Source organism: Oncorhynchus nerka, linkage group LG22 (assembly GCF_034236695.1).
Source record: "Oncorhynchus nerka isolate Pitt River linkage group LG22, Oner_Uvic_2.0, whole genome shotgun sequence".
Lineage (NCBI taxonomy): Eukaryota > Metazoa > Chordata > Actinopteri > Salmoniformes > Salmonidae > Oncorhynchus > Oncorhynchus nerka.
In genome coordinates this window covers 23,896,643-24,185,000 of record NC_088417.1, presented here as the reverse complement: position 1 = coordinate 24,185,000, position 288,358 = coordinate 23,896,643, and the positions used below count along the sequence as shown (strand labels likewise).

The 288,358-nt window shown below is 42.8% G+C and overlaps 4 protein-coding genes and 1 long non-coding RNA gene across 12 annotated transcripts; 4 read left to right on the top strand and 1 right to left on the bottom strand.

Moving 5' to 3' along the window:
• The first annotated feature begins 68,115 nt into the window (after positions 1 to 68,115).
• On the top strand, positions 68,116 to 247,627 carry neto1l (neuropilin (NRP) and tolloid (TLL)-like 1, like). Of its 2 annotated transcripts, none has more exons than XM_029626561.2 (11): positions 68,116 to 68,808; positions 69,415 to 69,468; positions 70,177 to 70,311; positions 79,626 to 79,874; positions 157,101 to 157,142; positions 158,191 to 158,318; positions 212,688 to 212,916; positions 224,329 to 224,442; positions 236,384 to 236,999; positions 238,102 to 238,174; positions 245,267 to 247,627. In XM_029626561.2, the coding sequence occupies exons 1-10, from the start codon at positions 68,781 to 68,783 to the stop codon at positions 238,160 to 238,162; spliced, it is 1,656 nt and encodes a 551-aa protein (XP_029482421.1). In that variant the 5' UTR covers positions 68,116 to 68,780; the 3' UTR covers positions 238,163 to 238,174; positions 245,267 to 247,627. The 2 variants fall into 2 exon arrangements, with proteins under 2 accessions (XP_029482421.1, XP_029482420.1); XM_029626560.2 differs by lacking the exon at positions 245,267 to 247,627 and adding an exon at positions 243,297 to 243,384.
• Positions 134,340 to 135,187, top strand: LOC135563760 (uncharacterized). The gene is made up of 2 exons (XR_010460467.1): positions 134,340 to 134,438; positions 134,665 to 135,187. It is a non-coding gene; the product is annotated as an uncharacterized LOC135563760 (long non-coding RNA).
• LOC115105029 (zinc finger protein RFP-like) lies at positions 185,524 to 187,775 on the bottom strand. Its single transcript, XM_029626559.2, has 2 exons — positions 187,653 to 187,775; positions 185,524 to 187,388 (listed from the first exon to the last, which is right to left on the bottom strand). Exon 2 carries the CDS (start codon positions 187,384 to 187,386, stop codon positions 185,728 to 185,730), a length of 1,659 nt encoding a protein of 552 aa, XP_029482419.1. The 5' UTR covers positions 187,387 to 187,388; positions 187,653 to 187,775; the 3' UTR covers positions 185,524 to 185,727.
• A 339-nt stretch (positions 247,628 to 247,966) lies between the features above and the next one.
• Positions 247,967 to 251,183, top strand: timm21 (translocase of inner mitochondrial membrane 21). Its single transcript, XM_029626558.2, has 6 exons — positions 247,967 to 248,533; positions 248,738 to 248,800; positions 248,911 to 249,008; positions 249,883 to 249,956; positions 250,084 to 250,189; positions 250,383 to 251,183. Exons 1-6 carry the CDS (start codon positions 248,230 to 248,232, stop codon positions 250,473 to 250,475), a joined length of 738 nt encoding a protein of 245 aa, XP_029482418.1. The 5' UTR covers positions 247,967 to 248,229; the 3' UTR covers positions 250,476 to 251,183.
• A 4,407-nt stretch (positions 251,184 to 255,590) lies between these two features.
• On the top strand, positions 255,591 to 279,987 carry si:dkey-118j18.2 (uncharacterized). Of its 7 annotated transcripts, none has more exons than XM_029626554.2 (7): positions 255,592 to 255,676; positions 255,867 to 255,969; positions 271,788 to 271,818; positions 271,963 to 272,015; positions 272,178 to 272,337; positions 275,514 to 275,643; positions 277,629 to 279,987. In XM_029626554.2, the coding sequence occupies exons 4-7, from the start codon at positions 271,996 to 271,998 to the stop codon at positions 277,799 to 277,801; spliced, it is 483 nt and encodes a 160-aa protein (XP_029482414.1). In that variant the 5' UTR covers positions 255,592 to 255,676; positions 255,867 to 255,969; positions 271,788 to 271,818; positions 271,963 to 271,995; the 3' UTR covers positions 277,802 to 279,987. The 7 variants fall into 7 exon arrangements, with proteins under 7 accessions (XP_029482417.1, XP_029482414.1, XP_029482415.1 ...); XM_029626553.2 differs by lacking the exons at positions 255,592 to 255,676; positions 255,867 to 255,969 and adding exons at positions 268,544 to 268,970; positions 269,135 to 269,169; XM_029626557.2 differs by lacking the exon at positions 271,788 to 271,818 and having other exon boundaries at positions 255,591 to 255,676.
• The last annotated feature ends 8,371 nt before the right edge of the window (positions 279,988 to 288,358 follow it).

The window sequence follows — 288,358 nt, the reverse complement described above, 5'->3', positions numbered from 1 at the left end:
CAATCTGACAACACTTTGAATTTTAGAATGCCCAAAGTGCACTCTGGCACTCCAGATTGAATTTACGAACCTACCCAAGGTGACAGAGTGATACAGTCAATACAGCCTTGCACACTTGTGTATGTATCTAGCTGATCTATGGTGTAATCATTAGTCCAACAGTTGCAAACAAGTTTCTATTGGACAAATTCTGGTATGTTATCCCTGTTTCGTTCTGTTTGCTTCCATTTAAGAAATGTTTTTCAACAGAATCGGCGGAATGAATACACCCCTGATAACATGCAACCACAGTTCACTTTCATAGCAGCCACATACAAACAGCTCGTTGTGTATATAATTCCTTCTCGAAACTATCTACGCGCTCTCCTCCTCTTACCGTTTTCCTTAGCTTGTGGACTTCAGTGCACAACACATCAGCTGTCTGTGACCAGGCAAAAAAAAACTTTCCAAGCCAAACCTTCATATTATGAGTGCAAACAGCTACACACAGTCTACATTGTTGTCACATCATAGTCAATCACCATTGCTACTAGAACTAAAGCATTAATAAACCTGCTACAATCATGCAGTACAGTGTCCAGTCAGCAGCATATACACCGGTGGGCCCCAGTGGCAATAAATTAATAAAACCAAAAGCTTACCTTGACTTGGAAGAGTTCCAGTGTTGGATAGCCATAGACAGCTAACTAACATAGCATCCCTCTCTGTTTGAGCCACGTGTTTGAGTAGGCTAAACTAGTTAGCTGCATTTGATGCTAGCTAAGTAAGTGAAAGTGAAAACAAATATACTACGAAATATATAAAAATCTATATAGAAATCTCTCTCACTCTCTCTCCCTCTCTCTTTTGCTTCTCTTTAATTTTGGAAGGAATTAATTTGTTAACCTATTAAGGATCTGCCCCATTTTTTCAATTTTTGCCTAAAAATGACATACCCAAATCTAACTGCCTGTAACTCAGGCCCTGAAGCAAGGATATGCATATTCTTGGTACCATTTGAAAGGAAACACTTTTATTTTTTGTGGAAATGTGAAAGGAATGTAGGAGAATATAACAAAATAGATCTGGTAAAAGATAATACAAAAGAAATAAACAACCGTTCTTTTGACATTTTTTTCATACCATCATCTTTGAAATGCAAGAGAAAGGCTATAATGTATTATTCCAGCCCAGCTGAAATTTAGATTGTGGCCACTAGATGGCAGCAGTGTATGTGCAAAGTTTTCCACTGATCCAATGAACCATTGCATTTCTGTTCAAAATGTTGTATCAAGACTGCCCAAATGTGCCTAATTTGTTTATTAATAACTTTCATGTTCAAAACTGTGCACTCTCCTCAAACAATAGCATGGTATTATTTTACTGTAATACCTACTGGTAATTGGACAGTGCAGTTAGATTAACAAGAATTTAAGCTTTCTGACAAAATCAGATATGTCTACAGTGGCAAGAAAAAGTATGTGAACCCTTTGGAATTTATGGATTTCTGCATAAATTGGTTATAAAATTTGATCTGATCTTCGTCTAAGTCACAAAAATAGATAAACACACTGTTCTTAAACTAATAACACACAAATTATTGTATTTTATTGTCTATATTGAATGCATCATTTAAACGTTCACAGTGTAGGTTGGAAAAAGTATGTGAACCCCTAGCCTAATGACTTCTCCAAAAGCTAATTGGAGTCAGGAGTCAGCTAACCTTGAGTCCAATCAATGAGACGAGATAGGAGATGCTGGGTAGAGCTGCCCTGCTCTAATAAAAAGCATTCACAAAATGTGAGTTTGCTATTCACAAGAAGCATTGCCTGATTTGAACCATGCCTTGAAGAAATTAGGGTCTCAAATGGTTACAAAAGTATCTCTAAATCCTTGATGTTGATCAGTCCACGGTAAGGCAAATTGTCTATAAATGGAGAAAGTTCAGCACTGTTGCTACTCTCCCTAGGAGGGGCTGTCTTATGAAGATGACTGCAAGAACACAGCGCAGAATGCTCAATGAGGTTAAGAAGAATGCTAGTGTCAGCTCATAGACTTACAAAAATCTCTGGGACATGCTAACATCTCTGTTGACGAGTCTACGATACGAAAAACACAAAACAAGAATGGTGTTCATGGGAGGACGCCACGGAAGAAGCCACTGCTGTCCAAAAAAAACATTGCTGCACGTGTGAGATTCGCAAAAGAGCACCTGGATGTTCCACAGTGCTACTGGGAAAATATTCTGTGGACAGAATATTTTAAAATAAAGTTGAGTTGTTTGGAAGGAACATACAACACTATGTGTGGAGAAAAAAGGCACAGCATAGCACACCAACATCAAAACCTAATCCCCACTGTAAAGTATGGTGGAGGGAGCATCGGGGTTTGGGGCTGCTTTGCTGCCGCAGGGCCTGGACAGCTTGCAATCATCGACGGAAAACTGAATTCCCAAGTTTATCAAGACATTTTTCAGGATAATTTAAGGCTGTAAGGCGAAACTACTCACCACATGCACTGCTGTGCTAGCTAACTATAGCTTATGCTTTCAATACTAGATTCATTCTCTGATGCTTTGTTCGGGTGGACAACATGTCAGTTAATTCTGCAAGAGCTCTGATAGGGTGGTGGACGTCCTCTGGAAGTTGTCATAATTACATTGTAAGTCTATAGAAGGGGGTGAGAACCACGAGCCTCCTAAGTTTTGTGTTGAAGTCAATGTACGCAGATTAGGACAGCGGCTAGCTGTCCTCTATCTACACCACGGTGCTACCCTACAGAGTGCTGCTGAGGCTACTGTAGACCTTCATTGCAAAACAGTGTGTTTTAATCAATTATTTGGTGACGTGAATCTATTTAGTATAATTTTATCTATAAAGGATAACTTTTTAAAATATTTCACTATTTTTATTTTTGAGAAATTCACTGAGGAGGATGGTCCTGTCCTCCCTTTCCTCTGAGGAGGAGCCTCCACTGTGGCTATAATCATTGCAATGAATTCCTAGAAATCCATACAGACATTTCAGGGGACACTGCTGATCACCATAATATGTTGAAGTAGATAGAAATAGATTGGTACAAGAGCAAACCAAGTCAAAATGGAAAATACACTCTAAACCATTTTTATATTCCTGTCTTGGTATTTATTGTTGTGGCTCATGCCCATGGCTATTTGCTAGTCATGCAGTTGTAAAAAATCTCAAGGGGAATAAGACAAAAAACATGTTTGACGTTTCCTATGTGAAGATTAGCTTTTATATGATCTCCTCTCTGAAGAATGAACACGCCACTCAGTAGCTCCACACATCAGATGTTATCCTACAGCACGGTATAAGCTCTGCCTCAGGTATGCAAACAACATTACCACAAAGCACTGAGTGAGTGGAAAACACTCATATTCTCTCACTCTCTCTCTCTCTCTCGCTCTCTCTCTCTCTCTCTCTCTCTCTCTCTCTCTCTCTCTCTCTTCCCAGAGGGAATGATGGGGATAAGTAGCCAGGATATATGAGACAACGTGAGTTAGGAGCACTAGTGTTATGAGTAAGCCTATAGTATTAGCTACTTCCAAAACCTTTTCAAATCATAATCAAGTCAAATTTGATTTGTCACACGCCGAATAGAACAGGTGAAATGCTTACTTACTACAAGCACTTAACCAACAATACAGCTTACATTTTTTTAAACAAGAATTAAAAGTAACAAATAATTAAAGAGCAGCAGAAAAATAACAATAGCGAGGCTATTAGTTGAGGTAATTGAGGTAACATGTACATGTAGGTAGAGTTATTAAAGTGACTATGAATAGATAATAACAGAGAGTAGCAGCAGCGTAAAAGGGGGGAGCAATGCAAATAGTCTGGGTAGCCATCTGATTAGACATTCAGGAGTCTTATGGCTTGAGGGTAGAAGCTGTTTAGAAGCCTTGTGGACCTAGACTTGGCACTCAAGTATCGCTTACCATGCGGTAGCAGAGAGGACAGTCTATGCTAGGGTGGCTGGAGTCTTTGACAATTTTTAGGGCCTTCCTCTGACACCGCCTGGTACTGAGGACCTGGATGGCAGGAAGCTTGGCCCCAGTGATGTACTGGGCCGTACTCACTACCCTCTGTATGCCTTGCAGTCAGAGGCCGAACAGTTGCCATACCAGGCAGTGATGCAACCAGTAAGGATGTTCTCAATGGTGCAGCTGTAGAACCTTTTGAGGATCTGAGGACCCATGACAAATCTCAGTTTCCTGAGGGGAAATAGGTTTTGTCGTGTCCTCTTCACGATTGTCTTGGTGTGCTTGGACCATTCTAGTTTGTTGGTGATGTGGACACCAAGGAACTTGAAGCTCTCAACCTGCTCCAAGTGGAGCCCCATCAATGAGAGTGGGGTCGTGCTTGGTCCTTCTTTTCCTGTGGTCGACAATCATCTCCTTTGTCCTGATAACATTGAGGGAGAGGTTGTTGTCCTGGCACCACACAGCCAGGTCTCTGACCTCCTCCCTATAGGCTGTCTCGTCGTTGTTGGTGATCAAGCCTACCACTGTTGTGTCATCTGCAAACTTAATGATAGTGTTGGAGTTGTGCATGGCTGTGCAGTCATGAGTGAATAGGGAGTAGAGGAGGGGACTGAACACGCACCCCTGAGGTGCCCCTGTGTTGATGATCAGCGTGGCGGATGTGTTGTTACCTACCCTTACCACCTGGGGGCAGCCCATCAGGAAGTCCAGGATACAGTTGTAGAGGGAGGTGTTTAGTCCCAGGGTCCTTAGCTTAGTGATGAGCTTTGAGGGCACTATGGTGTTGAATGCTGAGCTGTAGTCAATGAATAGCATTTTCACATAGGTGTTCCTTTTGTCCAGGTGGGAAAGGGCAGTGTGGAGTGCATTAGAGATTGCATCATCTGTGGATCTGTTGGGGCGGTATGCAAATTGGAGTGGTTCAATGGTTTCTGGGATAATGGTGTTGATGTGAGCCATGACCAGACTTTCAAAGCATTTCATGGCTGCAGACGTGATTACACAGTCATCCGGAACAGCTGATGCTCCCATGCATTTTTCAGTGTTACTTGCCTCGAAGCGAGCATGGAAGTAATTTAGCTTGTCTGGTAGCCTTGTGTCACTGAGCAGCTCTCGGCTGTGCTTCCCTTTGTAGTCTGCCACATCTGACGAGCATTGAAGCCGGTGTAGTACGATTCGATCTTAGTCCTGTATTGACACTTTGCCTGTTTGATGGTTCGTCTGAGGGCATAGCGGGAATTCTTAGCGGGAGTCGCGCTCCTTGAAAGCGGCATCTCTACCCTTTAGCTCAGGGTGGATGTTGCCTGTAATCCATGGCTTCTGGTTTGGGTATGTACGTACAGTCACTGTGGGGACGACGTCATCGATGCACTTATTGATGAAGCCAGTGACTAATGTCGTGTACTCCTCAATGCCATCGGAGGAATCCCGGAACATATTCCAATCTGTTCTAGCAAAACAGTCCTGTAGCTTAGCATCTGCTTCATCTGAACACTTTTTTATTGACCGAGTCACTGGTACTTCCTGTTTTAATTTCTGCTTGTAAGCACTAATCAGGTGGATAGAATTATGGTCAGATTTGCCAAATGGAGGGCGGAGGAGATCTTTGTACGTGTCTCTGTTTGGAGTAAAGGTGATCAAGAGTTTTTTTCCCTCTGGTTGCACATTTAACATGCTGGTAGAAATGTGTTAAAACGGATTTATGTTTCCCTGCATTAAAGACACCAGACACTTGGAGCACCGCCTCAGGATGAGCGTTTTTCTGTTTGCTTATGGCAGTATACAGCTCATTGAGTGCGGTCTTAGTGCCATTATCAGACTGTGGTGGTATGTAGACAGCTACGAAAAAAATGAATGAAAACTTTCTAGGTAGATAGTGTGGTCTACAGCTTATCATGAGATACTCTGCCTCAGACTAGCAAAACCTTGAGACTTCCTTAGATATCGTGCACCAGCTGTTGTTTACAAATATGCATAGGCCGCCACCCATTCTCTTAGCAGAGGCTGCTGTTCTATCCTGCTGATACAGTGTATAACCCGCCAGCTGTATGTTATTCATGTCATCGTTCAGCCACGAATCGGTGAAACATAAGATATTATAGTTTTTAATGTCCCGTTGGTAGTTGAATCTTGCTCGTAGGTCACCGATTTTATTTTCCAATGATTGCACGTTGGCCAATAGAATGGATGTCGGTGAGTGTTTACTCGCCCGCCTACGAATTCTCAGAAGGCAGCCCTACCTACGCCCCCTTTTTCTCCATCTTCTCTATGTGCAAATGACTGGGATTTGAGCCTGTTACCGGAAAAGCAGTATATCCACGTCGGCCTCGTTAAAGGAAAAAGCTTCTTCCAGTTGGTGGTGAATAATCACTGTTCTGATGTCCAGAAGTTATTTTTGGTCTTAAGAGACAGTAGCAGCAACATTATGTACAAAATACGTTTAAACAATTAGTTACAAACAACGCAAATTTTTTTTTTTAAATAACACAGTTGGTTCGCAGCATGTAAAACGTCAGCCATCCTCTCCGGTGCCATTCTACCATTCTACCATTCTATTCTGTCAGTTCCTAATCTTTAGTTTAGTATTGTCTATATGAAGATGGTGTTAATTTAGCCCTCTAAACATGATGCACAGTTGCATCGCAAACTAGTTTTGAACACTAGTGTGTTCATATTATTTTTTACAAATGTATGGTCAAAGGTTGAGAGGTTTTGTGATTCCAGAAGAAGATATAACATGGTGAGCACTGTTGTATTTAGCCCTGTCCAGGCTTTACCTCTGAACTCAAGGTTGTACCCATTGTACATAATATGTCATTTGCCAGGTGCCATTCACCTATCAGGGCTGTGTGAAAATCACGACAGGAGCTCCAAGAAAAGCGTGACCTAATACCTTTTCATTATAGTGTTACGAGTATTTAACGATCGTGAAGGGAAAGTCATCTCAGTATCCTTCCAACCCTTTCAGTTAGCGATGTATTATTTAGAGGTTCAGTACCAAACCTCTCCATTCAGACCCCTTTCATTACTTATTCGATTAGAGCCTCATCTGTTCATTGACTTGATGGAGTTTAGTAGAAAGGACAGCAGGCTTGGTGAATCAGGGCTGGACTCGAGAAGTGGAAGGCCCAAGGGCAGTGGTTATGTCACAAGTTCTTTCCTCTCATCATCCTTCAACCCCTTTTTCTTTCCTTTGCTTTTTTTCACCAGAGGAGTTGGGTTGGTCTTAACAACATCAGTGCTTATTTGTCTCACAACTTAAAACATCTCATCCCCCCCAGTGAATGCAGGGAGAGAGCAATTAAACCCATAAACAAAAGTGAAACCAGAAATCCAGAGGGGAAGCATGGGGAATCTAGACGGTCCATTCTGTTATTCCACTGGGTTCAGACCAAGGTCAAGTGTTAAACACTACAATGTCTCCCCTGTGCTCTCTCTGACACTGGGATGCTAACAATGTACAACCGGTGTGATGGGGGTATACTGTACTCACAAGCACACACACATGCACACATACACACACTGCCTGCTTGTGTTTGTTGTGTTGTAACTTCCATTGTCCTCCAGAGAGTGTCTGAAAACCTTCCAAAAGCCTATTCAACTCATGCATCTTGGTTGGACTGCCTACGAGGTAGCAACAGCATGCCTTCCTCTCCAACACACATGCAGAAAACATGTTCCAGTACTGTAGGCCAAGTCTTCCTTCATGATTTATTCATGTATTCCCATGAAGGCATGTTTCTTCACTGTTGTGCTCTGACCTATTTAGCGATGCTCACTATGGGTAATAAACGCTGTCAGTCTTATATAATTTACTGAGTCTCCAAAGGACAATTGTCACCTGTTGTAGCACACCATGGAGTCTGTTTACTAATGCATAATTTATGCTGTGCAATTAAACGGAATCAAGCACACTATCATAGCTATAATAGCCCAAATGATAGCATGTTCCGAATGCCTTTGATATTTGGGTTTCACACTGTCAAGGGGAGAAATAATTTGGACTTGCTGATAAAGCATGTTGAGATATAATGAGTGACCATAAACACTCACAAAATCATACTGGTCCCTCCTCCATAATAAACAGGTATCCAGTTTCTAGCCAAAAAGAAGGGGACATCATCTCAGGCTTCTTCTACGGTAAGCTCAGAAGACAGTTTTGCCTTCATGTTCTATAAGATGTTTCAGATTCAAAGTGATCAGTTATTCATTGATATGAAATCAGAAACACAAGCATTTGTTTCTGTCTGACTGTGAGTCTCATTTAGGCAGCCTCAGCATGCATCCACAATTATGGGCTGCTATTTAGATGGTTCCTTCTATTAAGGAATGTCGTCCAGGTCCTGAGTCAGCAAAGCACCACGAAACCATCACACTACCACCATGCTTTACCGCTGGTATGAGGTTCTTACTGTGGAATGCAGTGTTTGGATTTCGCCAGACATAAAGGGACCCATCTCGTTCAAAAAAGCTGACTCAAGTTTGCCAAAACACACCTGGAAACACCTGGATGATCATCAAGACTCTTGGAAGAATGTTCTATGGACAGATGAGTCAAAATAATAACATTTTGGATGACATGGGTCCCATTATGCCTGGCAAAAATTAACACTGCAATCCACAGTAAGAACCAAAGGTGCCTTGGGTATGCTTTGCTGCCCCAGGACCTGGATGACTTGCCTTAATAGAATGAACCATGAAATCGTCTCTGTATCAGAGAATTCTACAGGAGAATGTCAGGGCATCTGTCTGTGAGCTGAAGCTGAAGTGTAGCTGGGTCATGGAGCAAGACAATGATCCAAAACACACAAGTCTACATGAAAATGCCTAAAAAGCAACACATTTGAAGATTTGGAACGGCCTAGTCAAAGTCCAGACCTAATCCCAATTGAGATGTGGCAGGCCTTGAAACGAGCAGTTCATGCTTGAAACCCACAAATGTATCAGAGTTAAAGCAGTTCTGCATGCAAGAGTGGGCCAACATCCTCCACAGCGACGTGAGAGACTGATCAACAACTACAGGAAGCATTTGGTTGCAGTCTTTGCAGCTAAAGGTGGCACAAGCAGTTATTGAGTGCATATGGGAAATGACTTTTTCACACATAGTAATTGGGTGTTGCATAACTTTGTAAATTAAATAAATATTATTATTATTTTTTTGTTATTTGTAAACTCAGGTTCCCTTTAGCTAATATTATCTTTTGGTTGAAGATCTGATAACATTTAGTATAAAGAAATTGGCCAAAATAGAGAAAAACAGGAAGGGAGCAAATACTTTTCCACTGCATTGTACTAGGTAGTTATCTACGGAGGAGTGGCTTATATGGAGGAACTTTGAACGTCTGAATGTTTGCTCAAAGCCCTGGACCAGAGCAATATAACAAGCTTGTGTGCAGCGGCACCAGAATTCAATACAAGTTGTTGTGACGTGACTTATATTAATCTGATGACTGTTATGTATCGAATCAACTAACTATGTTATTTTTACTCACTTAAATTATTCATGTAACATTTAACTCATTAGGATTTTGGGGAACCTCGGAAGAAGTTATTTAATGAGCTACCATCTCCCGAATTAAACTCTAGATGATATATAAAATATCTATCGATAACAGTCATTTATTAATCATCACCTCATATCAGCCTCATAATTCTGAATGTCGCATACTCTTTGCATCTGCACAAACCCCAGCCTTACTTATAATTCCGTACCACACAAATAAATGTTGTTATTTATTTACTAACTAAATGATAACACAGGATACACACACACACGGTATAGGTTATTGATTAGAAACTTAATATGATGAAAACAGGTCCCTAGTGGACTAACATCAACATGACTGCTTGTTTATCAAAAGAGGGAAGAGGGGAGAAAGAAAGAAAGAAAGAGAGATGACACTTATACACTTGTAACTATGCTCACAGTAATCCTAATACTTTGCCCCGAACCACCACCCGTTTGGGTAATAAATAATGAATGTATTGACTTGAATGACTTCCTTCATCGTATATCTCTGTTGGACAAAGGCCTTCGTGAAAAAGGTCAGTTGGGCCTTCTCCCGAGCTCTCAAGGGTAAGACTGTGATTGTTCACAAGAGGTCACAATGTCCTTCTTCTTAGTTGTCCGTGGCTTCACTTCCACTCGTTCTGGAAGAGTCGTCCTCTGAAGACAGCTAATCAGCTGTATCAATGATCCCCAGTGGGGTGATGAGAACAGTGTAGTCGACGATGATTTGAAGAGAGTAACATGATTGTGCTACTTAAATTCACTTTCTTAGATACAGTACTTCTAACAGCTCCTCAGCCATAACAGTGGTTGTTATTGAGGCTACTTTGTCGTCTTCACCTCATGTTGATTTTCAGGGTTGTATCCAATGGAGACCTAAGCTGCAGCTTGAGTCCTTCTGGTCTGGTATGTTAATTCTCAAATCATTCTTTATACACTCATAAAAAGGGGGTGTTTCCGTCATGCTGACATGCTCTCTGAGCTCCTTCGGGCAGGTGTACTTACTGGGCAAAGTATCATCAAAAATATGAATCTTGTTAGAAAACTAAAATCACATTCCTATCTTAACGAAAAAATTATCTTCATCCTTGATATTTCCAACACAACGTAAAGGATATAAACCTGACATACACAGTGTAAAAATTCTTCATTTTACAATATTTTTGTTATATAATTTTTATGCCATTTGTAATGACATCACAAAATAGACATTCATTTCCCATATTCCATCTCTCATCATTCCCAACATCTGGATAATAGACATATTGTCCCAGTGTTCACTTTTGGACGTTAGAGTTTTTGGGCGGTAAAATGTCTCTGTAACAAAGAGATTCCAATAACCACTACTGAAGACCAAAAAGAGTCCTACGCTACATAAAATCAAATCAAATCCAATTTTATTTGTCACATACACATGGTTAGCAGATGTTAATGCGAGTGTAGCGAAATGCTTGTGCTTCTAGTTCCAACAATGCAGTAATAACCAACAAGTAATCTAACTAACAATTCCAAAACTACTGTCTTATACACAGTGTAAGGGGATAAAGAATATGTACATAAAGATATATGAATGAGTGATGGTACAGAGCTGCATAGGCAAGATACAGTAGATGGTATCGAGTACAGTATATACATATGAGATGAGTATGTAAACAAAGTGGCATAGTTAAAGTGGCTTTTGATACATGTATTACATAAGGATGCAGTAGATGACATACAATTTATGACCGGGTGTGTGGTGTCATAAAACACCCACATCAATCCCTTATCCCCTCTGCGGGAGAGAGGGGTCTGGTGGAAGGCAGATCCAATGTAAACCTGATCTTTGGATCCTCACAGGAGAGTCATGACAATGTCTTACCTAAATCCAATGTGAAACGTGATAACTAACCGTATCCTTAACTAGCCTAGAACAATCTGGCAGGCAGACAATGGAAGGAGAAGTTTCTGAGTGACAGAGTGAGTGATTTGCATAAGCACTTTGATGGCAAAAAAATGCTTTGAACTTTAAAAAAAACTTTATTAACCGATTCTCAGGAATTTAAAATAACGGTTCTGTTCTGGAACTCTAGAGATCACATTTGTTCCTAGTTCTGTTTCCGTCCCTCAAAATGTTTAGTTATTTTCCAGTTTTCAGTTCTGTTCCCTGAACTGGCTCCAACCCCTGATGCTGAGGTAAGGTGACAATGGATGAATTGATTGACAGAGAAAGAGTGTTCTGTCTGTGCTCCAATCGATGGCAGGAGGAGGCTTTGTAGAAGACAATTACCCTCCATTATAACAGATTTAAAGATGTCCCTAGCACCAGGAGAATGTGTATGTAAAACAGGTTGTCCTAATCCATCTATTGATTCTGCAAGTCTATAAGTGCATCTAATCATGTTTATACAGTGGGGAGAACAAGTATTTGATACACTGCTGATTTTGCAGGTTTTCCTACTTACAAAGCATGTAGAGGTCTGTAGTTGTTATCATAGGTACACTTCAACTGTGAGAGACGGAATCTAAAACAAAAATCCAGAAAATCACATTTTTTACCTATGATAAAAATTACAGACCTCTACATGCTTTGTAAGTAGGAAAACCTGCAAAATCGGCAGTGTATCAAATACTTGTTCTCCCCACTGTATATTATATTGTGTTGCTCTTTGGCTTTGGCACAAAATGTACCCTCGAAAATGTTTTCCTGAAAATGTTTTGTGATGTGGATATATAACCTGGAACTATATGGCACAGATAAGCGGAGTTAATAGTCTAATAAATAGAATAGCTGGAGCACACCCAGAGAAAATTATTTTGTGTGGAGGTGCTGACTAATGGCGAATAAACTGTAAGCTATAAAAGTTCATAAAGAGAGTCGCACACTTTATATTTACACCCAGTAATGTATTGGGTAAATTACTGTGAGTTTATATATAGAGAGCGTGCGACTCTTTTTTTTTTTTTTTTATAGCTTATAGATAAGCGAAGTGTAGCCAGAGGTGTTGCCCAGTCTCCCCACTGTAGCCCCTCGGATGTGTGTGTGAGAGGTGCAGGGTGCAGACAGGTGGGTGAATGAATGACAGCTGTCTGAGGAGAGAAGTATCTAACAAAAAATGCCCAGATTTGCAGCAGAGGAGCTGATGAGTAAACACTTGGTGACTAGAATAACAGCCAGTGATAGGGCCAGGGAGTTTCCAGCTGAACGAGGATGGAGCAGTACTTTCCTTAGTCTGTCGCGCATTCAATCGACGACATACTGTGTCATACTGCGGTGGAGTACCTGAGGTCACTCCGACACAAAATAGGAGGGCTAGTGGACCAGGTAAACATTCTGATGCTTTAGCTAGCTACAGATATATTAACTAGCTTGAAGGTTTGTTCTAGTTAGCTAATATCTGTTCATGACAATTACATTTTTGTCTGTATCTATATAGAGGCAAGTTAACTAGCTATCTAATGTGCCTGGCAGGCTTCCCATGTTTTCACTCCAGCTCCTTCAAGTCATTTAGGCTAGCTAGCTAACTTAGTTGAGGTAATGTTAGCTAGCTAACAAGTTAGCCAAAGTGACGCGGTAGAGCTACCACAACAAGTGACAAGTCAGGAATTATAAAAGCAGCAACTATCATTGTTTGAAAATGTCTTTGTGTGTGAGACATACTGTCAGGTTAATGGGGTGTGTGTGTGTGTGTGTGTGTGTGTGTGTGTGTGTGTGTGTGTGTGTGTGTGTGTGTGTGTGTGTGTGTGTGTGTGTGTGTGTGTGTGTGTGTGTGTGTGTGTGTGTGTGTGTGTGTGTGTGTGTGTGTGTGTGACGTGCCGTTATGTCCCTTTGGGTTTAGGGTGGTGTCAATACTGTGAAGTCTGAATATTAAGAGTTGTTAACAATGATGTGTGTGTCGCTTGTCTGGCAAAGACCCCCTCCACAGCTGAGAGAAATTAGTTAATCTTGGACTTCACAAGAATATTAATCAAAGTAGATATACCTCTTGAGAAGGGGCTCAAATTCTTCACATTTCTTAAGAAACATTGCAAGCAGGGAGGGTCTGTCCCAGCAGCATCCAGAGCTGCCAGAGCTCTATCCACAATATGAGCAGGACATCAAAGATGATGTAGAGGGAAAGGACATTTATGTCATCCTTGATGAGATCAATACCTTTGGAAGATGTGCACTCGCTATCCTAATCCAGCCAGTGGGTGAACGACCTGTTGTAGCAGACCGGGCTTTCTCGGATAAAGTCCACTTTACCACCGTGTCCCATGCTGTCATTTCCTGCCTCAACAACACTGGGGTTGACTTAAACAATGTGTGGGCTTTTGTAAGCGACTCAGCTAGCTACATGAAAAAGGCTTTCACCCGCATCTTGCAGGGCCTCTTCCCCAACTACAGACACATCACCTGCTTTGCCCATCTCCTGAGCCTGAGTTTGAGGACGTGAACAGGCTGTGTGCTCTGGTGAATAAGGTGTTCTTTCAGGCGCCCCAGCGTCGTCTGGAAATTGGCCATTCTCCTGTGATGCCTGGGCATGCTGTGCAGACCAGGTGGGGCTCCTGGATACGTGCTGTGGAGTACCTGGCAGAGTACATGGATGTGCTCACCGACTTCACTACGACCTTACCAGAAACGGCAAAGTGTGTCCAGCACCTTTGTGAGCTGCTGAGGGAACACAAGGCCCAGCTGAAGGCCCAGACAGTGCTCATTGTGGAGCATAGTGTGGAGATAGTGGCTAACCTGACAAAGCTGGAGGAGATCTCTGTGCCAACAGCCCACAACATCGCCAGCAAGCTGGAGGACCTGCAAATGCAGTCTGAGTATAGCAGAACAGCTGGGGCTGAGGACTGGCTCCCTCATACAACAGAGCTGCTGGGGCAGTTTCCAGAGTTGTTCCAGTCTGCCATGGCATCATGCTCAATCAAGCTGCAGACTGTGCTGGAGAAGCACCCCTGCCTTCACCTGTTCACGTCACTAACTGTTCTAGATTCAGCCCAGTTGGTAGGCGCAAGAAAGGACATTAAGGACTATGTCCATGCCATCCCTGCTCTGAGCCAGGTGTCTGCAGAGGAGTGGCACAGATACGTGGGCATTAACAAGGCAGACACTATGGAACTGTGCAGTGAGCTGGTGGGACGCTAGGCAGGACAGGATGCCAGTCTTAGCTCACATTGTGGTGATACATCTGTTCCTCCCAACTACCTCTGTGGATGTTGAGAGACTTTTCTCACGTTATCAGATGCTACTTAGTCAGCGTAGAAGGAGTCTCACAGAGAACATTTTTTAAAATGTTGTTGATTGCAAAGTATAATAGCATTAAGCACTAAAAAGTCAGTCACACACACACCCACACCCACCAATTCGACCACTCTTTCAGTGTTTTGGTTTGAAGTAATTTCATAATAGTTCATTAATAGTTATATGGGGAATGGAATGAAGAGACAGAATTGTCAATCCAATCTATTTGTTGTAGATGTATTTATAGATAGATTCATCAATGTATTATTTGTATTCGTATGCCTTTACACTTTGTTGATGACGCTCAACTGTTTTATCTGTCATGTTTTTCAATAAGGAAACACTTACGATAACAGGATCATATAAAGGTTCAGTCTGTGTAGAGGTTATATTTGACTGAGATTTAGTAGAAGAATAACCATAGGTTCATTGTCATCTAATACACAGAATTAAGCATTTATTTACATAAAACCATGTTCCCAATGTTATTAAATAATATTTCTACACTAGAGGCAAAAAAAAAGGCTTTCCGCAGATTTTCAGCAGAAATCGCCACAGAAAATATTAAAAATGATTCCAGATTCCATTTGGGTCATTGGTTCAAGCCCTGCTCCTGCTCCTGCTTTCTAACGTATAAGAGGAATGAGCTTGGCTGTGAAAGAGTTTGAGTCTGTGGGTTCATTAGTCAAATAAGCATCCATCCCATTTTTACTCTCCAAATGTGTCTGTTCTGTTTGGTTAACATTCAGTTCAACCCTGCGAACAGTAAAGATCCTCTCTGGTGATTCTCCCATAAGTAGCAATTTCAAGGCTTTTGTATTTTCGTCATGAGGGTGAAATAATTCAAAAGCATTTAAGTGTGAACAATTTTAATAGCTGATAGTCTAAGATGGGCCTGGAATATAATACTTTGCTGTGAACCAAGGTTGAGGCGAAACCATTATCACAAGAAAAAAAAATCCCGGCCTTTGCGTTGTTGTTACAGCGTGGAATCTTTACCTCTGTGGAAATGCATCCACAGTGGCCAACCGCACGCTGTTCTAATAGAATGGCTGGTTCCTTTGACTGATCACTTCTATTACTTGGCCAATTACAGGACCATTCAAATGAATGGCATAGGAATGGGGTATTATCGTTCATCAATTAGAGCCTACTGCTACTCTGTGGGTAACACTGAAAGTAACCATTCATCATCTCCTCGGAGAGAGACGTGCCGTTATGTCCCATTGGGTTTACTGTGGTGTCAATACTGTGAAGTCTGAGTATTAAGAGTTGTTAACAATGATAATTGTACTGCATTTGGCAATGGAAGTGACGATTCACGCTGTGCTTTTGTGCTGCAGGGTTACAGGTTATTCAGGCCTATGATGAGGGAATATATATGCTGTATGGATAAAGAGGTGTAAGAATTAAGATCCTACAACATCAGTGAATAGCACCATATCTGTTCATCTTTCTAGCTATCTGTCGATCTCTCTGTTCCCCCATCTATTTCTTCATCCTTTTGTCAGTCTGTCTGTGTATCCGTCTACCCCTCAATCTATCAGACTTGTTTATGGTTAGTACTCCCTGTTACACACTGTGGGTGTGGACATTACCTCTCTTTCTTTCTCGCCCCCTCTTTCTCTCTGAATCGACCAACTGTATCTCCTCTCTCTCTCTCTCTCTCCCTCTCTCTCTCTCTCCCCCTCTCTCTATCTCACACACACACTTTCTCCCTCTCTCTCTCTCTCTCTCTCTCTCTCTCTCTCTCTCTCTCTCTCTCTCTCTCTCTCTCTCTCTCTCTCACACACACACTTTCTCCCCTCTCTCCGCCCTCTCTCTCTCCCTCCATCTCTCTGATCTCAGACAGTCTGATGTTCTTTGGGGGATTTCTGGGTTCCTAATGAGATCCTGGGTCCAAATGAGGTGATGACTCAACCAAACAAAACAAAACCCCACATCCATGCTGTGACTCAGACCTGACTGTTCTGTCTGTCTGTGTGTGTGTGTGTGTGTGTGTGTGTGTGTGTGTGTGTGTGTGTGTGTGTGTGTGTGTGTGTGTGTGTGTGTGTGTGTGTGTGTGTGTGTGTGTGTGTGTGTGTGTGTGTGTGTGTGTGTGTGTGACAACCTGACTAACATCAGTGATATGAAGCTTGGATGTAGCCAGCCACACATATCTCCTCTGAGACTACCTCTGTACTAACACACAGCACAACTCAACCGAAGGCTATGACAGTTTGTATAACAATGGTAATCAGACATGGACATAAAAAGGCCCCCCGGGCAGAATAAGGTTTAGTTCAGCATCTAGAGGTTCCTCAAACAAAAGCGTCACTGGATGGTCCACAGACATTTGTCTGTTTATTTGTTAAGGACATAAGAAGAAGTAGACTGTTGACGGTCTTTGTTCCAGACCAAACAAGGTGCCTGAAATATAGAACTAACTGGTTTGAGAACATGATGAAGATAGTCACTGGAAGATAGTGGAAGTTCAACACAAGGTGGTTTTGTTAGGGACATGAGAAAATACACTGACTGTCAGATCCAGGGCATTACACCATGTCATCAACATACTATGTGTCATCCACAGCATCTAGCATCAAGCATTATTTAATTAAACATATCAGTGATTTTACAGTCCCATTGGGCAGTTAACATGTTTAATAATACATATGACACACACATACACACACATTGTGAAATCTCCTTATGATCCCTTGGGTTAAATGAAATGCCTGGTTGCTAGGGGTTACATGTATACATCAAACATACCATCACACTCACTGTCTCTCCATCTCTCTCTCTCTCTGTGTCTCTCTCTGTCTCTCCATCTCTGTGTCTCTCTCTGTCTCTGTCTCTCTCTGTCTCTCCATCTCTGTCTCTGTCTCGCTCTGTCTCTGTCTCTCCATCTCTCTCTCTGTCTCTGTCTCTCTCTGTCTCTCCATCTCTCTCTCTCTGTCTCTCTCTCTCTGGGGATGACAAAAATCCATGTGCTGTATCCCTACTGAACAGAAGTGGAATTTCAAATGTTCCGTGGCATGCATTGGAAGTCTACTTAAACCGTGGTGTAAGGGCATTGCAACAAAGGACAATGTAAAATGTAAAGTGCTGCTTGTCAAAGGGTTATGTTATGACATGGTAAAGATGAAGAAGGAAGGGAAAACCAAGATTTCAGGAGATTTCTGAATGGTTGCATGCAGAGAGCGAATCAATGCACAGAAAAGCAGATATAGTATTCTTTAAAGTATGGAACTGTATACTAGAGCTGCGTCCTAAATACTCTCAAAAGCAGGATAGGTTGAGAATTGATTGTTTCTCTCAACCGTTTTAGACTTCTTAGGCCTCTGCTGACTTTCAAAGCAGCTCACTTTAGCTCAGAGAGAGAGAGAGAGAGAGCGAGAGAGAGAGAGAGAGAGAGAGAGGTGTGTATGTGTGTGTGTGTGTGTGTGTGTGTGTGTGTGTGTGTGTGTGTGTGTGTGTGTGTGTGTGTGTGTGTGTGTGTGTGGTGCTGTACTGTATCCTGGGACAGATTACTTGTGCTCCTACTCGAGTGCCTCTGGCCCCCTTAGAATTTGCCTTCGATTGTTTGGCATAGAGGTCTTATAAAAACAATGGGAAAATGTGGCCAAAAGAATCAAAAGACACACACACGCGAATGCACACGCGCATGCACACACTACTGTATGTTCTGACTGCCCATCATGGTGTCCATTTCACCTCTAGCTTTCCACAGTGAGTACCCTCTACCTCTGAAAGCCCTCCTTTGATATTAGGCATCAAATAAGCTTTCACCTTGTCTTTTTCTTCTTTCCTTTCTTTCATTTCTTTCCTCTACTTGCCAATTGGAACACCCCTAACATCAAAGCAACCCAAAACTAGCTAATATAAAAAGAGAAAAAATACACTCCAAAATTCCCTGAAAGCCCCTATACAAACTAAACACTGTGTTTTGCTTCTAATCTCCTCCAAAGCACTGTGGGTAATATGCTTAATCTAGCTGGCCTTGCTGGGGTCTGATAGGCTGAGGGAGACAGTGCTGGCAGGCATGCTGTGTTCCAAGGCTATGGTTTGGGTTCTGTCGTTCTGGGGCTTTAGACGGGATGCTGGTAAATATGCATGGACTGACTAGTTAGAGCCCTGTTAGTGTAACAAGGTGGTCTTGAGACTGCAGTACTGTAGTCTACGTTTCAGGCTAAGACAGCACACTAGTGGACTACAGAAGGCTATGTTTAAGGCTATGACAGGCAGTGTAGCAAGGGTAAGCTATAAGCCTGGCTCAGTCTCCATGGTTCAAGGTATTATGTAAGGCTGTTTAGATACAGTGGGTTTAGCAGGTGCACTGTATGCACATTCTGATGGAGTCTCAGTCTGAAAATTCAATTTCCTCTCACAGATCTCAAGTTAGTGAAGTCAGCTCATAGTGAACACTAAGTCCTATCCTCAGAGGAACCTGCCAAGGCCCGTAGGCAGTACACATAAAGTTTGGCACACTGACACCTCTGTCAGAGTAATCTGCACCCCCCCCCCATATCTCCTCTTCCCTCCACCTTCTCCTCACTCCCTCCCTAATCAACCATATATTACAGCTGTGGCCAGACAGGACTCTCCAGGAACAGACTGCACAGCCCTGAGGTATGACACACACTCTCTCAGCACAACATTGTTTCTATCTTCATCTCCCTACTCTCTCCATCTTTCTCTCTCTGTCGTTCCCTCCCTCTCTCCCCCACTTGACCTGAGACTTGTATCAACATGTACAGCGCTGTCTTGTTTATATGAAATTAAATAAAGAACAAGGTTGATTTAATAAATATAGTTTATTGGTGCACTCTTGAAGGAAAGTGGAAGTTGAATTAAATGTGTCCCTTTGTTATCAAATATGTACAAGTTAAAAGCAAAACATTTTAACAACAAATAAACCACTTTCAATTTCCCTCCAAAAAGGGCTGAATACATTTGGTAAACACAACGTTTGCATGGCGGGAATACTAAAACAACGCCAGCGTAATTTATCAACAGAAAGTGCACACAGCACCCTACCCTGAAGAGAGAAGAAGGGCATTGAAATTGTCTAGAGAAGCTACAGTTACATTACCATTAGGATTCCATGGCCCTATGAGGTACTGTGTCTACATAGCAGGGGGAAAATACACATGTATTTCTGAATCCATATCTTATTCCATTCTTTCACAATTAGCTTGCAGATAGAGAGAGAGAGAGAGAGAGAGAGAGAGAGAGAAACTATATCTACAATACATACTTCATGTAAGTAAATCACTGTAAATTCTTCTGTAAATGTTGTGGTTTGAGGCACATTTTTAAGCTTAATACATCGTCCAAAACTACTTTATCAGTTACCAACAATTTATATTTAGTTAGAGTGTTGCATACTGTTTGGGTTTTATTGAGCCGCTGATGGAGATTAGAGAAACACTGATGTTTGCCCAGAGTGAGTGTCTCTCTGCGTGTCTGTATGACTACACCAATTAGGTCAGGATGCTGGTGACCGTACTGATGTCGGATCTTAATTTGATCGCTTTTCTGTTGCAGAAAATTTTCCTGCGCTGCAGAAACTGCAGATGAGCTTTGTAATTTACATAAATTCACTGAAAACCCACACTAACACACAGTTATATAAACAGTATTGCACTTTTCATGTAGCCTGCTTTTGTCCAGCTAATAGCCGAACCACCTATCAAGCATCATTATGGACTAAAAGTTCAAATCCTGTTATCGAGGGTGCAGCGAAATGCTTATGTTGCTAGCTCCTAACAATGCAGTAAAATGTCAAACAGGTACACAAAATCTCAATAAAAACAACAGAAAAACCCCCAGAAAAAAACTACAAGAAATCAAGAAATGTCAGAACGAATCCAAAGAACAACCAAAATATCACAGTAACAGTATTCCAAATACAATCAATAAGTATCTACACCAGATGAATTTACACAAGATAAACTAAGAATGATGTGTACAGCAGTAGATATATGAGTGAGCTATGTCAAGAATCAAGTATATGCATAAATATGTGGTGTGTATAAACAGTGTAACTAATATACAGGGTACAAAATCCCATAGCAATATGTATAGAATTGCAGGAAATGAGCTTCCCGACCTGAGTCCAGAATATAAATAATACGTATATAGGTACAGTTGAAGTCAGAAGTCTGCATAGACTTAGGTTGGAGTCATTAAAACTCATTTTTCAACCACTCCATACATTTCTTGTTAACAAACTATAGTTTTGGCAAGTCGGTGAGGACATCTACTTTATTTTAAAAGTATTTGGCTAAGTTGTATGTAAATTTCCGACTTCACCTGTATGTGAATGGTGTGTATAGACAGTATGGACAGTATATCAATAGAAAATGTGTGTATAGCAGTTGTTATATAAGAGGAGCCATGACTAAAATACAGTATATACATATGAAATGGGTAAAAACTTATGTAAACATTATTAAAGTGACCTGTGTTCAATGACTCTATGTACAGCAGTCTCTAAGGTGCAGTGTAGAGTACCGGGTGGTAGCCGACTAGTGACAGTGTCTGAGATTCAGGGCAGGGTACTGGGAGGAGGCCGGCTAGTTTGATGGGCTGGAGATAGAAGCTGTTCATCAGTCTCTCAGTCCCCGCTTTCATGCACCACTACTCTCTCGGGGTGAACAGGCAGTGGCTCGGGTGACTGGGGTCCTTGATGTTGTACGTCAATACTGGTCAAATTAAGATCCTACATCTGTACACACACATAAACACAGTCCACACACAAATCAAAATGCACACACACAGGCAGGCAGGCACAGCTTTGTGTGTGAGAGAGTGTTTGCGTGTCCAGTCACCATCATTCTGCCCTAATTGGTGTAGTCATATTCCTAACAAAGTGACATGGTGCTTTGAATGACCGCCCCCCCCTGGTCTGCCTGGTCTAATTGCAGTGTTGTTCTGTTCTGAGCAGCAGAGGACACTTTGGAAGAGACATTAATAGACGCAGGCCTAACAGCTCTCAGTGTGACTATATGGTCCTGTCTGCATGTTCATCTCTGAATTGTAGAATATGAAAATACACAAACGTTTTTGGAGATGCTTTTTTCGAGAATATTTTACGGTCAACTCACAAACATATACATATCTATTCATATCCTATGCATGCAGAAATGCACACACACACACATAAACACACACACTTCAAGTTCAGCTCCACCTTGATGCCAGGCAGGTAAAGCATATGCAGAGAAGGCTAGAGTCATCAATCCTCAACCGACCCCCCAGAGAAAGACGCTAAGTTCCCCAGGTGAGCACGGGTCCAAACAGTGTGTGTGTGTGTGTGTGTGTGTGTGTGTGTGTGTGTGTGTGTGTGTGTGTGTGTGTGTGTGTGTGTGTGTGTGTGTGTGTGCGTAAAATATCCTGGAGAGCCTCGGCCTACAGTCAAGGGCCAAGCTGGCTCAGCACTTGTGAAAGTCTGTAAACTCCTACAAACTAAGTTCATAGACATCTCATGGGACTATTATCCCTGATATATAATCAACTCTGTGGAAGAAAAGTGGCCAACTCTGCTCCTGGTTGTTTGTAGTGTGAGGATTATTTTGTTTTAGCTCAGCACTGAATAAATGAATAGGGGTTTAACTAGAAGACCATATGCTGATTAGTGGAATCAGGTGTGTTATACCTCGACTGAAACATTTACATTACATTTAAGTCATTTAGCAGACGCTCTTATCCAGAGCGACTTACAAATTGGTGCGTTCACCTTATGACATCCAGTGGAACTGCCACTTTACAATAGTGCATCTAAATCTTTTAAGGGGGGGGGGTGAGAAGGATTACTTTATCCTATCCTAGGTATTCCTTAAAGAGGTGGGGTTTCAGGTGTCTCCGGAAGGTGGTGATTGACTCCGCTGTCCTGGCGTCGTGAGGGAGTTTGTTCCACCATTGGGGGGCCAGAGCAGCGAACAGTTTTGACTGGGCTGAGCGGGAACTGTACTTCCTCAGTGGTAGGGAGGCGAGCAGGCCAGAGGTGGATGAACGCAGTGCCCTTGTTTGGGTGTAGGGCCTGATCAGAGCCTGGAGGTACTGAGGTGCCGTTCCCCTCACAGCTCCGTAGGCAAGCACCATGGTCTTGTAGCGGATGCGAGCCTCAACTGGAAGCCAGTGGAGAGAGCGGAGGAGCGGGGTGACGTGAGAGAACTTGGGAAGGTTGAACACCAGACGGGCTGCGGCGTTCTGGATGAGCTGTAGGGGTTTAATGGCACAGGCAGGGAGCCCAGCCAACAGCGAGTTGCAGTAATCCAAACGGGAGATGACAAGTGCCTGGATTAGGACCTGCGCCGCTTCCTGTGTGAGGCAGGGTCGTACTCTGCGGATGTTGTAGAGCATGAACCTACAGGAACGGGCCACCGCCTTGATGTTATTTGAGAACGACAGGGTGTTGTCCAGGATCACGCCAAGGTTCTTAGCGCTCTGGGAGGAGGACACAATGGAGTTGTCAACCGTGATGGCGAGATCATGGAACGGGCAGTCCTTCCCCGGGAGGAAGAGCAGCCGAGGTTCAGCTTGAGGTGATGATCCGTCATCCACACTGATATGTCTGCCAGACATGCAGAGATGCGATTCGCCACCTGGTCGTCAGAAGGGGGAAAGGAGAAGATTAATTGTGTGTCGTCTGCATAGCAATGATAGGAGAGACCATGTGAGGTTATGACAGAGCCAAGTGACTTGGTGTATAGCGAGAATAGGAGAGGGCCTAGAACAGAGCCCTGGGGACACCAGTGGTGAGAGCACGTGGTGAGGAGACGGATTCTCGCCACGCCACCTGGTAGGAGCGACCTGTCAGGTAGGACGCAATCCAAGCGTGGGCCGCGCCGGAGATGCCCAACTCGGAGAGGGTGGAGAGGAGGATCTGATGGTTCACAGTATCGAAGGCAGCCGATAGGTCTAGAAGGATGAGAGCAGAGGAGAGAGAGTTAGCTTTAGCAGTGCGGAGCGCCTCCGTGATACAGAGAAGAGCAGTCTCAGTTGAATGACTAGTCTTGAAACCTGACTGATTTGGATCAAGAAGGTCATTCTGAGAGAGATAGCGGGAGAGCTGGCCAAGGACGGCACGTTCAAGAGTTTTGGAGAGAAAAAGAAAGAAGGGATACTGGTCTGTAGTTGTTGACATCGGAGGGATCGAGTGTAGGTTTTTTCAGAAGGGGTGCAACTCTCGCTCTCTTGAAGACGGAAGGGACGTAGCCAGCGGTCAGGGATGAGTTGATGAGCGAGGTGAGGTAAGGGAGAAGGTCTCCGGAAATGGTCTGGAGAAGAGAGGAGGGGATAGGGTCAAGCGGGCAGGTTGTTGGGCGGCCGGCCGTCACAAGACGCGAGATTTCATCTGGAGAGAGAGGGAGAAAGAGGTCAGAGCACAGGGTAGGGCAGTGTGAGCAGAACCAGCGGTGTCGTTTGACTTAGCAAACGAGGATCGGATGTCGTCGACCTTCTTTTCAAAATGGTTGACGAAGTCATCTGCAGAGAGGGAGGAGGGGGGGAGGAGGATTCAGGAGGGAGGAGAAGGTGGTAAAGAGCTTCCTAGGGTTAGAGGCAGATGCTTGGAATTTAGAGTGGTAGAAAGTGGCTTTAGCAGCAGAGACAGAAGAGGAAAATGTAGAGAGGAGGGAGTGAAAGGATGCCAGGTCCGCAGGGAGGCGAGTTTTCCTCCATTTCCGCTCGGCTGCCCGGAGCCCTGTTCTGAAACAAAAGCCTGCTGCCTACACCTTCAACCCTTTTGTCAAGCCCTGTTCAAGAACTATTCGAATATCGTAATATGAAATCAGAATAGATATTGACAAATAGAACATAGTATATTTAAGTAGTAAGGCCCGAGGGGGAGTGGTATATGGCCAATATACCATGGCTAAGGGCTGTTCTTATGCACAACGCAACGTTGAGTGCCTGGATACAGCCCTTAGCCATGGTATATTGGCCATATACCACAAACCCCTAAGGTGCCTTATTGCTTTTATAAACTGGTTACCATCGTAAATATTTTGTGGTTTATGGTCTGTCAGCCAATCAGCATTCAAGGCTTGAACCACCCAGTTTATAATATACTATGTAGCCTACTATATACTATGTAGAAACATACTGTTTACTATGTTCTATTTGTGGAAAACTAATATTAGTTTCCAGACAAGGCTGTGCTTCCATAGACACATGTTCAGCCAGACAGCCCATGGCTCACCTGGGTGATTTTATGGGTCTAGCAGCAGACTAGCAGATGTCCCTCTGGCTCTCATCAAAGAGCTATATGCAAACTCACTGTTACATTCCTGCAAAAACACTTTGGTCATCCAAATGAATGACATACACCTTGAATAAACATCTCCAGGCTTGAATTGAACTCAATGAAAACGTCTGTGAAGGGTTTTGGTTGAACGAAGATACACTGTCATACCAGATGCTTTAGGTCAAGTAAAACATGGGTTTTCACCTGAGTAAAATTAGCTTCACTTAACTGACTACTTTGTAATGTCTTTGTAACATGTCTTGAATTAGACTTCAGGCCTAAAGTTTGAGGAGGGCCTAGCATTATTTGCGAAAAAATATGGATTTCAGTGCTCTTTTCTCAAGATTCCACACTGCTTTAGTGGGAAAACCAAACATTTAATAGTTTATAGGCATCACCTTCTATAGATTGGTATATTTTGAGGAATGTTCCAGGAACCAGATGAGAGTAATCTTGCCATGTGTCCAATGATAAGTCTTAAAGGTGCTCCCGAGTGGCGCAGCTGTCTAAGGCACAGCACCTCGGGCATCACTACAGACCCTGGTTCGATCCCGGCTGTATCACAACCGGCCGTGATCGGGAGTCCCATGGGGTGGCGCACAATTGGCCCAACATCGTTAGGGTAGGGTTTGGCCGGGCTTGGCAGTCATTGTAAAATACGAATTTGTTCTTAACTGACTTGCCTAGTTAAATAAAGGTTTTTGGTTCCAGGTAGAGCTCTTTTGGATTCCAGGTAGAACCCTCTGTGGAAGGGGTTCTACATGGAACCCAAAAGGGATCTACTTGGAAACAAAAGGAGTCTTCAAAGGGTTCTCCTATCGGGACAGCCCAAAAAACTATTTGGGTACTAGATAGCAATTTTTTTTCTAAGAGTGTATGAGACATTTGTCTGGGAATGCTTTGTTGATCGATCTCTCCTCATCTCTCTCACCTACTCTCCTCTCTGTGGGTGTGTTTAAGGCACTGTGGTCATAGTTAATGTACATTGGGATAGCCTCAAACTGAGAGTCAGACACCAAGTAATAATCACTGATGCTTTGGGGAGATGAAAGGATTGGTTCTGAAATTGAACTGCTCTGTAGGCCGCACAGCAGAGTGTGTGTGTGTGTGTGTGTGTGTGTGTGTGTGTGTGTGTGTGTGTGTGTGTGTGTGTGTGTGTGTGTGTGTGTGTGTGTGTGTGTGTGTGTGTGTGTGTGTGTGTGTGATGTATTGTGTAGTGCACAGTATATTCAGTGTGTTTGTTTTTATTATGTGTCTTCTTTGTGCCTCAGCAGCCCAGGTTGGAGGCAGTGATTGTGAACAGCAAGGCCAAGCTGGGAGAGGAGAGGAGAAGCAGCTGACATATTATGTGCTTGCTCATCCTCCAGGGGACGAGCAATCCAGGGCCGTGAATTAGGAGGTAAACAGGTTGTGTGTCTATGGGTAAACATTTTAATTAGGAACCTCTTGACACCCCTCTGCAAATCATGTTGCTTATCCCCCTGTGATTTGGGACTGCTGTGTGTGTGTGCGCTCGTGTGTGTGCATGTGTGGCTGTGTGTCTGTGTGTGTGCACGTGTGTGTGTGAGCGAGCAAGCAAGCACTGAACCTGTCCATCAGTATTCCCTGGTTGGAAACGACACCAATTCATTCTAGACAAGCACCACTAGGGAGTACTATGGCCACCGCTGGCTCCCACAAAGGGTCCTAATTGGAGCTGCCAATAGGAGGCCAGAGTGTGGCATTTAATCACCCCCTACCTAAAACTGCAAAAGTCTACAATAGGAATCCAGAATATTCTGCATAACAATGAAGAAAAAATCCTCTAACTTTGTTAACACAACAATAACTCATCACATCACACATTCTGAGTTACAAGGCATGATAGTTAAATAAAATAATAGATCCTGCACGTCAGCCTAATCTTACGTATAACTCATAACTCAAAAGCTCCAACGCACGCCTTTATTGTAGCATCGATCCACGACTTGACTGAGAACAGTTTGGATTGTAACCTTGTCTTGTTACAACATAAAGGTATGAGTTGTTAGAGCATTTAAGTGTACAGGCCATACAGTATGTTACTCCACTGTACTTAAACAATTCGACATTAACTTGTTTTTGCATTACTCTCTGACAAAATCATTCAATGCACGACATAATAAATATAACCACCATTCAATAAGTAGGTTGAATACAATCCTTTGAACATTATACATACAGTATGTCCTTTCTCAAGACCTACTGCAGTAATCGTAATGACACACTGTCACCTACTGCAGTAATCGTAATGACACACTGTCACCTACTGCAGTAATTGTAATGACACACTGTGACCTACTGCAGTAATCGTAATGACACACTGTGACCTACTGCAGTAATCGTAATGACACACTGTGACCTACTGCAGTAATCGTAATGACACACTGTGACCTACTGCAGTAATCGTAATGACACACTGTGACCTACTGCAGTAATTGTAATGACACACTGTGACCTACTGCAGTAATCGTAATGACACACTGTGACCTTCTGCAGTAATCGTAATGACACACTGTGACCTACTGCAGTAATCGTAATGACACACTGTGACCTACTGCAGTAATCGTAATGACACACTGTCACCTACTGCAGTAATCGTAATGACACACTGTGACCTACTGCAGTAATCGTAATGACACACTGTGACCTACTGCAGTAATCGTAATGACACACTGTCACCTACTGCAGTAATCGTAATGACACACTGTGACCTACTGCAGTAATCGTAATGACACACTGTGACCTACTGCAGTAATCGTAATGAGACACTGTCACCTTCTGCAGTAATCGTAATGGCACACTGTGACCTACTGCAGTAATCGTAATGACACACTGTGACCTTCTGCAGTAATCGTAATGACACACTGTGACCTACTGCAGTAATCGTAATGACACACTGTGACCTACTGCAGTAATCGTAATGACACACTGTGACCTACTGCAGTAATCGTAATGACACACTGTGACCTACTGCAGTAATCGTAATGACACACTGTGACCTACTGCAGTAATCGTAGTGACACACTGTGACCTACTGCAGTAATCGTAATGACACACTGTGACCTACTGCAGTAATCGTAGTGACACACTGTGACCTACTGCAGTAATCGTAATGACACACTGTGACCTACTGCAGTAATCGTAATGACACACTGTGACCTACTGCAGTAATCGTAATGACACACTGTGACCTACTGCAGTAATCGTAATGACACACTGTGACCTACTGCAGTAATCGTAATGACACACCTGTGACCTGTGACCTACTGCAGTAATCGTAATGACACACTGTGACCTACTGACACACTGTGACCTACTGCAGTAATCGTAATGACACACTGTGACCTTCTGCAGTAACCCTGCTACCGCGGTCAGATCACTATTGCTAAGCTAGTGTGATAACAATCAGGTACCCCTGGATGATCACAGGGTGAAGCGTTCTCATTTCAATAAAGGCCCTTCACTTGATACGTGCAAGGGGCAGAGTGCACCTTAGAGTCTGGCTCAGCGCAGGGGTGAAAGTTAAATTTACTTAAACTCCAAAGCACCGCAGCGCTTATCATTCCACCTGCATTGACAAACGATGCATTTTTGTCATTTGAATCTCGTGTAAGGCCTGACTCCCCCTTTACACAATCTTTAGGTTGATAAATACTGTAGCCCAGCCATACTAAGCCACTCAAAAGCCACTGCAGTACTTTACTCCCCTGATGTACTGCTACAGCCATTGTCTCAATTCCGGCAAAACAAGCTGAGTCGTTCAGAGATCAGAGTCACCTCCCAGCAGTTAGTTAATATGTTCTATTAGGAAAATAAAAGCTTATCTTTTCACTGACGCAGCACTGTGGGTAGCTTCCCTGTGGCTGCTTTCATGAGCAGGGTTGGTTGTGAAATGATTGATTAAAACACCCGTATTATCTGAGCACAATTTAAAACATAGATTTATTTTGAAGGAAAGGCGGCCTAGAATGGATTGTTCCTTGAAATCGATTGTTTGTCAGTTCCAGTTTGTTGATTATTTTAATTGATTGGCCTGCTTTCGTCAAATGAGACGTATGGCTGTGGCAACATTTACATTAGGATTTGCCTGATTTATACAGTGTGAAATCTTTGACAGGGAGGAGGCACACTTCTCCCCCTACACACTCCAACAATGCAGGTTTTCCGTAGAGACACTACAGTACCGTCTGCCCTGCAGTCCTCTGCTGCCTATGCTTCTGTTAATTTCACTAATCACCTTGGCCATCTTCTCCACAGCCATCATCAATCAACTCTAGCTTCTCCTCTCTCCTCCACTGCTCCTGCTGCTACATATGTGTGCAAGCGTGCACGTGCGTGTGTGCACGCATGAGTCTGTGTCATTCAGGCAGGGACCACAAGGCTACCGTGAGTTGCATAACAAGCTGCATTGACGAGCTATTGTGGGTAATGGTATGGAACGGGACGTGGATGACTATACATTGTAGGTTAAATGGACCATTCACCTCAACTACTAAATACAAATTGAAATGTGTGCTGTGCATATATGTATATTTTAAGTCTGAAAATGCTAGATTTGTCCTTCCTATAGCTTCCCAATGAACCACATCATGGCCCTAGAATTATCACTTCAATTTTTGTATTTTATTTTTTATTTCACCTTTATTTAACCAGGTAGACTAGTTGAGAACAAGTTCCTTACCTGGCCAAGATAAAGCATAGCAGTGTGAACAGACAACAACACAGAGTTACACATGGAGTAAATAATAAACAAGTCAATAACACAGTAGAAAAAAAGAAAAAAAGAGTCTATATACATTATGTGCAAAAGGCATGAGAAGGTAGGCGAATAATTACAATTTTGCAGATTAACACTGGAGTGATAAATGATCAGACGGTCATGTGCAGGTAGAGATACTGGTGTGCAAAAGAGCAGAAAAGTAAATAAATAAAAACAGTATGGGGATGAGGTAGGTGAAATTGGGTGGGATATTTATTGATGGACTATGTACAGCTACAGCGATCGGCTAGCTGCTGAGATAGCAGATGTTTAAAGTTGGTGAGGGAGATAAAAGTCTCCAACTTCAGCGATTTTTGCAATTCGTTCCAGTCACAGGCAGCAGAAGGAAAGGCGGCCAAATGAGGTGTTGGCTTTAGGGATGATCAGTGAGATACACCTGCTGGAGCGCGTGCTATGGGTGGGTGTTGCCATCGTGACCAGTGAACTGAGATAAGGCGGAGCTTTACCTACTATGGACTTGTAGATGAACTGGAGCCAGTGGGTCTGACGGTGAATATGTAGCGAGGGCCAGCCGACTAGAGCATACAGGTCGCAGTGGTGGGTGGTATAAGGTGCTTTAGTAACAAAACGGATGGCACTGTGATAAACTGCATCCAGTTTGCTTAGTAGAGTGTTGGAAGCTATTTTGTAGATGACATCGCCGAAGTCGAGGATCGGTAGGATAGTCAGTTTTACTAGGGTAAGTTTGGCGGCGTGAGTGAAGGAGGCTTTGTTGCGGAAGAGAAAGCCGACTCTAGATTTGATTTTAGATTGGAGATGTTTGATATGAGTCTGGAAGGAGAGTTTACAGTCTAGCCAGACACCTAGGTACTTATAGACGTCCACATATTCTAGGTCGGAACCATCCAGGGTGGTGATGCTAGTCGGGCGTGCGGGTGCAGGCAGCGAACTGTTGAAACGCATGCATTTGGTTTTACTAGCGTTTAAGAGCAGTTGGAGGTCACGGAAGGAGTGTTGTATGGCATTGAAGCTCGTTTGGAGGTTAGATAGCACAGTGTCCAAGGAAGGGCCAGAAGTATACAGAATGGTGTCGTCTGCATAGAGGTTGATCAGGGAATCGCCTGCAGCAAGAGCAACATCATTGATATATAAAGAGAAAATAGTCTGCCTGATAATTGAAACCTGTGGCACCCCCATAGAGACTGCCAGAGGACCGGACAGCATGCCCTCGATTTGACACACTGAACTCTGTCTGCAAAGTAGTTGGTGAACCAGGCAAGGCAGTCATTAGAAAAACCGAGGCTACTGAGTCTGCCGATAAGAATATGGTGATTGACAGAGTCGAAAGCCTTGGCCAGGTCGATGAAGACGGCTACACAGTACTGTCTTTTATCGATGGCGGTTATGATATCGTTTAGTACCTTGAGCGTGGCTGAGGTGCACCCGTGACCGACTCGAAAACCAGATTGTACAGCGGAGAAGGTACGGTGGGATTCGAGATGGTCAGTGATCTGTTTGTTGACTTGGCTTTCGAAGACCTTAGATAGGCAGGGCAGGATTGATATAGGTCTGTAACAGTTTGGGTCCAGGTGTCTCCCCCTTTGAAGAGGGGGATGACTGCGGCAACTTTCCAATCCTTGGGGATCTCAGACGATATGAAAGAGAGGTTGAACAGGCTGGTAAAAGGGTTGCGACAATGGCGGCGGATAGTTTCAGAAAGAGACGGTCCAGATTGTCAAGCCCAGCTGATTTGTACGGGTCCAGGTTTTGCAGCTCTTTCAGAACATCTGCTATCTGGATTTGGGTGAAGGAGAAGCTGGGGAGGCTTGGGCGAGTAGCTGTGGGGGGGGGTAGCTGTTGGCCGAGGTTGAGAAATTATGGCCTTGAACACTCAGATCTCTTAATCAAACCATTCCCAAAATATACCTCCTCAATGTATCCTAACCTGAATCACTATTAAACATCTTTGAGATGAATTAAATTAATATGTTTCTTTCTTAAAGTTAATTGGCATTTGAAGAAGAGTGTCTGCTGGAAGAAAGGGAGAAGCATTACAAAGGAAAAGGGATAGAAGCATCACAAAGGAAAAGGGATAGAAGCATTACAAAGGAAAAGGGATAGAAGCATCACAAAGGGAAAAGGGATAGAAGCATTACAAAGGAAAAGGGATAGAAGCATTACAAAGGAAAAGGGATAGAAGCATTACAAAGGAAAAGGGATAGAAGCATTACAAAGGAAAAGGGATAGAAGCATCACAAAGGAAAAGGGATAGAAGCATCACAAAGGAAAAGGGATAGAAGCATTACAAAGGAAAGGGGATAGAAGCATTACAAAGGAAAAGGGATAGAAGCATCACAAAGGAAAGGGGATAGAAGCATTACAAAGGAAAAGGGATAGAAGCAACAAAGGAAAAGGGATAGAAGCATTACAAAGGAAAAGGGATAGAAGCATTACAAAGGAAAGGGATAGAAGCATTACAAAGGAAAATAGAAGCATTACAAAGATAGAAGCATTACAAAGGAAAAGGGATAGAAGCATTACAAAGGAAAGGGATAGAAGCATTACAAAGGAAAAGGGATAGAAGCATTACAAAGGAAAAGGGATAGAAGCATTACAAAAAAGGAAGAAGCATTACAAAGGAAAAGGGATAGAAGCATCACAAAGGAAAGGGGATAGAAGCATTACAAAGGAAAAGGGATAGAAGCATTACAAAGGAAAAGGGATAGAAGCATCACAAAGGAAATAGGGGAAAAGAGATAGAAGCATAGGAAGGGATAGAAGCATTACAAAGGAAAAGGGATAAAGCATTACAAAGGAAAAGGATAGAAGCATCACAAAGGAAAAGGGATAGAAGCATTACAAAGGAAAAGGGATAGAAGCATTACAAAGGAAAATAGAAGCATCACAAAGGAAAAGGGATAGAAGCATTACAAAGGAAAGGGATAGAAGCATTACAAAGGAAAGGGGATAGAAGCATTACAAAGGAAAAGGGATAGAAGCATTACAAAGGAAAAGGGATAGAAGCATCACAAAGGAAAAGGGATAGATAGAAGCATTACAAAGGAAAAGGGATAGAAGCATTACAAAGGAAAAGGGAAAGGGATAGAAGCATTACAAAGGAAAAGGGATAGAAGCATTACAAAGGAAAAGGAAAAGGGAAAAGAGATAGAAGCATTACAAAAAGGAAAAGGGATAGAAATTACAAAGGGATAGAAGCATTACAAAAAGGAAAAGGGATAGAAGCATTACAAAGGAAAGGAAGCATACAAAGAAGCATTACAAAAAAGGAAAAGCATTACAAAGGAAAAGGGATAGAAGCATAGGAAAAGGGATAGAAGCATTACAAAGGAAAAAGGGATAGATACAAAGGAAAGGGGATAGAAGCATTACAAAGGGGGATAGAAGCATTACAAAGGAAAAGCATTACAAAGGGGATAGAAGCATTACAAAAAAGGGATAAAGGGAAAAGGGATAGAAGCATTACAAAGGAAAAGGGATAGAAGCATTACAAAGGAAAAGGGATAGAAGCATTACAAAGGAAAGGGGATAGAAGCATTACAAAGGAAAAGGGATAGAAGCATTACAAAGGAAAAGGGATAGAAGCATCACAAAGGAAAGGGGAAAAGCATTACAAAGGAAAGGGGATAGAAGCATTACAAAGGAAAAGGGATAGAAGCATTACAAAGGAAAAGGGATAGAAGCATCACAAAGGAAAAGGGATAGAAGCATTACAAAGGAAAAGGGATAGAAGCATTACAAAGGAAAGGGATAGAAGCATCACAAAGGAAAGGGGATAGAAGCATTACAAAGGAAAAGGGATAGAAGCATTACAAAGGAAAAGGGATAGAAGCATTACAAAGGAAAAGGGATAGAAGCATTACAAAGGAAAAGCATTACAAAGGAAAAGGGATAGAAGCATTACAAAGGAAAAGGGATAGAAGCATTACAAAGGAAAAGGGATAGAAGCATCACAAAGGAAAAGGGATAGAAGCATTACAAAGGAAAAGGGATAGAAGCATTACAAAGGAAAAGGGATAGAAGCATCACAAAGGAAAGGGATAGAAGCATTACAAAGGAAAAGGGATAGAAGCATTACAAAGGAAAAGGGATAGAAGCATTACAAAGGAAAAGAGATAGAAGCATCAAAGGAAAAGGGATAGAAGCATTAAAAGGAAAGGGATAGATACAAAGGAAAAGGGATAGAAGCATTACAAAGGAAAAGGGATAGAAGCATTACAAAGGAAAGGGATAGAAGCATTACAAAGGAAAAGGGATAGAAGCATTACAAAGGAAAAGGGATAGAAGCATCACAAAGGAAAGGGGGATAGATAGAAGCATTACAAAGGAAAGGGATAGAAGCATTACAAAGGAAAAGGGATAGAAGCATTACAAAGGAAAAGGGATAGAAGCATTACAAAGGAAAAGGGATAGAAGCATTACAAAGGAAAAGGGATAGAAGCATTACAAAGGAAAAGAGATAGAAGCATCACAAAGGAAAGGGGATAGAAGCATTACAAAGGAAAAGGGATAGAAGCATTACAAAGGAAAGGGATAGAAGCATCACAAAGGAAAGGGGATAGAAGCATTACAAAGGAAAAGGGATAGAAGCATTACAAAGGAAAAGGGATAGAAGCATTACAAAGGAAAAGGGATAGAAGCATTACAAAGGAAAAGGGATAGAAGCATTACAAAGGGGATAGAAGCATTACAAAGGAAAAGGGATAGAAGCATTACAAAGGAAAGGGGATAGAAGCATTACAAAGGAAAATAGAAGCATTACAAAGGAAAAGGGATAGAAGCATTACAAAGGAAAAGGGATAGAAGCATTACAAAGGAAAAGGGATAGAAGCATTACAAAGGAAAGGGAAAAGCATTACAAAGGAAAAGGGATAGAAGCATTACAAAGGAAAAGGGATAGAAGCATTACAAAGGAAAAGGGATAGAAGCATTACAAAGGAAAAGGGATAGAAGCATTACAAAGGAAAAGGGATAGAAGCATTACAAAGGAAAAGGGATAGAAGCATTACAAAGGAAAAGGGATAGAAGCATTACAAAGGAAAGGATAGAAGCATTACAAAGGAAAAGGGATAGAAGCATTACAAAGGAAAGGGGATAGAAGCATTAGAAGCATTACAAAGGAAAAGGGGAAAAGGGATAGAAGCATTACAAAGGAAAAGGATAGAAGCATTACAAAGGAAAAGGGAAAAGGGATAGAAGCATTACAAAGGAAAAGGGATAGAAGCATCACAAAGAAGCATTACAAAGGAAAAGGGATAGAAGCATCACAAAGGAAAAGGGATAGAAGCATTACACAAAGGAAAGGGGATAGAAGCATTACAAAGGAAAAGGGATAGAAAGCATTACAAAGGAAAGGGATAGAAGCATCACAAAGGAAAGGGGATAGAAGCATTACAAAGGAAAAGGGATAGAAGCATCACAAAGGAAAAGGGATAGAAGCATTACAAAGGAAAAGGGATAGAAGCATTACAAAGGAAAAGGGATAGAAGCATCACAAAGGAAAAGGGATAGAAGCATTACAAAGGAAAAGGGATAGAAGCATTACAAAGGAAAAGGGATAGAAGCATTACAAAGGAAAAGGGGATAGAAGCATTACAAAGGAAAAGGGATAGAAGCATTACAACAAAGGAAAAGGGATAGAAGCATTACAAAGGAAAAGGATAGAAGCATTACAAAGGAAAAGGGATAGAAGCATTACAAAGGAAAAGGGAAGCATTACAAAGGAAAAGGGATATTACAAAGGAAAAGGGATAGAAGCATTACAAAGGAAAAGGGATAGAAGCATTACAAAGGAAAAGGGATAGAAGCATTACAAAGGAAAAGGGATAGAAGCATTACAAAGGAAAGGGATAGAATGATTGGAATAAGAGCAGGAATATGGAAGAGAGATGTGTATTTAAAAGTTATTGAGATTTTGGCAGAACGACGAGGCCCTTCTCTCCCGCTGAATTATTTAGTTGCCATATTGCATGCTTTGGATTGAGCTTGGTCCCATTTGTGTCCTTGCCCTGGCCTGTTTAATTAAAGGTATATTTCACCCAAATCACATATTAGTTTCCTTACCCTGTAAGCAGTCTACAGGCAAGGTATGACAGCAAGCCATCCAAGATGGCGTAGCAGTAAAGTCAAAGGAAAAGGGATCCTGTCGTAGAAGCATCGTGTCCCCTGTATATATCAAAGTTTCTTTTTCGTTTTTACATATTTTTCTTCATTACATATCTCTTTAAAAACCTTGCCCTGGCCTGTTTAATTAAAGGTATTTTTGCAGTCTAAACCTAAGCTTCCAAATACTCTCCTGCAACCCGCCTCACCCAATTTTTCCTAAAGTATTTATATTTACTTCGGAACCGGAACCCCTCAACTGAAGCTAGCCAGCTAACCACCAGCCATGCTAGCGGTCTTCAGCTAACCGGTCATCAGCTAACCTTCAGCCCGGAAAGCTCTCGCCAGTTCGAACAACGCGACTCTAACCAGAGCATAACGGACCTATTTATTTTTCATCCCCGGATTCATCCCCGGATTCCCACCGCAAACGGAACATTTTTCAGCTGGATCTTCACAACTAGCTATCTAGCTATCTACGAACTGTTAGCTTGCTAGCACAGGCCTGCTAACCGTCTGAATCGCCGCGTCCCAAACACCCATATTTACTTTCTATCTCTTTTTGATTTTTAATTTGTTTATACCTTCCGGAAACCTGCCTCACCCAATGTGATACGGAATCGCTATTATTTAAAAAAAAATGTAGAACACACTCAAGAACCTCCAGAAGCTAACCAGCTAACTAGCTACAAGCTATTTAGTCATTGTTAGTTTTTTTAAAACCTGGATAACATTCGCCAGTCCAGCTTCCCTGCCCCATCCACCGCTGCCCCCTGGACACTGATCTCTTGGCCACATAGCTGATGCACGCTGGACTGTCCATTAATCACGGTACTCCATTCTGCTTGTTTGTTTTATCTGTTGGCCCCGTTGCCTAGTCAACGCCATTTTACCTGCTGTTGTCGTGCTAGCTGATTAGCTGTTGTTGTCTCACCTACTGTTTTAGCTAGCTTTCCCAATTCAACACCTGTGATTACTGTATGCCTCGCTGTATGTCTCTCTCAAATGTCAATATGCCTTGTATACTGTTGTTCAGGTTAGTTATCATTGTTTTAGTTCACAATGGAGCCCCTAGTTCCACTCTTCATACCCCTGATAACTCCTTTGTCCCACCTCCCACACATGCGGTGACCTCACCCATTACAACCAGCATGTCCAGAGATACAACCTCTCTCATCATCACCCAGGGCCTGGGCTTACCTCCGCTGTACCCGCACCCCACCATACCCCTGTCTGCGCATTATGCCCTGAATATATTCTACCATGCCCAGAAACCTGCTCCTCTTATTCTCTGTCCCCAACGCTCTAGGCGACCAGTTTTGATAGCCTTTAGCCGCACCCTCATACTACTCCTTCTCTGTTCCGCGGGTGATGTGGAGGTAAACCCAGGCCCTGCATGTCCCCAGGCACCCTCATTTGTTGACTTCTGTGATCGAAAAAGCCTTGGTTTCATGCATGTCAACATCAGAAGCCTCCTCCCTAAGTTTGTTTTACTCACTGCTTTAGCACACTCTGCTAACCCTGATGTCCTTGCTGTGTCTGAATCCTGGCTCAGGAAGGCCACCAAAAATTCAGAGATTTCCATACCCAACTATAATATCTTCCGTCAAGATAGAACTGCCAAAGGGGGAGGAGTTGCAGTCTACTGCAGAGATAGCCTGCAAAGTAATGTCATACTTTCCAGGTCCATACCCAAACAGTTCGAACTACTAATTTTGAAAATTACTCTCTCCAGAAATAAGTCTCTCACTGTTGCCACCTGCTACCGACCCCCCTCAGCTCCCAGCTGTGCCCTAGACACCATTTGTGAATTGATCGCCCCCCATCTATCTTCAGAGTTTGTTCCGTTAGGTGACCTAAACTGGGATATGCTTAACACCCCGGCAGTCCTACAATCTAAGCTAGATGCCCTCAATCTCACACAAATCATCAAGGAACCCACCAGGTACAACCCTAACTCTGTAAACAAGGGCACCCTCATAGACGTCATCCTGACCAACTGGCCCTCCAAATACACCTCCGCTGTCTTCAACCAGGATCTCAGCGATCACTGCCTCATTGCCTGTATCCGCTACGGAGCCGCAGTCAAACGACCACCCCTCATCACTGTCAAACGCTCCCCTAAAACACTTCTGTGAGCAGGCCTTCCTAATCGACCTGGCCCGGGTATCCTGGAAGGACATTGACCTCATCCCGTCAGTTGAGGATGCCTGGTCATTCTTTAAAAGTAACTTCCTCTCCATTTTAGATAAGCATGCTCCGTTCAAAAAATGCAGAACTAAGAACAGATACAGCCCTTGGTTCACTCCAGACCTGACTGCCCTCGACCAGCACAAAAACATCCTGTGGCGGACTGCAATAGCATCGAATAGTCCCCGTGATATGCAACTGTTCAGGGGAAGTCAGGAACCAATACACACAGTCAGTCAGGAAAGCTAAGGCCAGCTTCTTCAGGCAGAAGTTTGCATCCTGTATCTCCAACTCCAAAAAGTTCTGGGACACTGTGAAGTCCATGGAGAACAAGAGCACCTCCTCCCAGCTGCCCACTGCACTGAGGCTAGGTAACACGGTCACCACCGATAAATCCATGATTATCGAAAACTTCAATAAGCATTTCTCAACGGCTGGCCATGCCTTCCGCCTGGCTACTCCAACCTCGGCCAACAGCTCCGCCCCCCCGCAGCTCCTCGCCCAAGCCTCTCCAGGTTCTCCTTTACCCAAATCCAGATAGCAGATGTTCTGAAAGAGCTTCAAAACCTGGATCCGTACAAATCAGCTGGGCTTGACAATCTGGACCCTCTATTTCTGAAACTATCTGCCGCCATTGTCGCAACCCCTATTACCAGCCTGTTCAACCTCTCTTTCATATCGTCCGAGATCCCCAAGGATTGGAAAGCTGCCGCAGTCATTCCCCTCTTCAAAGGGGGAGACACCCTGGACCCAAACTGTTACAGACCTATATCCATCCTGCCCTGCCTATCTAAGGTCTTCGAAAGCCAAGTCAACAAACAGGTCACTGACCATCTCGAATCCCACCGTACCTTCTCCGCTGTGCAATCTGGTTTCCGAGCCGGTCACGGGTGCACCTCAGCCACACTCAAGGTACTAAACGATATCATAACCGCCATCGATAAAAGACAGTACTGTGCAGCCGTCTTCATCGACCTTGCCAAGGCCTTCGACTCTGTCAATCACCATATTCTTATCGGCAGACTCAGTAGCCTCGGTTTTTCGGATGACTGCCTTGCCTGGTTCACCAATTACTTTGCAGACAGAGTTCAGTGTGTCAAATCGGAGGGCATGCTGTCCGGTCCTCTGGCAGTCTCTATGGGGGTGCCACAGGGTTCAATTCTCGGGCCGACTCTTTTCTCTGTATATATCAATGATGTTGCTCTTGCTGCGGGCGATTCCCTGATCCACCTCTACACAGACGACACCATTCTATATACTTTTGGCCCGTCATTGGAGACTGTGCTATCTAACCTCCAAACGAGCTTCAATGCCATACAACACTCCTTCCGTGGCCTCCAACTGCTCTTAAACGCTAGTAAAACCAAATGCATGCTTTTCAACCGATCGCTGCCTGCACCCGCATGCCCGACTAGCATCACCACCCTGGATGGTTCCGACCTTGAATATGTGGACATCTATAAATACCTAGGTGTCTGGCTAGACTGCAAACTCTCCTTCCAGACTCATATCAAACATCTCCAATCGAAAATCAAATCAAGAGTCGGCTTTCTATTCCGCAACAAAGCCTCCTTCACTCACGCCGCCAAGCTTACCCTAGTAAAACTGACTATCCTACCGATCCTCGACTTCGGCGATGTCATCTACAAAATAGCTTCCAACACTCTACTCAGCAAACTGGATGCAGTCTATCACAGTGCCATCCGTTTTGTCACTAAAGCACCTTATACCACCCACCACTGCGACTTGTATGCTCTAGTCGGCTGGCCCTCGCTACATATTCGTCGCCAGACCCACTGGCTCCAGGTCATCTACAAGTCCATGCTAGGTAAAGCTCCGCCTTATCTCAGTTCACTGGTCACGATGGCAACACCCATCCGTAGCACGCGCTCCAGCAGGTGTATCTCACTGATCATCCCTAAAGCCAACACCTCATTTGGCCACCTTTCGTTCCAGTACTCTGCTGCCTGTGACTGGAACGAATTGCAAAAATCCCTGAAGTTGGAGACTTTTATCTCCCTCACCAACTTCAAACATCAGCTATCTGAGCAGCTAACCGATCGCTGCAGCTGTACATAGTCTATTGGTAAATAGCCCACCCATTTTCACCTACCTCATCCCCATACTGTTTTTATTTATTTACTTTTCTGCTCTTTTGCACACCAATATCTCTACCTGTACATGACCATCTGATCATTTATCACTCCAGTGTTAATCTGCAAAATTGTAATTATTCGCCTACCTTCTCATGCCTTTTGCACACATTGTATATAGACTCCCCCCTTTTTTTCTACTGTGTTATTGACTTGTTAATTGTTTACTCCATGTGTAACTCTGTGTTGTCTGTTCACACTGCTATGCTTTATCTTGGCCAGGTCGCAGTTGCAAATGAGAACTTGTTCTCAACTAGCCTACCTGGTTAAATAAAGGTGAAAATAATAAAAAAATAAAGCCATGATGTGGTTTACCTGGCCACTGTTTAAAATGGTAACATTTTAGCACTTGTGGCACAAATCCAATGCAAGTGACGAACCAGGTTTCTATCCAACCTTTTTATGAAAGTAAATGTTGGATAAAACATGTAATGACAGGCCTGATGGAAACAGAACATTTTTCTGTAATCTTTCCAAATGTCAACAGAAGGTGTCTGTATAATTAATCAGAGAAATGTCGGTGGAACCGCTTATATGCTTAAATATTGATATAATAACCATCATATCGAAGTAAACTTGGAGTCATGCGATGACTCGCTGTGTGGTCCTCCCACTACGACTCTGGAAACCATGCAGTTTATTAGGCTACATATGAATTAAGTTATGAACTTCATAGGGTGGTGAATGAGAAAGGTTATGAGCTTGATTCTCCTTTCCAATAAATATCGAGGGTCTTATTCTGGTGACACGATCATTGATGCTTGGTTGCCGTTGCCAGATTAATCTTCCTCTTTTGTCCACACACAGCTTTTTATCTGCAAAAAGTCAAATTGATGGAAATTGCATCCCTGGTGAGAAATTGCAACATGTTGTTTTTATGCAGATTTTAGAATATACACATGAAAATCTGTCACCAATTGGATGAAAACCTTGCCAATGGTATCTATGTTACCATATTCACGTTTCGTGTCCAAATAATTCAAAGGTATCTAAAAATGTATGGTATAACTCAATGAAGTAACTTATTTTGTTCATGAATTATTTGAAATAACACAAATCAAAATAACTTGACAATTTAAAACAAAAAACTAAGTTAAGTGATAAGTGGGATTTGGTCTGAAACCAAATAAGGAAATCCACATAAGCACCACAATGCATAAATCACCCATGCTCTACCAAGGTTTTCAGGAGCACAGCTTTGACCTACTACAGTAGCTATGTTGGTCTATTGTACTTCCATCAATGTATAGGCAGGTTGCTTAGGATTCAGATCTTCTGAAACGGCCTAATTCATCCTCTTAGAGGTCTACCCACAATGTGATTTGTACCAGATACAAGGTAATGTATTGCATTCTTCTCACCCCACACTAAGACATTACCCCATTCCACTACCTTCTCAAGCTTTGTTTTATTATTATTTGAAAGTACTTACAACACCATCAGGCTTGATTGAGTGAGCCGTTTTGTCTTACCTGTGTAATAGTGATATAAGTTCAGAACCACTTATTTTTCAAACATGGTCCCGTTTTATCAATTGCTGTGCTGAACAATGGACAATTCATTACCGCTGTCAAATGACTATGTAGCTTAAAGTTGTGTGTTTGTTTCTGTTTCCAATAAAGATGCTACAATACACATTTACAATAGGCCTATATCTAAAAAGAAAAATACATACAGCATAATGCTTTCCTTAGTTTTTCTCACTTAAAACATTTTAGTTTTTACACCACAGAGCTAATGTAGTAATTAGTATTTATTTAATATTAACAGCTGATTTTCCAGAGAGAAGCGAAACCCCATTTTAAGCCAATATGGAGTAAACTGGAAACATTTTCCCTTATATCGTTTAACAAGACAGACGATCAAGAAAACTCCTGAAAAATATATAAATTTAAAAAATACACATGAATTAACTATTTACATGAAAATGTACTTTAAAGATGACTGAAGAAAGGCCTAGTCCTAAATTATCTGTAAACAATAATAAGTTCATACAAAATATACAATTTTCAATCAAAGGTACGTTCATCATATATAGTAAATTTTGTACATTACATTCAGGGATGGCCACAATTGCTCTTGAAGACTTATGCAGGCTTTCTTTTTCAAGCCCAGTTCTACCACACCTGATTCTACTATTCAATGTCTCGATTAGAGGCCGAGGACTTGATGAACAGCTGAGTAGTTGAATCAGGTGTGGTAGCACTGGGCTTGGACAAAAAAAGCCAGCATAACCCTGTGGCTTGTCAATAGCAATATTGGTAACTCCTGAAACAAACACTGTGACAAACAGCAAACTGCTGAGAAACCCCTGTAAAATAGAAAGTCATTAGAACTGACATGTTGTTCACCCAATCAAAGGATCAGAGAATGAATCTAGTACTGAAAGCATAAGCTACAGCTAGCTGGCACTGCAGTGCATAAGATGTGGTGAGTAGTTCACTCAAAGAGACAGAAAGACAGTTGAACAGTTAACTTTCACTTACTCAGCTAGCTAGTTTACCCTACTCAAAAACCAGCTTAAACCAAGAGTGATACTATCTTAGCTAGCTCGCAATGTCTATCCTACACTGGAACTCTTCCAAGGTACTCTTTTGGTATTATAAATTTATTGCCACCGGGGCCAGCTTGTGTAACTGCTTGCTGCTGACTGTACTGCATGATTGTAGTGGGCTTACTAACACATTAGTTCTAGTAGCCACACTACATGGCCAAAAGTATGTGGACTCCGGAGCAGTGGAAACGCGTTCTCCGTAGTGAGGAAAAGCGCTTCACATTCTGGCTGTGTTTTGGCGGATGACAGAAGAACGCTACCTGCCCCAATGCATAGTACCAACTGTTAAGTTTAGTGGAGGAGAAATAATGGTCTGGAGCTGTTTTTCATAGTTGGGACTAGGCCCCTTAGTTCTAGTGAAGGGAAATCTTAACGCTATAGCATACAATTACATTCTAGACGATTCTATACTTCCAACATTGTGGTAACAGTTTGGGGAAGGCCCTTTCCTGTTTCAGCATGACAATGCATGCATACTGTGCACAAAGTGGTGTGGAAGAACTTGACTGGCCTGCACAGAGCCCTGACCTCAACCCCACCGAACACCTTTGGGATGAATTGGAACACCAACTGCGAGCCAGGCTTAATCGCTCAACATCAGTGCACAACCTCACTAATGCTCTTGTGGCTGAATGGAAGCAAATCCCCACAGCAATGTTTCAACATCTAGTGGAAAGCTTCAAAGCGGGGACCAACTCCATATTAATGACCATGATTTTGGAATGAGATGTTCGACTAGTAGGTGTCCACATACCTTTGGCCATGCATTGTATGTTGACTATTACCTTAATAAGTGACAACGATGTAGGGTTTGTGTAGCAGTTAGTGATTGTGATATAAAGGTTTGGCCTGGAATGGCATTTTCGCCTGTTCACAGACAGCACTGAAGTCCACAAGCGAAGGGAATAGGTGAGATGAGGTGAATGTGTCGCTGCGAGAAGGAATTATACAACAGTCAAAGGGATTATGCTGTTTGTACATGGCTGCTATGAAAATTAACTGTGTTTGATCTGTGGTGTATTCATTCTGCCGATTCTGTTGAAAAATGTTTCTTAAACATAAGCAAACAGAATGAAACCCTGGGCAAACATACCTGAATTTGTCCAATAGAAAATCTTGGTTGCAACTGTTGGACTAAATATCACAACCTAGCTCAGCTGAATGTAGGCAAGAGTGTACAAGGCTGTATTGATTGTGTCAATGTCTGTCACCTTGATTTAGCTAATTTCTCTTGACCTATACACCTGTAAACTTTCATTCATAGGCTAGGTTGTAGCAACCTCATGATGGGTATAGGGAACATTGGAGTATCACGTAGTAGCCTAAACCTATCGATGTTACATTGAGCTGGGTGAATGGAATTTGAAAGACATTTATCCAATATGCTGTAATAGAATAAAGACCATGCTCATAAAAGCATATATCGTCCTTCCCCATATTAAACGGCACCGATTGCCACTGGTGTACATGTGCATTTGTGTGTGCATATATGCCTACATGTGTCTGTGTGCTTGTGTGTTAAGTGGCCAAGTCCGAATACCTGAAAAATACATAGTTAAACTGCATACGATGTACTCATCATTGCATACTATTTAGCATGTACCATTTACTAAAAATTATGCCGCAACGCAGTAGGTCGCTCCTGACTGGCTGGCCAGACGGAAGCCACTCCTCAATAAAAGGCACATGACAGCCGGCTTGGAGTTTGCCAAAAGGCACCTAAAGTTTCTCAGACTATGATGAAACCAAGATTGAACTATTTGGCCTGAATGCCAAGAGTAATGTCTGAAGGAAACCTGGCACCATCCCTACGGTGAAGCATGGTGGTGGCAGCATCATGCTGTGGGGATGTTTTTCAGCGGCAGGGAGACTTGTCAGGATCGAGAGAAAGATGAACGGAGCAAAGTACAGAAAGGTCCTTGATGAAAACCTGCTTCAGAGTGCTCAGGACCTAAGACTGGGCTGAAGGTTCACCTTACAACAGGACACCAATCCTAAGCCCACAGTCAAGACAACGCAAGAGTGGCTTCAGGACAAGACTCTGAATGTCTTTTAGGTGCGCAGCCAGAGCCCGGACTTGAACCCGATCAAACATCTCTGGAGAGACCTGCAGTTTTTGCTTTGTCATTATGGGGTATTGTGTGTAGATTGATTAGGGGGGGAAAACTATTTAATCCATTGTCGAATAAGGCTGTATTTATTATGACATCCGGGCATTTAAAGTATACTACAATTTATAAATGTCACATAATATTAAACTTTTTCTCATACTCAAATGGCCTACTATTAAGGATGCAAGTGTGGGTATTCGGACACAGCCAGCCAGTGTTTAAGTGTGTGAGCAGATCTCAGAGGCCTGGTTCTGTCCCCAAACACAGAGGTTGTGAGTAAAAGGTCATCTGAAAAACACCCGATCAGCACAACACACACAAGCTCAGCAGTCCACCTGGCATTTCTGCTGAAATGGACTCCTTCTCCTCAGTGCTGTGGAGTTCATAGAGGAGTGGAGGACGGGGAGGGTGGGGGTAAATCAAATATGGTTTCTGTTGATAAGAGCGTCAGCAAAACATACAGGCCTAGTTATATCTACACTCATTCTCAACTAAGCTCCAAAAATTTGAATGGCCTAAAATGTTTTTGTTGTTTTTAATCCTCTTTTTTTTAAAACACTGACATATGTTTGAACAGTGCGAGTGTGTAAACAAACTGAACCATGTGTTAGGCTAAACTCTGGCTGTGCTCCTGTCACTGCTGTCTCGTTCCAACAACTCCCTGTGGTTTCAGGGGGGAGGAAGTGACTGTTCCCCCCTAAACCTCCCCAGACCCCCTACCCCCCGTCGGGGATGTGGCGGCCTACCGGGTGACACTCTGAGGCCTCCATGGCGCTCCCCTACAGAGTTGCTAATGAGGTCAAATGAGAAATTACACAGTTGATTTAGCAGGGCCACAGGGCTGGGACTACAGGGTTGGCCTGGTACTGTACCCTACCGTACTGTATGAGTCTGGGTGAGTATACCAGAACAGATTGGAGAAGGGTACAACATTAGCCAGGAGCCAGGACAACAAAGAACCAGGCCACTGTTTTTGAGAGAGGGCCAAAACAGAGAGAGAAATGAGACAATGGGTGGTGGGTGGGGGTTTGGGGGTGATGGGTTTAAAATGTTTAGTAAAATCCTAAATATGTCAAAGACAAAGAGGTGAGTTCAAAAGGTAAAATGCAGGATCAAATTAAAAACTATGCAGATGTGGCATTTCCTTGTGAGTATTATGTACAAGTCATGCCCATGTAATGTAGTGGGGAGGTTTAAATGCCGCGTGTGTCTGCTCTGTATAAATGCCAGTGATACAGCAGGTATGTCAGCTCTTTGTACCTAGAGGAGGTTTAACAGCACAAAGGACAGTAGTGCTGCAGCACTGGTTCACAGACAGTACAGAGGCCCCTCAGGTACTACATAATAACCTGAATGGCCAAGGCCATTTTGACACACAAAGGGAACGCTGCATTCCAATCGATGAGACAGAGAAGGATCCTGAATGGAAAGCTATTCCATTGTGACATCACATCCATTAAACTGTTATGTTTACCATGAATGAAAGTCCCAATGGCATTAGTGCGTGTCACAATGGACGCCACATCTGTTCCATTGTGATGCCAATGTAGCAAAGTTTTATTTAAAAAATTTATTTCACCTTTATTTAACCAGGTAAGCTAGTTGAGAACAAGTTCTCATTTGCAACTGCGACCTGGCCAAGATAAAGCGTAGCAATTCGACACATACAACAACAGAGTTACACATGGAATAAACAAAACATACAGTCAATAATACAGTAGAACAAAAGAAAACAAAAAGTCTATATACAGTGAGTGCAAATTAGGTAAGTTAAGGAAATAAATAGTCCATTGTGGCGAAGTAATTACAATATAGCAATTAAACAATGGAATGGTAGATCGGCAGAAGATGAATGTGCAGGTAGAGATACTGGGGTGCAAAGGAGCAAAATAAGGTAGGTAGATAGATGAGGTAGGTAGATAGATGGGCTGTTTACAGATAGGCTAAGTACAGGTGCAGTGATCTGTAAACTGCTCTGACAGCTGATGCTTAAAGCTAGTGAGGGAGATGTGAGTCTCCAGCTTCAGAGATTTTTGCAATTCGTTCCAGTCATGGGCAACAGAGAACTGGAAGGAAAGACGACCAAAGGAGGAATTGGCTTTGGGGGTGACCAGTGAGATATACCTGCTGGAGCGCGTGCTACGAGTGGGTGCTGCTATGGTGACCAGTGAGCTGAGATAAGGCAGGGCTTTACCTAGCAGACTTGTAGATAACCTGTAGCCAGTGGGTTTGGCGACGAGTATGAAGCGAGGGCCAACCAACGAGAGCATACAGGTCGCAATGGTGGGTAGTGTATGGGGCTTTGGTGACAAAATGGATGGCACTGTGATAAACTGCATCCAGTTTGTTGAGTGTTGGAGGCTATTTTATAGATGACATCACCAAAGTAGAGGATCGGTAGGATGGTCAGTTTTACGAGGCAGCATGAGTGAAGGATGCTTTGTTGCGATATAGGAAGCCAATTCTAGATGTAATTTTGGATTGGAGATGCTTAATGTGAGTCTGGAAGGAGAGTTTACAGTCTAACCAGACACCCAGGTATTTGTAGTTGTCCACGTATTCTAAGTCAGAGCCGTCCAGAGTAGTGATGCTGGACTGGCGAGCAGGTGCGGGCAGCGATTGATTGAAAAGCATGCATTTAGTTTTACTTGCGTTTAAGAGCAGTTGGAGGCCACGGAAGGAGAGTTGTATGGCATTGAAGCACGTCTGGAGGTTAGTTAACACAGTGTCCAAGGAGGGGCCAGAAGTATACAGAATGGTGTCGTCTGCGTAGAGGTGGATCAGAGAATCACCAGCAGCAAGAGCAACATCATTGATGTATACAGAAAAGAGAGTCGGCCCGAGAATTGAACCCTGTGGCACACCCATAGAGACTGTCAGAGGTCCAGACAACAGGCCCTCCGATTTGACACACAATATCTCTTATCGATGGCGGTTATGATGTCGTTTAGAACCTTGAGCGTGGCTGAGGTACACCCATGACCAGCTCTGAAACCAGATTGCATAGCGGAGAAGGTATGTTGGGATTCGAAATGGTCAGTAATCTGTTTGTTAACTTGGCTTTCGAAGACCTTAAGGTAGGATAGATACAGGTCTGTAGCAGTTTGGGTCTAGAGTGTCACCCCCTTTGAAGAGGGGGATGACCGCGGCAGCTTTCCAATCTTTGGGAATCTCAGATACGAAAGAGAGGTTGAACAGGCTAGTAATAGGGGTTGCAACAATTTCGGCAGATCATTTTAGAAAGAGAGGGTCCAGATTGTCAAGCCCGGCTGATTTGTAGGGGTCCAGATTTTGCAGCTCTTTCAGAACATCGGCTATCTGGATTTGGGTAAAGGAGAAATGGTGGGGTCTTTGGCGGGTTGATGTGGAGGGTGCCGGGCAGTTGACCGGGGTAGGGGTAGCCATGTGGAAAGCAAGGCCAGCCGTAGAGAAATGCTTATTGAAATTCTCAATTATAGTGGATTTATCGGTGGTGACAATGTTTCCTATCCTCAGAGCAGTGGGAAGCTGGGAGGAGGTGATCTCAATCTCCATGGACTTTACAGTGTTCCAGAACTTTTTTGAGTTAGTACTACAGGATGCAAATTTCTGTTTGAAAAAGCTTGCCTTAGCTTTTCTAACTGCCTGTGTATATTTGTTCCTAACTTCCCTGAAAAGTGGCATATCACAGGGGCTATTCGATGCTAATGCAGAACGCCACAGGATGTTTTTGTGCTGGTCAAGGGCAGACAAGTCTGGCGTGAACCAAGGACTATATCTATTCCTAGTTCTACATTTTTTGAGAGGGGCATGCTTATTTAAGATGGTGAGGAAGGCACTTTTAAAGAATAGCCAGGCGTCATCTACTGACGGGATGAGGTCAATGTCATTCCAGGATACCCCGGCCAGGTCGATTAGAAAGGCCTGCTCGCAGAAGTGTTTCAGGGAGCGTTTGACAGTGATGAGGGTTGGTCGTTTGGTCACAAACCCATTACGGATGCAGGCAATGAGGCAGTGATCGCTGAGATCTTGATTGAAAACAGCAGAGGTGTATTTGGAGGTCGAATTAGTTAGGATGACATCTATGAGGGTGCCCGTGTTTACTGATTTGGGGTTGTACCTGGTAGGTTCATTGATAATTTGTGTGAGATTGAGGGCATCAAGCTTAGTTTGTAGGATGGCCGGGGTGTTAAGCATGTCCCAGTTTAGGTCACCTAGTAGCACGAGCTCAGAAGATAGATGGGGGGCATTCAGTTCACATATAGTATCGAGGGCACAGCTGGGGGCAGAGGGAGGTCTATAGCAAGCGGCAACAGTGAGAGACTTGTTTCTGGAAAGGTGAATTTTTAGAAGTAGAAGCTCAAATTGTTTGGGTACAGACTTAGAAAGTAATACAGAACTCTGCAGGCTGTCTTTGCAGTAGATTGCAACACCGCCCCCTTTGGCAGTACTATCTTGGCGGAAAACGTTATAGTTAGCAAGGGAGATATCAGAGTTTTTGGTGGTTTTCCTAAGCCAGGATTCAGACATGGCTAAGACATCTGGGTTGGCAGAGTGTGCTAAAGCAGTGAGTAAAACAAACTTAGGGAGTAGGCTTCTAATGTTAACATGCATGGAACCAAGGCTTTTACATTTACAGAAGTCAACAAATGAGAGCATCTGGGGGGGTGGGAGTGGAGCTAGGCACTGCAGGACCTGGATTAACCTCCACATCACCAGAGGAACAGAGGAGAAGTAGGATAAGGGTACGGCTAAAGACTATACGAACTGGCCGTCTAGCACGTTCAGAACAGAGAGTAAAAGGAGCAGGTTTCTGGGCACGATAGCATAGATTCAAGGCATAGTGTACAGACAAAGGTAAAGTAGGATGTGAATGCATTGGAGGTAAACCTAGGCATTGAGTAATGAAGAGAGATACAGTCTCTAGAGATGTTTAAACCAGGTGATGTCATCGCATATGTAGGAGGTGGAACAACATGGTTAGTTAAGGCATATTGAGCAGGGCTAGAGGCTCTACAGTGAAATAAGACAGTAATCACTAACCAGGACAGTAATGGACAAGGCATATTGATATTAGAGAGAGGCATGCGTAGCCAAGTAAACATATGGGTCCAGTGAGTGGTTGGGCTGGCTGGGGACACTGTCATGACTTTCTTCTGTTGAAGGAGAGTCGGACCAAAACGCAGCGTGGTTATTGTGATACATCTTTAATAAAGATGAAAATAGAACAATATACAAAAAAAAGAAGAAGAAACCGTGAAAAACCAAAAACAGCCCTATCTGGTGTAACAAAGACAGGAACAATCACCCACAAAACCCAACACAAAACAGGCTACCTAAATATGGCTCCCAATCATAGACAATGACTAACACCTGCCTCTGATTGAGAACCATATCAGGCCCAAACACAGAAACAGACAAACAAGACATCCAACATAGAATGCCCACTCAGATCACACCCTGACCAAACAAAACATAGAACATACAAAGCCTACTATGGTCAGGGTGTGACACAGACACGGCAATTCAGAAGGTTAGCAGGCTAACAAGCTAACAGTTAGTAGGCCGGAGCTAAACAAGCTAGTAGACCAGGGCAAGCTAGCAGTTAGCAGGCCGGGTTAGTAGGCAAGCTGTTAGCATGGGCTAGTAGTTAGTAGACCAGGGCAAGCTAGCAGTTAGCAGACCGGGTTAGCAAGCAAGCACTTATCAAGGGCTAACAGTTAGCAGACCGGGCAGGCAAGCTAGCAGTTAGCAGACCTGGCTAGCAAGCAAGCAGTTAGCAAAGGCTAGCAGTTAGCAGACCGAGCAGGCAAGCTAGCAGTTAGCAGACCAGGGCCCGGCAGTTTAGCAGTTAGCAGACCGGGTTAGCAAGCAAGCAGATAGCAGGGGCTAGAAAGTTAGCCTTTGGGGGAGGGCGTCGCGATGGGGGTAAGTCTGTTTTTGCCTCTTCGTGCGGTGACGTCGATAGACCAGTCGTGGAATTAGTAGGTAGCTAGCAGGCCGATATTGTAGCCCAGGAGTATGCTTCGGTGGTAGCACAGGAGCCCTGGTCGGGCTAGCTTCAAGCTAAATTGGTGCTTGCTCTGGGATGGAAACGCTAGCCAGGAGTAGTCATCTGGGATTGCGGTTAGCTAGTTGTGAAGATCCAGATGAACATTTTCAGTTTGCGGTAGGAATCCGGGGATAAAAATAATAGGTCCGTTATGCTCTGGTTAGAGTCACATTGTTCGAACTGGCGAGAGCTTTCCGAGCTGAAGGTTAGCTGATGACCGCTGGCAATGGTTTGCTGACTGATATCTGGTAGTTAGCTGGCTAGCTTCAGTTGAGGGATTCCAGATCCGAAGTAATTATAGATACTTTAGAAGAAAAAAAAGCAGATCCACGCCACATTGGGTGAGGCGGGTTGCAGGAGAGTATTTAGATGATGAGGTTTAGCAAAATATTTTAAAGGATATGCGACGAAAAATATGTAAAACGATATATACAAGGGACACGACAAGACATGGACGTCTGACTGCTACGCCATCTTGGATGGCTATTCCATCTCCACTGTGGCATCACAGATGTGATTTCATAGCCATTCCACTGTGATGCAACTTCCATTCACTCATGATTCCATTGTGATATCGCAACATTTCCACCACAAAACTAATTTCCCTTAGCTTCTCAGAAACATATTCAGAATAACATAGCTTTACAAATAATTGAGTAAGCTACAGGTAAACCATTACAGACTAGCATCTGAGAAATTGTACTCTGTGTTGGACCCAGGTGTGAGAGGAGGATAAAGCCAGTCCGTCATGGAGCCCCAGACACCGCCTAATGTAGCATAAAGAGCAGCTCCAATATTTGCTCATGGTCAGAGTGTCTCCATTCTCCTGGTTGTACGGCTCCTGTTTAATGAAGTAGCAGTGTGTTAAATGATAAACAGACGGGTCCGTATTAGAGCAGACAGACTGCTCCGAGCATCACTAATAAGGTTAATATGAGTCCCACTGGGCACCAGGCATTAGCCTCTGTGTTTATCTGCATTAGCTGCGTCCCCTGTTAGCCAGTTAGCACATCGAGAAGGATAACTGTGGCCTTTCAGTGCTATGATGACGGAGTACGGACGATGAATGCTTGATTTGTTCACTGTGTTAGTTCATTATGTTTAAGAGGAAGCATTCAAGTGCAAATTTACATGTGGACTTGGGGAGATAAGTGTTTTTTCAGTGACATTGTTATTACTAAGGTGTTGTTATACATTTATTACACAAACTTACAAACAATCCAACACACCTTATCCATGTGACCCATCCCCATCTCTAAATATCCAAATGCACTTCAAAGGATATGACCAATATCAATGTATCAATTTATTAACAATCTCATAATGGCATACCATAGCACCAGTCACCTTGTATTGATCTATTTATGTCTGTATGCACTGTCTGTATGTATTTATGTATGTATTTGATGTTTTTTTGTTCTGTAATAAATGCAAGTTTTGTCAAACGCACAGGGTCGTAGAAATGGCAGGATACAGTGAAATTCTTAAGCTCCAAGCTCCAACAGTGCAGGTCCACCCAATTGATAAACTCCCTTAATTAAAACGGTAGTCTTCAAGAAGAGCTCTAGAATTAATTATTTTCTTTGGAGATGTTCTCTCTCCTTCTCGCCCTCTCTCTCCCTCTCTCTCCCCCTCTCTCTCTGCTGCCTGTCTTTCTGCTATTCCCTCTCACACAGTCCGTTTATACATGCTGGAGCGGTGCTAAGCTATAGCCTGCTGCTGTTCAATTCTCCAACCCAGCTAGTGTTGCATACAGTGAGGCCAGATAAGCCCTCATTTGAATAATTCCCATGTTGCCATTCTGTATCTCTGAGATTAACAATCAGGAAATGTGGCTGAGTGACTGAGTGAGTGTGTGAGTGTGTTGTTTAGGTTACAAAGTTGTTTGACTTTATGTTGCTAATGCTAATCGATCAACAGCTAGCTTTGGGGCACTATGTTATGTTGTTTAGATGCTATTGACTGTCATCGCCTCAGACTATAGAAGATCTTTAATAGGCTTTCGACTGTGCACAGAAATTGACATTTGGGTTCTTTTCAACCGTGTCTTTGTGGGTTGTCAGAGTGGGGATTTGCTAGAGGCAGAGAGTACACTATGTTACTACAGTATGTATGATGCCAGTTTATTCAGATTCAGGCCTGTAGCGAGACTAAGTTTTGCTGCACTACTATGCTATATGCTGTGCTCTGTGGTTCCAAATCAACCCTCTAGTGACTTGTATTAATCTGCCGTGGAGAAGCCTATAGAACCCTGCCATTAATGTCAGTGTTTTCATATTTTATCTTTTAAAACCATGGCTCAAAGGAACCGCGTGTAAACAAACAGGTTAACTATTTTGTTCTAAGTATTTACCATCATTTAAATTGATTATGTCCTCAGGTCTACAGGATGTCAGGGTGCTTTTCTCAAAGTGTTGCATTATGCTATAGTGTAAAGACATAATTATTTATTTGAGGCATTTATTAGAAAGGATGGGAAAAGAGGAAGGATGACCTGAGCTTTCAGAGTCAATAGTGTTTTCTGTGTCATCTGCAACAGTAACACTATCACACAGTGATCTGTTTCACCTGTCCTTGTTATTGTCTCCACCCCCTCCAGGTGTCACTTGTTTTCCCCAGTGTATTTATACCTGTGTTTCCTGTCTCTCTGTGCCAGTTCGTCTTGTATCTTCCAAGTCAACCAGCGGTTTTCCTTTACTCCTGCTTTTGCTATTCACTTTTTTCTAGTCCTCCCTGTTTTGACCCTTGCATGTTCTGTACCCGCCTGCCTGACCATTAGGGCCCATTCAAGAAGGCTCAAGGTCATTGGCCACAGGTAATATGATGTCAAATCACAATATGTATACAGTAGCTTTGATTGGACTCAACATCTTACTTTCAAAATCTTAGCTAGCAGTCATCATCATGAATCAAGTCGACAATCTACTGGCAAATCCTTTTTAATCCTTGACATATGAAGAGAAATGATAGAGAAAACATATCGGTGCTCATTGGCCATTGGAAATAAACATTACACAACAAGTTGGAAATCACAAATTCAACAATTAGTGGTTTGGAAGGAATCAGTGGCTAACTGCAAGCATTGCAAAGCAATCATTAGCCTGCTATTCAGTGGAGTGGCTGTGGGGTCCCAAATCTAAGATTAAGGGTCTCTTTTCCTAGTTCAAAATGATAAACATTCAACATTGGCCAGGCTGTAAATGAAGCATGATTTCTGCTGCGCTCAAAACAACTGGATCTGCAAAATCTGACTTTAGTGAGTTCAAGACAACTTGGAACTCTGGAAAAATTATTTACGACTGGGAAAATACGTCTTGAACTTTCATTCAACTCGGAATTGTACATTTGGAACTCGGACCACTTTATAGAGCTACGAGCTGAAGATCACTGACGTCATCATGATTCTGTCTTTTTTTCTCTCTTCGAGTTCTCAGTTGTCTTGAAAGCACCATAAATCCAGAGAATGATAAAATTTGATGATAAAGTCTGATGACAAAATTTGCCCACGAAGGACCACCACGCCACCTTCCTGTTCAAGTCAGCACAACAAGGTGAGTCCAAAAACATCTTGTATGCACTGCATAAATGATGTAATATGCCAGGGAGATATGTATACTATAGCTAAGAAAGTAATACTAAGTGTATGTTGTGTAGTAAGCTGTTAGTAGCCCATGCGTCTCACTCTAATAATTTGTAGACATGGCAGATGTGTTGTTGCCTTCGCTTACCACCTGGGGGCGCCCCGTCAGGAAGTCCAGGATCCAGTTGCAGAGGGAGGTGTTTAGTCCCAGGGTCCTTAGCTTAGTGATGAGATTCGTGGGCACTATGGTGTTGAACTCTGAGCTATAGTCAATGAACAGCATTCTCACATAGGTGTTCCTTTTGTTCAGGTGGGAAAGGGCAGTGTGGAGGGCGATTGAGATAGCATCATCTGTGGATCTGTTGGGGCGGTATGTGAATTGGAGTGGGTCTAGGGTATCCAGGACGATGCTGTTGATGTGAGCCATGACCAGCCTTTCAAAGCACTTCATGGCTACCGAAGTGAGTGCTACGGGGGGAGGGGGGGGAGGATCATTAAGGCAGGTTACATTTGCTTCCTTGGGCATAGGGACTATGGTGGTCTGAATTTGTTGAATGTGTTCTTAACGGACTTGCCTAGTTAAATAACGGTAAAATAAAAAATACTAAAATAAACACCAGCTACCGAGAGCGTTATCACACATTTATTCAGAACAGCTTGTTCTCTCGTGCATGCTTTCAGTGTTGCTTGCCTCAAAGTGAGCATAAAAGGCATTTAGCTCGTCTGGTAGGCTCGCGTCACTGGGCAGCTCGTGTCTGGGTTTCCCTCTGTAGTCCGTAATAGTTTTCAAGCCCTGCCACATCCGACGAGCGTCAGAGCCGGTGTAGTAGGATTCAATCTTAATTCTGTATTGATGATTTGCTTGTTTGATGGTTTGTCGGAGGTCATAGAGAGATTTATTGGAAGCGTCTGGATTAGTGTCCCACTCCTTGAAAGTGGCAGCTCTATCCTTTAGCTTGATGGGTATGTTGCCTGTAATCCATGGCTTCTGGTTGGGATATGTACGGTCACTGTGGGTCATCAATGCACTTATTTATGAAGTCAATGACTGAGGTGGTATACTCTGTCATTAGATGAATCCCGGAACATATTCCAGTTTGTGCTAGTAAAACAGTCCTGTTGTGTAGCATCCGCGTCATCTAACCACTTCCATATTGATCGAGTGACTGGTACGTCCTGCTTTAGTTTTGGCTTGTAAGCAGCAATCGGGCGGATAGAATAATGGTCAGATTTGCCAAATGGAGGGCAGGGGAGAGCTTTGTATGCATCTCTGTGTGTGGAGTAAAGGTGGTCTAGAGTTTTTTTCCCTCTGGTTGCACATGTGACATGCTGGTAAAAATGTGGTAAAACGGATTTAAGTTTGCCTGCAGGAAAGTCGCCGGCCACTAGGGGCGCAGCTTATGGATAAGCATTTTCCTGTTTGCTTATGGCATAGAGTTGGATGAGTGCGGTCTTAGTGCCAGCATCGGTCTGTGGTGGTAAATAGACGTCTACAAATAATATAGATGAGATAGTGTGGTCTACAGCTTATCAAAAGGTACTCTACCTCAGGCGAGCAATACCTTGAGGCTTCTTTAATATTAGACATCGTCCACCAGTTGTTATTGACAAATAGACACACACCCCCACCCCACGCCTTACCATTCTCTGTTCTACCGGTGCATGGAAAATCTCCTCAGATCTATATTATTCGTGTCATTGTTCAGCCACGACTTGTTGAAACATAAGATATTACAGTGTTTAATGTCCCGTTGGCAAGATAATCTTGATTGTAGGTCATCAATTTTATTTTCCAATGTTTGCACATTGGCCAATAGAATGGATGTCAGTGGGGGTTTACTCACTTGCCTACGAATTCTCAGAAGGCAGCCCTACCTCCACCCCCTTTTTTCCCGTCTTTTCTTCACGCAAATTATGTGGATTTGGGCCTGTTCCCGGGAAAGCAGTATATCCTTCTCGTCGGACTCTTTTTCTTCCAGTTCGAGGTGAGTAATCGCTGTTCTCACGTCCAGAAGTTATTTTCCGTCAAAAGAGATGGAAGCAGCAACATTACGTACAAAATAGGTTACAAACATCGCAAAAAAACAAACAAAATAGCCCAGTTGGTTAGGAGCCTGTAAAACGTTAGCCATCTTCTTCGCCATCTTTCGTTTGTCACCGTTATAGTGCAATTAATGTATAGTTTAGTGTTGTGTTGTGTAATGATTTTGCTGGCATGCATCCCACAATAATATATATTTTTTTCCCCACCAAGATTTACATGCTAAAATCGCCACTGATGTACGGTATGTAAATATACAGTAGCTTACTCTACATACCAGTGTCATGCTACACAGGACTAGCCGTGATCTCAACATTACAGAAAACCCCTCTCTCTCTCTGCACCACCACCAGCCGTTTCATACAGTGTAACTCATGCTAATCCAATCCGCCCAGCAGAATGCTAACGAAGGCATTAGCATGCACACAAGGGGGCTACGTCTGGGTCTGATGGTTGAACGGAGATGTGGAGCTGGCCTCTTCCCTGCAATGTGATGAAAATCTGAAGATGGATATTGTCCGCCGGTTGCCAATATTATTTTGCAAGAGAGCTGGCTGAGTGGCTGGCTAATGTCCCCTAACCGACCCGACAGACGGACAGACAGACGCTCTCTGACCAGCAATGTGACAATGACTAAACACTTCCTGGATCACATGAAGATAAGAGCTGACTAACGGAGGTGATTTGCTGAACCATGTATGTTTGATGAGTCATCTTGCCTCATCGGAAGAATTGTTAGCTCCCCGGGGTAATGCCTAGTCTTTAGCTCAGCGGGTCTTATCGCATACAGAAGACCCAAGTTCAGGAAACTACAATTGCAGTGCAAAAACTCACTCGCTCCCTCCCTCGAAGAGCGGAGTAATGAAGATCCAAAATGCTAAATTAAAGCACACCTCTCTTTATTGTACTCTCAGAGCACATTTAAACAGCAGGCTTTCTCATACCCCTTCAGTTAATTTGTAGTTCAATCATCTCTAATTAGAAATAAACCCATTAGCACTCCCTCAGTGCATCCGCACTTCCCTGAGCTGTGACTAAATTAATGGAGCTAGCTACTCTCCTCTGTAACAGCTGATTCAAGATCAGGTGTCCTTACAATTCTGACTGTGAATGACTATCACCTCAACAACAAAACAGTCCCCAGTTCAGTTTGTTGTGTAATGACTGAGGGGGAAGAGGTTGAACTTGTGATGCTGTGGTTACAGGGAAAGTACACTGTGCCATATAAGTTCAGACCTCTTGGCAGTGGACATAGGCCTAATACAGGGATGTAGTGATGTAACCTATCAGTATAACATGAGGATGACCTGTCCTTGTTGACCCTTATGGGAAAAACCACATGATTTCACATGTAGGTTTTCACAAGATCACATAAGCTTTCACATTGAAATGTTCACATGTTAATAATTTTCACATGAGTTTTCACAGCTGATGCTTTGCAATAAAAAATGAGTTGTTAGGATATACAAACAGTGCTTTTTACATACAGTATTTGACATACTTTGACATACATGATTATTACATTCTTTGTTCATTTATACAGTAATTATTATTCAATGATTCATGTCCTCACCTTGGATTTGAACTCACTTATGGCATTCCGATTTCCTGCAAAATGCCAACATGTCTGTGTCAAAAACTGATTTCAGCGCTATTCCTACACTTTGGACTTCAAACTAAATCTCAGCTTTGTTAAAAATACTCTCAAGAAAAACGATTATATTTATCCCAGTGATTCAGGAATAACATTAATAAAAAAATAATGACTCACCATGTCATTGAATTTAGGTTAAAAGTTACATTGATGACTGTTTGCAAATCCAAATACATAGATTTTTGGGGTTGAAATTACGTGGAAACAACATTGATTCAGTTTTTCCCCAGTGGCATATTATACGTAATGAATGAGTAGAGGAATGCTATAGACTTTGCAGCACAGCAAAAATAATCAGTGTATCTTTAATCCTGAGGTTGTGAGTTCAAATCCCAGGTGGGATCATATTGAAAAGTCAGTACTAAGTGATCATGTGACGTGTAATCATAATGTCATTGATTAAAGATTTTTACACAATTTTAGTTGAACAGCGTACCACTTACTTTAAAACCCCCATATAATTTAATTCCCTTACAAAAAAACATGTGAAATGTGCAGTTTCACATTGTGAAATACATGTTTTCAAATCTTGAGCTGAAATGTTCCAGTTAAAAGTTTGGACACACCTACTCATTCAAGGGTTTTCCTTTATTCATACTATTTTCTACATTGTGGAATAATAGTGAAGACATCACAACTATGAAATAACACATATGGAATCATGTAGTAACCAAAAAAGTGTTAAACAAATCTAAAATATATTTGATATTTTTCAAGGTAGCCACCATTTACCTTGATGACAGCTTTTCACACTCTTGGCATTCTCTCAATCAGCTTCATTAGGTAGCCACCTGGAATGCATTTCAATGAACAGGTGTACCTTGTTAAAAGTTCATTTGTAGAATTTCTTTCCTTCTTAATGCGTTTGAGCCAATCAGTTGTGTTGTGACAAAGTAGGAGTGGTATACAGAAGATAGCCCTATTTGGGGAAAAAACAAGTCCATATTATGGTAGGAACAGAGGAATTCTGGAGCTCTGTCAGAGAGACCATCGGGTTCTTGGTCACCTCCCTGACCAAGGCCCTTCTCCCCCGATTGCTCAGTTTGGCCGGGCGGCCAACTCTAGCAAGTGTCTTGGTGGTTCCAAACTTCTTCCATTTAAGAATGAGGGAGGCCACTGTGTTCTTGGGGACCTTCAATGCTGCATAAATGTTTTGGTACCCTTCCCCAGATCTGTGCCTTGACACAATCCTGTCTCGGAGCTCTACGAACAATTCCTTGATTTTTGCTCTGACATGCACTGTCAACTGTGGTACCCTATTATAACAGGTGTGTGCCTTTCCAAATCATGTTCAATCAATTAAATTTACCACAGGTGGACTCCAAACAAGTTGTAGAAACATTTCAAGGAGGATCAATGGAAAAAGGTTGCACCTGAGCTCAATTTCGAGTCTCATAGCAAAGGGTCTGAATACATATGTAAATTAGGTATCTGTTTTTTTATTTTTAAAACATTTGCAAACATTTCTAAAAACCTGTTTTCTCTTTGTCATTATGGGGTATTGTGTGTAGATTGAAGAGAAAAAATATATATTTGATCAATTGTAGAATAAGGCTGTAACGTAACAAAATGTGGAAAATGTCATATACACTGTAAATATACAATTAGTAGGTATTATTTGTCTTGGAAGTATGTTTTGTTTGGCTCCGAGGCCAGGCTGAGAGACCTGGGGCCGGTTTTCAGATTGCGTTGGAATTTAGGCTTATTTGTGTCTTTAAAAAAATAAATATTATACTTTTTTACCCTGTTTTCTCCCCAGTTTCGTGGTATCCAACTGGTACAGTAGTTACAGTCTTGTCTCATCGCTGCAACTCCCGTACAGACTCGGGAGAGGTGAAGGTCGAGAGCCGCATGTTCTCCGAAACACAACCCAACCAAGCGGCACTGCTTCTTGACACAATGTCCACTTAGCCTGGAAGCCAGCCACACCAATGTGTCAGAGGAAACACCGTGCAACTGTGTCAGCGTGCACTGTGCCCAGCCCGCTACAGGAGTCACTAGTGCGCAATGGGACAAGGACATCCATGCTGGCCAAACCATCCCCTAACCCGGATGACGCTGGGCCAATTGTGCGCCACCCCATGGGTCTCCTGGTCGCTGCGACAGAGCCTGGACTCGAACCCATAATCTCTAGTGGCACAGCTAGCATACATATGTGTACATTGCAGTGCCTTAGACCACTGCGCCATTCGGGAGGCGGCTTATTTGTGTTTTAACGATGCACCGTAAAAAATAACGTCCGAAGATGTCAAACCCGATTCCCAATACACCATACAATGCATTCGTTACAAAGTGAAACATAACTGTGTCGTCACAGAAGCTGTCTGGTGCTGAAAATGATTCCAGAATACAGGATAAAGAGCTCGCTGTAGCTCTTAAATGATTTATGGCTATTCAAAGTTTTTTCATTGCCTTTTAATACACAATACAGTTTTCCCATCAAGAGAAGAAATGTTCTGTACCCTATTATGTATTTAAGAGTTTGTATTATGTTTGCCATGTGTTATGAACTGTAAGTGCTTTCTCGTGGTATTTTGTGTCCAATGTTTGATTATGTATATTCTGCATTTCAGTTTGTGTAAACTGTGAGCAAGAATAAATAAAGTCAAAGTCGCTCCTTCCCTCATTTGCTGTAGAAAATATCTATGCGACTTAAAAATGGTATGATGACAATGGTTTTTGTAATTGCTCACCACATCACTGTAGCTTGATTGGTTTCAAGTAGGCCTACATATATTCAATAATTAAATAATAAACAATCCAAATAATTAAACATTACGTAACAAGTTAAGCGACGTTGCCATAGACCTAATATGTTGACCTTTAGGTTATTGGTGTCATGACCGTCTGAATGAATGGACCAAGGCATACTTAAGAGTTCCACATGTTTAATAAATATGAAACTCACCAAAAACAATACAGAAGAAAACGAAACGGGACGTTCTGGGCTGCTCACAGGCAGCTACACAAAAACAAGATCCCACAAAAACCTTGTGGGAAAAAGGCTGCCTAAATATGATCCCCAATCAGAGACAACAATAGACAGCTGCCTCTGATTGGGAACCATACCAGGCCAACATAGAAATGAAAAAACTAGACTACCAACCTAGTCACACCCTGACCTAACCAAAATAGAGAATAAAAAGTATCTCTAAGGTCAGGGCGTGACAATTGGTTAGGCTACAGTAAAATGCATGAGCTTTTAGATAATAGTAGCCTATAGCCTTTTGGCCTTGTAGCTACGAATATAGAAGCGGCTTAGATGGCTTAATACTAGGTAGGTCTATCAATTGTACATACATGAAAGTGATGTATCATCAACAAAAAATGTATCCTTGATTCGCTTGTTTATGACATTGCAAACCTTTTAGGCTATTTATATTCAACTATGACATCTTCAGCGGTCACAGAGAGACAGATAAACACTCATTCTATGTTTAGAGTAGATTTTACATTTACATTTTAGTCATTTATCAGACGCTCTTATCTAGAGCGACTTGCAGTTAGCTAGGTGGGCCAGCCACATGTCTAAGTTAAAGTAAGTACATTTTTCCTCAATAAATTAGCTATACTACACAGCCAAAAGCATGTGTCTGCTCTTCGAACATTTCATTCTAAAATCATGGGCATTAATTTGGAGTTGGTCCCCCCTTTTCTGCTACAACAGCCTCCACTCTTCTGGGAAGGCTTTCCACTAGATGTTGGAACATTGCTGCGGGGACTTGATGTTGGGCGATTAGGCCTGGCTCGTAGTCGGCATTCCAATTCATCCCAAAGGCATTCGATGGAGTTGAGGTCAGGGCTCTTTTCAGGGCAGTCAAGTTCTTCCACAACAATCTGGACAAACCATTTCTGTATGGACCTCGCTTTGTGCACGGTATGTGTGCATTGTCATGCTGAAACAGGAAAGGGCCTTCCCCAAACTGTTGCCACAAAGTTGGAAGCACACAATCGTCTAGAATGTCATTGTATGCTGTAGCGTTAAGATTTCTCTTCATAGAACTAAGTGGCATAGCCCAAACCATGAAACACAGACCCAGACCATTATTCCTCCTCCGCTGAACTTTACAGTCAGCACTATGCATTGGGGCAGGTAGAGTTCTCCTGGCATCCGCCAGTCCCAGATTAATCCGTCGGACTGCCCGATGGTGAAGCATGATTCATCACTCCAGAGAACATGTTTCCAAAGTTCTAGTGTCCAATGGCCATGTAGTGTATCTGTCTGTGAGTGTGTCATTTTCTTTGTGTAAAGTGACGCTGGAGGGAAAATGTGACCTAACGACACACTTAGCTGTTCTACGAGTGATGTTAGACTACGAGTGATTTCAAGTGCAACATTAATAAAGACTGTTTTTCTTACAAAGGTTATAACAATGAACTTAGCCTTGAAAAGCCACTGAACACGCCGATTGGCATGTGTTTTTCTGTTGCTCATTATAAAAATTGGATTTCAGTCTTGGAGGTATGTTCCCCGGCCGATTCCGCATTTGGTTAATTATTGTCCCCCATGAGGCACTGTAGACGCAGAAGCCAAATCAAAATAAAATTGTATTGGTCACATTCACATGGTTAGCAGATGTTATTGTGAGTGTAGCGAAATTCTTATCCTTATAGATCCGACAGGGCAGCAGTATCTAACAGGTAATATCTAACCAATTCCACAACAAAAATGAATACACACAATCTAGTAAAGGAATGGGATGAGAATAAATAAGTATAAAATATATGGATGAGCAGTGACAGAGTGTCTAAGATGCAATAGATAGTAAAGAATAAATTGTGAAGGATACAGTATACATTATATACATATGAGATGAGTAATGTGAGATATGTAAACATTCTTAAAGTGGCATTATTAAAGTGACTAGTGTTCCATTTATTAAAGTGGCCAATGATATCAAGTCTGTAGGTAGGCAGCCACCTCTGTGCTAGTGATGGCTGTTTAACAGTCTGATGGCCTTGATATAGAAGCTTTTTCAGTCTCTCTGTCCCAGCTTTGATGCACCTGTACTGACCTCGCCTTCTGGATGGAAGTGGGGTGAACAGGTAGTGGTTCGGGTGGTTGTTGTCCATGATGATATTGTTTGCCTTCCTGTGACATTGTGTGTTGTAGGTGTCCTGGAGGGCAGGTAGTTTGCCCCCGGTGATGCATTGTGGAGACCACATCACCCTCTGGAGAGCCCTGCGGTTGTGGGCAGTGCAGTTGCCGTACCAGGCGGTGATACAGCCCGACATGATGCTCTCAATTGTGCACCTGTAAAAGTTAGTGAGGGTTTTCGGTGACAAGCCCAATTTTTTCAGCCTCCTGAGGTTGAAGAGGTGCTGTTGCGCCTTCTTCACCACACTGTCTGTGTGCGTGGACCATTTTAGTTTGTCGGTGATATGTACCCCGAGTAACTTAAAACTTTTCACCTACTCCACTGCTGTCCCATTGATGTGGATAGGGGGGTGCTCCCTTTGCTGTTTCCTGAAGTCCACGATCATCTCTTTTGTTTTGCTGACATTGAGTGAGAGGTTATTTTCCTGACACTACACTCCTACATCTCCTCCCTCTCGTCGTTGTTGGTAATCAAGTCTACCACTGTAGTGTCGTCTGCAAACTTGATGATTGAGTTGGAGGCGTGCATGGCCACACAGTCGTGGGTGAACAGCGAGTACAGGAGAGGGCTGAGAACGCACCCTTGTGGGGCCCCAGGGTTGAGGATCAGCAGAGTGGAGATGTTGTTTCCTACCTTCACCACCTGGGGGCTGCCAGTCAGGAAGTCCAAGACCCAGTTGCAAAGGACGGGGTGACGAGACACAGGGTCTCAAGCTGAATGATGAGTTTGAAGGGTACTATGGTGTTGAATGCTGAGCTGTAGTCAATGAGCAGCATTCTTACATAGGTATTCCTCTTGTCCAGATGGGATAGGGCAGTGTGCAGGCGATTGCATCATCTGTGGACCTATTGGGGTGGTAAGCAAATTGGAGTGGGTCTAGGGGGGTCAGCCACGGAGAAGGGGAGCCCACAGTCTTTGGTAGCGGGCTGTGTCGGTGGCACTGTATTGTCCTCAAAGTGCGCAAAGAAGTTGTTTAATTTTTCTGGGACCAAGACGCCGATGTCCGCGACGGGGCTGGTTTTCTTTTTGTAATCCGTGATTGTCTGTAGACCCTGCCACATACATCTCATGTTTGAGCCGTTGAATTGCGACTCCACTTTGTCTCTATACTGACGCTTGCTTGTTTGATTGCCTTACGGAGGGAATAACTACACTGTTTCTATTCGGTCATGTTTCCAGTCGCCTTGACATGATTAAATGTGGATGGTACATGCTTTCAGTTTTGCACGAATGCTGCCATCAATCCACGGTTTCTGGTTAGGGAAGGTTTTAATAGTCACAGTGGGTACAACATATCCTATACACTACCTTATAAACTTGCTCACAGCGTATACGTAAATGTTATTGTCTGAGGCTACCCAGAACATATCCCAGTCCACGTGATCAAAGCAATCTTGAAGCGTGGAATCCGATTGGTCAGACCAGCATTGGATAGACATAAGCACGGGCACTTCCTGTTTTAGTTTCTGCCTATAGGAGAAGAGCAACAAGATGGAGTCATGGTCAGATTTGACAAAAGGAGGGCGGGGGAGGGCCTTGTATGTATTGCAGAAGTTAGAGTAGCAATGGTCAATTGTGTTACTGGCTTGTGTACTGCAATCGATATGCTGATAGAATTTAGGTAGCCTTGTTTAGCTTTGTTAAAATCCCCAGCTACAATAAATGCAGCCTCAGGATGTATGGTTTCCAGTTTGCATAAAGTCCAGTGAAGTTCCTTGATGGCCGTCTTGGTATCTGCTTGCGGGGGGATATACACAGGGGTTCTCTTGGGAGATAATACGTCAGCATTTGATTGTGAGGAATTCTAGGTCAGGTCAACAAAAGGAATCGAGTTCTTGGATGTTGTTACAATTACACCATGAGTCGTTAATCATGAAACATACACCCCCGCCCTTCTTCTTACCAGAGAGATGTTTGTTCCTGTCGGCGCGATGCACTGAAAATCCCATTGGCTTTACAGACTCCGACTGCATGTCCCCAGCTAGCTATGTCTCCGTGAAACAGAGTTTGTTACAATCCCGGATATCTCTTTGGAAAGCAACTCTTGCCCTAATTTTGTCTACTTTGTTAACTAGGGACTGGACATTGGCGAGTAATATACTCGGAAGCGGTGGGTGGTGTGCTCGCATTCCGAAGCCTCACTAGAAGACCGCTCCAACACCTTCGCCTCCGACCTCGTTGTTTTGGGTCGGCCTCTGGAATCAGTTCAAATCCCCAGTAAGGTACAGACAAAGGATCCACTTTGGGAAAGTCGTATTCCTGGTCGTAGGGCTGGTTGTGCTGGTTAGTTGACATCTCTCTTATATCCAATAGTTCTTCCCGGCTGTATGTAATAACACTTAATTAAGGTTTTCTGGGCTAACAATGTAAGAAATCATTTCAAAAACAAAATACTGCACAGTTTCCTAAGGACTTGAAGCGAAGCTGCCATCTCTATCGGCGCCATTTTGTCAAAGCCTATTTCACTTCCTCAAAATCCCAAGAATGGTTCTAAGACAACTCAAGAAATCTGTAATTAATTTGGATGATTTTGCCAAGGTTGTTTTAATTATGCAATTTTACATCTAACTAAGGTGATGGTGCAGTACCAATGTTTATTTTTAAACATTACAATACATTCACAACAGATTTCTCAACATATTAAGTGTGTGCCTTCAGGCCACTACTCTACTACCACATATCTACAACACAAAATCCATGTTATTGTGTGTTTGTATGCATGTGTCTCTGCCTATGTTTGTGTTGCTTCAGAGTCTCCACTGTTCCATAAGGTGTATTTGTATCTGTTTTTCTAAATCAAATTTTACTTAATGTGGAATACAGTTCCATGTAGTCATGGCTCTATGTAGTACTGTATGCCTCGCATAGTCTGTTCTGGACTTGGGGACCGTGAAGAGACTTCTGGTGGCATGTCTTGTGGGGTTTGCATGGGTGTCGGAGCTGTGTGCCAGTAGTTCAAACAGACAGCTCGGTGCATTCAACATACAAACCTCTCACAAATACAAGTAGTGATGAAGTCAATTTCTCCTCCACTTTGAGCCAGGAGAGATTGACATGCATATTATTAATGTTCGCTCCCTGTGTGCATCCAAGGGCCAGTTGTGCTGCCCTGTTCTGAGCCAATTGCAATTTTCCTAAGTCCCTCTTTGTGGCATCTGACCACACGACTGAACAGTAGTCCAGGTGTGACACAACTAAGGCCCGTAGGACCTGCCTTGTTAATAGTGCTGTTAGCAACACTTTATTAAGGACAGACTTCTCCCCATCCTAGCTACTGTTGTACCAACATGTTTTGACCATGACAGTTTACAATCCAGGGTTACTCCAAGCAGTTTAGTCTCAATTTCCACATGATTCATTATAAGATTAAGTTGAGGTTTGGGGTTTAGTGAATGATTTGTCCCAAATACAATGCTTTAAGTTTTATAAATATTTAGGACTAACTTATTCCTTGCCACCCATTCTGAAACTAACTGCAGCTCTTTGTTAAGTGTTGCAGTAATTCCCGTCGCTGTGGTAGTGTTGGGTCCTTTACTCAAAGCCAGGGGCGGGTCTGTCTCACTATCTATGCAATCACTGCAGCTGTTCACCCCATGTTAGTGGGCAAATGTACATTGTCAAATCAAAACCCAACCTTCATTTACCCGTTGTGATGCACGGATGTTCCAAACTCTGTTTTAGACAAGACAGAATTCATGACCAAAATTATACTATTTACACATTGTAGTAAATTCTGAAATGAGAATAACTGTTTCTGACTCATTCTGTATCAGTGCCGTTTTCAAATGGATTTGTTGCTTTTTAAAGGCAGTCACTTTTTAAGATGCTTTTGGGAAACCAGGCCCTGGGCAACTTTATTGACCTCTGTTGATCTGTTGTTGTCGTGCCATGCAGAGATGAGAGGGGGAGGAGGCAGTCATGCAGTTCATTGAAAAGGCTGGGAAGAGATGGGTATTGTTAATAGAAAACAGGTTTAATCAACAGCAAAATTGTGTGTGGAAAATGATCTTGTTTTTAGCTCTATCAGCATTAGCAATGATTTCTTTCTTTCTAGGCTATCCAAAACACAGCAAGAAGATAAACATAAGAGTTGCCTGGCCAAGGCTTTACTCACTGCAGACATTGGAACACGTATGGAGTATTTGGTATTTTTGTGGGGAAGATATTTCTGTACATGCACTTATAGTCCTACATACATTTTTCATGTGAGCTATTTGATTTATGATAGAGAGACTGGAAATAAACTGGAATGTTGATTAACTGCACAATCAGAGTCAGGGTTGAACTATGAATGGAACATGTGGGAAAAAATACACATATATATATATTTTTTAAACTCACTAGTTGTTGTAGCCTAGCCTTGTGTCTGCATGCATCGCTACTTTCTATTCCACCCAACCTCGACCTCGCCATGTTCGGCAGGAGGCAGAAAGAAACTCCATCTATTCCATGCTGCAGGTGTTGCTGCCTGGAGTTGTTAATATAGTCTACAGTATCCTGGCATCTATCTGCTCTGCTTGTTTCTTCCATTTCCTCTTGCAATGTGCGTTTTTCTGCTTACCTTTTACATTTTCGCTCAGTGCCCTTCCGACTGAGGTGTTGGATTCTGCAGTCTGCTTGCAGAGAGAGAGAGCATTTTAAAGAAACACCCCACCACCTTCTCCCTGTACTTTTTCTACTCCTCGTTGGCGTTTATATCGGGGAAGTTGGATTATATTCGTGAAACAAAGTCGTTTTCGTATATTTGTATGAGTGTGGTCCAATTATAATTAGGTTGGTTTATAGGTTAGTCCAGTAGTTGTAGGAATGAATGGATGATCAACGTTTGGAGGAGGGCGACAATATCCATTAACTCTTCTCGGTGGGTGCAAAGAGAGAGAGAGAGAGAGAGAGAGAGAGCGAGAGAGACCAGCCAGTCGCTAGAGAAGAATGGAGAATGCTCCACGAACACTATCCATCGCTTGAGGGAATCGATGAAGAAAGGATGAGATAAACACAATTCTTCTTCACGTTACGACTTTTGCTGTCGAACTTGATAGCCGGGGTTTTACGCATCTCAGTGAAAACAATTCGGAGAATGCGTTTAGGAGGATGGATACCCACGCGTCATTAGGATTTTTGTTTCCAGATAAAGGGATTGAAGAAAAATAACCAAAGCTGCCCTTTCTCCCTATATCTGTTTCATCGTTAGATTGTAAAGGTGGAGCGATCAGAGAAGGCCGATGACGGACCTATTAATCTGGTCAGTGCATCAGAACCACCAAAAGGTTCTGGAAACGTTTGGATGGAAATCGGGCGAATGTTTAGACTTGCTTTTGGTTTTATATGAAACTGGTGACTAGTAGTTGCGATTTTTCTCTCTGTGGAATTTTCATCTTCTCATTCAAGAAATTAAAGTCTAACTGAGGTGAAGATATTTGTCGGCTTATCAATTGTATTTTAATTTTATTTTTGGTATTTCGGTACGCTGTCCATTTCGCAATTCCCTTAAATCTCAATCGTTTCCTCTTGAAGTATTCCTTAATCTAAATGGAATTAGTTGAGCGTGAAGCCCCTTGTGAAAGGTACAGACATGGTACATTGGCACAGCCTCCTTCACGGTAAGTCACCACTTAAATTGAACAGACTTTACTGTCTTGCGCCTATACCACAAAACCTTCATTGAGTTGTAGCACAATATTCTTGAGTTTATGAATTGACGTACCATTGTGGTTGCCTGTAGTTGTCAGTCCAGTTGTGTAACGAATTTGATATCCATGCACTCATACCCCTTCACAATTTCTATAGTATAGCCTACCTTTTCAAACCGCATGTGTAGGCTACTTTTACATAGCATTGCATGCGGATGTATACATTATGGTATTTAGCCTGAAGATTGCATGTATAACCTACACTTTTTCCATCTGTATGATGAATTGTGCGTAGAAGCCCAGTTATGTGTTGCCTGAGGTCTGCTGTATCAAACAGTGTAATAGGTAGATTATGCGTGCCTCTTGATTGCGCATCCAATTCTATAAAAACAAGTTCAGAAACTTTAGGGATTTAATTAAATGGTTTAAAATTAATCTAATTTGAGGTTGGATTTATTTAATGGTAAACTCGATTTTTTTTAAAGGCCAATATCCTTGTATTTTGATATCTTCAGAGTAGGCCTATTTTACGCTAGGCCGGATATACTACCAACATGTATTTGTTTCTTGTTGCAGTTGTTGCAAGTCTACTCATACTTGGGTTGTCTGGGGCAACGAAGAAGGAAGCAGGTATAATGCACTCTATAACTGCATACGGTCAAGTCCAGAATTATTGTCACCCCCGATAAAGATGAGCAAAAAGACAGTATAAAATAAATAATACAAATACTGAGCTATATTGTATTCTCAGCTAAATCAGAAAATTATATCATATTATACTAACACAATTGTTCAGAGAAAGAGATTTTTTATTTATCAAGTCATATTTTTCCTCTCAAAAAGATAGGTGTCAAAATTATTGGCACCCGTTTTCAACACCTCACCTTCCGAGGATAACTGCACTGAGCCCTTTTCTAAAATGTTTTATGAGATTAGATCCTTCCCAATGTGTTCTCTAATCTCATAAAACATTTTTAGAAAAGGCTCAGTGCGGTTATCCTAGCAAGGTGAGGTATTGAAAGGTGTTGAAAACAGGGCTGCCAATAATTTTGACTGCTATCTTTTTGTGAGAAAAAAATATGAATTGTTAAACAGATCTTTCTCTGAGCAATTGCATTAGTATAAAATTATATATTTTCTGATTTCTTGGAGCATACAATAAATCTCAGTGTTTGTATGATTTATTTTATACTGTCTTTTTGTTCATCTTTATCAAAGGTGCCAATCATTTTGGAACTGTCTGTCTGTCTGTCTGTCTGTCTGTCTGTCTGTCTGTCTGTCTGTCTGTCTGTCTGTCTGTCTGTCTAATCCACTTCACTCTGCTACTGTTTTTTTCAGTGAAAAACAATTCAGGAGTGAAGCCTGCAGAACAATGTGGCACCTGGGTGAAAGAAGGAGACGGGGGATTGTTCACTTCTCCCAAATACCCCAGCAAATACCCCCCAGAAGTGGAGTGTGTTTACATTATTGAAGGTGAATAGCTTTCACAGTAACTAACATCATTATAAAGCCATCTAAGTTTTCTGTTCAGATCATGGGTTGACATTCTTCAAGCAAATAAGGAATGTTTCAATAGACCACCACGAATAAGGAATACAGACTCTTAAATAGTGTTTCAGGAACCTTGATCTTACAGCATGTAACATGTAGGGGTAGCCTAGTGGTTAGAGCGTTGGACTAGTAACTGGAAGGTTGCAAGTTCGAATCCCCGAGCTGACAAGGTACAAATCTGTTGTTCTGCCCCTGAACAGGCTTGTCCTAGGCCATCATTGAAAATAAGAATTTGTTCTTAACTGACTTGCCTAGTAAAAAAAAAATAATAATAGTAGTGTCCTCACATCTTTATAATCTTAGATCCAGGTGAGAAATTAAAACCATCTGTCTGTTTAACTCCTCGCTTTCTACTTGAGTTCAGGCTTCCGTGAATATAGATGAGCTCAAGTTGCTCTGTGAGTGGATGTATCTCTTCATGTTTCAGAGTGAAATCTGGACCAGATATTGAGATATGTGTTCACAGTAATTACTGATGGGATTGGCCAGTTTAGTTGCTGTGCTGCTGATGTTTGTCTGATGATGGTAATGAAATCAGACAACAAGTTGCAATCTCAGTCATTTTAATTTACGTTCTGGGAGGTTGATATTTGATTAATCAGTGGAGGAGATTAGGTTAAGGCCCTAATGATATTAACTAAATGAATACATGAAAGATCATCTCTACAGAGAGACTCTATTACTGGACTGGAGGAACCATACTAGCTGCAACAGTATCATCTGGGTTATGGTTTGAACTGGATTTATAGATGAAATGTGTATGATGGGCCAGACTTTTAGCCCGATCCACCATCCAGACCTGACCGAGTGTAAGCTTGTGAGATCATTGTCGATCGAGGCCACTGGACATTACCAATAGCCTACTGATAATTAAGATATAAATATAAGGTTCCCTATCAGTCGGTCACACAGTATAGCATACTATGGGGAGTCAACAACCAATCATATTCACTTGAAGAAAACTGAAATCACGCCCAACTGGCCAATAGATGCCTAGCCTACCCTCAGAAGCCCCACCTTCCTGGCTATAACACCGGGGCTTGCATCCATTTCCTAAATTCTTCGCTCTTCGGCTCGCCTGAAGGAAGAACGTGTTATGCAATTTACAAACTATGAGATTTGACTCCACCTGAGGTGTCTGTTAGTGGGGAGAGAGTACTCGTCCCCCTAGATGTTGTGAGTTTTGGGTCTTGTTACCGGTTTTTGAGTTTGCTAAAAGCTAACCACTTATGCTCTACTTGTGTAGTTAATGCTTCCTTGCTTGGGTAGGATTTGTGTTTGCTTAAAACACAGTACTTTCTGCCCTGCTTGTATAGCCAGTGCTTCCTTGCATGAAGTGAGATGGCCAGTGGTAAGAGTAAGTTAAAAAAAATGCTAACCATCCAAGTTTGAACCTCTGACCGTGCCCTAGGGAAAATTAAAGATACTCACGGGTGCTGTCCTGTTTGCCTTGGGTGGAAACACACTCAGGAGGCTTTGAGCCAGACCAGTTTGTGTGACCTGTGTCTCCGGGTGTTGTTAAAGGGTCTTCCGGTGAAGCAACCTCGGGAATGGGGTTGTCTGAGAGCAGCAGCGGTGTTCGGAGTTGATAGGGGTGTCATCCCATAGTGAGGCTCATTCCGGTTTCTCTGGCAGCGTTCAGATTCCGGATTCCTGGGATGATACACTATCCCTAGATTGCTCTGGAAGGTTTTCAGACTGTGAATGGGACGACATCAGTCTGGAGCAGCCTAAAGCCCTGGCTTTGGACTCAGCGGGGGAGAGTGAACCATTGGTGGTTAATGCGCCTTTGATGGAGCTGTGTCGTAGGGCTGCAGATCAACTGGGGGTGGATTGGCCGTCTTCTACCCCACATCGGTGTTCCTCCAGGTTTGGGGGAAGGTATTTACCTTCTATCCCTGCAGCTGGGAAGCGTCGCTTACCCCTGTTTAAAGATTTTGCCAGTGAGCTAAAGGCGGCCTGTGATTCCCCTCATTCAGCCAGGAAAGCTAGGTTATGGCGAGTTCATGAATTTAGAGGGTATGGAGGTATAGAGGGTATGGAGGCTCGTTTACACACCGCTGATGCATGGAAAGCTGGTGAGTTACTTAGCTCCAGAGGTTAACAAGGGTGCTAATCCTAGCATTGTGCTTCCAAATAAACATTGCCGGTTCTCGTGGATCAGCTGGACAAATCGTACCAGCCTAAGGTTGTGGCATCCCGATCATTGAATGTGGTCACAATGCTGCAGATGTATCATATCAATTTGCTGCAGGAGCTGAATAAGACCGTGGAGGCAGGGAAACCAGTTTCAGAGCTTCTTGACGAAATCCGTGCTAAGGCTGATTTTGTCCTGCTCTACTATTGTGGCTGTGGGGAAAAGTATAGTGGGTGACAGTTGTGGTTCAGTGCCACCTCTGGTTGACGTTGTCCCGGATTGCTGAGAGGGACATGTGGATATATTTGGATGAGACAGTTTTGCCAACAAGGTCGTTTGTCTTGGCTATGGAGTCTTGACAGGCCCATTTAAGGAGGAAACAAAAGCAGGACGCAGCTCTACAGGTCCTTTTCCAACTAAAATCATTCGCACGAGCGGTTCGGCAGTTCCTGAGGCGTGAAAGAAAAGGTCCAGGCCCTTTCTGGGCATGCTGAGTTGAAGGAGAGCGGGGTGAAACCAGATTCTTCTGTGGCGTGGAAGAAGCAGACCTGGCGTCCCTAGCTGGAGGCCAGGGTAGGGGGTGTGTTCTCAGGGCCCTCCATCTCAAGCATCTACTGTGGCAATAATGCTCCCAAGTGGCTCGGTCAATGGGGGCAAGTTGCTGGTTGCCTAAGTCCCCGAACCTGGTGGGAGCTGGGTATCAGAACAGCGGTATCACAATAATACATTGTTTCTACCCAAGGTTCCTCATGTTCAGGGGTATCAAGTAGAGGTTGACCGATTAATCGGAAGGGCCGATTTAATTAGGGCCAATTTCAAGTTTTCATAACAATCGGTAATCTGCATTTTTGGACACCGATTATGGCCGATTACATTGCGAAACAATCAATCTTCACATAATCACTAGTTAACTACACATGGTTGATGATATTACTAGTTCATCTAGCTTGTCCTGCGTTGCATATAATCGATGCGGTGCCTGTTAATTTATCATTGAATCACAGCCTACTTCGCCAAACGGGTGATTTAACAAGCGCATTCACGAAAAAAAGCACTGTCGTTGCACCAATGTATACCTAACCATAAACGTCAATGCCTTTCTTAAATCAATATACAAGTATATTTTTAAACCTGCATATTTAGTTAATATTGCCTGCTAACATGAATTTCTTTTAACAAGGGAAATTGTGTCACCTCTCTTGCGTTCTGTGCAAGCAGAGTCAGGGTATATGCTGCAGTTTGGGCCACCTGGCTCGTTGCGAACTGTGTGAAGACCATTTCTTCCTGACAAAGACCATAATTAATTTGCCAGAATTGTACATAACTATGACATAACATTGAAGGTTGTGCAATGTAACAGCAATATTTAGACTTAGGGATGCCACCCGTTAGATAAAATACAGAACGGTTCCGTATTTCACTGAAAGAATAAACGTTTTGTTTTCAAAATTATAGTTTCCGGATTTTATCATATTAATGACCTAAGGCTCGTATTTCTGTGTGTTATTATATTATAATTAAGTCTATGATTTGATAGAGCAGTCTGACTGAGCGGTGGTAGGCAGCAGCAGGCTCGTAAGCATTCATTCAAACGGCACTTTCCTGCATTTGCCAGCAGCTCTTCTCTGTGCTTCAAGCATTGCTCTGTTTATGACTTCAAGCCTATCGACTCCCGAGATTAGGCTGGCAATACTAAAGTACCTTTTAGAACATCCAATAGTCAAAGGTATATGAAATACAAATGGTATAGAGAGAAATAGTCCCATAATAACTACAACCTAAAACTTCTTACCTGGGAATATCGAAGACTCATGTTAAAAGGAACCACCAGCTTTCATATGTTCTGAGCAAGGAACTTCAACGTTAGCTTTTTTACATGGGACATATTGCACTTTTACTTTCTTCGCCAACACTTTGTTTTTGCATTATTTAAACCAAATTGAATGTTTCATTATTTATTTGAGACTAAATAGATTTTATTGATGTTTTATATTAAGTTAAAATAAGTGTTCATTCAGTATTGTTGTAATTGTCATTATTACAAATATATATATAAAAATCGACCGATTAATCGGTATCGTTTTTTTTGGGTCCTCCAATAATTGGTATCGGCGTTGAAAAATCATAATCGGTCGACCTCTAGTATCAAGAGTGCGGTGTCATCCAGGTGTGGACATAATAAAAACAGTTCCTTCCCCACATTCTGACGAACAGTTTTCAAGAGTGGCGGATATGAAAACAAGCTTGACAAAAATGATTTTGTCCCAGTTCTCAGGGTGGCCCTCTGCCCCTTCAGGAGATAATGAATGGAAGACTGGCAGCATTCTCCACGGGCATGAGCAGTTTCACCATGCGTGATGAGGACAGAGACAAGTGTGAATAGTCTGCAGGTCGCTGTGCCTCCTGCTTTCGTGGTGTCATCACGTCAACAGTTTCCAAAGTCCGAGCACCTGTCTTGAGAGAAGAGATTTTGTCTCTCCTTCAAAGCAGTCTATACAGGTGGTCCCCATGTCAGAAGTACAGAGCGGTTGGTACAGCCGGTACTTCTTAGTTCCCAAGAGCGATGGAAAATTGCATCCCATCCTGGAGTTGCATGTTTTAAATAAGCATCTCAAGGTTTGCAAGTTCAAAATGCTCACACTTTGCCGGGTCTCATTCTGTACTCGGTTCTGAGTCATGCGGTTTTGTCCCAGCAGAGGAGGGTCACATTCCGTCTCTGTCTGGCACGGTTTCAGCTTGGGCATTCGGTGCCTTTTCGCTTGTGCCTGCGGTTATTATCGGTCTGATGGCCTCTATGATAGCTGTGGTGTCTCTTCTGTTGATGTGTCTGTTTCAGCGCTGGGTGATTGCTACACGTCTGAATGTATCCTGCCACTGCCATCGGTTGCTCAAGGTATCTCGTCGTGCTTAAGGGCATTGACTTCTTGGAGCGACACGCAACTGCTGTTGCAGGGGGTTCTCATGGGCCAGGTAGTGTCCCGCAGGGTGATCACGACAGATGCATTCTCTCTCTCTCCTAAACCTGTGGGTGCTGATCTACTTTCCAGGGGGGGGGGTCCTATCGCTACAGAGTGGAGACAGCACCTCTCGGGGTTTGCCAAAGATATGGGACCGGTTCAGAAGTGCTGACACGCATTTTCGCCTGTTGGGGAGTGTCCGTCAGGAGAGTCTGTTGTTGATTCTGGTGGCTCCCTGTTAGCCCAGACAACCCTGGTTCCCGGAGATCGTCTACCTGTTGGGCAGGGATCCATGGATGGTTCTGTGTCATTGGGATCTATTGTCGCAGGCGCATGGGAGAGTTTGGCATGCATGACCGCAGATAAAGGATCTGTTTGTTTGGCCTCTGAAAGGTTGAATTTGACGGATAGGAGTTTACCCTCAAACAGGATTACGACTATACAGTCTATATACTTTTAAGTGGCACGCGGTTGGAGTTAGGTTAAAGGAGTTTCCTCTTTTCAGAGCTCTTTGGTGGACATTTTGATGCCTCTGCAAGAGCGTTTTGAGCAGGGCCTTTCTTTTTCCACATTGAAGGTTTATATGGCACCCGTCTCGACGTGTCATGTAGGGATTGATGGCTCTACATCGGGGTCTCATCCTTTGGTGGTGCGGATACTGTACAGTGTAAACCGTGCGTTGGCTCAGACCAGTGTGTAAGCCTATGGCCTGGGACCTGGCTTTGGTCCTGGATGCTCTGTCTGAGCCTCTGTTTGAACCATTGGTGTACACCTGAATGTCCTTTCCTACAAGACCGCCATACTCAGGGCCTTGGCGTTGGCCAAGCACGTTGGAGATCTCCGTGTGCTATCAGTACACCCTCCATTTTCTGTTATGTCCTAATGCAGCTTTTGCTCCCAAGATTATGCCTATGTCTTACAGGTCCCTGGCTTTCGAGCTGTTCCCTTTCTCACATCCTTTGTTTGCTTCCGGTGAACAACGTAGGTTGCATGGCTTGTGTCCGGTTCGCACTTTCCGCAGGTATATGGATAGGACGAAGGATATCCGTGTTTGACCAGCTTTTTGTCTATTTCGCTAATCCAGCTCATGGTAGGGCACTTTCGAAGCAGGGTCTTTCTCATTGGATTGTGGAGGCTGTCTCCCCGGCATATGACAGCAAAGGACAAGAGTTGCCTACCGGTGTGTGTGCTCACTTCACTAGCGGTGTGATGGCTTCTTGGGTATTATTCAGTGGCATGACAATTGGTGATATCTGTGCTGCAACCAGTTGGCGTTCCCAACATACAGTGGGGCAAAAAAGTATTTAGTCAGCCACCAATTGTGCAAGTTCTCCTACTTAAAAAGTTGAGAGAGGCCTGTAATTTTCATCATAGGTACAGAAAGAGAGCCAGAAATCTTGCAAAATTAGAAAAAAAATCCAGAAAATCACATTGTAGGATTTTTTATGAATTTATTTGCAAATTATGGTGGAAAATAAGTATTTGGTCACCTGTTTGTAAGATTTCTGGCTCTCACAGACCTGTAACTTCTTCTTTAAGAGGCTCCTCTGTCCTCCACTCGTTACCTGTATTAATGGCATCTGTTTGAACTTGTTATCAGTATAAAAGACACCTGTCCACAACCTCAAACAGTCACACTCCAAACTCCACTATGGCCAAGACCAAAGAGCTGTCAAAGGACACCAGAAACAAAATTGTAGACCTGCACCAGGCTGGGAAGACTGAATCTGCAATAGGTAAGCAGCTTGGTTTGAAGAAATCAACTGTAGGAGCAATTATTAGGAAATGGAAGACATACAAGGCCACTGATAATCTCCCTCGATCTGGGGCTCCACGCAAGATCTCACCCCATGGGGTCAAAATGATCACAAGAACGGTGAGCAAAAATCCCAGAACCACACGGGGGGACCTAGTGAATGACCTGCAGAGAGCTGGGACCAAAGTAACAAAGCCTACCATCAGTAACACACTACGCCGCCAGGGACTCAAATCCTGCAGTGCCAGACGTGTCCCCCTGCTTAAGCCAGTACATGTCCAGGCCCGTCTGAAGTTTGCTAGAGAGCATTTGGATGATCCAGAAGAAGATTGGGAGAATGTCATATGGTCAGATGAAACCAAAATAGAGCTTTTTGGTAAAAACTCAACTCGTCATGTTTGGAGGACAAAGAATGCTGAGTTGTATCCAAAGAACACCATACCTACTGTGAAGCATGGGGTGGAAACATCATGCTTTGGGGCTGTTTTTCTGCAAAGGGACCAGGACGACTGATCCGTGTAAAGGAAAGAATGAATGGGGCCATGTATCGTGAGATTTTGAGTGAAAACCTCCTTCCATCAGCAAGGGCATTGAAGATGAAACGTGGCTGGGTCTTTCAACATGACAATGATCCCAAACACACCGCCTGGGCAACGAAGGAGTGGCTTCGTAAGAAGCATTTCAAGGTCCTGGAGTGGCCTAGCCAGTCTCCAGATCTCAACCCCATAGAAAATCTTTGGAGGGAGTTGAAAGTCCGTGTTGCCCAGCAACAGCCCCAAAACATCACTGCTCTAGAGGAGATCTGCATGGAGGAATGGGCCAAAATACCAGCAACAGTGTGTGAAAACCTTGTGAAGACTTAGAGAAAACGTTTGACCTCTGTCATTGCCAACAAAGGGTATATAACAAAGTATTGAGATAAACTTTTGTTATTGACCAAATACTTATTTTTCACCATAATTTGCTAATAAATTCATTAAAAATCCTACAGTGTGATTTTCTGGATTTTTTTTTCTAATTTTGTCTGTCATAGTTGAAGTGTACCTATGATGAAAATTACAGGCCTCTCTCATCTTTTTAAGTGGGAGAACTTGCACAATTGGTGACTGACTAAATACTTTTTTGCCCCACTGTACCTTTGTGAGGTTTTATCGCTTGGATGTAACTACTCCCTGTGTGGTTACCACAGTTCCCGGTGGGTTTGAGTCTTGGGCTGCGGTGACAGTGCGCAAGTACACAGTTACCAGGTTAATGTAGGTTTCCTGGTTCATCGACTCTGGTCGGTGCTTTGCAGAGTGCGTGTGCGTTTTAACAAGTCACCACAGGTGTTCTGTTGTGGTTCAAAACAACAGAACAGTTCTGACGTTTCAAGCTCACAAGGCAAGTATTTTTCTTGGAACCGTGGGGTCAATGGACTTGGGCTGCTGTGGCAGCGTGTCAGTGCGCATAGCTAAGTTGCAGCAGCTTCTGGTTCCCTATATAGGGCTCTGACAGTTGAGTCGTCATGAGGCTCTGACAGTTCAGGCTTCGCTGCTAAGTATTAGGGGAAAAGGTGGCTTCTGTAAACCCTTTTTGGAGCCGGTGGAACCTGTGTGTGCTTGGGTTAGCGTGGGTATCCTGGTTTGGTACTCTCTGAGCCATCTTGGAGCGTGATGTATGTTACCCAGTTATATACCCAGTTATACCCAGATGTATGTTCTACCCAGTGTGAAAGGGAATGAAAGGGAACGTACAGTTATAAATATAACTACTGTTCGCTGAAAGAGGGAACGAGGTATAACATATTTTGGCCCTGCGCCGTCAAGGGGTTTGGGCTTGTTGAAGATTGGTACTGAATTGAGGAAATTCATGTGAGTCCTGGTGTTATAGCGAGGAAGGCGGGACTTCCGAGGTCGGGCTCAGCATCCATTGGCCCTTTGGGTGTGATTTCAGTTTTTTTCAGGTGAGTATAATTGGTCTTTGACACCCCATAGTATGTTTTGCCTCGTTCCCTCCTCCAGGGATCAGTTATATTCATTACTGTATGATTTATTTGCTTGGAAAACTTGGAAAGTCCTTCACCAATAAATTAATAAAACACAGGGATTCTAAGATTCAGATTTTCTTAGTAGTTCAGTCATCTAAGCCACATAGTAGTTCATTAATTTAAGACAACTTACAGTGAGTATCTATTTCAATTGCATTGCAAAATGACTCAAAATGAGTAAACCCCCAATGGGCATTTACCATAAGAAAGCTTCATCTTAATTGCACGCTGTTTAATTGCACTTCATTTGTTCTCCATGTTTTGCCTTATAAGCCTTATAAATGTACTGTGTTGTGTAATATGCTACACAGTTTGAGCATTATATTTATCTGTGCTATCTACTCTCTTTGTCTCCTCCAGCTCCTCCGAGGCTGTGTATCGATCTTTTCTTTGATGAGAGGTATTCTATAGAGCCTTCATGGGAATGTAAATTTGACAACATCGAGGTGCGAGACGGCCCCTTTGGCTTCTCCCCAATAATCGGGCGCTACTGTGGCCAGACCATCCCTCCCTTCATCAGGAGCAGTGGACGGTACCTCTGGATAAAATTTGTTTCTGATGCCGAACTGGAGGCAATTGGATTTTCAGCCAACTACAACTTCACTGCAGGTAACAACCGATAGAAAGTATCCACACTTCCTTCAGCTAGGCAATCGCAACATGCCCAATCGCAACATGCCCATCGCAACATGCCCAATCGCAACATGCCCAATTGCAACAGCAGGATGGTGTTGACACTGCAAAGAGGCTAGTTCAGTATCCACAAAGCGTCTCAGGGTAGGAGTGATTTTAGTTCATAATAAATAAGATTATATGGACACATCCTAGATAAACACTCCTACTCTGAGAAGCTTTGTGGATATGGGCCCAACGCAAACATTGGCTCTCAGAAACCTCATCAACAGTCTGTTCACACCCTCTCTGCTAAGCAACACCATATATTTCCTTAGCACGGTTAAAAAGGAAAATGTTATTGCAACTTCTTTACTATAAGTAATTGAGACCAAGAGCTCACGAGACGTTTCAAGTGTTTAATACCAAGGATACAGTCAGCTGAGTGCATACATTTAGAAAGCTCACAACATATTTGATACTCTTCCCTTATAGGCGTCACCTCCCCAGCTATACATTTTATGACCCCAATGAGTTTCCCTCTTTTCCCCTGTGGAATGTCCATGGTTCTCTCTTTGTATAGCCAGATAGTCAGAATCATACCCCGTCCATCTTCTGTTCTGGGCCTGACCCTGCTCTCTGATTCTAGGCAATTTCCTCTTATCTGATTAGGTCAACTTATCTAAATTAGTATACACACAGTTTCATGGCCTAAACTCCATTTATACTCACAGTAATCATTCACTAAACAGGATACAAACAAACTACAGTTTAACTTGAAACATGTTACATTTTGATAGAATCCATCACCCCCCCTCCTATTAAAGCATAAATCCTTCTTATTGTTTAATACCATTAAACAATCATTCAACTGCCTGCTGTAGACTTTCTTCTTCTTTGCTTTTCTCTAGATCTGAGAGTGTGATAGAAACAGACTTGATAGATAGAGAAGGAAAAAAATACTAGAAAAAATAAATAAACATTAAGTTAAAGCAATCCTAATTTCTACTGATTATCTATCATAAGCATCTATGTAGATACATTTATAAACTAAATCTCCGACCACAGCTTAAGAAACCCGACCGACACAATCTCCTGCAACCCCTGAACACTATGCCCACTGATATGCTTTTATGCTAAGGTCCACAAAAAGTAGGGCTCTAAATATCCCCCTAATGCTTTTTCTCAGTCTTCCATCAAGGGCTACAGGATCACAAGATATTTTTTTCAGCCAAGTCCTCCTCACTGCATTCACCTCCTAAAGCTACCCTAAAGACGTGAGCCGTAGCCTGAATCAATTTCACCTCCTCTTGTGGCAAATCTGCACTATATGGGCGTTTCAGCAAGAAAGCTTTTACTATATGGAATCCAAACAATGCCATCAGAGCTACCCCCGTAACTGCCAACACTGCCCATGCCGTATATTCCAACATCCACCTGATTTGACCAATTGTCCAATACCGTGCTGTTCCTATAGCACATCCCACGACCTTAAGTCTCTTTTGTTATTATTCCCAATGTAACAGCCAGAAGTATTGTTACCGCTTTAACTCTGTCACTGTCAGTAACTTTCATCACCGGCTTTACCCGTTAGATCTATGATTGAGTTTATGAGATATGCCTTCTTATGTTGTGCTACAGTAGGGACTGGCGGGCAATAATGACCATTACTCAGATCTGGATCACATCTCTCATCCCACGGCATACCCATCCCCACCCCATGTGAAAACCCTATGTGTGACATAGGTTTTATTTAGGGCTTAAAGGTTGTTTTTCCGCAATCCCTCTACAAAGTCCTCTTACCGTGTGTTGGGTCCCAGTTCTCTGGGAGGTATGTCAATGGATTATCTGCCCTTTGATATGGAGGAGAGAGCAGTGGGGTTGAGAGAGTGTCCAGTTCTACATGTCTCTGGGTCACATGCTTCCTGATCCTCCCCTTCAACAGATGGGCTGCCACCACTACTGCAAGGTTTTTCTCCTGGAATACAGCTTCTTGTATACATGGATCTGTGGCAACCCTCTCAATTGTTGTACCCTCACTTTCCTCAAGCCAATAAAGACTATCTGGTCATTATACTCTCTTCGCATAATATCGTCCAGGGTCTGATTGCCCCAACAAGCTATTTCTCCCCAGGTCCTCGGTCTCTCACTATCTAAAATCTTCTTCGACCATTTCATTCCTGTTGGTGTTGGGTAATACGGAGTGACAGGAATGTAAAACCTCTTGCTCCAATATAATTCCCTCTCTTTCGTTTCTGTAGCTTCGCCTGGCTTGACGTCCTGTGTCGTAGAACTCTCGGAAGTTTTGTCCTCTGCCCACACTAACTTGAAGGTTATTAACTACTATTCTTTCAACTGGAGTCTATCGCACACAATGCCATGTTGAGGGAGGGACAAGAATCTGGTTTCATTCCTCAAACTATCTGTTCCATTGCATTCTTTACAAATTCCTGTTTGTAAGAGAACCATCCCCTTATCAGAACATCCTACATCTAGGACACTAGATCTATTTTCAAATGGAACCACCCATATCACCATGCCTTTATGATTAGTTACCCTTACGGCTTCCGCAACTTTTGATGTTACCCTCTCCAAATGAACTCGAGTATCTTCGTATCGAGCTATCCACTCTATATAAAGTGTTATTTGATCTTCTACCCTTGGTGCGCCACAAACACTACCCCAACTAAAAATGTCCAGAGGCCCTATGTTACTGCCCTTTTTACATTGTGATCTACACTCCTTCTTTTCCATCATCACCTCCTCTATCAAAACCTTCTCTAGCCTCTCCATCCTGCTCTAGCCTCTCCATCCTGCTCTAGCCTCTCCATCCTGCTCTAGCCTCTCCATCCTGCTCTAGCCTCTCCATCCTGCTCTAGGCTCTCCATCCTGCTCTAGCCTCTCCATCCTGCTCTAGCCTCTCCATCCTGCTCTAGCCTCTCCATCCTGCTCTAGCCTCTCCATCCTGCTCTAGCCTCTCCATCTTGCTCGGCCTCTCCCAAGTCAGTAGGTGTTGGTGCAGCTTTCACCTGGGACACATGGATCCAGGCCTTCCTTCCCGACACCTTCACTGCTGTGTCAGTCACTAGTAGGACAGTGTGGGGTCTGGTCCACCTGGGCTGAAAGGTACCCGGTTGATGGACCTTCAAGCACACCTTGTTTCCCGGCTCTAGTGAGTGTGCTTTCCAATCCCGAGGGAGTCTACGGTGGGCTTCTTTCACCTGGGAAGATACACACTGCAACGCATGGGTAATTTCCTGACAATAGAACAACATAGATTCTCCCAGTATGGCCAAATCAAAAATTTGTGACGTGAATAACAGCACCCGGTACTCCCATCGGTCTCCCAGTTACCTCTTTATGTGGCATGAGTCCTGTGGTGACATTGGAATAGTATCCAACCTAACAAACTCTGAGTCATATGTTCCTTAATCACACTCTTCAGGAGATTTGATGATATTATTACAGCAAACTTCCCTTCCGTTGATGTGGCCTCCTGTATACAGGAATTTGTGGCTTTCCTTTTAAACATTATACCTTCTTTGACAACCCCCTCATTGAAAGTTGACAATGACAATACTATCTCTGCTACTACCACCATGATCTGGGTCTGTGTGACACTCAATTTACTTCATACTAGTCTCTATAATCTATATTGTGCAGTTAGCTGTCCTCTCCTACAAGCTATCTCCTGTAACAATATACATAGAGTGGTGCCTTTTCCAAGAGACTATATTACCAACTTCCTGAATTTATGAGCCACCCCCAGTCACATTCTATTCCGCTTTCCCAATGTTAATGCCAAAGAGCGTAAACACACACTGTTGAAAACATTTTCCAAATGGTCCTATACCCCCTTATCATGCTGTCTACCTCACAGCAGATACCGGATCAGCGAGTTATGTCGCTAACCTCTCGGGAGAAATCCCAACAATACAACATCCCCAATCTGGTGAAATTTGTGTGAAAACAAATACAGTGTAACAGGTTTTCCTCCTCTTCTGAGGAGGAGTAAGAAGGATCGGACCAAAATGCAGCGTGGTACGTGTCCATGATAATTTTAATAATTCAGAACACGAGAAAATACCAAAAGAACAAAGTGAAGGAAAGAAATGAAAAACGAAACAGTCCCGTATGGTGCAAACACAGAAACGGAAAATAACTACCCACAAATCATAGTGGGAAAACAGGCTGCCTAAGTATGGTTCTCAATCAGAGACAACGATAAACAGCTGCCTCTGATTGGGAACCATACCAGGCCAAACACAGAAATACAAAAACATAGAACAATACATAGAATGCCCACCCCAACTCACGCCCTGACCAAACTAAAATAGAGACGTAAAAAAGGAACTAAGGTCAGGACGTGACACACAGAAACACTAACCGACATAATCACACTGCCTGTTAAATCAAAGATGAACAACTCAGGCTATTATCAGCCAATTAGAATTACAACTCTTAATAACTCTATAAGGAAGTAATTGTATCCAGTAAAGAAATAATTGTATCCAGTAGCGTAATGGTAAAATAGACTATACTTAAAAATCCTATTGTCCATTATTTCTAGTAAGATTGATCAGGCCTCAACACCATTAAGTATTTCCTTTCCCTTTCTTTCCCTGTCCTTCAGAAACCATTTCAAACATTTAAAACAGAAACCCATATTCATAATCAGTCAATTGTGTTTGCGTGCTGTTGTGTGTGGTAAACCATATGGTGAAAACACACACATGGCCAGGCCTTACTTATCTGGGAGCTCATTTTACAGCCTAATCCTTCCAAAGAGATAGAACATGACACCCCCTCCTCTGCTTGAAGAGAAAGTGTACATTTCGTTAGCTTTCACTATGCTTCATCTTAATCAGCAACTTGTACATTTGAATTACAAACCAAGCTCGATACTGATAAATCCACTGTCCTCCCTCCAATCATTAATCGTTAGTTTTAATCCACCTCATTGTTTATATGCTCTTCATTTAGCATGTACTACCCTTAGACACGGCAACATTTATCTCTCTACCGAGTCCAACGATCCACTCCCGTAATGACTGGTCTCTCTTCTCCATGATTTCCCCAAACCACGGCACTACAAAATTTTAAAAAGGTAATTTTAGGTTTGGTAACCCCAACTCTAATTTCTTGTGACCGTCTCCCAATATTAACTCTCATCTAATTCCCAGTGACCAATCCACCCTTTAGTTAATTCTATAAATCTATTTCAGAATAAGACAAAATGAAATGTCTCACGAGATTAGAAACTCCCCAAGGTGTTCTGAGTTTACAAGGAGTATTTTTCTGTTACGATTCTAACTTGTTACCTTTTAGACTCCATTGTCTTTGATTCTCGCAAGGATTTTCCAACCCCAAAATCGTCTCCACTTCCATCCATGTAATATGATCTGTGTATTGTTACTGGACCTACAGTATGTTCAAAGACATGGTTATGTTCAAAGACATGGTCAAAGACATGGTTAATAGATCCCAGGCATCTATTAAAAAGCAGTGAGTGGAGTTAGATTCCACTCTCAAAGCATCCTGCTCTATTTCATCCACCTCCCCCGCATTTGCTGTTTTCATAACAGGTTTCAAACCTGCCATAAAAGCAGACGTACAAATTCTATTAATGTACTCACAAACCCAGTCTTTTTGCAGCTGAGTACTAATCTGCTAATTTTGGGGTTTAAACCTCTCCCGACAGCACACAAAGTATGCTATCAGCTCCTAGCCTCCAGCAATGGTGGCAGGCAGAGAGGCTAACAATATTTGTTGCTGTAGTAATATATAACCAGCGGCGTGGAGATTTAGTTTGATACCTTTCAATCCGAGTTCTCTGTGTTGTTTACAGGGGTACAGGAAGGGGGGTAGCAGAGGAAAGGTGAAGTAGCGTGACAGGCTAATCTGTACTGTCGAACACAATCATCTCAATTACCTCCCTCCGCGTGCCGTGAGAAGCCTTGACTCTCTTCATTTGCATCACATTCGGGCTGGTTTCTCATTAACTGAGCAGTGGGTGGATTTACTTCAACCTTTCGAAACCGAACCATGATTTGAAATCCCCTCTGGTCTCCTATAGGCTGTATGATGTATACCCTTGGCTGGGTCAGGGTGTAATAACACTGTCAACTTATTTTGTGCGTTGTCGAGGGTTGAAGGGAATACTGCCTGAAGCAGCGTGATATGTAGGAGAATTTTAACACCAACATCACAGCTCTGAAAGACTGACCTGCAGAATCATGTTCCATGTGGGAAAAAAGTGTTATGAGCTTCTCACATTCTGTTTATATCCTTCTTTACCTCCACAAAATACATTGCCATAAATGTTTTTCATTGCCATTGACCCACAACATTGTCCTTGGATACTGTTTTACTTCAGCAATAAGGCATGAGAACCCGGGAATTATCGTGTGAATAACTCCCTGCTAAGGCTGTTCTTAGGCCCGAAGTGAAGCCAAGGGCCGGGGAAACAGACCTTAGGAGGGTGTTATTCTCAATAATTCCCAGGTTCAAGGGCCTTATTACTTTTATAAAACGGTTGCCAACATATTAAAAAAGATTAACGACATGTTTTCATTAAAAACGTTATTATATTGTGTAAATTTGTTTTATTTCATCCTTCCGTCATACTAAATAGTCTGCAACATTGTTCCACAGGTCAGAGAGGCAAACAAGAAGGTTTAGACAAACCCAAACTGTTGCAAACCAAATGCTAGCCTATTAGCATGTGGAACTATTGTCTAGACACTTTTTTTCCAGGGAAGATTAAGTTGGTAAATTGGCTGGGCTGTGGGACAGTGGATGCGCATTGATAAATCTAATGGAACTGTTAATAGGAATTACCTGAATAGGGGGATTGTGGTACTATAACTCCTCTCTATCAACCAATCAGCATCCAGGATCCAAACAACCCGTTTTATACATTTGAACAAAGCATCATTTCACACTTACCCTCATAAACTGTATATACATTTTTCTCCACACATATCTGTTTTCACCACACACAAGGATTTCCCATACACCCAAATACAATGATATTTTATCCTAGATGGATAGACTAGATTTAATGGGGTGAAGAAGGAATGGGATTGCTATTGACAATTGAACCTATACAGTAGGTTAAGTAAGATAGAGTGAGTGAGGTCATGTGAAAAGGTGGGTGTAGACAGGGGGGGAAAGTGGTATTGTCCATTTATAGTCAGGTTGATGAAGTGTGTATGTTTCCTCAATAGAATATTGTGGTCTTTGAAAAACTCCTGTGTACTGGTGAAGCCTCTTCTCATATTGCTGAAAGAGATACAAATACATAAATAACATGGCTCCCCTCTGTCTTGACAAGAAATATCTGTGGCATATGATTTACATAATTAAAGAAGATAAAAGTCTTGAATTCACTCAATTTGATGCTCCAAAATCTGGCTGTGTGGAGAGAGGTTCACATCTGCCTCTGCCTAGCTAATGCTGCTAGCACATGCTAATTCACACTAGGCTACTCAAGATGAATGAAAAGCAAGGGGAGCGAAGGGGGAGGAGGAGAGAGAGAACTGTTCTGCCCATTTCCCTCGCCTTGTCTTCTCCCTCACTTCATCTGAAGTGCCCTGAGGAGAGTGGAGATGGGGATAAGTAGAGGAGAGGAGAAGACAAGAGAAGAGTGAACATAGATCAGATGTGATGAATCACAGGTTTTTCCACTCACCGTGTCTTCCCACTCCGTTTTGTCAATCATTTGGAGATGAAACATATAACAGCCTTTATGAGATCCGCCACTCCCCAAGGTTCAGATTAGTCCCCCTCCCAGCCTTCATACTGTACAGCAGATGACTAGGACTGGATGTACTGTATACTGTACTGTATAATACTGTATCACTATTGTAATCAATGTAACAGCAATTATTCACAGTATGTTGTGGATTTTGGTGTAGATTTAACTCATTCCACTTTTTATCCTTTATTTATACTGGTTATCCCATAAAAGATCAACCTAGACGGTAGCAATCAAACATGAATACAAATCGGCAAGAAATACTTCAAAGCATGTTTTGGGAGCTTATAGAAATTCTACAGTGATGACTAACACTGATACAGCAGCCGATGAGGTTGAAGTGAGGAGACTAAAGGTAGAGGTGGAAGTATCTGGAATCTAGTCATGCTAGGTTCTGACGTACGCAAGGTGCTAAACTTCATCTGCAGGTGCAGCAGCACACTCACTGTCATTCCATTCCAATCACACTATCAAGTGCATCATCAGCCAGAGATGCTGTCTGAATTATAACTGTAGAAGGGATTAGGGAATAGTTTGTCAGCCAAATGGAAGAGTAACCGTGCACGTATTGAAAATAAAGTGTAGCAATGATAGTGCTGTATTTACTTCTTATAGGCTACAGTTTGACAATCTTTTCTGATTGCAAGTCAGCAAATATCTCTACAAATATCTCTATACTTAAATCTGCTCTGGAGCCAGTGAACACCTGTCTGTTCCTTCCTCCCTTCTCCCTTCTTCCTTCTCCCAAGGATGACTTGTGGTTGCCCAGCCTGCCCATTTGAAATACAGCCACAGCTACCCAAACCACAAACCCTCATAAATTCCCTTCCTATTCTGTTCTGGCAGTGCTGCGGTCACCTCTGCCTGCACTGTACACTCTTCACTCTGAAAGATGACAGTCACGATCTGGCAGTGCTCCCTAACCTTAGACATAACTCCAGTTCTATATCGAATAGGAGTGTGCAGAATGGGTTGTATCTCTGTGGCACTGCAGTAAGGAACACTGTTGTTACCCTCCACTCTAACCTTACGATAACTGCTGATGAGTAATATGAAAGAGCACTTGACACAGGCAGTAAAACAAACTGCAATCCAAAAGGAGTTATCCTCAAATCGAAGGAGTGGCATCCCCAGGGTGTGTGTGCGTGAGTGCATGTGTGTGTGTCTGTGTGCGCGTGTGTGTGTGCATGTGTATGAGTTGTGTGCCAGCATATGTCTGTGTCTACCTCACACTCCACTCAGGCCACTATGACCTCAGCCCCCCCTGCTACCACAGATTAAGTGCTGTTCCTTGACAGCAAGCCCTTGCTGTGGAAAATAAAACCACTACCTCTCTTCTTCACACACTTCCCCCCTCACACTCTCATCCTGACTGTGATCAGTGTGTGTTTGAAGATGGGGGCCATTGATAAAGCAGAGACCGAGGCAGCCCTGATTCCCCCAGACTGCTGCTAGTCTGAATACTGGTTCACACAGAGAAGAAAAACATCTCATGTGGTCTTTTTAGCTTTTTAACTGCTTTGCTGGATGCCAAGTGAAATCTCTTTTGTAGCTCCGTGGCCGAGTTTGGGAATTAAATATAGATATAGCTGTAGTGTGGAGTCCTTTGGACAATTCGGAGGAGGGGGATTTGTGGGTAGTGTAGTGTTGTTTTTGCAGTACTAAATAACACTGTGAAATATGTCATATTTTATTTCAGTTTATCTATCCAACTGTTTGTCTATGTATGCTTCATTAAGTGGCAATGGTTTTGTTCCACAAAAATAGTCCTTTTCTTTCCCTTTTATATTTTAAATAGAAATTGGTCACCAATATTGAATTTTAAAAGCCTGTTATATTAAATGAAGTGCCCTTTAATATAGACCACATGGAGAATGCAATAAATAAAGACTTCAGCATTTTCACATGTCCCTCTGTGCACTCTCTGACTTCTAGGAACATTTTAAACCTTTGAACCCCAACATTTCTCCAAGTTTTCAAGTTTTCAAGTTTTCATTGTAAAGCCCAAGTTATTTTGTTGCTTGTCAATAACATTTCTGAAGATTATTATCTATTTCACGTGATTTAGTGATTGATTTCGACAGGGCTGTAGTAGAGCGGGTCGAGAGCTTCAAGTTCCTTGGTGTCCACATCAACAACAAACTATCATGGTCCAAACACACCAAGACAGTCGTGAAGAAGGCACGACAACACCTATTCCCCCTCAGGAGACTGAAAAGATTTGTCATGGGTCCTCAGATCCTCAACAAGTTCTACAGCTGCACCATCAAGAGCATCCTGATCAGTTGCATCACTGTTTGGTATGGAAACTGCTCGGCATCCGATCGCAAGGCACTACAGAGGGAAGTGCGTACGACACAGTACATCACTGGGGCCAAGCTTCCTGCCATCCAGTACCTCTATACCAGGCGGTTTCAGAAGATGGCCCTAAACATTGTAAAAGACTCCAGCCACCAAGTCAACGACTGTTCTCTCTGCTACCGCATGGCAAGCGTTACCGGAGCGCCAAGTCTAGGTCTAAAAGGCTCATTAACAGCTTTTACCCCCAAGCCATAAGACTGCTAAACAGTTCATCAAATGGCTACCCGGGAATATTTGCGTTGAGCGCCTTTTTTACACTGCTGCTACTCGCTCTTACTTACTTAAAAAAAAACGTTGCATTGTTTGTTAAGGGCTTGTAAGTAAGCATTTCACGGTAAGGTCTACTACACCTGTTGTATTCGGCGCATGTGACAAATAAAATGGGATTTGATTGGTCTTTGCCTCATTTTAAGTCAACCCTATTACATGAACTGAACTGATGTTTTAATATGGTGAACCGATTCCTTTTAAAATGTTTTTTTCTTCAAAAGAAACATTAAACAACTAATTGTCAAGTCATGGTGTGAAAGCAGGTGAGCTGGTTCTACTCTTTTTGGACAATTTCTGGTGTTTTGTGGTGGAAAACGTCAACCCTGTTACCCATAGAGGGTCAGGTTAGAAATGTTTTAACAATACATTTTTTTTGTGAAACTTGCTTTCAACTGCCACTTCCTGTTGCACACAACACGCTTCCATTCCAACATGAAATCATCCCCCCTGTTACAGTCAACTCTGTTACTTTATTTAGCACTAGCTAAATTAGCGCATTTTCTTATTTAACCTCTTGAGATAGAAAAAATGTTTTTTATGAAGTTGAACATGTGCTCTTTATGACAGAATGTTGAAATTAGGTGAAATCAAACAGTGTTTTTTTGACCACGTTACACCGAATTGAATTGGTGGAACGACCCACAAGGTGAAATGTATCATGGTCAACATGCTCCTGAACCCTCACACTCTCATGACTTCCAACCTCATCTCCAGCTCTCTGCTGGGAATGTATTGTTTCCTGATGCTAGGGGGTCAGGCCATTACTAATGAATCCATCTCAATGGGATTTACAACCCCCACCCCCTTTATATGTGGACTGGGAGTCGTATTGGATTGAAATCAGTCCAATGACGTTGGATATTAGAGCTGGAATAGGATGTATGGACCCCATCGTCCAGGAAGCAATTCCATGAGATTGGACTTAGATGGATTCAAACTGGAAACTGTTAAATTGACCCGGAGCAATTGACCCTCATCACTCCTTGGTTTCATTGAAAGAAGTGGAGAGGATGAATCTGAGTTAACATTCCCCCCTCAGTTTCATGAGTTTCTATAAAGTCACTGAATGAAGACGAAACACTTCCTTGACATTTAGGTTGTTGGAACTTAACTTTTCTTTTTGTCTTTCTACTTCTTTCTCTAATAAAGTTACTAAAAGCGTGAACAGTAGCAATCGTAAGCTTGGCTGAGAGAGAAGGGATAATCATTCATGATTATTTAGAGACGGCTGAAATGAGCAAGCGAGCGCACTTTCACCCCCCTTAATTTGAGAGATGAATGGCACTTGGGAATCTAGTTAAACAAATGTCAGGGGAGGGGAGGCAAGGCATGAGGCGAGGCGTGAGGCAGTGTGAAAGGTAAGAAAGAGAGAAACAGGACAAGACTGGAGCTCTAGTCTGGAGAGTCAGCAGCTTCCTATCAGCAGAGAGGATATGAGAAGAGAGTGGTAGAGGAGACAAGATGAGAGAAGGGAAGGAGAGCAGAGAAAGAGTAGGGCATAGGAAGGAGGGAGAAGGAATGTTTTATCTATTTGTCCATTTTGTTGGATAACGGACAAGGTAGAGAGTAAAAACAGTGCGTTATGACTCTTTTGGCTTTAGTAATGATGTGGATCTTGTTCCTGAGCGCTTCACCTAAATTCAATAAGAATGTAGCCTACATTTGTCCCTCCCCCTGAGGCAGGCCGGCAAGCAGGCACTGGGACTTTCATTTAATTTGCAGGGCCCAAGACTCTGCACGGTCCGGGGCCTGACTTACAAAGGAACACAGGAAAATGTGGACAAAAATAACGAGTGGAGCAAGAGGGAGAGGGTGGGAGGGAGAGAGAGAGAGAACCACCTTGGGTCCTGTTCCTGTGAACTGAGTTGGTCTGCATGAAGGGCATACAACTCCTAATGAGCATTCATAGCATCTCCTCATTTATTACAAACACTGAGAATCGTCATCCTAATGTTGCACTCTAATGCTTCTTCTCATTACCGTTTCACTGCAGTTATGAATGCAGTATCTCTCTCACCTGAAATTTCTCGCTCCCCTTTCCAGGAATATATTCCCTCTAGTCAAGATAGTCCCCATAAGAGTGTCATTGTAATGCCAGAGTTGTCAGTTTGGTTCCTGCAGAGGTACCAGGAATAATCTCTGGTAAGGTCACCTAAAAAATCTGGGGGCCACATAGTGTGCGTTTACTGTGTGTGCGCAAACTGTATTTGAGCTTTATGTTTGTAGCTAGGTTGCTTTGAGTGAAAGCATGTGTTAAATAACAGTACTATTATATTATACTGTATGTGTGTCTCTCTGTAGCATTTGTGCCTTCCCGTGAAGGTAAATGTGTAGGTGTGTCATCCACAGTGGAGTTATGCATAGCTATGCAGCTCTATGCAGCTCTAATGTCATTTCCCAAAGTAATGCAATCGGACTGAGGTGTTTGGCAAAGGAAAGCCCTGGCTAAGGTGGAACACAACTCAACACCCCTCAGTCATCTATTATTGTGGTGTGTTTTAGAGACAAGCCTATTTTTGCCTTGGACTCATTTCAATAAAAGGGACATTTCGGTAATAACTGTCTAGACAGGGAAATCGACTTTAGTGACAGTTAAAAACAAACCTCTTATTCAATTTGATTATTTTTAGAAACCCCTCTCGTCTTCCTCTGATTCACACCCTGTGTGGATGTGTGCGCCTGTGTGTATGTGTGTGCGTTGGTGTGTGTATGCATGCGTGACAGTCTCATTTGGTGTGTCTTGTGTTGGTATCTTGTGGTGGTATCTGGAGGGAGTGACAGTAATACATTGGGCCTCTGTGAGAAGCCTCTCTTCTCCCTATGTGTTTTAGTGAGGCGAGATGGATGGAGAGAGTTAGCATTGCAGGCACATCACCTCTTGCAGCTGTGAGAGAGGTCGGTCACCCTCTCTCTCACTCTCGCTCTCGCTCTATCTCTCCACCCTCTATCTATCTTCCTTCTCTCCAATTTTACTCTCTTTCTTTCTCCCCCCAACCCCATACCCCCAGCTGTAGTGAGAGGAGACCCTGTCTGTGTGCAGTACAGAATGAGACACTGTCTGTGTGCAGTACAGAATGAGACACTGTCTGTGTGCAGTACAGAATGAGACACTGTCTGTGCAGTACAGAATGAGACTGTCTGTGTGCAGTACAGAATGAGACTGTCTGTGTGCAGTACAGAATGAGACTGTCTGTGTACAGTACAGAATGAGACACTGTCTGTGGGCAGTACAGAATGAGACACTGTCTGTGTGCAGTACAGAATGTACACAGGTTCTTATTACACAGGTCCTTATTTGTTCCAACCCCTCACTAAAGGGAGGCCCAATCAGGGTTTATCACCCAGAAGAACTTAGCTCACTATCCACCGTGCAGCACACCTTCCTTTTTATTTACCTCTGCTGCTGCTGCCTCCCCAAGCCAATTACCCCACTAATCAGTCAGAGAGCTGGCTAACCTGCCTGCCTGCTAGCCTGCTAGCGCTTCCAAGCCTCCCGGCCCCTGCGGTTAGCTGGCAGCTAGCTGGCAGCCTTTCCCTTATCCTACTATGGTGCTATGGGGGTTAAGGGCCTGTGGTTGTTTTGGCTGGTTCTCTGCAGTACAGTAAACCAGGTAGAAACCATAATGTGTTTGTGTAGTGCTGCATCATACTGAAATACCCCCGCTACATTAGCTGGCTGGTCTCCCATTCCATCTGTCATTCTTTTCTCTTTGTTCTGGCTTCCTTCCTTTATGGGGCCATAGTTTTTCCCAGCCATGTCATTGAGCCAGGAAAAACTCCTAATCGTAGGTATAGTTCTAGGGCCTAAAATGTTGTACAGAAAATGCTTCCACTCAGGCCCTTTCTCTTACTGCATAACGAGGAGAGTGTACGCAGTGCAGTACTCAACATGATGCTGATGCTCATTCTAAGTGAATGCTGCATTGACATTTTCAGCATTGTCATTGTTGTTGTCCTTTTTTCTCTCCTTTCCTTTTCATAACAGCTAGTGTAGCCTGTGGCTCTTAGTTTTATTAGCCTGTCTCAGAGGTGGATGCTGCTCCGTCATGCTGTCAGCCTGGCTCCCTCCATTAGCCCGTCTCAGTGGTGGATGCTGCTCCTTCATGCTGTCAGCCTGGGTCCCTCCATTAGCCTGTCTCAGTGGTGGATGCTGCTCCGTCATGCTGTCAGCCTGGCTCCCTCCATTAGCCTGTCTCAGTGGTGGATGCTGCTCCGTCATGCTGTTAGCCTGGCTCCCTCCATTAGCCTGTCTCAGTGGTGGATGCTGCTCCGTCATGCTGTTAGCCTGGCTCCCTCCATTAGCCTGTCTCAGTGGTGGATGCTGCTCCGTCATGCTGTTAGCCTGGCTCCCTCCATTAGCCTGTCTCAGTGGTGGATGCTGCTCCGCCATGCTGTCAGCCTGGCTCCCTCCATTAGCCTGTCTCAGTGGTGGATGCTGCTCCTTCATGCTGTTAGCCTGGCTCCCTCCATTAGCCTCTCAGTGGTGGATGCTGCTCCGTCAGCATTAGCCTGTCTCAGTGGTGGATGCTGCTCCGTCATGCTGTCAGCCTGGCTCCCTCCATTAGCCTGTCTCAGTGGTGGATGCTGCTCCGTCATGCTGTCAGCCTGGCTACCTCCATTAGCCTGTCTCAGTGGTGGATGCTGCTCCATCATGCTGTCAGCCTGGCTACCGTGGTGGATGCTGCTCCGTCATGCTGTCAGCCTGGCTCCCTCCATTAGCCTGTCTCGGTGGTGGATGCTGCTCCTTCATGCTGTTAGCCTGGCTCCCTCCATTAGCCTCTCAGTGGTGGATGCTGCTCCGTCATGCTGTCAGCCTGGCTCCCGCCATTAGCCTGTCTCAGTGGTGGATGCTGCTCCGTCATGCTGTCAGCCTGGCTCCCTCCATTAGCCTGTCTCAGTGGTGGATGCTGCTCCGTCATGCTGTCAGCCTGGCTACCTCCATTACCCTGTCTCAGTGGTGGATGCTGCTCCGTCATGCTGTCAGCCTGGCTCCCTCCATTAGCCTGTCTCAGTGGTGGATGCTGCTCCGCCTGTTAGTGGCTCCATTAGCCTGTCTCAGTGGTGGATGCTGCTCCATCATGCTGTCAGCCTGGCTCCCTCCATTAGCCTGTCTCAGTGGTGGATGCTGCTCCATCATGCTGTCAGCCTGGCTACCTCCATTAGCCTGTCTCAGTGGTGGATGCTGCTCCGTCATGCTGTCAGCCTGGCTCCCTCCATTAGCCTGTCTCAGTGGTGGATGCTGCTACTTCATGCTGTTAGCCTGGCTCCCTCCATTAGCCTCTCATTGGTGGATGCTGCTCCGTCATGCTGTCAGCCTGGCTCCCTCCATTACCCTGTCTCAGTGGTGGATGCTGCTCCGTCATGCTGTCAGCCTGGCTCCCTCCATTAGCCTGTCTCAGTGGTGGATGCTGCTCCGTCATGCTGTCAGCCTGGCTCCCTCCATTACCCTGTCTCAGTGGTGGATGCTGCTCCGTCATGCTGTCAGCCTGGCTCCCTCCATTAGCCTGTCTCAGTGGTGGATGCTGCTCCGTCATGCTGTTAGCCTGGCTCCCTCCATTAGCCTGTCTCAATGGTGGATGCCTGCTGTTAGCCTGGCCCTCCATTAGCCTGTCTCAGTGGTGGATGCTGCTCCGTCATGCTGTCAGCCTGGCTCCCTCCATTAGCCTGTCTCAGTGGTGGATGCTGCTCCGTCATGCTGTTAGCCTGGCTCCCTCCATTAGCCTGTCTCAGAGGTGGATGCTGCTCCGTTATGCTGTTAGCCTGGCTCCCTCCATTAGCCTGTCTCAGTGGTGGATGCTGCTCCGTCATGCTGTTAGCCTGGCTCCCTCCATTAGCCTGTCTCAGTGGTGGATGCTGCTCCGTCATGCTGGTAGACTGGCTCCCTCCATTAGCCTGTCTCAGTGGTGGATGCTGCTCCGTCATGCTGTTAGCCTGGCTCCCTCCATTAGCCTGTCTCAGTGGTGGATGCTGCTCCGTTATTCTGTCAGCCTGGCTCCCTCCATTAGCCTGTCTCAGTGGTGGATGCTGCTCCGTTATGCTGTCAGCCTGGCTCCCTCCATTAGCCTGTCTCAGTGGTGGATGCTGCTCCGTCATGCTGTTAGCCTGGCTCCCTCCATTAGCCTGTCTCAGTGGTGGATGCTGCTCCGTTATGCTGTCAGCCTGGCTCCCTCCATTAGCCTGTCTCAGTGGTGGATGCTGCTCCGTTATGCTGTCAGCCTGGCTCCCTCCATTAGCCTGTGTTGTGCTGCAATGACATTTACCTGTGTCTTATCACCACAAACATTATATTAAGGCCCATAGCAGATAGAAAAGTGCCAGCTGGCATATTCTGTTATTCTATTAAAACTAGAGTGACCAAAAAGGTCTGCAAAAAGAGTTTGGGATTCACATTGTCGTGAACTTTTCTTTTTGATTGGATTGTAGGCTGTTCTTCAGTTTTTGGAGCGACAGTGTCATGTAACAGATTGCTTTCCACACTCGGGGTAGTTTTTTCCCCTTTGTTTTCAACTGTGATATTTCCTTGGAGGGTTGAGATATTAACTTAGCTCAGAGGTATGTGTATAAGCAATGGGTTGGACATTGTATGAATGTACAGCTTTCGCCGTGCACTGTAAGTGCAAGGTTGCATTGGGCTTGCTCATCACTATACATCAACTCTAACTAGAGCTCAATTCAATTAAACCGGCATTCCGTTTTGGATGCAGTATTTTTTCAGTGATCAAATCACAGAGTGCTTTTGGGTTCTGTAATAGAATCCTATCTCTACAGTACTACTTGGTAGATTCCCCTCACAGGTAGATTCTTCTAGATTTCAGGATAAGAAGTTTGTGTGCACAGGCAGTAGTTTGTAAACAAAGACACTGTATAAACATTGTCTAGGAAGGTTCTGTTAAACGTCTTGGTTTTCTCTACACTCTTCGAAAAAAGGGTTCCAAAAGGGTTCTTCGGCTGTCCTCATAGGATCACCCTTTTTGGTTCCAAGTAGAACCCGTTTGGGTTCCTTATTGAACCACCTGTGGAAAGAGTTCTGTTCTATATGTAACCCCAAAAAGTTCAACATGGAACCAAAAAGGGTACTTCAAAGAGTTCTCCTATGTGGACGGCCGAAGAACCTTTTTAGGTTGTAGATTTTTTTTCTAAAAGTCTACAGTATATCCTTCTTTATGTTATGTCTACCACTGCACTCTCCTTCTTCTTTCAACGCTACTCTACAGTCCCAACGCATCCACCCAGGGTGGATTTCTGATGTAAAAGTCGACTAAATTGCGTTTCACTACAGGGTCATCTAATATTAAGTGCAGGGTTTCGTTGTGACCATCTGGAGGGTCAACAATGTTTCCACATCATTTCAACCCCAAAATGTAATGTGATGACGTTGAAAAATAGTAAGCAACGTATTTTTTCCCAATTTTTTTTTCACCCAACTTTGAACTTAAATCCAATGACATGGTGCCATTGTTTGTAGATTTCACATTAAATTCACGTTAACTGATGTCTGTGCCCATGGTTTTCCCCCAGTACCAGGAGCAGGTTAAACCCGTGATAGGATTATAGGGAGAGGAAATGACATAACCTCTCTGATGTAAATCTTGAATAATAACAGTAATCATGGATTACAGCTTTAGATTCAACAAGGATGTGCAATTTCCTCTCAAATAATATGATACAGTGATACCTCATTGAGTTTGATAGAGATTATAGGTTGTGTATAGATGCTAGACATTCAAATTTTGAGTTGGACGCTTTCATCATGTAATCATGAAATTGAAGTAAATGCTAGGCTTGATGTATCTTAATGGTAAATGGAATAGATGGCGTTACATCAGACATGACTACGATTCTTCTGGATACAATTTTTGTATCAGAAGATGAGAGATTCTATAGAAAACTGGACGTACATTTTACCTTTAAAAAGAGTATTGCAATCATATCAATGTTGACTTGTTAAGTTACTAATCTAACCCATTAGTGGAGTGACATTTATAGTCTTGCTAATGGACCAGACTCATAATGCTTATGAAAGCTCCATGGCTGTCCCAAGTTGGATATTTAGTTAGTGATGAGCTCTTAATAAAATGTAGGAAATAGATCGCTAGCTTTAGAGAAGCCCAGTTTTGGTGAACTGAAATGGGAAACATCAGCTGGCTATCATCAATGGTTCCAGTATATAGAATTATAGAATAATATAATATGAATCTGTATAATGGACAATCACCATATTGGATAAACCATGAAAAACCATGGTTCTACTCTGCCCATTCCATTAGTTATGTTTCAGAACCAATTCCACACCTATTAAAGGGAGAATGAGTGGGCTTTGGTCTGGGGAAAGGAGAAGGTGAGAAAGTGGCTCATACATCTGGGTCTATGCTCAGCTCATTCATAAAAATGGTGGCAAAGAGCCAAGGCAGGGAGGCAGGCTAGAGGCCTGCTAAATATCACCCGATACTCACTGCCTGTATTCAGTTGGCCTGCTCCCCTCCCTGGCTGCCGGAGCCTGTCTCCCCCGGCCCTGTTGAGGGATATCTACGGGACCCAAAGGATCCATTAGAATAGCAGGGAGGCTTAACTGCTCTTTCAGGAGCGAGTAAAGGGAGGTTAAGCTGAGTCTCTTTGTTTTGAGGTTTTGTTTTCTGAAGGTGTGTTGGTGTAGTATGTCTACTCTGTCATCTGTTCAGGGGGCTTTTCTGGACTGTAGCCTGTATGATTTCGATTAAAATAGTTAACACTCCACTTATAGACAAGGTCTGTATAAATCCTCTTGAACGTCATGGCAAAATGTAGATTTCATGAGACTGACATAAATAATAACTAGTACTGTTGCAAAGTTCTAGAAAGTTCTGGAACACACCTTTCTATTAAAATAGTTTTAAGTTGCTGAGGTTTACTAACTTTTGAGGACACTAGCTCAAGTGCATACACTGAATTAGGAACACCAAACATTAGGAACACCTTCCTAATTTTGAGTTGCACACAGAACGCTTTTTACACCAACATGTCAGTCCCCTAAGTAGGGGACTTAACATCTAAGAGATAACCTTGCCTTCACTGCAATTACAGGCTTCAGCTAATGTGTTATTGAATATTCTCCATCAGCATACATTCAATTAAGCATCTTTATCTGCTGGTAATGCTCAATGCCTGTCATCTTTTTGTATCTGAGTGCCAGCCCATCAGTGATAATGGGAAGTGTGTAGGAGTGCGCACTAGCAACCAGCATTTCCACCATTAGCGCCTGTTCCTTCTCTCCTTAGCCTGTTGACCGCTGTAGTAAACATGTCTGGAAAGTCAATTGTAAACAAACCTCTATCCTAGCGGGAATTTCCAACCCCCTTCCAGGGGGGCCAGAGCACTGGGGGTGGGAGCCAGGCACTCAGAAAAGTCGGAAGTTGATAATCTCCGCAGAGCAGACAAAAACGTTAAACAGCTGCCGCCGAACAATATGTCTCACAGGATTTCATTTTCGATTTGGCAAGCTCGATTAATCACGACACTCCTATAAAACGCTCTTCTCTCCTCTCTCTCACACTGGCTGCCTGCTCAGACTGCTTCAGATGCCTTTTATTTTTCCCCTCCCTAGAAATGTACAGCCAAGGAGAAAACAGACAGAAGGGAGAGAAAGAATGGGGAGAGAGAAAGAGATATGATGGGGAACAAGAAAGAGAGGAGAGAGAGAAAGGGAAATCTGTGTAAAGGAGTGTATGATGGTCACTGAGACGGAAAGCAAAAATCGCATGGTACAATGTATATGTGTTTCTGTGTGTGCAAAAGAGGGAGATTTGTGTGGGAATGTGAGTGTGACAGAAATGAAAAGAGCTAAAGAAAAAGCAAGGGAGAGAGAGGGGGCTAGTGTGTGTGTGTGTGTGTGTGTGTGTGTGTGAGTCAAGCAGATAACAGTTCAGTGCTGTGGTATGTCTCCCCAAGGCTGTGGCTTCTATCTGAATATTCATTGAGCTGAGACTGGCTTTCCTGCCTCCGTTTGTTAAAGGATAACTATCAGTTCTTACCATGTGGCCGCGAATGGGCCTGTTTGTCTCCACGCACACACGCACACACACACACAATGAGAAAAAGCATCAATGCCTGACAAAGTTTCCCTGAAAATATGAAAATCCAGTGATTGTTTGCAAATCTTTGCTTTTTTTCCCACAATTGATCCTTTGAAAGCTGTTCTGGTGTTAGCGTTTAGACTATGTAGATTTCACTTTCAGAAATGCAAGGCTTCACATCATTTTGCTGAATGGTGTTAGTCAGGCCTTTCATTTTTTAATCTTGCCACGGTCTGTGTTCTGGCATACACTGACAGTCAGATTTGGGTTTCATGCCAGTAAATGGGTTTGTGTTGAGAAAACATCCAATTGGTCAAGAAATATGTCATTTAATGTATGATGATGATTTACTAAAAAAATGAACTAGTCGATTTGATTCCGATTTGAATATTTGACACAGCAGAGATATGTAGAAAAATAAAAAGGGGTAAAAAAAAAAGCCAAGACCAACAACACAAACAAACGGACTATAGGCTACAGCTACAAGTAGTGAGTGGAGTTACAAACAGACTATACAGCTACAAGTAGTGAGTGGAGTTACAAACAGACTATACAGCTACAAGTAGTGAGTGGAGTTACAAACAGACTATACAGCTACAAGTAGTGAGTGGAGTTACAAACAGACTATACAGCTACAAGTAGTGAGTGGAGTTACAAACAGACTATACAGCTACAAGTAGTGAGTGGAGTTACAAACAGACTATACAGCTACAAGTAGTGAGTGGAGTTACAAACAGACTATACAGCTACAAGTAGTGAGTGGAGTTACAAACAGACTATACAGCTACAAGTAGTGAGTGGAGTTACAAACAGACTATACAGCTACAAGTAGTGAGTGGAGTTACAAACAGACTATACAGCTACAAGTAGTGAGTGGAGTTACAAACAGACTATACAGCTACAAGTAGTGAGTGGAGTTACAAACAGACTATACAGCTACAAGTAGTGAGTGGAGTTACAAACAGACTATACAGCTACAAGTAGTGAGTGGAGTTACAAACAGACTATACAGCTACAAGTAGTGAGTGGAGTTACAAACAGACTATACAGCTACAAGTAGTGAGTGGAGTTACAAACAGACTATACAGCTACAAGTAGTGAGTGGAGTTACAAACAGACTATACAGCTACAAGTAGTGAGTGGAGTTACAAACAGACTATACAGCTACAAGTAGTGAGTGGAGTTACAAACAGACTATACAGCTACAAGTAGTGAGTGGAGTTACAAACAGACTATACAGCTACAAGTAGTGAGTGGAGTTACAAACAGACTATACAGCTACAAGTAGTGAGTGGAGTTACAAACAGACTCTACTAAACCAGTTAAATGTCTTACATGTGATAAAAAAAAATCCACACACATAGCTACAGTGCATTCAAAAAGTATTCAGACCCCTTCCCTTTTTCCACATTATGTTATGTTACAGTTTTATTCTAAAATCGATTAAATAAATGTTTTTCCTCATCAATCTACACACAATACCTCATAATGGCAAAGCGAAAACAGGTTTTTAGAAATGTTTGCAAATTAAACATTTTTTAAAACAGAACTACCTTAGTTACATAAGTATTCAGACCCTTTCCTGCGAGACTCTAAATTGAGCTCAGGCGTATCCTGTTTCCATTGATCGTCCTTGAGATGTTTCTACAACTTGATTAGAGTCCACCTGTGGTGGATTACATTGATTGGACATGATTTGGATAGGCACTCACCTGTCTTTATAAGGTCCCACAGTTGACCATGCATGTCAGAGCAAAAATCAAACCATGAGGTCGAAGGATTTGTCCGTAGAATGTGCCGAGGCACAGATCTGGGAAAGGGTACCAAAACATTTCTGCTACATTGAAGGTCTCCAAGAACACAGTGGCCTCCATCATTCTTAAATGGAAGAAGTTTGGAACCACTAAGGCTCTTCTTAGAGCTGGATGCCCGTCAAAACTGAGCAATCGGGGGAGAAGAGCCTTGGTCAGGGAGGTGACCAAGGACACGATGGAGATGGAGGAACCTTCCAGAAGGACAACCATCTCTGCAGCACTTCACCAATCAGGCTTTCAAGCTAGAGTGGCCAGACGGAAGCCAGTCCTCAGTAAAAGGCACATGACAGCCCGCTTGGAGTTTGCCAAAAGGCACCTAAGGACTCTCAGACCATGAGAAACAAGATTGTCTGGTCTGATGGAACAAAGATTGAACTCAATGGCCTTAAAGCCAAGCGTCACATCTGGATGAAACCAGGCACTGCTCCTCACCTGGCCAATACCATCCCTATGGTGAAGCATGTTGGTGGCAGCATCATGCTGTGGGGATGTTTTTCAGCGACAGGGACTGGGAGACTAGTCAGGATCAAGGGAAAGATGAACGGAGCAAAGTACAGAGAGACCCTTGATGAAAACTTGCTCCAGAGTGTGAAGGACCTCAGACTGGGATGCAGGTACACCTTCCAACAGGACAATGACCCTAAGCATAGAGCCAAGACAATGCAGGAATGACTTTGGGCCAAGTCTCTGAATATCCTTGTGTCGCCAAGCCAAAGCCTGGACTTGAATCCGATCAAACATCTCTGGAGAGACCTGAAAATAGATGTGCAGTGGTGATGCAGAAACGAGAGACCACGTGTGACCACGCGTGTTTTATGAAAATCTGGGAATGTTTGGCCAAGGAAACATTTATGGTCTCAGAGAATGTAACAGTTTGGAAGGGATACTTTTAAAACTGATTTGACCGAAGTAGCAGCAAATATGTTGAATGAGCATAGAGAGCCTCACAAGTTTGTATCTTTCAGTCTAAAAATAGCTATTTACTTACTTTTGTAGCTCTTCGTCCGAAGCACACTTTTTGTAAGTGGTTAGTCCTAAATGTCCTCTCCAAGTTTAGCTGGAATTTAGCCTGAAAGGATTTAAGAAATGTGATTGGTTGATGATAGTTCTATGACATTGGCCTACGTTTTGTCTTGCTCTCTGCACAATATCAGATCTCAACAACAAACTATTTGTTTAACATCCCATCACCACGACCTTATGATTGCTATCTTTTCATAAGCATAATATGACCACAAGAGAGGTTGGAATGTCTGACTGAAATACAGACAAATGAACCTTTTTCCTAAATGAGTAGTGTTTGGATTTGTTGATCAAATGCGGGCCATTATTGTTTGGCTGTGGGACAAAGGACTAAAATGCAGGAATGTTCCACCAATCCGGGAATTGTGGGCACCCTATTCCATGTGTGGGAGGATTGCGAATGTTCGGTTGGGATTTTTGACCTGGTTACATGTACTGTACATTGAACAACACAGCAGCTTTTCGACATGTTTTGTTAGTTCTTATGATGTGAATATTGACTCAGAGTATTGCACTGCTGCGATCTTCAATATTCATATTGTTATTTGTAGAAGTTTTTATGACTCCCAGCTGCGTTCTCCAACTAGTGTACAGTAGTGTACAAAATCTTAGGTGTTTATGAGCCAATGTGAATTCTAGATTGCACAGATCCGCAAAGTCTGTAATACCACAGTCAATATCCAGTTCACAGAAGCTATATGGTACAGAGGATGTTTAATATCCTGTCAAAGTCTCACTGGCGATGCACAACAGATCCCCAAATTACCAAGGTTACCGAGAAATTAGTTGAATCAGGGATCAGGGTTGCAGAAAGTGCAGATACACAGACTCACAAACACACACACAGATGTGGAGAGAAATGCAGAGAAAGAGTGAGGGAGATTGAGAGAGTGAAAGGGTCGGAGGTGAAATAGAATGTGAGATTGGGTCTGTTACGTTCGGTGCAGAGAGCCGATTCTTCAGCCTGGACACACCTGGTTCTGCCACTGATTAGTTAGATCTGTTATCAGAGCTTGATTATGATGCCTGTTACAGTATCAGTGCTTGATGAAATGCCTGTGGATCAATGTTCCCTCTAAGCTGCTCACAAGTGCAGGCGCGCTGCTTCCCGCAATTGCCGTGCAGAAGAAATATCAGGCCGTGCAGAAAATCATGAGATTGAACTTCACTCAACTTTTAGATTTCCCCTTTAGTTAACACTATCAACATTTCCCTCTACTCTGCGAATTATGATCAAATCAACCCAATATTAGCCACTTTGAAACATTCTGAAACAAAACAAACTATGCAAGAGATTTTCTTGTCGGCATTGGAGTAGGATTCTATCGCATTGACAGGCACAACTCAGGCCAATACTCTACACAGACCGGTGCGCCATAACCAATCAGAGCTGCAGTATCCCTATATGCAAATAGACCACTGTCAAATATTAATATGTGTCATTCACTTTGAACTGGACTGTGTTTACAGCATGAGTGGTCGCAAGTAGATGCTCTTATTTTGAGATCCAAGCAAGAGCTGCATGTAACCGCGTGTGTACATTTGTTCATATTCTTTGCTAGTAAGTGAGTTATTTGCCCAGTTATAGTACATTTATAGTTAGCAATGGGGGAGCGGTTGCTATCTACAAGAGCACAAAATGTGTGCATTTCTAGCCATCGTTGATAAGCAAGTCAGGTAAAAAGCTTTTTTTCTGTCTTATAGGGGCAGTGTTGTATTTTGAGGCAGGCTTGAATAAGCTAAGTAGCCAATAGGCAGAGGGTAGCATAATTTGTCTGATTCTCTGTAATACTGGTATGGGAATAATAATGAATTTTATCGATCCCCATTTTCAAAAGTCTCATTGAATGTAGGCCTACATTGCACACCACACATTGACTGCTACTGTAGGCAGAATGATAGAACAGCTATTTCCATGTTAAAATGTTATGGGATGCATTTTCTCCATAGTTAAAAAAAAATATTAGACCACTCTGAAAGGCCTACATTATGATCAAATATCCACAGTAGCCTACTTAGTCACTGTTCTAACTGTAACTTAAAGCGTGTACAGCCTCAGTGTTCACAGAATTTTCACAAAGTTCAGACCTGAAATGTTCTCAGTGCCAAAAACAAATAGAGGGAACATTGCTGTGGATTAATGATGCCATTCATGTGCCTGTGGCCCCTTGAGCTAGTCATTAGTTAGCAGTGTGACCTAGACCAACCCGGGTGCATTTCAATAGTCTAAACGCATCTTCCTCTCATCCTTTCTCTCCTTTCCTTCCTTTCCTCCTTCATCTGCACTGAGTCATGCTGATCACACACACACAGACAGACAAACACTGGTCTTCTCTAAATCACTGGTTCCTCTCCAAGACTGAGTGTGTTGTGATTTGAACCCTTCCTTAACTAATATTCACAGCTCTATCCAAACATTATCACTGAGAGAACACTTACACCACATGTAAATGACATAAATTCACTGGGCACAGACGTCAGTTCAACGTCTAGTTTTGATTTACATTTGGTTGACTTGTCAACTAATGTGAATTTAACGTGCACAATGTCATTAGATTTAGGTTAAAAGTTGGGTGAAAAAATACTAAAATACCTTACTTGAATGACACATAGAGAGCAAGAGAAGATAGGGGGAAGAGAGAGAAAGAGATGGATAAATACAGAAAGAAAGAAAGACATTTAAGTGCCAGTTTCCTGAAGACAGATTAAGATTTAGTCCTGGACTATAAATAATGCTCCCTGGAAAATCCCCATTGAAAGTGTTTTAAGTCCAGGACTAGGGTTTGTGTCTGGGAAACCATCCCTAACTTAAAGTAAGATGTACATCTTAACCATTTGCTGTGAATGTCTAAAGTTACTATAGTTCTAAAATACACTACAAGGAAAGTAAGTGCCAAGAAGTGTGTCAAGTAGCAAATTCAAATGCAAACATTTTTTTTTCATTTGATCCAGCTGCTTTCACATTGCCAAATGTCAAACAAACTAAAATCCCTTAACAAAACCACTTGTTCATGCTAGTAATTTGTTTATTGGTACAAAATGCTGACGTTAAAATCCATTTATCATAATGAAGCATCACTTGTGTGTCCCAAGCTTCATATTACTTTTGCTTATTTGTTCTTCCTACAACATGCGGGAACAAACAGCGCAATAGCCCCTCTAACTGGGAGGTGAATAGGCTATGTTCAGTAGCCTTTATCCCCAGTATAGCCCCTGTCTCTAATCTGGATTGGATGCGCTCATAAATGCACTGCTACTCACAGTATATTTCAGAGATATCAAGTTATGATACTGTGTGTGTTTCATCAAGTGGTCGCATTCAAACAGCCAATAATATTGCTCGCCTCTGGTTCTTTTTCTGTGTTTGGTCCGGACTGTGTTCTCACCTGCAGCGAACCGCACCACGGTACGAATGGAATCGGACCTAGATCACCCTTTTTGAGAGAACCATGGTGCATTGTTTAGTGTGCTCCGGAGTGCAGATAGAGTGTTCACATCAGTCCAAATCAATCAAACTACACCATTGGTGTGAAAGTCCCAGGACTACAATAAGTTACCGATAACAGAGTGAAAACCATGCTGTCCATAGTGGCCCTAGAAACTGAAGTTGCCTTTCTTTGAAGGTGAACTTCCGTCAGTTATAGTACCGCAGTGTTCTTTCAACCCCCGGTCTATGGACATTGATTTGGTAATTAAGAGCTTTTCTGAGTAGATCCATAGCTTGTTGGTCCCTGGTAGAAATGAGGTTGAGAATTAGATGATGTTCTGTAGCCATTTGATGTCCATGTGGAATATACTGTAAATTCTTACTGTTAACAATCTGAAGAAAATGAACTAATCTCTTAACATATTTCATATTTGCTAAATAGCCAGACCGCAGCAATAATCATACTGCAGCGTTATCAAGGGAAGTATATTTTTAATCACTTTACAGTCTCTCTCCTCTGATCACTCTGCGCTCAAAGCGCTCGTAGCCCAAACTGGTCAGACATTATTAGCCCATGGAGTCCATCGTTTCATTAGAGTGTTGGAAAGTTAGATCCCGCTCCTTTAGCACATTTCTCTGTTAATACGCCTTCTGATCTCTGATTAAACTGCCATTGTAATGTGCTCCGTCCCCCTTCCTCCTCCACCTCCCTCCACAAAAAGCCAATTGGAGAAAATTAAACATCATTTAAAGGGGATGTAGTTATCTCTTATTTCAGTTGCAAAGTTTTTATGTAACTCAATTGATGCATGACTGCTTCCATTAACTCTTGAACCCTGGCCTGGTATAAATACTATTTTCAATTTAGATAGATGGTGAGTGGTGAATGGGTTCTGTTCTGCTCTGTAGCGGTGACCTCCCAGCGACTTCCTGACGAATTGCTTCTTTCCATTTATGATTAAACAGATGTTCACCTGATATTGCTATTCAACCTCGCTCTGATAGGACAATCAAAGAGCCAGCTGGATTGAGTGACAGCCAAAGGTGTTAAAACATTCTGCTTGCATTTTTTTTCTATGGCAACAAAGTGAGATTTAGATAGAGGGTAAAAAGGAGAAACTTTTTTGTTATGGCTGTTGTTGAAGTTTGGTATCAGAACATGGCAGCCCAGCATCCATGCTATCTATCTCACTCACTTTCTCTTGCAACATTTTTTCTCTCCTCTGCCCTGTTTCTCTCTCTCTCTCTCTCTCTCTCTCTCTCTCTCTCTCTCTCTCTCTCTCTCTTTCTACCTCACATTCTACCTGTCTCGTTCTACCTCACAACACATTCCTTTTCTTTTTCTTTATCTCCCTCCTCCCTCCTTCCCTCTCTCTCACTGTTCCTCCTTCCTCCATTTCTCGTCTTCTCATGGTCCCTCTCTTTTCTAATTGTTGCTTCTACCTCTTCCCCTATTTCTACCTCTTCCCCTATTTCACCCCTTGATTCCCTCGCTGCCTCTCTCCCTTTCTCTGACCCAGGTGTTTCCCCTTACACTGTTATTTCTGTGTGGAGAGAGAGAGAGCAATGAAGAGAATGAAAGGAAGAGGAAGAGATAATGAGAGACAAAAGCAAGTAATAGGGAGAGTGAGAGGGGGAGAGAGCGAGAGAGAGCGAGAGAGAGAGGAATAATGAGAGAGAGCGAGAGAGAGGGGGGAATAACGAGAGAGAGAGAGAGAGAGAGAGAGAGAAGGAAGGAGAGAGAGAACTCTAATGGGTTTTTATCAAAGTCAACCTGGCTGCCTTGAGGCGCCACTACAGATCTGGGTTCAATCCCAGGCTGTGTCTCAGCCGACCGCAACCGGGAGACCCATGAGACGTCGCACAATTGGCCCAGCGTCGTCCGGGTTAGGGGAGGCTTTGGCCGGCCGGGATGTCCTTGTCCCATTGCGCTCTAGCGACTCCTGTGGCGGGCCGAGCGTGCAGTCGCCAGTTGTACAGTGTTTCCTCCGACACATTGGTGTCGCTGGCTTCCGGGTTAAGCAAACAACAGTGTGTCAAGAAGCAGTGCGGCTTGGCAGGGTTGTGTTTCGCAGGAGTCCGTACGGGAGTTGCAGCGATGGGACAAGACTGTAACTACCAATTGGATATAATAAAAAATAAATTAAAAAAGCCTACCTGGTTGCGATAGCAAGCCTAGTGTTCTCAAAGCCTAATGTTCTCTATGCTGCCCACTACCAAGGTTGTCTGTCCATCACATTCCTATAGGAGTAAGACCTAGTTGACATACATAATTGGACCATGGAAGTGTTTTTATTGTCGTGGGCAACTAAATGTATGGAAAGTATGAATAAAAGGGAATTGTATGTTTGAAAGGGATGGCTTTGATTACTCAACAGCTCTACACACACACACACACACACACACACACACACACACACACTCACTCACATGTGTGAATACACGCTCATGCACACACACACTCTCACATTCCTCCACATCTGCTTTGTGTAGACTCACACATGCCTGTTTTATGACATACTGATTTAGGGGAGAAGATGAAAGCCATGATGTGATTCGTGTTGCAGTTAACTTCATGCCTACTGACAAGCCTTCAACCCCCCCTTTGATTTCTGATTCCAGTGATGCTGTCCGCCCAGACTGGATTCTCCGCCCACTTTTATTACACATCAAAGGTTACATCCAGCATAAATGCAGTATATTCGTCTTTTTGATAAGCACTGAATATATTTTAACACTTCGTGAATCCTTTATGGGAGTGTGCCGCTTATCTTCTGTGAGGGTGTGTGTGGAGCGAGAGATTGTGTGTATGCGTGTGTGTATGTTTTTCCGTATGTGTGTGTTTACGAGTGTGTTGCGAGTCTGTGTGTGTATGTTTTCCCGGAAGTGATAAATGCAAGTCTATTTTTATAATAAAAACATGGAGGCCTTGGTGCTTTAAAACCCGTGTAAATGATGAAAATGCATTATGAGAATTGCTCTCCGCATTCTCCACAAGTCACAGAACACAGACATTTGCATAAGATTGATCACGCTTCACTTTGAATTGCAAAAAGACGGATCATCTTCAGAGAAGCAAGATTTTCCCTTCTCTTAAATGAAGATTGCTTTTTCAATGGCCAGTGCATGGGCACAAAATAAGAATGGATTTTGCTATCATGCTGCTGGTTCCTGAGTGGTAGAAAAAAGTGGTGAATTACAATGAATTCATTGTTGAGTTTATGTGTGTATCTACTATTGTCAGATGAAAGGTAGGGGACATACAGAAAGAAGTAGGATCTTAATTTGAGCCAGTTTGCTACAGCAGGAAAATAATCCTGCAGCAACAGGAAATGTGAATTATTACGTGAATTATAATTCATGTATGTTCTTTGTAGGTGTTAATACATTTTGGGAAATTACAAACTTTAGAAGCTTTTTTAAACCTTGAATACACTACAAATGTGCATTTCTTGCTGTGCTTTTGTTAGCAACAAAAGTGATCAAATTAAGATCCTACATCTGTTGGGAGAGAAGTGATTATAAATTGACAAATGCATAATGTGTTTAATTTAATTGTAGTGATTTGTGGGCTGAGTAGCTGTGTCCACTTAATGGAACATAATCAAATATATTTTCATTAACTTTTCATGGAGATTGCCAGGGACTAAGCTATCAGCAAGTCAACATATTTAAAAGGTAGGGTAAGCATGGCAACATTTATTACCCTACACACACACTCTCACACGCACACACACATACATAGGCAGGTGGACACACATATTAGGTGCGCAGTTATCAATCTCTCCTCTCTACCATATGCTGCAACAGCATCTCTAGGATTGACAAACGATTTTGGAGGCATTCTCTCTTTCTCTGTAGCAACTTCCACGTATACACATGCCACAAATGCAGGCTTGCACCAACACACACGCAAAAACACACACATACACACTCCGCTCCCTCCCTTTGGCTCATCACATCACCTGTTTCTCCTCTCCTCTTTTTCCTGAATGTAGACAGCTCACACCACTAAGACCCTCTCTCTCTATCCTCCTCCTCTTTCTCTCTCTCCTTTTCTCCTCTGTTCACAGTCCTCTGCCTGTCACTTCCCTCCTACCCTCTCTCCCTGCTTTCTGCCTCTGTTTCTGTCTCCTTTCACAGTCCTCTGCCTGTCACTTCCCTCCTACCCTCTCTCCCTGCTTTCTGCCTCTGTTTCTGTCTCCTTTCACAGTCCTCTGCCTGTCACTTCCTCCTACCCTCTCTCCCTGCTTTCTGCCTCTGTTTCTGTCTCCTTTCACAGTCCTCTGCCTGTCACTTCCTCCTACCCTCTCTCCCTGCTTTCTGCCTCTGTTTCTGTCTCCTTTCACAGTCCTCTGCCTGTCACCCTTCCCCTCCTACCCTCTGCCTGTCACTCCCTGCTTTCTGCCTCTGTTTCTGTCTCCTTTCACAGTCCGCTGCCTGTCACTTCCCTCCTACCCTCTCTCCCTGCTTTCTGCCTCTGTTTCTGTCTCCTTTCACAGTCCTCTGCCTGTCACTTCCCTCCTACCCTCTCTCCCCTGCTTTCTGCCTCTGTTTCTGTCTCCTTTCACAGTCCTCTGCCTGTCACTTCCCTCCTACCCTCTCTCCCTGCTTTCTGCCTCTGTTTCTGTCTCCTTTCACAGTCCTCTGCCTGTCACTTCCCTCCTACCCTCTCTCCCTGCTTTCTGCCTCTGCCTTTCTGTCTCCTTTTTCACAGTCCTCTGCCTGTCACTTCCCTCCTACCCTCTCTCCCTGCTTTCTGCCTCTGTTTCTGTCTCCTTTCACAGTCCTCTGCCTGTCACTTCCTCCTACCCTCTCTCCCTGCTTTCTGCCTCTGTTTCTGTCTCCTTTCACAGTCCTCTGCCTGTCACTTCCCTCCTACCCTCTCTCCCTGCTTTCTGCCTCTGTTTCTGTCTCCTTTCACAGTCCTCTGCCTGTCACTTCCCTCCTATCCTCTCTCCCTGCTTTCTGCCTCTGTTTCTGTCTCCTTTCACAGTCCTCTGCCTGTCACTTCCCTCCTACCCTCTCTCCCTGCTTTCTGCCTCTGTTTCTGTCTCCTTTCACAGTCCTCTGCCTGTCACTTCCTCCTACCCTCTCTCCCTGCTTTCTGCCTCTGTTTCTGTCTCCTTTCACAGTCCTCTGCCTGTCACTTCCCTCCTACCCTCTCTCCTGCTTTCTGCCTCTGTTTCTGTCTCCTTTCACAGTCCTCTGCCTGTCACTTCCTCCTACCCTCTCTCCCTGCTTTCTGCCTCTGTTTCTGTCTCCTTTCACAGTCCTCTGCCTGTCACTTCCCTCCTACCCTCTCTCCCTGCTTTCTGCCTCTGTTTCTGTCTCCTTTCACAGTCCTCTGCCTGTCACTTCCTCCTACCCTCTCTCCCTCCTGCTTTCTGCCTCTGTTTCTGTCTCCTTTCACAGTCCTCTGCCTGTCACTTCCCTCCTACCCTCTCTCCCTGCTTTCTGCCTCTGTTTCTGTCTCCTTTCACAGTCCTCTGCCTGTCACTTCCCTCCTACCCTCTCTCCCTGCTTTCTGCCTCTGTTTCTGTCTCCTTTCACAGTCCTCTGCCTGTCACTTCCCTCCTACCCTCTCTCCCTGCTTTCTGCCTCTGTTTCTGTCTCCTTTCACAGTCCTCTGCCTGTCACTTCCCTCCTACCCTCTCTCCCTGCTTTCTGCCTCTGTTTCTGTCTCCTTTCACAGTCCGCTGCCTGTCACTTCCCTCCTACCCTCTCTCCCTGCTTTCTGCCTCTGTTTCTGTCTCCTTTCACAGTCCTCTGCCTGTCACTTCCCTCCTACCCTCTCTCCCTGCTTTCTGCCTCTGTTTATGTCTCCTTTCACAGTCCTCTGCCTGTCACTTCCCTCCTACCCTCTCTCCCTGCTTTCTGCCTCTGTTTCTGTCTCCTTTCACAGTCCTCTGCCTGTCACTTCCCTCCTACCCTCTCTCCCTGCTTTCTGCCTCTGTTTCTGTCTCCGTTCACAGTCCGCTGCCTGTCACTTCCCTCCTACCCTCTCTCCCTGCTTTCTGCCTCTGTTTCTGTCTCCTTTCACAGTCCTCTGCCTGTCACTTCCCTCCTACCCTCTCTCCCTGCTTTCTGCCTCTGTTTATGTCTCCTTTCACAGTCCTCTGCCTGTCACTTCCCTCCTACCCTCTCTCCCTGCTTTCTGCCTCTGTTTCTGTCTCCTTTCACAGTCCTCTGCCTGTCACTTCCTCCTACCCTCTCTCCCTGCTTTCTGCCTCTGTTTCTGTCTCCTTTCACAGTCCTCTGCCTGTCACTTCCCTCCTACCCTCTCTCCCTGCTTTCTGCCTCTGTTTCTGTCTCCTTTCACAGTCCTCTGCCTGTCACTTCCCTCCTACCCTCTCTCCCTGCTTTCTGCCTCTGTTTCTGTCTCCTTTCACAGTCCGCTGCCTGTCACTTCCCTCCTACCCTCTCTCCCTGCTTTCTGCCTCTGTTTCTGTCTCCTTTCACAGTCCTCTGCCTGTCACTTCCTCCTGCCTGTCACTTCCCTCCTACCCTCTCTCCCTGCTTTCTGCCTCTGTTTCTGTCTCCTTTCACAGTCCTCTGCCTGTCACTTCCTCCTACCCTCTCTCCCTGCTTTCTGCCTCTGTTTCTGTCTCCTTTCACAGTCCTCTGCCTGTCACTTCCCTCCTACCCTCTCTCCCTGCTTTCTGCCTCTGTTTCTGTCTCCTTTCACAGTCCTCTGCCTGTCACTTCCCTCCTACCCTCTCTCCCTGCTTTCTGCCTCTGTTTCTGTCTCCTTTCACAGTCCTCTGCCTGTCACTTCCCTCCTACCCTCTCTCCCTGCTTTCTGCCTCTGTTTCTGTCTCCTTTCACAGTCCTCTGCCTGTCACTTCCCTCCCCTACCCTCTCTCCCTGCTTTCTGCCTCTGTTTCTGTCTCCTTTCACAGTCCTCTGCCTGTCACTTCCCTCCTACCCTCTCTCCCTGCTTTCTGCCTCTGTTTCTGTCTCCGTTCACAGTCCTCTGCCTGTCACTTCCCTCCTACCCTCTCTCCCTGCTTTCTGCCTCTGTTTCTGTCTCCTTTCACAGTCCTCTGCCTGTCACTTCCTCCTACCCTCTCTCCCTGCTTTCTCCTCTGCCTCTGTTTCTGTCTCCTTTCACAGTCCTCTGCCTGTCACTTCCCTCCTACCCTCTCTCCCTGCTTTCTGCCTCTGTTTCTGTCTCCTTTCACAGTCCTCTGCCTGTCACTTCCCTCCTACCCTCTCTCCCTGCTTTCTGCCTCTGTTTCTCTCTCCTTTCACAGTCCGCTGCCTGTCACTTCCCTCCTACCCTCTCTCCCTGCTTTCTGCCTCTGTTTCTGTCTCCTTTCACAGTCCGCTGCCTGTCACTTCCCTCCTACCCTCTCTCCCTGCTTTCTGCCTCTGTTTCTGTCTCCTTTCACAGTCCTCTGCCTGTCACTTTTCTCCCTCCATCTCCTCAACCTCAGTCCCTGTCTTTATCTCTCTCTCCTTCTCCCTGTGCCTCCCTCTCTGTCTATTTCTCTCTCTCTATTTCTCTCCTTGTTGACAGCACACACTTGTCTCTCTGTCTCAGTCAGTCTCAGGGGACAAGTTGTGCGTACCCTGGCCCTGTCAGTTAGCACCATGCTAGGCCACCGCTGGGTTACTCCAGGTTACTGTGTCCCTATTTGTATCACACAGACCTTATGCTAACATCCCTTTTTATTAGGCTGTGTGGATGCTAACACATACAGTATAGTAGACTCTGAACCACTCAGGGACAGGTCTAGCTAAAGCTAGTGGTTAGCTAATTGATAGCTAGCCTGCGGGATGTGTAGGATCAGGAGAGTCATGGGTGGTGGGATTTCCTCCTGTTTTCTCTAGAGTAGTATCTGCCCTTCTGCTATAAGTATCAACAGTATAGCATGTGTTGGAAATGTCCTGGTTTTAACCCTGATAGCTGAGTGGAGAATATAGCAGATCTTCTTGTTTTTATTTATTCATCATCTCAATTTGGACACATAGTGAGACATTTTGTAGCTTTTCTTATGTGAAGGCCCTTAGAGCTAGCACTGGGAGCTAGCTCTTGGCTAACTTCCTGTTGTCGTGTTGTCCTTATGGCAGGCTGCTCTCATCTCTGCCAAGGAGGCACAATACTCTCTGTCTTATAAAATCCAGGAAAAATACACTGCTTAAAATGGGATTGTGACTAAGCACTGACGGCCTCATAACTGATGAACTGAGATTGTCATGCATACACATGCAGTCAGGCAGACAAGCAGAAAGGCAGGCACACAGACTTATTAGAAAAAAATATTATTTGGATTCTACACAGAACCTTTTGCTTCTTTGGACAAGATTAAAGAATCCTTTACTACAAAAGGTTATATACAGTGGATTCGGAAAGTATTCAGACCCCTTTTCCCACATTTTGTTACATTACAGTCTTATTCTAAAATGTATGAAATACTTTTTTTTTCATCAATCTACACACAACACCCTATAATGACAAAGCAAAAACAGGTGTTTATAAATTTGAGCAAATAATAAACAGAAATACTTTATTTACGTATTCAGACCCTTTGCTATGAGACTCAACATTGAGCTCAGGTGCATCCTGTTTCCATTGATCCTCCTTGAGATGTTTCTACAGCTTGATTGGAGTCCAGCTGTGGTAAATTCAATTGATTGGACATGATTTGGAGGAATTGTCCGTAGAGCTCCAAGGCAGAATTGTGGTGAGGCACAGATCTGGGGAAGGGTACCAACAACTTTCTGCAGCATTGAAGGTCCCCAAGAACACAGTGGCCTCCATCATTCTTAAATAGAAGAAGTTTGGAACAACCAAGACTCTTCCTAGAACTGAGCAATCGAGGGAGAAGAGCCTTGATCAGGGAGGTGACCAAGAACACGATGGTCACTCTGACAGAGCTCTAGAGTAGGCAGCGCCATAATACCCTGACTACATAATACCCTGACTTGCAAAATAAATTTAGAAATCTATGTTATTCAATTATTGCACCCACACTGCTCGCGCGTGTCAACGAGCGTCTGCGTTGCCAAGGGCTAAAATAGAAGTCAGATCGCGCTGCAAGTCCTGCCTCTCCCATCTCCTCATTGGTTTATAGAAGCAGGTACCCACATGCCATCTCCTCATTGGTTATTCTCCGGTTCAGAGTTCGTTTTGATATTTTAACCTGCGTGTCGTGATCACGCTTGGTGTAGGGAGACAAAATAAATGTATGCCCAATGGCGCATGATGGAGCACGCGTGCAGCCGGTTTGGGTTCTGTGTAAGTAAGTGAGTAAACAGGACTAAGGAGTTAATCAGAGAATTTTTTTCATAATACTCGTAATACTGTACACATATCATAATTAGGTTTTAGTCCAGAGAGACATTGCGGGGATCTAGCTTGCGGACTTAATATCAAACTTGGGTCATCGGCATACATAGACACTTTTAAGCCTTGGATTTCTAATCCTCTAATGTTTTTATTTGGGGCGGCAGCGTAGCCTAGTGGTTAGAGTGTTGGACTAGTAACCGAAAGGTTGCACGATCAAATCCCCGAGCTGACAAGGTACAAAATCTGTTGTTCTGCCCCTGAACAAGGCAGTTAACCCACTGTTCCTAGGCCGTCATTGAAAATAAGAATTTGTTCTTAAAACTGACTAAAAATGTTATATAATTTTAATAGCTAGCATTACGATGGCAATGCAGGGATAGCTTCGGTACAAGTCGGTACAAGTCTGTGAATATCCTTTGGTGGCCAAACCAGAGCCCAGACCTGAACCCAATTGAACATCTCTGGAGAGACCTGAAAATAGCTGTGCTTCGACGCTCCCCATCCAAACTGACAGAGCTTGAGAAGATCTGCAGAGAAGAATGGGTGAAACTCCCCAAATACAAGTGTGCCAAGCTTGCAGCATCATACCCAAGAAGACTCAATGCTGTAATCACAGCTAAAGGTGTTTCAACAAAGTACTGAGTAAAGGGCCTGAATACTTATGTAAATGTATCATTTCAGTTTTTATTTTTTTACATTTGCAAAATGTTCCGTCAATCTGGGTTTGCTTTGTCATTATTGGGTATTGTGTGTAGATTGATGAGGGGGAAAAAATTAATACATTTTAGAATAAGGCTGTAACATAATAAAATGTGGAAAAAGCCAAAGAACCTTGAGTTTTCTATCCTTAAACCAGAGTGTAATGTGGATTTTAGCAAACAACAACTAACAAAAGCTAACACAGTCACATCAAACTCTGAAATGACAAGTAACTAGCTCCCTTTTCATTTGTTTTAGTTACTTTTTTAGTTAATAATGCTGCTGCATGATTTCACTAGCTAGCTAGAAGATAGACAAAATAGCACATTTAATAAAATCATACATTCTTAGGCTTCATAAATTTAATCTGGCTACCTACTCCGATTCCAGGGCACTCTCGTCTGAGTGTGCGAGAGTGCAGAATAACTGATGAATTTACGAACGCACAACACCTGTTGATGACCGGTGTCAGTAAATGTCAGCAAAATAAGTTGTAGTCACTAATGCTCTAGAAAACATGAAAACAGCCTAACCAGCTCTGCTAAGGCAAGTAAAATGGTCATAGTGAGGTGTTCTCTAAATTTGTGTCTGGAAGAAGCTAACAAGCTAGGCAACTTTAGCCAGTTAGCTTTGGTGCTTGACTGCCATTGTGAGGTCAGAACACTCAAATCAACCCTATTCGTCATCCAGAGCGCCTAGTGTGTACATTTGTCAATGTATTAAGGTAAGCAAAGTTGATTATTTAATTCAAATATATGAACCCAAAGTCATATGATAAACTATAGAATTTGAGCACCATTTGTAAGCTAGCTATTTAGAGCGGTTTCCTTCCTCTCCGGCAACTGAGTTAGGAAGGAGGCCTGTATCTTTGAAGAAGACAAGGTGTATTTATACACCATCAAAAGTGTAATTAATAACTTGAACATGCTCAAAGGAATATCCAATGTCTTCTTTTTACATTTGTATCCATCTGCCAATAGATGCCCTTCTTTGCGAGGCATTTGAAAACCTCCCTGGTCTTTGTGGTTGAATGAATTTGTAAAACATAAAAAAAACATAATTCCAATTTGACGTTATGGGGTATTGTGTGAAGGCCAGTGACCAACAATTTCAATGTAATCAATTTTAAATGCAGGCTGTAGCACAACAAAATGTGGAAAAAAGTCAAGGGGTGTGAATACTTTCTGCAGGCACTGTAGTTAGTCAGGAAAAGCTAGGCTACTTCACTGAGCCAAATTACAAGCTAGCTAGCCAACTCTTACAAACAAACGTTATTTTGTTATTATGAAATATGCCAAATACAGCTACAGGTCCAGCCTGACATTGGCAATTAGCTAATTGTTACTTTTACTTCAAGCCATTAGAAGACTGTTACTGACCTCTGTTGAATACAGGTGATGGGCAGTGGGCTGACGGAGAGGAGGTATGTATCAAAATGATTTATAATAAAGTATGTATTATTAGTGGTGGTGATTCAATTCCATAGTTAATCATTAGATGACTTTTAACACAGTATGTTTGCTCAGTCTGGCAGTAACCCAATTATCAGAGGCAAAGGATCTATCTTTTGCTGCTGCTGATAACAACTGCATGTACTGTTAAGTTGTTATTCTAATCTACATCACAATAATTATGTCTGCATAGCATTTTGTCTTCATTTTTGGCAGATTATCTCGTGTTTATCTCTGAAGATTAACTTGTGTTTTTGATCTTTTTTTCAGGAACCAGCCAGGCAACAACCCATACTATACTGTTCCATAAATTTGTATGCCAGAGTTGGTACCAAGATTGACATTGGCCATCATTCAAACAAAGAGATGCCTCCATGGACCCTAGTGCGTATTTCCAAACTATGTTTAAAAATAATGACAATAAAATCTCAAAACTATGCTGATATTCTTTTATTCATTATTTAGTTGTGTATTATATTAGTTCACAACACACAAATAGACACACACATCACAAACACAGACACACACACACACCCTGTTAGAGGTCAGGTGGTGTATTCCTGCAGAGTGTGTATTAAAAATGATACTGTGGTGTTCCTGTCTGTGTATTTAAGTTCAACAGCAGAAGGGATTTCCCCTGGATCACACTAACAGGAGGGGAACTCACAACTACAGTGCCTTCAGAACTATTCATACCCCTTGACTCATTCCACATTTTGTTGTGTTACAGCCTGAATTCAAAAATGATTAAATATATTTTTGTTCTCATCCATCTATAATGACAAAATGAAAACATTTTTTTAGCAATTTTTGCATTTGTATTGAAAAGTAAATACAGAAATATATAATTTACATCTCTGAGTCAATACATGTTAGAATCACCTTTGGCAGCGATTACAGCTGTGAGTCTTTCTGGGTAAGTCTCTGAGAGCTTTGCACACCTGGATTGTATAATATTTACCCATTCTTATTTTTAAAATTCTTCAAGCTTTTTCAAATTGGTTGTTGATCATTGCTAGATCACCATTTTCAAATCTTGCCATAGATGTTCAAGCAGATTTAAGTCAAAACTGTATCTCGGCCACTCACTTTCTTCTTGTTAAGCAAGTCCATTGTAGATTTGGCATGGTGTTTTAGGTTATTGTCCTGCTGAAAGGTGAATTAATCTCCCAGTGTCTAGTGGAAAGCAGACTGAACCAGGTTTTCCTCGAGGATTTTACCTGTGCTTAGCTCCATTCAGTTTCTTTTTTTATCCTGAAAAAGTCCTTCATGATTACAAGCATAGCTATGAAATGATGCAGCCACCACTATGCTTAAAAATAAGGAGAGGTACTCAGTACTCAGGATTTGCCCCAAACATTCAGGACAAAAAAGTGAATTGCTTTGCCACATTTTTTGCAGTATTACTTTAGTGCCTTGTTGCAAAGGGGATGCATGTTTTGGAATATTTATTTTATTTACAGGCTTCCTCAGTTAGGTTATTATTGTGAAGTGACTGCAATGTTGTTGATCCATCCTCAGTTTTCTCCTATCACATTAAACTCTGTAACTGTTTTAAAGTCACCATTGGCCTCATGGTGAAATCCCTGAGCGGTATCCTTGCTCTCAGGAAACTGTGTTAGGAAGGATGCCTGTATCCTTGTAGTGACTGGGTGTATTGATTTTTCTGAACCTTTACTTAACCAGGAAAAGCCCATTGAGACCCGGAGTCTCTTTTTCAACAGAGAACTGGCCAAGAAGGCAGCAACAATCAATACATTACAGAATTAAAACATACAACAATACAAGAACATGATCCAGCATTAAAAAAAAGCATTTTACACTCCTCCGTAACAGAGTCTCCCTTCAATATTTGTAGCAGCAACCTCCTAGCAGACCGGGTATGGTAACTGCTGGTGGTGAAGGAGACCAGACTAAATAGGTAACACCATCCAAAGAGTAATGAATAGCTTCACCATGCTCAAAGGGATATTCAATGTCTGTTTTTTTGTGTTTTTTTACCCATCTACCAATCTACTTATTAAGCACATTTTTACTCCTGAACTTATTTAGGCTTGCCATAACAAAGGGGTTGAATACTTACTCATTTTTTATTAATTTGTAACTCTCTAAAAACATAATTCCCCTTTTACATTATGAGGTATTGTGGGTAGGTTAGTTTAAAATCTCAGTTAAATCCATTTTAAATTCAGGGTGTAACACAACAAAATGTGGAAAAAGTCAAGGGGTGTGAATACTTTCTGAAGGCACGTTTCTAAGCAGCTCAGAGGGGACAGCTCACATGCATTCCTGCTTAGATACACTACACACTTACACGTCCGCAGTACAGATGTGTATGGAGAGCTATAAAAAAAAAGATGTCACACAAACCCTTTCACGCATAGGCTGTGTGTCTGTGTGGGAGGAGGATCAGTGGATTTTTAAAAACAGACTTGTGTCATTGACACCTCTTGTGTTTAGAGTGGCTATAACATTACACTCAGTATTCCGTAGACTGATGAGAGTGTCACAGCCCATTGAAAGGAGTACAGTGGTAAGATATTGGTAGGATAGCTCTTTGCTTCAAGACTGCAGTCTCATCCTCAGTCAACAGTTCTCAGGAAAGAGGCCAAGTCACACAGAGATTACGAAGCGGGGGGGGGGGGGGGGGGGACGACTGTACTACCACTACATTTGCTTCCAGTGCACTAATGAACTCTCATTTTTCTGGGATCAGTAGGGATCAAATATGTAAGATAATGAACTGACCTAGCTGGCGGCAGAAGCCGAGTGTAGCCGTGGTTTGAAGCTGTCACAACCACAGCTCTCCCTCTCTAGTTGTAGCTGCTTGGTTGTGTGTTTGAACATGCAGGCCTGGGTTATCTGGGTTATGCTAATCAAAGCATAGGGACAGTGATGAAAGAGTCTTGATGAGGAATCGGTATCTCGCTGTTGAGTGTGTGCATGTGCGTGTGTGTGCGAGTGCGTGTGTGTGTGTGTGTTAGAAACCAAGTTTTCATCCCTTTAGTATGAAAAGTGTTATGAATAAAATGGAGTTGTTGATCTAATGTAGCATGGAATTGTTTTTAAGTGGAAAAGCTTCGTTGTTTTCAGCTCCGGGAATCCGCTGTTTGTTTAATGACTACATTAGGTCCACTAAAGTAAGAACACTGCATTTGCTCTTTTTTAATTTACAGTAAAATTACCCATTTTACAATAGAGGCCAGACTCACGATTCCACACCATAAAACATTCATGAGTTAGAACGCCGTCTGAGATGCGGGTGGTTAGTAGACAGCAGAGTAATAATCACACAGTACAAGACCCCATAATGGGTTTTGTGTAGTCTACGCACTGAAATGTGTTTAAATCATTTCAGTGCACCTTAACTAGCATCTTATAATTAGATTCAAGTTAAGACAGGCATTCCATATTGAAATGTCGTGTGCGATTTACAATATTGTGTTTGTTGAAATCAGTAAACTTAATGGTGTACTCTACAGTATTACACAGTTTGATATGAGAAAGCTGAACACTCTAACTCTCTCACAACATGGTGTGTGTTGCTCTAATCAGGAAGCTGGTGATGCTATTGTAATATTATCAGGAAGATAATTAGGAGATTAGGAGAGTTCTGGCATGATATTAATCCGGCAGTAATCTGGACAGCCTCTGCCTTCTAATCAGGCATTAGGAGGGACGTCACAGGGATTGCGTGTGTGTCGGTGTGTGTCATGGCATGTTGGCATGTTGTATTTCTGCATCTGTTTTCAATGCCATCTGAGCACTGCAACATGTGATGGAACTACCTCTCTCCCATACCCCCATCCCTCTCCCTCCCCTATACATGCATCTATTTTCAACCTCTCTACTATCTTTCTCCTCTCTGTCAAACTTTTCCCTCTCCATCTCTCCCCCTCCATCTCTCACCGTTTCTCCTTTGTCTTTCTCTGATTCATCTATTCTGCACTCTGTCAACCTTCTGCCCCGCTCTCCCGCTCTTTCTCCCCATTCTCTCTCTCTTTCCCCTGTCTTTTTCAAACTCTCTCTCTCCCTCCCTCTATTATAATCTCTCTCTCTCTCTCTCTCTCTCTCTCTCTCTCTCTCTCTGCCTCTCTCTTTTACTCTCTCTCTATCTCTCTCTCCATTTCCTCTTGTATAAGTAAATGGTAAATGTAGATACAGAGCTCAGCTCTGACATATGTATCATATTAACTAGCTAGACTATTGACTCCCTCCCATTCTGTACTGACATCAGTAGTCACTGCCAGAGGCTTGTAGAGTTCATCATAGCAGTCTCTGTGCCACCTTATATTGATATTTAGGCTTCATAGAACACCCTCCACATCACAGTAATAAGAAGCAGAAGCCTCACACATCTCAGACTGTATCCTCCTCTGGATCCTTGTGGTGAGCTTGGCTAACCCGTAGACCTCTGTGTTCTGCTCCATGGGGCAGGGGTGGAGGAGAAGAGAGAGGGATGAAAAGGGTGGAGGAGAAGAGAGAGGGATGACAGCACAGGAGGAAGGAAATACCCTCACCATGACAGCTGGGATCACACGCATGCACGCACACACGCGGACACATGCACGCAGACACACACTCAGAAACACATGCAGACACACACAGATGAAAGGAGTTGACGCCACTGTAAACAGATGAGACATAGTCATCTTATCAAATCAAATTGTATTGGTCACATACATGTGTTTAGCAGATGTTATTGCGGGTGTAGTGAAATGCTTGTGTTTCTAAAGTTGAAGTCCAAAGTTTAGATACACTTAGGCTGGAGTCATTAAAACTCTTTTTTTCAACCACTCCACAAATGTATTGTTAACAAACTATAGATTTGGCAAGTTGGTTAGGTCATCTACTCTAAGGAATTTTCCAACAATTGTTTACAGACAGATTATTTAACTTATAATTCACTGTATCACAATTCCAGTGGTTCAGAAGTTTACATAAACTAAGTTGACTGTGCCTTTAACCAGCTTGGAAAATTCCAGAAAATGATGTCACAGCTTTAGAAGCTTCTGATAAGCTAATTGACATCATTTGAGTCAATTGGAGGTGTACCTGTGGATGTATTTCAAGGGCTACCTTCAAACTCAGTGCCTCTTTACTTGACATCATGGGAAAATCTAAAGAAATCAACCAAGACCTCATAAAGAAATTTGTAGACCTCCAGAAGTCTGGTTCATCCTTGGGAGCAATTTCCAAACGCCTGAAGCTACAATGTTCATTTGTACAAACAATAGTATGCAAGTATAAACACTATAGGACCATGCAGCCGTCATACCGCTCAGGAAGGAGACGCGTTCTGTTTCCTAGAGATTAATGTACTTTGGTGCGAAAGTGCAAATCAACCTTGTAAAGATTCTGGAGGAAACAGGTACAAACGTATCAATATCCACAGTAAAACAAGTCCTATATCGACATAACCTGAAAGGTGTCTCAGCAAGGAAGAAGCCACTGCTCCAAAACCGCCATATAAAAGCCAGACTATGGTTTGCAACTGCACATGGGGACAAAGATCATATTTTTTTGAGAAATATCCTCTGGTCTGATGAAACAAAAATAGAACTGTTTGACCATAATGACCATCGTTATGTTTGGAGGAAAAAGGGGGAATCTTGCAAGCCGAAGAACACCATCCCTCCCGTGAAGCACGGGGGTGGCAGCATCATGTTGTGGGGCTGCTTTTCTGCAGGAGGGACTGGTGCACTTCACAAAATAGATGGCATCATGAACAGGAAAATAAAGTTGATTCATTGAAGCAACATCTCAAGACATCAGTCAGGAAGTTAAAGCTTGGTCGCAAATGGGTCTTCCAAATGGACAATGACCCCAAGCATACTTCCAAAGTTGTGGCAAAATGGCTTAAGGACAACAAAGTCAAGGTATTGGAGTGGCCATCACATTTCCCTGACATCAATCCTATAGAACATTTGTGGGCAGAACTGAAAAGGTGTGTGTGAGCAAGTTTAACAGTATAGCTTCCGCCCCTCGCCTCGAACCAGGGACCCTCTGCACACATCGGCAACAGCCACCCTCGAAGCATAATTACACATCGCTCCACAGAAGCCGCGGCCCTTGCAGAGCAAGGGGAACAACTACTTCAAGGTCTCAGAGTGAATGATGTCACTGATTGAAACACTATTAGCGCGCACCCCGCTAACTAGCTAGCCATTTCACATCGGTTACTCAAGGAGGCCTACAAACCTGACTCAGTTACATCAGCTCTGTCAGGAGGAATGGGCAAAATTCACCAAACGTATTTGTTCTTAACTGACTTGCCTAGTTAAATAAAGGTGGGAAGCTTGTGGAAGGCTTACCAAAACATTTTACCCAAGTTAAACAATTAAGCAAATAAAGGCAATGCTACCAAATACTAATTGAGTGTATGTAAACTTCTGACCCACTGGGAATGTGATGAAAGAAATATAAGCTGAAATAAATAATTATGTCTACTATTATTCTGACATTTCACATTCTTAAAATATAGTGGTGATCCTAACTGATCTAAAACAGGGAATTTTTACTAGAATTAAATGTCAGGAATTGTGAAAAACTGAGTTTAAATGTATTTGGCTAAGGTGTATGTAAACTTCTGACTTCAACTGTAGCTCCAACAGTGCAGTAATATCCAACAACAATACACACAAGGCACACAAATCTAAGTAAAGGAATGGAATTAAGAATATATACATATTTGGACGAGTAACAAGGATTAGCTTCATCTACCAACTCTCACAGTCTCACATCATGGTTAAGGTAAGGGTTAAGGTTATGTATTATCTCTGAATGGTTAAGGTAAGGGTTAAGGTTATGCATTAACTCTGAATGGTTAAGGTAAGGGTTAAGGTTATGCATTAACTCTGAATGGTTAAGGTAAGGGTTAAGGTTATGCATTAACTCTGAATGGTTAAGGTAAGGGTTAAGGTTATGCATTAACTCTGAATGGTTAAGGTAAGGGTTAAGGTTATGTATTAACTCTGAATGGTTAAGGTAAGGGTTAAGGTTATGCATTAACTCTGAATGGTTAAGGTAAGGGTTAAGGTTATGTATTAACTCTGCATGGTTAAGGTAAGGGTTAAGGTTATGTATTATCTCTGAATGGTTAAGGTAAGGGTTAAGATTATGCATTAACTCTGAATGGTTAAGGTAAGGGTTAAGGTTATGTATTATCTCTGAATGGTTAAGGTAAGGGTTAAGGTTATGCATTAACTCTGAATGGTTAAGGTAAGGGTTAAGGTTATGCATTAACTCTGAATGGTTAAGGTAAGGGTTAAGGTTATGCATTAACTCTGAATGGTTAAGGTAAGGGTTAAGGTTATGTATTAACTGCATGGTTAAGGTAAGGGTTAAGGTTATGCATTAACTCTGAATGGTTAAGGTAAGGGTTAAGGTTATGCATTAACTCTGAATGGTTAAGGTAAGGGTTAAGGTTATGTATTAACTCTGCATGGTTAAGGTAAGGGTTAAGGTTATGTATTATCTCTGAATGGTTAAGGTAAGGGTTAAGGTTATGCATTAACTCTGAATGGTTAAGGTAAGGGTTAAGGTTATGCATTAACTCTGAATGGTTAAGGTAAGGGTTAAGGTTATGCATTAACTCTGAATGGTTAAGGTAAGGGTTAAGGTTATGTATTAACTCTGCATGGTTAAGGTAAGGGTTAAGGTTATGTATTATCTCTGAATGGTTAAGGTAAGGGTTAAGATTTGGGATGACGTACATTTTTTTCCCTCAAAAACACACTTCTATCATTTGATTTGAATTTGCGACCTTTGGAATGAGAGGCAGATGTTTACACTATTCCGCCATCCCCTAATGCCTTAGTAAAAGTGAAATCTACTTGAACCTAACAACACTCACTGTTGCCCCTAGTACACTGTTTCCACGGCATCTCCCGATGTCCCTCAGACATGGATGGACGTCGAATACAGACTTGTATCCCGGGTGACTTGGCTGAGCTTCACAGCCATATGATTTTTCTCTCCGTATTCTGATAAAGATTTAAAGCTGCTGTCAGGCAAATCAACTTCATCTGACAAGATAAGACAAAATAAGGTTGTTAAAAGCCAATCATAAAACATAGTTTTCAAAAGTGTGATTTGTGCCAGAATAGCTACCTAAAGACCATTGATTTAAACACATCCCAGAAACTGAGATGGTAATGATTTAGAGGAAAAGACAGAGAGGGTAAATCATAAAATATAACATTTTAGTATGGAGCTCTGAAAGGATTGACCAGGGATTATTTAATTGATTCTAGATTAAAACCTTCCAAAGTAAAGTGAAGGCCACCCCAAGGCAGAGATGATGCAACATTTACAAAACTATGTTGTTTTTTGGGTTTATATTAAAGGGATAGTTCAGGATGTTGGCAATATACTTCCCCAGAGACAGATGAATTTGTGGATACTATTTTTATGCCTCTGCGTCCAGTATGAAGGAAGTTAGATGCCAATGCTAACTAGCGTTAGTAGCTAGCGCTCTAGCTGTTCACATTGACTCCCAGCTCAAACGCTAGTTGGCAACTTCCTTCAAACTGAACACAGAGACACAAAAATGATATCCACAAGTTCATCTCTCTTTGGGGAAGAAGATAAAGGGCTTTATTCCCAAAATCCTGAACTGTCCCTTTCTTTTCTGCAAACAATGTAAGCAAATATCAAAAGAACACACAGAGATTGTCACATAAGAATCGAGTTTCTATTGCCTGAGCAATGTAATCTGCATTAACCCATTCACTTCCTTGTACTATATTCAGTATAATATAAAAATATGCCACTGAACAAATTCTGTTTGGTGTAAATGCATGACATTTGGGGTCAACATAGTTGTTACAAGTGTCTACAGAATGGACCATCACACCAAGGACATCTAGCCAACTTGACACTGTGGGACTCATTGGAGTCAACATGGGCCAGTATCGAAAGTGTTCCACAACCTTCTCCCTCAACGTCAACAAAATGAAAGAGCAGATTGTGGACTTCAGGAAACAGCAGAGAGCGCACGCCCTATCCATATCAACGGGACCGCAGTGGAGAAGCTGAAAACTTCCTGGGCGTACACATCACAGACGATCTGAAATGGGCCACCCACACAGACAGTGTGGTGTAGAAGGCGCAACAGCGTCTCTTCAACCTCAGGAGGCTGAGGAAATTTGGCTTGGCCCCTAAGACCCTCACAAACTTTTACAGATGCACAATTGAGAGCATCCTGTCGGGCTGATTCACTGCCTGGAACGGCAACTGCATTGCCCACAACCGCAGGGCTCTCCAGAGGGTGGTGCGGTCTGCGCAACGCATCACCGGGGGCACACTGCCTGCCTTCCAGGACACCTAAAGCACCGGATGTCACAGGAAGGCCAAAAGGATCATCAAGGACATCAACCACCCTAGCCACAGCCTGTTCACCCCGCTACCATCCAGAAGGTGAGGTCAGTACAGGTGAATCAAAGCTGGGGCCAAGAGACTAAAAAACAGCTTCTATCTCAAGGTCATAAGACTGTTTAATAGCCATCACTAGCCGGCTACCACCCGGTTACTCAACCCTGCACCTTAGAGGCTGCTGCCCTATATACATAGACATGGAATCACTGTTTATTTTTTACACTCAGTCTATATTATTGTTATTTGACCTGTTCTTAGCCTACATATGCCAAATGTATTATTCAACTCATTGTCGTTTGTGAACTACAGACGTTTTTCTATCGTACTATATTTAGTGGTTGGACACATGAGGTTACTGTTTTTAAAGCATCTCACAAATCAAGTCATGTGTTCTGTCTCAGGGTCCCAAGCTTGGCGATGAGCTTGGAGGGGACTACGGTGTTGAGCGATGAGCTGTAATCAATGAAGGCGAAGGAGACATGTTGATTGAAATTGGGCATTATGTGTCTTAATGATGCGGAATGAAAATCACTGACAACAAGGAAAGCAGCCTCCAGTTCGTTAAGTGCCAGCTTGTTGTTTTTCTTGTCCTGAGGTGGAATATATACAGCAGTCACGATAAAAGCTGGAAACTCTCAGAAGGTAGAAGGGTTGGCATTTGGCCATGAGGTATTCCAAGATGGGTGAACTGTGGATGAAGACTTCCACTGCACTAGAGTCAGCACACCATTGTCTGTTGATGAAGAGGCATACCCCTCCGCCATTGATTTTCCTGAATCCAATGGCCGCTCGATGAATGGAGAATCCATCGAGTTGGATAACCATGGGGGGTATCTTATCCGAAAGCCATGTTTCAGAAAGGCAGAGAATATTGCAGTTACCAGAGTCCTGTTGATAGCAAATCGGATGTCATCCATCTTATTATCAAGTGGCCAATTGAATGGAGGGAAGAGGTGGCCAGTTTTCCCTTAATCTTGCCAGGACTTTCCTGTCTCTTTTTGTCTGCATTTCCTCTTGGGTAACCCCAAAAATTGGATCAGAATTACACAACAAGCCCAGGGCAGATGAGTTGAAGTCGAAGTTGAAGCCGGAATTGAGCTTAGTAACTGCCGATCTGGTGTTCAAAAAGGATCGTCGATCATAAGAAATAATAGTGGATACATTCATTTTGGCGTTGATTTTCTTTAAGACACGTTATCTCTACCATGTACTGTATAAGATGTTAAAAACAAAATAGCAAATTTGGGTTGGAGCTCGCAAGACGGCAATCCTACAATACGGCACCATCTGGGGTATTCGAAGGACTATTTATCCATGTAATATCAACATTATGATGTGTTTGGACATGATTTTCTGTTTTGTTTTGGTCCGCTACGCACAAGCAGTTGTTTAATAAGCGCAGAGGTCAGGGTTTTTCTTGCAGCGGGGAAGGAAATTGAGTTTGCACAAAGTCAAATAGGGGCTCAGTTCCAATTGGATCATTAGGCCTGTCCCCTTACCCGCTATAGCCCTCTGAGCAGTCAAGCCTGACTATGCCACATGCAAAGATATCCCCAACTGCAAGGGACACATATTGATTATTTAGGGCTTTTGGATCTTAGAGAATGTACTCACAGTTACGTACAGTATAATGCTTTTGCCACTAAAAATCAAGGTGAAGGGGAAATATGCCACAGGTTTTTGTTAGTAAATTGATTTTTTTTCTTCATGTATCGGTTTCACATAGTCAAAGTTGAATTGTCCATTTTTGTTTCAGAAAACATCATGGCAGATAAACAATTAAGGCTAAACCTGGGTGGACATAACTCATCTAACAGACATATTATGTATGCTTGCTCTCGGTTCACGTGGAAGATGCAGTCTCAAACCTGCAATGATAAAGTAGAAAAGTAGGCTATGATGTATGAAATGAATCCTCCCATAGCTCATGTACTGTATGTGAATCATTCTGCTAGAAGGGTTTTGAATATGACTGTTCTCCCAGCGCTTTGCGATGTGTCAGTGTGATGTTATTTATGTGTAATGGATATAGACCTTCTCTGTAGGATGGAGTATGTTCTATGTTCTGGATGGATCCAGTCCAGTCTTATTAGATGGAGCCGGGGGGCCATATGGCCTTCGGGCCTTGGAGTGATGTTGGGGAGGCACTCTAGTGTCCATGTGAGAGCACGGCAGCAATGTAATGACTAGGGCACACACTTGACAAACGGCTGCATGCATGCACACACTCTTACATACATCATACTACGTATGCACACACACACACACACACACACACACAACACCTTACTTTCCCTCAATGTACACACACGGACGGACTCGCGCAAACACTCTCTTTTACACTCTCACGTATGATAGACTGCCAGCCCGTAGCCATCTATCTCACCTGGACTAATGAAGTCTGTCGTTGCTGACAACCATCAGTCATGCCCTGTGAGGAGGGCAGTAATGAAATGTGTTGGGCACCACGTAAATGTATCTACGCCTGCATCAGCTGGGCCAGAGAGAGGGAGGGAGAAGGAGAGGGGGGATGAGAAGTGGAGGGGGGAGAGAGGTGAGAGACAGAGGATGTATAAGAACAGATAGAGTGGAAGAAATAGGGGAGGAAAGAGAGGAGGTACAGTAAGATGGAGAAGGAAAGAGAGATGGCGAGATGGAGGGGGAGAGAGCAAGGGAGAGATGGAGAGGGACTAAGATCAATTGGGAGTCTATCAACAGCAACAGCGGTGATGTCTGCCGGAGTTATTTGTTACTGTGCCAACAGGGAGTTCACTAATTGACAGCGGGAGTTGAGTTGGGAGTGACGTGAGGGGATAATGATGGAGAGCTTGCTTGTGTGCTAGTTTACTTTACTGTAAGGTCAAACGTGAAGAGCATGCTAACGTATTTGTTAGTGTCAGTGAGTGGAAGTGTATGATTTAAGGGGGTTAACTTTGGAGTGTGAGGGTGTTCAAATGCTTTCTGGTATACTTTACAATAAGGAGACAGGCAGTACATGTCCATTAAAACATGGAAACTAAACAAACTACTCTGTGTTATGGGCTCACAGTACAATCCTATAGAGCCTTCACCTTTTAACCCTGATGACCACACACATAAACCCTGACCTCTTGACACTCAATAAACCAGGCCAAAACAAACTGCACCTGTATTAATGATATCTAGCTCAGAATACAGACGGTACAGACTGGGACAGATCAATATTTACTGAGACAGGGATCTCTCTCTCTCTCTCTCTTCTCTCTCTCTCTTTCTTCTCTTTCTCTCTCTCTCTCTCTCTCCTCTCTCTCTGTTGGTCTGATTGGACTTGCAGCCAACTGAGGTATGGACAGAGAGGTGAGTTGTAGAGTATTTATGTATGAGGCCGGTGTTGACGTCAATGGAAGCAGCTCTAGTCGATATGTCAGTCTGCTCTGAGACAGGAGGGACTATAGGTCTACTACTAAAGATGAGTTTTGAATGGCAGATGTCAGAGAGAGCAACAAGACTTTTGAATGGTTCTTGAATCAAGAATTACAATATAGACCGCCTTTGAAGAAAAGTACAGTACACCTTTCCACAACACAAAGGTTGGTGTTGATTTTCATTAAGACATGTTATCTCTACCATGTATATGTTGTCATGTATGGCGTGTATGTAATGTACATATGTCATGCAGGATAACACTGAGGAGTTGGCTAAATGGGAACAGACTAGCTGACTATCATGCTAGCAGACCAGCGGGCTAGCAGCAGGTTGAGTGACAGCCAAAGATCCTGTGGGAGATACGGTATCTCTGTCATTTAAATCTCCCATGATACAACAGTCATTTTCCCCTCAGGGTACTGACCGTTTTCTAAATGATGTCATAATATCTGTCAGAAACCAGACAAGCAGAAAGCTGTGGCCACCAGCGAGCGAGTGAACATTGAATGCACAATGAGTGAACACCAATTGAGCGTTGTCTAAACATTGAATGCACATTAAATGTCACATTGCACATTGCAGCTTCTCTGTAAGGTTGCTGCCCAGCCTTTAAAAAGTGAAAAGAGAGACATCAAGCTGCCACAGTAGCTAGATTTCCATCCAAATGGCGACAGATGTTTTTTTTTTTTTTACTCTGTTTATTCAGTTTTACACACAAGACAAAACAAAACAATATAAATAATATACTCAACTAGAAAAAATACAAAACCATCCCCCCAAAAATTAGCTTTAAAGATAGCGTACTTTAGACAAGTTAAACACTCCGGGTAGTAAATGGCGACAGATTTTCATGTGAAAATTCAAAAATCTGCCTAAAAACAATCCGCGCATTTTCTCATCAGACATGCGTTTCCATCATATTGACTCGCTGACGATAAAAGACTGTGTGAGATGACGTTGTGCACATAAAAATACCTTTTGCAGTTAAATTCCCATGTACCGAATAAAAAATAGAAGTTAAATGGGTTTCCATTGCATTTTCAAATCTACTGATGGTAAAAAAAATGTTTTAAAAAAATGTTATATAGCGTGTGCCCACTCTGGTATTGACACGTGCGCTCTAGCCAACAGCTAGCAGATACAGTGCGGGTATAGCCTATATGATGAGATTATTATGGACAAAAGAGCAAGATTATTTTTGTGAAACTGCAGCCAAGCATAGATGATCATGTCACCAGAATAAGACCCTCAATATTTATTGGAAAAGAGCATCAAGCATAACTTGTAGCTTAATAAAATGCATGCTTTCTCAACGAGTCCTAGTGGTAGGACCACACAACATTCCATCGTGTGACTCCAAGTTTAGTTCGATATGATGTTTATTCTATCAATATTTGCGCATAATAGCGTTTCCACCAACATTATTCATTTTACACATACAAAAACATCCCACCTAGTCTAGCGTGTTTCGTTTTGTCGACATTTAGAACATTTTCCGACAAATGTTCTGTTTCCATCAGGCCTGTCATGACATTTCTTTATCCGATATGTACTTTACTCGGATGAAAATGTTGGATGAAAACCTGGTTATTGAGATTATAGACAAACACACAGGGTTATTTTATCCCCAATCCTGTTGTCAGATGTTTTCGCTGTCAAACTATTTCCACAAGAGATAACACAGATTAGGATTATACATCACTATACATCATATTAATGTCCTGCATGTCTGACTGTACTAGAGATTCCTTTTTGACCAGGTAAACTGAGGTTAACACAGGTACGAAATATTAGGGAGAGATTCAATAAATGAAACAAAAGAAGAATGACTTCCCCTTTCAAATAGTTGTTCAATCTTTTCAGATGGTTCATTTTTCCGTCAAGCCCTTCAAATGCACTGAAGTGCTCCCCTTGGAAATGTTTGTGAGTTGCATGTAATTGTGTTTTTGAGGTGGATCACGATTGTGATTTTGACTGATGTTTGTAGCACTCCCTAACGCATTCACTTAAAGCATTGTACCCACACCTGTATATTTACTTGAATTATCTCACAGTATAATCAGTATAATGGCTCACCTAAGTTGACTTCATTGATTTTCAAGCCATGAAAAAGCAGCTGTGGAGAAAAGGACAATTAATTGACAGCTTGCTGCCAGTTACCATGTTAGATAATATCATCAGGAATGATCTGCTGAGCCAGGTATATATGTTTTACTCAAAATGGCCTTAATGCATCATCAGAATTGGCCGGCTAAATATAGTGGGCTTAGCTAAGTGTTTTTATCAGAAGGGGGGCAGGGAGAGTGAGAGACAGCAAGAGACGATAGGGGGAAGAGAGAGAGAGAGAAATGCATCCTCTAGTTGGTTTAGTGACTAATCAGCAGATTGAACTGTTTGAACCCACACTCTTAGAAAAAATGTGTCCAAAGGGGTTCTTCAGCTGTCCCATAGTAGAACCCTTTTTAGTTCCAGGTAAAACCCTTTTTGGTTCCAAGTAGAACTATTTTTGAAGAGTGAGAGAGAACCCAAAACAGTTCTACTTTGAACCCAAAGGGATCTATTATGGGGACAGCCGAAAGAAGCCTTTTAAGTTCTAGACAGCACCCCTGTCTGCACCCCTGTGTGGGTTCATCCCTGATAACTCACATCTCTGTCTGTGTTATCCTCTACTACTAATGGACAGAGAGGAGATGAGATAGGCCAAACAGAGATGGACTGCTAGGGGGAATATTTGTTTTCGGATTTAGCCAATTTAACACCTGATGTGTTTCAAGCTTCAGGGGTGAGAGTAAAGGAGACGTTAGATCGAATAAGTATAGAGAGAGGGAGAGCGAAAGAGAAAGAGAGAGAGAGGGGGAGGGAGGGAGAGGGGGATAGAGAGAGGGGGGATTGTGTGTGTGTATCAGGAGCCACAGCTCGATAGGTTATGCCACAGGAGTGCAATCCTGTCCTAGTTAATGATTGGTCTGTCCGTAAGGGGAAACTGACAATATTGTGGTGAAATAAGGTGCCGATATCTCCACTGTTGACGGGTGGAACTAGAAGTCATTAGTCCAGAGATGTCATAGGAAATGCTGAGACTTGAGTCCCCATGGGCCCTGCTTTGAACCTCCTGTAGCTAATACACACACAGGGGCGGACTGGCCGCCTGGCATTTCGGGTAAATGCCAGATGGGCTGGTCCATTTTTAGCCCAGTCTGGCTAATAATGGGGACCTCAAGAAATAGGCTTGTGTTGGGGGCTCAAGGAAAAGAATGGGCCATGTGGGGGTCTTGAGGAAATAAATGGTCTGGTTTGGGGGGGGGGGGGGATGTCTGTTGTGTTAGAAATGCCAGGGCTAATTTCTGCTCCCAGTACACAACTGCACACACACACACACACACTTTTAAGGTTCCTCCTTTAAAAGTTGCGAGCTTGTACCGCGGCACTTAGAGGTACCCAGCGTCACGGCTTCATTGCCCCAGACCACCACAAGGGGGAGCTGGAGCACTGATTATGCAATTGGGTCCCAAGGTTTTTATATGACCAATCATATCGAGTGGTTCCAATGACGAAATTGACGCGAGCGACCCGTCTCTGGTGGCTTTCTTCAACAATGATGGCTGACAAAACATTACGGGGGAAGCAGATGTAAGTAGTTATAACATCATAACGAGTCAAGATAAAATTGTACAATTGAGAGGAATATGGTAGTTAATGTAGAAACAAACAATTGTGCTTTTTTTTGTCATAAAGTTAATTTACGAAAATCGCAATTTAGAAAGTTAACTGACTAGCTAACATTAGCCAGCTAGCTAGCTGGTGTTATGACATGAGTACAGTATGACATTGTAATTTGTGTTGTTTAATGTTTTAGGGACTCCTGAGAAAACCAGCAAATCAGGCTGTCATCTTGGGAAACAGTGGATGTAAAGAATCTAGCTAGCTAAAGCATTTACTGCAAATTGAATATACAATTGTGTAAGCTTGCCTTGCAATGTAGCTGAAGTAACATAGCTAACGTTAGCTAACTATTTACTTGCTTATTGTGTAGTGGAGGATAAAAATAACTGTACGCCTATGGATATGTAGCAAGCTACGGTATGTAGCCGATCTGTGTATGGGATCCAAAACGTTATACTGAACTAATATTCATACCAATCTATGAACCTCAGCTATCATAGTTGTTGAATCAACTTCATGTCTGAATGGCATTAATGAAGCCTATGGATTGAATAGAATATAATAACTTTATTGTGGCAAGGATGCAAGTCCTATATACTGTACATGTACTGTAGTTATTACCACGCATGAGATCCCCACATTGTAGCCTGTACATTGAATATATTCACTGATCATGTGCTCTTCCATGGCAAATAAAGGTGTGGTTCAGGTATGAATCTCTGAGACATTCTTTTTCAGTCATATCCAATACCAGGTGTATCAAACTCCATTCTTTGAATGATGCTGTGTCTGCATGTATGTATTACAATTATACACTTCAACAGTGTTTACCACTCCTGTTCCTGGGACATCAATGATTACACAGTGTAGCTATGCTATGCAGTAGACTAGAAACATGATTTAAGTAAAGGGTGATTTGTAATTCATATATACAGAAAGAAAAAAAAGTATGCATATCTAAGTCCCTTCATCTGCATTCATCTGAGGACACGGGATAGTATTTCAATGAGATACTTCATTTCAACCAGTGGAGAATGTGAAACGCTTTATTGAAAGAAGTTCATTATCCAGGTGTCATAAATACATAATGCATGCATTATAATTATAATAAATGTAATATTATATTATAAATGCAAGTTCAATCTGTACTTCAATGCACATATGGTGTATATTATAAAACGAGGAAGAAAGACGAGGTGGGAGAGGTGTAGAAGACAAAGGGAAAGAGGTAAGAACAGAGGCAGACAGCATATAATTAATGAATTACAGTGCTACCCTAATATTCTCTCAGTTCATCCCAATTACAGTGTCTCTAGCGGTGTCTCCTAACCAGCCTTGGGCACCCAGTTGGCCTGAAGGTTATCTTAAGAGCGGGTGAGGTGGCGATGACGGGACTGGCTTCCTCTCACACATCAAAACACACCTGAAGACGAGAGACAGATGTATAGAGAGAGAGCATGATTAAGCATGTTTTTATTTTTTATTTTAACACGGCCAGTCATCATAATCAGTAGGAGGTGAAATGTAAAACTGACCTTGGATCATTAACTCTGGGACTACTACATCCCTATCTGTATTTCAATGTAAAGCATCTCTATTGTAATCATTCCTGTTAAGCTGACCTCTCACCTATGATCATGCAGTGCCCTCTGTGTCAGCCAGTTCAAATGCGGGAGGGGTTCATCGACACAGCTGATATAACCTAGAGGATTTAGGGAGAAGGGGGAGAGGGATGAAGTGAAGGAGAGAGACTGTTATTGTGTGTGTGTGGTGTCACCTGGTGTCCTCACTAAGTGGCCAAACAGTACTTTATGCTGAAAAATAGACACATGAGGACAAACAATAGAAGACGCCATTATTAGACATAAATACCACTTGAAGCTTGATGACGACTTGATCATTTGAATCAGCTGTGTAGTGCTAATGCAAAAACCAAAATGTGCACAGGTATTTGGAACATTCCGATATGCCATAGCTGGCGAGGTGTCAGTAAACGTCGGCAAAAAAGCGTAATTACATTGTTTCCGCAGCACAGTTACAGTCAACAACGCTCTGGTTAACACGAAAACTGCCTAACCAGCTCTGCTAGGGCGAGTAAAATGGTCAGAGTGGTCTCATTTGTGTCTGGAAGTAGCTAGCAAGCTAGCCTACGTTTGCTTGGGTGCTTGACTGCCTAAACCCGAATGTCCAGTGTGCGCTCCTTGAGCGAAACGGTCTGAATTTACCCAGAGGGTTTTGCATTTTTCATGGAATAGAAACACCATAATATTAAACTAATTAATTAAGCAAGTACTCCCACGGGTCTGCAATATGGAAGACTATCAAATGCTTCTCAAAGATGCCCTCTGGTGGTCAAACTAGCAATAACTTGCAGTAACATAAAAAATGGCTGAGGATGAAATGACATGCCACAGAATGCTGAGGCAGCACGCAAGGTGTGCAGCAGTATGACCTAACTTTTAAAGGAGGAACCACTGATTTAAATTAGAATGATCAAATCAAATCAAAGATTATTTGTCACAACAGTGAAATGCTATTTACAGGCTCTAACCAATGGTGAGAAAAAAAGGTATATGTGTGTGTGTGTGTGTGTGTGTACCGCTTGCCATGCGGTAGTAGAGAGAACAGTCTATGACTGGGGTGGCTGGGGTCTTTGACAATTTTTAGGGCCTTCCTCTGACACCGCCTGGGGTAGAGGTCCTGGATGGCAGGCAGCTTAGCCCCAGTGATGTACTGGGCCGCACGCACTACACTCTGAAGTGCCTTGCAGTCGGAGGCTGAGCAATTGCCGTACCAGGCAGTGATGCAACCGGTCAGGATGCTCTCGATGTTGCAGCTGTAGAACCTTTTGAGGATCTCAGGACCCATGCCAAATCTTTTTAGTTTCCTGAGGGGGAATAGGCTTTGTCGTGCCCTCTTCACGACTGTCTTGGTGTGTTTGGATCAATCTAGTTTGTTGTTGATGTGGACATCAAGGAATTTGAAGCTCCCAACCTGCTCCACTCCAGCCCTGTCAATGAGAATGGGGACGTGCTCGGTGCTCCTTTTCCTGTAGTCCACAATCATCTCCTTAGTCTTGGTTACGTTGAGGGATAGGATGTTATTCTGGCACCACCCTGCCAGGTCTCTGACCTCCCCCCTATAGGCTGTCTCGTCGTTGTCGGTGATCAGGCCCACCGCTGTTGTGTCGTCTGCAAACTTAATGATGATGTTGGAGTCGTGCCTGGCCATGCAGTTGTGGGTGAACAGGGAGTACAGGAGGGGACTGAGCACGCACAATAGGAAATAATTGCTTTGGTCGTTATTGCTAATTTTGAGTTTTCTAACTTTCATCATCCAGATTCTTCAAATCAAGTTTAGTGTTTATTTGTTACAAGAGACCTGGTCTGAAATAGAAGTGCCTGCAACATTAAACACAAGTGGCTATGCAATAGAGTAAAAGTCAATAAACAATTCCACACCTTAATTTAACTCCCCTAATCAAATCAGTCTATTCTTTAAGATATGAATAATTTATTATGCCTGCGTCTAAGTCTCTGTTACATTCAGTGGCGTGTCCAGAACATTTTGAATCAGGTGGCCAAGGTGAGGCACAGACCCAGTTTAGGGGGGCCATAACATTTTGAATCGGGTGGCCAAGGTGAGGCACAGACCCAGTTTAGGGGGGCCATAACATTTTGAATCAGGTGGCCAAGGTGAGGCACAGACCCAGTTTAGGGGGGCCATAACATTTTGAATCGGATGGGCCAAGCCATAACATTTTGAATCGGGTGGCCAAGGTGAGGCACAGACCCAGTTTAGGGGGCCATAACATTTTGAATCGGGAGGCCAAGGTGAGGGCCATAACATTTTGAATCACAGACCCAGTTTAGGGGGGCCATAACATTTTGAATCGGGTGGCCAAGGTGAGGCACAGACCCAGTTTAGGGGGGCCATAACATTTTGAATCGGGTGGCCAAGGTGAGGCACAGACCCAGTTTAGGGGGGCCATAACATTTTGAATCGGGTGGCCAAGGTGAGGCACAGACCCAGTTTAGGGGGGCCATAACATTTCAAACCTTAATTGATGCTTTTTCAACATAAGTATGATGGTTTAACGCCTGAAATGCTTCAGCTTAGGTTTGATACATTTCCCTGTTCAAATAAATCATAAATTGATTCCAAAAGTTTTGTTACAGTGTTTGCATTCAAGGTCAGAATTTTATAGAAGGTTATTAGCATATAGCAGTAAATTAAATTGAAAGTCCCATCCAGAGTGCCAATTATACATTCGGGGGTCTCTATTTTTTTTAAGGGACCTCCTATGTGTGAATTTGTTATAGTAAAGACATGTGTAATTCAAAAAAATGTATTACCTTTGAATGTGTCGTGAACACAACCAGTCATGATGTTTTCATCTGATTGTCAAATGATTCAGTTCAAAAAGTACGTTAAGTAGGTTACCTGTATCCAAACAGTTTACTGTTCCATAACTATCCATGTTTCCTCATTTTCCTTCAATTAGCAAGAGGTTTAATCTATTTCACCAGAGAAAGCATCCAGTGTGTTCCCCATTAAAACTGTCACAGATACAGTAAACACGTTTTCACCTTTACATACTTGCTAGGCTTCCTTGAGTTACAATATCAGAAGCCTGTTCTAGAATGTAATAAGCCATTCTATAGTGTAAGAAGACTTAAGTAAGCCTTATAATTGTCCTAATCAAACACTGATAAATGAGTGTGTGCCCAGATTAACTTCTGACAGTTTCTTTCAAAATACCTATTTGGTACGTATAGGGATTTTGCTGTTCATATTTAAATTCAATGTTGTGTCTACTACTGTATGTGTATATCCCAGAGTCAAATTGATTCCTATTGTTGGCGTGCTAATGTATTTGACTTTGTTATTCCCCTCACTGATCCCCACAGAGGCGTAACTATGGTGAAAATTGAAAGATGTGACTGATATCTGACTTTTATAATTCTGTGACGGTAAACTGAGACACAATCTCAAGAATGCAATCAGCCTCTCAAATTACCTTTTGGCTTACGTTTGTTAGGAGAGCAGTAAAATCATCCTTCGTCTCTCTCTCTCTCTCTCTCTCTCTCTCTCTCTCTCTCTCTCTCTCACACAAATGCACATACACACATAGAGTACACACATAGAGTACACACACAGCGCTTCTTGAGCGAGGTGATAGATAGAGAGAGCGAGGAAGGAACCTTAAGGGTGAGGATAATAAAAAAGGGAGAAGTGGAGAGGTTGAAGGAGGGGGAAGGGTAAATGAGGACATAGTGGGAGGTTGAAGGAGGGGGAAGGGTAAATGAGGACATAGTGGGAGGTTGAAGGAGGGGGAAGGGTAAATTAGGACATAGTGGGGGTTGAAGGAGGGGGAAGGGTAAATGAGGACATAGTGGGAGGTTGAAGGAGGGGGAAGGGTAAATTAGGACATAGTGGGGGGTTGAAGGAGGGGGAAATGAGGACATAGTGTGGGGGTTGAAGGAGGGGGAAGGGTAAATGAGGACATAGTGGGGGGTTGAAGGAGGGGGAAGGGTAAATGAGGACATAGTAGGAGGTTGAATGAGGGGGAAGGGTAAATGAGGACATAGTGGGGGGTTGAAGGAAGGGGGAATGAGGACATAGTGGGGGGTTGAAGGAGGGGGAAATGTAAATGAGGACATAGTGGGAGGTTGAAGGAGGGGGAAGGGTAAATGAGGACATAGTGGGGGGTTGAAGGAGGGGTAAATGAGGACATAGTGAGGGGGTTGAAGGAGGGGGAATGAGGACATAGTGGGGGTTGAAGGAGGGGAAATGTAAATGAGGACATAGTGGGAGGTTGAAGGAGGGGGAAATGTAAATGAGGACATAGTGGGGGGTTGAAGGAGGGGGTAAATGAGGACATAGTGGAGGGGTTGAAGGAGGGGGAAGGGTAAATGAGGACATAGTGGGGGGTTGAAGAAGGGGGAAGGGTAAATGAGGACATAGTAGGAGGTTGAAGGAGAGGGAAGGGTAAATGAGGACATAGTGGGGGGTTGAAGGAAGGGGGGGTAATGAGGACATAGTGGGGGGTTGAAGGAAGGGGGTAAATGAGGACATAGTGGGGGTTGAAGGAGGGGTAAATGAGGACATAGTGGGGGGTTGAAGGAGGGGGAAATGAGGACATAGTGAGGAGGTTGAAGGAGGGGGAAATGTAAATGAGGACATAGTGGGGGGACATGAAGGAGGGGGAAGGGTAAATGAGGACATAGTGGGGGGTTGAAGGAGGGGGAAATGTAAATGAGGACATAGTGGGGAGGGTTGAATGAGGGGGAAATGTAAATTAGGACATAGTGGGGAGGTTGAAGAAGGGGGAAGGGTAAATGAGGACATAGTGGGGAGGTTGAAGGAGGGGGAAATGTAAATGGGGACATAGTGGGGGAGTTGAAGGAAGGGTAAATGAGGACATAGTGGGGAGGTTGAAGGAGGGGGAAATGTAAATGAGGACATAGTGGGGGGTTGAAGAAGGGGGAAGGGTAAATGAGGACATAGTGGGGAGGTTGAAGGAGGGGAAATGTAAATGAGGACTTAGTGGGGGGTTGAAGAAGGGGGAAGGGTAAATGAGGACATAGTGGGGAGGTTGAAGGAGGGGAAATGTAAATGAGGACATCGTGGGGGAGGTTGAAGAAGGGGGAAATGTAAATGAGGACATCGTGGAGAGGTTGAAGGAGGGGAAATGTAAATGAGGACATTGTGGGGAGGTTGAAGGAGGGGAAGGGTGAATGAGGACATAGTGGGGAGGTTGAAGGAGGGGAAATGTAAATGAGGACTTAGTGGGGGTTGAAGAAGGGGGAAGGGTAAATGAGGACATAGTGGGGAGGTTGAAGGACGGGGAAATGTAAATGAGGACATAGTGGGGGGTTGAAGAGGGGGAAGGGTAAATGAGGACATAGTGGGGAGGTTGAAGGAGGGGAAATGTAAATGAGGACATAGTGGGGGGTTGAAGGAGGGGGAAATGTAAATGAGGACATAGTGGGGGGTTGAAGAAGGGGGAAGGGTAAATGAGGACATAGTGGGGAGGTTGAAGGAGGGGGAAATGTAAATGAGGACATAGTGGGGGTTGAAGAAGGGGGAAGGGTAAATGAGGACATAGTGGGGAGGTTGAAGGAGGGGGAAATGTAAATGAGGACATAGTGGGGGGTTGAAGGAGGGGAAATGTAAATGAGGACATAGTGGGGGGGGTTGAAGAAGGGGGAAGGGTAAATGAGGACATAGTGGGGGGGTTGAAGGAGGGGGAAATGTAAATGAGGACATAGTGGGGGTTGAAGAAGGGGGAAGGGTAAATGAGGACATAGTGGGGGTTGAAGAAGGGGGAAGGGTAAATGAGGACATAGTGGGGGGTTGAAGCAGGGGGAAGGGTAGATGAGGACATAGTGGGGGTTGAAGAAGGGGGAAGGGTAAATGAGGACATAGTGGGGGGTTGAAGAAGGGGGAAGGGTAAATGAGGACATAGTGGAGAGATTACAGGAGGGGGAATGGTGAATGAGGGCATAGTGGGGAGGTTGAAGGAGGGGAATGGTGAATGAGGGCATAGTGGGGAGGTTGAAGGAGAGGAAGGGTGAATGAGGACATAGTGGGGAGGTTGAAGGAGAGGAAGGGTGAATGAGGACATAGTGGAGAGGTTGAAGGGGGGGAAGGGGGAATGAGGATATACAGTGGGGCAAAAAAGTATTTAGTCAGCCACCAATTGTGCATGTTCTCCCACTTAAAAATATGAGAGAGGCCTGTAATTTTCATCATAGGTACACTTCAACTATGACAGACAAAATGAGAAAAAAATTCAGAAAATCACATTGTAGGATTTTTAATGAATTTATCCGTGTAAAGGAAAGAATAAATGGAGCCATGTAGTATCGTGAGATTTTGAGTGAAAACCTCCTTCCATCAGCAAGGGCATTGAAGTTGAAACGTGGCTGGGTCTTTTAGCATGAAAATGATCCCAAACACACCGGAGAGGAAGGGTGGCTGAGGACATTTAAAGGTCCTGGGTGGCCTAGCCAGTCTCCAGATCTCAACCACATAGAAAATCTTTGGAGGGGTTGAATCTGTGTTGCCCAGCAACAGCCCCAAAACATCACTGCTCTAGAGGAGATCTGCATGGAGGAATGGGCCAAAATACCAGCAACAGTGTGTGAAAACCTTGTGAAGACTTACAGAAAACGTTTGACCTCTGTCATTGCCAACAAAGGGCATATAACAAAGTATTGAGATAAACTTTTGTTATTGACCAAATACTTATTTTCCACCATAATTCGCAAATAAATTAATTAAAAATCCTACAATGTGATTTCTGGATATATTCTTTTCTCATTTTGTCTGTCATAGTTGAAGTGTAGCTATGATGAAAATTACAGGCCTCTCACATCTTTTTAAGTGGGAGAACTTGCACAATTGGTGGCTGACTAAATAGTTTTTTGCCCCACTGTATTAGGGGAGGTTGAAAGATGGTGAAGGGTGAATGAATGAATTATACAGTATATTTACATTTTAGTCATAAAGCATTGACCTGAATCTGAAACACATACTTAATGTGTCTACTGCATGTGTCCCTAACATTCTCCCCCAAGAGGAATCTGTCAGAACAGGAGACAGGATGCGGAGGAGGAGGAGGAGTCTCTTTGCTTTGAGACTCGAAATTGAGCTCAGGTGCATCCTGTTTCCATTGATCATCAACTTGATTGGAGTCCACCTGTGGTAAATTCAATTGATAGGACATGATTTGGAAATTCACACACCTGTCTATATAAGGTCCCACAGTTGACAGTGCATGTCAGAGCTAAAACAAAGCCATGTGGTCGAAGGAATTGTATGTAGAGCTCTGAGACAGGATTGTGTTGAGGCACAGATCTGAGGAAGGATACCAAAAAAATGTGTGCAGCATTGAAGGTCTCCAAGAACACAGTGGCCTCCATCATTCTTAAATGGAAGAAATTTTAGAGCTGACCGCCTGGCCAAACTGAGCAATTGGGGGAGAAGGGCCTTGGTCAGGGAGGTGACCAAGAACCCGATGGTCACTCTTACAGAGCTCTAGAGTTCCTCTTTGGAGATGGGAGAACCTTCCAGAAAGACAACCATCTCTGCAGCACTCCACCAATCAGGACTTAATGGTAGAATGTCCAGACTTCTCAGTAAAAGGCACATGACAGCCCGCTTGGAGTTTGCCAAAAGGCACATAAAGGACTCTCAGACCATGAGAAACAAGATTCTCTGGTCTGATGAAACCAAGATTGAACTCTTTGGCTTGAATGCCAAGCGTCACGTCTGGAGGAAACCTGGCACCATCCCTATGGTGAAGCATGTTGGTGGCAGCAGCGTGCTGTGGGAAGGTTTTTCAGCAGCAGGGAATGGGAGACTAGTCAGGATCAAGGGAAAGATTAACAGAGCCTGCTCCAGAGTGCTCAGGACCTCAGACTGGGGTGAAGGGTCACCTTCCAACAGGACAATGACCCTAAGGCCACAGCCAAGACAACACAGGAGTGGCTTTGGGCCAAGTCTCTGAATGTCCTTGAGTGGCCCAGCCAAATCTCTGGAGAGACCTGAAAATAGCTGTGTTGCAATGCTCCCCATCCAACCTGACAGAGCTTGAGAGGATATCTTGAGAATAATGGGAGAATCTCCCCAAATACAGGTGTGCCAAGCTTGTAGCGTTATACCCAAGAAGACCCAAGTTTGTAATTGCTGCCAAAGGTGCTTCAACAAAGTACAGAGTAAATTCTGAATACTTACGTAAATGTATATTTCCGTTTTTAATTTTTAATTGGCTCAGCATCGTCCGGGTTTGGCCGTCATTGTAAATAAGGTTTTAACTGACTTCCCTACTGTAGTTAAATAAATAAAATATTTTAAAAAGATTGATGAGTGGAAAAAACTATTGAATCCATTTTAGAATAACGCTTTAACTTCTTATGGGCAGGTAGCGTCCCACCTGGCCAACATCCGGTGAAATTGCAGAGCGCGAAATTCAAACTACAGTATTATAAATATTTAACTTTCATAAAATCACAAGTGTAATACATCAAAATAAAGCTTAACTTCTTGTTAATCCAGCCACTGTGTCATATTTCAAAAAGGCTTTACAGGGAAAGCAAACCATGCGATTATCTGAGGACAGTGCCCCGCATACAAACACATGAAAAACATATTTCAACCAGGCAGGTGCGACACAAAAGTCAGAAATAGCGATATAAAAAATGCCTTACCTTTGGTGATCTTCTTCTGTTGGCACTTCAAAAGGTCCCAGTTACATCACAAATGGTCCTTTTGTTCGATAATGTCCTTCTTTATATCCCTTAACTTCAGTCAATAATCCACCCAGTTTCCCTCCATCAAAACGTATACAAAATTAATCCCAAACGTTACTAATAAACTTTTCCAAATAAGTCAAACAACATTTATAATCAAACCTTAGGTACCTTAATACGTAAATAAATGATAAAATTTAAGACGGAGAATCGTTATTGTGTTTACCGAAGAAAAATACCAAAGAACGCACTCTCTTCCACACACTTGGAAACACTACAGCCAAAATGGGAGCCACAACCATTTCTGGCTCATTTTTCCCAAAACCAGCCTGAAACTCTTTCTAAAGACTGTTGACATCTAGTGGAAGCCCTAGGAACTGCAATCTGGGAGGACCTGGCCTTAAAATAAAAGTGATAGCCATTGAAAAAAGTGGTAGGCTGAATTTATTTTTGGGGGATGGTTTGTCCTCGGGGTTTCGCCTGCCATATCAGTTCTGTTATACTCACAGACATAATTTGAACAGTTTTAGAAACTTTAGAGTGCTTTAGAGTGTTTTCTATCCAAATCTATATGCATATCCTATTATATACTGCCCCCTACCCAAGAGAGGGTAAAGTAACAAAATGTGTAAAAATTCAAGGGGTCTGAATACTTTCCGAATGCACTGTTTCTGGGTATACCAAACATTAGGAACACCTTCCTAATATTGAGATGCACCCCCCTTTGACTTTAGACCAGCCTCAATTCGTCGGGGATGGACTCTACAAGGTGTCGAAAGCATTCCACAGGGATGCTGAACCATGTTGACTCCAATGTTTCCCACAGTTGTGTCAAGTTGGCTGGATGTCCTTTGGGTGGTGGACCATAAAGCACGCAGGGAACTGTTGAACATGAAAAACCAAGCAGCGTTGCAGTTCTTGACACACTCAAACCATCTTCTACCACTACTCAAGTCTCCTCCCCTTCATCTACACTGATTGAATGGATTTAACAGGTGATATCAGTAAGGGATTATATCTTTCACCTGGATTTACCTGACCAGTGTATGTCATGGAAAGAGCATAATGTTTTGTACACTCAGTGTACACGCGCACACACACACACACACACACACACACACACACACACACACACACATATTGAAGGATAGAGGGAGGGCCTCTACAACTCCTAATCAAATCAAATTTGATTTGTGACATGCGCCGAATACAACAGGTGTAGTAGACCTTACAGGGAAATGCTTACTTACAAGCCCAACAGTTCTAGATATATAGTCTGACTGAAGTGTAGGGTCGTTTTCTCCTTCACAGTCGATTGGATTGATGGTGACAGAGACAAGGACTTCATGTCTGTCAGTATCATGCACAAAACATTTTGATTAGAAAACATGCATGCAATCACACACTAACACACAATCCCACCGCAGCACACACACTGGCACTATATCATAAGACACATTGCACAAAGACACACAATCATCCCTAACTAACACAAGCAAACACTATCACACTCGTGCAAAAATAGACACAATTTCATGCATGTATGAACGCATGCTGCCGTAAGCACACACACACACACACACAGACAATTCACTACTGCTCTTGGTCAAAGTGTGCACAAGTGCATAGTAGGCTTTGGAGTCTGGTGTCTGTGTTTATGTGTGGGTATGCATGTTCATTAATCACAGTTCAGGGCACAGACCCAGCTCACTGACCATGACACACAGGGTGTGATGAATATTATCGCTCCCCACCAGATCCTGCGTCCACTGTCACTCCTTTCACTGTAATGTCACCCGCTGTCACCCTCTGTTCGGTTTTCTGGGTAAAAAATGCACTGGGTTGTGGGTATGTTTACTCTGAAGGGATCACAGTATAGCCTTTATTTTATTTAGGCACAGGGTGCTGTAGCATATGTTTGATATAAGGCCTAACATTCACTCTTAGATCACTAAACTGAAACGGAGATTTAAAGTCCTTAAATTGATGTTTGAGCTTATACCAGCCAATCAACCGTTCAAAAGGATATGAACAAATCAACTGAAGTGTTAAACATTCTCTAAAGTAGATTATATATGCTTATGATTATATCAATTCCCCTTATATATCTCTCTCTCTCCCTTGCTCTCTCTTTCTCTCCCTTGCTCTTTCTCCCTTGCTCTCTCTCGTGCTCTCTCTCTCTCTCTCGTGCTCTCTATCTCTCTCGCTCTCTTTCTCTGTCCCTCTCTATCTCTCCATCTCTCTCTCCAGCTGTGGTGTGTGTACTGATTAATGAAAGTCATTCATTAGGCCATTGCCAGCCAGCTGACAACAGATGAAGCCTCTGGGAAATAAAGTCTTCTCTGGTGTGTGTGTTCTTGTGCATGCAATAGGTCCTTTAGGGGTGTGTTGCCTAATCTGATGTTCTATTCTGTATGGAACATATTGTTTGTGACTTCTCAATAAACATATAGTTTGTGCCTGTGTAACATATGGCAAGACTGATGCAATAACCATTAATACCTGGGAGGCTGTGAAGTTATTAGAGGGGGGCTTGAGTAGTTTTACCTGCCTGCATGATTAGTAGTGCAGTAAGGAAACACAATTTCCAGGGATGGGCCATTATATATTTTTTTCTCTCTGTTGTTGGTGGTAAATACTGTAAGCTTGTGAAGATTACGTTCTAAGCCTGGGGTTACAAAGGGAGAAAGGACCAAGGCCATATTGTATGTGGATGGCTGTATCGTCTTTGTAGTCTGCTCACTCACACAGGAAGCCCATATATGGCTCGCAGGACATCGGGAAGAAGGGCAACAGAATACTAACTCGAGTATTCTCCTCCTTTCCTTCCCCAGGTTGTTGTTATAAATTATATTGTGTTCTCAGTCATCTAACCTGGTAGAGTGAAGGTAAATAAATGAATAAATAAATCAGGGGTGATGGAGGAAAGGTGAAGAGGAAGGGAAGTGATTGATTACTGTTGGGACGGAGCCCACGTGTCTGGAATTCAGGGGATGGAACCTTCAGCAGGCCAGGGATCACAGTGGATGAGGGGTTTGTGGGGGAAATTAGGGGAGGAGGGGTGAATGGGTTTACAGGCTTGTTGACAATGTCACACCTTGGTAACAGTGACACCCACCATAGTAACATCATAGTAACCATGGTTTTTGAGCAGTAGTGTATCTGGAAATGGTGTGTAACACAATAAAAAGAGTTGGAGCTGCTACCACTAGAAATGGAATCATCAATGGTACTTTACTGTTAGCAAACTATTTTATAATAAAAAATGAATACCATTATTGATATGGGAAAGAAAAGGATGGAATGAGGGATTGAGTGGAGGAAGGATGGGGTAGATGGGAGGATTACTGTCTCCTTTTCTCTCGTCTTTCCACTTATTTCCACCAGTCTTCTTTGAAATGTATTGAGAAGTGAAAAGCTCGAAGGAATAATCGGTGCTGCCCCCGGCTGGGTCCTTTATATTACATGTAGTTCATTTTGACTGAGTCAGCTGTGTCTAGCATCTCAACCACCTCCTCGTCTCCTCCTTCTGCGCGTGTGTGTGTCTGAAAATACCTCTCATCTGTTGTGACAACTGATGCGTCTTTCAGTGTCGTCCTTCAGTGTCGAACTGTGTAGACAGTCATTGATCTTCAAGTAGTTTTGCATGCCGAACAACCCCAGGCAAAATCAGGAGCTTCGCTCGCTGACCAACAGGGCACCTTCAGCATTTAAATGCTAAAATGGCTTGCGTGATATTAGCATTTATTAGTTGAGTGACAACCTATGAAATAAGCCAGGTTATTGTTATCGATGCGCTGTTGAACATGTTGTTTTAGCGGAATAAAAGGAAGCTACCTGAGACACAGCTACACCTGCTGAATAGATTTGATTTGGATTGATCAGGTTCACCATCAGCTATAGTTTTGGTAGTTTTGCTTTAAACAATTAGTGTATATGGTCATGTTTTAGATATACACGGTTGCACACTGCATGGCCGAAGCAAGAGGAGAAGAGGTCAAAACCATTTGATTTGAGATGGAGGTGAAATCCAAAATTGTGCTATATATTCATTCATTGGCTATGTCATAGCTAATTTGTAAATAATAAATATTGATACATTACTATCTCAAACACTTAATCTGCAAAAATGACAAGTTAATTAGTGGGTGATGGTGATTTCAGCACCAAAGTGGGGGGTGGGAGAAACATAGGCTACATTGACCCCCCTAATCTGATAGTGGTATAGGGGTGGTAGATGCCTAGTCTTCCTTATGACTCAGATCAGGTGCCTACATAGTACATATACCATATACATACAGTATATCATTTATACACACACACCACACAAACACACACACACACAGAGAAGTCAGCTCAGACAGATCCAGTTCAGAGACCCAGCTCATGAGCTCCATCAGCAGCAGATTTTAATTTACAATGGAAAATGAATGTGCTTATGGAACAAATGTTAGTGCATGGAATCATATCGCATCGAACCGAATCACATCGATTTGTTCTCTAATCAAAGTAAATCTCACCGAATCACTTTAAACTAAAATGAATCGTTCCTGTGTTGTATCTAGTTACGTATAGAATCGTCTTGAAACAGAAAGATGCACATCCCTAGTGAGCGTGCATTCCAGCCTTTGCATGCATGTGTTTATCCCTTGAGGCTGCTTGGTCTTGTGTCCGTGCTGGGTTAAGGCATGCCAGCACCCAGTAATAAATCTGTTCTGTAACCAGCTGATTTGACCTGAAGGTTGCTGTTTCATTAACTGTCTGCCACTGGCATTTTCTCATCCCCCCTCTCCATGCCCAAATACACACACAGCATGGAACTCATCTGTTTGAAGAGGGGAATAAGCGATAGACCGCCTCGTCTCCACACGCCTACATAAGCACGAGTGTGGGCACACCCACACATACTTATGCACACACTCACACACACAAATGACTCATCCGCCACACTTCTCTTATTGATTCCGTTTTGTGATTGACCTATTGGAATACTAAATCATAGCCGTCACTCCAGAGCTGTCTCATCTCCTCACTCTGCTACTTTGATTGACAGACTGAATTACACTGTGTGGAGTCTCATTATAAAACATTGTAGCTCATGTGTTGTTGCATACAACCCACGTAAGATGTTCCCTGACGGGCAAAATTAAGTGCTTAGATCACATACCCAGTTCCATTAATTCACACAGTGTGGTTTAGTCCCTGTGTGATAGCCTTACTGCATCAAAAAGAAAGAAGAAAACAGACAACAAGATGTACTGACACAGACAGAAAGAGAGAGAGAAAGATAGAGCGAGGGAGGAAGCTGCTTTGATGGAAGCAGGAGGACTGACAAAGTAGGAGAGTGTTCTGATAAGATGGACTTCTATCTGTGTCCATGTTCTACTTTACTCTATCACAGTAGGGACATTTTGGAGGAGAAAGAGGCCTGTTTTTTATCTGAGTTTTTGTCTGACCTTGTTAGCCTGTGTGTGTGTGTCTGTGTCTGTGTGTGTGTGTCTGTGCGTGCGTGCGCGTCTTGACAAGTGATTTTACTCTCCTCTTTGACCGTCAGTGGAGGCTCACCTATTTTGGGCTGCATTTCAAAACAGGACAAAGGGCTGAACTATGTCTGAGCGTTTGAAGTGTGCATATGTGTGTTAGTGTGAGTGTGGTGAATGTAAATGGACAAGTCCCATTTCCTCTATATCTCTGCTTTGATTGTGGATCTTACCCTCCCTTTGCTAGCTACCATTGTTTTATGTAGTGATTGAGCGTTCCTCTCACTCTCTTTACCCTCTCATCTCTCTCTCTCACTCTTAGTCTCCCTATCTCCCTCGCTCTCTCTCTCTCTGCTCTTTCTCCTCGCTCTCTCATCTCTCTCTCTTCGTTTCCCTCTCTCTCTCGCCTCTCCTCATTCTTTCCTCCCTCTTCTCTTTCTCCTCTCTCTCTCCCCCCTTTCAGTCCCCTCTCGCTCGCTCTCTCGCGCTCTCGTTCTAATTCTCTATCTTTTTCTCTCTCCCTAGACTCTGACTGGATCACAGTTTGAAATGAGAACAATGAAATGGACAAAGAGAAGTGTTACACTAGACAAGGAGCTCACGCTGTGCAATCAGTGAGCAGCAGCCACTGTCTATGTAACTGGTTGTAGTTTGAGCCAATCGGGGCTAATGCAAGGTGTTTAGAGGGTGCTGTCCTTAGCTGAACATGGCTTGCGGCATATCCTTGAAAATATCTGCTCTGTGTCATCTGCAAAATGAAACTGAACTGGTGGTTCCACTGTAATGTATTTTACGTTTGTGTGTTATGCTGTTCGTGGATAAAAACAACAAAACCAAACCAACCCCCCACACACACACACACACACACACACAGACACACACAGCTGTGATATTTCAGTCATGCGAGTAATGTTTGAAGATGGTTCAGTAAAGACAAAACAACACAGATGTTGGAGATTTCGGAAATGTTTTCTTTCACAGATTTGCTACTTCCTATGATTAACAACATCTCCTTCTGTGATTGCACTTACTCAGTGATTGAAGGTGTGTGTGTGTGCCTGAGCATGTGTCTGTTTGTGTGTGTGTGTGTGTGTGTGTGTGTGTGTGTGTGTGTGTGTGTGTGTGTGTGTGTGTGTGTGTGTGTGTGTGTGTGTGTGTGTGTGTGTGTAAGGTGACAGCTAGCAGCGACTACCTACGTGTACATATTACCTCAATTACCTCGACTAGCAGGGTGCCCCCGCACATTGACTCTGTACCGGTACCCCCTGTATATAGCCTCCACATTGACTCTGTACCGGTACCCCCTGTATATAGCCTCCACATTGACTCTGTACCGGTACCCCCTGTATATAGCCTCCACATTGACTCTGTACCGGTACCCCCTGTATATAGCCTCCACATTGACTCTGTTCCGGTACCCCCTGTATATAGCCTCCACATTGACTCTGTACCGGTACCCCCTGTATATAGCCTCCACATTGACTCTGTACCGGTACCCCCTGTATATAGTCTCCACACTGACTCTGTACCGGTACCCCCTGTATATAGCCTCCACATTGCCTCCACATTGACTCTGTACCGGTACCCCTGTATATAGCCTCCACATTGACTCTGTACCGGTACCCCTGTATATAGCCTCCACACTGACTCTGTACCGGTACCCCCTGTATATAGCCTCCACATTGACTCTGTACCGGTACCCCTGTATATAGCCTCCACATTGACTCTGTACCGACTCTGTACCCCTGTATATAGCCTCCACATTGACTCTGTACTGGTACCCCTGTATATAGCCTCCACATTGACTCTGTACCGGTACCCCTGTATATAGCCTCCACATTGACTCTGTACCGGTACCCCTGTATATAGCCTCCACATTGACTCTGTACTGGTACCCCTGTATATAGCCTCCACATTGACTCTGTACCGGTACCCCCTGTATATAGCCTCCACATTGACTCTGTACTGGTACCCCCTGTATATAGCCTCCACATTGACTCTGTACCGGTACCCCCTGTATATAGCCTCCACATTGACTCTGTACCGGTACCCCCTGTATATAGCCTCCACATTGACTCTGTACCGGTACCCCCTGTATATAGCATTGCTACTGTTGTTTTACTGCTGCTGTTTAGTTATTTGTTACTTTGATTTTCTATTTTCTACTTATCTAATTATTACTTAACACTTTTTTCTTAACTTCTTAAAGCATGTTGGTTAAGGGCTTGTAAGTAAGCATTTCACTGTAAGGTGGGATTGGATTGAAATCAAATCTGTCTCTGATAATGCCTATCCTTTCTATAATCGCGCAGCTGTATTTGTCATTCCAGTGTCTCGAAGGTCAGAGGAGCTGTTTTACTGTTTACCTGTTGTATTCGGCGCGTGTGACAAATACAATGTGATATTATAAATGAGTTTCCACCACCATGGTGTTGTAGTCTAGGAGACGTGTTGCGCCTAGAAGGTCATTCTATGACTCAGACAATTTAATTAACCTTTTTTTTCCCTCCCCAATTTCGTGGTATCCAATTGGTAGTTACAGTCTTGTCTCATCACTGTAACTCCCATACAGACGACTCGGGAGAGGTCAAGAGCCATGCCGTCCTCCGAAACACAACCCAAGCCCCACTGCTTCTTGACACAATGCACATTTAGCCTGGAAGCCAGGGGTCTCCCAGTCGCAGCCTGCTGCGACAGAGCCTAGACTTGAACCCAGAATCTCTAGTGGCATCTCTGCGATGCATCTCTGCGATGCATCTCTGCGATGCATCTCTGCGATGCATCTCTGCGATGCATCTCTGCGATGCATCTCTGCGATGCATCTCTGCGATGCATCTCTGCGATGCATCTCTGCGATGCAGTGCCTTAGACCACTACACCACTTCGGGAGGCCTTGATTTAATTAACCTTTATTAAAGTTTTATATCCAGTGTTCAAAACTTTGTGGCCATCAGATCAGATCCAAAAGGTCAGCTGAACCTCTATAAAACATTGTAGCTCCCTACCAGCAGGTAACTACGGGAGGTATTAAAGGGAGGATTAGGAAGGGGAAACTGTTCTGTCCTGGTAAATTGCTATTTTAATTACACAGTCATGCACCTACATTTGTTTTTGTGGGGAAATGACTATGACACTAAAGCATGCACACTAGGGATGTGCATCTTTCCCTTTCAAGACGATTCAATACGTATCTTCAATACATGGGCTCCGATACCATACAGGAACGATACGTTTTAGTTGGAAATGATTTGGTGTGATTCAGTTTGATTAGTGGAACAAATTGATGCGATTTCGTTCGATGTGATATGATCCAATCTGATGTATTAACATTTCTTGCATAAACACATTCATTTTCCATTGTAAATTCAAATCTGCTGCTGATGGAGCTCATGAGCTGGGTCTCTGAACTGGATCTGTCTGAGCTGTGTGTGTGTGTGTGTGCGTGTGTGTGTGCGCCCGTAAGTAAGTAAGTCAATTATGTATATGTCTATGGTGTATGTAAGCACCTGGGCTTAGCCATAAGGGATACTGGGCATCTACCACCCCACAATCAGAGGGGGATCAATGTATTGGCTACTTTTTGTCCCCCCCCCTCACTTTTGATCTGAAACCACCAGATTGCAGATTAAGTGTTTGAGATAGTAATGTATCATATCTTATATGTAATATATCTTTAAACATTTGCTATGACATTGCCAATAATTATGTAGCACAGTGTTTGATTACACCCCTTCTTAAAATTAATGTATTCCGGTAAAACACCATTTTCAACAACTCATTTGATAACAATAACCTAGCAAATCACATTGGTTGTCACTCAACTAATAACGCCTAGTATTGCACCATTTTACAAGCATTTAATGCTGAAGGCGCACAGATGTGCAAGATCAGAGGCCTGCCTCTCGTTGGTCAGCGCGCGAAGCTGCGCACGGTGCACAGTTAGAAAGAATGTAATGCAAAAGAAGTTAGTGAACTGGCAGATCATTTGAATCCTACTGATGCATGATCCATTTGGATTGGTTTGGGGTCCAGCCGACTATCTTAAACATTTATTTGAACTGATGCATGTCACTGAATCGTTACATCCCTAATGCACACAAATGTGTTTTTGTGGAAATTACTATGACTATTACTAAAGCATGCACACACATTTGTTTATGTGTTGTAGTAGTGATACACCACCATACCTGAATATTTAGCTTACTGCCTCTGTGGTAGTAGTGATACACCACCATACCTGAATATTTAGCTTACTGCCTCTGTGGTAGTAGTGATACACCACCATACCTGAATATTCAGCTTACTGCCTCTGTGGTAGTAGTGATTCACCACCATACCTGAATATTTAGCTTACTGCCTCTGTGGTAGTAGTGATACACCACCATACCTGAATATTTAGCTTACTGCCTCTGTGGTAGTAGTGATACACCACCATACCTGAATATTTAGCTTACTGCCTCTGTGGTAGTAGTGATTCACCACCATACCTGAATATTTAGCTTACTGCCTCTGTGGTAGTAGTGATACACCACCATACCTGAATATTTAGCTTACTGCCTCTGTGGTAGTAGTGATACACCACCATACCTGAATATTTAGCTTACTGCCTCTGTGGTAGTAATGATACACCACCATACCTGAATATTTAGCTTACTGCCTCTGTGGTAGTAGTGATACACCATCATACCTGAATATTTAGCTTACTGCCTCTGTGGTAGTAATGATACACCACCATACCTGAATATTTAGCTTACTGCCTCTGTGGTAGTAGTGATACACCACCATACCTGAATATTTAGCTTACTGCCTCTGAGGATACAGTGTACAGAGACGGCAGAAGTAGGTGGTTTGCGCACCTTTTGAAGTTGAGATGGGTTAAATAGCATTCTAACTGAAATCTGGACACTCACTGTAGGCCTGCAACTCTCACATGTACACTAATATAATATTAACTACTACAGAATGAAATATTACTTGCAGTAAAATGACACATCAAATGTTCATTTTTTTCTCTGAGGAGTAGAGAAATATAATGTATTGCTTTCACAATCTTGAGAGAATACAGTGCGGGGTTAGGGACTGTGCAAACTTGTTGTCTATGTCAGAGATGTAAAAGCTGACAATAGGCTATTTCAAACACATGCATTCAAGACAAACTGAAATCTTATAATCCTATTTTTTCACAGATTATAATTTCCTTAAAACCGGTCAAACTGATGTCATTTGCAGATTTTACTGGTAAAATATTAAGCTGTTTTAAAGTTAGAATATTGCATTTTCTCCCCGGTCCGTACACGTCCAGAAGTCATCAATCTGGTCATTTCGAGGCACATCCTTGCTCTGCAAGCAGAAATGGAACAGAAAACTTTACTGACATCAACAAGATTATTGTTCTGGTGAGCATCAAACAATATGCTCACTCTCTTCTAGGGCAACAAACAGCCTAATGAGGGTGGCAGGTATCCTAGTGGTTAGAGCTTTGGGCCAGTAACCAAAAGGTTGCTGGGATTGAATCCCTGAGCTGACAAGGTAAAAATCTGTTGTCCTGCCCCTGAACAAGGCAGATAGCCCACTGTTCCCCGGTAGGCTGTCATTGTAAATAAAAATGTGTTCTTAAATGACTTACCTAATTAATAGAAATAGAAATAATGACAGAGGAGAAGCTGCATGTATCTAATTATAGTCAAATAGACAACCAAATGTTGGAAATTATTTGCAGAAAAATATCTAACATAGTGGTGAAAGTAGCCTGAGCCGGTATGAAGTTTCCGTAGGCCTACTGGTAAAACAAGTGCCTATCACAATAAAACATGGCAAGACAACTGTAGGCTATAACACCATCATTTATAATTACCGCCTGTCAGCCGCATGAGAAATGAGCGCATGGACTTGAAAACAGGTGGTATAGGCCTATGCTCCAACATCTGGTGTGGTTCGATGGGAACACTTTATATTTGCCAAGACAGTGATGACTGGCTGGGACCGTGACATGTACGAACAGCAGTGGACATGTAAAGGACATCACACTGCTTGCTTAGTGAGTACCGCTTCTTCCTGATTCGGGTAACACTGAAGCTCAAACCCTGGATCTCTACTTTGCTGGCACACGTGACCGCCCTCCCAAAGTGTCTTGCCAGCTGTGCCAAGTGAAAAGCTAGCTATTCAGCCGCACAAAGCTAGCTATTCAGCCACGCAAGTGGGGACACTTCAGGCTGAGGAGTAAGTTTCATACCCCTCTAACTTACTCAACAGCAACCCCAGCATTGAGATCCGAGTCACTGCTGTAAAGAACATCACACTGCTTTCTTAGAGAGTACCACTTCCCCTTGATTCGTCTCACACTGATGCTCAAAAACAGGACATCTGCCTTGCTAGCACACGTGACCGCCCTCCCAAGGGGTCTTTCCAGACCGTGCCACGCAGGAGGCTAGCTATTCGGCAGCTCAAATGGGGACACTACAGGCTGAGGAGTAGGTTTTCACACATCCCGTGTGCTACAGACACATCAATCAATTCAGGCAACATGTTTGCCTAATGACAATCATTGAATGTCATTACACTTTTGAAGTTTAAATAGACATCTCTTTCCATTCAGCAAATGGCGGGTGCACAGTGCACTGTTTTAGATGCTCAAATTATTATAGAGTGGATTGAATATGCGCAGGTAGCCTACTTTTTGAAGTGATTTGTTTTATCAGATGAAAGCATTACGCCTGGTTGTGTTCATGCCACATTTAAAGTGAATAAATAAATGTGTGTATGTGCAACTGCGCACATATAGGTGGTCCCGCACCCCCTGTCAAAAAATGATTTGGCTGTCCCTGACAGTATGTTTCCTTATTAAAAATCGCTCTCTTGCCCCTCTCCCTCTCTTTTACCCAATTCTTCAGATCCGGACTTTGGAGACTTGGGAGTGCCCCAGCCTCTGCCCTGTAGGTATCCTCTCTCTCTCGCTCTCTCTCTCTGTCAATTCAACTTCATTCAAAGGGCTTTATTGGCATGCAAAACTTATATTTACATTGCCAAAGCAAGTGAACTAGATAATAAACAAAATGGAAATAAAGAATAAAAAATGAACAGTAAACATTACAGTCACAAGTTTCAAAGGAATAGACACATTTCAAATGTCATATTATGGCTATGTATAGTGTTATAATGATGTGCAAAAAAAAAATCTCTTTCAATCTCAATTCACTTCAAAAGGCTTTATTGGCATGGGAAACATGTTTACATATCAACGCAAGTGAAATAAAAGTGTCTCGCTCTCTCTCGCTCTCTGTCTCTCTTGCTCTTTCTCTGACTTTTTGTTGTTTGCTGATGGAGCTTGTTACATTATGTTGTGTTATGTTGTGTTATGTTGCTTTGTGTTATGTCGTGTTGTGTTATGTTGTTGTGTTATGTTATGTTATGTTGCATTGTGTTGTGTTATGTCGTGTTGTGTTGTGTTATGTTGTTGTGTTATGTTGTGTTATGTTGTTATGTTGCGTTGTGTTATGTTGCGTTATGTTGCATTGTGTTATGTTGCGTTGTGTTATGTTGTGTTATGTTGCGTTGTGTTATGTTGTTGTTTGGTGTTGTGTTATGTTGTGTTGTGTTATGTTGTTGTTTTGCGTTGTGTTATGTTGTGCTATGTTGCGTTGTGTTATGTTATGTTGTTGTTTTGCGTTGTGTTATGTTGTGTTATTTTGTATTTTGTTGTTGTTTTGCGTTGTGTTATGTTGTGTTATGTCGCTTTGTGTTATGCTGTGTTATGTTGCTTTGTGTTATGTTGTGTCATGTTGCTTTGTGTTATGTTGTTGTTTTGCGTTGTATTGTGTTGCGTTATGTTGTGTTATGTTGTATTGCATTGCAATGTGTGTTGTGTCGTGTTATGTTGTTGTGTTACATTGCGTTGCGTTGTGTGGTGTATTTTGTGTCTTTGTTCCATTCCCATCCGTTGCCTCTATTCACTGGTGTGTGTGTGCGTGTGTGTGTCTCCAGTCTGTGAGTTTGACATGGGAGGACCAGAGGGGATAGTGGAGTCTCATCAGATCACCAGAGATGGAAAGGCTTTAGCTACAGAGGCTGTGGACTGCAAATGGTTCATCCGCGCTCCGCCACGCTCCAAGGTCAGTGACGCACACACACACACACACACACACACAAACACACACACACACACACACACATACAGACAAACTGTCAAACAGGCTGCACACTCCTACAGTATGTACACATAACCCTACTCACTTACACGTTTTTATAAATATGTATACACATACGTCACGTCGAATCACTCTGTAATAACAATACTGTGTGTTTCTGAATGAGTCTTGTCCTTCCTAGAGTCAGTATGTGAGAGTTATGGCTAATGTTAAGACCCGTGAGCTGTAACACTGATTCCTCTAGAGCACAGCCAGTTGTTTGCATGTGCGCGTCCATGCACCTTGTGCGTAATATGGTGCGTATTATTCCATAAAACCATAGAAAGATGGATGTGGGCACAATGATGTTATAACAGGTGGCCGTGGGCACAATGCTGTTATAACAGGTGGCCGTGGGCACAATGCTGTTATAACAGGTGGCCGTGGGCACAATGCTGTTATAACAGGTGGCCGTGGGCACAATGCTGTTATAACAGGTGGCCGTGGGCACAATGATGTTATAACAGGTGGCCGTGGGCACAATGCTGTTATCACAGGTGGCCGTGGGCACAATGCTGTTATAACAGGTGGCCGTGGGCACAATGCTGTTATAACAGGTGGCCGTGGGCACAATGCTGTTATAACAGGTGGCCGTGGGCACAATGCTGTTATAACAGGTGGCCGTGGGCACAATGATGTTATTACAGGTGGCCGTGGGCACAATGATGTTATAACAGGTGGCCGTGGGCACAATGCTGTTATAACAGGTGGCCGTGGGCACAATGCTGTTATTACAGGTGGCCGTGGGCACAATGCTGTTATAACAGGTGGCCGTGGGCACAATGCTGTTATCACAGGTGGCCGTGGGCACAATGCTGTTATAACAGGTGGCCGTGGGCACAATGCTGTTATTACAGGTGGCCGTGGGCACAATGATGTTATTACAGGTGGCCGTGGGCACAATGATGTTATTACAGGTGGCCGTGGGCACAATGATGTTATAACAGGTGGCCGTGGGCACAATGATGTTATTACAGGTGGCCGTGGGCACAATGCTGTTATTACAGGTGGCCGTGGGCACAAAAACAGGTGGCCGTGGGCACAATGCTGTTATTACAGGTGGCCGTGGGCACAATGCTGTTATAACAGGTGGCCGTGGGCACAATGCTGTTATTACAGGTGGCCTTGGGCACAATGCTGTTATAACAGGTGGCCGTGGGCACAATGCTGTTATTACAGGTGGCCGTGGGCACAATGATGTTATTACAGGTGGCCGTGGGCACAATGATGTTATTACAGGTGGCCGTGGGCACAATGCTGTTATTACAGGTGGCCGTGGGCACAATGATGTTATTACAGGTGGCCGTGGGCACAATGATGTTATTACAGGTGGCCGTGGGCACAATGATGTTATAACAGGTGGCCGTGGGCACAATGATGTTATTACAGGTGGCCGTGGGCACAATGATGTTATTACAGGTGGCCGTGGGCACAATGATGTTATTACAGGTGGACGTGGGCACAATGCTGTTATTACAGGTGGCCGTGGGCACAATGCTGTTATTACAGGTGGCCGTGGGCACAAAAACAGGTGGCCGTGGGCACAATGATGTTATAACAGGTGACCGTGGGCACAATGATGTTATTACAGGTGGCCGTGGGCACAATGATGTTATTACAGGTGGCCGTGGGCACAATGATGTTATAACAGGTGGCCGTGGGCACAATGCTGTTATTACAGGTGGCTGTGGGCACAATGATGTTATAACAGGTGGCCGTGGGCACAATGCTGTTATTACAGGTGGCCGTGGGCACAATGCTGTTATTACAGGTGGCTGTGGGCACAATGCTGTTATTACAGGTGGCTGTGGGCACAATGCTGTTATTACAGGTGGCTGTGGGCACAATGATGTTATAACAGGTGGCCGTGGGCACAATGCTGTTATTACAGGTGGCTGTGGGCACAATGATGTTATAACAGGTGGCCGTGGGCACAATGCTGTTATTACAGGTGGCCGTGGGCACAATGCTGTTATTACAGGTGGCCGTGGGCACAATGCTGTTATTACAGGTGGCTGTGGGCACAATGCTGTTATTACAGGTGGCTGTGGGCACAATGATGTTATAACAGGTGGCCTTGGGCACAATGATGTTACAACAGGTGGCATACAATACTTTCTGAAGTGGATAGCTGATAGCTGAACAAAAATATAAACGCAACATGCAACAATTTTACTGAGTTTACAGGTCATATAAGGAAATCAGTCAATTTAAATAAATGTATTAGTCCCTAATCTATGGATTTCACATGGCTAGGCAGGGGCGCAGCCATGGATGGTCCTGGAAGGGCATAGAGCCCACAAAAGGGCTTTATTATAGACAGAAATACTCCTCAGTTTCATCAGCTGTCCAGGTGGCTGGTCGGATGTGGAGGTCCTGGGCTGTCGTGTTACACTTGGTCTGCGGTTGTGAGGCTGGTTGGACATACTGACAAATTCTCTAAAACAAAGTTGGAGGCTTATAGTAGAAACATTTACGTAAAATTCTCTGGCAACAGTTCTGGTGGACATCCCTGCAGTCAGCAATGCAATTGCACTTTCCCTCAAAACCGTGTTTTGCGACAAAACTGCACATTTTAGAGTTGCCTTTTATTGTCCCCAGCACAAGGTGCACCTGTGTAATGCTGTTTAATCAGCTTCTTGATATGCCACACCTGTCAGGTGGATGGATTATCTTGGCAAAGGAGAAATGCCCACTAAGAGGGATGTAAACACATTTCTGCACATCATTTGAGAGAAATAAGCTTTTTGTGCGTATGGAACATTTCTGGGATCTTTATTTCAGCTCATGAAACATAGGACCAACACTTTACATGTTGCATTTATATTTTTGTTCAGTATAGCTAGTAGAGGATTTAAGTCAGAGTGTGTGTCTGTGTGTGTTCTGCAGCTTTGTGCAGAGTGTGCTGGCAGAGAAAACAAATGCGGTCTGTAGCAAGCCCCAGGGTCAAACTACACAGCAACGCTATTTCATCAGCACTAAAGCTCTCTCCCTCTCTCCCTCCTCCCTGTCTCTCTCTCCCTCTCTCTCTCTCCCTCTCTCTCTCTCCCTTTTCTGCCTTCCCCTTTCTAGCCATCTCTCTCTTTCTCTTCCTCCACTCTCTCCCTCCTCTCTCTCACTCTCCTGGCTACAGCTCACTGGTTAAAAAACACTCCTGGCCCCAAATAAACTTCTCTGGTCTCCGTCTTACCTTAGGCGTACATGCACGCACACACACACGCACTCACACATATACACACACATTTCTATTATACACTCATTCAAGCAGATATATGCACATGCACATACACAGACAAACACTAACAAACTCATATTGACAGTATACTCACACTCTCCTATATGTTTCCTGTTCCAGAATGCCACTGGAGAGAGATAGACAGGGATGAATGGGTCTCTGTGGTTGGAATCTTTCATTGCAGTTCCTGACCCCATTGTCTCTGTTAGAGGGAGAGATAAATCTGCTGTGATACTGGCTTAATGATGTTACAATTGATTATAGTTAATTGGCCTCTAATACTACCCACCTTTTATGCACCAGTAAGACCACCGTACATACAGATAATCCCTCAGTTGAATTTGATGAAAGGATCATTGTTGAGCATATTGTTGAGCTCACACACACACACACACACACACACACACACACACACACACACACACACACACACACACACACACTCTTTTTAGTTTTGTGTTTGTTCTCTCTGCCCCCCAGCGATGATGTCTTGGCTGGCTTGATAATATTTGTGTTAAATGTGATTTATTGCCACTGCGATTGATTTGGGTGTTATCTGATGGTCCAGGACTGCAAATCAAAACCATATTCCCTTGTCTACCTTCCAACGTCCTTCTGATTCAGCCATTACAAACAATTCAACCCGGCTCCCAACAATACCATAGAGCTGCCTTATTGAACTGTGGTTGAAAGGGGGAGGCCTATCTGCACTTGATGCATTAATGAAATTGTTCTTCCAGTTATTGATAAGCCTGCACCTATTAAGAAACTGAACGTTAGAACTATTAAGGCCCTGTGGATTAATGAGGAATTGAAAAACTGTACCATTGAAAGAGATGGGGCAAAAGGAGGGGCTAATAAGTCTGGCTGCACATCAGATTGGCAAACTTACTATAAATTGAGAAATGGTGTGACTAAACTGAACAAAAATAATAAGACATTGTATTATGAAGCCAAGATAAATTACATAAAGTATGGTGGAAAAAATCTTTGGAATAATTTAAACTAAATTATTGGCATTCAGGCTAATTCAACTCCATATTTCATTGAATCAGATGGTTCATTTATTACAAAACAGTTTGATGTTACCAATTACTTTCATTACTATTTCATTAGCAAAGTACACAAACTTAAGCATGAAATTAACTTATTAAAGTTGGTGTGAGTGAGGTGCAAAAATATTGTTGGCCATCAATAATGACAGACCACCTGATATTGACATCTGAGATGGAAAGCTACTGAGGATTGTAGCGGACTATATTGCCACTCCTATTTGTCATATCTTAAATCTGAGTCTGGATATTTTTTTAATTGGTGTCAGACCTGGAGGGAAGCCAAAGTCATCCCGCTAGCCAAGAATGGTAAAGCTTGATGACGACTCTTTGCAAACTTGTAAAAATTGGTTAAACATGTAACGTACAGTGTACTGCAGAGCAGCTCTCTTGGGCCTTTAGGCTTTTCAATTTTTAACAATTACCAGATTGTAAAAACGGTTGGCTGGTATGCCCTCAACTGTCAGTGGTAGAACCTATGGCTGCAAACTTATCAAAGTTACTAAGTCATTTGTGGTTATTACCCATTATTACACAACATGTAAAAAAGAAAACTATAAACCCCCCTGCAACTTACATTTTGAAGCACGCCCAACATTCAGGTATTCTTATTTCTGTCCACAATAAAAAATAGCATCTTTCTTCGGACGACTATAACACTCTGACCTGAGTGAGTGGGTGCAGTGTCCAGACGCACCTTTCCAAGCTCTTTGATTGGTTGCGAATGGTAGTGCCGTGATGCGTGAGGGATATCTAAGCTAGGATGAACAACCAAATAAATGGGACTCAAGAGAAACTTAAGGGACTGTGAGGGAAAGTTGGGTAGAGAAAAAAGAGAAAAAAAAGGGGGAGGCCTTTTTTTAGAGCCACCCCAATATTTCTTATGGAAATATTAATATCCAGTAAAAGGCCTCTAACCTAAAGGGCACAGTCTCTGCAGCCAAAGGCCTTACTTGGCCACAGTCTCTAAAGAGCTAGTTCTAATCTGGCAGGGCAGGGAGTTGGATGATCCAAGCCACTGGGCGCTTGCAGGTTCTGTCATCTACACGCAACTCTGCAGTCCTGATCCTGACGTCGGGTCCAGGCATCACCTGTGAGACCTGTCCCTCAGGCCGCAGTGTTCTGGGTAACTGTGGGTTGACAATCATGACTAGTTCCAAGATCTGGTGTCTCTGCTTTCCACTTCTGACATCCAGACAGGTAGTGGCTGATGAAGTGCTTCCAGAACTGAATTGCTAGCAGCTGGCTGTGTCTCCATCAGTGTCAGCTGAGCAGCTCCGATTCAGGGTATACAACTTGAGGAAGTGAGGTGTCTGGTCGTCCCACCAGGAGAGCATTTGCGGTTACCGGGTCTGAGTTTGCAGTGTCGGAGGTGGTGTAGCCTAGGGGCTTGTAGTTGAAGATCCCGTCTATCTCAATGAGGACCGTCAACAAGACCTCTTCCAGTATTGCTTGAAGGCCTTGCTTGAGGGAGCGGATCTCTCTCTCTCCCAGCACTTGGTGGATTGAAAGCAAACTGGATCTGCTGGCTTGCAGGACTGGCTGGAGCGCCGCAAATGCTTCCTTCAGCTCCCGTTCTTCTCCTATGAAGTTGGCCAGACAGCAATTTGGCCAGACAGCAATTTGAAAGGCATCCCTCGGCGGGCCACGAAGCATCTGAGTGCCATCATGAAGGAGTCTGAGTCAATACTGGAGAGAAGGTCAAGGATCACTGCCTGGGTGGTCATACACTTGAATGCGATGACCCATCTTTTCTCATTGTGGGAGCCTATCTTAAGCATGTAGGGGCTGAAACTGTCCACGCCAGTGGAGTAGAAGTGGGGTTTGTGTATGCGGAGCCTAGTGGGGGGAAGGTCAGAAATCTTGGGAATCTCCCTAACCACTTCCAACATTAACCCTAACCACTTCTGACCCTCCTTACACTCCCACTGGTGTCGCCGGATAGCAGCTCTGCCACTGATGATCCAAGACTTCAACAAACTCGTTCAGGCCCTCGGTGGAGCAGTCTCTCGTCGAAGTCTCCGATGATCAGCTTAGTGATTGGATGTTGGTGGTTGAGCATGATGGGGTGCATGGCCTCTTGATCCAGAACTGTGCTGCAGCGGACGCGACCCCCCACTCAAATCAGCTGAGTGGTGCGATCCAGCTCCAAGGCGAGAGTGAGTAGGCGGCTACTGGTGGGCACAGGCTTGACCCCTGTTCGGTGGAGAAGCAGTCCTGCTGCACTTGACGAAGGAGGGATAGCTCTGCTTCCTTGTAATCGCTGGCTGAAGGGCTGCTACCTGCCGCCTGGTTGAGTAAGTGGGAGGTTGCCTCCAGAAGTTAACTGAAAGACTTGAACTGGTTTGCTTCTGGGAGGAAAGGGTCTGGCGCTTGGCCGCAGAATGCAGGCTTTCTCAACTCCTCCTCGTCCGTAGTGTCTGGAAGTGGCTTCTTCAGCTACTGGTCTGGGGTTCCTTGCAGGAATGATGGGCCTGGTTCCAGCAACTTCTGGAACCCAGTTCTGCTACGGCCGTCCCACGTGTGATGTCATCCGCTGGATTATTTGCTGACTCTGAATAGTGCCATAACTCTCGGCCACTCGGGTGCCAACGATGATCTTGAATCGTCAGGAATCCGATTGGAGCCATGTGAGGACCGTCATGGAATCCATCCACATAATAACTTGGCAGATAGGGTGAGTGGGGATCTTGGCCAGCTGCGCTACAGTAAGCGCTGCACACAATTTCAGACAAGGGATCGATTGGTGCTTCTTCGGGGCCATCTCGATGTTGCCGTTGCGGTGTTCTGTTCTGAGGTACAGAACCATAGGCCTGCTCCGAGGTGTCGCAGAACACATGGATGTCCCTCAGGAAAGTCGGGGTCCATTTACATTTTACATTTAAGTCATTTAGGGCTGAGCGACTGGTATAAACCTCCAGTGGAACAGTAGATGTCTGGGCTGATGTATAAACTTGGCAGGGCTATCTGCTGCAGATCTGGAAGTTCTCTCTTCCACTCTTTCCAGGGGAAGACTAGATTTCTGGGCAAATGGGTGTCGTCCCAGTCCTTCTTCTTGTTCAATAGACGCTAAAGCAGCATTTTGGCCCTGATGGTAAAGGGGGCAATGTACCCCAGGGGGTCGTATTTGCTAGCTAGTACCTTGTAGATGGTGTGCATTGTAACTGTCGGGAAATCTAGCCGGCAGGACTTGTACATAGCCCGAGGGCTGATTCTTGAGCATTCTTGACCTGACTTCAGAAGGGAGAAGGCTGATTACCGAAGGGACATTGCTTGCCCGTTGTAGTGGCTAGTAGCTTCCAAAGCTTGTCCACAAGGGCCTTGGCATATTCCAGTTGTCCCCTTAGAAGGACTTCTCTATTGACCCTCTTAAGTCTTCTGCAGGCTGTCTGTGGTTCAGGATGTGTTTCTGGAGAGCGAAAGTAGCACAGTAGGGACTTGACGTGGTGCCAAAGGGAAAGACGCATCACTCGTAAATGCTGGGCGGATTTTCCCGGTTTAGGTCTCTCCAGAGGAACCTCATCAGTGGCTGGTCTTCAGGGAGTAGTCTGACTTGGTGGAACATCCCACGAATCCTCTCTGAATCTGAGGAGCAATACAAATAGGGAGGGGCCAAGCGTGGTGCCTGGGAGCAGGACCTTGTTAATGTTGTCCCCTTTGTACTGGAACAAGCAGTTGAATACCACACGATTCTTGCTGTTATGCTGTGTCATGTGGTGTGGGATGTACCAGCTCGTGGCAGTGTTCTCTTCAGCGTTTGGCGCTAGCTTTACTGTGTAGCTGGCTGCTCCTTCTGAATCGCTGCTTTGAATGCTGCTGCTTGCTCTGGTGACTTTGCCAGCCTCTTCTCTGTGGCCCTGAGCAGCGGGAGCACAGCTTCCTTAGGGGCTCGCAGCTAGGGCATGTTCTTGATGCGAAGGAGGAGAGTTGCGGAACATTGGACTCCATCCACTTCAACTCTCATTGTTCTGGCCTCCAACAGGTCTGTTGTCTCCTGGACTTGGTGAGTTCTGGTGCTGATCTTCTTGCTGCGCCATGGCAGTACATCCATCTGCCACAACTTCTCAACCTGACTAAACAGGTCAGCATTCGAGCACAGCATAGAGGTGACATAGCCCTAGTGCTCAGAGATGCTGTACTTCAGTCCAACCCAGGATGGTCTTGATGGCAGCTGGGCTTCCTGTTGGTTCCACCTGCATGATCAGGTGGGCGTAGTCTGATCCAATAAGCAGAACTGTCTGGACCTTGAATATGTGCTGCAGAGGCGGTCCCTTCAGGTGGCGATACTTCTGTTGCAGGGCACAGACCGAATGGGTCTGCTTGAACAGGCCTAGCTGTTGCGAAGTGAAGGCGCCTTGGATCCGAAATGTATTGTGGGTCTGTGAGACAGGGGAGACAGTGAAGGAATCGGACGCCCAAAGGAGAACCTAAAACTCTTGTCTTACTGTTCGAAGGGTCAAGTCTTCAGGCTCACCTTTGAATCCCACAAGAAGTTGTCACTGATTGCAAGTCTTGCAGCGGAATTGGAGGTTGCACTCCGCAAAATGATGCTCTTGGCCGCAAAGCCAACACACGTTCCTCTCCTTTGATCCAGCTCGCCTGGAGGATCAAAGAAGAAATTGAGCAATTGGAAAATGCTGGAAAATGGAGCAATTTTTGAGGGAGTGGCTGATGCGTTCACAGTAGGGACAATAGACTTTCTCCTTGGTGGCCCTTGGACGTATTTTTTAGGGCCATCTTCTCCATGCCAAGTAGGATGGTTGTTGTCATGCTGGAGGCCGTAGGCTCCTTATGGCGATCTCTGCTTCTAGCTAATGTCTCTATTTGTGAACTGCTGGTGAACCTGGAGTTATCCTCCTGCATTTGGACCTCATACTCCATGCAGTCTGCCAAGTCTAGCAGAGTGGGGATTTGGATCTTGCATGGATGGATGAACCTCCAGAAGCTGGATATCAGGTCATGTGGAAGTTCCCCAGCAAGACATGGGATCCACAATCCAGCTCCACGTCTCCCTTCCTGCCCAGCTGCTCCAACATGCCAATTAAGGAACGTACTCAGAGGAGGAACAGACAGATGGCCTTGATGTTCCCACTGGCAACATTTGGGCCATCCTTGAGCTTGGCGATATGCTGGAACTAACTGATGCTGCAGTCCGAACTGCTGGTTGAGGGCAGACATGGTATCTGTGAAGGGGTACCTTCGAGTTGCTATAAAGGTCAGAGATGAGCAGGACCTTTTTCAGCTTAAGGTGGTCACCGAGGATCTGGACCTTAAACCGCTCTGTGGCATCCGCTGGGAGGATGTTATCCAGGGCGATCTTCAGCTGTGAGAACTCTCTGGGGTTCGGATGAACAAAGTCCAGGATCATTGGAGTGGGCCCTCTGTAGGTCCACTCCTGACCTGGGGGATGTGGCATACTCTGTGTCCTGAGTCTAAGGGGATGCCTATCAGCAGAGTAGTTGTGTCGCCTCGGGGGATAGTAGCGCTCCCTGGGCTCTGTGTGGGGACCGATGGTTCGCTGAAACGACATCAGTCTGTGGAGTTGCTCAGCTGTCTTGACAGGTAGTAGCCCTCCCGGTGGTATTGTGGAAGTGTCGTGGGCTCTGGTCGGGAGACTCTAGAGCAGCGTTCGACAGGGGAGTTGCTGCACTTACTAGAGACATAGTAGCCCTCCTGGCGCTCCATCAGGGGTGTTAAATTCTCTAAATAGGTGGCCCTGGAGGAACACTGATCAGGGGAATAGGCTAATTGGTGGAGGAATGGAATACTCCGAACATGAGGCGGGGTAGTCTTCCTTAAAAGGGCGAGGGTCTCGCTGTCCTATTGGATGTGGGACTTGCTCTCTAGAAACCTCCTGGGTGGTGGTACGTGGCAGGGAAGCAGGCTCATGTAGGCAATATGAAGGAAGGTTTCTCCACTCTTCGGGTGCCGCTGTGCTGTAAGGCAGAAGCTGTGGATGGCCAGCTCTGGGCTGGCCGACGCTGGGCTTGCCCCTCTCTCCTTGGTCGGCAGGGTGTGTGGCTGGTGCTGGCCCAATCCTCTCCCCCCAGTCCTCATCCTCGTTCTCGTCCCCACTCTCTTATTGAGCTTGTGCTTGTTGGAGGGAAGATGGCTTTGAGGGTGCAGGTGGCCATTCTTGGCGTCAACTTGGACTTGACTGGGAATGAATCTTGGTGGAATAGTACTTGTGTTAATCCGGATTAATTGTGGTTCTATAAATCAAATCCATACACAACATAACAGTATCGATAAAGTGGCATAATTATGCAATATAAATAGGCATATATAAACATGACTGAATAAACACAACAATACACTACTATAACACAGATATAAACAGGGCTATAAAAATATCAGCATAAATATTAACCTAAATGATAAACATCTTGTCAGAGAGAGAGAAACCAATTACTGAGACTGACAAGATAAAAATGTATGCCACCCTCTCTCTCCAGCCCAGTGCGAGAATCTTCCTTGCTGATATCTTATCTGATCTGCCCCAGTGCCACAAGTGTCATAAATTACTCTGAACATTCACGAGCTCCAAGACCCATCTGGGAGGGTTCTAGAAGCTCGCCCATGGCAGCGCAACAACCACTTTAACAAAGTCCACTATGGAAAACGCCATGGTAGCATGTGCACATGAAAAACTATGTTTATCAATACAACAGTGACATAATGCTAGATTCTATAAACAATACGCCAAGCGGTTTTGGCAACTCCAACATTAAAGAATAGTAATAGCTGTACAATATATACTATGGCCGCAAACTTAACATAGCTACTAAGCCATTTGTGGTTATTACACATTATTACACAACATGTAAAAAGACACCCAATAAACCCCCCTGCAACTTACATTTTGAAGCACACACAACATTCAGGTATTCTAGTTACTCTCCACATTAAAAATAGTCCTCAGAAAAATGTGGGTCTTCTTTCTTCGGACGACTATAATACTCCGACCTGGGTGGGTGCAGTATCCAGATGCGCCTTTCCAAGCTCTTTGATTGGTTGGGAATGGCAGGGCCATGATGGGTGAGGGATAACTCATTTAGGCAGAACAGCCAAACAAACGGGACTCACAGGAAACTGAAGGGACTGTGAGGGAAAGTTAGATAGAGAGAAGGGGAGCAGGGCGGCCATTTTTACACCGATGATTCATCCCTATACATGTCAGCTAGTGAACCACAGCTAGTGAAATCACTCCAACCCAAAAAATATTGTTGCAGTCTTAGAATGGGTGGCCAGTAATAAAGTGGTCCTGAACATGTAAAACTAAGAGCATTGTATTGGTACAAATCATTCCCTAAATTCTAGACCTCAGCAGAATGTAATAATGAATGCTGTGGCTGTTGAGGAGACTAAATTACTTGGTGTTACTTTAGATTGTAAACTGTTTTGGTCAAAACATAATTAATTGGTTGTAAGGTTGCCTTTTTTATCCACCACACTCCACAAAGCAAGTCTTGCAAACTCTAGTTTGATCTAATCTGGATTATTGTCCAGTCATATGGTCAGGTGCTGCGAAGGACCTCGTTAAGCTGCAGCTGGCCCAGAACAGAGTGACAGGTTTTGCCCTTCGCTGCAATCAGAGGGATAATATCAATACTATGCATGCCGGTCTCTCTTGGCTAAAAGTTGAGGAGAGACTGACTGCATTGCTTCTTGTTTTTATAAGGAACATTATGTGTTGAAAATTATAAATTGTTTGCATATGTAACCAACTTCATAAAGCTACCTAGAACAAGATGGCGCCGAAGAATATGGCTGACGTTTCAAATTCTCCCAACCAGTTGTCATATTTTGTTAGTTTCTTTGCGTTGTTTGTAACTTCCGGGTTGGAGCGAGCGGTCGCATTCGCACCTCGGCTCGCAGGTAGTATAACTTTTCATTACATTTCATTACATTTCACTATAGCACAACGGTTTGATTTGTCTAATCTTAGCAATTTCTCCTTAGCTAGCTACATAGCCGTCTTTGTATCAAAGATAATTGCGTAATCATCGTATTTCATCGTCCTAACGTAGTCTACACTGCTATCTGCCCAGCAGCTAGCCAGCTAGCCAGCTAGCTAACGTCCACCGTCTACCAGTTGTCTTTGCTGTCTTTGCTGTCTTCGTATCCAAGATAATTGTGTAGTTTAGAGTGTGTAGTCTTAGAGTGATTATCTTAATTTACCGAGGTTAGCTAGCCAGCTATTTGTCGTCCTTAACGTAGGAGACACTGCTAGCTAGCCAACAGCTAGCCAACGTCTGCCAAATAGAACTTCCTCACTCAACAACCCGGTCGCATTCCGCTTCGCTCCACAGGTAGTATCACATTTTCATTTCATTTCATTACAGTACAACGGTTTGATTTGTTTGATCGTAGCTAGCTACATAGCTAGCTACATAGCCGTCTTTGTATCAAAGAGAATTGTGTAGTCTAGAGCGATTTTCTAGGTTAGCTAGCCAGCTATTGTCGTTCTTTTAACGCAACGTAACGTAATCAACACTGCTAGCTAGCCAGCTAGCCCCCGAATAGCAGCACTGTGGAAACTATCACACTCAACGGAATGACTTGATTAGTGTAGTGTCAACAACGCAGCCACTGCCAGCTAGCCTACAAAGTCAACAACGCAGCCACTGCCAGCTAGCCTACTTCAGCAGTACTGTATCATTTTAATCATTTTAGTCAATAAGATTCTTGCTACGTAAGCTTAACTTTCTGAACATTCGAGACGTGTAGTCCACTTGTCATTCCAATCTCCTTTGCATTAGCGTAGCCTCTTCTGTAGCCTGTCAACTATGTGTCTGTCTATCCCTGTTCTCTCCTCTCTGCACAGACCATACAAACGCTCCACACCGTGTGGCCGCGGCCACCCTAATCTGGTGGTCCCAGCGCGCACGACCCACGTGGAGTTCCAGGTCTCCGGTAGCCTCTGGAACTGCCGATCTGCGGCCAACAAGGCAGAGTTCATCTCAGCCTATGCCTCCCTCCAGTCCCTCGACTTCTTGGCACTGACGGAAACATGGATCACCACAGATAACACTGCTACTCCTACTGCTCTCTCTTCGTCCGCCCACGTGTTCTCGCACACCCCGAGAGCTTCTGGTCAGCGGGGTGGTGGCACCGGGATCCTCATCTCTCCCAACTGGTCATTCTCTCTTTCTCCCCTTACCCATCTGTCTATCGCCTCCTTTGAATTCCATGCTGTCACAGTTACCAGCCCTTTCAAGCTTAACATCCTTATCATTTATCGCCCTCCAGGTTCCCTCGGAGAGTTCATCAATGAGCTTGATGCCTCGATAAGCTCCTTTCCTGAGGACGGCTCACCTCTCACAGTGCTGGGCGACTTTAACCTCCCCACGTCTACCTTTGACTCATTCCTCTCTGCCTCCTTCTTTCCACTCCTCTCCTCTTTTGACCTCACCCTCTCACCTTCCCCCTACTCACAAGGCAGGCAATACGCTCGACCTCATCTTTACTAGATGCTGTTCTTCCACTAACCTCATTGCAACTCCCCTCCAAGTCTCCGACCACTACCTTGTATCCTTTTCCCTCTCGCTCTCATCCAACACTTCCCACACTGCCCCTACTCGGATGGTATCGCGCCGTCCCAACCTTCGCTCTCTCTCCCCCGCTACTCTCTCCTCTTCCATCCTATCATCTCTTCCCTCTGCTCAAACCTTCTCCAACCTATCTCCTGATTCTGCCTCCTCAACCCTCCTCTCCTCCCTTTCTGCATCCTTTGACTCTCTATGTCCCCTATCCTCCAGGCCGGCTCGGTCCTCCCCTCCCGCTCTGTGGCTCGACGACTCATTGCGAGCTCACAGAACAAGGCTCCGGGCAGCCGAGCGGAAATGGAGGAAAACTCGCCTCCCTGCGGACCTGGCATCCTTTCACTCCCTCCTCTCTACATTTTCCTCTTCTGTCTCTGCTGCTAAAGCCACTTTCTTCCACTCTAAATTCCAAGCATCTGCCTCTAACCCTAGGAAGCTCTTTGCCACCTTCTCCTCCCTCCTGAATCCTCCTCCCCCTCCCCCTCCTCCCTCTCTGCAGATGACTTCGTCAACCATTTTGAAAAGAAGGTCGACGACATCCGATCCTCGTTTGCTAAGTCAAACGACACTGCTGGTTCTGCTCACACTGCCCTACCCTGTGCTCTGACCTCTTTCTCCCTCTCTCTCCAGATGAAATCTCGCGTCTTGTGACGGCCGGCCGCCTAACAACCTGCCCGCTTGACCCTATCCCCTCCTCTCTTCTCCAGACCATTTCCGGAGACCTTCTCCCTTACCTCACCTCGCTCATCAACTCATCCCTGACCGCTGGCTACGTCCCTTCCGTCTTCAAGAGAGCGAGAGTTGCACCCCTTCTGAAAAAACCTACACTCGATCCCTCCGATGTCAACAACTACAGACCAGTATCCCTTCTTTCTTTTCTCTCCAAAACTCTTGAACGTGCCGTCCTTGGCCAGCTCTCCCGCTATCTCTCTCAGAATGACCTTCTTGATCCAAATCAGTCAGGTTTCAAGACTAGTCATTCAACTGAGACTGCTCTTCTCTGTATCACGGAGGCGCTCCGCACTGCTAAAGCTAACTCTCTCTCCTCTGCTCTCATCCTTCTAGACCTATCGGCTGCCTTCGATACTGTGAACCATCAGATCCTCCTCTCCACCCTCTCCGAGTTGGGCATCTCCGGCGCGGCCCACGCTTGGATTGCGTCCTACCTGACAGGTCGCTCCTACCAGGTGGCGTGGCGAGAATCTGTCTCCTCACCACGCGCTCTCACCACTGGCGTCCCCCAGGGCTCTGTTCTAGGCCCTCTCCTATTCTCGCTATACACCAAGTCACTTGGCTCTGTCATAACCTCACATGGTCTCTCCTATCATTGCTATGCAGACGACACACAATTAATCTTCTCCTTTCCCCCTTCTGATGACCAGGTGGCGAATCGCATCTCTGCATGTCTGGCAGACATATCAGTGTGGATGATGGATCACCACCTCAAGCTGAACCTCGGCAAGACGGAGCTGCTCTTCCTCCCGGGGAAGGACTGCCCGTTCCATGATCTCGCCATCACGGTTGACAACTCCATTGTGTCCTCCTCCCAGAGCGCTAAGAACCTTGGCGTGATCCTGGACAACACCCTGTCGTTCTCAGCCAACATCAAGGCGGTGGCCCGTTCCTGTAGGTTCATGCTCTACAACATCCGCAGAGTACGACCCTGCCTCACACAGGAAGCGGCGCAGGTCCTAATCCAGGCACTTGTCATCTCCCGTCTGGATTACTGCAACTCGCTGTTGGCTGGGCTCCCTGCCTGTGCCATTAAACCCCTACAACTCATCCAGAACGCCGCAGCCCGTCTGGTGTTCAACCTTCCCAAGTTCTCTCACGTCACCCCGGTCAGGGGGTGAGTTGGGTGGGTTGTCTATGTTAGTTTGTCTATGATTTTCTATTTCTGTGTTTGGCCTGGTATGGTTCTTAATCAGAGGCAGCTGTCAATCATTGTCCCTGATTGAGAACCATATTTAGGTAGCCTGTTTTCCATTGTGTTTTGTGGGTGGTTATTTTCAGTCTTAGTGTGTCTACACCAGACAGAACTGTTTCGGTTGTTTCTTTGTTGTTTTTTATTCAGTGTTCAGTCTTTTCATTAAATAAGATGAAGACTTACCACGCTGCGCTTTGGTTCTCAACTTCTTCCCACGACAGCCGTTACAGAACCACCCACCAAGAAAGGACCAAGCAGCGTGGTAACAGGCAGCAGCGGCCGGAATCGCAGGACTCCTGGACATGGGAGGAGATTCTGGACGGCAAGGGACCATGGGCACAGGCTGGAGAATATCACCGCCCCAAGGCTGAGCTGGAGGCAGCGAAAGCTGAGAGGCGGTGGTATGAGGAGGCAGCACGGCGGCGCGGTTGGAACCCCGAGAGGCAGCCCCAAACATTTCTTGGGGGGAGGTACACCGGGAGTGTGGCTAAGTCAGGTGGGAGACCTGAGCCAACTCCCCGTGCTTACCGGAGAGCGAGAGGGACCGGGCAGGCACCGTGTTATGCCGTGAGGCGCACGGTGTCCCCGGTGCGTGTGCATAGCCCGGTGCGGTACATTGCAGCGCCTCGTATCGGCCGGGCTAGAGTGGGCATCGAGCCAGGTGTCATGAAGCCGGCTGGCCTGGCTACGGGGAGCATTCAACCAGGTAAGGTTGGGCAGGCTCGGTGCTCAAGAGCTCCAGTGTGCTTTCACGGTCCGGTCTATCCAGTGCCACCTCCACGCACCAGCCCCCCGCACCAGGCTGTCTCTCCGTCTTCTCCCTACAGGTGCTCACGCCTGTCCAGCGCTGCCAGAGCCTTCCTCCTGTCCAGCGCTGCCAGAGTCTCCCGTCTGTCCTGAGCTGCCAGAGCCGCCAGTCTGTCCTGAGCTGTCAGAGCCGTCAGTCAGCCAGGAGCTGCCAGAGCCGCTTGTCACGCCTGCGATGCTAGAATCGCCCTTCACTCCGGAGCTCCCGGAGTCTCCCGCCTGTCCGGCGCTGCCGGAGTATCCCGCCTGTCCGGCGCTGCCGTAGTCGTCCTTCACCCGTCCATTCGAGACCCGTGGCTAGGGTCCCCAGTCCGAGGTCTGCGGCGTGTGTCGCCGCTCTTAAGAGGCCACGGAGAACGAAGCTGGCACAAAGACCGCTCTCAACCAACTCTATAAGGCCATAAGCAAAGAAGAAAATGATCACCCAAATGCGGCGCTCTTAGTGGCCGGGACTTCAATGCAGGCTAACTTAAATCCGTTTTTATCAAATTTTTACCAGCATGTCACACGTGCAACCAGAGAAAAAAAATCCTAGAACACCTTTACTCCACACACAGAAATGCATACAAAGCTCTCCTCTGCACTCCATTTGGTAAATATGACCATAATTCTATCCTCCTGATTCCTGCTTACAAGCAAAAATGAAAGCAGGAAGTACAGGTGACTCGCTCAATACGGAAGTGGTCAGATGACGCAGATGTTATACTACAGGACTGTTTTGCTAGCACAGACTGGAATATGTTCCGGGATTCATCCAATGGCATTGAGGAGTACACCACCTCAGTCATCGGCTTCATCAATAAGTGCATCGACGACGTCGTCCCCACAGTGACTGTACGTACATATCCCAACCAGAAACCATGGATTACAGGCAACATCCGCATCGAGCTAAAGGCTAGGCCTGCCGCTTTCAAGGAGCGAGAGAGTAATCCGGACGCTTATAAGAAATCCCGCTATGCCCTCAGACGAACCATCAAACAAGCAAAGCATCAATACAGGATTAAGATTGAATCCTACTACACCGGTTCTTACGCTTGTCGGATGTGGCAGGGCTTGAAAACTATTACAGACTACAAAGGGAAACCCAGACGCGAGCTGCCCAGTGACGCGAGCCTACCAGACGAGCTAAATGGCTTTTACGCTCGCTTCGAGGCAAGCAATACTGAAGCATGCACAAGCGCACCATGCCTATGTGATAACGCGCTCGGTAGCCGATATGAACAAAACCTTTAAACAGGTAAACATTCACAGAGCCACTGGGTCAGGTCAGATTACCAGGACGTGTACTCAAAGCATGCGGACCAACTGTCAAGTGTCTTCACTGACATTTTCAACCTCTCCCTGACCGAGTCTGTAATTCAAATCAAATCAAATCAAATTGTATTTGTCACATACACATGGTTAGCAGATGTTAATGCGAGTGTAGCGAAATGCCTGTGTTTCTAGTTCCGACAATGCAGTAATAACCAACGAGTAATCTAGCTAACAATTCCAAAACTACTACCTTATACACACAAGAGTAAAGGGATAAAGAATATGTACATAAAGATATATGAATGAGTGATGGTACAGAGCGGCATAGGCAAGATGCAGTAGATGGTATCGAGTACAGTATATACATATGAGATGAGTATGTAAACAAAGTGGCATAGTTTAAAGTGGCTAGTGATACATGTATTACATAAAGATGCATGTTATATATTTCAAGATGACCACCATAGTCCCTGTGCCCAAGGAAGTGAAGGTAACCTGTCTAAATGATTACTGCCCCGTGGCACTCACGTCGGTAGCCATGAAGTGCTTTGAAAGGCTGATCATGGCTCACATCAACAGCATCCTCCCAGACACCCTAGACCCACTCCAATTCACATATCGCCCCAACAGATCAACAGATGACGCAATCTCAATCGCACTCCACACTGCCCTTTCTCACCTGGAATATCACCTGGACAAAAGGAACACCTGCTCTGAATCTCACACAAATGATCAATGAACCTACCAGGTACAAGCCCAAATCTGTAAACACGGGCACCCCCTGCTGTCTTCAACCAGGATCTCAGCGATCACTCCCTCATTGCCTGCGTCCGTAATGGGACTGCGGTCAAACGACCACCCCTCCTCACTGTCAAATAATCCCTAAAACACTTCAGCTAGCAAGTCTTTCTAATCGACCTAGCCCGGGTATCCTGGAAGGATAATGACCTCATTCTGTCGGTAGAGGATGCCTGCTTATTCTTTAAAGTGTTTTCCTCACCATCTTAAATAAGCATACCCCATTCAAAAATGTAGAACCAGGAACAGATATAGCCCTTGATTAACTCCAGACCTGACTGCCCTTGACCAGCACAAAACATCCTGTGGCGTACTGCATTAGCATCAAATAGCCCCCGCGATATGCAACTTTTCAGGGAAGTTAGGAACCAATATACACAGGCAGTTAGGAAAGCAAAGGCTAGCTTTTTCAAACAGAAATTTGCATCCTGTAGCACAAACTCCAAAAAGTTCTGGGACCCCTGTAAAGTCCATGGAGAATAAGAGCACCTCCTCCCAGCTGCCCACTGCACTGAGGCTAGGAAACACTGTCACCGCCGATAAATCAACGATAATTGAGAACTTCAATAAGCATTTTTCTATGGCTGGCCATGCTTTCCACCTGGCTACCCCTACCCCGGTCAACAGCCCTGCGCCCCCCAAGGCAACTTGCCCAAGCCTCCCCATTTCTCCTTCACCCAAATCCAGATAGCTGATGTTCTGAAAGTGCTGCAAAATCTGGACCCCTACAAATCAGCCAGGCTAGACAGTCTGGACCCTCTCATTCTAAAATTATTATTATTGTTGCAACCCCTATTACTAGCCTGTTCAACCTCTCTTTCGTATCGTCTGAGATCCCCAAAGATTGGAAAGCTGCCGCGGTCATCCCCCTCTTCAAAGGGGGAGACACTCTAGACCCAAACTGTTACAAACCTATATCTATCCTACCCTGCCTTTCTATAAAGGTCTTCGAAAGACAAGTTAACAAACAGATCACCGACCATTTCGAATCCCACCGTACCTTCTCCGCTATGCAGTCTGCTTTCGAAGCTGGTCATGGGTGCACCTCAGCCACGCTCAAGGTCCTAAACGATATCATAACCGCCATCGATAAGAGACAATACTGTGCAGCTGTATACATCGACCTGGCCAAGGCTTTCGACTCTGTCAATCACCACATTCTTATCGGCAGACTCAACAGCCTTGGTTTCTCAAATGACTGCCTCGCCTGGTTCACCAACTACTTCTCAGACAGAGTTCAGTGTGTCAAATCGGAGGGCCTGTTGTCCGGACCTCTGGCAGTCTCTATGGGGGTGCCACAGGGTTCAATTCTCGGGCCGTCTCTTTTCTCTGTTTACATCAATGATGTCGCTCTTGCTGCTGGTGATTCTCTGATCCACACCTCTACGCAGCCGACACCATTCTGACACTGTGTTAACCTCTCTAGGATATGTGGGACGCTAGTGTCCCACCTGGCCAACGTCCAGTGAGATTGCAGTGCGCCAAATTCAAATACAGAAATACTCATTACAATAATATTAAAAAGATACAACTATTTTACATAGGTTTAAAGATTAACTTCTTGTGAATCCAGCCACGGTCTCAGATTTAAAAATGCTTTACGGCGAAAGCATACCTTACGATTATTTGAGAACATAGCCCAGCAGACAAATCATTACAAACAGTAACCAGCCAAGTAGAAGAGTTACACAAGTCAGAAATAGAGATCAAATGAATCACTTACCTTTGATGCTCTTCATATGGTTGCACTCAGAAGACATTCATTTATTCAATAAATTATACTTTTGTTCGATAACGTCTCTTTATATCCAAAAACCTCCGTTACGAATAGTATTCGTAAAGTTCGTAGAAACATTTCAAACGATGTTCATAATCAATCCTCGGGTTGTTTTTAGCCTAAATAATCGATAATATTTCAACCAGACAATAACGTTGTCAATATAAAAGGTAAACAAGAAAGGCTCTCTCTCGGTCGCGCTCATGAAAAAGCTCTGTGACACGGCAGGGTCCACTCATTCAGACTTCTCTTACTCCCTCATTTTTTCAGAATACAAGCCTGAAACCATTTCTAAAGACTGTTGACATCTAGTGGAAGGCATAGGAACTGCAATTTGAGTCCTAAGTCAATGGATACTGTAATGGCATTGAATAGAAAACTTTAACAACAACAAAAAAATCTTTCTTCCTGACTGAATTTTTCTCAGGTTTTCGGCTGCCAAATCAGTTCTGTTATACTCACATACACTATTTTAACAGTGTTGGAAGAGTGTTTTCTATCCAAATCTACCAATTATATGCATCTACCAATTATATGCACATACTATCGTTTGGGCCTGAGTAGAAGTCAGTTTAATTTGGGCACGCTTTTCATCCAAAATTCCAAATGCTGCCCCCTACCCTAGAGAAGTTAACTAACCTCCAGACGAGCTTCAATGCCATACAACTCTCCTTCCATGGCCTCCAACTGCTCTTAAATGCTAGTAAAACTAAATGTACGCTCTTCAACAGATCGCTGCCCGCACGTGCCCGCCCGTCCAGCATCACTACTCTGGACGGTTCTGACTTAGAATATGTGGACAACTACAAATACCTAGGTGTCTGGTTAGACTGTACACTCTCCTTCCAGACTCACATTAAGCATGTCCAATCCAAAATTAAATCTAGAATTGGATTCCTATTTCGCAACAAAGCATCCTTCACTAATGCTGCCAAACATACCCTCGTAAAACTGACTATCCTACCGATCCTTGACTTCGGCGATGTCATTTACAAAATAGCCTCCAACACTCTACTCAGCAAATTGCTCCTTTGCACCCCAGTATCTCTACTTGCACTTTCATCCTCTGCACATCTACCATTCCAGTGTTCAATTGCTAAATTGTAATTATTTCTCCACCATGGCCTATTTATTGCCTTTACTTCCCTTATCTTACCTCATTTGCCATTACTTTTCTATTGTGTTATTGACTGTATGTTGGTTTATTCCATGTGTAACTCTGTGTTGTTGTCTGAGTCGCATTGCTTTGCTTTATCTTGGCCAGGTCGCAGTTCTCAACTGGCCTACCTGGTTAAATAAAGGTGAAATATATATATATATATATATATATATATATATATATATATATATATTATGTATTACCATACAATTGGTGTTACAGAGAAAGTTGCCCCCCTCTTAATGTTGTGGTCTATGCGATAAGGCCACATTGAGTCCCTCTATACCAGTTAGTGGAGTAGTCCAGCCTTTCTGCCAGGACTACTAGAGAGGGGCCAAAGTCATAGGAAGGATTGGACACAGAGAGAGAGAGAAGACAAGTGATATATCATATTAATGTCATACTTTCCCCAGTCATCAGCTGACAGTCAGGCAGTGACAGTCTAGCCACCAAATACCAGTTTTCTTTGATAAAAATCTGTCCCCTGACATCTTTATGCCACGCACACTCTCTCATACACACGCACCAATAGCACCAGCCAACCAACCGACATCCTTTCCAAAGGTTGTTGCATCATTGCTGGATGTCCTGGTAGTTTGCTGTAGTGCCAGAGGTTGCTGGTTACTCTGCTGATAGGTTTAGGAGGGGAAGGGGAGAGGCGGAAGGGAGATAGAGGAGACTGGAGAAGGGAAGATTGATGAGGGGAGAAAGGTAGATTGGAGAGATGGAGGAGAATATCGAGGAGAGAGAGGGAGAAAAGTGAGAGGTATAACGGTGAAGGGTGAAGAGGTGAGGGGAGATGAAGGATCTAAGGTGGTTTAGAAATGTAAAATAGCAGGGGTCCCTGGGAAGATTGCTTGTCTTCTAGTGCTCCGCATACTGTAACTATTGGGCAGACCTGGATTAAAATACAATTTCAAATATCTCAATTACTTTACATACATTTGAAGTAAGTATTCAGATATATTTTATTTGAAAAAATAAGTAGTTGGATATTTTAATGTATTTGGAAATACCCTTGGAAAGCATTTTAAAATACACTGGCTCAATTACACTCCCATTCATTTCAAAATAGTAATTGAAAATTACTATGTTTTTTACAAATAACCATTAAAATACTAAAATACAAGTACATGTTTTGGCTTGTGTATGTGAAAATACTCAAGTACACAGAAAAAAAGTATTTTAAAAGGCCACTGCAGTCAAAAATCTAATCAAATTAATTATTTGTCACATGCACCGAATACAACCTTACAGTGAAATGCTTACTTACCAACAATGCAGTTAAGAAAAAAATAAAATAAATAAGAGATAAAAGTAACAAATAAAGAATGAGTAGCAGTAAAATAACAATAGCGAGGCTATACACAGGGACAATTTTCCCGTTGGTAGGATATACGTGCTTTTAGTTCGTCCACTTTATTATCCAGCTATTGTACGTTGGCCAATAATACCGATGGCAAAGGCAAATTAGCCACTCGTCGCCGGATCCTTACAAGGAACCCTGTTCTCCTTCCACGAAACTTCTGTCTCTTTCTCCTGCGAATGACTAGGATGAGGGCCTGTTCGGGTGTCTGGAGTAAATCGCTCTCGTTCGACTCGTTAAAGATAAATTATTGGTCCAATTCAAGGTGAGTAATTGCTGTTCTGATGTCCAGAAGCTCTTTTCGGTCATAAGAAACGGTAGCAGCAACATTATCTACAAAATAAGTTACAAACAATTTAAAAATAAAAAAAAATAGCATGGACTCTTGGTTAAGAGCCCATAAAACAACAGCCATCCCCTCCGGCACCATCTGATATAAACCCCTGTGAGATATATCCACACTATGGGGTTGTAATAATACTGTGAAATTCTGGAAATTCTGATAATGCCCTTTTAGTGTAAGAGCTGTTTGAAAAGACCACCTGAAATCTCTGCTTGTTTTGGTGGGGTGGAGTTTTGGATCCTTTTTTTCTCCACACATAGTGTTGTGTGTTCCTTCCAAACAACTCAACCTTAGTTTCATCTGTCCACAGAATGTTTTTCCAGTAGCACTGTGGACATCCAAGTGCTCTTTTGCAATCTTCAGACGTGCAGCAAGGTTTTTTTTGGACAGCAGTGGCTTCTTCCTTGATGTCCTCCCATGAACACTATTCTTCTTTAGTGTTTTACGTATCATAGACTCGTCAACAGAGATGTTAGCTTGTTCCAGAGATTTCTGTAAGTCTTTAGCTGACACGCTTGGATTCTTCTTTACCTCATTGATCATTCTGCACTGTGCTCTTGCAGTCATCTTTGCAGGATGGTCACTCCTAGGGAGAGTAGCAACAGTGCTGAACTTTCTCCATTTATAGTATAGACAATTTGTCTTACCGTGGACTGATGAACATCAAGGGTTTTAGAGATACTTTTGTAACCATTTCCAGCTTTATGCAAGTCAACAATTCTTAATCTTAGGTCTTCTGAGATCTCTTTTGTATGAGGCATGGTTCACATCAGACAATGCTTCATGTGAATAGCAAACTCACATTTTGTGAGTGTTTTTTATACTGCATGGCAGCTCTAACCAACATCTCCAATCTCGTCTCATTGATTGGATTCCAGGTTAGCGGACTCCTGACTCCAATTATCTTTTGGAGAATTCATTAGCCTAGGGGTTCACGTACTTTTTCAAACCTACACTGTGAATGTTTAAATTATGTATTCAATATAGACAAGAAAAATACAATCATTTGTGTGTTATTAGTTTAAGCCACTGTGTTTGTCTATTTGTTGTGACTTAGAGGAAGATCAGATCACATTTTTTGGACCAATTTATGCAGAAATCCAGGTAATTCCAAAGGGTTCACATACTTTTTCTTGCAACTGTATTTCATAATCCCTTGAAAACGGCACATAGTTGTCAGTGGTTTTAGCGAAGCAAATCGAACGTATTGTGACGTTTTATTGAAACCGACCTATAAGATAGAGAGTTCCAAAAACAGCTTGTTTTCAGTTTTCCCCTCCCCACTCAGACCACTCCAAGACAGTCCTAGCTAAATTCTTGCTTAAGAAATTACTCTTTGCTAAGAAGCTATTTTTTAAATATTTTGGACCATTTTAATTTTAAAAAATCACCAGAGGTTTGGATTCAAGTCATATGACTTGGACTCAAGTCTGACTTGAGTCACACATTTGATGACTTGAGACTTGACTTGAAAGAAAATTACATTTCTTGAGACTTGACTTGGAGCCTCAAGACTCCGGACTCAACTTTGACTTGAGACTGATGACTTGAAATGATCTGGCCAGGTTTTGTAATGTTTTGTCATTTTCTGGCACAGTGTCTCCCTGGATTACTCTCTACACAGCCAGAGACCGTAGACACAAGCAACCTCGCACTTGCAAAAAAAAAGAAGAAAAGTGCAACAGATTTGCCTAGTGATGCGCACTCTCTGCCCTCTCATTGGACCAGCAAACTGTCAATCAAGACAGGTCATGTAAGCTAGCTCAGTGGTTCTCAAAGTGGAGAAGGTTCTGGGGGTCGAGAGTATGAAACTGAATGGGAAAAATACATATTTGTCATACTTTTATTGTCTACATATACTATTTGTATTTTATATTTATACCTTTTCCTATTTGATCTGGGTTCTAACATAGGCCTACGTTATTGCACCAAATGATTGTCTAAAAAACATCTAATCTGTGCTTTAGAACCAAGAAGTTGTGGGTCTTGATTGTTGACCAGTCATCAGCATTAGCGTGCAAAAGCGGGCACATATCCAGATAGCACTTGTTTAATTTTCTCCAGTTTTGCCTGGTAAAAACAGATTAAGCCTGCGTTTATATTATCTATGCAAAAGTTATCCATATACTGTATACAGTTTAGCAATCTACTATGAACGCATCTTTGCCAGAACAATAACATTAGGCGGCCTGGCGATTTCATTGATCATTTTCATATTTCAGATAGTTCTAGTGTTGGTGGCTACTGGCTATATATCTGATAGCTGTGCTAATTAGCTATCTAGCTTGCTCCGCATTCCTGTGTAGCGGAAGTGTAGTTTCATCAGATGGAAGCACCCATAGCTGTATGGATCTGTGCCCATAGCTGTGTGGATCTGTGTCCATAGCTGTATGGATCTGTGCCCATAGCTGTATGGATCTGTGCCCATAGCTGTATGGATCTGTGCCCATAGCTGTATGGATCTGTGCCCATAGCTGTATGTATCTGTGCCCATAGCTGTATGTATCTGTGCCCATAGCTGTATGGATCTGTGCCCATAGCTGAATGGATCTGTACCCATAGCTGTATGTATCTGTGCCCATAGCTGTATGGATCTGTGCCCATAGCTGAATGGATCTGTACCCATAGCTGTATGGATCTTTCAGGACAAGTCATTTTATTTGAAGTTTTTTTTCCTGTTGTTGGAAGATAAGGGCCATATGTTTTGAAAGCCATATCGCAAGTGATGACTATTAAAACACACGGTCAGGATTGTAGTTCACATGGGGCAGTAGTGGGCAAAGCTAATGTCTGAGAACTGTATGGTGAAGACAGAATGCTGTCTAGAGATTTTGAAAGCTAAGACAGACCATGCTTTCCATCCGTCTCCTGCAACCTCCTGATATCCCTAGTTGATATTGGCTGACAACATCTCCACCATCTCTCTCTACTATTCGACATTTGCGCTGCACCCAATCCAATAGCTGTACAGAAAAAAAACTGCACAGCGGTTCTCAAACATTTTGTAAAACTGCGTTTTTGCATTTTCCACAAAATGCAGGTGTAAAACGCTGTTTTACAAACATTTTGAAAACCACTGAGCTTGTGAATACATTGCTGTGAATACATTGCTGATGTCCAATTGTAGGGAGAGACGATTGCCATAAAGATATGCAACTCCAAAAAATGTTGGTGATCAAGAATATTAAATGTTTACTTTGCAAGCTCACCAGCAGTGTGGCACAAAGCAACAACTACTAGCATAGGCCTGCTGGTCTTTTGGTATGAAATTGCTTGAAATGTATAATTTAATTAATTTACTTGCATTGGGAATTTGTTGTTAAAATATATTCAAAATATGTTTAGGATAAGATCATGAAAAGGGCTGTCTGGTAGCCTCAATAAATAGACAAAGATATACAGTATACTGTATATATATGTTTTCTTGACTTGAGACTTGACTTCAAAAAGCTGGTGACTCTACTTGACTTGTTCTTAGAATGCACGGCTTGGACTTGAATCGAGACTTAACCTGTTCTACTTGTGACTCTACTTGACTTGGACTTGACTCGAGACTCGACCTGTTCTACTTGGGACTCGACTTGAGACCTTGACCTTGTGACTTGAGACTTGCTTGTGACTCGAACAACAGTGATTTGCTCCCACCACTGATAATCATAGTAAGGTACTTAATTGTTACCCAGAAATGATTTGATATTGAGATAAAAACTGCATTGGACCTTTTAATACCAGATACTCAAATACACATTTCTGCTATTGGGGTTAGTTCTCACCTACTGAGTTCACTATAAGTCAGTTTCACAATGGTCACTGTGTTTCCATTAGATCAGGAAACCAAATCCAAATCAATGAAAGCTTTACTTAAAATGTGTTTTGCAGACGGGTTTTAATACATTTCACCGTCAAACAATGTCAGCTGACAAAAATGTATTAAATACAAGCAGGTTAGTAGGTCTGATAAAAGTAATACAAATATCATGTATGTGTCCTAAAAGGTTATGGGTTACTTTAAATTACCATTTGAATCAGTATTACAAATGCCCCCATTTTAGCACCGTCACAATGTCACCCTCAGGGTGTCTGGTTAACAGGGGTGATGATCATTGGTGCTGAATTTGAGCCATCATAATCATCAAAGGGGTTCAAGTATGGATAGAGCTTCTCTGTGAAGGTGCAGCCGGTGAAAGAGAAGATATGAGACCTGGTGTCCACGTCATAGAAGGAGACTTGACCCTCCTCATAATCCACAAACACCCCCAATTTCTCCGGCTTGCTCTTCAGTGAGAGGGGGGTATGGGGGTCTGTGCAGGCCTCATAGTCAACCTGAAAAGACAACCACACGGTCCAGAATCCTTGCTCTGGGTATAATCCACCTATCTTTCTATTAATCGACTCTTTGGCCACTCCTACATTCCACCCAGTCTTCCCCTTCACCTGCACCTCATAGTAGAATCTCCCCGAGGAGAAGCCCTCCTTTGCCAAAACAGCCACACGACTTCTAAACCTCTTTAGGTTGTAGAAGTGGTTCTGTTCAAAGTGACCTGTTCTCACTAGTTTCCCATTGCCAGATACAATGATAAGGGGATGTGCTGTATCAGGGTCCATAGTGACATCCACTGCATACTGCTGCATCCTCTTCAGGTCATCACCCTTTGACTTCTCCAATACATTATTCAATTTCTCCTCAAGTTCAGAAAGTGCTCTCCTCACCTTTTTATCCAGCTGGGATATGTCTTTCTGCACATTCCACTTACTCTCGTTCTGGGTTATACTGACATCAGGCCAGTCCTTGGTAGATGTAGGGGGGCACAGGGATGGCGAGCTTTGGAGGAGGTGGAGATGATCCTTAGTGTGTGAGAGCTGATCCAGCTCTGAGCATCTCCTCTGTAGCTCAGTGATTTCCTGCTCCAGCTCTTTAATGAGGCTCTCAGCCTGCCGCATGGTTGCTTTCTGCTTCTCTCCAATCATCTTAGACACCTCAGCCTGGCTTCTCTGCATGGAGCGGACTAGAGTGGTGAAGACCTGTTCGCTTTCTTCTCTCTCTCTCTCTGCATCTCTGTTACTGAGCTCCGCTGAGTGTTTGATCTCTTTAACCTTCTGTAGGCACTTCTGGATCATCTGCTGCATTTGACTCTTTGTCCTTCCCAACTCAGCTTTCTTCTCTCCGAACTCCTTCTTCAGAGTGACGGTGTGATGACCCTTGTGGTCTGTCACAGTGCAGAACTGACACACACACATTTGTTCAGTCCTACAGAACAGCTCCAGGGGTTTCTTGTGCTTCTTGCACATCCTGTCTTCCAGGTTCTCCACAGGGTTGATCAGCTTGTGTCTCTTCAGGGCTGGGGCTATCTGATGAGGCTGCAGATGAGTCTCACAGAAAGAGGTCAGACACTCCATGCATGACTTCAGGGCCTTGAGCTTCGTCACAGTGCAGACATCACAGGCCACTTCTCCAGGCGCAGCAGGGGACTCATCTCTGTCTCTGACTTGTATCCCCTTAAAATGATTCACAACCTCTCGGAGTGTTGTGTTGATTTTGAGCTTAGGCTTTCTGTCAAAGGTCTCCTTACACATTGGACACTGGCAGTGTTCAGTGCTTTTCCAGTACCCGCTGATACAGGCCTGGCAGAAGTTGTGTCCACATGGAGTGGTGATCGGATCAGTGAGAACCTCCAGACAGATAGAGCACTGGAACTGCTCCTCTGGCAGCAAAATGTTTGAGGACGCCATATCTGGAACACAAAATAAATATTAAAGGACTTCCTGAACTTATTCATCTTTTATAGCTGTGTTTACTAAGAACAGTCCTTACTTGATACCTGTCCACGCCACAATCTTTCACTAATGCTGCCATTCACTTGACTACATGATTGAAATAAACACAAGACAGGATTTATCCCTTGCTATTCAAAGTCACTACAATACATTTACTTAGATTGTATGGTTTCTTACAATTAATGTCTTCTTGTACAAATTCTCTCTCTCTCTCTCCTTACCTGATTATATATGTACTTTTCTTCTTTTACGACAAAATGGTGTCTCTGTGCAGCTGTGTAGAATGTTTTGTGAAGAGCAAGAGAAAGATTGTGCAGTCCTCTGCTTCTCTCATTTACTTTCACTTCAGCAAAGTGATGTCACACAGCTCCTCCTTAACTCTTTCCCTACTTCCCTTCCATTTCCCTTTCTCTCTCTTTCCCTCCATGCTCTCTGTGTTTCCTGCTCTTAAAGGGGCAGGAAATGCAACAACTAGACCCTGCTACCCTCAAGGATTGGAGTTTCGCAGACCGGCCCTAAGCCAGCACTTGCTCTTTGATCTTTAAAACCTCTTATGGATGTTCAGAATTCATGCAGATTTTCGCAGCTTTTTGTTAAAAATCGCGCAACATTTCAGCGCCCTGCTATTCATGACAGGAATATAGTACATTCATATGGTTAGTGTGTGGATAGAAAACACTCAGACGTTTCCAAAACTGTTTAAATCACACCTGTGTCATTTACAGAACGGGCGTTTCATCGAAAAGTGCATGAAAATCTGTTCTCTGAAAATGGAAAAATATATCCTTCCGCCACTACAGGCCATTGTTCAAAGTGAATCGAATTAAATAGAGCCGAGTTTACACTGCCTCCAGCTGCCACAGGTTGTCTAGAGTCATGTCATTTGATTCGCAATTGATTCTTGGTCTAGCCCAAACAAGGGAACATCTTCCCTGATGACTCCGCCCGGATTTTTGGTCGACCTCTGGTCAGACATGTTTTTCTACACCGACAAGATAAAGATTTTAACATCGTTTCCTGATCCATTTATCGCTTATTAACGTGTACTAATACGTAAAGTTGCATTAGAAAAGTATTTCGAAGTGTTTTGTGAAAGTTTATCGTCGACTTTTTGATTTTTAAAAAACGACGTTACGTTATGAAATGCTAATTTTTCTTTCTTTACTCGCAGTATTCCGAGTTCGATATCTAGGCTATATATGGACCGATTTAATCGAAAAAAGACCCTAAATGATGTTTATGGGACATCTAGGAGTGCCAAGAAAGAAGCTCGTCAAAGGTAATGAATGCTTTATATTTTATTTCAGCCTTTTCGTTTGCGACGCTAACGCAAAATCTGTCGTTGGGTGACGTTGCAGTATTTTTGTAGGGTGGATGGTATCAGATAATAGCTTCTCATGCTTTCCCCGAAAAGCATTTTACAAATCTGACTTGGTGAATAGATTCACAACGAGTGTAGCTTTAATTCAGTATATTGTATGTCAATTTTAATTAAAGTTTGAGTTTTATCAAAAACTATACGTGGCGCACTTGAAATTACCGCTGATTTGATCCCCAAAGCGGAACAGCTTCTCTAACAAGTTTTAACAGCTCTATATTTTTCAAACACCTTTGTCATAGTTATTTTACGCTGTTTCTATGCAACATCCCATCAAAATAATGGCAGAAAGATTCTCTCTTTCATTTGTTGGATGTCCTGGCAGTGGGTGTGTGTCCCCTGCCCCCCCCATTATTAATTATTATTATTAGAGAGAGGTAGAAGGAGAAGACAAGGGATATATCTTATTTGGTTTAAATCAATGTCATATTTTCCCCAGCTGATCTGTCTTTCAGGGCAAGTCATCAGTTGACAGGCAGGCAATGACAGTGACAGACGAGCCAACAGATATCAGTTTTCTTTGTTCAAATCTGTCCCCTGACATCTTTATGCCACGCACGCACCCACACTCACACACACTCTCTCACTTTCTCTCTCTCTCTCTCACATCCCTTCCGAAAGGTTGTTGTGTATCAATAGACTGAACAGTTAATTCAGTTAAATGAAAAGAGTGAAGTAATGTCAAAATCAGATTAAATAAAAACGTGAATGAAATATAAGCAGACTGATGAAGGTAATAAAGTTATGTATATTTTGACGATTTACATGAGAAGGCATTGATTGTTTATAGTGTACATTTAAGCAATAAGGCCTGAGGAGGTGTGGTATATGGCTAATATACCACGGCTAATGGCAGTTCCTGGCACGACACAACGCGGAGTACCTGGACACAGCCCTTAGCCGTGGTATATTGGCCATATATCACAAAACCCCGAGGTGCATTATTGCTCTTATAAACTGTTTACCAATGTAATTGGGGCAGTAAAAATACACATTTTTGTCATACCCATGGTATATTTTTTTCCTGGGTAAGCCCTATTGTAAGTTACTGTTAATTAGTATTTTAAACTATTTTACAATTGTTTGTTTGATCTTACATGGCTTAGCGCTGTCAGGATGTCTCCCTCAGGGTGTCTGGTTAACAGGGGTGATGACCAATGGGACTGGGTTCGTGCCATCATAATCATCAAAGGGGTTCAATTATGGATAGAGTTGATCGTTGAAGTTGCAGCCAGTGAAATAGTAGACTGGGTATCAAATCAAATCAAATTGTATTTATCACATGAACCAAATGCAACAAATGCAATGTAGACCTTACCGTGAAATGCTTACTTACAAGCCCTTAACCAACAATGCAGTTCAAGAAATAGAGTTAAGAAAATATCTACGAAATAAATTAAAGTTAAAAATAAGTTAAAAAATAACAATAACGAGCCTATAAACAGGGGGTCAATGTTACAGGTAAGTTGAGGTAATTTGTACTTGTAGGTAGGGGTAAAGTGACAATGCATAAATAATAAACAGCGAGTAGCAGCAGTGTAAAAAGAAAGGGGAGGGAAGGGGGGATGTAAATAGGCCGGGGGGCCATTTGATTAATTGTTCAGCAGTCTTCTGGCATGCAGGTAGAAGATGGTAAGAAGCCTTTTGGACCTAGACTTGGCACTCCGGGTTCTGCTTGCCATGCGGTCACAGAGAAAGCAGTCTATGACAATTTTTTGGACCTTCCTCTGACACCGCCTAGTATATAGGTCCTGAATGGCAGGAAGCTTGGCCCCAGTGATGTACTGGGCTGTACGCATTAGCCTCTGTAGCGCCTTACGGTCAGATGCTGATAGTTGCCATACCAGGCGGTGATGCAGCCGATCAGGATGCTTTCGATGGTGCAGCTGTAGAACTTTTTGAGGATCTGCGGACCCATGCCAAGTCTTTTTAGTCTCCTGAGGGGGAAAATGTGTTGTTGTGACCTCTTCACGACTTTCTTGGTGTGTTTGGACTATGATAGTTTGTTGGTGATGTGGACACCAAGGCACTTTAAACTTTCGACCCACTCCACTACAGCCCCGTCGATGTGAATGGGGGCGTGTTTGGCCCTCCTTTTCCTGTAGTCCACGACCATCTCCTTTGTCTTGCTCACGTTGAGGGAGAGGTTGTTATCCTGGCAGCACACTGCCAGGACTCTGACCTCCTCCCTATAGGCTGTCTCATCGCCAACCACCTTTGTGTCATCAGCAAACTTAATGATGGTGTTGGAGTCATGTTTAGCTACGCAGTTGTGGGTGAACAGGGAGTACAGGAGGGGACTAAGCACGCACCCTTGAGGAGGCCCCATGTTGAGGATCGGTGTGGCAGATGTGTTATTGCCTACCCTTACCGCCTGGGGCCAGCCCATCAGGAAGTCCAGGATCCAGTTGCAGAGGGAGGTGTTGAATGCTGAGCTGTAGTCAATGAACAGAATTCTCACATAGGTGTTCCTTTTGTCCAGGTGGGAAAGGGCAGTGTGCAGTGCTATTGAGATTGAGTCATCTGTGGATCTGTTGGGGCGGTATGCAAACTGGAGTGGGTCTAGGGTTTCCGTGATGATGGTGTTGATGTGAGCCATGACAAGCCTTTCAAAGCACTTCATGGATACTGACTTGAGTGCTACGGGGCGGTAGTCATTTAGGCAGGTTACATTTGTTTTCTTGGGCACAGGGACTATGGTGGTCTGCTTGAAACATGTAGGTATTACAGAATCCATCTGGCCCGCTGCCTAATGAACCTGTTTAAAGGTCTTGCTCACATCGGCTATGGAGAGCGTGAAATCACAGTCGTCTGGAAAAGCTGGTGCTCTCATGCATGCTTCAGTGTTACTCAAAGCAAGCATAAAAGGCGTTTAGCTCTTCTGGTAGGCTTGCGTTACTGGCCAGCTCGCGGCTGGGTTTCCCTTTGTAGTCCGTAATAGTTTACAATTCCTGCCACATCCGACAAGTGTCAGAGCCGGTGTAGTAGGATTCAATCTTAGTCCTGTATTGACGCTTTGCCTGTTTGATGGTTCGTCTGAGACGAATTCTGCGTAGCAGAATTTCTTATAAGCGACTGGATTAGTGTCCCGCTCCTTGAAAGCGAAAGCTCTAGCCTTTAGCTCATTGCGGATGTTGCCTGTAATCCATGGCTTCTCGTTGGGATATGTACGGTCACTGTGGGGACGATGTCATCGATGCGCTTATTGATGAAGCCGGTGACTGAGGTGGTATATTCCTCAGTGCCATTGGATGAATTTCGGAACATATTCCAAACAGGGCTAGCAAAACAGTCCTGTAACATAACATCGTATTGAGCGAGTATTGGCACTTCCTACTTTAGCTTTGGCTTGTAAGCAGGAATCTGGAGGATATAATCATGGTCAGAAATACCAAATGGGGGGCGAGGAAGAGTTTGTATGCATCTCTGTGTGTGGAGTAAAGATGGTCTAGAGTTTTTTTTTCCTCTGGTTGAACGTAACATTAGCTGGTAGATATTAGGCAAAACGGATTTAAGTTTGCCTGCATTAAAGTCCCTGGCCCACTAGGAGCACCGCTTCTGGATGAGCATTGTCTTGTTTGCTTATGGCCTTATACAGCTCATTGAGTGCGGTCTTAGTGCCAGCGGTCTTAGAGACCCTCATCGTAATCCACAAAACCCCTCAAATTCTCTGGCTTGCTCTTCAGTGAGAACGAGGTATGGGGGGTGTGCAATCTGTCTTAAAAGACAACCATACAGTCCAGAATCCTTCGTCAGAGTTCAGTCCACCATGGGCCCTATCGATGGACTCTTTTGCCATGCCTACATTCCACCCACTGGCAACTGTCCAAATACACCTTGCAGTAGAATCTGCCTGAGAATCCCTCCTTTGCCCTGACAGAAATACCACCTTGACACTTCTTCAGGTTGTAAGGGTGGTTCTGCGCTTTTTGTACATATTGCACTCTTTTCCCATCGCCAGACAAAATGAGCTTTGGATGTGCTGTAACAGGATCCAGAACCACATCCACAACATGCGGCTGCATCCTCTTCAGCTCATCAGACAGGAGACTGCTGGATAACCCCATATGTGACTGACCGCCTTGATTCTGTCTTATGCAGCAAAATTATAAATTTTTGAAAAGTAGAGACTCGGTCTCCCGGGTGGCGCAGTGGTTAAGGGCGCTGTACTGCAGCGTCGTCCGGGTTAGGGAGGGTTTGGCCGGTAGGGATATCCTTGTTTCATCGCGCACCAGCTACTCCTGTGGCGGGCCGGGCGCAGTGCACGCTAACCAAGGTCGCCAGGTGCACGGTGTTTCCTCCGACACATTGGTGCAGCTGGCTTCCGGGTTGGATACGCGTTGTGTTAAGAAGCAGTGCGGCTTGGTTGGGTTGTGTTTCGGAGGACGCATGACTTTCGACCTTCGTCTCTCCTGAGCCCGTACGGGAGTTGTAGCGATGAGACAAGATAGTAGCTACTAACAATTGGATACCACGAAATTGGGGAGAAAAAGGGGGTCAAATTCAACCAAAAAATCTAAACAAAAAAGTAGAGACTTGGAGCTACAAAATGGTATTTCATACACTGCATTTGAGGAACAATGGGAAAGTAATTCTGCTTTGAAAGTTGCTAAACTTGTAACCCCACTTTTTTAGAAAATGGCCCTTGAATGTTTTGGTACACCTACTGGAGAGCTCTTTTGTCTACACCCTTTCAGCATTGCTCACACCCTCTTCAGCCGTAGCCCCCACACATCTCTTTAAGGATTCACATGTGAGGTCGTGCTAAATGTCACGTAGTGTGGTAAATATTAATATTAAAGGTGGTAAAAGTAGTAGTCGAAAATAAGGAAATATTCCAGGTAAACAGTGTCCAGATAAAAAATATTTTATAAATATTAGATGACGCTTACCCAGACACACTTGTCTAAATGAATGGGTCATGTGGAAGAAATACTATAACCACAGCTACATCTTGCTAAGTGGATGGGTCTCCACAGAAGGTGTAAACAGTACAGCAAAATGTTTACTTGCATAAGAGCAATATCAAAAATAAATATTGTCAATAAAAATATCAGTTATACTGGTGATTGATGAGGTAGTTATACGTAAACAATCAGGGGTAAAGTGGCTGAGCAGCAGGATAAAAAAAATAATCAGTAGCAGCAATGGATGGTGTGTGTGTTAGGAGAGAGTCATGTGAATGTCCGTGGAGGCACTGGAGATAGTGCTGATGACTGGAAACTCGCCCCCAGTGATGAACTGGTCTGTCCAAACTACACATGAACAAGGGAATCTATATTCGGAGTGCCTGTTTCTGTTCTGCCCTTGAATTTGCTGCAGGGCATGTGATGTCCATAGCCTCTTCGTCACAAAAGTTTATCTAGCTGTCACCAGTCCAGGTGGTGTTTATACATGCAGACCATCTATGGGAGGAAGGATGTCACTGTTGTGCAACAGCTGAAACCTGGTCCCGACTGAGTCCGAACGCTCTTTGATGACAACAACAACAGGCTCCAGAACATCGAAGCTGTAAAAAAGTAAATAACAAAAAAATTGAGAAGACATTTTTTTTATTTAACTTCTTATGGCTGCAGGGGCAGTATTGAGTAGCTTGGATAAAAGGTGCCCAGAGGTGCCCAGAGTAAACGGCCTGCTCCTCAGTCCCAGTTGCTAATATATGCATATTATTATTAGTATTGGATAGAAAACACTGAAGTTTCTAAAACTGTTTGAATGATGTCTGTGAGTATAACATAACTCATATGGCAGGCAAAAACCTGAGAAGAAATCCAAACAGGAAGTGGGAAAACTGAGGTTGGTCGATTTTCAACCCAGCACCTATTGAATACGCAGTGGGATTTTGGTTATGTTGCACTCCCTAAGGCTTCCACTAGATGTCAACCGTCTTTAGAAACTTGAATGAGGCTTCCACTGTGATGTGGGGCCGGATGAGAGCTGTTTGAGTCAGTGGTCTGGCAGAGAGCCAGGTCCTGGTCATGCGCATTTCACATGATAGCGACCTGCGTTCCATGGTTTTTCTACAGACAATGGAATTCTCTGGTAGGAACGATATTGAAGATTTATGATAACAACATCGTAAAGATTGATTCTAAACTTAGTTTGACAAGTTTCTTCGACCTGTAATATAACTTTTTGAAGTTTTCGTCCGACGTTCAGCTGGACCTGACGCCCGAACAAAAGTAGCTACTTGGACATAAATAATGACATTATCGAACAAATCAAATCAAGATTCCTGGGAGTACATTCTGATGAAGATCATCAAAGGTAAGGGAATATTTATAATGTTATTTCCAACATGGCGGATCATTAATTTTTTTTCTGAGCGCAGTCTCAGATTATTGCATGGTTTTCTTTTTCCGTAAAGTTTTTTTGAAATCTGACACAGCGGTTGCATTAAGGAGAGGTATATCTATATTTCCATGTCTAACAATTGTATTTTCATCAACATTTATAATGAGTATTTCTGTAAAATGATGTGGCTCTCTGCAATATCACCAGATGTTTTTGGAACTAGTGAATGTAACGTGCCAATGTATACTGAGATTGTTTTATATAAATATGAACTTTATCAAACAAAACATACATGTATTGTGTAACATGAAGTCCTATGAGTGTCATCTGATGAAGATCATCAAAGGTTAGTAATGAATTTTCTCTCTATTTGTGCTTTATGTGACTCCTCTCTTTGGCTGGAAAAATGGCTGGGTTTTTCTGTGAGTTGGTGGTGACCTAACATAATCGTTTGTGATGCCTATTTGAAATCAGACACTGTGGTGGGATTAACAACAAGATTACCTTTAAAACGGTATGTTTGAGGAATTTTAATTATGAGATTTCTGTTGTTTTGATTTTGGCGCCCTGCACTTTCACTGGCTGTTGTCATATCGATCCAGTTAACGGGATTGCAGCCCTAAGAAGTTTGACCTCTATTTAACTAGGCAAGTCAGTTAACTTCTTGCGTCGAGCCATCCCGGATCCGGTATTGTGACTACAGCCTCAAGCTCATTACCATAACGCAACGTTAACTATTCATGAAAATCGCAAATGAAATGAAATGAATCTATTTGCTCCTAAGCTTAGCCTTTTGTTAACAACACTGTCATCTCAGATTTTCAAAAAGATGCTTCTCTACCATAGCAAACTAGCATTTAGCATTTAGCGTTAGCATTTAGCATTAGCATTTAGCGTTAGCATTAGCAGGCCACATTTTCACAAAAACCAGCAAAAACATTCAATAAATAATTTACCTTTGAAGAACTTCGGATGTTTTCAATGAGGAGACTCTCAGTTAGATAGCAAATGTTCAGTTTTTCCTGAAAGATTTTTTTGTGCAGGGGAAATCGGTCCGTTTGGTGCGTCACGTTTGGCTACCAAAAAAAAACGAAAATTCATTTATCCAAACGCCGAACTTTTTTCCAAATTAACTCCATAATATCGACTGAAACATGGCAAACGTTGTTTAGAACCAATCCTCAAGGTGTTTTTCACATATCTCTTCAATGTGGTATCGTTCCTGGAAGTGTGCTCCTCTGTCTGTATGCCATGGCAAAATGAGTGTTTACTGACAATTGCGCACCAATTTAGTCAAAAGACACCGGACGGCCCCCTGGCAAATGTAGTCTCTTATGGCCAATCTTCCAATGATATGCCTACAAATACGCCACAATGCTGCAGACATCTTGGATGAACGGCAGAGCGCATAAGCTCGTTCCCAGCATATTCACAGCCATATAAGGAGACGTTAGTTAACACAGCTTCAAAAATCCTGTTCATTTCCTGTTAGAAGTTGCATCTTGGTTTCGCCTGTAGCATTAGTTCTGGGGCACTCACAGATAATATCTTTGCAGTTTTGGAGACGTCAGAGTTTTGTCTTTCCAAGGCTGTCAATTCCATGCATAGTCGAGCATCTTTTCGTGACAAAATATTGCTCTTAAAACGGGCACGTCTTTTTATCCAATAATGACATAGCGCCCCCATAGCTTCAAATGGTTAAGAACAAATTCTTATTTACAATGACGGCCTACACCGGCCAAAACCCGGATGATGCTGGGCCAATTGTGTACTGCCCTAGGGGACTCCTAATCACGGCCGGTTGTGATAGAGCCCAGATTCGAACCAGGGGTCTGTAGTGACGCCTCAAGCACTGAGATGCAGTGCCTTAGACCACTGTGCCACTCAGGAGCATCTTTGCTTAACGGCAATTCACCTCCCAAGTTAAGATAAGAAGAATAACCTCATACAATGCAACAGAAATGGTATTCACCTGAAGTAATGCTTGATCTGTGGCAGCGGCCTGAAGTGAAATGATATTCACCTGAAGTACTGCTTGATCTGTGTTAGGGACCGGAAGTACGGAGTCAGTTGGGGCTCACAAGTAAGCATTTCACTGTAAGCGCATGTGACTAATAAAATGTGATTTGAGTTGAGTTGTTGTTGCCAGCCATAGCTTTCCACCAGCACCGTGTCATCCTCCAGTCCAACCAGCTGTGGGATATAGAACCCTGTCACAGTGCTGACCTTCACAACACCAGCAAGTGTTCACTCTGGTCTTTCTGAAGCGCTGCTTGGTGAGGCTGAAGCACCAGTCGGGGAAAACTTGGAGTGGCCTGTGATCAGGAAGTGAATATTCAGACTGTGGTGGAGCTTGTGCATGGTCCAACAGGCACAATACCTGAAAACAACAAAATTAAAATTAATTTTCTCACTCCTATCAGTTTGTCTTTAAAAAAAATCAGTGAAAGGCATTTGCCTGATACACACATATATATATATATATACACTGCTCAAAAAAATAAAGGGAACACTAAAATAACACATCCTAGATCTGAATGAATGAAATATTATTATTAAATACTTTTTTCTTTACATAGTTGAATGTGTAACAAAACACATCAAAATCACACAAAAAATATCAATGGAAATCAAATGTATCAACCCATGGAGGTCTGGATTTGGAGTCACACTCAAAATTAAAGTGGAAAACCACACTACAGGCTGATCCAACTTTGATGTAATGTCCTTAAAACAAGTCAAATGAGGTTCAGTAATGTGTGTGGCCTCCATGTGCCTGTATGACCTCCCTACAACGCCTGGGCATGCTCCTGATGAGGTGGCGGATGGTCTCCTGAGTGATCTCCTCCCAGACCTGGACTAAAGCATCCGCCAACTCCTGGACAGTCTGTGGTGCAACGTGGCGTTGGTGGATGGAGCGAGACATGATGTCCCAGATGTGCTCAATTGGATTCAGGTCTGGGGAACGGGCGGGCCAGTCTATAGCATCAATGCCTTCCTCTTGCTGGAACTGCTGACACACTCCAGCCACATGAGGTCTAGCATTGTCTTGCATTAGGAGGAACCCAGGGCCAACCGCACCAGCATATGGTCTCACAAGGGGTCTGAGGATCTCATCTCGGTACCTAATGGCAGTCAGGCTACCTCTGGCGAGCACATGGAGGGCTGTGCGGCCCCCCAAAGAAATGCCACCCCACACCATGACTGACCCACCGCCAAACCGGTCATGCTGGAGGATGTTGCAGGCAGCAGAATGTTCTCCACGGCGTCTCCAGACTCTGTCACGTCTGTCACGTGCTCAGTGTGAACCTGCTTTCATCTGTGAAGAGCACAGGGCGCCAGTGACGAATTTGCCAATCTTGGTATTCTCTGGCAAATGCCAAACGTCCTGCACGGTGTTGGGCTGTAAGCACAACCCCCACCTGTGGACGTCGGGCCCTCATACCACCCTCATGGAGTCTGTTTCTGACCGTTTGAGAAGACACATGCACATTTGTGGCCTGCTGGAGGTAATTTTGCAGGGCTCTGGCAGTGCTCCTCCTGCTCCTCCTTGCACAAAGGCGGAGGTAGCGGTCCTGCTGCTGGGTTGTTGCCCTCCTACGGCCTCCTCCACGTCTCCTGATGTACTGGCCTGTCTCCTGGTAGCGCCTCCATGCTCTGGACACTACGCTGACAGACACAGCAAACCTTCTTGCCACAGCTCGCATTGATGTGCCATCCTGGATGAGCTGCACTACCTGAGCCACTTGTGTGGGTTGTAGACTCCGTCTCATGCTACCACTAGAGTGAAAGCACCTCCAGCATTCAAAAGTGACCAAAACATCAGCCAGGAAGCATAGGAACTGAGAAGTGGTCTCTGGTTACCACCTGTAGAACCACTCCTTTATTGGGGGTGTCTTGCTAGTTGCCTATAATTTCCACCTGTTGTCTATTCCATTTGCACAACAGCATGTGAAATTTATTGTCAATCAGTGTTGCTTCCTAAGTGGACAGTTTGATTTCACAGAAGTGTGATTGACTTGGAGTTACATTGTGTTGTTTAAGTGTTCCCTTTATTTTTTTGAGCAGTGTATATACATATATGTATACAGTATATATATATTTTGTGTACTGTATATCTATCTATCTTCACACTGACCATGTGCAATGCCATAAGAATCATCAGATATTTCTCCCTCTCTGTCACGGATGCCATGTTTGCCCTTAGTTTGAAGATGTAATCCGGAGACAGGTGTTTTATACAACAGCCATCTGTGTTCTCTTTTCGACTCCCTCTGCATTTGCAATCAAACGGCAGAATTGTATTCATATCCTTATCATACTCTGCTTCTATTAGACATTCCACTGATTTCAAAACTCAGTCAACTTCTTACATGACAACAACACTGTTGATCACCGTTTCTTCTCCCTCACTGTCATCAGAAGACTCTGCAATGTCTTCTTCAATGAAAATGTTTTTACTTAAATCAGGGATTTCCTCATCGTCTGATTCATTTTCAGAGAGAGAGAATCAGCATGTTACGATCGTCCTCCTGAAAGTCGTCCGACAACTTTTTCCCACTGTCCTTTGTCGATATTGCCTGATAAATTCATGGCAGCAATGTTATTTAGAGCATTAGCAAAACATTTTCAGTTCTCCGTGGCTAACGTTATGTCTTTCGAAAGAACTGCAGTAGAAAGGACTATCTACACATAACGAGTAGGTCATTTTATAGACAGAAGATGCTACATGGCAGACCAATCCGAAACTCATCTGTCGGCATCTCTAGCCCATTCATTATCTCAGCCAGTTATGGCTAGCGGGATAATGTCTTGTCTGTCTTTTTTCCTGTCTTTTTCTGTGGTTAAACCCACTAGGCTCGTAGTTTAACAACTTGATTTGTATTTACAGATGGCGTACACGTTTGTTATTAAGGCAAATGGAAGTTCAAATGTTCCAGAAGGCATTTCTGCCAATAAACGCATTTTGATAGAAAATAGAAATAAACGTTCAAATGCCTCTCCTGTGAAGTCGTGACTTGCGACATACGCCTAGTTTGCTGAAACGAGTCACATATCTGCAACACAATAAAAGACAAACTATAGAAGGACTTCGTGGTCATAACTTGATACCTGTGCACATCACCTTTTCAGTAATTATACGGTTCACTTGGCTACATGATTGAAAAGAACCTGGTTATTTCAAGCTAGGATTTAGCCTTTGCTATATTTAAAGTAGTCACTATGATACATTTACTCAGATTGTATGCTTTCTTCCTCTCTCTCTCTCTCTCTCTCTCTCAATTCAGTTACATTTCAATTCAAGGGGCTTTATTGGCATGGGAAACATATGTTAACATTGCCAAAACAAGTGAAGTAGATAATATACAAAAGTGAAATAAACAATACAAATGAACAGTAAAGATTAAACTAACAGAAGTTCCAAAAGAATAAAGACATTACAAATGTCGTATTATGTATAAAGTGTTGTAACGATGTGCAAATGATTAAAGTACAAAAGACAAAATAAATAAACAATCTCTTTCCCTCGCCTTACCTGAGTTTGCAGTCCGGCTTCTCTTGTTTGCCTTCACTTCATCAAAGTGACATCTCTCAGCTCCTCCCTTCCTGTTGGGGAAGGAAATATAAAAAATAAAAAAAACATGTTTACACTGCAGCCCTCAAGGATGAGTGTTTTGCACCAAGACATCACTTCTCTTTGCTTCATCTGTGGGTATTTCTGTAATACCTTGGTGTTTGTTTTCTTACCCGATTGCTTTGCATCATCCCATCGAAATAATGGCAGAAAGATAAATATTGTCATTCTATAAAACAGTTGGTTTTCAGACTCATTTTGGCTGAGTCAAATGTTCTTTTGATCTTTTGCTGTTCTTGTCCGTGATAGATGCTGTGTCATTATTGGATGCTTTGGTTCCTCTGGCCTGTTTTCACTAGGAAGGCGATTCCCGCATGACACAGCACTGTGATTGTATCTGCCTGATCCATGGCCTTCATTAGGCTTCATGATGTAATCCAGCGACTAATAATTCACAATCATTGACTAGTTCGGAGAGCTTGGCTTGGACGGCACGATGCAAAAAACTGATTTTTATTCATCTGTATTAGAGAGGGAGAAAAAGGGAAAAGGAGAGAGAGAGTGATGCAGAGAGGGAAAGAGATTGGGCCGGCCACATCCATCAATACCCACTAAATCTCTCCTTGTTGAAGGCACAAGTGGAAGAAAACACCAGGCATATTCATTGTCCTATACCTTCCTACCCAGATGCTAGGCAATGCCAGGCTCCTGATAAAGCCTATGCGTTAGGTCTCCGTATCTCAGCCCTGCAGAGTGGGATGGATTGGAGCTTTCGTAGCTCATGTATGATCATATGTCCTGTTCTTTAATGGCAGGTAAATGCCCAGCCCATTTAGGAGTACCAGATGAATGGTTTATACCTGGAGAGCTGCACAAAATGATTCTCAGTGGACTGTCTTTAGTTTTGAAGGTCTTAAGGACAAACCCCAAGCTGTGGTGTTTAGTAGAAATATGATATTGACTGGAATTTATTTTGGGTAACAGACATATACAACAAAATGTACAATGTGGACCCAGAGGATATCACTTGAAAGTATTCATTAAAACACTTGTTTCCAAAGTGGTGCTCAGTGTAAAAACGATAACACATTTAATGATTAAAAGGCAAGACAAAATTACAAACAACCATAAATACATTCATTTATATTGACATCCTAAAAAGTGACACTATTCACTGCACTTCTCCCTAACCTTAAAAATCAGCCATATTAATTTCACATTACAACAATCTATTGCCCATCCTACCGATCCTTCAAATAATACACCTGACCAGCAGTAGGGGGCACAAGGGGCAGTGGAGTGGTTTCTTTTACTTAGACAACATTGTCCAAATGAAAACCTTTGCCTGCTTTTTAAAGCAATTTCAACGTTTTACTCCAAGGGAAGGCTATTCCATAGACAAATGCCTGTATGTATGTTGTTTACTCTTGGGATTTTACAAGACATAGCACTAGCTCTGGTATTGTGACTGTATTGGTTATAGACCATATCAATATTTTTTTTTATTGTAACCTTTGAGATGTCAAACACATGATTAAGTTTAAGTTGGTCCACTCTGGAATCCAAAGGCAACAAGCCCACCTCCTGGAACTCCTGGACCCCTATGTGCATCCTAGGGGGGACATTCAGCATATACCTGATAACATTATTTTGCATGACCTGCATTCTCTTTTTCAGCTTTTTTGATAGCCCACTATACCAAGCAGAGCAGGCATAATCAACATGACACTGAATCAAGGTTGAGACAAGCAGTTTGTTAACTTTAATGTTAAAATATTTAGTGTTACGGTATCAACATTTCTATTTGTTCGCCATTTTAGAAAGTATTTTAGCAGCAATCAGGTCTCCAGAAAGGGATTGATCTAGGGGCACCAAAAAAAGATACACTTGTTTTAGATTCAATCTCCTTGCCTGCACAGTTTACCTTTATCTTGTCAGCCCTAAGCAATCTACATTTTGTTCCAAACAAAATCGATTCAGTTTTTCCCAGATGTAGTGACAATTTGTTGTCAAACAACCAACCTCCATCAAAATGTGATTCCTTACTCAGGGTCTCCACTATGTAAACTGTGGACTCCTTCCCTCATACCAGTATACCAGTATGGCTGAATCATCAGCATAAAGCAGGAGTTTACACTTTACTGCATCTGGCATATCATTTTATTATTTTAATTTTACCTTTATTTAACTAGGCAAGTCAGTTAAAAACAAATTCTTATTTTCAATGAGGGCCTAGGAACAGTGGGTTAACTGCCTGTTCAGGGGAAGAACAACAGATTTGTACCTTGTCAGCTCAGGCGTTTGAACTTGCAACCTTCCGGTTACTAGGCCAACTCTCTAACCACTAGGCTACGCTGCCGCCCCGGCATATCATTAACGTATATAAGGAATAAGAGGCCATTTTCAACCAGCGATTGAGTTGTGAGACTCTGCTGTAGAGCTCATCACTCCCCCTAACTGGGAGGGGGCCAGAGACAATTACTCGATGCCGACACATCTTTCTAACTGATTTACACGCTGAAGCTATGTTGCGCTTGGTGACCTCTAACGGTTTCATCCTAACATCGTTGGTGCCGACGTGGATAACAATATCCCTATACTCTCGCCAGTTTTAGCTTTAGCCAGCAACATCTTCAGATTAGATTTAACGTCGGTAGCCCTGCCCCCTGGTAAACAATGTATGATCGCTGGATGAATAATTTTAGGTCTAATAAATCTAATCAAATAAATGTTATTTGTCACACACACATGGTTAGCAGATGTTAATGCGAGTGTAGCAAAATGCTTGTGCTTCTAGTTCCAGTTTGGAACAAATTCTTATTTTCAATGACAGCCTAGGAACAGTGGGTTAACTGCCTATTCAGAGGCAGAATGACCTTGTCAGCTCGGGGGTTTGAACTTGCAACCTTGCGGTTACTAGACCAACTCTCTAACCACTAGGCTACCCTGCCGCCCCAGTTTGGTGTGGCGCCAATGCAGTAATAACCAACGAGTAATCTAACCTAACAATTCCACAACTACCTCCTTACACACACAAGATTAAAGGGATAAAGAATATGTACATAAAGATATATGAGTGAGTTGTCGTGGAAATTTCCTCTATTTACCAAATCATGGGAGCAAACCACAACACAAGTCAGAGTTAGTTATCAAAGTCCATCTTTAATTATATGAGCTCTATCACAACCCTGTGACTCTCAGATCCATTCAGTGTCTATCAATGAATTCTCTGAGAGCCCCCTTATACATTGCAACTGAGATCCTTTAATAGCAAAGAACACACATAGTCAGACAGCATAGACATAATAAATCGTTCAGCTTTGTCTCCTTACTCAAACCCTAGAACCATAAACCAATCCTCCATATCAACAGGCATATATCAAATTGTCATTTAGATACAACCAATTCTAAATACAACCAATCCTGGACAAGCTCACGGGGAGCATAGAATGATTCCAGACACTGCCATCCTCCTTTCCCCGATGGGAAAAGTAGGGAGTGACTGGCACACAGACACATTGGAGCAAAAGATATGTTTACACATGATGACACCTTGACCTCTCCCCTCTCTGCGGCCCATGCAACTTAGTCTTGACATAGAACAGATAACTGCAACCCCGCCACAGTATTATACAAAAATAACATTCTGATGAGAAGTAACTTACAAACATATGATGAATATAAAACATCTTACCTAGTGTTGAGGATCAGCGGGGTGGAGATGTTGTTGCCTACCCTCACCACCTGGGGGCGGCCCGTCAGGAAGTCCAGTACCCAGTTGCACAGGGCGTGGTCGAGACCCAGGGTCTCGAGCTTGATGACGAGCTTGGAGGGCACTATGGTGTTAAATGCCAAGCTGTAGTCGATGAACAGCATTCTCACATAGGTATTCCTCTTGTCCAGATGGGTTAGGGCAGTGTGGTTGAGATTGCATTGTCTGTGGAGCTATTTGGGCGGTAAGCAAATTGGAGTGGGTCTAGGGTGTCAGGTAGGGTGGAGGTGATATGGTCCTTGACTAGTCTCTCAATGCACTTCATGATGACGGAAGTGAGTGCTACAGGGGCGGTAGTTGTTTAGCTCAGTTACCTTAGCTTTCTTGGGAACAGGAACAATGGTGGCCCTCTTGAAGCATGTGGGAACAGCCGACTGGGATAAGGATTTATTGAATATGTCCGTAAACACACCAGTCAGCTGGTCTGCGCATGCTCTGAGGACGCGGCTGGGGATGCCGTCTGGGCCTGCAGCCTTGCGAGGATTAACACGTTTAAATGTTTTTCTCACGTCGGCTGCAGTGAAGGAGAGCCCGCAGGTTTTGGTAGCGTGCCGTGTCAGTGGCACTGTATTGCCCTCAAATCTAGCAAAAAAGTGATTTAGTCTGTCTGGGAGCAAGACATCCTGGTCCGCGACGGGGCTGGTTTTCTTTTTGTAATCCGTGATTGACTGTAGAACCTGCCACATACCTCTTGTTTCTGAGCCGTTGAATTGCAACTCTACTTTGTCTCTATACTGACGCTTAGCTTGTTAGACTGGCCATAGTGTCCAGAGCAGGTGGGTAACTTCTTAACCAGAGATGAGGTTATAGTGGTAAAAAATGTGTTCAAATCATTTGCAACCTTTGCCTGGTCATAACATAAAACATCATCAATATCCAGGCCAATACTACAGGATTTTACCTTATGGAGAGATTATGAGCCAGTGTCCTTTAAAATGTTCCACAGTTTACGAGGCTGATGTAAGTTGTCATAGACAGTGTCTATATAATGTTGGGATTTGGCCTTATCCATTTTGTATCTTGCCTGGTTTCTACAGTTAATAAATCATCATCTTGTTGTAGATTTGTCCTTCTGAATCTGGCCAGGGAGCGATCCCTTTTCCTTAAGATCTCGGAAGTGGTCCATTTCCCTGACTGCTGTTTGATTCTAATTTGTTTCATCGGAGCCAGAGAGTCGAGTGCAGACAGAAACAGATCTTTAAAAATATAACAAGAGTGATCAACATCATCACGGTTTAATACATGAGACCAATCCAAAATTCCAAGTACTTCTACAAAACGTTCTTTTGAATATTGTTTCATAGACCTTCATGTATTTAAATCAAATCAAATCTAATTTTATTTGTCACATACACATGGTTAGCAGATGTTAATGTGAGTGTAGCGAAATGCTTGTGCTTCTAGTTCCGACAATGCAGTAATAACCAACAAGTAATCTAGCTAACAATTCCAAAACTACTACCTTATAGACACAAGTGTAAGGGGATAAAGAATATGTACATAAAGATATATGAATGAGTGATGGTACAGAGCGGCATAGGCAAGATACAGTAGATGGTATTGAGTGCAGTATATACATATGAGATGAGTATGTAAACAAAGTGGCATAGTTAAAGTGGCTAGTGATGCATGTATTACATAAGGATGCAGTAGATGATATAGAGTACAGTATATACATATACATATGAGATTAATAATGTAGGGTATGTAAACATTATATTAGGTAGCATTGTTTAATCAGTGGCTAGTGATATATTTTACATAATTTCCCATCAATTCCCATTATTAAAGTGGCTGGAGTTGAGTCAGTGTGTTGGCAGCAGCCACTCAATGTTAGTGGTGGCTGTTTAACAGTCTGATGGCCTTGAGATAGAAGCTGTTTTTCAGTCTCTCGGTCCCAGCTTTGATGCACCTGTACTGACCTCACGTTCTGGATGATAGCGGGGTGAACAGGCAGTGGCTCGGGTGGTTGTTGTACTTGATGATCTTTATGGCCTTCCTGTAACATCGGGTGGTGTAGGTGTTCTGGAGGGCAGGTAGTTTGCCCCCGGTGATGCGTTGTGCAGACCTCACTACCCTCTGGAGAGCCTTACGGTTGTGGGCGGAGCAGTTGCCGTACCAGGCGGTGATACAGCCCGACAGGATGCTCTCGATTGTGCATCTGTAGAAGTTTGTGAGTACTTTTGGTGACAAGCCGAATTTCTTCAGCCTCCTGAGGTTGAAGAGGCGCTGCTGCGCCTTCTTCACGATGCTGTCTGTGTGGGTGGACCAATTCAGTTTGTCTGTGATGTGTACGCCAAGGAACTTAAAACTTACTACCCTCTCCACTACTGTCCAATCGATGTGGATAGGGGGGGTGCTCCCTCTGCTGTTTCCTGAAGTCCACAATCATCTCCTTAGTTTTGTTGACGTTGAGTGTGAGGTTATTTTCCTGACACCACACTCCCAGGGCCCTCACCTCCTCCCTGTAGGCCGTCTCGTCGTTGTTGGTAATCAATCCTACCACTGTTGTGTCGTCCGCAAACTTGATGATTGAGTTGGAGGCGTGCGTGGCCACGCAGTCGTGGGTGAACAGGGAATACAGGAGAGGGCTCAGAACGCACCCTTGTGGGGCCCCAGTGTTGAGGATCAGCGGGGTGGAGATGTTGTTGCCTACCCTCACCACCTGGGGGCGGCCCGTCAGGAAGTCCAGTACCCAGTTGCACAGGGCGTGGTCGAGACCCAGGGTCTCGAGCTTGATGACGAGCTTGGAGGGCACTATGGTGTTAAATGCCGAGCTGTAGTCGATGAACAGCATTCTCACATAGGTATTCCTCTTGTCCAGATGGGTTAGGGCAGTGTGGTTGAGATTGCATTGTCTGTGGAGCTATTTGGGCGGTAAGCAAATTGGAGTGGGTCTAGGGTGTCAGGTAGGGTGGAGGTGATATGGTCCTTGACTAGTCTCTCAAAGCACTTCATGATGACGGAAGTGAGTGCTACGGGGCGGTAGTCGTTTAGCTCAGTTACCTTAACTTTCTTGGGAACAGGAACAATGGTGGCCCTCTTGAAGCATGTGGGAACAACAGACTGGGATAGGGATTGATTGAATATGTCCGTAAACACACCAGCCAGCTGGTCTGCGCATGCTCTGAGGGCGCGGCTGGGGATGCCGTCTGGGCCTGCAGCCCTGCGAGGGTTGACACGTTTAAATGTTTTCCTTACGTCGGCTGCAGTGAAGGATAGTCCGCATGTTTTAGTTGCGGGCCGTGTCAGTGGCACTGTATTGTCCTCAAAGCGGGCAAAAAAGTGATTTAGTCTGCCTGGGAGCAAGACATCCTGGTCCGTGACGGGGCTGGTTTTCTTTTTGTAATCCGTGATTGACTGTAGACCCTGCCACATACCTCTTGTGTCTGAGCCGTTGAATTGAGATTCTACTTGCGGAGGGAATAGTTACACTGTTTGTATTCGGTCATGTTTCCAGTCACCTTGCCCTGATTAAAAGCAGTGGTTCGCGCTTTCAGTTTCACGCGAATGCTTCCATCAATCCACGGTTTCTGGTTTGGGAATGTTTTAATCGTTGCTATGGGAACGACATCTTCAACGCACGTTCTAATGAACTCGCTCACCGAATCAGCGTATTCGTCAATGTTGTTGTCTGACGCAATACGGAACATATCCCAGTCCACGTGATGGAAGCAGTCTTGGAGTGTGGAATCAGATTGGTCGGACCAGCATTGAACAGACCTCAGCGCGGGAGCTTCTTGTTTTAGTTTCTGTCTGTAAGCAGGGATCAACAAAATGGAGTCGTGGTCAGCTTTTCCGAAAGGAGAGCGGGGCAGGGCCTTATATGCATCGCGGAAGTTGGAATAGCAATGATCCAAGGTTTTTCCAGCCTTGGTTGCGCAATCGATATGCTGATAAAATTTAGGGGGTCTTGTTTTCAGATTAGCCTTGTTAAAATCCCCAGCTACAATGAATGCAGCCTCCGGATATATGGATTCCAGTTTGCAAAGAGTCAAATAAAGTTTGTTCAGAGCCATCGATGTGTCTGCTTGGGGGGGAATATATACGGCTGTGATTATAATCGAAGAGAATTCCATTGGTAGATAATGCGGTCGACATTTGAATGTGAGGAATTCTAAATCAGGTGAACAGAAGGACCCATTTATTACCTGGCTCTAGTAGCATTTTGGATTTCTTACGGGTTCAGTAGGTTACCATATGATCACGTAAACCAATATTTAAGACTGACAGACGTTCTAATAATCAAATCCAAAGTTGATTTACTGTCAATACACCCGGGTTGGCTCAACAATCAGTTGTTTTAGACTAAATAACTGATTAAAGATATACAGGGCATTTACTAGTGTACTTCTCTGGGGTGATAACTGCACATTTCTATTAATATCGCCAAGCAGAATTAATTCTCTATCAGCCAATACATTGTGATCACAGCAATTAGATTCAAGTAAATCATAGAAATGATTCTGCTTAGGAGGCCGATAGCTCACACCAACAAGTATAGGACGACATTTAGGAAGAAGTATATCTACCCATGCAACCTCAAGACCATCCATTTTCAGACCTGAACGAGGGTTAAAATGCACATCATTCCTTGTAAAAACACACACGCCGCCACCGTTTCAGTTTCGGGTCAATTCTATGAATGCTATGACCCGGTAGCTCAACCTCATCGTCCTCAATTGACCCATCGAGCCATGTCACAGTCACAGCAACTACTGTAGCCCCTGTGTTAGAAGCAAGGAGTTTTAATTCCTCTAATTTCGGCAGCAGGCTCCGTGTGTTCACATAGATAAAATGAAGTCCTCTCCGATTGAAACAGTCAAACATGTCATTTTCTGTGCCCACTGCAGATACATCGACAATCTCATCTAGATTGCACTCATCATCCCTGCTTGTGTTCAGCATCCCAATGTTTGGCATTGCATTTAAACAGCATACCTTTAAACAGCATACCTTTAAACAGCATACCTTTAAACAGCATACCTTTAAACAGCATACCTTTAAACAGCATACATTTAAACAGCATACATTTAAACAGCATACATTTAAACAGCATACCTTTAAACAGCATACCTTTAAACAGCATACCTTTAAACAGCATACCTTTAAACAGCATACATTTAAACAGCATACCTTTAAACAGCATACCTTTAAACAGCATACCTTTAAACAGCATACCTTTAAACAGCATACCTTTAAACAGCATACCTTTAAACAGCATACCTTTAAACAGCATACATTTAAACAGCATACATTTAAACAGCATACATTTAAACAGCATACATTTAAACAGCATACATTGTAAACAAGCGAAATGTTACTTTGAGACTATAGCTTCATCATATGACAAGGGGTTGATAGCTCCACACATTATGTGAACGAACAAATCACAAATGTCACAAGCCCCCACTTTTGAATTCTTCCTTACGGTCTTACCACAGTTTGGGCATGGTTTTTAAGCTTGCTTTGTGGTGTTTGGGGCAGGACAGGGGTGTACATCGACACAGAGTAGCAGGCTGAAGGTAACAAGCAGATTGTTGGAATTAACACCGGTCTCAGGGGCGCTGCAGCGTTTCCTGTGTACCTTTACCGAGCGGCTCAGCTTTTCCCGTAGGAAAGGTGATATCAGGTGCTGGTAAAGTTGTTAATGGCCGAAGTTCACAATATCAAATTGAAGATTTCCATCCACGTCTTTCGGTGTAGGTGGAACGGGAGTTTGGGATCATCTCCATGTTTGAATTGTAGAATAAATCAGAAACGCAAGAAGAGCAAAACTTCTGGCTAGAGCCATAATAGTGTTAAAATGTGATATAGAAACAAACAATACTGATATACAAACAAACAATTTACCCACTGAAGTCGGTTACGACACCTATCTCATTACTAGCTCAAAGTAACATGTGGACAGGGAGGCGCTTTGGGATTAGCTAACTAATGTTGTGTGGGATGACTTTATTTGAATGGTCACATCTTTTAATTGGTCATAAACTGACATTCGTTGTTTTAACTCCTAGTGGCATGAGAGAGAGAGAGAGAGAGAGAGAGAGCAAAGTGAGTTTCTCACCTCTTTCTCTCGGTCTCTCTCTCTTTTTCTCTCTATCTTACACACACATAAACACACACATACTCAAAGGGCATAACAATATGTAGTCCATTTCCACATCAAAGAAGCAAATTGGTCATAAATTTACTTTCGTTGTATTAATTCCTAATGGCATGAGAGAGAGAGAGAGAGAGAGAGAGAAAGAGAGAGAGACAGAGAGAGAGAGAGAGAGAGAGACAGACAGACAGACAGACAGACAGACAGACAGACAGACAGACAGACAGACAGACAGACAGACAGACAGACAGACAGACAGACAGACAGACACAGAGAGAGACACAGAGAGAGAGACAGAGAGAGAGACAGAGAGTGAGAGATTTTTCCTCTCCCTATCTATTCCACTTATCTGTTGGTTGAAGCCGAGCTGACACTGCAGGCTCCATTAGTTTTGTGCTTCTGTGCCGTTTGTCAGTTAAAGCGTTACCTTTCCCTACCACGCGTCCCGAGTCGGCAGCTCATTAACGCTAATGATGGTAGGCGTTATGCGCAGCGGGCCAGAACGGCAGCTGTGATTGGCCAATCTCAGTCTGATGAACGAATGGCAGGCTCTGATGCTGGAGGTGTCAGGAAGTGTTAACCTCACAGTGAAGAGCTGCTATGGGAAAGGGTCATTATGAAATATGTGGTTCATATTTATAGACAGGGATTCAGACTAACTGAGATTGGTCAGGCTGTTATGTGGAAGTGTAAGTTGCGGTTATAACTAGGGGCCTGAGTTTTTACTGATCACAAGACCTAACCAGGAACAACTCTGGTGCCTTAGTGAAAGTCCATAACTAGTGCCTGGAGTTTTTCCTGGTTAGGTCATACGCGTAGGGAAAACTCTATGCCCTATGATCCTTCTGTGAGACAGGATCCTCATTATCATAATGTGGTTCATATTTCAACGGTCTGGCTGGCTGTGATGTGAGAAGGTAACAAGTGTATTTCTTGCTTTATTCCATTGTTATTTGTGTGATAAGGGTCATCACAAATGTCTGTAGACAATCCGGCAAAGAGAGACAGGAAGACTGCGATGTGTTGACATGCCTTACAATCATACTGTATGTAGCCTAGTGAGTGAACCATTGAATGATTCATCTTCAACTTCTCTGATCTCTCAGTAGTGCTGAGTGTGATGACTGCGGTGGTGGAAAAAGTACCCAATTGTCATACTTGAGTAAAAGTAAAGATACCTTAATACAAAATGACTCAATAAAAGTGAAAGTCACCCAGTAAAATACTACTTGAGTAAAAGTCTAAAAGTATTTGGTTTTAAATATACTTAAGTATCAAAAGTAAAAGTATAAATGAGTTCACATTCCTTATATTAAGCAAACCAGACGGAACCATTTTCTTGCATTTTTTAATCAATTACAGATAGCCAGGGGCACACTCAGCCATCATTTACGAAAGAAGCATGTGTGTTTAGTGAGTCCGCCAGATCAGAGGCAGTAGGGATGATCAGGGATGTTCACTTGATAAGTGTATGAATTTGACCATTTTCCTGTCATGCTAAGCATATGAAATGTAAAGAGTACTTTTGGGTGTCAGGGATAAAGTATATTATTTTCTTTATGAATGTAGTGAATGTAGTGAAGTAAAAGTAAAAGTTGTCAAAAATATAAATAGTAAAGTAAAGTACAGACAACCCCAAAAACTACTTAAATAGTACATTAAAGTATTTTTACTTAAATACTTTACACCACTGGATGACTGTAAAGACACATGTTTGATCTACGAGAGCCACAGACATGGATGAGAAAACCTAAGAGCTCCTCTCAGTGGGTTTGAGGAAGTTTATCATGGTTTGATTGAAGTAAATGCAATGACTGTGACCTTATTCAGGCAGTTCCATTACAAGGCGTATTGCTATATCAGTGACTGAATGATGATGTGACGACTGACAGTGACACACCTACAGCCTGGAGGAATGACTAAACACTTCTTTCTCCCCCTTCCTCATTTCTCCTTCTCCCTTTCTCATGACATCTCTATCCCTCATCCTCTGTCTATCTTTGTCAAACTCCTTTGCTATTTTTCCTTCTCCATTTGTCCTATATTCTATTTTTATTCCACCTCTCCTTGTCAAATCCCTCCCGTTTCCCTTGTCTCTCTCTCCTCCCTCTCCTCCACGTCCTCTCCACCCCAGATCTACCTGCGTTTCCTGGACTATGAGATGCAGAACAGTAATGAGTGTAAGCGTAACTTTGTGGCGGTGTACGACGGCAGTGCGTCCGTGGAGGACCTGAAGAACAAGTTCTGCTCTACGGTGGCCAACGACGTGATGCTGGTGTCCACCACGGGGGTGATCAGGATGTGGGCCGACCAGGGAAGCCGCCGGAGCCGCTTCAGGATACTCTTCACCACCTTCCAAGAACGTAAGGGACTGTTGATAGTATATGCATATGCGTTCACACACACAAATGTGCTTGTGCACACGCGCACACACACACACACACAGACACACACACACACATACAGTAATATCCTCTTCAAGAAGCCATACAGTAAAGACATTTACTGGAACATTTTTTACATTTATTTGATTTTATTTGACCTTTATTTAACCAGGTAGGCAAGTTGAGAACAAGTTCTCATTTACAATTGCGACCTGGCCAAGATAAAGCAAAGCAGTTCGACACATACAACAACACAGAGTTACACATGGAGTAAAACAAACATACAGTCAATAATACAGTATAAACAAGTCTATATACGATGTACATTGGGATGGGGGAGGGTACAGATCGGGTGCATTAATGTCCCCCACCCCCACCTCTTATACCGGACCCCCTAACCCTATGTCTGCAGCGTTAAACAGAAAATAAAAACAACCCAGCCGTAGTCTATCTTTAGTGGCGGCTATTAAAGGAACACGGGCGTGGTCGATTCATCAGCGCGTTTATGGCCGTGTCCATTGAGAGAGAGAGAGAGAGAGAGAGAGAGAGAGAATGGGCTTGGGCTAAACCGCTGTGGGCAGAGGTGCAGTCTAAGGATCTCATTTACTTTTATGAGCGTTTAAACAGCTCCTCGTGACTGGAGAGGGAACGTTCCATTAGGGAGTGTATCGCCACAGGGCTGTTACACTGCAGTGTTAAAAGGAGATGAACGAAGTAGCAGAGGTAGGATCTTCATTATCTGGCCATTCGTGAATGAAAAGATGTACAAGGATTAATCTTGTTTTAACGATCGATCCTAACCTGTACCCTTAGGACCATACCAAATGGGCACACCACGTCATTTCAACGTGGATAATTGGGTCATATTTGGTTGAAACGTTGATCAATGAGATCACAACCTGTATTCATTCACTAAAAAAAGCAGCCAAAAGTTAGTTGAATTTCTAGTGTGTTATCACTACACTTTAAACCATCTAAAAGCACAATCAAATTCCAATGGAAATACAATGTCAGATAATTGTTTTTTTTATATAACAGATGAATATGTTATCACTGTGCTTCATCGAAATAGCGGAACCAAGTGACTTGGATTGAAGTTGAGATGACATTAAAAGTACATGGTGTAAGTGTTCAATGCCGTTTGAGATTCTGTGCAGATTATTAAAGCAATTGTGAAGATCTCCCCCTCAACTGGCCTACCTGGTTAAATAAAGATGAAATAAAATAGAATCTCCCCCTCAACTGGCCTACCTGGTTAAATAAAGATGAAATAAAATAGAATCTCCCCCTCAACTGGCCTACCTGGTTAAATAAAGATGAAATAAAATAGAATCTCCCCCTCAACTGGCCTACCTGGTTAAATAAAGATGAAATAAAATAGAATCTCCCCTGCAACAACCTATGCATGTTGTAGGATTACATAATAAGAAATGTACCGTATAGTTACAGTAACCTCAAAGTGTTATTCATTTTAAGGGTGAATGTTACATTAGTTTGTAAGATGTACTGTATTTACTGTATTACAAAAGTCATATTGAATTGTGTTTGGTTGACAACGCAACCATATATCGACATTTAAAGGAGATGTACTGCTTTGATCTGAGCCAATTATCTGATCATCTGAGCCACTGGCTTAATCCCAGTCCTTAATTTAGATTTTTGGTTGAGTTGGAAACGTGAATCCAACATATCATTTGTTAACGTGTTGACAAATTAATAGGCTATTTCTTGTATTTAAAAAGTTATATTTAATTGTCAATGCAACCAAATGTCAACATTTGAAGGAGATGAATCTTCTGCTTTGATAGTTCCATCTGTGAAACGGACTTCCTCTGGCTTTAATTCCAGTTGTCTACAAATGAATCATTGTAAATGATATGTTGGATTCATGTCTCCATCTCAGCCAAAAATCAGAGGCACAAAACTTTAAATACAGTTGGATTTGATTTAGTCCTATTCTTTAACTTAGATTTTTGGGATGTGAATCCAACATATCAATTATTAATTTGCAGACAAACTGGAATTAAAGCCAGAGTAAGTCAGTGGCACAGATGGAACTATCCAAGCAGAAGATAAATATCTTTCACAAGTTGATATTTGGTTGCGTTGACAACCAAACACAATTCAATAGCACTAAATATCATTACATTTGAAATCAACCAGAGCTTGAAACCCTCAGCCTATTGTATTGTCTATTTTTAGTTGAATTCTGGGTTGAATTGAAACAAAACCTGTTGATGACATTACAAATGCTATATACACTAGGTCTAGAGTGCATCACTGAGGATGTATGAGAAATATAGTATGGTCACATTTCCACGTAGATTTTCAAATTATGTTGATACAACATTAATTCAACATGTTTGTGCCCAGTGGGTAGCTTATGGGCTCACTGCTTGCTCACCAATGCTGTCCTTTGTAATGTGGACATCTAGTGAGTGACTAAGTCTTCTCACCCTGTTCATGATCCATTCATAGGGGAAACGCTACAGTACCTTAGACAGACTGTCTGACTCTGTCTATATGAATGTGGTAGTGATGGCATGTCATTCACACCATTCACATGCAGCTGAGATTCTTCCTTGGAATGATGTCTTACAGTAACTGAACTATCTTGGCGCGATAGAGAGGCAGTGTGAGGGGGAGAGAATGAGTGGGGGAGAGGGAGGAGAGCAAAAGAGAGAGAGAGAGAGACAAAGTGAGTACTCACTGAATCTCAAAATGTGCTTTTCCCCCAGAAACCATAGTATTCACATCCCCTCTCAATTCTGTTTGAGAGCTTTCATAGCTCACACGCACGTACACAGACAGAACACAAACACAGAAAGGAGAGATAGATATATACAGGGGTGAAAGTAAACCAATACGGTCCGGTAAGGCGTCCCGGCAAAAATAAATAGTGAGGGTACGCCGTACTGGTAAAACATGAGCCTATCTCAATAATTCAACCAAAATGTCTAGGAAACTGTATTACTATTACAACATTATTTATCATGACTGCATGTCAACAGCATGAAAAATGAGCGAATGGACTTGAAAACGGGTGGTATAGGCTACGCTCCAAAATGAGTTGTGGTTCAAGGAGAACACTGACATATTTTCAAGGCAGAGATGACTAGCCGAGACTGACGCACACAGACAGCTGAAGACGCATCAATCCAGGCTAGTGCAGACATAATGACAGTAGCCGAATATCATTACATTTTTTGGTGTTTTAACAAATATTTATTTCCATTTATCAAATGGCGGCTGTACAGAGCACTGTTTTGCTGCAGGAATTAATTTGTGGGTAATGGAGCGTACCTGAGTAGCCTACATGAGCCTTTGATTGTTTGACAATAAGATTAAAACATCATGACTGGTTGTGTTTATGCCACATTAAAACGAAATACATTTTAGTTAAGTTAAATGACTTCTAGGCCCAAAGAGATCCTATTAAATGAATAGGGATTGTATATGTCATTCTATGACTAGGCCCATTTTGTGCGTGCACTCATAGGAGGTTCCCCGTACCATGAAGAAAGGACATCTACTTTCATCCCTGGATATACACACTAGAGAGAGAGAAACACAGACACCCATCTCCCATTGATTGAGTAGTTTAAATTGACAGGGGTGAGAGGTTTTCACAGTGAGGCCATTGTACTCCTGCTGAGGATGATAGGGGGGATAGAATGGAGGATGACTCAGTGGCTCAGCTCAGTGTGAATGAAAGGCACTGAACTCTCCTTTTAAGGTACTCTCTCTCTTTCTCTCCCTCTCGCTCTCTCTCTCTCTCTCTCTCTTTCTCCCTCTCTTTCTCCATCTCTCTCTCTGTCGCTCTCTTTAAATACACATACAGATCTGCATCAGTTACAAAAGTGTTAGATTGGTTTGCATGTGTTTGTGAGTGTGTGTGTGTCCGTGTGTGTGTGTTTAATGAATAGGCAGTGCAGTTGTTTGTGTGCGAGTCCGTTTCCTCTTTGTGAGGCCTATCTACTGAATGAAGCCAGGATGTGCCGTTTCCCAGGCAACACTGCTGCCTAAGTCAATCAACCAATGCCTAGCAATACCCTGAGCCAGAGCTGCATTCAGAACCGCAGAGCAAAATCATCAATATCATTTAAACATGCAGGTACCACCAGGCAATATGCAGGTACACAACATCTACTCAGCAGATACTCTCTTTGAGCTGCATTCCCAACCTCCGTTGTGCAACTCCGTCTAAACAGGCTGGTACACCAACTGCCAACCAACTACGAAGGTCCATAGATACTATCTGGCTGAATAGGTAAAAACCTAAAACAGCACACTCATGACTGAACACTCCTTACACACTCTTTGCATATTCTGACATCCAGAAGAGGCAGAGAGACAGAATGATAAACGAGAGAGAGAGAGAGAGAGACATTCCTGTTATTACCCAGCATGCAATTATACCTAGGGTGGGAGATGTGTGTGAGCGACAGCAGAGCTGTCAGCCTCTTCATGCCTCGTCAATTCCTAGAGTCCCCTGGGACGTATAGATCTACATCCTCAGTGGCTTCTCTTCACATGCCAATCTCTGCATTCAAACAGACATTGAGATGTCTGAGATCTGGCGTTTATGAGACAGCATATGTATGTAGACATATGGGTCATCCACATACAGTGATCGTCTTATACATTGATTACTTTCCTTTTTTGCAAGGTATATAAACCTATAGACATACAGTATACCAATTTTTGGTTGATTTGTGACTGGGTACAGTTGAATCCATATGTTGTATGCTTAAAGCCACTATATAGATGATCTGGTGTTAAATGGAAAACATATGCATATACTGCAGGATCATTCAGATGTTGTCTGGGGAAATCAAACAAGGAGAAGTATATATATATACAGACAACATCTGTTTAGTCACCCAGCATCTATAGACATTGTTTTTCTCCTTCTGCTTCTCAAGACATAGACACTAATGTGGTTTCCCAACAGTAAGGCTCAGATGAACATGGCAGTGTTGCCATTGTTTATAAAATGCCGAAATAAACATGTCTCCAAACACCGATATCACACTCACAAACTGAAATCCTACTGTATGTGTGTACATTATACAACTAATTATTAAGAGTGCCTAAAATATTACATTTATCTATTCACTGTAGGCTACACATGAATTGCAGCAAATTAGTTCCTGTTTCAGGCATGTCTTTGGTCAGGTTTACGTGGGTCAAACAAAAACACCCTAATGATTGGTTGACAATAGAGTCTCCCACAATGCAGGTGATGGCTGCAGGATGAAGCTGGTGGAGAGCAACTGCAGAATCATGCAGTCAACTGCATGATTTCTGTAAAGTTCATGCAGTCGACCTGTAGAAGCAAGTTTTATCCACAGAATGCAACACACAATGGTCCCCCACTTGTCATCTGCTCGAATACATCCATTGTCTATTATATTGACAGGATAGTCAAGTGACCGCTCTAACAATGGAAATACAGATAGAAGGCAGGCGGGAGGAGGCAAGATCGTATGGGACCAGTCTAGCCAATGAGAGGGCAGATACGCATGTGAACAACTTGCCATAGAGATAGAGGACTTATCTTTGTATCTGTGCCATTATAGGTAGCCTGGCAGGTAGGTAGCCTGGCAGGTAGCTTGGTGGGTAGGAGCATTGTGCCAGTAACAGAAATGTTGTTGGATCGAATCCCTGAGCTGACAAGGTCAAAAATCTGCCATTATGCCCCATGAGCAAGGCAGTTATCCCATTCTCATTGAACTCCATACAAAAATCCCTCACTTCGTGGGCTTATTTTTGTGGAAAGATTTTGGGCTGAGTAAAACCTCTCGATTCTCATCTTCCTCTCTGAACCAAGCTTCCATTAAAAATATGTTGTTTTATTGCAATTATACCTATGGTTTTGAAGTTCGTATAAAGTGCTCCTCTGCAGCAGACTGAGCTAGAGGACTTCCGAGCTTTCAGTTGGATGTCTAGTGTATTTCATCAGGCCACTTTATTATTATTTAATTTATGTCTGGGGCAGTGGGGGGGAAGGCTCCTGGGTGGGGAAAGGGGCACTTTTTTATTACAAAATGTCTGGGAATTAATTTGGCTGCAGATGAGTTTGGATCCATCTCTTCATAAAGTCAGCTGTGGCCCTGTGGAGCAGTGGGAGGCTACTGAGTGTCGTTGGGATGGTGAGGGACAGCACCTCCCCCTGGTGGGGAGAACTGGCACTGTGTTCAGGAAGAGAAGGCTGAATAAAGTAAGCCCCAGACACTGACCTACGGACAGTCCTGCATTTGGGCCCGAATGGTTAAGGTTAGGATTGAAGAGGCCCGGTGGGGACGTTTTAAGGGATGTACTGGTGGGAGTGTTGGGGAAAAGGGGAGAGAGGCCGTTGTAGGCAGACCTGGCACTCAAGAGAAGTGCACCCTGCCCACAAAATTACGTGGAAACTGAGCTGCACTTCCTAACCTCCTGCCAAATGTATGACCATATTAGAGACACATATTTCCCTCAGATTACAAAGACCGACAAAGTATTCGAAAACAAATCCAATTTTGATAAACTCCCATATCTACTGGGTGAAATACCACAGTGCGCCATCACAGTAGCAATATTTGTGACCTGTTTCCACAAGAAAAGGGCAACCGGTGAAGAACAAACATCATTGTAAATCCAACATATATTTATGTTGATTTATTTTCCCTTTTGTACTTTAACTATTTGCACATCATTATAGCACTGTACATAGCCATTATATGAGATTTGAAATGTCTCTATTCCTTTGAAACGTTTGTGAGTGTAATGTTTACTGTTCATTTTGATTGTTTATTTCACTTTTGTTTTTTTTATCTATTTCACTTGCTTTGGCAATGTAAATATATGTTTCCCATGCCAATAAAGCCCTTTAAATTGAATTGAATTGAGAGAAAGAGAGAGAGAGAGAGAGAGAGGAAGAGAGGGAGAGACGTAAGAGGGAGACAGAGAAAGAGAGAGAGTGAGAGGAGATAATTCATTCTAATTTGAGCTGTTATTATTCCCCTGGGATCAGTGCAGAGATGAAAACAGTCGTCCATCATTCAGGTAATTCTGCCCAACCTTGAGCCCCTCTGTATCAGACAGCAGCCTGTTTTAATGCCCAACGCAACGCATTATTTTCTGTGTGTGTGCGAGTGTGTGTGTGTGTGTGTGTGTGTGTGTGTGTGTGTGTGTGTGTGTGTGTGTGTGTGTGTGTGTGTGTGTGTGCCTGACCACTTCCCCATCCACAGCCAGTAAATAATCAATGTTTAAACACAGCCATCCATTATGTTCACCTATCCCACATTCTAATGAGTTTCAACAGTAGACAGGGAGGATGTAGTGTGAAGTGCTGCTTCTACCAGTCTTCATGCTCCACTCCTGATGAATGGCATGACTTGGGGCTAGGACTGATATGAAATCATCATGCACTAAACCAGAACGTGCATGTCTAGAGTAATTGAACATAATGTATATGTGGTGGACTTTACTGCATTTTAATAGTTTGCTCTTATCCAATGTGCACTCAGGAGTCAGCTGTAGCCCTTACATCACTACCCTCTGTTCTGAGTCAGTGCAGGGAATATTGAATGTTCAGTTTAAACTATACCACTAGAAACAGATTACTGTTATGGTGCAATAAAGATGTATTAAATCCCATTGAATTACATCTGATTGAATGGAGGAAACTGTCTTGGCTTGGTGTAGCCGTTTGATTAGTCAGTAGGTCTGTTCATTACACTGTGGAGGCCACGGTAGGCCAGTGCATTAGTGTGATTAAGAGGGGAGGTGTCTCCTGTCTCTGAAAGTCACCTTGCTTGTTTAATTACCGGTGTGGTGATGAGGCTGCTAACACATTACCTGAGACTCTATAATTGGATAACTCACTTCCTTCTGCCTCGATGGCTCTGTCACTCTCCAAACATCTCTCTCTCTCTCTCTTTCACTCTCTGTCATTCTCTCTCTTCTCCTCACATCTCTCACTTTTATGATCTCTGTCACCGCCTGTTGTCACGGATACAGCTATGTGTCACACTTGCTCGTACACAAGCACTAATGGATAGACATACACACACGCACACCGTTCATTCCCTGCCAGTATCAACACACAGTCATAACTTGAACTCTTTTAACTTTGTGCATATCTCCGTATTGGAATCGATGCATACATAGTGTGAACATTCAAGTTAAGTTATGTATGCATACAGTATCTCTGGCCCTTACGGATTCAGGCCTGGATGATTACAACATGTGTTAGTCTGACATCTCCAGCATGTCAAGGTTTTCTCTCCAGGTGTTTCCTTTCCCATGTAGTTAGATAGATAGCTTTAAAAGGAACACTCCCAGAGAGATTACTATGCACTGCCTTGTCTCATCACATTTCAGAAGAGGAGGAAAGATGAACATTTATGAAGAGCAGATGGGTTCAGGGCTGAGTAATGCGCCTTCAAATTCACCCAAATCTGTAGCATCATAATACTATACCAGGAGCGCAACTTTGATTTTAGAAGTGGGGGAGGGGGCATAACTTGGCAGGAGGTCTGGGGGTCCTGACATTTTTTGGGGCATCTAAAGTTCATTTCCTGCAATCTAATATGATCCAGGGCCCTTCTAGCCGTCTCTGTTTAGAACAACAAAAAGTAAGCAAGAATGCCCACAGTCATCAAGCTAGGTAAGATATCATTGTTGAATATGTTTAAGTGATTGATAAGACTGATCAATAATACTAGATCAATGATAATTCAATAATTATTGTGTTGCACCTTTAACCAATAACCAAATGAACAACAAATAAAGTACAAAGACGTAACTTTTGTTAGTCTTGATTATGACATCCTCTATGTAACATTTCAGCCAGACCACCAGGCCAGCTTGAGCTGCCTGCAAGCCCGAGCCCCAGCAGTCTAGTCAATAACTCAACCCTCTCCACAAAACAAATTCCTTCTCATCTTTTGGATAACAAAAAAGTTGAATAAAAACACACATACAACACACATTAGCACACAGAAATAGCACGTTCTCCATATAATTCACACCTAATAGTACTGTAGAGCTCTTTTTGCACACAACTTAACTGGTTCACCCCATCCTGCCCCTAGGGGTCCATGGCCCTGCAGAGCCCCAAACACAACACACCCCACTCAGCTTTAGGATCTTAGTGAAAGATTCCTTATTGGTTTCAGGTGTGTTAGTCCAAGGCCAGAGTGACAATCAACAGTACAGCAGACCCCCAGGACCAGGACTGAGCAGCCCAGCAGCTAGGGATTACCTAAATAGGTATCCCCCCAAAGTGTTCAATACAGACTCCTTTAGTCCTACTGTATTCCATATAAGGCATCCAGACCTTATGAAAGTTGCACAGTATACCCTTAATCTTGTAATAAATCAAGTCTAGTGATACATAACTTGACATTTCTGCCATCCATTGTGGGAGGATAACCAACCTGCATTTCTTAGCCGCTATAAATGCTAGGTTACACAGATTATTCTGAGAACAGTCTCCAGTATCGACATTTCCAAACAAACAAAATTAGGGAGAAGGAAGAATCTGTAGATATGCTGAGATAAAAGAGCATAACATATGCAAATATGTCCCCTTTTGTGTTTTACACCTCTTGCAGAATAATTTAATTTCTGGATGCATGATAATCAGTTTCACTGGCATATAGAATGTTCTATGGATGGTCTTAAACTGCAGTCATTTATGTCAGATTATATGAACATGACATCATCATCGTCAATAGCGCCTCCCAGGTCTTCCTCACGTTTTCGTTTCACATGTTTTGTGTCATTGGGAAAAGCCTCTATCAACCCTTGATACAGTTTGGAAATCAACTTTAGATGTTTGTCAGACTGCCTTAAAGACTTCCTTATCCAGTGTTTGCTGCACAGAGAGAACAAAGTGTTGTTTGTATCTGCAAAAGTTCACCTCTGTGCCGTCACAGACGGGTCTTCCCTGGCTGCCTGATCCTGATGAGACCACTGTCATCATCTGACCCTGCTCAGATGAAGCATTACAAAGAATTACCTTGGTGTACATTTATAAATTATATTATCCAAGAATAGAACCAATGGTTCAATAATTGAAATGACCATTATTCCCAGATCCCAGACTGTAGCCTTCCCATCAACTCAAGATGGAACTTTTTATATCATTGACTGATATTGTTAATATACTGCAAAATTCACCTGAGTGCCGTAGACTGGTCTTCCCTGGTTGTCTGACCCTGCAGGGAAATCTGTCACCATCTGATCCTGCTAAGACATGATGAGCACAGTGTTGTGTACTGACTGTGCACCATGACAGTGAAGCTGTATAAACAGTAGAGCTGTTTATACAGAGTCAGTGTGAAAAAGTAGGGAATTAGCTAGGGAAACTGACAGATCAATAGGATTACATTGCTATACTGACTGATAAAATTCACATTGCGCAGAAAAAACATCAGTCTTCAATCATTTGGCCGCTGGTTCCATCATTTCATTCAGGTCTAGTGTAATTGAGGAAAAAATAATAGCTCAAGTTAGTGAGCTAGCTAGCTCGCTATTGTTAGTCAACTTTTGGCTAGCTCTAGCTAATGGTACATTATCAAATGTACTTCTGTTGAAACGGGACAAAACAAAGACTACAAAACATTTCCATACACACAGCAGCTGTTAGATACTGCTACCTGACAGATAGCTAGCTAGAGTCCAGCTAGCTGAACTGGCTGTGGTAGCTACTAGCTAGCTAACTAGCTATCAGTCAACTAAAGAGTTGCCATTTTCTGCTCTGCTTGCTTTTACAACTCTGAGAAAAAGCACAACACACACATTTCAGAATGTGGGAGGGGGGCTCTGATATTGGTTGATGTTGTGGATTATTTTTGCTCTATTTCTGATGCCATTGATTTTGTGTATGATCATAAATGGCTGTTTGGTGTGCTATAGAGTACACTCCTTTCATATAAAAAAACATTCATCCTTGACTATTTTAACAAAGCAGATACTGCAGATGGAAACCATCTAATACATAATGATCACAAAAATGGAGAGCCTCTGTCCCACAGTTGTTGAGCAATGTAATCAATTGATTCATATAAGCACAGGTACACCAAATACACCACTCTTTACTCAGCTGATACTCACTTAGAGCTGCATTCCCAACCTCTGTTTAACTCCATCTAAACAGGCTTGTACACCAACTGCCAACCAACTATTAACCTTAAACAGAACACTCATGACTGAACACTCCTTACACACACTTTGCATATTCTGACACCCAGAACAGGCAGAGAGACAGAATGATGAACAAGAGATAAGTGGGAGGGGAAGGGAGAGAGTGACAGGCCTATTATTACCCAGCATGCAATTATACATAGGTTGGGATATGTGTGTACTTGTTAATTGTTGTTCTGTCTCCTGTCATTGCAGCTCCATGCGAGGCGGATGCCTTCTTCTGTCACAGTAACATGTGCATCAACAACACCCTGGTGTGTAACGGCATTCAGAACTGTGTCTACCCCTGGGATGAGAATCACTGTAAAGGTCAGAGGTCAAACCCAGGCTCGGTCCAGAATGATCCACTCATGATTCCATGCATAACTACAAACTGCTGGCATACTCAATCCTTTGGTCCTCATCATTCAACTGCATTCAGAATATACAGTTGAAGTCGCAAGTTTACATACACCTTAGTCAAATATATTTAAACTCAGTTTTTCACAATTTAATCCTTGTAAATATTCCCTGTCTTAGGTCAGTTAGGATCACCACTTTATTTTGTGGAATGTCAGAATAATAGTAGAGTGAAATGTAATGTGAAATGTCAGAATAATAGTAGAGAGAATGATTTATTTCAGCTTTTATTTATTTCATCACATTCCCAGTGGGGCAGAAATTTACATACAATCAATTAGTATTTGGTAGCATTGCCTTTAAATTGTTTAACTTGGGTCAAACGTTTCGGGTAGCATTCCAGAAGCTTCCCACAATAAGTTGGCGGAATTTTGGCCCTTTCCTTCAGACAGAGCTGGTGTAACTGAGTCAGGTTTGAAGGCCTCCTTGCTCGCACACGCTTTTTCACAAATTTTCTATAAAATTGAGGTCAGAGCTTTGTGATGGTCACTCCAATACCTTGACTTTGTTGTCCTTAAGCCATTTTGCCACAACTTTGGAAGTATGCTTGAGGTCATTGTCCATTTTTAAGACCCATTTGCTACCAAGCTTTAACTTTCTGACTGATGTCTTGAGATGTTGCTTCAATATATCCACATAATTGTCCTCCCTCATGATGCCATCTATTTTGTGAAGTGCACCAGTCCCTCCTGCAGCAAAGCACAACATGATGCTGCCACCCCCGTGCTTGACGGTTGGGATGGTGTTCTTCGACTTGCAATCCTCCCCCTTTTTCCTCCAAACATAACGATGGTCATTATGGCCAAATAGTTCTATTTTTGTTTTATCAGACCAGAGGACATTTCTCCATGTGCAGTTGCAAACCGTAGTCTGGCTTTTTGTCTGGCGGTTTTGGAGCAGTGGCTTCTTCCTTGCTGAGCGGCCTTTCAGGTTATGTCGATATATGACTTATTTTACTGTGGAAAAATATACTTTTGTACCCGTTTCCTCCAGCATCTTCACAGGGTCCTTTGCTGTTGTTCTGGGATTGATTTGCACTTTTCGCACCAAAGTACATTCATCTATAGGAGACAGAACGCGTCTCCTTCCTGAGCGGTATGATGGCTGCGTGGTCCCATGGTGTTTATACTTGCGTACTATTGTTTGTACAGATGAACGTGGTACCTTCAGGCATTTGGAAATTGCTCCCAAGTATGAACCAGACTTGTGGAGGTCTACAATTCTTTTTCTGAGGTCTTGGCTGATTTCTTTTGATTTTCCATGATGTCAAGTAAAGAGGCACTGAGTTTGAAGGTAGGCCTTGAAATACATCCACAGGTACACCTCCATTTGACTCAAATGATGTCAATTAGCCTATCAGAAGCTTCTAAAGCCATGACATCATTTTCTGGAATTTTCCAAGCTGTTTAAAGGCACAGTCAACTTAGTGTATGTAAACTTCTGACCCATTGGAATCGTGATACGGTGAATTATAAGTGAAATAATCTGTCTGTAAACAATTGTTGGAAAAATTACTTGTGTCATGCACAAAGTAGATGTCCTAACCGACTTTCTAAAACTATAGTTTGTTAACAAGAGATTTGTGGAGCGGTTGAAAAATGAGTTTTAAACTTCCGACTTCAACTGTATGTATCGTTCAATCATCCTGTGTGCCTCTCTCCCACCTCTCTTCACTGTCTCCACCTCTCTTCACTGTCTCCACCTCTCTTCACTGTCTCCACCTCTCTTCACTGTCTCCACCTCTCACAACTCTCTCCCACCTCTCTTCACTGTCTCCACCTCTCACAACTCTCTCCCACCTCTCTTCACTGTCTCCACCTCTCACAACTCTCTCCCACCTCTCTTCACTGTCTCCACCTCTCACAACTCTCTCCCACCTCTCTTCACTGTCTCCACCTCTCACAACTCTCTCCCACCTCTCTTCACTGTCTCCACCTCTCACAACTCTCTCCCACCTCTCTTCACTGTCTCCACCTCTCACAACTCTCTCCCACCTCTCTTCACTGTCTCCACCTCTCACAACTCTCTCCCACCTCTCTTCACTGTCTCCACCTCTCACAACTCTCTCCCACCTCTCTTCACTGTCTCCACCTCTCACAACTCTCTCCCACCTCTCTTCACTGTCTCCACCTCTCACAACTCTCTCCCTCTCCACATGGTCACATGATCCACATGAAATCCCACGTCAATCCGGTCCAATCCACTGTGTATTGCCTCCCTGTATCCAAGGTATGTCCCTCTCAATAGATGCATATCCCACAGAGGTTCCTTCAAACTCAACTAATATAATTCCATCCCCCCTGATCCATACCAGAAGCCCAGGATTACCATGTATTTTCCATACACAAGCATTCAGCAGAATTCCCTTTGTATTCCTGTCGACCTCTCAATCCATACCTGATTCTGGTTCACACTTCCTCAGTAATATATTCTGTTCTACTGATCCCATGTCATGATCCACTGCCAATACCGCTCTATCCTCAATAATGACAAAGTCCTTAGATAATCCAATGCATCTGATTGTATTTCCTGAACTCTGTCCCTGTCAGCTCTTTCCTGATCTTCAGTGCTTCTCTGTTTTCTCAGTGTTCTCTATACACTCTCTGTTTCTCCTATTAGATTCATACCACAAGAGGCTGGTGAACGGGGGACGGCTCATAATAATGGCAAGAATGGAGTGAATGGAATGCTATCATGTGTTTGATATCATTCCATTCCAGCCATTACTATGAGCTCATCTTCCCCAGTTAAGGTGTCACCAGCGACCTGTGATCCATACAACCCCTTCCTCTTTATGTTCTTGGTCCTCAGGGTCAATCACAGACATTGTACTGGTAATTCATTCCTTCCTACTTTATTACCAGAATTCTGTCCCTCTCAACCTTCTCCCCAACTATCTCCTTATCTCTCATGCTTCCATCTGTTCTTGTAGCTGTCCAAATAGATCCATACTATGATCCTTAGGTCTACCTCCGTATCCTCCGAGCTGCTGGTCAATCAATACAGCCTGTGTTCCCACAGACTGACTGCTACTGGGAGGAGTCAAGTCTAGTGGTTCTAGTGGGTTGGTGCACATGCTATTTATACCATCATGACCCTGCTAATAAGGCTGTATGAATGGTTCCTTTCAGCTCCTTTAGTTTAGCAGGCTACTCCATTGGGAGCCTTGCTGGTGACCGGAGTTCGAACCCAGGCAGCCGCCAAACCTGTCCTCTCGATGCACTTTTGTCCCTCTGTGTAACCCTGGGCAGAGCCCAATGACAAAGAACAGCAATTTACAGCCATTGTTAAGCCTGTGTGGGCTTATTTCTCACCTTCTAAGCCTCCGTCGTCCTTACAAGTTCCTAGTCTTGAAAATCTGTATCTGTCAGCATCTTGTCCGGACATGTTTTTGTGCTGCTTAGCTAGTTTCCAGCTCTTCCCCCCTGTCCCTGGTAATATATAGCTCTTGCCTGCATCTATACCTTCATACACACACACAGACACACTCACAAACACACACTGTAAAAATGATACACACACACTCACCAAACAAAATGTATATCCATCACAGTGTATACATTAAATGTCAGCCCTCTCCCTATTGGCAGCTTCTATCCACATTGTTCTGTGCTCTTTGTAAGCTCAATGGCGGAACGGCCTTAACTCCTTGACTGCTAACCTTTTCACCCAGCTGCTGTTCATCAATAACATCTTGATCTTTATCTTGTGGTTCATTTCCTCTGTGTGTTGGGAATCATCTTTGCATGTTAATTGTGATGCATCCATCTGCTGGGGTGTGATCTTTTACAAAGGTCTCGCTGTGTGTGTGTGTGTGTGTGTGTGTGTGTGTGTGTGTGTGTGTGTGTGTGTGTGTGTGTGTGTGTGTGTGTGTGTGTGTGTGTGTGTGTGTGTGGGGGGGCATAAACAAACAAGAAACCGCTCACCAAAAGGCAGCGTTTCTGGTGGGCGTAGACTTTAAGACTTAAAACTGTCCTACCTCACTTCTACCAACACGTCTCCTACACTAGGGGCGCTTAAACTATAGACCACTTTTATTCTACCCACATAAATGCATACAAGGCCCTCCCTCGTCCTCCCTTCGGCAAATCTGACCATGACTCCATTCTCCTGCTTCCTGTTTACAAATGAAAGCTCAAACAGGAAGTACCAGTGATGCACTCAATACAGAAGTGGTCGGACGAAACAGACACAAGGCTACAAGACTGTTTTGCTAGTAGAGACTGGGAAATGTTCCGGGATTCATCCAATAACATTGAGGTATTTACCACATCAATGATAGGCTTCATCAATAAGTGTATAGACTTGTATATAGTATAAACTGGAAGTAGAAGCCTAAGTATTGTTGTCCATTAGTTTACACCAATTAGGGGAGGGATGGTAGAGTTAGGGTAAAATAAGGAAAAATACATTTAAAATGTAAACAAATATATATATACATTACATTGATGGAAGCCACAATCTATATGCAATATTAAAGCTGATCTACCCCCTAAAAAAATGTATAATAATAATAATATGTGCATAGACGATGTCGTCCATACAGTGACTATAAGAATGTATACAAACAAAAAAAACATGGATTACGGGCAATATCCGCGCTGGGCTAAAGGCTAGAGCTACCACTTGCAAGGAACGGGACACGGACTTGGAAGCATATAAGAAGGCGCTACGAGCTCTGACGAGACATCAAACATGCAAAAGGACAATATAGGAGGAAGGTGGAATCCTATTACACCGACTCCGACACTTGTCGTATGTGGCAGGCCTTGCAGATGATAACGGATTGCAAAGGGAAGCCCAGACGTGAGAAACGCCCAGACATGACGTTCCCCAGCGATGCAGAACTCCCAAACGGGCTAAATACCTTTTAAGCTCGCTTTGAGGAATATAACACTGTGCTTTGGGTGAAAGCAGCTATTTCACAAGGACGGAATACCAGGGTGCTTTCTCAAAGCATGCACAGACCAGCTGACAAGTGTCTTCAGGGACATTTTCAATCTCTCCTTGTCCCAGTCTGTAATCCCAACGTTTCAAGGTGACCACCATTGTCTGTTCCCAAGAGCTCCAAGGTATCCTGCCTAAATTACTATCACCCTGGAGCACTCGCATCTGTAATTCTGAAGTGCTTTGTCCATTAAAATAACATCAAATTGATCAGAAATACAGTGTAGACATTGTCAATGTTGTAAATGACTATTGTAGCTGGAAACGGCATATTCTTTATGGAATATCCACATAGGTGTACAGAGGCCCATTATCAGCAACCATCACTCCTGTGTTCCAATGGAACGTTGCGTTAGCTAATCCAAGTTTATCATTTTAAAAGGCTAATTGATTATTAGAAACCCTTTTGCAATTATGTTAACACAGCTGAAAACTGTAGTTCTGATTAAAAAAGCAATACAACTGTCATTCTTTAGACTAGTTGAGTATCTGGAGCATCAGCATTTGTGGGTTCGATTACAAGTTCAAAATGGCCAGAAACAAAGAACTTTCTTCTGAAACTCGTCAGCCTATTCTTGTTCTGAGAAATGACGGCTATTCCATAAGAGAAATTTCCAAGAATCTCGTACAACTTTATGACCTACTCCCTTCACAGAACAGCGCAAACTGGCCCTAACCAGAATAGAAAGAGGAGTGGAAGGCCTCTGTACACAACTGAGCAAGAGGACAAGTACATTAGAGTGTCTAGTTTGAGAAACAGACACCTCACAAGTCCTCAACTGGCAGCTTCATTAAATAGTACCCGCAAAACACCAGTCTCAACGTCAACAGTGAAGAGGCGACTCCGGGATGCTGGCCTTCTAGGCAGAGTTCCTCTGTCCAGTGTCTGTGTTCTTTTGCCCATCTTAATCTTTTATTTTTATTGGCCAGTCTGAGATATGGCTTTTTCTTTGCAACTAGAAGGCCAGCGTCCCGGAGTCACCTCTTCATTGTTGACGTTGAGACGGGTGTTTTGCGGGTACTATTTAATGAAGCTGCCATCTGATATGGATTTCACATGACTGGGAGACAGATATGCATCGGTTAGTTACAGATACCTTTAAAAAAAAAAAAATGGGCCTCACAATGGGCCTCAGGATCTCGTTACGGTATTTTTGTGCATTCAAATGGCCAATTGATAAAATACAATTGTGTTCTTTGACCGTAGCTTATGCCTGCCCATACCATAACGCCACCGCCAGCATGGGGCACTCTGTTCACAACGTTGACATCAGCAAACCGCTTGCCCCACACAACGCCATATACATGGTCTGCGGTTGTGAGGCCGGTTGGACGTACTGCCAAATTCTCTAAAACAACGTTGGGAAGCAGCTTATGGTAGAGAAATTAACATTCAGTTCTCTGGCAACAGCTCTGGTGGAGATTCCTGCAATCAGCATGCCAATTGCACGCTCCCTCAAAACTTGAGACATCTTTACCAATGTGTTGTGTGACAAAACTGCACATTTTAGAGTGGCCTTTTATTGTACCCAGCACAAGGTGCACCTGAACAATGATCATGATATACCACAACTGTCAGGTGGATGGATTATCGTGGCAAAGGAGAAATGCTCACTAACAGGGATGTAAATACATTTGTGCACAACATTTTAGAGAAATAAGCTTTTTGTGTGTATAGAACATTTCTGGTATCTTTTATTTCAGCTCATGAAACATAGGATCAACACTTTACATGTTGCGTTTATATTTTTGTTCAGTGCACAATTTTAAATATACACTACCGGTCAAAAGTTTTTGAACACCTACTCATTCAAGGGTTTTTCTTTATTTTTACTATTTTCTACATTGTAGAATAATAGTGAAGACATCAAAACTAATAAATAACACATATGGAATCATATACATTTGAGATTCTTCACCCTTTGCCTTGATGACAGCTTTGCACGCTCTTGACATTCTCTCAACCAACTTCATGAGATTCAATTAACAGCTGTGCCTTGTTGAAAGTTAATTTATGGAATTTATTTCCTTCTTAATGCGTTTGAGACAATCAGTTGTGTTGTGACAAGGTAGGGGTGGTATACAGATGATAGCCCTATTTGGTAAAATACCAAGTCCATGTTATGGCAAGAACAGCTCAAATAAGCAAAGAGAAATGACAGTCCATCATTACTTTAAGACATGAAGGTCAGTCAATATGGAAAATAACTTTGAAAGTGCAGTTGCAAAAACCATCAAGCGCTATGATGAAACTGACACTCATGAGGACCGCCACAGAAAAGGAAGACCCAGAGTTACCTCTGAGGATAAGTTAATTAGAGTTACCAGCCTCAGAAATTGCAGCCCAAATAAATGCTTCACAGAGTTCAAGTAACAGACACATCTCAACATCAACTGTTCACAGGAGCCTGTGTGAATCAGGCCTTCATGGTCGAATTGCTGCAAAGAAACCACTACTAAAGGACACCAGTAAGAAGAAGAGACTTGCGCGGGCCAAGAAACACGAGCAATGGACATTAGACCGGTGTAAATCTGTCCTTTGGTCTGGAGTCCAAATTGGAGAGACGCGGTGTGGGTGAACGGATGATCTCCGCATGTGTATTTCTCACCGTAAAGCATGGAGGAGGAGGTGTTATGGTGTGGGGGTGCTTTGCTGGTGACACTGTCTGTGATTTATTTAGAATTCAAGGCACACTTAACCAGCATGGCTACCACAGCATTCTGCAGCGATACGCCATGATGTATGTTATTTCATAGTTTTGATGTCTTCACTATTATTCTACAATGTTGAAAATAGTAAAAATATAGAAAAACCCTTCATTGAGTAGGTGTTCTAAAACTTTTGACCGATATTGTATATATATTTATTTAAACTTTTTCTCCCCAATTTTGTGATATTTAATTGGTAGTTACAGTCTTGTCCCATCGCTGCAACTCCAGTACGGACTTGGGAGAGGCGAAGGTTCAGAGCCATGCATCCTCCAAAGCACAACCCTGCCAAACCGCACTGCTCGCTTAACCTGGAACCCAGCCGCACCAATGTGTCGGAGGAAGCACAGTACAATTGGTGAGCTTACAATCGTCAGCTTGCAGGTGCCCGGCCTGCCACAAGGAGTCACTAGAGTGCTATGGGACAAGGACATCCCAACCGGCCAAGCCCTCCCCTAACCCGGATGACGCTGGGCCAATTCTGTGCTGGCTGTGAAACAGCCTGTGATTGAACCCTGGCATGTGGGGACTCCTCAAGCACTGTGATGCAGTGCCTTAGACCGCTGCGCCGCTCAATGATTTAAAATATTACATTACATTTCATAACACTTTTCACAACAGATTAAGTGTGTTCCCTCAGTCCAATACTACTACCACATATCTACAATACAAAATCCATGTGTACGTGTGTGTAGAGTCTGTGTGTCTTATAATGTGAATGTGTAAGAGAGAGTTGATAGATTGCGATGCATATTATTAATGTTAGCTCTTCGTGTACATTTAAGCCAATTGTAATTTTCCTAAGTCCCTCTCTGTGGCACTGACCACATGACTGGACAGTAGTCCAGGTTCGACAAAACTAGGGCCTTGTTGATAGTGTTGTTAACTTGTTAGAGATAGCCCCCTTTTTTTCAATTTTTGCCTAAATGACAAACCCAAATCTAACTGCCTGTAGCTCAGGCCCTGAAGCAAGGATATGCATATTCTTGATACGATTTGAAAGTAAACACTTTGAAGTTTGTGGAAATGTGAATTGAATGTAGGAGAATATAACACAATAGATCTGGTAGAAGAAAATACAAAGAAAAGAACTACCACCATCTTTGAAGGGCAAGAGAAAAGTCCCAGTTCTAGCCGTCACTCTGGTTGTAATTTCGATAGTGTCAACAAGATGGCAGCAGTGTATGTGAAAAGTTTCAGACGGATAACTTGAAGAATGAGTGAACTACAAGACTTTTAGTGTGAAGTCCCCAAATACATTTAGGCAAATTGTGAAGGGGACATTCACATTCATATTACATTTTTCTGCAAGAATATCATCAAATCTGTATACTTGGACTTTGATTTCACTTTCCAAGTATTCGTAGCCATATTATAAGTTCAACATTTGCAAAACAACCAGTTTTCATAACTTCATAACTCTGAATATGATCATTTCTGTCCAATATGAAAAGGCATGCTGTCGTACAAGGTTAGTAGCTACATTTTACGACATATACATTGCTCATTGGCTATCTAGCTAGCTTTGTTTGACCCCGATTGGTGTTTATTTGACAAAGATAGTCGTTCAAATGATGACTGCCCGTATCATCGGTGTGCCATGAAGGCATCGCTCTCTGACCAAATATGGTGTCCTATAGGATATACTACATCCCTAATGATATAGTGAAGTCTTCTTACGTTCCAGGATCTCTGAGGAATTCATACGAACGTGATTTGACTCGTTGAAACAGCGTTTAGGGTGAGATTTTCACAGATTCCTTTCTTTGCAAATTTAACGAGTGGAAATACAAAATTGATCGTGCATGTTATATGGACCTTTTTGGAATATGAATAAGGATGTTATCTAACAAAAAAACACTTCATGTTATCTCTGGTACCCTTTGGATGATAAATCAGAGCAAGATTTCAGAATGTAAGTACACATTTCACCTTCAGAGGTGAATTTATCAAAACTATCACCGTGAAAAAAGTGTTGTTGTTAGGAGCTCAACCAATAGCATGGCATTTTTTTGCAGTAATAGCTACTGTAAATAGGACACTGCAGTTAAATTTACAAGAATTGAAGCTTTCAGACGATATAAGACATTTATCTGTACCGACATTTGTTGTTTCTCTAAAATATACGATCTTGACATAAGGCGCTGCATGATTTACAACTGTCCCTTTGACGGTACGCCAATTTAAATAATTTTCCACACACAGTCTGTGCCTGTATTTAGATCTCATGCTAGTGAGGGCCGAGAATCCACTCTCACATAGGTACATGGTTGCAAAGGACATCAGTGTCTTAACAGCGCGATTTGCCAAGACAGGATACTCTGAGCGCAGCCCAATCTAGAAATCTGGCAGTGGCTTCTGATTCAATTAAATTCTCACAGAACCCCTTGTTGCAATTTCGATGAGACTCTCTTGTTCAGATATCGTTAAGTGAACTGGAGGCAGGGCATGAAAGGGATAACGAATCCAGTTGTTTGTGTCATCCATATAGGGAAAGTAATTGCGTACCCAGCTCACTCAGGTGCTTCGCTATATCACATTTGACATTGTCTGTAAGCTTAAGTTCACACACAAAATCATACAATGATGGAAAGACCTGTGTTGTCCTTGTTAATGGAAACAGAGAAGAGCTCCAACTTTTTAATCATAGCCTCAATTTTTGTCCCGCACATTGATTATAGTTCCGAAGAGTACTGTAGTCCTAGATTCAGATCATTCAGCTGAGAAAAAACATTACCCAGATAGGCCAGTCGTGTGAGAAACTCGTCCACATGCAAACGGTCAGACAAGTGAAAATGATGGTCAGTAATCAAAACTTTAAGCTCGTCTCTCAAAGTCAATACTTTTGCCCCTTGATAACCAGTGCCCTTCTGTGTGTTGTAAAAGTGTTGCATGGTCGCTGCCCATATCATTGCATAGTGCAGAAAATACACGACAGTTCAGGGGCCTTGAGTTAACCATTTTCACTGTAGTGTCCAAAACGTATTTCAAGTTGTCAGGCATTCCCTTAGCAGCAAGAGCCTCTCGGTGGATGCTGTAGTGTGTGGATGCTGCAGTGTACCCAAGTGGCGTCGGGAGCAACTGCTCGCACGCGCGTTACCACTCCGCTATGTCTCCTTGTCATGGCTTTTGCGCCATCAGTACAGATACCAACATGAGCAGCAGCTACGTTTGGCTACATACGGACCGTTAAGTGGAATTCCCGCAAGAAAGTAACGGTTAATGTGATTAGATGTTAATTATTTGACTAGGCTACCTGTATTTGACATTGTGTTGTTATTTCGCTGTACACTAGATGGTTTCATTTTATTTTTGGCAGTGAAAAGAGGCTACCCGGGTGAGAAAAAAACCTCACCCAAATGTATCGCCCCGTGGCAAAGTATAAATGGACTGTTTGAAATTGTGAAGAAGAAAAAAAGTACAAAATGTAATTAAAAAAAATAGATATATTTTATGTGAATCACATTTTTATTTGGCGTACCCCCGACAGCATTGTGCGTACCCCTGTTTGGGAACACCTGCTGTAGAGCATCTTTTGTTTCCAGAAGATGACAAAGTTATCTATAACAATTATTCCAACAGAGCTACAGTAATCTTTTCGCCAGTTGTGTAATCACATATGCTCAAACATACATTACACACACTCACACACACTTTTACACTCATCATTTCCTGTTGCTACTCTGTTCTTTATTATACTCTTATTATTATCTATCCTGATGCCTAGTCCCTTTACCCTTTATCCTTCATGTACAGATCTACCTCGTACGACTACTTCTGATATAAACCTCCATTCTTGTGTATTTTATTTTATTCCTTTTGTGTTGCTATTTGGATTATTATTTTTAAATTCTGCCTCATTGGGAAGGGCTCGTAAGCAAGCATTTCTCGGTAAAGTCTACATCATGTGACAAATAAGATTTAATTTAATTTGACTGTAAGTGTGTGGGTGTAAGTTGGCCATTTCTTAAAGGGGCAGCCCCGAAAAGTGGAAAAACTATAGAAATGCAATGTGTTTCACCACTTGGCTGCATTTACAAAGATGGAAGCAGAAAACAACACACTCTCTAAAAGAGAAACATTCAAATGTCTCCTGATCACCACTATTTCCTCCTCTCTCACTGTCTCTCTCCTCCCACCTATCTCTCTATTTATCTCCTTCTCTCTCACCCCATCTGTCTCCCTCCTCCAACAGAGAAGAGGAAAGCCAATATCCTGGACAACCTGAACAACACCAACGGCACCATTATCGGCGTCACCTGTTGTATCGTCCTCATCCTCCTCATTGTGTCCGTCATCGTTCAGATCAAACAGCCCAGGAAGAAGTACATCCTCCGGCGCGAGGACTTTGACCCCACCATGTTCCAGGAGGTCTTCGAGCCGCCGCACTACGAGCTCTGCACGCTACGGAGCGCCACGCACGCCACTGCAGCCTCCGCAGACCTAGTCGACCTGGCAGAGGACTTCGAGAACTACCACGCTCTCCGCCGCTCATCCTCACGCTGCGTCCATGACCACCACTGTGGCTTCGCCTCCAACCCGGGCTCCGCCCACCTGTCCCAGCTGTCACTCAGTGGGCGGGGTAGCCGCGGCAACCTGAGCACGCGGGAGACCCTCCTCACGGACCTTCCACCACAGCCGGTACGGCCGCTGCTGCCCAGCGTTGCCACAGGGAACCGGCGCAGCATACTGGTGATGAAGCACAGCTACTCACAGGAAGCGGCCGACAACGGGTGCGACCTCGATGACGACCTGGAAGAGGTTCCCACGACGAGCCACCGACTGTCGCGTCACGAGAAGGCAGTCCAGCGGTCAGTATCTATAGATTTCCAATGATCCATGGTCAATCAATCCATCTCAATGAAGACATCCTAATAGAAGATGTCATGGGGGAGGGTGACATTGATTTTCTTCCTTTTTAAACATTTTTTAATCCCCCTCTACTTTTGTTCTTTCTCTCATTCTTCTTCTTTTTTTTTAGGTTGTAGCTTCCTTTTTTGCTTTGATCTTCTTACTTCTTGTCAACTCTGCTATCATTCATAAAGAGTTATGCTGTGGTAGGGAGACCTGCCCCCTCACTTCCTCTCTCACCCACTATCTTCCTCCCCTCCCTGTCTGTTTATCACTCTCTATCTCACTCTGTTTCTTTGTCTCTGTCTCTATATTGCTTTCTTTATCTATCTATGTAGCTCCAACCCATGCTCAGTACCAAGAAGCATTGCCAGGGTCCTTGTTAGGTTTTCAGATATCCATCTTGAATTAAAATACTGATTTATGATGTGCAAATAGAGTGCACAACATTTGCAATGGATCAGACAAATACACACCTCTTTTCTATAGAGGACATGTAGATCAATTCAGTCTGTAGTCGTATCAATCTGTTGTGACTCTCAACAGAAGGGCTTGTATTGGTGCCTGCCACTGTTAAAGAGATTATTGATTGATCAATTTTGAATGCAAAAAAAAATATTTTGTAAACTCAAAAGATATAAACACAAATAACTTTGTTAATAGTAAAAGTTAAGTGTTCTTTTTTTTATGTGGTAAAGTTCAAACCTTTGGCACAAATCTGTTTTCTTCAATTATATTTGAATGTACAGATATCTGCACCTTGATGACTTGATAAATGAAATGTTTACACTTCTTGGACTTCCAAAATAACTTCCAAGATAAAGTACATTTGCTATGCATGCACTATGTGTGCTCTACTGTATTCAACCTGTATACCTGAAAAAGTCTTGTTTTAACTATAATGTCCAGCACAGCAATTTCTATGCATGCAAGACTTCCAGAGTTCAAAACTCTGTTGAAATGTTCTGCTTTTATGTAGCCAATATATGCATTTACAGTACATATGATAATCTCTATGCAAAAAAGAGTTTGATATTAAACGACAGAGCGGTGACATTTCAGGTTCTGCCTCATTGGCTCTTTGAGCAAACACGAATCAGAATACAACACGACTAGGGTGTAAGGCAATCTCAAGGTAAGCCCCCCCCCCCCCTCCCCTTATACAACAATAAACACATTTTATGTTTCTGTGTAGGTCATCGTTTGACCATATAAGTCAATATCTCAGTAATGTAGTTTTGATGTTGACTTTTTTGTGAAGTTATTCTGGATTTAGTTTGTTTTGCTTGTTAGATTTTTTGATATGGTTCATTGTTGTCATCAAGATGGTTCCTCTGCTTGCGGTCATCTTGGTTTATGGTGAGTTTTTGTGTGAAATTTGGCTTCTATTTTTTTGCGTGGTTGATTTGAAGCTCATGTATGTGTCCTCTTCTTACCGAGGTCATATGATGAGCAACATTTTATTATTTATTAGCATGGACTTTTCCAGTCATCTTCTGTTGAACCTGTGGAAAATAAGGATGATTCTCACCTTTAACCTGTATTTCTTTTAGCCTCATAGCACAAACAGATCATAGCTGTATTATTTAACATACAGATATTTAATTAGCACACTTTTAATTAAGCACATTAATAGTACTACATACACCAATACTAAAGTCACAGTCCTAATTCTAAACAAGTTAGTCACCTGGAATGTTTTCAGACATTACTAAGGTTTACTGAAGTCACACTTACACGGTATTCTCCTGTTGTCTTGACTTGTTGAATGAATGAAATACTGAACATGGCTTTTCGAGCCTACTAGTCCATGAGCCAGACCCCCAAATATGATCTGTACAGCTCACTTGGGATGATGTGTCTCATAGTGATTTTGTTGAAGTTCTCTGTGCCTAGTGTTGGAAAATGTGTGATAGAAGTGCATTAAAATCCTGAATCATGTTCAACTTTGTTTGAAAAGTGGTTCTGAAAGGTCATGAAGTTACCTTTTAAATTATATAAAATATACTGTAACCAACTTTGAATGCACCAGCTACAACTACTGTTAAGGAAATCGCAAATATTGTGCCATTGACATTATAATGTTTGAAGCTTAACCATAGAATTCCATGTAATGGGGCAGTTATGTTTTTGGACTATAACATTATGGAAGAGGCTTGTAGATACAGGGCTATCACAGAATCCATGTATTAAGCCCAGAAGCCTTTTACCAATATGGCCATCAAACAACACAATTGCGTTTATTTAATCATTTTGCATGACCATACCTGTATGAAATATAATTGTAGTATACCCCAAAATATCTTAAAATGTTCATAGTGATGTAGAATACACAACAATACACACAGCATTCAGACCCCTTGACTTTTTCCACATTTTGTTAAGTTACAGCCTTATTCTAAAATGTATTAAACAAATAAAATCCTCAGCAATCTACACAAAATACCCCATAATGACAAAGTGAAAACTACTTTTTATAAATGTTTGCAAAGGTATAAAAAAATACAAAACAGAAATACCTTATTTAAATAAGTATTCAGATAATTTGCTATGAGATTTGAAATTGAGATCAGGTGCATCTTGTTTCCATTGATCATCCTGGAGATGTTTTTTACAACTTGATTGGAGTCCACCTGAGGTAAATTCTATTGATCGGACAGGATTTGGAGAAGCACACACCTGTCTAAATAAGATCCCACAGTTGGCAGTGCATGTCAGAGCAAAAACCAAGCCATGAGGTCAAAGGATTGTGTCGAGGCACATATCCGGGGTTCTGGGGGAAAATGGCTGCATCATTGTAGGTCCCTAAGAACACAGTGGCCTCCATCATTCTTAATTGCAATATGTTTAAACCACCAAGACTCTTCCTAGAGCTGGCCGCCTGGGCCAAACTAGCAATTGGGGGAGAAAGGCCTTGGTCAGGGAAGTGACCAAGAACCTGATGGTCACTCTGACAGAGCTCTAGAGTTCCTCTGTGGAAATGGGAGAACCTTCTAGCACCACCATCTCTGCAGCACTCCACCAATCAGGCCTTCATGGTAGAGTGGCCAGACGGAAGCCACTCCTCAGTAAAAGGCACATGACAGCCTGCTTGGAGTTTGCCAAAAAGACTCTCAGACCGTGATGAACAATATTGTCTGGACTGATGAAACCAAGATTTAACTTTTTGGCCTGAATGCCAAGTGTAACATCTGGAGTAAAGTTTGCGCCATCCCTACAGTGAAGCATGGTGGTGGCAGCATCATGCTGTGGATATGTTTTTCAGCGGCAGGGACTGGGAGACTAGTCAGGATCGAGGCAAAGATAAACAGAGCAAAGTACAGAGAGATCCTTGAGGAAAACCTGCTCCAGAGGACTCAGGCCCTCAGACTGGGGGTGAAGGTTCACTTTCCAACAGGACAACGACCCTAAGCACACAGCCAAGACAATGCAAGAGTGGCTTCGGGACAAGTCTTTGAATGTCCTTGAGTGACCCAGCCAGAGCCCGGACTTGAACCCAATCGAACATCTCTGGAGAGACCTGAAAATAGCTGTGCAGCAACGCTCCCTATCCAACCTGACAGGGCTTGAGAGGATCTGCAGAGAAGAATGGGAGAAACTCCCCAAATAAAGGTGTGCAAAGCTTGTAGCGTCATACCCAAGAAGACTCGATGCTGTAATCGCTGCCAAAGGTGCTTCAACAAAGTACTGAGTAAAAGGTCTGAATACTTACGTAACTGTGATTTTCAGTTTTTTATCTGTAATAAATTAGCAAAAATGTCTAAAAACCTATTTTTGCCTTGTCATACTGGGATATTTTTTAGATTGATGAGGGAAAACAACTATTTGATCAATTTTACTGTAAGTACGTAACAAAATGTGAAAAAAGTGAAGCAGTCTGAATATTATCCGTAGGCACTGTATATAAAGATGTTAAATTATTCACAGAATTGTGATAAGAATGTGCACAAAAAAAGCTTTACGAATCACTGATTTCTGCGGATGTTATGACAAATAATTGCAATATTTAATCTTCAAACATGTCAAATGGATGTGTACATGTGATGTCATTGATGTGAGCAGATTCAAATGATATACAATGTTATTATATGAATTGTTTTCATAAAACAGAGGACGAGAAATGTACTGCATACATTACAATGTCAAATTCCATAGAAATGTCCATCTGTTTTCACCTGATGTTGAGAGCTGCAAACCATTACATGTAGTTAGTCTAAATGAACATGCATTCTTACTCTGGGGCTGTTTACTAGAATACTACAAGTAATATAATTGACCTCAACAGGCCCAACATTGGATTTTACTACATTGTAATGGAATGTACGGGGCAGGTTTACAGTCCTCATAATGAAAACAACTACTAGGATAACATTGTATATCATTTTAATAAGCTCACATCCATGATTATTCACATGTACATTATTTCCATGTTTAAGGATCAAATATTACAATTGTTGATGCTATTGTGTTCATAGGTCAGTGATTCTTTCTGACAGCTTTTTAGGCACATTCTTACCACAATTCTGTGAATAATCATTCCTTATCTGGCCCACCTTGCTCATTTGGTTGTGTATTCTAAAACACTATGAACATTTTAAGATATTTTAGGCCATATTACATTTATACTGAACATAAATATGAACGCAAAATGTAAGTGTTGGTCCCATGTGTCATTAGCTGAAATAAAAGATCCCAGAAATTTTCCATACACACAAAAAGCTTATTTCTCTCAAATGTTGTGCACAAATTTGTTTGCATCCCTGTTAGTGAGCATTTCTCCTTTGCCAAGATAATCCATTCAGCTGACAAGTGTGGCATATCAAGAAGCTGATTAAACAGCATGATCATTACACCGGTGCACCTTGTGCTCAGGACAATAAAAGCCCACACTAAAATGTGCAGTTTTGACACTCAACAGAATTCCACAGATGTCTCAAGTTTTGAGGGAGTGTATTATTGGCATGCTGACTGCAGGAACGTCCACCAGAGCTGTTGCCAGAGAATTTATGTTTATTTCTCTACCATAAGCCACCTCCAACGTTGTTTTAGAGAATTTGGCAGTACGTCCAACCGGCCTCACGAATGCCCTCCTAGACCCACCCATGACTGCGCCCCTGCCCAGTCATGTGAAATCCATTGATTAGGGCCTAATGAATTTATTTCAATTGACTGATTTCATTATATGAACTGTAACTCAGTAAATTAATTGAAATTGTTGCATGTTGTGTTTATATTTTTGCTCGGTATATATTTCATACAGGTATGGTCATGCAACATTTTCCAGTAAGACCCCATTGTTTTGTTTGTCGGCCATATTGGACAAAGGCTTCTGTGGGGTTAATGAGTGAATTCTGTGATGGCCCTGTACTGTGTACAAATCTTTTTAAAAACCTGCTCTAGCTGGTTGTGTGCAATTTGATTCCTCTATCACCAAAGTTAGAATCCAAAAACATAGCTTCCCCATTACATAGAATTCTAAGCTTGCAACATTCTAATGTCGATTTTGTTTAACAATAGTTGTAACTGGTGCTTTCGAAGTTTGAATGGTAATTTTATGACCTTTCAGAACATCTTGTCAAACAAAGTTTCAAATATATCACGTTTCCTCTTTAAAGCAATTCATACAGGTAATTCTAATATGTACCCTAGAGGTCAAAGGTCGAAGTTCTGTTGACTGAAACATTCAGAAAATATGTCTGATGAATAGCTGTGAATCTAAGCAATCCAATGATATATGACTGAAGAGTATAAGTGAGCAATAACTGGTTGTATACTGACATTCTTTGGGGTAAAATCCCTATGGGAAAAATGAATGGGACGGAGGGATGAAATAAAGAGTTTTATCACAGAGGAAGCTACCATTGATGCACTGCTATCACACATTTTCCAACTCTAGGAACATTGACCTTCAAAAAAAATCACTATGAGACCCCCCTGACTCATGGACTGTACTGTTGTCTTCAATTTTAAGTTGCATTAATGTAAAATCATTATATTTTATGTCTTTGTTGGGTAACACTTAATTTGGATGTTTCATCATAATGCCAACATAAGGTTGTCTAGATTATCATTGCACTTAATGAATGTCACCTTTAAGCCATGACTCCCTCATGTTAGTATTATGCTGGGACATTGAAATAAACTGTTACCCTAAGTTGTGTCATTCAGTGTAAGAAATGCTTAGTCCGGTGAGTGTGTATGTGTGTTTGTGTGTTTGTTTACGCTCTACGTTATGTTGCATTGTTTCCATCATATAGACTTCTTGAGAATAGTGCAATCCTGGATCAGTACGAACGGGCTTCAATGAAATATGAAAATACGGACCGGAGATTCACATCAGCATAATGGCGATGGTGATGGTGATGAAGGACTTATGGAAATAGAGAATATGAAATATGTAACAAACTGGAAGAAAGTAGCTACAGTGATAAAAACAATTGCCTGTGTATAGACTGGCTTAAAATAATTGAAACTTGAATTTAAGTAGGCTTCTAATCAGACCCACAGATTTTGTAATCTTATTGACTGGACATTAACAAGGTACATTATTATCAAACAAAACATTGGATGAATATCTACATTGTGAGATGCAAGTTTGTTGCTCAAAATCATCAATGGACTATTGTGATTAGAAAACCTTCCTCAGTTCAATGTTTAGAGCATGTGATTTTGTAGGATTTTTGCAGCATATTATAAATGTTATTTTGGGGTATCAATGCTTGCCATTTTTCAGTTTGAGGAAAGATGTAACATTTATCAGTAATAATTAGGCAATAAAGCCTACTCAGTAACTAACCTCACTGTAATTACCCCTCTCTGAATAAGAAAAAAAAAACTTTATATGATCATTGAAAATTCTATGGTATGACTTGTGCATGCTTTTTATATCCATTAAAACATGAACAAACTAACATCTAGATTGAAAGTCATCCACTAATGCACTACATGCATCTCAGTTATAAATAAGTTCACTATAACATAAACAAAGGAAATCTATCCATACAAGTATTATGAGTGGTATTAATTGACTGCATGCTAATTCAACTAAATTGAAAGTCAAATGTCAATACAAAACTAATCTTTAACATTTTCATTTTCAAATGTTGATTCCTCTCACAAATTTAAAAAAATATTCAAAGTGTAGTTGTTTATTATTTGACATAAACAATGTAAATTCAGTTGATTTGTCTCTCTTTTCGTAGCCTGTAATCTTTGTACTCAGACTTTTCTACTGGGGGTATTTGAAAAGAGGAGACTTTTTAAAGACATAAATAATACTGTTCGGGACTGATTTTATGAATGCTTTGTAAGAAAATAAACAATAAAGCTTAATAATTTTTATTTTAAGGTTTTATCTAATTATTTTGTTATGTGTTTCACCAGTCCTTATTGTTCAAATGAAATTAAATGAAATTAATTTGGTTGCAAGTAAATAAATATGAATGCAAACATACACACATGCACGCACACAACACACACACACACACATGCACACACACACACACACACACACTCTCACAAACGCACCCCATTAAGGTACACCGTTTAGCCACACTAGGACAATACTAAATCAAAACATTTTGATCTCCACTCAAATGTAATGTAATTCCAGTCCATTTTCACTTGAACATTATCAGGGAGGTGTTACAGTGTCGACAATAGGATTTATGTTATTGCCTGCATGGTTTGTCTACACTACATCATTGCAACTATGCTGACGCCTTCAATATCCCAACAATAAATCAATCTTTAGTTTAATTTGATATGCTTGCTCAGTTTTCTCGTTTGCTGTTGTTTATGTTAATGTTGTTGTTGTTGTTGTTTTTTGTAATGCACTGTGTAAGTTTATGTGTTCAGTTAATGTTATTTGTTCACTTCATTTTGACACAGCTAGTGATACTGTTATTGTATAACTGTAATGTGAACTTAAGAGACCATGTGAATCAATACTGATGCTGTGTAAACACACACAGAGAGAGACGGCAACAATACAGTAATGTCTTAACACATGCACAATATGAGCAACATACTTCAAATAGGCTTACTGTATGTTGTAACGTGTTAATGCTTTAGGGTCACATTTGATTTACGCAGTAATCTGTTCTAATGAAACTTCAGGATGGAGAGACATAGAGGTAAAGTGATATATCAAACTGTAATAAACTGTTGTTGTAGTTATTGTGGCCTAGAGTACACTAAAAGTAATGGTGTTTCCATTTCTCTACAGATACTTCAGACCGATTCATCAGTCTTCTGCATCTTGCTAAGTTTGACATGGAACTAACATTAATCTCCCTCATGCATCTTGAGGGAATTGTTGCACTTGCGTTGAGCGGCAAGACCAATTTAGAGTGTTGTGATAAGGAAAAACAGAAGCTTTTTTTGTGTATGCTTTGGGTTTTTTGTTTGTTTGGATAACAGGTGAGATGCCCTGTTTGTGTTTCTCAAATGTCTGAGATTGTAAAGCCAACGGACACATATCCTGATACTCAGATACTGGACCGAAACTTTAAAAGAAAAATAAATACCTTTAATGTACATTGTTCATGGACTAAAAACTGAACCAGTTCTTTGAAATTTGATTAATGATTTTTTTATTTATCAAACATGTAAGGATGTCATTTTGGTGCTGAAATACCATCTGGAAATCCACAGTATGTATCGCTGTTATGTTTCCCTCCCTCCATTATGGCTCGAGTTCTTTCCCCGGATGGAGTGTCACACCCAGGAGAATGTTGTGATGTCATGAAGGGCATTAACCTTAGTGTTAATCCACTAAACATGAAATATCTCTTTGGTGATTTCTGTGGACTGAAATGGGACATTGGGATGTAATATGTAGTTTCTATGACAAGTCACAGACCTCTTCAGAGAGTAGCCTAATGAAATTGTTTTTCCAGAGATCCCAATTTTGAGAATTTCCAGTCAGATTTCCAACTAGGATCTCAAACATTGGGAATGGTTGTACTAGTGGCTTGTCCATACACACTAGGCTACAGTGAAAAAAATGTGTGTTCAATTACTGATCATGAATTAGGCTACTACCTAATTCCTTGATTGCCCCATAGCCTTTCCTTTGCAATATTTTATTTCCTGTCATTCAAAATACACCACGTGACCAAAAGTATGTGGACACCTGCTCATCGAACATCTCACTCCAAAATCATGGGCATTAATATGGAGCTGGTCACGCCTTTGTTGCTATAACAGCCTCCACTCTTCTGGGAAGGCTTTCCACTAGATGTTGGAACATTGCTGCGGGGACTTGCCACAAGAGCATTAGTGAAGTCCAATTCATCCCAAAGGTGTTCGATGGGGTTGAAGTCACAGCTCTGTGCTGGCCAGGGAAGTTCTTCCACACCGATCTCGACAAACGATTTCTGTATGGACCTCACTTTGTGCATGGGGGCATTGTCATGCTGAAACAGGAAAGGTCCTTCCCCAAACTGTTGCCACAAAGTTGGAAGCACAGAATCGTCTAGAATTTAATTGTACGCGGTAGCGATAAGATTTCCCTTCACTGGAGCTAAGGGGCCTGGCCCGAACCATGAAAAACAGCCTCAGACCATTAATCCTCCTCCACCCAACTTTACAGTTGGCACTATGCATTCGGTCAGGTAGCGTTCTCCTGGCATCTGCCAAACACAGATTAGTCCATTGGACTGCCAGATGGTGAAGCGTTTCCACTTCCTCCAGAATCCAATGGCAGTAAGCTTTACACCACTCCAGTTGACGCTCGGCATTGCGCATGATGATCTTAGTCTTGTCTGCAGCTGCTCCTCCATGGAAACCCATTTCATGAAGCTCCCGGCGAACAGTTCTTGTGCTGACGTTGCTTCCAGAGGCAGTTTGGAACTCGGTAGTGAGTGTTGCAACCGAGGACAGATTATTTTTATGTGCTAAGCGCTTCAGCACTTGGAGGTTCCGTTCTGTGAGCTTGTGTGGCACACTTCACAACTGAGCCGTTGTTGCTCATAGACATCACTGTGCTCTTCAGTAAGGCCATTCTACTGCCAACGTTCCTATGGAGATTGCATGGCTGTGTACTCGATTTTATACACCTGTCAGCAACGGTTGTGACTGAAATAGCCAAATCCACTCATTTGAAGGGGTGTCCACACACTTTTGTGTGTATCGTGTATGTGTATGTTTGAGACCCATCCGTTTGCTGAGATCTCTATACTTTGGTAACACGTTTAAGAAATGCTGGGCAGAATGTTTTCAATACACTGATACTAATCTGATTGAGACTTACTGAGTTTGTATATTGGAAAGTGATATTCATTTGTGCTTGTCCATGAACAACGTCACTTGTCAGGGTACATGTACATGTAATCTGTTTACAATAAAGCAAACTGTAATCAGTTACGTTACTAGCAAAAATATTGTAATCAGATGATGGATACTTTTGAAAAACTATGATTACTTCTTGGATTACTTTGACATTTAAAAAAATGTTTTATGACACCATTCTGATATTTTCAATGGCATTCAATTCAGCATTGAAAAAAGGCGAGTCTGACCACAAGTCAGAGACCACTATGATGACACACCAATGCGTTTGATGGATCATTTTTTTCTTCTTCCAATGCCTCTTAAAGGAAGAAATCGAAAACTGAAGTTACTGATTACAATTTTGGACAGGTAAGTAGTAACTGTAACAGATTACATTTAGAAAGTAACCTACCCAAACCTGTCCCTTGTTATAATGTTGTAGCCTATGTGCTGTAGCTTACCCTACTAGTCTAGAATACGTGAGTATATTACCAAAGAGAATATATGTTTAAAATATACATGTTTTAAAATCTGTGACATTGCTGTGATGTCTATTTCATCAAAGACAGAATTATTTTTAATTTCATCCACTGGGACCTGCCATGGACTTAAACTGCCAATGCCTCTTCCAAGAAAACACTCTCTCCCATGATTCTTCGCGCTTGTACAGTGACGACATGCATGCGCCGGAGGTTCAACAGCAAGCTCCCTAACTCAACGCTGACAGTCTTGCAAGTAATTATTGAAGTATATATTGAATTGTGTTGCAATTAGGTCATTTCTATCGTATAATGGGTCGACTTTAGTAACAGTTAATTAATACTGGGACATTTTGCGAAATAGGGGAAAGACACATCGTGCGTTTTTTTTTTGATAGCTGAAGTAGCTAGCAAGTCAACGTGAATAGAGGACAACATGGTGTATTCTTTCATACTGAAAGTTGTGCAGCGTAATTTGCATCAATATCAAACACTGTCAACGCAGTCCGTTCTGCGAATATGTAAACGCATGCAGAATAATTTGCACCTTCAGAAACCGTCTACTGCAACATCCAGATTCGTTTTCTACGGGACTGCATATCACTCACCTATTGTGAGCAATCTATTTTGTACACGGAGTCGAAGCATTTCTGTCGACACAAGATTGAGAAGTAAAGGAGAAGAGAAGGATGGTGGACAGGTGTCAGTACCGAGGCAAGGACCTTCTACTGCACATAAAGGTAAGCCTGTCGAACACAATGTGTTGTTTTTCAATCAGAGCCCATATGGAGTTTGCCTTGTTAATCACACTTCTTGCACAATAAGAATGAAAGAGACTCAACTATTGAAAGTTTTGGCATAATGGCATCATCATTTTCTCCAGCTATCAAAGAGTTTAGAACTAGAAGGGTGTACCATAATCCGAGTTCTCTCCCTCGCAACAGTAAAGGAAGCTGGCAAAGACTTTACCTACCTCATAGTTGTGCTGATTGGACTCGGAGTAACAGGTGATTTTTTTTTTCACTTCCAGGATATGATATTGAAAGATCAATTGATGTAATCTGATTAAAAGACAGTGTTGCCCCAACCTGTTGACACCTCTGTGTTTTGCTCTCAGGTGGGTTGTTGTATGTGGTTTTCCAGGAGCTGTTCTCCTCCTCCAGCCCCAACAAGGTCTACAGCAAAGCCTTCAACAAAACCAGGTTACACCCAGAGGTGAGATAACAAGCACAGAAACATAACATCAACGAGACAATCTACTCTTAGTCTGCATCTCAGTTGAGTTAATTTATGTGTTTGCCTTTTCCCGGAATGTGTTTTGCATATGAGAGAACTGAGTTAAGACAACATTATCCATCTACGTCTCATTGGCTCGTCTCTTTCCCTGCATCTGCACTTCTCTGAAAACACAGGATTGATAAAAGCAATGTGGTGTCAGGGGTCGCGTTTCACACAGAAAGAGAAAAACGGAGATCTAAAATCCCTCTCTTTGTAAATTGTGCTCGGCTTCAGTCAGGGTTCGCTCCAAATCATGAATATAAAAGGACACATTTTGTGCTTCAGTTACACTATCTTTGCTCACATCATTGGATCACAAGACAGCGCTCTGACTGATGGATGTGTAGCCTACTTTTCTCCTGTACTTTCCTCTGGTGTAGTTTTTTTCTCTGGTATCAATTAAAATGCAAGATTTACTTTAAGCAAAACATTAGGAAATGTAGCTGGCTACATTCTTTCTATGATATATATTATACATATCATGGCCATGCATCATTTTGCCTATTTTTTTATATTTTTTTACGTGCTTTTTCATTGTAAGCTCATTTGCTTATGTGTGGCTGCTAGCCAAATAGCGTTTCACGTCTGTCATCTGATGGGGAAAAAATCTGCCAAATGTGTTGCGTTAATGCGTTTTGTGGGAAGATTGAAGCAAAAAAAACACTGTCGACATTCAATATAAAACACAGGTGAAATGGTTTAAAACAGATTTTTGATGGTCTGCTTTTAGAAAAGATTGATTTCTGAAATCTAATTTGACCCCAGGGTGTAAAGTTGATTGTTCTCTTCCTTCCTCTTTGTAAAACCACAGGTGATTGGAGTGTTCGGGGAGCCAATCAAGTGCTTCGGTGAAACGTCCCGCCGAGGTAGAAGACAGAAAATCAGGTGAGATCAACATTTGTTTTTACCATGAGGGTCTTTCTTTATACACTGTGATAGGAATATAAGATCACTGCATTAAACAGACTGTGTGATTACTAGCATGTTTATTATGTTATTTTTTCCCCCATAGTCATGTGGAGTACATGAAAGATGGACTGAAGCACATGAGACTGAAGTTCTACATCCAGGGAGAAGAACCAGGCCGGCAGGGAACTGTGCACACAGAATCTAAAGAGGTTAGACATATTCCCTAGCCATATTATTTTATGTGCAATTTATCTGCTTGATTGACCTAAACATTATAGCATTTAGAGACATTATTTTATTGATATCAGAAACAAGATTCTCCATTAATTAGAGAATAAATATTGGCATAAACGGCTCTTTTTGTTGTGACATAAGGTGAACGTGTTTTAACTCTTTCAACAGAACCCTGAAACTGGAAAGTTAGAGTTCCGCTACATCTTTGTGGAAGTAGACACTTACCCCAGGAGAACCATTGTCATTGAGGATAACAGATAAGATGGGGACTGATTCTCTGACCCGGTCTGAAGAGGTGCTGCAGCTGTCTAGCATCACTCAGATTATGTAGGCAATGCATCACTTTGTTGATGAACTTGTTTGTTTCAAAAAGTTTTTCAACAAATGCCAATAAAGTTTTAGAGTCTGTTGGTGGTTAAACCCAATAATAAGTTGCTATATCTTGTTGTTTCGTATGAGTTTCAGATTTGTTGGGTGATTTAGAAAATTTACTGCCATTGCTGACTTTTCTGAGGACAATTTGCTTATTTTTGAGAACTGAGTTAGTGAGGGTGAAGTATGATCTCTTTTTGACGTGGCTGTTCCCTTCTGAATGCCAATAACTGGTGTTTTAAATCATTAGCAATGATTTGAAGCTATCCGTTTTAATGCTCCATAGGATAAACGGCTTCTAAAGAATGGTTTACTTTTGTTGTCAAATCACGGAAATGTAATGCTTTTAAAGAAAAGTATCTGATGCAGAGATGTTATGTCTATTGACAGTGAAAATGTTCAATGTCTTTGTTCATGAATCTACTACACTGATTAGAGATATGGAAAACCGTTAAAGATTTTGAATTAACTAAGACTCCTGTATTTTGAGAGCAAATCAATAGAATTGTTTTATGAGTATGTGGAGATACAAAAAATGTGTGACTTGATTAAACCCCCAATAATAAAGGATTCACTGGCCATGTGAAGTTAGACATATTCTGTCACACTGCAAATGTTCTATCCCACGCTGAACTTATTGGAAATACATTTTAGGAAAAGTCTGTTGGTACTTATGGAACACAGGAGGTTGGTGGCACCTTTAATTTGGGAGAAAGAGCTCATGTTAATGGCAGGAGAGGAATAGGTGGAATGGTATCAAACACATGGTTTTCATGTTTGATTACATTCGCCCCGTTCCAGACATAATGAGCCTTTCTCCCCTCGGCAGCCTCCATTGTTATGGACAGTATTGTTTTTATTTCATTCTGGCAATATTTGATAGGATATTATAGCATACCCAATATTACGTATGCAAATGTTTACTCAGACCTGATGAAATTAGTGTTAACATCATCTTATGACTGACGGAGTACAGTGCGTTCAGAAAGTATTCAGACCCCTTGACTTTTTCCACATTTTGTTACGTTACAGCCTTATTCTAAAATGTATCAAATAAAAATAATTCCTCAGCAATCTACACAAAATACGAAGAAAAGTTTATTTTTCAATTTTTGCAAATCTATTAAAAATAAAAAAACATCTACCTTATTTACAAAAATATTCAGAACATTGGCTATGAGACTTGAAATTGAAGAAAAAAAGAAAAGGTTATTGGCGTATCCTCTAAGGGTTCTTCAAATAACCCCTTTTAATGGATCCTCAGAACCTTTTGGGGTACATTTTGTAACCCCCTATTATTATTAATAATAATATGCACAACAATAACACCATATTTTATTTGTCTGTGTTTATTATGATATTAGTGGCAAAGCAGAATAAAATCATCCAAACTCCCAGCAAAGTCCAATGGGTATATTAATGTTCTCCGTATCCATAGCCAGAATGATTTTGCAGTGCATAGTGAACAGGTGTAGGGAGGGTGAAGTCTGTGAGTCCAAATTTGTTAAATTATACACATTTACAAAAAATGCACACAACAGTATTCATACCTTGGTTTTTGAGGTAAATGTGAACGAAAAACACTTTTGATAATGGTTTTCATACACATTTAGTACCTTGTCCACCCAGTATAAAGCCTCGCTTGTTATTTTACTGCTGCTGTTTATTATTTGTTACTTTTATTTTCTATTTTCATTATTTTACTTAACACTTATTTTTATTTTTTTCTTAACTTCTTAAAGCATTGTTGGCTAGGGGGTGGTATTTTCACATCCGGAAGAAAAGCGTGCCCAAAGTAAACTGCCTGCTACTCAGGCCCAGAAGCTAGGATATGCATAGTATTATGCATATCCTAGTAGTAGTAGTAGATTTGGATAGAGAACACTCTGAAGTTTCTAAAAACCGTTTGAATAATGTCTATGAGTATAACAGAACTTATTTGGCAGGCAAAACCCTGAGGACAAACCATCCAGGAAAAAATGTTTTGAGGTCACTCTTTTCAATGAGGTTTCTGTGTGGATCTATATTTCTAAGGCACTTGCTTGCAGTTCCTATTACTTCCACTAGATGTCAACAGTCTTTAGAAATTGGTTGATGTTTTTCCTTTGAAAAATGAAGACGTAGGGCTGTTCAGAACGAGGGTCGCGCAGGTTGCTCCACTTTGTTTTTATCTGCTATTGAACGCAGTTTATCCCGTCTTAAATTTTATTGATTATTTACGTTAAAAACTACCTAAAGTTGTATTAGGAAAGTTGTTTGAAATGTTTGACAAAGATTACAGGTAACTTATTCGATATTTTGTAGTCATGTTGCGTGAGTTGAAACCGCTGTTTTTCTGGATCAAATGCGCCAAATAAATGGACATTTTGGAGCTATACTGACAGAATTAATCGAACAAAAGGACCATTTGTGATGTTTATGGGACATATTGGAGTGCCAACAAAAGAATCTCGTCAAAGGTAAGGCATGAATTATGTTGTTATTTCTGAGTTGTGTGTCGCGCCTGGCGGGATGAAATATGATTGTGTTTGATGGGGTGCTGTCCTCAGATAATAGCATGGTTTGCTTTCGCGGGTAAAGCCTTTTTGAAATCTGACACGGTGGCTGGATTAACAAGAAGTAAAGCTTTAATTTGGTGTATTGTGATTGTATGAAAGTTAAATATTTATAATAATTTAATTTGAATTTGGCGCTCTGCCATTTCACAGCATGTTGCCAAATCGATCCCGTTAATGGGATTTGATCCCTAAAGAAGTTTTAAGGGCTTGTATGTAAGCATATCACTGTAAGGTCTGTCGTATTCGGCGCATGTGACAAATACAATTTGTGCTGTGCTGTGAGGTGTTTATTTGCTTTTATCTTTGTTCCTATGCACACTGGCAGATCTAGTTTGACTTGGTGATGACTTGAAGTGGACCTTCTGTATTCTCCCTCTCCCCTTCATCATAGGATGTGTAATGGCACACAGGATGTCTTCTTAAGAAAGGGTTTGTTTTGCAGGGGGCACTGAAGTCCTATAACAAATGATGGCACTCTTACAAAGTAATATAAACAAAACAAAAATGAACAAGAAAACGAATTGTCAAAACAACTGCCAAAGTGAATCATTTTTCAAATACATTCATTGCTTTTAAAATCAACTCTCTTGTTCATGGAATAAATGTTGCTACAAAAATGGCTAAATAAACAACCATTCTGAATGTTATTTTTCATTCATTGACCACAGTTTGTCTTTGAAATCTTTTTACATTTATATTAATATTTTTTAAATAAACCATTTTGAATTGTTTTACTTGTCTTTTATTTATAAGTGATTTGACTCCCTTCCTTCTGTCTCTCTCCTCCTCATAGCCATGGAGGTGTAGCTAATGTCACAGGTATGTCCCAAGTAAACTACATGTCATGAGAAGGGCATTGAATAATATCTGATAAATGTTGATGAATATCCCTCCAATGACTAGATGGAAACTAACTGGTTGGATCTGGTACATTTACAGAAATGTTGATTGATGTGCTTTGGCCCAGTAAATAAATAAATGACATGACCCCCTCCCTTCTTTCCATTCTCCTATTCATAGAACTCCAGCTCATCGATGGGTATCCAGATAAGTAGTTTCAAGCAAATATCTGTGAGTTTTAACCATACCTCCGTAGCTCAGAGTTGTGCCTCTTCTTCATTCCTGGTTTGAATTATATGGTTTGTTTTATATGGTGAAGCTGTCTTTTTCCAGATTCCAATTGATGCCTAAGCTTTACTGAAGAGGTATTAGATCGACCCCTAGATCTTTAAGGCGATCCTCTGGAACAAATGCTTCCATGACTTTGCTGCTGTTGGAGGCTATCTTGTGCAGCCTCGCGCTTGACTCAGCTGACATTTATTTTGTTATTTTCAAGAGGTCAACTGCTTCCTCGTCTCTGGGGTATGAGGTATGAAGTCCATCGTCCACGTAAAAGTTTCTCATGACAAACTGTTTTGCATCTGTGCCGTGCTCTTCTTCACCCTTGTGGGCTGCCCACCTCAGGCCGTAGACTGTTTGTTTGTTTTTCATTTTCTTCTGTCAGTGGTTACTGTATGTGCTCTCTCTTTCTCTCTCATTGGGGTTATGTGCATGTGAGTTCTAACCCTGCCCCCGAACACGCTAACACACATTAAGGGTTCCAATCATGGCAATGAACTCAAGGATACCATTTGTATGTCTCTGTATCCAGTATGAAGGAAGTTAGAGGTAGTTTTGTGATTCAATGCTAATTAGCATTAGTGCAATGTCTGGAAGTATATGGTATCTACTAGCATGTTAACAGTTACCATATACATTGAGTATACAAAACATTAGGAACACCTTCCTAATATTGAGTTGTACCCCCCTTTCGCCCTCAGAACAGCCTAAATCCATCGGGGCATGGACTCTACAAGGTGTCGAAAGCGTTCCACGGGGATGCTGTCCCATGTTGACTACAATGCTTCCCATGGTTGTGTCAAGTTGCATGGATGTCCTTTGGGTGGTGGACCATTCTTGATACACACGGGAAACTGTTGAGTGTGGAAAAAAAGTTTTTGACACAAACCAGGGAGCCTGGCACCTACTACCAAACCCCATTCAAAGGCACTTAAATATTTTGTCTTGCCCATTCAACTTCTGAATGGCACGCATACACAAGCCATGTCTCCATTGTCTCGAGACTTAAAGATCCTAGAAAATCTATGCACCCTCAATCATGAGAAAGGAGAATAGGTCACAGCCTATAGGTGAGCAGAAGTGTAGACGCTAAATGGTTTCCATTGGAAATTATACTATATATCATTGTGATACTGTATGTATTTTAGTCTTGCGTTGCTACACTCCATAGTCTTGTCTTCACTGTGCCAGGAAGACTGGAGATCAAGGTTCAGTTGTATTAGAGCAGTTTAAAGGGCATCAATGTCCACCAATTCAAGCATGATTATGTCAGTGGATGATAACAAGCTCTGTTAAATGTTAACTTGCCTGGTTGTGTCTTTCCGTCAGACTAACCTAACTGTGGATTGCACGACAGAGGCATGTTTTCAGCTCATCAAAGAACTGGCCAAGGAGGTGAAGGATATCAGTAAGGTATGACAATATTCACAATCACACATAAACACACACTGTCCCAGTCATTCATTACATCAACAACAGAAAATACTAAGTCAAGAAGCTGTTCATTGACAAACTTTGACATATTAAAAAAATACAAACCTCCACATCAAGACTGTTACCACAGGTGATATGAACAGATATGGCTGTACTTCCTTCCTTGCAGCATGCTCAGAAGAGAGTGGTGATAGAAGAGGTAACTGCATCACTTCAATAGCAGCAGGAGTCTCATTCTGGAGTGGTCCAAGGAGCTGAACCAACTAACCCGGGTGAGCAGGCTAACTGGGCAGTTACAACAGAAGGAAATAATTGATTAAACCTTAGTGGCCATGCACCTGTGTTTATGTATTTACATCATGATTGCTGAGAAAGTCCCTGTAGTATAAGGTTTGTGTCATGGGTCAGGTGGTCAAACATTTTACATGGTCCTACTCATTCAACAGAAAGGAGCAAACCACTCCGAGGCTGCAAAATATTTGGAATTCAGATCAGCCAAAAACGATGTGTTTTTTTTTGGATAAATGACCCTCTAAATAAACTAGCAGAGTACACATGCAATTTAATTCTGGGTTCCAAATTTAAGGAACGTTGAAATACAAGCCAAAATTCAAGGTAGACAATTAGCAATTATGGATAACTGAACAAGCAGATCTTTACCATCAAACTTGAACATAACAGATGCAATCATATTTCATGAAGCACGTGGATTGTTACCAGTGATTAAATGAACAGATTATATGACAATGGCGTTTCTACCTCGCTTGTAGCATGCCCGGAAAAGAAAATTGGAAAAAGCTGTCACTCCACCACCTATCAGCCTAGAGAGCAGCAGGAGTCTCATCCTAAATCTATCCAAGGAGTTGAACCAACTTGAACAGTATGCAGGCTTAAACATACCATACTGCCAAAGGAGATCATTCATTGACTCCCAGTTCATGTAGTATTTACTCAATTGCTGTTATAGATTTGGGTCTGCTTTACATCTGGACCTCATATCTCATTTAATATACAGGTAACTGCCAAAATAAAGGAAACACTTGAGTAAATGATGGATACAAAGTACAGTGCATTTTGGAAAGTATTCAGACCCCTTGCCTTTTCCCACATTTTGTTACCTTACAGCCTTATTCTAAAATGAATTCAATTGTTTGTTTTTTGTCATCAATCTACACACAATACTCCATAATGACGAAGCAAAAACAGCTTTTAAAAAACCTGAAATATCACATTTACCAAATGTTCAGACCCTTTACTCAGTACTTTGTTGAAGCACCATTGGCAGCGATTACAGCCTTGAGTGTTCTTGGCTATGACGGTACAAGCTTGGCACACCTGTATTTAGGGAGTTTCTCCCATTTTTCTCTGCAGATCCTCTCAAGCTCTGTCAGGAAGGATGGGGAGCTTTGCTGCACAGCTATTTTCAGGTCTCTCCAGAGATGTTCTATCGTGCTCTGGCTGGGCCACTCAAGGACATTCAGAGACTTGTCACGAAGCCACTCCTGTGTTGCCTTGGCTGTGTGCTATGGGTCGTTGTCCTGTTGGAAGGTGAACCTTCACCCCAGTCTGATGTACTGAACGTTCTGGAGCAGGTTTTCATCAAGGATCTCTCTGTACTTCTTTGCCTCGATCCTGACTAGTCTCCCAGTCTCTGCCGCTGAAAAACATCCCCACAGCATGATGCTGCCACCACAATGTTTCACCGTAGTGATGGTGCCAGGTTTCCTCCAGATGTAATGCTTGGCATTCAGGCCAAAGAGTTCAATATTGGTTTCATCAGACCAGAGAATCTTGTTTCTCATGGTCTGAGAGCCCTTTGGGTTCCTTTTGGCAAACTCCAAGCAGGCTGTCGTGAGGAGTGGCTTCCGTCTGGCTACTCTATAATAAAGGCCTGATTGGTGGAGTGCTGCAGAGATGGTTGTGATGCTGTGCGGTTTGTTGCTAACGTTTCTTTGCTACCTGCCAACTTTACAGTTTTTACCTTTTTTAATTACCGTTTTATATTTTTCATTCAACTTTTTCCCGCCGGACGTTTTATCTGGACATGGTTCTACAAGACCTCCACCAGCCAAAGCTAAGATGTAACATTAACATCATGCCTTCATCATTGCAATCGCTGTACTCGTAATCTACAGGAGAACGAGGATAGCTGTGCTGCAAGCCCAGCTTCAGACGCAATCGTTAGGCAAGGGTAATTTTAAGTGTAGGAAGGGATGAAACAGTGTCTGTACCACCAATAAGTACAGATACTAGTATAAATCCCCTCGCACAGTCCCCGCAGCCGGACAATTTTCTCATGGCTTCTGGAAGGAAATGATGTAGGAATGCTAAACCGGTGTCGCTCATTCAGCTGACAGAAACTTTCAACCGGTTCTCCCCATTAAGCAACGAGTCAGTCAGTCTTCTCTGGTCTGTCCTCCACCCCTTATGGGGTCTGAGACGCTGAAGCCTCTCACCATTGCTCTGACAAATTGAACAACCTAGTCATTAGCGACTCCATTACCCGTAGTATTACACTTCAAAATAACCATCCAGCGATCATACACTGTTTACCAGGGGGCAGGGCTACCGACATTGAGGCTAGTCTGAAGATGGTGCTGGCTAAAGCTAAAACTGGCGAATGTAGCGAGTATAGGGATATTGTTATCCACGTCGGCACCAACGATGTTAGGATGAAACAGTCAGAGGTCACAAAGCGCAACATAGCTTCAGCGGGTAAATCAGCTAGAAAGATTAATTCAGTGTAGTCAGCTCAGCTATCCCCATTGAGACCGTGTCTGTGCCTCGATCTAGGTTGGGCAAAACTAAACATGGCGGTGTTCGCCTTAGCAATCTCACTGGAATAAAGACCTCCTCCATTCCTGTCATTATTGAAAGAGATTGTGATATCTCACATCTCAAAATAGGGCTACTTAATGTTAGATCCCTCACTTCCAAGGCAGTTATAGTCAAGACGTTTGTGTTTTTAATGTAAAATGTCAAATGTTTTTGTTGTACTGTATGTGTGTTTATAGTTTTGTTTAATGTTTTGTTAGTGTATGTAAGTTGTTTTGTCTGAAACGTTGTTCCCTCTGTTGCTATTGGACCAGGTCTCTCTTGGAAAGAGATGTTATCTCAATGAGAAAAAACCTGTATAAATGAAGGTAACATTTAAAAATTTAAAATAAAAATTGACTGAAGTGTTTCCTTCATTTTGTCAGTTATCTGTACATTTATGGAAAATATATTTGAATATTATTCCAATGTAGACCTTTTGAGAGGCACATTTTTCTTTATGTGACAGACCCATTTATCTATTTCAATAGTACTCTTATTAGCCTTTTTAATCACTGTGAGTTCTAGAGTAGACCCATGTTATAATATCAAAACATAAAAATAAACAAAGTTGTAAAAATTCTGGCACAATTCATCTTTAGTTTGGGATGGTTTAAATTGCACTTTGCAACAATTCTGATTTGATTTATTAGGATCCCCATTAGCTGACGCCAATGGCGACAGCTAGTCTTACTGGGGTACAACACATAATAAAAAAAACATAATAGACAAAATACTTTACAATTGACATACACTTAAGAACATGAACATTTAGTGTGTGTGTGTGCATCTGTCAGTTACACATGCATGTCCGTACATACACACAACAAGTAGGTCACATGGGGGAGAGGTGTTGTGCTGTGAAGTGTTGCTTTATTTGTTTATTTAAACCAGGTTTGCTGTTCACTTGTGCTATATAAGATGGAAGGGAGTTCCATGAACTCATGGCCCTGTATAATACTGTATGTTTTCTTGAATTTGTTCTGGAACTGTGAAAATGTCTGGTGGGGTAAGTGTGTGTCAGTGCTGTGTGTAACTATGCAAACAATTTGGAATTTCCAACACATGAATGTTTCTTATAAAAACAAGTGACTTTACTTGACAGTCTTTACTCAACTCGCAGCTAATAGAGACTGACATGCATGGTATTAATATTAGCCCTCTGATTACAGTGAAGAGCACGACATGCCACTCAGTTCTGGGCCAGCTACAGCTTAACTACGTCTTTCTTTGCAGCACTTGATCATTTGACTGGACAATAATCCTGATAAGATAAAACTAGAGCCTGCAGGACTTGCTTTGTGGAATATGGTGTCAAAAAAGCAGAACATCTCTTTATAGACCGATCTCTCCCCTATATTCAGGAGTGCTCCAATGTATAAATAACTATTTTGAAAGTTCAAAACTAGTAAAAGTTTATGAACATTTCATAAAGGCATTCCTATGTTGTTGTGTAACTAGCATACTATTGGTGATGACATAATATTGTGTCAAAAGAGTTTTATAGCGAGTGATGCGATACTACTTTGGCTATTTTAGCTTACATTAGCTAGCTAGCTGAGCTAGCACCAAAGCTAGCACAGTATCCGGATCTTACCCTTTTTCTTGTCAACTGCAGTTTCAGATGAGCATCACTCACTTGAGTCAGTGTTCACCTTATTGAAAAAGTAGCTAGTGCCCTTAAGGTACCAATGTAAAAGAGGAGAAAAGTGCAGAACATAATATGTTTGGGGGATTGCAGGTGGACTGTAAGTTAATGAATGAATGGCTACTTAACTTGCTGGCTAGCAAACTACACAATAGTTTCACAATTCACAATAAACGGGCACTATGTAGTCAGCTAGCTATACCTATTGTCAGTAAATACATCATTTAGCTCATAAAAGCAGTATCTAATTCATGTTAATAAGCTAACCACATCATTGTTAAGGCCAGCCATTTTTGTCATATGATAATGGTATTTGGTAATAGGATTATGGCAGGGTTCAAAGACAGGCAATAGAGAGAGTGAGAGAGAGAGAGCACCACCCACATTGAGGCAGGGAGAGGCCGAACAGATCATCAGGTGAGAATTTGAGTTATAAGGCACTATCAGTTCAACTCCTCATCTTTGCTGACTGTAGCCCGTGCTATAACAAAACAGTTGTTGCCTGCATTTCATTTGGTTGTTTTGGCAGGGTTCAAAGACAGTCGGTAGAGAGAGGGAGAGCACCACCCATGTTACGGCACAGGGAGAGGACAAACAGGTTATCAGGTGAGAATTTGGAATATGAGTTACAATGCAGTCTGCTAAAGCACTTTGCACAGAAATTTACACCGCACACAGATTGGAACTATCGGTTCAGCTCATCATCTTTGCTGACAGTAGCCCAAGTGCTATAACAAATGTTGTCGCTGCATTCTGATTTCATTTGGTTGCCATGGAGGTTGATGACGTAACAACAATAAGACAAAGCAGTCTGCCATATCCACCAGGAGAAGCTGGATACCATAGATAGGGAAACAATATGCTAGAATGTCTTTTCTGGCAGAAACAGACGTAAAAAGGTATTTGATGCATTTAAGTGAATTGAGACTATAGATCTGACCCTTCTCTTTACCACTAGACAGACAGTGCATTCACAAAGTATTCAAACCACTTTACTTTTTCTACATTCTGTTACGTTACAGCCTTATTCTACACACAATACCCGCTACACAGCTATTTTCAGGTCTTTCCATAGATGTTCGATCGGGTTCAAGTCTGGGCTCTGGTTGAGACACTCAAGGACATTCAGAGACTTGTCCCGAATCCACTCCTGCATTGTCTTGGCTGTGTGCTTAGGGTCGTTGTGCTGTTGGAAGGTGAACCTTCGCCCCAGTCTGAGGTCCTGAGCGCTCTGGAGAAGGTTTTCATCAAGGATCTCTGTACTTTGCTCTGTTCATCTTCCCCTTGATCCTGACTAGTCTCCCAGTCCCTGCCACTGAAAAACATCCCTCAGCATGATGGTGCCACCACCATGCTTCACGGTAGGCACAGTACCAGGTTTCCTCCAGACGTGACGCTTGGCATTCAGGCCAAAGAGTTCAATTTTGGTTTCATCAGACCAGGTTTCTCATGGACTGAGTCCTTTAGGTGCCTTTTGGTAAACTGAAAGCGGGCTATCATGTGTCTTTTACTGAGGAGTGGCTTCCGTCTGGCCACTCTACCATAAAGGCCTGATTGATGGAGTGCTGCAGAGATGGTTGTAACGGTCGTCTGATGAAGAAGGATTGGATCAAAGCGCAGCGTGGTAAGTGTTCATGATTTTTATTATCACTGAACACTAGAACAAAATAACAAAGTGAGAAACGAAACAGTCCTGTCAGGTGCAGAACACTAAACAGAAAACAACTACCCACAAAACACAGGTGGGAAAATGCTACCTAAGTATGGTTCCCAATCAGAGACAACGATAGACAGCTGTCCCTGATTGAGAGCCATACCCGGCCAAAACAAAGAAATTCCAAAACATAGAAAAATGAACATAGAATGCCCGCCCAAATCACACCCTGACCAAACCAAAATAGAGATGTTCTGGGATTCATCCAATGACATTGAGGAATGTACCACCTCAGTCATCAATAAGTGCATTTACGGCGTCGTCCCCACAGTGACCATACGTACATATCCCAACCAGAAGTCATGGATTACAGGCAACATCCGCACCGAGCTAAAGGCTAGAGCTGTCGCTATCAAGGAGTGGGACACTAATCTGTACGCTTATAAGAAATACAGCTATGTCTTCAGACAAACCATCAATTCAGGACTGAGATTGAATCCTACTGCACCGGCTCTGACTCTCGTCGGATGTGGCAGGCTTGCAGACTATTACGGACAACAAACCCATTACGGACTACAAACCCAGCCACGAGCTGCCCAGTGAAGCGAGCCTACCAGACGGGCTAAATGCCTTTGATGCCTCTTCGATAATCACTCTCCCTCGCTTGGGCAAGGGACATTTAAGGTACACTCGGATGTGACGAAGTAAAATGTAATTCAAGGGCTGAGGCTTTAGGGCCGAGGGCTGTCTACTTTGAATTTGGACTGCAGCCTAGGTAGGAGGAAGTCAAACAAATGGGTGCTTAATGGCGTGTTCAAAACAAATGCAAACATACGTAAAATCATGACGCCAGGGATCTTAAGGTCGGAAACTCGGAACTACCGAGTTCCCGAGTTGGAATTTCCATTGGAATTTTGGAGTTCCGAGTTCCCACTTGGTTTGAACGTAGCAAAAGAAAGTGCATTAGTGTCATGGCAGAAACATTCACTTCCGGTTTCACGATTTTGCCGACATAATTCAAGTCTGCGGTAAAATGCTATGTATGTGAAATCTAGAATTTGTGCATAGTGCATAATGTTAAAATAATGTTACAAAATTATAACTAAATCTGGGAAAATAACTAGTACTTTATATAAGATACATAATATTATAAGGTGGAGCACATTGAGAAATGGTTGGAGCTTAAGTAAATGAATGTAAAGATCATAATATTCCATAGACCCTATTAATCTAGTCTATGTATGGTGTTATTTCTTGAATGACTGTCATCTAAATACCCAGCAGCCCTTTCTACTCCACCCATCCCTTTAGTCCCAATGCAATACACTGTAAGACTATAAATGACATATTAGCTTATAGGGGAAAAAATATTATATGTGCTGATGTAAAGGTGGGGTTGGAAATGCTTAGTAGGGTCTGTAGAATCTATATATGGTGTCATTTCATGGGGCTTTGAATAATACTGAGTGTTGCTGGCCTTTTACTGTGGTCAAATGGCTTAAAATCGGGTGCCTGGACACTATACGGTACCAATCTAGAGCTGTACATGAAAATATTTTTTTGTGCAGATGTAAAAGTGGGGTGGGGAGTACAGGATCTGTAGAATCTATATGTGGTGTCATTTCATGGGGGTCTGATTAATACGGAGTGTTGCTGACCTTTTACTCAGCCCATTACATTGGCCACAGCACATTACACATTGGCTTATAGAGAAAAACCTATTATATATTCTGTTGTAAAAGTGGGTTGTGGAGTACTCAGAAGGGTCTGTAGAATTTATATATCAGTGGAGGCTGTTGAGAGGAGGATTGCTCATAATAATGGCTGGAACGTCGCAAATGGAATGGTATCAAACACATGGAAACCATATGTTAGATGTTGTTGATAACTTTCCACTTATTCCCCTCCAGCCGTGCCCGTCCTTCCCAATTAAGGTGCCACCAACCTCCTGTGGTATATATGGTATCATTTCATGGGGCTCTGAATAATATATGGAGTGTTGCTTGTCAAACATGTTTTTTTTTGCTCTATAAACCAATATGTATTCCATATACAGTTGAGGCCAATGGAATAGGTGGAGTAAAAGGCCAGCAACACACGGGATTATTCAGAGCCCCATATAATGACACCATATACATTGTACAGACCCCACTAAGTATTCCCTATAATACTTTTAGTGCGGCACCCAGAATAGTTTTTGCTCTATAAGTCGATATGTATTCCATATACAGTGATTAGCATTGTGGGCATTTATTTTTTTGACCTAGGAATATGTTTTAAAAACCCACATTTAATGAAAATGTCATTTAAATATGAGCAAATATGAATCATTGTTATTATTTAGAGAATAACTTTTCATATATCATGAATAAATACAGGTTATTTATTGACACGTTTCTACTATTATGCTGGGGACTTATTTTGAAAAGTTTCAAAATTCTGTGACCCGGACATACTTTTTTTATGCTAGGTGGAGGGGAGTCATCACTAGGGTCCCAATATATTTTTCTATAGATGATATTAAATAAAATGTGAAGGGAGGCAGAGTGATTGAGGGCAAAAGGTTGATCAGTAGGAAAGAGTCAAAGAAGTGAAAGCTTATCAGTGCTGTTGAGGTTTAAGAAGGTTTCTCCTGGAAAAGTAGACTTGATTCCTTAGTTTCAATGTCAGAGGATTTGGCCCATCTCCATTGCAGTGTTTAAATTGCCAAAGATGGGACATGTACCTGTTCAGTGTGAAGGAAAGAAAATATGTGCCAAGTGTAGAGGGGAACATGATTGGGGTGAATGTGGAAGCAATGTGAAGGTTTAGTGTTGTAATTGTGGGAGGGAACATAGTGCAGCATTTGGTGGATGCCAGGTGTAGAGAGAGGCTCAGAGATATAAAAGCAGTCATGATGTATCATATGCAGAGGCTGTAAGACTGATTGGTGCTTCTGCTGGTCCTGGCATGGTTTCCAGACCTGTTCAGAAATCTTGCACTCATGAACGTGCTGTGTCAAAGGACACTTTGATAGTGAATAAAGTTAACTTCATAGCTTTCACTGGTAAGGTTATCAACACGACTCGGGAGGGGGAGGATGTGGTAGAAGTTAGTAGGGATGTATTTGTTTTTTAAATTAGATTTTCTTAGTAGTACAGAATTTGGCAGACCATGATTGATTGCACACTAAACAACAGTTGTTTAAGGACTGCCATGATATCATAGAAGAAGAATTGAAGAACTGATAGAAAGTGCTTTACGTTGCACTCATAAAATGGCAGAAGTGGATGGTATGTTTGCATCAGATGGCATGTCGAGTCAAGATGAGTGTGAGAAGAATTGGTTTACAGTGATAAATCCAAAAGGAAATAAGAGAAGTAAAGTGGAAGTGTAATCTACTAATTCCATGCGTAGTTCTGATTAGTTTTTGGTTGGAGTAAGGGTTTTGGATCGAGGTTGTGGGAGATCCGTTTGAAGTCGCTATTAAAATTGTGGATGCGTTGGATGAGGTGGCGTCGATGAGAGTAAACAAGAAGTGGGCTTATTTCGTTTTTTTGTATATATTTATTTAATTTAACTTTTATTTAACCAGGAAGGGCTCATTGAGATTAAAATCTATTTTTCAAGAGCGCCCTGGCCAAGATAGGCAGCACCAAGTCATTACAAAACAATTACAGACAGACGACATGAAAAACTACAAGTAATCTAGCAAAAACCATTGAATTAACAAGAGTATAAAACAGCAAATTAAAAACATTGACAGGTCAGGGAATCAGCCTCAAAATCCTTCATCAGTGATTTAAAAACACCAATCGGGACAAGTTCTTCCAGAACTATATCTATGGAACAGAAAGAGCGTGCTCTGCGACTCAAGAAGATAGTGGATTGGAATGTGTCGTGTGGATCTAGTGGTTAGAGCGTTGGACTAGTAACCGAAAGGTTGCAAGTTCAAATCCCCAAGTTGACAAGGTATAAATCTGTCATTCTGCCCCTGAACAGGCAGTTAACCCACTGTTCCTAGGCCGTCATTGAAAATAAGAATTTGTTCTTAACTGACTTGCCTAGTTAAATAAAGGTAAAATAAATCAAATAAAAAAATCTTCGAAGCGGGGCGCTTATCATGGTGTTATCTCTGAGGTGGCGCTAGAAGTAAAAGCAAAGAGTTTATGTGAAGAATTCAAATCAAATTTTATTTATCACATGCGCCGAATACAACAAGTAGACCTTACCGTGAAATGCTTAACCAACAATGCAGTTCAATAAATAGTTAATAAAATATTTACTAAATAAACTATAGTTTAAAAAAATTGAATCAATCAAAAAGTAACACATCAAATGTACATAACAATAACGAGGCTATATACAGGGGGTACCGGTACCAAGTCAATGTGTGGGGTTACAGGTTAGTCGAGGTAATTTGTCATGTGATAATAAACAGCGAGCAGCAGCAGTGTAAAAACAGAGGGGGGTCAATGTAAATAGTTATGGCTTGAGGGGAGAAGCTGTTAAAGAGCCTTTTGGTCCTAGACTTGGCGCTCCGGTACTGCTTGCCGTGCAGTAGCAAAGAGAACAGTCTATGACTTGGGTGACTGGAGTCTTTGACTATTTTTTGGGCCTTCCTCTGACACCGCCTAGTATATAGGTCCTGGATGACAGAAAGCTTGGTCCCAGTGATGTACTGGGTCGTACGCACTAGTCTTTGCAGCGCCTTACGCTCAGATGCCGAGCAGTTGCCATAACAGGTTGTGATGCAACCTGTCAGGATGCTCTGGATGGTGCAGCTGTAGACCTTTTTGAGGATCTGGGGATACGTGCCAAATCTTTTCAGTCTCCTGGTGGAAAAAAAAGTTATGGACACCAAGGAACTTGAAACTCTTGACCCGCTCCACTTCAGTCCTGTCGATGTTAATGGGAGCCTGTTCGGCCCTCCTTTTCCTATAGTCCACGATCAGCTCCTTTGTCTTGATCACATTGAGAGAGAGGTTGTTATCCTGGCAGTGTGTCTGACCTCCCTATAGGCTGTCTCATCGTTGTCGCTGATCAGGCCTACCACTGTTGTGTAGTCAGCAAACGTAATGATAGTGTTGGAGTGGTGCTTGGCCACGCAGTCGTGGGTGAACAGAGGGTAGAGGAGGGAGCTAAGCACGCACCCCTGAGGGGCCCCAATGTTTAGGATCAGCATGGCAGATGTGTTGTTGCCTACCCTTACAACCTGGGGGCGGCCCGTCAGGAAGTCCAGGATCCAGTTGCAGAGGAAGGCGTTTAGTCCCATGGTCTTAGGTTAGTGATGAGCTTTGTAGGCACCAGGTGGGAAAGGGCAGTGTGGAGTGTGATTGAGGTTGCGTCATCTGTGGATCTGTTGGGGCAGTATGCGAATTGTAGTGGGGCTAGTGTTTCTGGCATGATGGTGTTGATGTGAGCCATGACCAGCTTTTCAACGCACTTCATGGCTACCAATATGAGTGCTATAGTGCAGTAATCATTTAGGCAGGTTACATTCGCTATTTCTTGGGCACAGGGACAATGGTGGTCTGTTTGAAACATGTCGGTATTACAGACTCGGCCAGGGAGAGGTTGAAAATGTCAGTGAAGACACTGGCCAGTTGGTCCACGCATGCTTTGAGTACACGTCCTGGTAATCCGTCTGGCCTCGCGGCTTTGTGAATGTTGACCTGTTTAAAGGTCTTGCTCACATTGGCTATGGAGAGCATGGTGGATGGAGTGAGGAAGTCCACTGTATCCATTCCACAGTTTTTTTGATGACGAGTCTCTCCCTTCCTTTTCACGTTTATTTGGGTTTTATGAGATTCCCTGTGAGAGCTTTCATGCCCAAACCCATGCAGTGTTATACATGCTAAATATTTGGTCATGTGTCAAGTATATATATCATATGCCAGCTGAGCCTAAATGCTGCAGTTGTGGTGGTGAACATGCACCCGAATTTCTGAAGTGTCCTGTTAGAGTGAAGACTGATGTAGCAAGAATAAGGGCTGTCCAGTAGATTCTATCCGGAGCTGGTGAGAAGAGTGGAAGAAAGGAGTGAAGTTGAAGAAGTAATGGTAGTAGTAGAGACAGCAGATTATATTCCTTGTCAAAAGAGGGATGCTGACATGTTGCATGTTAAGGAGGTGAACTTTGTAGAGTTTATTGCATTGGTTATCAACTGCAGAGCGCAAACAGAGAGGGAATCTAAGAAAATAGGCATCTTTGGGATTGTGCTGAACCTTTTTTGGGACTCAAGGATTTTACTGCAGAGGCATTCCAAGGAATCCTGTCAATTAATGTTCCAACCTCACAAGCACCTGAGCCTGTTCATGGATGTGATTTGGACTGTGACTGTTTTTAAAATGTATTTTTTGGTCTTTTGTATGATTTTGGGTCCCCCATACAGTAGGTGGCAGCAATACACCAATAGGTGTAGTCTGCCATAATACTTTATAGAAGAAGCACTACTCTTTGTTTTCGTTTTACGTTCTTACAAATGTTTAAATCGCAATGTTTGCAAGGAAAATAAACTTTGGAAATTGACAAGTAGTCAGTGGATTACCTCAGCATGCCGATTACAATAGACAGCATTTGAATAAATTGTTGTTCACGCTAAGCTAAAGCTAGCTGGCTAACATTCGAAAATGTCCTGCAAGCCACAGCTGAAATGAAAACATAATGACAAGCCTGGGTGATATACTCCGCTGATACGGTAAGTAACTTATTAGTTATGTTTAGCGAATTAGCTAAATTTACTATTAGCTAGCACGACGTAAACAACTGACTAGCAAACGTTAGCTAGCTAGTCTAATTAGTAGCTACTTTAGCTAACTAGCCAGTACCCTTGCCTTGTAATACGTTCTCACTAGATTGTACAGCTAACGCTAGATACTTTATACTGTTTTTGATTTGCTAGCTAGCTGGCCGTTTTCGTTTGTATAACTCGCTGTGCTTTCTAATAGTTGACAGGCTAGCTAGTTACGTTACTAGCCAAGTAAAACGCAACTCCACGATGTAGCGTTAGTGTTCACGGGGACGAGAGGGCGGAGTGTACCTCATCCGACTACATCGAGTCACCCGCTGTCAGTCGATATGAGGAAACAGTCCGTGGATGTATTTGTTTAACGTTTTATTCAAAAGTATAGATTTCAGCAAACAAATACACGCAGCTACAGAGGGACAAGTACACGGTAAGGGTTTAAAGGTCAACTACGACACTTTCTACATTTGCGTTGTTATTATAAAGTATTTACTGATGTCCTGAACAGTTTTAGTGTAATTGTATGATTTCATGTCTATTGACTGTTTAGTGATGAGCAAAACCAGAAATTGCTTCTCTGTTACGTTTTTTCAGCAGGATCCCTGAGATGACTAATACAATAAATTATGGTCGGTCATTTTCATCTATATAACTTGGGTGTTAAGGGTCAAAATGAAACCGTGGTTCTAGTGTTTTACTCATGTATTCTATGTTATTGAGAAGCTTCCCAGGAACAGAGTACACTTCATTTCATGAGGATAGGACTTTGCTGAGATTTTTCTTTTTCAAGTGAACAGAAAATATTCAAAAGGTCGCAGACTGGTCAATGTTAATCCCAAGTCAATAATGGCACCAAATTCTTAATTTTAACACGTTTTGTCCAATATCTCAAGATAGTTTGGTCATATTGTTAGGACATTTTCAAGGCTGATGTAGAACACCTAATTGATTCAAATAAAAGTCAAATGTATTAAATTAAATTGCAATATTATGGAAATGTGGCACTTAATATGCAAATGAGGCAGTATGGAATACATAGGTCTACTGACAGTAATTTAAGACTAATAATTTAAGGTAGGGTGATCATGCACTACATGGCCAAAAGTATGTGGACACCTGCTCGTTGAACATCTCAAAGGGATTCCCCCCCTTTGCTGCTATAACAGCCTCCACTCTTCTGGGAAGGCTTTCCACTAGATGTTGGAACATTGCTGCGGGGACTTGCCACAAGAGCATTAGTGAGGTTGGGTACTGATGTTGGCCGATTAGGCCTGGCTTGCAGTCGGCATTCCAATTCATCCCAAATGTGTTCGATGGTGTTGAGGTCAGGGCTCTGTGCAGGCCAGTCAAGTTCTTCCACACCGGTGACGATTAGGCTAAAAATAAAAACAAATACCATTGAAGTGAAAGGAACTTTGCTATTCACTAACTGATTTGCATAAAGTAGTATGAAAAGTTGCATAAGTTGTTACAAACTCTGTTTTGCAAAAAGCATGAATATTTGTTAATAATACTGTGGCTTACTTCTAAGGTAAGCATAAACCAGAGTTGGCTTACATTGTTATGTTTGGTGTTGATGAGTTACTCTAGTGATGGGAGGATAAACGGCATTGTTTCCAGTAAATAATTATCCTTGACTGAGACAGTGATTTGCCTCACAGTTTTGTTTAAAGATAGATAGAACACATTTTCAATTCACTGGTATTTATCAATGTTTTTATCGATTGTAGGCCTGTAACCACTGCATTCTGGTAGAATTAATAAAACCATCAAACACAAAATTCGCTGCTCACATAATACAGCCTGGCATAATGCTGCCTTTGACCAAGAGCGTTACCTCAGCGAATGGCTTCAAGCCAACAAACACTCCCTCACACAGCTAGCTAGCATCTCATCATGAAAAAGGGTGGTGCCAATCCCTAATAACCCATACACCAAAATGTAGCTACGAAGTTCTACTTGGTGACATGCTATGTTTTTTTTATGTGTCTCTGAAAACGTCTGAATGACCGAAGGGAAAACATTTTACCTTTATATTTCAGTCCAATGACATCTGATGAACGTAAAACCTCAGGACTTTCCCATACTTGTTAGCAATGCAAAGTCACATCGATCTTACTCTGCGATGGGTGTTCCTCACTCTACCAAAGAGCAAATTTGAACACATCAACACACCAATTTCATGGGTTTCATAAAAAAGACTGTCTTACAGAATTGAACGTTCTAAGCACGGCACTTACTTTACATTTGGGCTCCTATCACGTAAATATCAGAATATACAGTATTTTGAGTTTTAATAACTTCCACATTCATGATTTATGTATTTTGATGACTACATTATTGACATTTTAGTGAAAATGTATTTGATCACTGCTGTTTTTTGTAGAATTCTTGCATATTGTCCATTGTTTGTCGAATATCGTTTAATTAAAAAAAAAACATACACTGAGTGTATAAAACATTAGGACCACCTTCCTGATATTGAGAGGCACCCCTTAGGCCCTCAGAACAGCCTCAATTATTCGGGGCAAGATCTCAAGTGTTCCACAGGGATGCTGGCCAATGTTGACTCCAATGCTTCCCACAGTTGTCAAGTTGGCTGGATGTCCTTTGGGTAGTGCACCGTTCTTGATACACACGGGAAACTGTTGTGTGAAAAACCCAGCAACACTGCAGTTCTTGACACATTCAAACCGGTGCGCCTGGCACCTACTACCATAACCTGTTCAAAGGAACTTAAATATTTTGTCTTGCCCATTCACTCTCTGAATGGCACACACACAATCCATGTCTCAATTGTCTCGAGGCTTAAAAATCCTTCTTTAACCTGTCTCCTCCCCTTCATCTACACTGATTTGAAATTAATTTAACAAGTGACATCAATAAGGGATCATAGCTTTCACCTGGTCATTATGTCATGGAAAGAGCAGATGTTCCTAATGTTTTATTTACTCAGTGTAATAGTAGCATATTAACTGGTTATAAAGTGGTGGAATTGTCCTTTTAAGAAGTATCGACTTTCGGCGACTCGGTGTAGTCGGAGATACAGTACACACAGTCTCGTCTCCGCTCAACTCCGTTAATGTGAAGTACGTGGTGGAGTTGGCCAGCTACATGGTTGGAGGAGTAAATAACAGCCTGTAGTTTGAAGGGCCTCTCCCACGAGTTAATGGTGTTTAAAACCACACAACATCCCTTGGATCGGATGTTGAACTGTTACTCACATTGTGCCACGTGTGTCTTGCAGATTGAACGGGACTCCTTTATTCTTCACAGAGGTGATGTAGCTATGGTTTCCATTCTGAGTTTTCCATTTGGGTTTACAGTAAACAAATTCTCTCTGTCGTCTTGTTTTAGAAGAACACACACCGTGGACTGTGCCTCTGGAAATGTCTAAATACTGCTTTGGTTTTGTGTTTCAGGGACCATGATACCCTGCAACTAGTGATCTCAATATGGAGTTGTACTGGTACATGTAAGTAGCTAGCTAGTTGCATTTCTATTCTACATATTTTGCATTCACTTCAATTCACACGATGCAGTAGGATTTGATGGATATAATTACAATGTGAACAACATTAACTTCAGCATAAGACATTATTGCTGCTACTTCTCTCTCCTTTCTGTTTACCTTCAGAGTGGTCATCGTATTCATCATCATCAAGATCTTCTTCTACGTGTGCTGGTACCGCTCACGTCAGAGACAGCTGGCAGCGTACCTCAACAACCCTCGTAATGCCCAGATAGTCATCGTGGGAGGGAGGGCCTATCTGCATCAAACGTGTGAGAGACCGAATGTAAGTAGCAGTGGTTCTTTGACATTTGTGGTATTGGGGCATCAAACCAAGGCCATGGATTGACATAATACAAGGCTGATTATGTGCAAGTAATTGTATACCAATTAGCAACCAATTTGACTAGGTTTGGGGGGAGGTGGCATCCTGTCTGCAACGTGGTTCTCAGGCACACATTCTGAGAAAATAGTTTGAGATGCAGACCTACTAATTCAGGTTATTCAGAGACTAGAATCACATTGTTTTGTTCCAGTCATGCGCGGGGAAGCATATCATATTGACTCTGAGTAAAGAAGAAGAGGTCAGGAGGGTTGCTAAAGGTTGCCCTTTCAGAGGTTTGTGAGTTGGTGTGTTGGTGGGTTGGCAGTTTGTGTTCCTGAAAGTGCTTGTGGTTTTAGCTGAGTTACTTTCACTCAGAATGTCTGAGAATGGGAGGCTTTCTCACTGTGTCGATTACTCAGCTTCCCACCAGTCTTGTGGCGTTTAACAGCTGGTTGACTCTTTGTTTAGTAGGTGTGTATGCTCATGTATATATGTATCAGTAGTCTGTGTGTTTGTGTGTGTTTGTGTGCACGTACGGGTGTGTTTGTGTGTGAGACAGTGCCCTTGCTGAAACGTCAGGGCTCTGGAAGGTCTCATGGCTTTGTGAAGCAGTGCAAGGGCTACAATGGATGTGTGAGAGCCAATGTTGGGGTAGGTTTTTCTACCGGTGACTGTCCAGCACTTGTAAAATCTAACCCAAGCATGTGAAAGTCTCTGAGCCAATAGGAACAGCTAAGATGGACGGGGCAAGAGAAGTGCCTTAGAGAAGAGGACGGACCACCACGCTGTACATCTTGTTTCCCAGAGTTTTCAAAGTGACATTCATGGAACTTCTGCATTCCTTTGTTGTACTGGACAGGGACTTCTCCCGAAACATCAAGTGTTACCATCTGTTGTGGTTTGTTTGTCCTCTGTGGACTAATATCTCTAGAACCACTGACCCGTGACTTTGATGTTTTCATAGTTTTCATAGTCTGGGAGAAGACTTCAAAACCAAGGTTGCGTTATAGAAACTGACATCAGCCCTACTTCCAGTACATTCTGCCTTTGTGTTCTGCGGAGGTTCACGTTTTAACAGCTCTTCGTAGAACACCTGGAAGTAATGAATCAAAACCCGACTCAAACGATCTGTGAGGGAACAAATTCAACATCTCTCTCTCTCTCTCTCCGATTCCTCTGCTGTCCCTTTTTAATAGCGCTCAGAGCGGTTCCGTACTATCCTGGCCTAGGTCTATATCCTTCTGATTGACTGGATAGAAAGAGCACCGTTACGTGAATAAAGGACTGCAAATGCTATGTTACTCAAACAAGTGTCTCATAGTTTGTCAGGGGCCCAAGTCGTTAGGCTACTCAGAGCAAGTAGTCTCCTTTTTTTATTGTTACAAACACCGGATAGGTGCAGTGAAATGTCAACATAAACACCATAACAATTGTGCTTTATTACCGTCCTTGCCTTTGCTTTAGTGAATTACTATAGGTGCCCCTTGTCTTCCAGGTGAGTTTTTTTTAAAGCTATTTATAGCGTAGCTTTCTCATGGCGGAAATGCCCCAATTCTAAGAATGAGGGCTGTAGTCATTAAGGGGAGATTCCAGCCACTAGCTAGCTCTTCTTGGAAACTCTCCCCAGTAATGACACTACTGTGTGCTTTAGTATCTGCCTTTGATCTGATTTGAACATTTGGTTTGAACAGAAGCCTGTTCTGCCTTTGATTGTTAGTGTATTTGGATTCGAAATGAAACGGCTCTACAAGGAAGCCAAGTTCAAATAACTGGAGGTTTTTGTACAGGATGAGCAAACCTAACAGTTCTGTTAGGCTGGAATTAGAATTAGGGATGCACATTTCAGTCAATTTTACAGCCGACTAACCGACTCTCATTAACTGGTCAACAAACTGTAAAATAAAATCTAAGCAGTAACATGACGTGAGCAACAGAAAATTACTATGCACTTACAGACATTTGTAATTAGAATGGAAACAGGCTTGCTATTGTTGCATATCACCTTGCAGTCAAAAGGCTATAGCCTATTATTGAACATCCAACTCCTGTAATGACCAGCTAATAAAACGTGCCAAAATGCAATTTGTGAGAAAGCACTGTTCTAAACAACGGGAGTTGATTGAGAAATAAAAATAGTAGCTATTTTTAATTGTGGCCATCAACTGTTTTTAACACTCGATTTTCATTCATAATTATTTGTTGCGCAATGACTGGGCTTACAAAAGCACGTTTCACTCCAGTACAAGCTTTTTGAGAACAGGTGATCGGCTATTCCGCTCCTCAAACTAGGCTCCCTATGCTGTGAGCATGTGATAAGTAAGATGCATGGCGACAAACAAAAATACACGTGCCAATTTTAATTCCAATAAATGATGCAAATTAACCTATAGACCAATAAGCATTATATAGTTTTCGCCCATTAACAGTTAACCGTTAACATACCTCACTAGAATGTACGAATTAGAATGTCAGGCAGAATGTAGCTGTGCTCGGAACAGAACCCAGGTAAAGCTGAGTGTTCTAACCCTGTGATTCCACCTGGTCCTTTTCAGCCACCCCAGTGCGCCAGCTTGAATGATCTGTTGCTCTCCATTCCAAGCCTTTACTGCCTCACTGCTTTAGTACCCCTCTCTGGCTCACCTCAACCTCCTTCTCTTTTCTGTTTGCCACCCGTCTCCTCTTTCAGTCTTCTAGTCTAAAGCATGATACTCCCTGTTTAGATTGTAATGGAATGTTCAGCAAGGAGGCCCCCGAGCCATCCATAACTCCAGTAGGCAGGCAGCAGCCTCCCCGAAAGGGCTCTGGAGACAGGCCAGGGGGAGACCAGAGACAGTGTGCGTCCCAAATAGCACCCTATTCCCTCTAAAGTGCGTTACTTTTGGCTGGTCCCCATATGGCTCTGGTCAAAAGTTGTGCACTATATCGGGAATAGTGAGCCATTTAGGGCACTGCTTGAGAGGGATGGAGGGAGAGAGACGGGGAGATGCAGGGTGAAGATTCTGTCTTTTGGCCGCTAGTGAGCTTTTGCTTCTGTTTAGCTTGTGTTTATCATCACACTCCAGTTGAGAATGAAAGTGTGCGTGTGTGTGGTATTAATTCCTTTTCTCTTTCTCTCTTTCTTTCTTCCCATCCCCCAGACGTCTATCTGGCCCAGTTGGTATGGGGTTCAGGATGAGGAGTCAGTGGGCGAGCCTTCCACCTCTCTCCCCCCGGCAGCATCCTTCTCTCACATGGACATGCCTCCACCATATGAAGCCGTCTCTGGAGGTAACACATACAGGATATGGTGATGAGACCCAACTGCAGAAAATTGGTCATAGAAACACCACTTAAAGTCGTACATGTCTTATCTAAATAAGAGGCTAACATTACACTTAGAGTTGATGGCTTTTATCTCTCACAAATACTGCAGCCTACTCAAGATTGCATTGGAGCTACTTAATAAGGCTACCGTAAGCCTGTCTTCACCACTGTTTAGCTCACTTAGCTAACTCCTTCAGAGGGGTTGTTCATTCTGCCATCCTGGTGCTGAGGTCTTGAGCCTTGAGGCAGCAGCCTTACAGACCACCGGGACAAACAGGGTTATATTCATTAGTGTATACTGTTCAACATGTTTTGGAACAGAAAACATTTTGCAACAACAACAAGTTCCCTACTGGACAAGTTGAAGTAGTCCCTCCCCGTTTCTGTCTGTGTGCTTCGTTTTGGTCCCTCGTGAACACAACCCAGGAGAGAAAAAGCACACATCTCCCAGTATAATAGCACTGCTTGGCTGGCCATCTGGTACCAGTGCCAAAAGGCTTGTTTTAGGCCCGTCACAGCCACACTGCTGCCAAAGATACACCATCTTACCCTGTTGAAAGGAGTGATTACGCACATCCAGCCATAACACAGGAGCTGGATACAAAAAATTACTCATCGTTTGCTCTTCCCAGAAGCTCTCTTTAGTGACACAATTACATCATTATTTCTAACAGCATTGTCTTCATCACATTCAAAAGGGGAGTGTTCTTTCCCTCATATCCCAGTCACTATTGCCACCAGTGGTTCCTGACTACAGTAGCAGGCAAGATGTAAAGGAACCTCTAGTAGCCCCATTTTAAAATGAATGAGGACTTCCCTGCTTGGCTGTACTGTCACTTAGATCTTCAGTGCTTAGATCACTCACCCTCAGTGATTGTGTGTGTGCTGTATCAAAGACACCTTTACCCCTCAGATCTCTCCATGATCACAGAGCCTCCTCCACTCACACATGTAACTGATGTCAGTGTTAAACCCACACACTGGTCCTGGTACTGTCCCTTTCCTTGTCGTAAATACACTGTCAAAAGTACCTTATTATTCCCCCCTCCTCCTGCGTGGCTAGTGTGTTCTCCTGTCACTGGGTTGTTGCCCGGCATTCTAGTGCTCAGGAGTGAAGTCTCTAGGTACAGATCTAGAATCAGTTTCCCCTCCCCCAATTCTAACCTTAACCCTTAGTGGGCAAAATGCTAAACTGACCCAAGATCAGCATCTAGGAACAACTTTACCCTAAACCGGTTCTAGCCAGCTCACTGAACAGTAACAGGATGTGGTAGTGGAGGATATGAGTCTGTTGAGTGGTTACTTCCTCCTCTGATTTCGCAAACTATATTCTCTAGGACAATGCCAAATAGAGGTATGTAGAAGTTGTGTGTGCCCAATTTTTTTAAATTCCAAAGTACTGTAAACTTCTATTAATAACCCAGACATTTATTTGTTTCAACTGCCGAGTTGGCCGGTACGTATGGGAGGCTGGCGTTTAATATCACTCGAGGTGTGGAAGTTCCTCTACAGCTACTGTAATTAGGACGTTCTGTCACCGGTGGCCCTGTGAAATATTTAAGACAGTGGTTGCATTTAGAACGCACTGCAGATGTTACAAAAGGGGAGAACTGATCTTTTTTCCCCGCTGCTTACAGACAGACTTGTGTTTTCACATGCAGGGATCAATCATTTGATACCAGGTGGCAATACTGTGACATTCTACTGGAGCAGACGAGTCAAATTTGTGCATGTCATTTCACTTTTTTGACCCGGCGCTTATAAGCGGACAGCATTTATTTGCTCAAATTAAAAACGATGCCCAGCATTTGTTGGAGACTTGAGTTTTAAGAATGTTTGCCGACCATCGCAACATTCTTTACGGTTTCTTTTTTCTTTAGACTGCACACAGATGTTCATGGCGTGGCTCTGTATTTCTGCTTATTGACCTCTAACCTCTGACCCCACAGCTGATGACCTGAAACCTCCTCCATATAGTGAGGTTGCCCAGAGCGACATAATGGACACTTCTCGCCCCTCCCACCACGCCCTTCTCCCTCCCCCTCTGTCTGAGGGTGGAGACTCTGCTAGCATCATCAGCGAAGCCCCGCCTCCATACACCCCCCAGCCCCAACCGGCATGAGGGCCCTGTCAACTCCAGCCAATCACACTCGGAGGACCGACCCAGCTAGACCAATCACAAACCCTGATGCCGACCGACTCTTTACCTCCTTTCCAAGTGCTGTCCTCCTCCCTGCCTTCTCACCTCAGCGATCCCTGCCAGCTATGCTCACTCACTAAACCGAGAGGGCAGACTGTTGGTTTGGTTTTCTAGGTTTTAAAACAGTTTTCTATTTTCTACTGTTTGAAAGTGATTTGTTGTGATGAAGAATATGATAAATAATAAGATATAATGTTGTGGAGTTGATGGGGAGTTTGACTGCTGGACAACTCTTCCCTCTGGAACACCCCACTGCATCATGGGAACAAGAGAAAGAGGGCTAGAGGGAGAGATTTACACAACAGCCAGCAGTGGAGAGGATAAAGGCAACAATAACGTCCAATATCGTCCAATATCCAATGAGTCCAATGACGGCCTTTAGTGCTGCGTCCAGACACCCATTCCAGTGTCCCCATCAGAGTTCTATACTAAGCACCTTCTCAGAGCGGATTTAAAAGAGACTATTCTGTAACATCCAACAGCATTTGCCTTAGAGATTGAGAGAGATCAATGCATTTCCAAGAAATCTACCAGATGAAAGAACCATGTTGGAAAAATGTAGTGGTTGAATGTGATGATTATTGTACAGTCACAGAACAATAATGATCGCTAACATCTTCAGTCCATCGGAGCTCCATCCCCTCTTCACTCTGTCAGTGGCTTGGTTATGCCATTTTGGCTATTCTTATGTCATAACTGTTCTGTTATTGCGTCATTCCAGGGTCCAGGAGTTGTTTTTTCTGACCAAAAACTCTGGACCTTAAAGTTTAACTAGGGTCCAGTGTTTTTCTAGGCAGGTCATGTAGTTAGGAAAATTCCTAACCGTAGTCATATCCATTCATTGAAGATTGCTGCTGTGTCAATGCAGTCTGTGGGGTTACAGTAAATATGTCCCAATTACAGTGAGCTCCAAAAGTTTGGGGACGGTGTCACATTTGAGTTGTTTTGGCTCTGTACTTCAGCACTTTGGATTTGAAATGATACAATGACTGAGGTTAAAGTGCAGGCTGTCAGCTTTAGGGTGTTTTCATCCACTTCAAAATGACACAATACATTATTTACCATTCATTTCTGTTGGGCACCAAATCATCTGAAACGCAACTCAAACAACCAGCAAATGCATCCAGCAAATTTGTAGTCACAAGCTTGATGTAGTCATTGCGTGCTGTGAATATGGGACCAAATACTTAACTTTTTACAACTTTAATACACATATAAGTGAAATAGTCCCAATATGTTGGGTCCCCTAAAATGTGGTGACTATGTGCAAAAAGTGCTGTCATTTGTAAACGGTTCACCCGATGTGGATGAAAATACCTTCAAATGAATGCTGACTGTCTGCACTTTAACCGCAGTCATTGTATCATTTTAAATCCAAAGTGCTGGAGTACAGAGCCAAAACAACAAAAAATGTGTCACTGTCCCAATACCGTTGGAGCTCACTCTGAATCTCCTTCCTCCCAAAGTGTGCATTTGTTCATTACCCTTCACTGATTTGAAGAAAATGACTGCTCTAAGTTGGTGGAAACTCCCACTAGCCATGCCTCCACCAATCCAATGCTTTTAGATCTGTAGCAAGTAGTGAGCGAGTGCACACTTCAGGAGAAAGGAGATATTATTGGGACGAACCGTTAGTATCCCAGCTATCTGGTTCCTTCCTTCCCTTGGCTGTAAATGGATGAGCTAACAGGCCTGATGATGACCTTTCAACAGAGGTTTTTGGTGTGTTTACAACGACAAACAAACCACAACAATGTTGTAAAATGTGTAGTAAAGAATACAGGGGGAACTTGGAAGTAATCTAGGGAAGTGATCTAGGGAAGTAATCTAGAGACCCATTTGAAACATAACTTTAAGCATAGAATAGAAAGGTTGCCGATGAGTTTAAAATTACTTTAAAATATATTGTTATATGATATGATTATGATAATCTTCCATTTTGTGGTGACAAATCAGTGTGTGTCTGTCCCAGATTCATAACCTTGCCACATGCATTATGGAGAGTTGAACCCAGTTTGATTCTGCATTTCTGAGACTTGATTTTGTTGTTGGGTATTCATACATTTTGGGGATTAATCAATTGTACATTAAACATATGATTACATTCATATCTCGTTTCTGGTGATTGTCTTTTCACAGCGCAAATACATTTTGTCACCGTAGCTTGGCTTCCATCCAATTGGTGACTGATGTTACTGAGGATATTCTAATATCCCCATAAAAATAATATGCACATTTTCCAACCAGAGAAGTCCATCAAATTGACTTCTGGATAAATGTCTGTGCTTGATGACGTAGTGCACATAAATAAATGTTGCTGTTAAATGCGTTTCCAACGTATTTTAAACTTGACAGAGCTGATATAGTGATTTCTTGATATCCGGAAACTCCCTTTGGTGACTGCCATTTGTCAATTCCAGTGTTATGAGACTGATGGTTTCTTGATAGAAGTCACCTTGTCTGATTTACATGGCTATCAAAACATCACCCAGGGTAAGCCTACATGAAACACAGCCCTTATTTTAAGTGTTTCTAAAATCCCCTGTTGCAAAAATTAATGGTGGGAAAATGATTGGAACCATTGCCCTGTTTGAGTTTTTATGGGTATTATGACACCTCCACTATGAGCTCTATCGGCGAAACTTGATATCAAGAAATTCCCCTAAGTGCGGTCTGAAATTACACCCTTTGTTCCTGTCCACAATTCCCCCTCAACCAGTGGTGATATTTTTGAGCCACTAGGGGGAGGTGTTGCTCTGTTTGATTTCAACCAAGCCACTGTCAGGGTCTCTTTGGCAAGGAGTAGCCTAGTCTACAGGCACCAACTGTTGACCATGTTTCTCAGGGCTAGTTTATATTATGATTTTTGGCATATCTGTTTTATTTTCCTCTTGACGGATAGAGCTAATTCTAATCAGATTGGCTTTAGATTGCTCATATTATTTAGGATCAGTAGATTTGAAAACAGTATACTATTTATTGGTGGGTGTGTGTTGGTACGTGGGTGGGTGACTGCTAAGTATAGTGACTAGTAAATGGTAAACAGACAATGCCGTTCCCAGAGGCGTGGGTGGCAGTGATAGTTTCACCCAGCGCACGATGCCACTGCTGCCTGCACTCAATGATTTATTTTTAATTGGCAGGACAAATAAATGCCCCTAAAAGGGATACACTCACATTTTCAAACACACCTCTTACTAATTGCATATGTATGAGAAGGAGTTACACTTTTTCAGTTGGAAACTTTACAAACAAGCAGTGTAGCTAGAAACGAATTGCATGTCACAGATATCTATCTCAAGGTAGCCTAACATAGATTAAGTTGTCTTTCCTCTCCGAGGTTCTGAATACGACATATTGCCCTTGGCTATTTTATATATTCATCTCATCTGGTTGACAATTCACATTAATCAATGTTAGGTAGCGTAGGTGTAGAGCTAAATTAGCTGTGTATGCTGTGTTTGTCCTTGTCTAAATGTGAGGCGGTGTAGCATCACTTTAATTAAGGCACTCCTCAGGGCTGAAAAGCCTCAACATTACAGTTCACAGTCCTGCACTAGACACTCAAGGCCACCGACTTCAATGTTTTTGATTCCTCTTCCTGAGAACTTTGGGTTGGAGCTGGAGATAAGCACATAGAAGGGAATAGGAGTTTTGGAAAAAACACCTACATGCATAATTGGACTTACACACAGACACACACACACACAGTCTGACACGAGGCGGGGAAGGTCGTTTGTGCTTGTCACCTCAGCAGTACACCACACTGACTCCCACATGAAAAATAATATGTTCAGTTCAGGTGAAATGTTTACGTTGTAAGAAATTTATGTCTGCAATCCATACTCACTAAATGTGACATTTCTTTCATAAGCAATAAATTAAAAGGTGACAAATGGGAGTTGAGGCTATTTCAGTTGGGTTTTTAAGGAGGGATATTAGAAATAGGCTACGTCCCAAATGTCAAACTATTCCCTACATAGTGTACTACTTTTGACCACAGCCGTATGGACCCTGGTGAAAAGTATTGCACTATAAAGGGAATAGGTTGCCATTTAAGATGCAGAAGTAGTCTTACACCTCCCCACCACACAGCTCCGCACATGACATTTGTATAAATCCTCGGAGAATCATTGACAGCTTGAGAATCAATGAATAATTACAGAGACATGAATTCAAATTAAGATTGGGTTTTGTTTTTGTCATTGGGGCTCAGGATAGGGTATTGCTCTCGAATACCCTGCCTAAGGTACCTATCAAATGTCAAGTATTTTTGGAGAGGTATTTGGCATCCATGGAAATAACACACCTTGTGTTTTTTAATTCCGCACGAGAGCACATTCCTGCCAGGGGTGAAGATGGATGAAGTGTTGAGAGCTTTTAGTTATTTTTCTTCTCCCCTAAATCATTTCAGTTGGGGACGCCCATGAGTACCATGACTAAAGATAATATTTTAAACGGTTTAAGATGTTATTTCACTGTGCAGGAACAATATAAATTTTCCCCTCTCGCAACAAACGGATATTTGATATTGATGCAAAGATCAATTAAAGTCCAACTTGTCAAAATATAAACCAAAGTTTCCTTATTAACCTATCTGCAGCACTACATTTTCAGTAAATGCTTAATTTGCAGTAATCATTCTGCTTTGAAAATTAACCGCAGGCACGCACACACACGCATACTATACACACAAACACGCTAAACTAAGAGATGGCCAGCCAAACTCCTGTCAGCTCTGTTGGTCTGGGCAACAATTGATTGACTTTTGAAACACACACACACCCACTCACAGAAATGTATTGGCTTAAGAATGTGATAGGAAACAGCAGTAATATGAAGAGTTTGTCCTCATCTCCCTATTGAATAAATCACAGTGTTCTCCTCAGACAACCTGCAAATAGACACTCAATGCCTTCCCCTTGTTTCACAGGAACTTAGGTACAGCAAGCACATACAGTGCCTTGCAAAAGTATTCATCCCCCTTGACGTTTTTCCTACTTTGTTGCATTACAACCTGTAATTTAAATGGATTTTCATTTGGATTTCATGTAATGTACATACACAAAATAGTGCAAACTGGTGAAGTGAAATGAAAACAATTCTAAAAAAGGAGAAGTGGTGCGTGCATATGTATTCACCCCCTTTGCTATGAAGCCCCTAAATAAGATCTGGTGCAACCAATTACCTTCAGAAGTCGCATAATTAGTTCAATAAAGTCCACCTGTGTGCAATCTAAGTGTCATGATCTGTCACATGATCTCATAATATAAACACCTTTTCTGAAAGGCCCCAGAGTCTGCAACACCACTAAGCAAGGGGCACCACCAAGCAAGTGGCACCATGAAGACCAAGGAGCTCTCCAAACAGGTCAGGGACAAAGTTGTGAAGTACAGATCAGGGTTGGGTTATAAAAAAATATCAGAAACTTTGAACATCCCACGGAGCACCATTAAATCCATTATTAAAACATGGAAAGAATATGGCATCACAACAAAACTGCCAAGAGAGGGCCGCCCACCAAAACTCACAGACCAGGCAAGGAGGGCATTAATCAGAGAGGTAACAAAGAGACCAAAGATAACCATGAAGGAGCTGCAAAGCTCCACAGCGGAGATTGGAGTATCTGTCCATAGGACCACTTTCAGTCGTACACTCCACAGAGCTGGGCTTTATGGAAGTGGCCAGAAAAAAAGCCATTGCTTGAAGAAAAAATAAGCAAACATGTTTGGTGTTTGCCAAAAGGCATGTGGGAGACTCCCCAAACATATGGAAGAAGATACTCTGGTCAGAAGAGACTAAAATTTAGTTGTTTGGCCATCAAGGAAAATGCTTTGTCTGGAGCAAAATCAACACCTCTCATCACCCCGACAGGGATGTATGGTGGTGGCAGCATCATACTGTGGGGATGTTTTTAATCAGCTGAGACTGGGAAACTGGTCAGAATTGAAGGAATGATAGATGGCGCTAAATACAGGGAAATTCTTCAGGAAAACCTGTTTCATTCTTCCAGAGATTTGAGACTGGGATAGAGGTTCATCTTCCAGCAGGACAATGGCCCTAAGCATACTGCTAAAGCAGTGGGGCCTTAGTCAGAGTCTTCTGATTTTACTTGTATTGCTCGCTAATATTCAGTCCCTGGACAATAAAGTAGACAAGCTCAGGGCGAGGATCTCCTTCCAAAGAGACATCAGGGACTGTTACATATTCTGTTTTACGGAATAATTTTTCTCTCCGGATATATTGCCCTGTCCATTCACCCAGCATGGTTCTCCATCCATCGTGCTGACAGGAAGAAAGAACTCTCTTGAGAAAAAAAGGCAGAGGGGTTTGTTTAATGATTAACAACTAATGGCGTGATTGTGGTAACGTACAGGAACTCAAGTCCTTTTCTTCTCAACCTGTTTCAGTTTTCCAGATATTTGAGACTGGGACGGAGGTTCACCTTCCAGCAGAACAATGACCCTAAGCATACTGCTAAAGCAACACTCGAGTGGTTTAAGGGGAAACATTTAAATGTCTTGGAACGGTCAAGTCAAAGCCCAAACCTCAATCCAATTGAGAATCTGTGGTATGACTTAAAGATTGCTGTACATCAGTGGAATCCATCCAACTTGAAGGAGCTGGAGCAGTTTTGCCTTGAAGAATGGGCAAAAATCCCAGTGGCTAGATGTGCCAATCTTATAGAGACATACCCCAAGAGACTTGCAGCTGTAATTGCTGCAAAAGATGGCTCTACAAAGTATTGAACAGTCAAAGGGGGCGGTGTTCAAATCAAATCAAATCAAATTTTATTTGTCACATACACATGGTTAGCAGATGTTAATGCGAGTGTAGCGAAATGCTTGTGCTTCTAGTTCCGACAATGCAGTGATAACCAACAAGTAATCTAACTAACAATTCCAAAACTACTGTCTTATACCCAGTGTAAGGGGATAAGGAATATGTACATAAGGATATATGAATGAGTGATGGTACAGAGCAGCATACAGTAGATGGTATCGAGTACAGTATATACATATGAGATGAGTATGTAGACAAAGTAAACAAAGTGGCATAGTTAAAGTGGCTAGTGATACATGTATTACATAAGGATGCAGTCGATGATGTAGAGTACAGTATATACGTATGCATATGAGATGAATAATGTAGGGTAAGTAACATTATATAAGGTAGCATTGTTTAAAGTGGCTAGTGATATATTTACATAATTTCCCATCAATTCCCATTATTAAAGTGGCTGGAGTTGGGTCAGTGTCAATGACAGTGTGTTGGCAGCAGCCACTCAATGTTAGTGGTGGCTGTTTAACAGTCTGATGGCCTTGAGATAGAAGCTGTTTTTCAGTCTCTCGGTCCCAGCTTTGATGCACCTGTACTGACCTCGCCTTCTGGATGATAGCGGGGTGAACAGGCAGTGGTTCGGTGGTTGATGTCCTTGATGATCTTTATGGCCTTCCTGTAACATCGGGTGGTGTAGGTGTCCTGGAGGGCAGGTAGTTTGCCCCCGGTGATGCGTTGTGCAGACCTTACTACCCTCTGGAGAGCCTTACGGTTGAGGGCGGAGCAGTTGCCGTACCAGGCGGTGATACAGCCCGCCAGGATGCTCTCGATTGTGCATCTGTAGAAGTTTGTGAGTGCTTTTGGTGACAAGCCGAATTTCTTCAGCCTCCTGAGGTTGAAGAGGCGCTGCTGCGCCTTCTTCACGACGCTGTCAGTGTGAGTGGACCAATTCAGTTTGTCTGTGATGTGTATGCCGAGGAACTTAAAACTTGCTACCCTCTCCACTACTGTTCCATCGATGTGGATAGGGGTGTTCCCTCTGCTGTTTCCTGAAGTCCACAATCATCTCCTTAGTTTTGTTGACGTTGAGTGTGAGGTTATTTTCCTGACACCACACTCCGAGGGCCCTCACCTCCTCCCTGTAGGCCGTCTCGTCGTTGTTGGTAATCAAGCCTACCACTGTTGTGTCGTCCGCAAACTTGATGATTGAGTTGGAGGCGTGCGTGGCCACGCAGTCGTGGGTGAACAGGGAGTACAGGAGAGGGCTCAGAACGCACCCTTGTGGGGCCCCCGTGTTGAGGATCAGCGGGGAGGAGATGTTGTTGCCTACCCTCACCACCTGGGGTGGCCCGTCAGGAAGTCCAGTACCCAGTTGCACAGGGCGGGGTCGAGACCCAGGGTCTCGAGCTTGATGACGAGCTTGGAGGGTACTATGGTGTTGAATGCCGAGCTGTAGTCGATGAACAGCATTCTCACATAGGTATTCCTCTTGTCCAGGTGGGTTAGGGCCAGTGTGCAGTGTGGTTGAGATTGCATCGTCTGTGGACCTATTTGGGTGGTAAGCAAATTGGAGTGGGTCTAGGGTGTCAGGTAGGGTGGAGGTGATATGGTCCTTGACTAGTCTCTCAAAGCACTTCATGATGACGGAAGTGAGTGCTACGGGGCGGTAGTCGTTTAGCTCAGTTACCTTAGCTTTCTTGGGAACAGGAACAATGGTGGCCCTCTTGAAGCATGTGGGAACAGCAGACTGGTATAGGGATTGATTGAATATGTCCGTAAACACACCAGCCAGCTGGTCTGCGCATGCTCTGAGGGCGCGGCTGGGGATGCCGTCTGGGCCTGCAGCCTTGCGAGGGTTAACACGTTTAAATGTCTTACTCACCTCGGCTGCAGTGAAGGAGAGACCGCATGTTTTCGTTGCAGGCCGTGTCAGTGGCACTGTATTGTCCTCAAAGCGGGCAAAAAGTTATTTAGTCTGCCTGGGAGCAAGACATCCTGGTCCGTGACTGGGCTGGGTTTCTTCTTGTAGTCCGTGATTGACTGTAGACCCTGCCACATGCCTCTTGTGTCTGAGCCATTGAATTGAGATTCCACTTTGTCTCTGTACTGACGCTTAGCTTGTTTAATAGCCTTGCGGAGGGAATAGCTGCATTGTTTATATTCGGACATGTTACCAGACACCTTGCCCTGATTAAAAGCAGTGGTTCGCGCTTTCAGTTTCACGCGAATGCTGCCATCAATCCACGGTTTCTGGTTTGGGAATGTTTTTATCGTTGCTATGGGAACGACATCTTCGACGCACGTTCTAATGAACTCGCACACAGAATCAGCGTATTCGTCAATATTTCCATCTGACGCAATACGAAACATGTCCCAGTCCACGTGATGGAAGCAGTCTTGGAGTGTGGAGTCAGCTTGGTCTGACCAGCGTTGGACAGACCTCAGCGTGGGAGCCTCTTGTTCCTGCCTGTAGGCAGGGATCAGCAAAATGGAGTCGTGGTCAGCTTTTCCGAAAGGGGGGTGGGGCAGGGCCTTATATGCGTCGCGGAAGTTAGAGTAACAATGATCCAAGGTTTTACCACCCCTGGTTGCGCAATCGATATGCTGATAAAATTTAGGGAGTCTTGTTTTCAGATTAGCTTTGTTAAAATCCCCAGCTACAATGAATGCAGCCTCCGGATAAATGGTTTCCAGTTTGCAAAGAGTTAAATAAAGTTCGTTCAGAGCCATCGATGTGTCTGCTTGGGGGGGGTTATATACGGCTGTGATTATAATCGAAGAGAATTCTCTTGGAAGATAATGCGGTCTACATTTGATTGTGAGGAATTCTAAATCAGGTGAACAGAAGGATTTGAGTTCCTGTATGTTTCCTTCATCACACCATGTCTCGTTAGTCATGAGGCATATGCCCCCGCCACTCTTCTTACCAGAAAGATGTTTGTTTCTGTCGGCGCGGTGCGTGGAGAAACCCTGTTGGCTGCACCGCATCGGATAGCGTCTTCCCAGTAAGCCATGTTTCCGTGAAGCAGAGAACGTTGCAGTCTCTGATGTCCCTCTGGAATGCTACCCTTGCTCGGATTTCGTCAACCTTGTTGTCAAGAGACTGGACATTGGCAAGAAGAATGCTGGGGAGTGGTGCGCGATGTGCCCTTTTTCGGAGTCTGACCAGAACACCGCCTCGTTTCCCTCTTTTTCGGAGTCGTTTCCTTGGGTCGCTGCATGCGATCCATTCCGTTGTCCTGTTTGTAAGGCAGAACACAGGATCCGCGTCGCGGAAAACATATTCTTGGTCGTACTGATGGTGAGTTGACGCTGATCTTATATTCAGTAGTTCTTCTCGACTGTATGTAATGAAACCTAAGATGACCTGGGGTACTAATGTAAGAAATAACACGTAAAAAAACAAAAAACTGCATAGTTTCCTAGGAACGCGAAGCGAGGCGGCCATCTCAGTCGGCGCCGGAAGTAGAAAGTAGGTGTTGCAATCTACTGCAAAGATAGCCTGCAGAGTTCTGTCCTAGTATCCAGGTCTGTACCCAAACAAATTGAACTTCTACTCTTAAAAATCCACCTCTCTAAAAACAAGTCTCTCACCATTGCCGCCTGCTATAGACCACCCTCTGCCCCCAGCTGTGCTCTGGACACCATATGTGAACTGATTGCCCCCCATCTATATTCAGAGCTCGTGCTGCTAGGCGA

Excerpts from the sequence above, each read along its gene's own strand:
- neto1l (XM_029626561.2), top strand. The coding sequence starts at position 68,781 with ATGGTACATTGGCACAGCCTCCTTCACG. Across the intron at positions 69,469-70,176 it reads GGCAACGAAGAAGGAAGCAG|TGAAAAACAATTCAGGAGTG; the intron begins GTATAATGCACT and ends TGTTTTTTTCAG. Across the intron at positions 212,917-224,328 it reads CTTCACCACCTTCCAAGAAC|CTCCATGCGAGGCGGATGCC; the intron begins GTAAGGGACTGT and ends CTGTCATTGCAG.
- LOC115105029 (XM_029626559.2), bottom strand. The coding sequence starts at position 187,386 with ATGGCGTCCTCAAACATTTTGCTGCCAGAGGAGCAGTTCCAGTGCTCT.
- timm21 (XM_029626558.2), top strand. The coding sequence starts at position 248,230 with ATGGTGTATTCTTTCATACTGAAAGTTGTGCAGCGTAATTTGCATCAA. Across the intron at positions 249,009-249,882 it reads AAACCAGGTTACACCCAGAG|GTGATTGGAGTGTTCGGGGA; the intron begins GTGAGATAACAA and ends GTAAAACCACAG. Across the intron at positions 250,190-250,382 it reads TGCACACAGAATCTAAAGAG|AACCCTGAAACTGGAAAGTT; the intron begins GTTAGACATATT and ends CTCTTTCAACAG.
- si:dkey-118j18.2 (XM_029626557.2), top strand. The coding sequence starts at position 271,996 with ATGGAGTTGTACTGGTACAT. Across the intron at positions 272,338-275,513 it reads AAACGTGTGAGAGACCGAAT|ACGTCTATCTGGCCCAGTTG; the intron begins GTAAGTAGCAGT and ends CCCATCCCCCAG. Across the intron at positions 275,644-277,628 it reads ATATGAAGCCGTCTCTGGAG|CTGATGACCTGAAACCTCCT; the intron begins GTAACACATACA and ends CTGACCCCACAG.